Here is a 244,342-nt window from a genome sequence, read left to right as displayed (position 1 = left end):
AGTGCACCAATCAAGGAATGGCATTGACTGTGCAATTTATAGAAAGTGAGTTAATATTCTGTGATACTTGTGTTTAATGATGGACCACTGGGTGAAGAAAAAGAGTGGTTACCTAAAGGTACAAGTTGAAAGTTGCCTAATCAAATTTGGACAGTATACCCTCAACATGTATACACTACCCGAACAGACAACTATCACCTTGCTGCACTCTTGTGTAAGGGGAATCATTGTTTAGTACAACTGTACATGTTTAGTACAACTGTACATCTTTGTGGACAATATCCAACATCACAACAATAAGACAGTTGGCAGGGTAGTGTTATGCTACTAATTCACATAAGAAATTCTATTACTGAATATTTAATTTGCTAGGATACTAGCCTTGGCTCAGTGGCAGCATGCTTGCCTCTGACTCAGAAGGTCATGGGTTCAAGCCCCGCTCTAGCAACTTGAGCACATAAGCTAGGCTGGCACTTCAGTGCAGTACTGAGGAAGTGCTGCACTGTCGGATGTGCTGTCTTTCGAAGGAAATGTTAAAAGCCTGCTCTCTCAAGTGGACATAAAAGATCCTATGACGCTACTCAAAGACGAGCAGGGGAGTTCTCCCAGTGTTCTGGCCAATATTTACCTCAACCATCATCACTAAGAAACAAGTCATTCATCTCAATGCTGTTTGTGGGACCTTACTGTGTTTCCCTACAGTGCAACAGTGACTACACTTCAAAAATACATTATTGGCTGTGAAGTGCTCTGGGACTTTAAACTACTTCTGGTGCCTTGGTTGGACACCATATTTAAATATTTCTACATTTGATGTAGTATGCAATTGTTTGGATTCTTGCGCGGATGCCCTTAAAAGCAAAAGGTCTCCTTAACTAAATTCACAATAGAAAATCTAAAAGACCATTAAGACGAAAATGAAATGACTCATCGGGAACTCGAAATAATTTTTGTGCATTTCAGTAAAGGCTGCATGGTACATTGATTAAGCTAATGCTGTAGCATTACAATATTGAGATAAAAATGTGATTTCAAAAATTCCATCAGCATAGCAGAGGTGAATTGGTTATACCAGCTGATGTCACATTTGGTTTACTCCATAAATCATTGGTTCCTGCTGCTGCTGAAGTGTAGGTACTTCAGTGGCTGCGTAGCAAAATATAGCTTAAATTCCCTCATTATAGAGCAGTGTAAGGAAAAGCAGCTGACGCCCAGAGAGGCATTTTAGCATAAATATGTCATCTTTATTGCCACTAGTATTCCAGCATAGATGGTTGACTACCACTGCAGGTCTTTATGGACCAGCTGCTACACCAGAGCCTCATATAGTTTTAATGTATTTTGTCCAGGTAGGTGATTGTAGTGCAGTACACCTAGTGCCTGGAACTGTTTGTTCTGCAAATGGTGCACTTCCTGTGCCCTTTGTGCTCCTGAGCTACCCTTGGCTCCTCCTCCTACACGAAGGTATCAGGCGTTGGCTGCTACATCCATGCTTTGTGCAGAAAAACCCTTTCAGCTGGCACACTAGGTTTGACCTGAATCTCAAGACCTGTTTCTTTTTTATTCTCTGCCCACCCCCAGCCCCCGTGTAATTCTGCATAAGGCTTTTAAAATTGACTGTAGCAAGGCCATAACACACAAAATGCTTTTATTTTATTCTAACTTCCTATTCTAGCATGAGAGCACTCTTCAGTATAGCATACAAACGGTACATTATCACTACACATCCTTTTAGTAAAAAAAGTGGAGAAGAAAAAAATATTGCTGAGCAATCTTTAGTTAGAATTTTAAATAAGACCTCTTCTGATTAATATATTGTTAATGTACATACAACTTGCATTTTAGAAGTAGTAGAGCTTTGAAAATTGCCACAGTATTCAAAGTAACTAAAACCAATATGTAGAGATTAAATACATGCTTGCACCAAACACTTATGCCCCATTCTATAACAAACAAAATTACTAGCATTACCTTTCTCAAACTGGATCAGTAAATAATGCTAAATGGATTCTGCAAGGTAGCTGGTTGTGTGAACTTTTGAGTCTAAAGTAAGATTCCTTAATACCATAGAAACTCACTTAGATATAGCTACATCTATAAAATTATTCAAACTTGCTGTTTCCCATGCTTATTTCCCATTGTCATGATTTAGTAACACTTGTGTGACATTGGTAATGTTTGGAGTAGAACTACTTTCGGTACTTCTCACAAGAAACACTGTCGTTCCTGCTATTCCATCCTTTCACCACTGGTGGCACTGTGGTCATTCACCCATAGCCATTTTGGCCAGTTACAACAAACGGCTAAAAGACGTACCATTTTCTCTGACTAACCATGAACAAGATCACGAGATTCATTGGCTAACAGAGAATATTTGAGTTGCATTCAAATGTTCTGTTTCAGTATCAGTAAAATAAATCATTAACTAAGAATGTATTAGAAATACACAGCAAATATGATACAGGAGTGCTTTGCTAGAATGTAATTTGATCAACAAAATCTTCTCTACAGGGGTACAGTAGCATATTGGTTATATTACTGGATTAGTAATCCAGAGGCCTGTTATTAATTCAATAAATCTGGAATAAAAAGCTAGTAATGGTGACCATGAAACTAACCCATCTGGTTTACTAATGTCCTTTAGTGGTTCTTACCCGGTCTGGCCTATGTGTGACTCCAGACCCACAGCAATGTGGTTGACTGCCCTCTGCAGTTCAAGAAGGTGGCTCACCACCATCTTCTGAAGGGCATTTCATGATGGGCAATAAATGCTGGCCTTGCCTGGACACCCACATCCTATGAACGAATAAAAAAGTAGTAGCTGGTGCAATGATTAATAATTGAAACACAGTGGGTAGATCATGTCTGAATGCACATTTGGAGATTAGAAGGAAAAGAGAACAGTTCCAAAGAACAGTAACCATAGTATTGATAAAATAAGAAAGGTTGCAATGAAAACAGAGGTTCAAGTTGAAAGAAAGGTCACTTATCAGACATACAACATTGTCTTGTAGCCTGTCCAGGATTGCAAGACAGCTGCTAAAAGAGTCTCTTGATAGGGGAGAAGTTCTTTTAAGAATAGACTTGGGCTTTATACAGAGTTAAGAGTTGTTTGGGGTAAAGAAGAAACCCTAGGTACGTGGAGACAGCTTTAGCAATGAACATGTAGAATTGACGTCTCAGGAAATAAGGATGTCATTGGACGAATGGATAAAGAAAAGAAAGAACTTGCAATAATATAGCACCTTTCACATCATCAGGACATTCACAGCCAATTCATTACTTTTGAAGTGAAGTCACTTGTTTTGTAGGCGAACGCAGCAGCAATTTGCACACAGTAAGGGCCCACAAACAGCAACAAAATAATGACCAGTTAATCTGTTTTTGGTTGTGTTGGTTGGAGGATAAATGGTAACTCCCCTGCCCTTTGAATAGTGCGAGAGGATCTTTTACATCTACCAAAGCACACGGCTTTGGTTTAATGCAGATGCTCAGGCAGAATCTGTGGAAAGAAACAGAGTTAGCGTTTCAGGTCGATGACCTTTCGTCAGAAGTGGAAAAAGTTAGAGATGTAACAGTTTATAACCAAGTGCAGAGACAGGGAAAGGGGTGAGATGGGAGGAAAGAACAAAAGGGAAGGTCTGTGATAGGGTGGAAGGCAGGAGAGATTAAATGGTTTAATATCTCATCTGAAAGACAGAACCTGACAGTTCAGCACTTCCTCCGTACTGTACTGAAATATTACCCTGGATTATGTGCTCAAGTCCTAAAGTAGGGCTTGAACCCATGACCTATAGGCTTAGAGGCAAGAGTGTTACCACAGAGGTAAGGCTAACACCTAGAACTGATAAAAGTACATTTAACAACCGTTGATAGACCTGCAAAAGAATTGAAGACACAAGGCCTTTGAAGAATTAGAAAAAAACAAGACTTTCTTAGATGCTTGCCGTACAAGCAATTGAACTGGATTTTCTTGTCAATTATAGAGGTTATCAGCAGGTGGCAGCATTGTTCTAACCATCAATACAATTTCAGCTCTGAAACAAAACCAGAAACATGCTGTAAACACTTAGCAAGTCAGGCACGGCATCTGTGGAGAGACAGAAGCTTTGTCTGGTTTGCTGAGTGGTTACAGCATTTTCTGCTTCCGTTTCAGATATCCAGCAGTATAAGAACATAAGAAATAGGAGCAGGAGTAGGCCAATCGGCCCCTCGAGCCTGCTCCGCCATTCAATAAGATCATGGCTGATCTGATCCTAACCTCAAATCTACTTTCACTCTCCATCCCACCCGAACCCATGTGATCTCCCGGGAGAGGCGAAAAACCAGATAAAAAACCCAATGTGCCAATTTGGGAGAAAAAATCTGGGAAATTCCTCTCCGACCCATCTAGGCGATCGAAACTCGTCCAGGAGATCACTCTGTCCCTGTATTTCCTGCAGTACTTACCTTCTGTAAAAGGTGATCTCCACCCCAGCCAGGAACAGGCCCAATTTACTCTTGAAGGACTCCTAGCTGGCAGCCTGTTCCCGAGGTCTCCACTAATCCCTGTGAATAGAACCATCTCCTGAAATCTAACACAGAATTAGAACACAAGTAGTAGGAGCAGGACCAGGCTACACGGCCCCTGGGCCCGCTCCGCCACCCACAGGGCCATGACCGATCCGAACCTAGCCTCATGTCCGATTTCCTGCCCGCTCCCCGTAACCCCTAATTCCCCTTACTTCTAGGAAACTGTCTATTTCTGTTTTAAATTTATTTAATGATGTAGCTTCCACAGCTCTCTGGGGCAGCAAATTCCACAGACCCACCACCCTCTGAGTGAAGAAGTTTCTGCTCATCTCAGTTTTGAAAGAGTAGCCCCTTATTCTAAGATTATGCCCCCTAGTTCTAGTTTCACCCATCATTGGGAACATCCTCACCGCATCCACCCGATCAAGCCCCTTCACAATCTTATATGTCTCAATAAGATCGCCTCTCATTCTTCTGAACTCCAATGAGTAGAGTCCCAATCTACTCAACCTCTCCTCATATGTCAACCCCCTCATCCCCAGGATTAACCGAGTGAACCTTCTTTGTACTGCCTCGCGAGCAAGTATGTCTTTTCTTAAGTATGGACACCAAAACTGTATGCAGTATTCCAGGTGTGGTCTCACCAATACCTTGTACAACTGCAGCAATACCTCCCTGTTTTTATATTCCATCCCCCTAGCAATAAAAGCCAACATTCCATTGGCCTTCTTGATCACCTGCTGCACCTGCATACTAACTTTTTGTGTTTCGTGCACCAGGACCCCCAGATCCCTTTGTACTGCAGTACTTTCCAGTTTCTTGCCATTAAGATAATAACTTGCTCTATGATTTTTCCTGCCAAAGTGCATAACCTCACACTTTCCAGTATTACATTCCATCTGCCAAATCTCTGCCCACTTACTTAGCCTATCTATGTCCCTTTGCAGGTTTTTTATGTCCTCCTCACTCACTACTTTCCCTCCCATCTTTGTATCATCTGCAAACTTTGATATGTTACACTCGGTCCCTTCCTCCAAATCGTTAATATAGATTGTAAAGAGTTGGGGTCCCAGCACTGACCCCTGTGGAACACCACTAGTTACCGATTGCCAGTCTGAGAATGAACCATTTATCCCAACTCCCTGCTTTCTATTAGATAGCCAATCCTCCACCCATGCCAGAATATTACTCCCAATCCCATGATTTTTTATCTTGAGCAATAATCTTTTGTGTGGCACCTTGTCAAATGCCTTTTGGAAGTCTAAATACACTACGTCCACTGGTTCCCCTTTATCCATCCTGTATGTTACGTCCTCAAAGAACTCAAGCAAATTTGTCAAACATGACTTCCCCTTCGTAAAACCATGCTGACTCTGTCCTATTAAATTATGTTTATCCAAATGTCCCGTTACTGTCTCCTTAATAATCAACTCTAAAATTTTACCAACCACAGATGTTAGGCTAACTGGTCTATAGTTTCCAGCCTTCTGTCTATTACCCTTTTTAAATAAGGGTGTTACATTAGCAGTTTTCCAATCGGCCGGGACCTTTGCTGAGTCCAGGGAGTTTTGGAAAATTATTACCAATGCATCCACAATCCCTACCGCCACTTCCCTCAAGACCCTAGGATGTAAGCCATCAGGTCCAGGGGATTTATCCGCCTTAAGTCCCATTATTTTACCGAGTACCACTTCCTTAGTGATTTTAATCGTATTTAGCTCCTCCACCCCCAGAGCCCCCTGTTTGCCCTGTGTTGGGATATTCTTAGTGTCCTCTACTGTAAAGACTGATACAAAATATTTGTTCAGCGTTTTTGCCATCTCCATGTTTCCCACCATTAATTTCCCGGTCTCATCCTCTAAGGGACCAACATTTACTTTAGCCACCCTTTTTCTTTTTATATAACTATAGAAACTCTTGCTATCTGTTTTTATATTTTTAGCTAATTTACTTTCATAATCTATTTTCCCTTTCTTAATCTTTTAGTTATTTTTTTGCTGTCTTTTAAAGACTTCCCAATCTTCTATCCTCCCACTAGATTTGGCTACCTTATATGCCCTTGTTTTTAGTCGGATACTATCCTTTATAACTTTACTTAGCCACGGATGGCTGTCTTTTCTTTTACACCCTTTTTTCCTCAGTGGAATATTTTTTTTTTGAAAGTTGTAAAATCACTCCTTGAATGTACACCACTGATCATGTAACGTCTTACCCTTTAATCTATTTTCCCAGTCCACTCTAATCAATTCCGCTCTCATACCTTCATAGTCTCCTTTATTCAAGCTCAGTACATTTGTTTGAGATCCAACCTTCCCACCCTCTAATTGAATATGGAATTCAACCATGTTATGGTCACTCGTTCCAAGGGGATCCTTTACTAGGACATTTTTTATTAATCTTGCCTCATTACATAGGACCAGATCTAAGATTGCCTGCCCCCTGGTCGGTTCAGTTACATACTGCTCAAGAAACCCATCCCTAATACACTCAATGAACTCTTCCTCAAGGCTGCCCTGCCCAATTTGATTTGTCCAGTTAATATGAAGGTTAAAATCCCCCATAATTATAGCTGTTCCCTTATTACAAGCCCCAACTATTTCCTGATTAATACTCCGTCCAACAGAGTTGCAACTGTTAGGAGGCCTATAGACTACGCCCACTAGTGTTTTTTTCCCCTTATTATTCCTTATCTCCACCCAAACTGTTTCATTATCCTGACCCTTTGACCCAATATCATTTCTCTGTATTGCAGTGATTCCTTCCTTTATTAACATAGCTACCCCACCTCCCCTACCTTCCTGCCTGTCCTTCCTGATTGTTAAATACCCTCGTATGTTTAATTCCCAGTCATGGTCACCTTGCAGCCATGTTTCTGTAATGGCCACAAGATCATACCCATATGTAGTTATTTGTGCCATCAACTCGTCCATTTTGTTACGAATGCTACGTGCATTCAGATAAAGAACTTTGAAATATGTTTTGTGACACTTAGTTCCTGCTTTTTCCCCTTTTACTACTTTACCTTTTACTCCATCCATTCTGTCCCTTCCTGACACTCTCTGGTTTTTAATTCCCCCACTGCTACCTAGGTCTATGACCTTCTCCATTGTCATTTTTATTATTTGCTCTCTAGAAACCTCCCCCCCACTAATTCGTTTAAAGCCCTCTCTACAGCCCAATTATATGATTCGCCAGGATTCTAGTCCCAGCACTGGCCAGGTGAAGTCCGTCCCAACGGAACAGCTCTCTCCTGTCCCAGTACTGGTGCCAGTGTCCCAGGAAGCAAAACCCATTTCTCCCACACCAGTCTTTGAGCCACGCATTTAACTCTCTAATTTTATTTATCCTAGCCAAATTCGCTCGTGGCTCAGGTAATAATCCAGAGATTATTACTCTTGAGGTTCTGTTTTTTAATTTGACCCCTAGCTGCTCATACTCCTTTGACAGAACCCCCTTCCTTGTTCTATCTACGTCGTTGGTACCAACATGGACCACGACAACTGGATCCTCCCCCTCCCACTCCAAGTTTCTCTCCAGCCCAGAAGAGATGTCCTTGACCCTGGCACCGGGCAGGCAACACAGCCTTCGGGACTCCCGCTCTCGACTGCAGAGAACCCTATCTATCCCCCTAATGATACTATCCCCTACCACTACAACATTTCTTTTTACTCCCCCCTCTTGAATGGCCCCCTGTTCCACGGTGCTGTGGCCAGGTTGCTCATCCTCCCTGCAGTCCCCGCTCCCGCCCCCACAGGGAGTAAGAACCTCAAACCTGTTTGACGAGAGCAAGGGCTGCGGCTCCTCCAACACTACCTCCTGAATCCCCGTACCTGCCTCACTCATAGTCACACCGTCCTGTCCCTGACCACGGACTACATCTGGATTAATTAATTTCATAGGTGTGACTACCTTCTGAAACATAGAGTCCAGGTACTTCTCCCCCTCCCTGATGTGTCGCAGTGTCTGAAGCTCGGTCTCAAGCACATCAACATGGTGCCGGAGTTCCTCTAGCAGCAAACACTTGTCGCAAATGTATTCACCGTGAGCATCAATGGTGTCCACCGGCTCCCACATTTCGCAGCAGTAACACATCACCTGCTCACCCATTTCTATATAATTAATTAAATTTCTTATTATTAGTTATAAAGACCCTCTGCCCCCGATAAAAATGATGACTATCACACCACTACTTAATAGGACTTACCAACTTATAAAGGTATAAAAGAGAAGGAAGAGGACCTACCAACCAGCTGATCACCTGCCTCCCTTTTGAATGCTGTCTGTGGGGCCTGTTAGGTTGAGTTGTCTCGCTGCTCCGCTTCCGCAGTGCTATCTAAGCCTGAGAGTGGGAAGCAAAACAGAGCAAAAACACCCCCTCACCTCCCACTTGCCCGAACTCTCTCACTTACCAAACTCTTGCTTACACTCAACGCCGACCGCACTCGCGCTGCCGCACTCAGCCCGCTCCTTTTTATACCCGGATTCTACTTCCAGTTTAAACTCCCCAACAGTTTAATTTACTTTAATAAATTAAACTTACTTCAGAAAACTAAATTGGCTTTTTTCCCTATTTCAGCTCTGAGATGTGTTGTGTGCTTAAAGCTATTTTATACTTATGCATCAAATTCCCATTAGCTGCAAACTCTTTCAGTTTTAATACTGGATTACTTATCATAATAGACTCTCATCAACAAGCTCCTGCTGAAGAGGTGCTAGGGCCTTCCCTTGAGAAGGGACTGAGTGTATTCAGCTTGTACCTGAAACACCACTTCGAGAAATTATCACTTGGTGGATAATTAGGGGCCTATCCAAAGTCTATGCAACCCAGTATAACCAACCTATCCTGTTGAGACTCCATCTGGGTCAATAACCAATGGAAATAATCTGCTTGGGCCATTACTGAAGTTGCCTGAACCATATCCTCAATTTGCTACAGAAGGGATTCCGTGACAGGTGTCATGTTGCCAAAGGTCCTGAACAGTCTTCTCAATCAATACCTTGCTCTTGGGCTTGAGTCTCTTGCTACCGTACTGTGGACTGTGGTTCAGTATCCAAGTCAACATCTATGGACCTCTGCAGAACCAAGAAAACTTGATTAAAGTTTTTCCAATACCAGTTTCAGATGGGTCGATGGGAGAGAAAATCCTGAGAAAGTTGAGGATGCAGGGAGGTGCTTTAAGACCCCGCACTGAAAGACATACCTCTTACAATGCAGCACTCTCTCATTACTGCGCGTAAGTCTCAGCATAGATTCAAGTCTTGGAGTGAAGCTTATCTTCTGTTTCAGCAGCAGAAGTGCTCCAACTGAGGCAACCTGATATATAGGCCTGGATTTTGCGGTCCCCATGATGGCGTACGCTGTCGTAAGCCTTCTAAAAGGCCCCGCAAGTTTCCTCATACGCGGCAACATGCGCGAAAACCCGGAACTTGCGATCTGCCAAGGTTCGCTTCGACAGATCATCCGCACCGACCCAAAAATCACTTTCACTGGTGCAGAGTTGGGCTATTTGCCCAACTACTGCCCAGCAATTGCCCACAAAACCCTTATGCCTGGTAAAAGCAGGCGTAGGGCCTGCTTTCATCAGTATAAATTTAAATTCAAAATTTAAAAATAAAAAATCACGAGCAAACATTTTAAATTAGTTTATGTAAATTTTGGCCCATCTTAAAATGTGTACAATTATTTTTCAAAAATTAAATTTTTATTGTAAATACTTTATTGAAGGGACTTTTAATTCAATTTGAAAATGGGAACATTTATTATTTATTCCAGTTGTATAAATCATTTAATTCTTTGGGGATTCCTCATGTGCTTATGGGGATTCCGTTTGTAAATGGAATCCCATAAGCATATTAGGAATCCTTCTTTCTGACGGGACGACCTGGCCCACGTGATCCCAGGGACACTTCGGAACCACGTGCGTCCCTGGGATCTGCGGACCTTTACGCAGGCGTACACCTGCAGGCCCAGGACCCGAAGCTTGAAGCCAAGTGCGGATTTTTTTATCGGGTCGGAGGCGTACTCCGGAGGTACGCCTCCGACCGCAAATTCCGGCCCCTTGTGATTTGGAGAACTTTGTTCAACAACAGAATAGCTACTACTGATTTCAGGATAAGAAATCTAGAATAATCCCACATATTCAGTAGATGGCTTGCATGGCTACTGTGAGGATGAATATAAAAGTGATTCTCTTTTTAAGATGAATCATTTATACGTGACGAGAGCCAACATGGATTTGTAAAGGGTAGGGGGCTTGCCTGACGAACCTGATTGAATTTTTTGAAGAGGTAACTAAAGTAGTGGACAGGGGACTATCTATGGATGTTATTTATATGGACTTCCAGAAGGCATTTGATGAAGTCCCTCATAAGAAACTGTTAGCTAAAGTTGGAATTGAATGCAAATTGTTGGCCTGGTTAGGAAATTGGCTGAGTGGCAGGGGATAGAGGGTAGGGATAATGGGCAGGTACTCTAATTGGCAGGATGTGACTAGTGCTTTCTGCAAGGATCTGTATTGGGGCCTCAACTATTCACCATATTTATTAACGACTTAGATGTGGGATAGAGAGCCACATATCCAAGTTTGCCAATGACACAAAGATAGGCGGCATTGTAAGCAGTGTAGATGGAAGCATAACATTACAAAGAGATATTAATAGATTAAGTGAATGGGAGAAACTGTGGCAAATGGATTTCAATGTAGGCAAATGTGACGTCATCCACTTTGGACCTAAAATGGATCGAACAGGGTACTTTCTAAATGGTGAAAAGCTCAAATCAGCGGAGGTCCAAAGAGACTTGGGGGTCCATGAACATAAACAGGTACAGAAAATAATCAAAAAGGCTAATGGAATGCTGGCTATCTAGAGGACTAGAATACAAGGGGGTCAAAGTTATGCTACAGCTATACAAAGCCCTGGTTCGACCACACCTGGAGTACTGCGAGCAGTTCTGGGCACCACACCTTAGGAAGGATATACTGGCCTTGGAGGGAGTGCAGCGTAGGTTTACCAGAATGATACCCGGACTCCAAGGGTTAAATTGCAAAGAGAGATTACACAAACTAGGGTTGTATTCCCTGGAATTTAGAAGGTTAAGGGGTGATTTGATCAAAGTTTTCAAGATATTAAGGGGAACAGATAGGGTAGATAGAGAGAAACTATTTCCGCTGGTTGGGGAATCTAGGACTAGTGGGCATAGTCTAAAAATTAGAGCCAGGCCTTTCAGGAGTGAAATTAGGAAACACTTCTACACACAAAGGGTGGTAGAAGTTTGGAACTCTCTTCCACAAACGGCAGTTGTTGCTGGGTCAATTGTTAATTTTAAATCTGAGATCGATAGATTTTTGTTAACCAAAGGTATTAAGGGACATGGACCAAAGGCAGGTATATGGAGTTAGGTCACAGATCAGCCATGATCTCATTGAATGGTGGAACAGGCTCGAGGGGCTTAATGGTCTACTCCTGTTCCTATGTTCCTATGTGGAGAATATATGAATGAGAATGTTGTAGTTTTAAAGACTGCTGACATCACTTACTGAAAATTATCAGCTATCATCAAATTACAGCAAATAGCTTGAATTTAATTCTCAGGTGATATGTCTTCAGCCAGCCAAATTTAAAATATCTGTTACTGTAGAAGAATAGCAAATATTGATGATGATTATACTTGTAAGCGGTTCCCTGTAGGTTACAAAAAATTGCAGTTTGAACTGTTCAAAATGCTGACCCTATTATTTTTTTACAAGTTCATTTTTTAATTATATAATTGCTATATGTAAGGAAAACTGCCAAAACGGTCATTACATTATAAACAGCAGAATGGTAGTATTACAACCAATTAGAAACAGTTAAACATCTGACACAAGGTCGCAAGTCAGAGGAAGATTGTCAATCAGTAATACGAGGAGGGTGCAGTGAGGGTCGTGCTTGGAGCAGTACCACCCCTGTGAAGTGGAGCAGTGGATAGAAATGCACAGCCCTCCAGAACCTTAGCATTGCCATGATCAACTCTGGATCAGACCCAAAAAACAGCAGGACTCGTGCAACTTGTCCCTTCCTTTGTCCACAATAATGAATAGTGCAAAATATGGAGACCTTAGCCAGAGCCAGACAAAGGAAATACATTATTTTTCGTTATCGCTCCTTCCATGCCAAGCACGGTGGCATTGCCAGCCAGTTCCAGAGAATTGAAAGGCAATGGTGTCACAAACAAAACTGATGAAATATCTCATTCCAAGTGCAATGCATCTCCACAGAAACCCAAGACCCAAGACAGTGGGTTTAGTGGAATGGACTTGACTTCCTGCAGTATCTGATCCAATATAACTGGACTAAGGGACAAGTTTAGAAGATTTGGAAGTGAGACACCCTTCACACCTTCCCCAACACTGATCCACTAGCATGACAGCGGTACAATGGAGAGTTTTCAGTTAACATAAGAACATAAGAAGTAGCAACAGGAGTAGGCCATACGGCCCCTCGGGCCTGCTCCGCCATTCAATAGGATCATGGCTGATCCGAACCTAGACTCACGTCCACTTCCCTGCCCTCTCCCCGTAACCCCTAATTCCCTTATCTGCTAGGAAACTGTCTATCTCCGTTTTAAATCTATTTAATGTTGCAGCTTCCGCAGCTCTCTGGGGTAGCAAATTCCATAGATTTACCACCCTCTGAATAAAGAAGTTTCTCCTCATCTCAGTTTTGAAAGGGCAGCCCCTTATTCTAAGATTATGCCCCCTAGTTCTAGTCTCACCCATCAGTGGAAACATCCTCACCGCATCCACCCGATCAATCCCCCTCACAATCTTATATGTTTTGATAAGATCGCCTCTCATTCTTCTGAACTCCAATGAGTAGAGGCCCAACCTACTCAACCTTTCCTCATACGTCAACCCCCTCATCTCTAGAATCAACCGAGTGAACCTTCTCTGAACCGTCTCGAGAGCAAGTACAGGAAACTTTGTTATATCCGGCACCGACGGGACTGAGCTGTTGCCGATTTATCAAAACTGCCGGACATACCAGCGTTAATGTTGAAGCATACGGAGGTTTTCATCTATGAATCTGACAACAAACACTGTTGCTTAGCAACAGCTTCTAAACAGTCGGCCCGTACCTTGGAAGCGTCTCTGTAGCTTAGCAACAGCTTCAGAGAGGCTTTCCAGAGCCTGACTGTTGAAAAAAAAAAGCCACGAGAAGAAAAAAAACCTAACAAAACGGCTCCTGATTTCTGCCGGTAGATCGAGGTTTCCGGACATACAACCTCCGGATAAACCAAAGTCTCCTGTATATCGTTTCTTAAATGTGGAAACCAAAACTGCACGCAGTATTCCAGGTGTGGCCTCACCAATACCCTGTATAACTGCAGCAAGACTTCTCTGTTTTTATACTCCATCCCCCTTGCAATAAAAGCCAAGATTCCATTGGCCTTTCTGATCACCCGCTGCACCTGCATACTAACTTTTTGTGTTTCATGCACCAGGACCTCCAGATCCCTTTGTACTGCAGCACTTTGCAGTTTCTCTCCATTTAGATAATAACTTGTGTTAAGTCCGTGAATGATTGAGACACGGACCAGCAGGAGTGAAAACAAACAAGTCTTTACTGGTGGAAGTCAATAGTGAAAACTAACAAACAGAGGCTCTCTAGCGCCTTTTATACAGGGGTGGTCACTGCCGGTACTGCAGTCTGAGACCAGTTATTCTCTTAAAGGTACATACACAACAATTCCTCCCCTTTTAGATAAACAGTACATAACATTCATTTAACAACTAAATGATAACGAATTACAATCACAATTACTGTTGCTAGATACATTGGTTAAGTTTAAGCAATTATAAGTTCAGTCTTTGAGGAGGCTTCCTGATTCTGTCTGGATAATGCCTCTTTGGGGTATCAGGTTCTTCTGACAATGTTGCGTCGGGATCAATGTCTTTGTTTGGTTCATCTGCTTCCAATATTACCGGTTCTGCGGTAGCTGCAATTGGAACGTCAATTTCATCACCAGGTGTATCAGATCGTGGTGTGGAGTTGACGTTTTCCAGTGACTCTAGAATCTGGTCAGCATGGCGTCTTACAATGCTCTCCCCAACGTCCACAGTATACATGAGAGGTCCTTGTCGTGTACAAATCGTTCCTGGCTACCATTTCTCAGTGCGTTAGTCCCGGGCCAAAACTGGTTGACCTATCTTAAAACTCCTGGTCGGCCTTTCATTCATATTCTGAAACTGCCTGTTCTCCACATCTCTTCGGACGTTTGGCTTAACCAAATCCAAATGGCATCGTAGTCTTCGATTGAAGAACATCATGGCTGGAGTTTGGTTGGTAACCGCATGTGTCGCATTCCGGTAGGCAAACAAGAAGTTGTCCACCTTGTGTTGTAGGGGTATATCTTCATTACACATTGCCTTGATAGCCTTCTTGAATGTTTGGACAAACCTCTCGGCCAATCCATTAGTGGCTGGATGATATGGGGCAGATGTGTAATGCTTAACGCCATTGTTCTTTAAGAACCTCCGGAACTCTTCAGACACAAACTGTAGTCCATTGTCAGAGCAAATCTGTTCAGGCAGCCCATTCCTGGCGAATATGGTTCGCAAAACTGTGATAGTTTTTTCCGTGGTGGTTGAGGACATTTTTATTACCTCTGGCCACTTTGAATGTGCATCCACCGCAATTAAAAACATCGAGTCCATGAAGGGACCAGCAAAATCAATGTGCACCCGTTGCCATGGAGATGAGGGCCACTCCCATGGATGCAGAGGAGCTTGTGGTGGGGCGTTTTGGACCTTCTGGCATCCTGCACAGCTCTTGGTCATCTCTTCGATTTCTCTATCAATTCCCGGCCACCACACAAACGCTCTGGCTAAGTTCTTCATTTTTACCCCACCCAGATGACCCTCATGAAGCTCATTGAGTACTCTATCCGTCAACTTAGGTAGAATTACTACTCTGGATCCACACATCAAGGTTCCTCTGCACACTGACAGCTGTTCTCTTCTCGGCGAGAATGCTGGCAGCAGTGGTTCGCCATATGCTGGCCATCCCTTCACTGTTAAATCATAAACCCGTGATAGTGTCGGGTCATTCCGTGTTTCCTTTTCTATGTTTGCATTCGTCACAGGGAGACATTCGACTATGGTCGAGTGGAATAACTCCATTGAATCCACTGCAAGGTCTTCCACCGTCGGCAACGGTAGGCGTGACAATCCATCAGCATTTCCATGCTGTTTAGTTCCTTTGTACTCGATGTCATATTGGTGTGCCCCTAGGAAAAGGGACCATCTCTGCAGCCGTTGTGCCGTCATTATCGGTACGCCCTTCTGAGGGTTGAAAATGGAGACAAGAGGTTGATGATCGGTTAGTAGAGTAAATTTTTGACCGTGCAGATAGTGATTGAACTTCTTCACCCCCCACACTAGGCTGAGGGCCTCTCTGTCAATCTGGGCGTAGTTACGCTCGGCAGAAGTTAACGAGCGTGACGCAAAAGCTATCGGCCTCTCTAAACCATCAAGGAATTTATGTGACAGTACCGCCCCAATGCCGTAGGGAGACGCATCACACGCCAGCCTGATTGGCAGTGCTGGGTTGTAGTGAGCCAATACTTCCCTTGAAGTGATTAAGTCCTTACTCTTCTGAAAAGCACGCTTACAATCATCGTTCCATTTCCATGCTACCCCCGTTCGTAGCAGGGCGTTCAGTGGGTGCAGAATTGTCGACAAATTCGGCAAAAACTTATGATAGTAATTCACCAACCCGAGGAATGACCTCAGTTGCGACACATTTTCAGGCGCTGGGGCCTTAACAACCGCTTCAATTTTGTCAGGGGACTTATGTAACCCCTCTTCATCAATCACGTGGCCACAATACGATATCTGTTTCTTAAAAAATTCGCACTTGGGGCGGTTGGCTCGCAGCCCATGTTCTCGTAGTCTAGTGAGCACCTGTTCTAGGTTGTTAAGGTGTTCACTGTCATCTTCACCTGTTACAAGGATGTCGTCCAAGTAACACTGAGTCCCCGGAATCCCTTGCAGGACTTGTTCCATCGCTCTTTGCCATATCGCCGGAGCCGATGCTACTCCGAATACCAATCGATGATACTGGTAAAGACCTTTGTGAGTGTTTATCGTGAGATACTTCCAAGAGGACTCTTCAACCTCCATCTGCAAATATGCTTGTGCTAGGTCAATTTTTGTAAAACGCTTCCCTCCAGACAGTGAGGCGAAGATGTCTTCTATCCTTGGAAGAGGATATTGTACTGTGTGAAGGACAGCGTTCACCGTCACCTTGAAATCCCCACAGATGCGAATCTTCCTTGGCTCTCCGGACTTATTGCTTAACGTTTTCTTCATGACAGGAACGATGGGTGTCGCCCACTCGCTCCAGTCGACCTTAGACAACACGCCCGCCTTCTCCAGATTCTCCAGCTCTGCCTCGACGGCTGGGCGAATTGCATATGGTACCGGTCTCGCTTTGAAAAACTTGGGAACTGCATTCTCTTCTATTTTTAACGAGGCGGTTACGCCTTTAAGCGTGCCCAGTTCTTGTTGAAATACCTCTTTGGCGTTAGCTAAGATTGTTGACAATCGTCCAGGAGTGACGTCTTCATCTTTTTTACCATCCACCATCATTGCATGAATGGAATGCCAATCTAAGTTTATCTTCCTGATCCATTCCCGTCCCAATAACGGTGGTCCACCATTTGGCAGTATGTAGAGATACAATTTCCGTATTTTCTTGCCATTGTATTTGACAGGCACCCTTATTTTTCCTCTGGGGTATACTTTTTGCCCCGTATACGTCGTCAAGACGATGGATGTCTCTCTCAAGGGTATGTGTGAAAATAGCCGCTCGTAGTCTCGTCGATTCATGACGGTTAGCGCTGATCCTGTATCCAATTCCATTTTAACTTGGGACCCTGCTATCGTGAGGGTGACCCAAATGGTTCGGTGATCCTCTTTTGCGATTACATTGCGAAGTTTGAGACAGCTTAGTCTCCTGTTTCCAGATTCACTATCGCTCATCTGGTCTTCGGAACTACTGTCCGTCATCTTTTGTACTTTCTTGTACGGTTCCTTAGTAGCCTTTTTGTTGTCGCTGGCCTTCTTCCCAGACCTGCAAACTCGTGCAATGTGTCCAATCTTCCCGCATTGTCTACATATTTTGTCTTTGGACCAGCAGTCCTTCTGGTCATGGTTAGTTCTGCCGCAGCGATAACATTTTGCAAATCCCCGTGTCATTTCGTGGGTGCCGTATTCCTGTGGTTTTTGTTGAATTTCTGCAGCTCCCCTGGCTGCTGCTTCATACGATACTGCCACGCTGAAAGCCTTATCTAGCGTCAGCTCTTTTTCTGAGAGTAACTTCTTCTGTGTTCCTTCATTCAGGAGTCCACAGACAAATTTGTCCCGTAGGGTATCTGCCAGTCCTGCTCCGAACTGGCAGTGCTTTGATAGCTTGCGTAGTTCCGTAAGATACTCAGCATTGCTCTCATCTTTGTGCTGAGTTCTCCTGTGGAATTTAAATCTTTCTGCTATCAACAGCGGTGCAGGGTTTAAGTGTTCCTGTAGGACAGCAACAATTTCGTTAAAACTCTTCGCCTTCGGTTTGGCTGGAGTAATCAGGTCCCGCAATAGGCCGTACGTTCTAGCGCCCATTAAGTTTAGCAATATCGATGCCTTTTTCCCCTCCGCTATTTCGTTTGCCTCGAAATATACCTCGACTCTTTCCACATACGTGGTCCAGTCCTCTAATGTATTATCAAAAGCAGTGATACAGCCAGTCTTCGGCATCTTGCAAATCTAAAATGGCGCCTCCCGCGCTTTGCCTTCTTCCCCGATTTAACAAAATGGCGCCTCCCGTGCTTTGCCTTCTTCCCTGCTGTTGTTAGCGCTGCTTTCCACGGTTTCTTGCGCGTTAAATATTGATTCTTTTTCTTTTATTATTTTCCCGTCGTGGAGCGGACCCTCTGGGACACTTCCCTCCCTCTTCTTAGGTCCGAACGCTGCCCGGCTTCGAAGCACCGGCTGCGCCCTGTGTGCTCCACCCTCTCTCTCTCTCTTGCTTCCCGACTCGCTGCCCGGCCCCGTTGAAAAGCCACCCGATCAAGCTTCAGCCCGCCACAGCCCAGGAAGGATCAGAGCACTACCTGCCACCAGCCCGATTAGCTGGGAAACCACAGACCGAGGAACCCAGCCTGGCTCTGGACAGTCTCTCCTGCAAGTTTTCAAACTGATGATTGACGGTTGACGCCCGTTTCTCGAGTTTCTTTGGACTCTTTCTTTTTTTCTTTCTTCTGGCTCCGACCTTCAACAACGTTGTCTGAGGTGCTGCCGAGTTGCAGGTAAGTTCGTTTCTTACTCGTTGCCAGTGTTAAGTCCGTGAATGATTGTTTTCACTCCTGCTGGTCCGTGTCTCAAACAAGTCTTTACTGGTGGAAGTCAATAGTGAAAACTAACAAACAGAGGCTCTCTAGCGCCTTTTATACAGGGGTGGTCACTGCCGGTACTGTAGTCTGAGACCAGTTATTCTCTTAAAGGTATATACACAACAACTTGCTCTTTGATTTTTTCTGCCAAAGTGCATAACCTCACACTTTCCAATATTATATTCCATCTGCCAAATCTCTGCCCACTCACTTAGCCTGTCTATGTCCTTTTGCAGGTTTTTTACGTCCTCCTCACTCACTGCTTTCCCTCCCATCTTTGTATCATCGGCAAACTTGGATATGTTGCACTCGGTCCCTTCCTCCAAATCATTAATATAGATTGTAAAGAGTTGGGGTCCCAGCACTGACCCCTGCGGAACACCACTAGTTACTGATTGCCAGCCCGAGAATGAACCATTAATTCCAACTCGATAGCAAAATACTGCGGATGTTGGAAATCCGAAATAACAACAGAAAATGCTGGAAAAACTCAGGTGGTCAGGCAACATCCGTGGACAGAAATTTGAGTTGACGTTTCAGGTCAAACCCTTCTTCAAAACTGGAAAGAAAAGATGGATCGGAGGTAGGGCTGCGATCGGACAAAAGAATAAAAGAAACAAAAGAAGTAAAAAAGAGACAATGAGAGGTGTTAGAAGCTAGACGAGATGGTAATAGGCTGAGATTGGGTGTAAAGTGTATTGGCGGGGCAAGGGATAGCTGCCAGGCGTGAGAGCGAAACAAAAGGAAAGGTGGGGGGGGGGGGGGGGGGAAAGGAGTGGAAAAATTACAAGAAAAAATGAAATAGGGGCCGAGGTTATGATCTGAAATTGTTGAACTCGATATTGAGTCCGGAAGGCTGCAGAGTGCCTAATCGGAAGATGAGGTGCTGTTCCTTAAGTTTACGTTGAGCTTCCATGGAACAATACAAGAGGCCAAGGACGGTGAGGTCTGAGTGGGAATGGAGCGTTGAATTAAAATGACAGGCGACCGGAAGCTCGGGGTCACCCTTACGGACTGAATGGAGGTGTTCCGCAAAGTGGTCACCCAATCTGCGTTTGGTCTCCCCAATGTAGAGGAGACCGCATCGTGAGCAGCGAATACAGTATACTAGATTGCGAGAAGTACAAGTAAATCGCTGTTTCAGCTGGAAGGGGTGTTTGGGGCCCTGGACAGTGGGAAGGGGGGAGGTATAGGAGCAGGTGTTACATCTCCTCCGCATGCACGGGAAGGTGCCAGGCGAAGGGGAAGGGCTGTTTGGGGTGATAGAGGAGTGGACTAGGGTGTCTCAGAGGGAGCGGTCCCTGCGGAATGCTGAAAAGGGAGGGGAGGGGAAGATACCCAATCTCAGCCTATTACCATCTCGTCTAGCTTCTAACACCTTTCATTGTCTCTTTTTTACTTCTTTTGTTTCTTTTATTCTTTTGTCCGATCGCAGCCCTGCCTCCGATCCATCTTTTCTTTCCAGTTTTGAAGAAGGGTTCGACCCAAAACGTCAACTCAAATTTCTGTCCACGGATGTTGCCTGACCTGCTGAGTTTTTCCAGCATTTTCTGTTATTTCATTAATTCCAACTCTTTGTTTTCTGTTAAATAGCCAATCTTCCACCCATGCCAGTATATTACCCCCAATCCCGTGATTTTTTATCTTGATCAGTAATCTTTTGCGTGGCACCTTGTCAAATGCCTTTTGGAAGTCCAAATACACTACATCCACTGGTTCCCCTTTATCCACCCTGTATGTTACGTCCTCAAAGAGTTCGAGCAAATTTGTCAAACATGACTTCCCCTTCATAAAACCATGCTGACTCTGTCCTATTAAATTATGTTTATCCAAATGCTCTGTTACTGTTCCCTTAATAATGGACTCCAACATTTTACCAATCACAGATGTTAGGCTAACTGGTCTATAGTTTCCAGCTTTTTGTCTACTTCCCTTCTTAAATAAGGGTGTAACATTAGCAGTTTTCCAATCTGCCGGGACCTTTCCTGAGTCCAGTGAGTTTTGGAAAATAATCACCAATGCATCCACAATCCCTACCGCTACTTCTCTCAAGACCCTAGGATGTAGGCCATCAGGTCCGGGGGATTTATCCACCTTAAGTCCCATTATTTTACCGAGTACCACCTCCTTAGTGATTTTAATCGTGTTTAGCTCCCCCCCCCCCACCCCCATTGCCCCCTGTTTGTCCAGTGTTGGGATATTTTTAGTGTCTTCTACTGTAAAGACTGATACAAAATATTTGTTCAGCGTCTTTGCCATCTCCATGTTCCCCACCACTAGTTTCCCGGTTTCATCCTCTAAGGGACCAACGTTCACTTTAGCCACCCTTTTTCTTTTTATATAGCTGTAGAAACTCTTGCTATCTGTTTTTATATTTTTTGTTAGTTTACTTTCATAATCTATCTTCCCTTTCTTAATTAATCTTTCAGTTATTCTTTGCTGGCTTTTAAATGCTTCCCAATCTTCTATCCTCCCACTAGATTTGGCTACTTTATATGCCCTTGTTTTCAGTCGGATACTATCCTTTATTACTTTACTAAGCCACGGATGGCTGTCTTTTCTTTTACTCCCCTTTTTCCTCAGTGGAATATATTTTTCTTGAAAGATGTGAAATATCTCCTTGAATGTAGACCACTGCTCTTGTACTGTCTTACACTTTAATCTGTTTTCCCAGTCCACTTTAGTCAATTCTACTCTCATACCTTCATAGTCTCCTTTATTTAAGCTCAGTACGCTGATTTGAGATCCAACTCTCTCACCCTCAAACTGAATTTGGAATTCAACCATATTATGGTCACTCATTCCAAGGGGATCCTTTACTAGGACATTTTTTATTAATCCTGTCTCATTACACAGGACCAGATCTAAGATTGCCTGCCCCCTGGTTGGTTCAGTTACATACTGCTCAAGGAACCCAACACTCTATGAACTCTTCCTCAAGACTGCCATGCCCAATTTGATTAGTCCAGTCAATATGAAAGTTAAAATCCCCCATGATTATAGCTGTTCCCTTATTACAAGCCCCAACTATTTCCTGATTTATACTCCGACCAACAGAGTTGCAACTGCTAGGAGGCCTATAGACTATGCCCACTAGTGACTTTTCCCCCTTATTATTCCTTATCTCCACCCAAACTGTTTCACTATCCTGATCCTTTGACCCAATATCATTTCTGACTATTGCAGTGATTCCATCCTTGATTAACATAGCAACCCCACCTCTCTTTCCTTCCTGTCTGTCCTTCCTAATTGTCAAATACCCTTGTATGTTTAGTTCCCAGTCATGATCATCTTGCAGCCATGTTTCCGTAATGGCCACCAGATCATAACCATGTGTAGTTATTTGTACCGTCAACTCATCTATTTTGTTACGAATGCTGCATGCATTCAGATAAAGAACTTTCAAATATGTTTTCTGACAATTTATTCCTGCTTTTACCCCTTTTACTACTTTACCTTTATCATCATACATTCTGTCCCTTCCTGACACGCTCTGGTTTTTAATTCCCCCACTGCTACCTTGCTCTATTGCCTTCTCCGCTGTCATTTTTATTTTTTGCTCTCTTAAAACCTCCCCCCCACTAATTAGTTTAAAGCCCTCTCTACAACCCTAGTTATTCGATTCGCCAGGATTCTAGTCCCAGCACTGGCCAAGTGAAGTCCATCCCAACGGAACAGCTCTCTCCTGTCCCAGTACTGATGCCAGTGTCCCAAGAAGCAAAACCCATTTCTCCCACACCAGTCTTTGAGCCACGCATTTAACTCTCTAATTTTAATTACCCTAGCCAAATTTGCACGTGGCTCAGGTAGTAATCCAGAGGTTATTACCCTTGTGGTTCTGCTTTTTAATTTGGCCCCTAGCTGCTCAAACTCCCTCAGCAGAACCTCTTTCCTTGTCCTATCTATGTCGTTGGTACCAACATGGACCACGACAACTGGATCCTCCCCCTCCCACTCCAAGTTTCTTTCCAGCCCAGAGGAGATGTCCTTAACCCTGGCACCGGGCAGGCAACACAGCCTTCGGGACTCTCGCTCTCAGCTGCAAAGAACCCTATCTATCCCCCTAACGATACTCCAGAACAGGTTGAGGAAGATGCAATTCCATCAGAGATAACTGATATACAGGGATAAGAATATAAGGAGATCCACTGCGTAAGGTTTCCCCAAACCCCAAGCAATGCATCACCCCACACAATAAAGGCCACTCCATTCTATCAAAGGGTTCCTCAGCATCAAAAGAAGTTGTAATTATCTGATGCAGTTACAGAATAAATGATGTTGAGAAGCTGCTGGACATTATCAGAACACAACACTCAACAGGGAGAATTAATTTGAAAACCAAATTATTCAGATGGGTTATATAAAAAAATGTTAAAATGTTGGAGTCTCAATAGAAAAAAAATATAGCTTGTCGGAGGGCCCTTAGCCTTTTTCCATACAAGAGATCAAGTGTCTCTCCAAGTGTTGGGTGAAACCAGTATTAGTAATATCATACTTTCATAAGAACAGGAGTAGGCCATTCAGCCCCTCAAGTCTGTATGCTATTCAATTATATCACGGCTGATCTGTACCTCAACTCCATATTCCTTGATACCCTTACCTAATAAGCATCTATCGATTTCAGTCTTGAAAGTATGAATTGACCCAGCACCCACAGCTACTTTCAGGAGCAGGAGAGCTAATTCTAGGGTTATCATTTTGTAAAAATGGAAAAGTATCTGGATCACGAGTCTAATTAGGTTGGAGTTTCTCATCCATAGTTCACATCAGTCAGCATCAATTTGTAAAGGGCACATCATGCTTAGCTAATTGAATTGATTGTTTTGAGGAAATCACAGTATATATAGATAAAGGGAATGCAGTGATTGTTGTATATATGGATTTTCACAAGGTGTTTCCGACCACATATCCATGCCATCACGAAGACCCCATAATTCCACCTCTGCAACATTGCCCGTCGCCACCCTTGCCTCAGCTCATCCGCTGCTGAAACTCTCATCCACGCCTTTGTTACCTCTAGACTTGACTATTCCAATGATCTCCTGCCCGACCTCCCATCTTCCACCCTCCGTAAACTTGAGCTCGTCCAAAACTCTGCTGCTCTTATCCTCACTCGCACCGAGTCCTGTTCACCCATCACCCCTGTGCTCACTGACCTACATTGGCTCCCGGTCCAGCAACACCTCGATTTCAAAATTCTCATCCTTGTTTTCAAATCCCTCCATGGCTTCGCCCCCTCCCTATCTCTGTAACCTCCACCAGCCCTACAACCCTCGGAGATCTCTGCACTCCTCCAATTCTGGCTTCTTGCACATCCCGACTCCCTTCGCCCCGCCATTGGTGACCGTGCCTTCAGCTGCCTGGGCCCTCAGCTCTGCAATTCCCTTCCTAAACCTTTCTGCCTCTCTACCTTTCTATCCCCCTTTAAGATGCTCCTTCGACCAAGCTTTTGTACCAATATCTCCTTATGTGGTCAAAGTTTGTTTGATAAGGCTCTTGTGAAGTGCCTTGGGATATTTTACAACGTTAAAGGTGCTATATAAATACAAATAGTTGTTGTTGGGACTAGAGCCACCAGGATGACCCAAACGTCCTGCTGCTTCCTCGCAGTATATGCCAGTAGGTAGCCAAAGTTAGCCCTGTGGCAACTGAAACCGGTGTTGATAAGCCTGATCAGCCATTCAATATTCGAGGGCAAGAGGGAATCCAGTTCTTTATTGGACCTCTCAAAGGCTGTCAGATTTGCTATGTTGACAGATTCCAACAGTTGAATCCACTCCACCAAGCCGGTGCTTCTATCGTAGATTTTAATTTTCAAGCACCTGAGCGACAATCCGGTGGGGCTGTTTGCCCATCTTTTATAGAACTCACTTGATTTTAATTCCATTGATTTCAATGGAATGAAGATCAGGCAGGTTCCATGGTTATTCGCCCCGCCAAATGCCAAGTCGAAAATCTACCCTGTAGCGTTAATAAAACTGCAGAATATTATACTGGCCTTCTCCCACAACAGAATAGGTGCTGTCCCAGGGATTCTGTAGAGTTGTAAAACATTTTTCAAACATTGTTAACACTAAAGAAGAAATTGAGAGTTACTGAGCAGGAAGACATTGAGACACCATCTGCTGACCTCCTCCAGAGCCCTAGCACTCTCAGGGTTAGAATCACTATAGTACGATCCATGAGACAATGTTCCAAGCCTTCACCTCGAACGTCAACAACTCGGCAGTTTTAAAAAAAAATCAATCTTTGCACAGGATTTACAGGGTTAGAAAAAAATGTAATCCAAACATGTTGGAATAAACAGGTCCTTACATCCATGCCGCAATACCAGTGCCAGACATGAGAGGGCAGCCAAGATGATAGGCAGCTTATCCACCCAAGGATTTTTTATAAAACTATTGCAATCTGCACCTATAATTGTAGGATACATTTTTTGGGATCAGAGCAATAAACGGGTCAGTGACAAATGTGGGAGAATCAGTATCAAGGGTAAAAATATCATGATGGCATTCACTTTTTGGGAAAGGAATGAAAGGTGTAGAGTAAGTGCCTAAACATTCCTTTAAAAAGCTTTTCATTTTTCTGCCAATTACACCACGGGAGGAAGACAATATCCAACCCCTCCCTGCACAGAGAGGCAAGTACCTTCAGTCGTTTTGATTGGAGAATGAAGCCCCTGAACATTCAGGGAGCTAGCGAGAGCTCATAGTGTCTCACAAAATAAAATTAGTAACTTAAGTGCATCAGCTTCAGCACCTAACAAAAAAAAACTTCACCTGAGGCAAGCAGCAGCTCATCCTCTGCCTGATTCAAATCACTACTATAATACTGAGCCACAGAAATATTAACATGGCCTCAGCTATGAATGACAAAGAGTTATTAACAGCAAAAGGATTGTCAGAGGAGCGGTAGGGCTGCTTAGGGACCAAAATGGAGATCTATTGGTAGAGGCAGAAGGCATGGCTGAGGTTCTAAATGAGTACTTTGCATCGGTGTTTACCAAGGAAGAGGACTTTGCCAAAGATATGGTAAATGACGAGGCTGGTGGGATACGGATGAGATAAGAATAGATAAAGAGGAGGTACTAGACAGGCTGGCAGTAATTAAAGTGGATTAAGTCACCCGGTCCGGGTGAGATGCATCCAAGGTTGCTGAGGGAAGTCAGGGTAGAAATTGCGGAGGTGCCGGCCACAATCTTTCAAAATCCTTAGATACAGGGGTGGTGCCAGAGGACTGGAGGATTGCAAATATTACACCCTTGTTTAAAAAAGGGGAGAAGGATAAACCTGGCAATGACTGGCCAGTCAGTTTAGCGTCGATGGAGGGGAAGCTTTTAGAAACAATAATCCGGGAGAAAATTAACAGCCACTTGGACAAGCATGGACTAATAAAGGAGAGCCAGCACAGATTTGTTCCAGGCAAATCCTGTTTGACTAAGTTGATTGAGTTTTTTGATGAGGTAACAGAGAGGGTGGATGAGGGCTGTGCAGTTGATGTTGTGTATATGGACTTTCAGAAGGCGTTTGATAAAGTACCACATATTAGGCTTGATAGCAAAATTGAAGCCTATGGGATAAAAAAGCAGTAGCAGCATGCATACAAAATTGGCTAAGGGATATGTTGTGTATGTAATATGTGTGCTACTTTGAACCTATGGACAGGACTGCACTACTTGTTGGGCGTAGTGATACGCAGTACCACTCCTGGCCATAGGGGTATAAATAGTACTGTGGGTACTGATCCCCCTCAGTTCCCGCCTGTGGGCATGAAGTAAAGACCTATGTATAGTCCCTACCTCCAACCAGTAAAGACCTGTTTGAGTTATACGTTTAAGTCTTTGTGTTAATTGTTCAATACAATACACATACTTAACACTGGCGACGAGTCAGGTTCTTACCCTGCGGCAGTTATTCCACGGCGGCTTCATCCACAGACAGGACATTGAAGAGAGGTTTCAAATCTCACCACCCCACTGGAAGCGACAGGCATTAGGACCCTGAAGCCTCCATCAGCGACTGAAAACGGGAGGACAGAAGACATCCTGCAGCTTTTTCAACCTCGGTGGTGGGTAAGCCAAGCAGCGTTGGCTGCAAAGACAGGGCTGGGGGAAGTCGGAGGTAGAAGGGCGATCGATCGAAATCCCTGATAAGGGCCGCACTCGGGCTGAAAGGCGCAGCGTCGGCAGACACTGAAGGCGCGAGAGCCGCGGTGAAAAGCGCGGGCGATCGATCGCGGCGGAGATAAGGGCCGCATTCGGGGCTGAAGGGAGATGGCGTCGGGGGACGGGTGAAGACCGCCAAGCGTGGGAAAACCGCCATTTTGTGGGCGGAGGACGACGGCAAGAGCGGGAAGCCGCCATCTTGGATAGCAGTAAAAAAAAAAAAAAAATCTGAGAAATTGCAAATCTGATAAAGTACTACAATGCCTAAACACGGGAATATTAGCAACTTTGATAGTGACATCGAAGATTGGGCCATATATGTTGAACGAGTTAAAAATTATTGTAAGGCCAATAAAATTCGTGAGGCTGATAAAGCACTAACATTATTAAATTTAATGGGTGCGAAGACATACGGGCAATTGAAACACCTGTTATCACCAGATGAACCGGCGGATAAGACGTTCGATGAGATTGTTACTGTCCTGAAAGATCATCTAAACCCCACGCCGCTGATGCTAGCGGAACGATTTAAATTTTACGACAGAAGGCAGCTACAGCATGAAAGCAATGCTGATTATTTGCTGGAATTGCGTAAATTAGCGAAATATTGCCAGTTTGGAACGGGACTGACAGAGGCACTTCGAGACAAATTTGTGTGTGGTTTATTTAAACAGGATACACAAAAGCGACTGCTCGAGGAGAATGAGCTGACGCTTGAGAAGGCGGTCACTATGGCAGCAGCACACGAAGCCGCAGCGAGAGGCACGGCAGTAATGCAGCTACGGTCACCGGAGCTCAGTGCACACAAATTGGGTGTGAGTTCTGGCAAATGTTATCGTTGTGGAAAGACAATGCATGATCAGAACCAGTGTTGGTTTAAAAACCAAGAATGTAGAACTTGTGGTAGGCTTGGACATATAGCTAGAGTATGCAGGTCAGGGAAGAAGACCAGCAACAAGAAGTCACCGCAAGGAAAATATGCAAAGGTACACAAGGTGACCGAACAGGAGTCCGATTCAGACGCTAGCAGTAATGAACTGGCTAGCTTAAGAGTACTCAACGCTGGTAAGGGTGCAGACCTCCAGACAATTTGGGTCACTCTTCAGATAGAAGGAGTCCAAGTAAAACTGGAATTGGACACTGGATCGGCATTGACGGTCATAAATAAGAAAGATTACGGAAAGTTATTCCAACATATTCCCCTACAGGATACGGGGATTATATTGAAAACATACACGGGGCAAAGAGTGTACCCCATCGGGAAAATAGAGGTTGCAGTGGTCCACAAGGGCGAAGACAGTCAAATAATGGACTTATATGTGATATCTGAAGGAGGTTCTCCACTACTAGGACGGGAGTGGATTAGGAAAATGAATATGGACTGGCATTTCCTACAAACAATAACGAGTGAGAACTCGGTGAAGATAGTCAGCCCAGACTCTGGAACGGATGATGGTAAGCCCAACTCAGGTGCAAAAGACAAAGTTTCAGCACAGAATTCCACTGAGCAACAACATAGTTTAACTGTGGATTCTGAGTCTGGCAAGTCTACTGATGTGCCCATTTCTGAGGGACACCGGGCTCGAACTCAACTCCATTTCAAACTACAACAGCAATTAGAACAAATGCTTCGCCGTTGTGAGCAAGAGTTGAATGCAACGAAAGAGTTCTTTGATATAGAGTTGGAGAATCTGGAAAGACAACAGAAGCAGCTGATGGAGAAAATGGAGCAGGAGCACACAAAACGTCTGATGTCAGAGGAGTTAACGGTCAGCCAACTCCTGCATATGCTGAAGGACAGGACTCTGAAATGGGAAAAACTTGAACACGAACTTCAATATTCAAACGAAAGGGGTTCGGAGCTCTCAAAGGTTATTGGAAGAGTGGAGGTGGCAACACAGACTGAGATGACTGCAACAGAGCAGCCCTTGGATGCCAAAAGTACGCTGACTCACGTCAACGTAGAACAACAGACCGCTGAAACAGCTGCTCCGGTAGAGGGATTGAATAGTCCGATCAATCAATCTCCAAAAGAAGTTGTAGTAAAATCTCAAATGAGGTCATTAGTAAACGACTTGCTGAAAGCCCAGAAAAAGCTGGATGAAGAGGTACGCATGAAGAAGTCTCTTCAGGAAAGATGTCTGGACTTGGAACAAAAGCTGGCTAACGCCCAGCTGGGTATGGAGGAAATAGAAGACCCTCTCGCTGGCCTAGATCAGGACGACACCGAATATTACTATGTCCTGTCCTGCCCAACTTGTAACTTCGACTCCCACCATACAGAAATCATGGAGGAGCACCGAAAGTCTACGGAACATCGGGAGAAGGTGGCTCTACTACGGAAAAAGGAGGGAGAGAAGGAGGAACTGCACATGCAGCTGGCAGCTGACAGTGGAGCCCAGAGAGTCTCCAAGAAGCAGAAAAGGAAAAGTCGAAACAGAAGATGACCCATCTGAACCATTATTACCTCTACCAGATCACACACGTGGTCCCTCCGAACGGAGCCAATTCAGTTCGGAAGTTCAAACTGTTAAATCCATGGAAGGACTATTGAATGAGTCACTCCAGCAACGTGAACCGACTCCACCACAGAGATTGAATCTGTGAACTGTTTTCCGCAGAGACTGAATCTGTGATCTGTTTTGACATGAAGTTATCTATGTATCTATGTTATTCTGTTATGTAAACCTGAAGTTATATATGTATATATGTTATTACGTTATGTTAAATGGGGAGATGACTGTAAAGCTAGGAAGGGAGGAATGTTGTGTATGTAATATGTGTGCTACTTTGAACCTATGGACAGGACTGCACTACTTGTTGGGCGTAGTGATACGCAGTACCACTCCTGGCCATAGGGGTATAAATAGTACTGTGGGTACTGATCCCCCTCAGTTCCCGCCTGTGGGCATGAAGTAAAGACCTATGTATAGTCCCTACCTCCAACCAGTAAAGACCTGTTTGAGTTATACGTTTAAGTCTTTGTGTTAATTGTTCAATACAATACACATACTTAACAGGATAGAAAACAGAGAGTTGTGGTGAATGGCTATTTATCAGACTGGAGGGAGGTATAGAGTGGAGTTCCCCAGGGTTCAATACTAGGACCACTGCTGTTTTTGATATACATCAATGACTTGGACAAAATCAAAATACTGCGAAGTGCATGCGCTGAAACCCGGCACTTGCGATCTGTCAAGAATTGACAGATCCTCCGCATCCGTGGGAGATGGGTCTCTGCGGGTGGAGAGTTGCGCTATTTGCACAACTTCCGACCACTGAATGCCTGTCAAATTCTTACGCCTGGCAAAAGGCCTGCTTTTACCAGAAGAGTTAAAAAAAATAAAATTAAAAATATTCTTCAAAAAGGTAAGTTTATTTTTAGCCCCGTAAAAACATTTTTTTTTAATTAAAAAAATTTGAAATTGTTTAAAATATTTAATTAAATGGCATTTTAATTAATTTTAAATAGGTAATTAAATTTTTTTTATTTCATGCGTACATACAGAACTGTCAAAAGTATGACTGGGGATTCCCTTCTTTTATTGGTTGGGCTGGCCCACGTGATCCCAGGAGCGCCTACGAACTGCTCGCGCCCCTGGGATACGTGGGCCTCTGCCCACACGGACCCCGAGAGGCCCAGGATCACAAGCCACCATTCCTCCCGGGCCACCAGGTACTTTTGTAGACATTTTGCAGGTTGGAGGCGTCTGCCCTAGGGAAGCCTCCGATCGCAAATGTTGGCCCGTTAACTCTGTTTCTCTCTCCACAGATGCTGCTTGACCTGTTGAGTATTTCCAGCATTTTCTGTTTTTATTTATTATTAATGACTCAGCACAATTTTGAAATTTACAGATGACACAAAACTTGGAAGTGTAGTAAACCGTGAGGAAGATAGTTATAGACTTCAAGAAGACACAGACTGGTGGAATGGGCAGACACATGGAAGATGAAATCCAACGCAGAGAAGTGTGAGGTGATACATTTTGGTTGGAAGAATGAGGAGACACAATACACACTAAATGGTACAATTTTAAAGGAGGTGCAAGAACAGAGACCTGGGGGTGTTTGTGCACAAATCTTTGAAGGTGGCAGGACAGGTTAACAATTAATAAAGCATATGGGCTTTAAAAATAGAGGCATAGGTCTCAAATTTCCCTGGGCCGTGGAGGCGGGAATGGAGGTGTGTGGGGTGTTAAAATTGCAGAATCGGGGGGCACGAATCCTTCCCGCCCCCAACCCGCCTCCATGCCCGTTTCCCAGGAGGCGGGTACCCGACCTGTGCTGGGAGCCGCCTCCCCGAGGCGGGAAGGGGATTAGTGCCAATTAACTGCCTGTTAACAGGTAGTTAACAGACAGTTATTGGCCTAATCCCTATTTTTATCCCTGAAGTGTGGGCTTCCCGACAGCTCCAAACCACGCCAAGTTAGCGAGGCGGACCATCGGGCTGAAGGACTTGGAGGGTTCGAGATGTCCGGTGTTCAGGTACGTGATGGGTGCATGAGTGCAGAGGTAAGTGTGTTTGGTGTGTGTATAAAGTGTTTAAATAAGTTTTACTTACCTTTACTTACTAATGCAGGCTTCCTTCCTTCAGGTCTCAGGAGTCCCTCATCTCACCGGCACAGAAAGCAGAATGGCCACGAGCTGTCAAAAGTTGCAGCCTCTGCTTTCTGTTCTGGAGAGATCTCTAAATCAGCCTGAGAGGAAGGAATTAACTTAGAGTACAGATTGTCAGTGTTTGACAGCTTCAAAGAGCTGTCAAACGCTGATATTTCACCTGTCAAAAGCTCTTGACAGATGAAATGTCAATCTGTGACATCATCTGTTGCCGGGTGGCCCTTAATTGGCCTGCTGAGCCCACTAGGTGGGCTCAACAAGGTCAATCAAGGGAAAATCAAGTGGGTTGTCCACAACTCGATGGAGGCGGGACTACAACCCCAAAAGTGGGAGTCCCGCCTCCTACTCGCCTCCATTGATAAAATCCAGCCCATAGAGTACAAAAGCCAGAAGTTATGCTAAACCTATATAAAACACTAGTTCGGCCCCAGATGGAGTATTGTGTCCAATTCTGGGCATCACATTTTAGGAAGGACATGAAGGCTTTGGAGAGGGTACAGAAGAGACTAGAATGATTCCAGGGATGAGGGATTGCCGTTACATAGATAGAGTGGAGAAGCTGGGGTTGTTCTCCTTGGAGCAGAAATGGCTAAGAGGAGATTTGATAGAGGTGTTTAAAATCATGAAGGGTTTAGATAGAGTAAATAAAGAGAAACTGTTTCCAATGGCTGAAGGGTCGATAACGAGAGGGCACAGACTTAATGTGATTGGCAAAAGAATCAGAGGCGACATGAGGAAAAGCTTATTTACGCAACGAGTGGTTAGGGTTTGGAATGCACTGCCTGATAGGGTGGTGGATACAGAGTCAATAGTAGCCTTCAAAAGGGAATTGGATAAATACTTGAAAGAGAAAAAATTGCAGGGGCATGGTGAAAGAGTGGAGAGTGGGATTAACTGGTTGGTCTTCGGAGGAGCCAGCGCAGACTCAATAGGCCGAATGGCCTCCTTCTGTGCTGTACTATTCTATGATTCTAGTTCCACCCATTAAAAGTGAGCTAGGTAATGATGTACAGAAACAAGCAAACACAATCCTGCATAAAGGACGACAAAGAAATGTACAGACCTCAAACCTCCTCCCAGCTGCATCTCCTGTCCCAAAAACGTGGGACCACCCAAAAAGTCTCTCAAAGGAAGAATGGTCAGCTGCACTGCCACCCTGAAGGAAGCGTCATATAACCTAAACTGTAAGCCAAGGAGAAAAATCAAGTCATCTAGAAGCTATTGCCAAATCTTATGAGTTATTTCTTGTGAGTCCAGTGATAGAGTTGTGTAACTGAAGATGATGTACCCATCATTTATTAGTCGGGTCAGTTTTTCCTGATCTATTAGTCGGGTCAGTATTTTACACCCCAATACTTCACTTGGGATTGATGTACTGAGAATCTCAGCTACAATGACAATGAAGGTGGAATACCAGTGCCAAGACTGCAATGTTAAAAGCTGATTTATTTCCCACAGCACACCAGCACGTAGCATTCAAAATACTTAGCTGAGGTATCAACTGAAATGTAAATAAAATATCCCATATACGTACACTGATAAATCTCAAGAGATTAAAGAAAAATAATCTTATCAAAAGAAATAACTGCAGAAGTGTTGCTGATCTTTTAACTGCTAAAATGTAATTTAAAAAAAATTGTTACTGTCTATGTAACATCCACTAAAGGTTATATTAGTGGGATTACAAAAAAAAAGCTATTAAAGTTTAGATTTTACATGTTTGCTAAGTTTCACCAAGTTCACCCACATCAACATCTGGTAGTCAGAAACGATATACATCACACAGATTAGTAGGGTAAAAAAGAATCTACTCTTATCTTAATCTTTCACAGTTAATTATTTTTATCCCCATTACCTCCATGATTCACTTGCCACCTTGTAGTCTTCTTCAGCTCAGGACAGTCTGGGTTTCAGCCTACTCTATAACCACATCATTATCACTCCATGACTGACATAGCAAGATGTGTGCTTGCAGTGGAGAACTTGATGCTCGGGTGTGACACTCAGTGCACCGCACAGAAGCCCAGTGTTTTCTCAGTACAGCTACCAGCCAACCATAAAACAAACTATTTAAAGTCCAGGGCAGAAAAAATTGGTTTTATTAATGCAATACAGTTAGTCAAAATAAACCAACTACTGTAAAATGTGAAATGTTTAAAACTGCGGGCATGTCAGTTGTCAGTAAGATTATCTTATTTATATTTTATTTGGAAGGTTCAGCAGCAGCAAATCCCAAGAATGTGACAGGAATGAGGGAACACCAATAGGGCTTAATTATACTGCTGGGCTACATATGGCACCACCTGGATGTGATGCAGTTGGTGTAACGTATAAAGAGTATTAGAAACCAAAGTGACTGCACAGAAGCTCCTTTCATGGCAACAGTGCACTTTTTCTTTTGCAGTGAATGGAATAATGAGACCATTCAAAGGAATAGCAGAAACACAAAGATTTACCATTTATATAAAATTATGATTAACGATCGTTCTATTATCTGAATGATGGTGGTTCTACATACTAAATAGATCCTACAGGTTTAAAAATAATTTCTTATTGACTGTGCCAGAAATTTAAACTTGAAAATGATTTAAAAACATATACACATTTATTGATAAATTAGGAACTTACTGGCCATTTAGAATTGCATAGAATGTACAGTATAGAAACAGGCCATTCGGCCCAACTGGTCCATGCCAGTGTTTATGCTCCACACGAGCTTCCTCCCACCCTCATTCAATCATCCCTATCAGCAGATCCTTCTGCTACATTCTTCCTCATGTATTTATCTAGCTTCCCCTTAAATGTATCTATGCTGTTTGCCTCAACTACTCCATGTGGTAGCAAGTTCCACTCTCTAGGTAAAGAAACTTCTCCTGAATTCATTATTGGATTTATTAGTGACTATCTTATATTTTATAACCCTTAGTTTTAGGCTCCTCCACAAGTGGAAACATCTTCTCTCTATTAGGTCACCCCTCAGCCTTCTCTTTTAAGAGAAAACCCCAGCCTGTTCAGTCTTTCCTGATGGTTATAACCTCTCAGTTCTGTTATCATCCATGTAAGTCTTTTTTGCACCTTCTCCAGTGCCTCTATATCCTTTTTATAATATGGAGGCCAGAACTGTGCACAGTACTCCAAGTGTGGTCTAAACAAGGTTCTATAGAAGTTTAACATAACCTCTCTGCTTTGCAATTTATTCCTCTAGAAATGAATCCCGGTGCTTTGTTTGCATTTATATGGTCTTGTTAACCTGCATTGCTATTTTTAATGATTTGTGAATCTGTACCCCGAGATCCCTTTGCTCCTCCACCTCATTTCGACTCTTATTTTCCTGATTCCATAAGCTCTGACCTTAGTCATGAATCTACTATGCGGTACCATATGGAAGGCCTTTTGAAAATCCAAATATGTTACATCTACTACATTACCCATATCTCCCCTTTCTGTTACTTCTTCAAAGTATTCAATAAGGTTGGTCAAACATGACCTTTCCTTTTGAAATCTGTTCTGAATATTCTTTATTATATTTTTGGTTTCTAGATGTTTTTCTATTACATCTTTGAGTAAAGATTCCACTACCTTTCCTACTGCCAATGTTAAGCTAACTGGTCTATAGTTTCCTGGATTTGTTCTATCTCCCTTTTTAAATAGAGGAATCACATTATCTCTCCAACAGTCTTCTGGCACTATTCCCTTTTCTAATTAAAAAAAAAAAATGCCTAAGGTAATAGCGATTGCAACATAATAAGACAATGATCGAGAAAGACATAAGGAAGACAAAAACCAAAGTAATAAATTGGAAAAAAGATAAGTTTGAGGGAATGAGACTGGAGCTAGGAAAGATAAACTGGAAAAAAATATTGACGAAGAGATAGAACAGCAGTGGGAAATATTTTTAAATGTTTACATTAAGTAGCGTTGACTATTCAAAAATGGCATGCTATTGGGTGCAGAGATTTTTTGCATGGATACACAATAAAATATCAGAATAAATGTTGAATTCTTTGGATGCATCAAGTGTTAAAATCCTCATTTTTATTAATATTCCAAACTGTAATTCTTCCCCCAAAATTGACTTCACTTGGCAATATTCTAAATCTACTTATTAACTTTCATTTTTGAAAATGTTTCAATTATTCAACAATGCTCAATTTATCGGATCTCAAAAATAATCAACAAAAACACAATAGGTGCTGAAAATTCAAACTTAATCCACAACAAGGCAATTCAAAAACTGGGAAATTTTATGTGTATCTCTCATTTCATGAATCATTGTCTCCTGAAAGTCAGTAACAAACAAGCTTACAGCCTCAGCACAGTGACTTAGTATGCACCATACTTCATTTCTGTACAGTTAAAAATGCACAAATCTTTTACCACATATTTGCAACAAACATCAGCTATTACATTCACTTAAAACATTTCCATAAAATTTCTATGATTATTCCAGAAAGACAAATATACAATTTTTATACATAATATTTTCTCTATTTTGAAAAAAATAATGTCTTGTTTACAAGGGATTTTGTTCTGCATTCTTTGATTATACAATAGATATAATTAAGTAAAATACTTAACAGTTTTCTACCAAAGGGTGCAAAGCTATTAATCTAGTAGAGCTGGGGCAGCACAAAAGGTAAAACTAAGCCAACCTTTTATTAGTTGAATTTTTAAATATATTCATAAAATACTATTACTTTAGAAAAATTAGGCATAACATTTGCTGAGTTTTACCTTTTGACACCACAACCAACACATTACACGCATGGATGGAAATGAAGACTAAACATTGAGAGCTTTAGCAAAGAATGACCCTAATCTCAAAGTGATCTCAATAACCTCATTTAGCCACTGTATTTACTGCTTGCAAATGAGGTCCAATTTTGAAAAGCCACTGATTCAAAGTTTCATTACCTAATATACGATTTTATGATGAGGCTTGTCAAAATTGTTAAATTAGTCTTCACTTCTGCCCGAAATCTCACATTTCATTCCTGAAAATGAAAGCGATGTAGCACTTCTGTTAATGAGTGGAATTTTAAGTGAGAAATTATTATTCAATCCTACATACTGCTTCTATAATACAATTTAAAATACAGATTTTTAAAAAGACAGCAATGTTGGATAATTGCTGAAGCCACAAGGATAAGGATATTATAATAGCAAATTTTCTAACATCTGTATCAGAAATACAATGTCTGTTGCTGGTCTTCATGTTTTATCTATGATCACTAAAGCAAAGTAGAAACCTGTCGCTTTGTTTATTTGGGGCATTTTCTCACAGTTAAGCATACTCTTTTTAACAAAATATTTCTCACATGACTGCAGCCGTTACAAAATCACAATTGTAATGGTCATCTAGAAGTGCTTTACATTCACTTTGAAATAATTGAATTTGCATTATCATTTACTCATTCTCATCAGTTTCACATTCCTTTTCATAATGTTGAATTTATCCAATCAGTGGCCCCTGTGGACTTGGTCTGACTTCGAAGGGAAACTGTCAGTTAAAAGATTATTGCAACAATAAATTATCAAAAGGACTTTAGACTAAAAGAGGGGATAATGTACTTAAGAACACAGAAGTTATTTAATATAAACCTATGATAGATCCAGAAAAAAAGTACAACTTAAATTTCAATTTTGAAAAATAGCATGTGCATTATTATTCATAAAACCTGCTGAATGGTAACACGAAAAGAAACATATACATGGAGACCAATTAAAAGGGATATATGGAGACAAAATGAAGCTAAAAGTTCCTTATGGTAGGCACCGTCTTCTGAAAGTTCAGCAAGGTTGCTTTGTTTGGTGTCCTCTCCCTGCAGCTTGCTGCAAGTACACTGAAAAAAACCCATTACTCTTGACCAAAGCCTTCCGTTTCTTCAATGGCATACAGTAGCTTCTCCTTCAGCTGATCATAACTTTTGTAAGGGGGGAGGTCCAGGCGATTGAAGCTGTAAAAGCCCACATCAACAATCATATGCACCAATCATACTTCAATATCTTGCTGTGTTTTTAAAACTAATTTCAAAAATCCCCCTTTCCCAAAGCATGACTGCCTTCATGTAATTGATCCCCTAGATCAATCTGCCTGTAAATTGAACCCTTCTCAACCACATGATTGAGATGGGAACAGATTAAGAATAAAGCCTGCCTTAGTAAGCAGGACAGCAGAGTTTGTCATGATGTAACCCAGAGCCAAAAAGCTCAGCTGCAGTGAAATTGCAATTTTATTTTGAGCATCTCAGCTGGAATTGTAGTGATTTGAATTTAACATTACAGGACTGGGGACAAGAGGAAAAGGAGGAAGTAAAGGAGAAGAACAATGATCAGTTCAGAGAGTCATAAAACACTGGAATTATTAACAATGAGCTTTCTGCTCAGATATATTGTCAGTAACAAAATAGGAAAGGGAGGAAAACACTGTATGGATTTTGTGGGGGCCAAACGTGGTTGTCCCTCAAATGAGTTTACCCATTTGGAAACTGTTGGGCTGTGGGCCAGGAAGAAATATATTCAGCAGAGCCCCTACTGCCTTTGATGCACTCTAACATTCTGAACTTTCACTTAGCCTTTAAAGCCAGTTTTCATCCAATGAGAACAGAGATTTGTGAAAGTTGTTTCCAGCTCCAAAATGGTGGGAACCAGAAGAAAGAAAAAGAAATGTAATAGATTTTTTTAGTCAGTTTTACTTTAGGAAAGTAGGAAAGTGATTAGGTAAGAATAATAAGGGAAATATATGATGGGACAAGTAGAATTAATGTGTTTATTTATTAATTTTAAAATTGTATTTTAAGCAGTAGTGTCGTAAGTTAACATTACAGAAATAAAGCTGTTCCTGACATTTCAATAGCATTATTGCTGTAATATTAGTGCTTCCTTTGGCATTACAGCAAATTAGTTGAAAACTTGCCAAATTGTCCAGCTCGGGACACAGAGCCTCCTTTGGACGTGCCACCAGTAAAGTGATTAATAAAAACATTTAGAAAATTTTGGGGGGGGGGGGGGGGGGTGGAAATGAACCCAGCACCACAGACTCAATTTTTAAATCTTAAAAGATGACTAAAAAGGTGATAATTTATTAAAACATAAGACTTACTGCTTGCTTTGGGATTAGATTTTGTGAATGTGCCAATGATCACTGTTAAAGTTTTCCATTCCCAGAGTTTATTTGTCTCTGGTGACAGAACAAAGTGCTATGGTATAGCTATACATCAGAACAAACTAAATGTATGCAAGGGAGAGTTAAACGTAAACTACACTGGCATACATTTGCCTGAAATAACGGAGCCCAAATTCCAGATGTAACTTAGTACAATCACCTGTATTTGCTATAAATATTCCAGAACAATGGAACTCATACAACTTTCTATAGACTAGTATTTCTTTTTAATCCATACACTGTGCTGAGCTAGTTGATCTTAACTAAAGCAGTGGCCAAAGTGCTAAAATTGCCCTTGGAGTCCCTGTGCTAGGGAGTGGAAAATCAATCAGCATTCCCACTCCAACTGTCTGCAACCTTGGCTGAGCTGTCCACCCCAAATCATCTCCATCGCAAAGACTGCTGACTTCCACCTCCATAATATCGCCCACCGCCGCAGCATCGCCCACCGCCGCAGCATCGCCCACCGCCGCAGCATCGCCCACCGCCGCAGCATCGCCCACCGCCTGCCGAAAACCTCATTCTTGCCTTTGTCACCTCCAGACATGACTATTCCAATACTCTCATGGCCAGCCTCTCATCCTCAACTCTCCATAAATTTCAGAGCATCCAAAACTATGCTACCCGTATCCTAACTCGCACCAAGTTCCATTCACCTATCACCCCCATGCTCTCTGACCTACATTACCTCGCGTTCTCCAATGCCTCTCCCTCCCCATCTCTGCAACCTCCTCCAGCCTTGCAACCCTCAGGAACTCGTCGTTCCTCCAACTCCAGCCTCATGTGCATCCTCCACTCCCTCCACTCCACCATCGGCGGCCCTGCCTTCAGCTGTCTCGGCCCTAAGCTCTGGTATTCCCTCCCAAAACCTCTCTGCCTCTCCACCTTTCTCCTTAAAACCAACCTCTTTGACCAAGCTATTAGTCACCCCTCCTAATATCTCCTCCTTTGGCTCAGAGTCAATGTTTGACTGATTACACTTCTGTGAAGTGCCTTGGGACATTTTCCGAGGTTAAAGGCGCTATATAAATGCTAGCTGTTGTTATTGTAATTCACTGCACTATTAATGCCCTACAGAAGCATTTTCAATGTGTCTCCAGACCACCTTTTTTCTCTTTCATGTTGTTTCATTACAACAGGTAAGAGGTTCTGTATTCTTTTAGTGGGCAGATATAAAATAGGACAACTATTAAACTGTTGATTATGGCTGAGGGATAAAGGTGTGCCTGTGTCGAATTGGTGACATGGTTATCTAGGAGCACTAGAAACAGTATCAGGTGGAAAAAAAAGTACCAATAATAAACCACTGTCCCCATGTATGTTACCTTATTTCTGATTTGCACTGTAGCTGGCCAAGGGGTTAAAAAACAGATGTGACTGTAGACTAAAGGATACAACAAACGGACTGCCTACACCGCAGTCTAGCTGACTAAATAAATTGCACTGATTTCAGAAAGTGCATCTTCAGAGAATCTTTTCACCATAAAAACCATTTTAAATATTTTTCTCTTTTAAAAGAACAGGTTAATTCATTGTTACTTACCAAGTGTGACTTCTTGGAAGCCAAGTATCCTTTCCAACCTTATCAATGCAGAATTTCTGTGGGCCATTGCTCCCTGTAAATAAAATTCATATAGTATGAATAAAATGTAATTAGCTCAATATGTTTCAATATTTGGATACCAGGGATCCAGCCTCTGCTTTATTTCCAACTAAATCTTGCTAAACTTCGCGTACTGTGTTCAGGGATTCAAATCTGAACACCTGAGGCTATGTGAAAGCAGAACAAAAAAAAGTGGTGAGATTCTCATTTAAAAGCTGGACTACTCGCTAGAAAGTATACTTCAAAGATACTTAATCAAATGAGGATCTTTTTGTAGTTTTAAAAATAAAAACTGGAAGTGCAGTGGATCACCAGCCCATGGAATGGTGGAAGGACCTGTTGCTCCTCCAGTTCCCAAGGCGCCAGGTTCTTGTTCTCAGCCGTCACTGTGCACTGAGCAGAGGAGTTACTTTCATAGAGAGAGTGAGGGCTGGCTGGGGGGTGGGGGTGGGGGTTAGGGGGAGGGCTTTGCCCTGGCCATCATCATGCACCACTTAACAGCCACTTCCAAAGTGGCAGTGGAAGGAGGTCAGCTGCTCTTTTGCCCTGAGATGATGATGATGATCAGTCATCAAATGAAGAGAGAGAGAGAGAGCATTAAATGTCTTGCTGTCAAAAAAAAGTTTGAGATCAAGGGCAGGATTTTCATTGGGCCGTGGAGTCGAGATTGGAGGCGTGCGGGGGGTTAAAATCCCGAAATCAGGGGTCCCGACCCCATCCCGCACCCAAACCCACCTCCCTGCCCGTTTCAAAGGAGGCGGGTACCCGCCCCGCACTGGGACCCGCCTACCCGAGGCGGGAAGGGATTAGTGCCAATTAACTGCCTGTTAACAGGCAGTTTTTAGCCTAATCCCTATTTTTAAGGTTGAAGTGTGGGATTCCCAACGGCTCCAAACCACGCCAAGTTAGAGGAGGCGGGCCGTCGGGTTGAAGGACTTGGAGGGGTCAAGATGTCGGTGTTCAGGTGAGTGATGTGTGCATGAGTGCAAAGGTAAGTGTGTTTGGTGTGTCTAAAGTGATTAAAGAAGTTTTACATACCTTTTCAGCCTTCCTTCCTTTAGGTCTCGGGAGTCCCTCATCTCACCGGCACAGAAAGCAGAATGGCTGCAAACTGTCAAAAGTGACAGCCTGCAGCTTTCTGTGCAGGAGAGATTTCTAACCGAGTCTGTGGAGGAGGACTCGTGTTAGAAGTAAGACTGTCAGTGTTTGACAGCTTCAAACAGCTGTGAAACGCTGATATTTCATCTGTCAAAACCTCTTGACAGATGAAATTTCAGTCTGTGACGTCACCTGTTGCCGGGTGGCCCTTAATTGGCCTGCTGAGCCCGCTGGGTGGACTCAACAAGGTCAATCAAGTTAAAATCGCGTGGCTTGGCCGCATCTCGATGGAGGCAGGACTACAACCCCGAAGGTTTTAGTCCCGCCTCCCACCCGACTCCTGAATGAAAATCCTGCCCCAAAAGTCAGAATGTTAGAATCCTATCTGAGGGCCTTTGTGAAAAATTTTATTTGAAAAACTGTTGGTAGTATACAGTAAAACGGAAATAAAATGCCCTAAAAGCCTTGGAAAATAATTTCTTACCTATTAACTCGGCAAAGCCCCCAACAGGCAGGCGACACGTGCCAGTGACAAACTGCAATAATCTGATTCGCTTCTCGTTGTCCATTTCTTTTACAACCTGATTACAGAATAAAACAAGGGCACGAGGTAACAATGCTCATACATGGCAAATTATCTGTGTTACCACCATCTCAAATTAGGTCACTGTAATTCCTTTACATAAAGGGCCGCTGTCTTTACAAGAAGAAAATAATCACAATGAAACCAAATGATGGGCTCCTCCAAAGCCCCACTGGCTGAAGGCACTACCCAGTGTAGTTCAAAGCCATACAGACCAGAAAATTCCCAAGTTCAATTATCAGTCTGTGCTGAGTTAGCTGAACTCCTGCAGGGTATGACTTAGGATGCTGAAATCAGACTCAGCGGCCTGGGTCAGGGAGGGGGGTGTAAAATAATCAGCCACGGTTCCAAACTCCTAAACATTATTCAGGGAAAAGTGTGCGGCAAAAATGAGGCATTTTTTCTCTAGTTTTGGATTGGTGACTGTCATTTTAATCCAGTCGCAATGCACAAGTTTAAAAACCAGCTGCAGTCAGAATTATGTCCCCAACCTAACCCGATAAGAAAGTTGCAACTATTTCATTAGCTATCGCATTCCAAAGGTATTTCATTGGCAATGAAATGTTGGAAAAGCACAATGTAAATTTGCAATGCAATGAATCAGGGTTCAAGAGCAAGATTCCCTGAAGAGAGTAGTCTCATATTGCTTTGAACTAAAATAGGAAAAGCCCTCAAACAATCAATAGGTAGTGGAGTTTTGTGATTCTATTTCAGTCGATGTATTGTTCAGGCAGCAAAGCAGCTGAGCTGCAGGAGAACAAACCTGTAAATGCAAATCCCAGCCATAAGATGTGGTGCAACATAATTTAGCAATAGCTTTGGAATTTTGATCCTTATTTTCCTCCACTGCATCTTTGGTTTCCATAATTACAGTTTTCATAATGCATAACACATTTGCAGCAGTAAGATTCATTGGTTACATCCTGTCATGTTGTAAAATGAGTGTCATTTGAAAATAAAGAATGCTATTAACCATTTATTTATTTTTCTGGATGGCGTGTGGCTTCGCTGTACTTCAAAAAACACAACCAAAATGAATAATCACTTGTCTAAACTGAGAAATCGTAGAGCTGGCTTTACTCTGTACTTGTGGACTGTTCAGTTTGTGCACAAAACTCTGTGCAAGGTCTTCACAGCAGTTTAGCCGTATTTATGTTTGCAGCCAAAACCACTAATTACCAGTCTTTCCTAAATATGACAGCTACCTAATGTTCTACCTCATCAAATGCAATCCTCAAAGTCAGTTTCTTCCTTTTGGGACATGTCTTCACATTTTAACTCCAAGATTTTTATGAGTTGATTTTGAACTTACAGGACTATCCCAATAATAAGTGTCATAATGGGGTAGAGAGAAAAATAAATTTCAACTCAAACCAAAACAAATAGCTGACTTAAAAAAAAATTACTTCAAAAGAAAAACTTCCACACCATTTACATCGAGTCTACAGCACAGAAACAGTCATTTCGACCCAAATGGTCTATGCTCCACCCGAGCTTCCTCCCACCCCTCTTCATTTAACCCCATTAACATATCCTTCTATTCCTTTCTCCCTCATGTGCTTATCTAGCTTCCCCTTAAATGCATCTATGCTATTTGTGGTATTGTGTTCCACATTCTCACCACTCTGAGTAAACAAGTTTCTCCTGAATTCCCTATTGGATTTATTAGTGACTATCTTATATTTATGACCTCTAGTTTTGGACTTCCCACCCACCCCCCAACAGTTGGAAACATTTTCTCTATGTCTATCTTATCAAACCCTTTCAGTATTTTAAAGACCTCTATCAGTTCACCCCTCAGCCTTCTCTTTTCTAGAGAAAAGAGCCCCAGCGTGTTCAGCCTTTCCTGATGTGTATATCCGCTCAATTCTGGTACTATCCTTGTGAATCTTTTTTGCATCTTCTTCAATGCCTCTCTATCCTTTTTATAATATGGTGCACAGTGCTCCAAGTGTGGTCTAACCAAGGTTTGATACAAGCTTAACAGAACCTCTCTCTTTTTAATTCTAGGTTTTCTTTTTTATAGCCTTATTAACCTGTGTCGCTACTTTTAGTGATTTGTGAATCTGTACCCCTAAATCCCTTTGCTCCTCTGCCCCGTTCAGACATGCATTATCCAAGCAGAATGTGACCAAAATGCACCACCTCACACTTATCTATACTGAAATTCATTTGCCAATTGCATGCCCATTCTGCAAGTTTATTAATGTCTTCTGGTATTTTGCTCCATTCTTCCTTCGTGTTAACTGCAGCCCTCCTAATTTGCCGTCGTCCGCAAATTTTGAAATTGTCGTTCCGATTCCAGAGTCCAAATCATTAATGTAAATTGTGAACAACAGTGGTCCCGGCACCAATCCCTGTTGAACACCACCTCCTACCTTTTTCCATTCTGAGTAGCTACCCTTAACCCTTCCGTTTTCTGTTTTGTAGCCAGCTTGCTATCCATTTTGCTACCTATCCCGTGACTCCACATGCCCTGACTTTAGTCATGAGTCTACTATGCGGTACCTTATCGAAAGCCTTTTGAAAATCCAAATATATTACATCTACATTACTTTAAAGGGATTTCCTTTTGTGCTATAGGTAGCGAAATGGTAAACCTGTTCCTTATAAACTGGTTAAATGTGTTATACTATATATAGTGTAGAGAGGAAATATTTCCTCTCTATTTTGCTGCAGCTGTTTTTAAAAAAGGGTTAAATGCTACAGTAACAGTGTTTAAAAATGATTTTTAAATTTAATATTCCATCAAATGCTCTTAGAAAAAGCAAAGTAATGAAAGACAGTCACATTTTTACATTTAATCAATTTACTATTTACAATTAGTTTCAAAGTACTGCCTAATCTAGCATTACATATTTGCATTCAATCGTGCTCGAGTGCTAAGGAATGTAGTTGCTGTTGCCTTAATCCTCTAATTGTCCCCAGTGACAAGTGGACAAGTAATGTTTTGGTAGCTTGCTATGGAGGCCATTCCAAAACAGACTGAAGGCAGCAGCTATGACACTGACCTTCACCAAACAAAATGAATCCTCAGTCCTGAGTTTTCCTTTTACCTGTCGAATTGACTGGGCTACCCACCTGCCAGAACCATTGGATTGACTTGCTGTTCTTAGTGTAATGGCGATAGATGGTGTTCTTCTGCCAATCAGATAGGTCAATTTCTTGCATTCCACACAGCATTAACTGTAAATAAATGAGAAATTATTTGATTGCTATCTCTGGTTAAACATGATGAAAGCTATAGTATTCTTTGAACCATAGTTGCCCATAATTGTACCACCTGAAATTTTATACACACACGCACACACACACACACATATATATTGAAGCTAACACAATTGAAACTTATCCATCATGTATATTTGGTGACAAAATGCCATACAAAGCGTTGCAGGATATGAAGTGCTGGTGATTAAAAGTCACACATCAGACTGATACTACAGTAGTTTTGGAAAGCATAAGTAAAGTAGAGGAAAGAATGGATTATAAAATAGATAGAAAAACCCTGATTGATAAGCAATTACTCTGAAGATGCTTTTGAAGGGAGAGTTAAAAACAAAAGCAGAGTGAATCAATTCAACCAATTAACAAATTAGCAATATATTATGAGAAACAGCTCTGTTGAGAAGTATAGCCGATAGATTCAAAATAGGTTGCTATGTAGGAGTGCGCTTGGAACACAATATGGAAGGAAGTAAACAAGGACCTCTTGTTTAGGAGTAGGTGGGAGAGGTAGTTGTGATGGGATTTGGATGAATTTTGTATATGCAGTAAATGGAAGGGTGGAACCAAAGATAAATTAGGGCAAATCCTAAAAGATAGAAGTAGGGATTAAAACTAAACTAGAGGGTTTAGGAGAAAGTGAAAAGAGGGGAATGTTTTAGGTGAGATATGGTGGTGTTACATGCTTAATACTTGTAAACTGTATCTTTAAAAATTAAGACAAAAGAAACAGAGAAACAAAAAGGAAAAGATTATGAAGAAACCCTGCTGTTTGGTTATAACAAACCATTTCATATAAAGAACTCAACAAAAGAAGTGGTAACAGGGAGAGATTTGCCCTATTTGCATCATTATACATTCGAAACAAGCACAGCCCAGAACTGCATTACAATTGAGGACAGTGGGCTGGAATTTCCTGTGTATTTGCACCCAGGGACATGTGGGGTGTAAAGCAAATACCCGGCATAAAAGATCGAGGAAACTTGGGCGCAAATGTGTTTTGCACGTAATTACGCTACGCCTGAATTTCCTCGCTCTTTTACGTTCATCTATTGATCCTTGTCATTATAATGGCTCCGATCCCAGCCTAAAGAACTGTACATGCGAATTTCCAGCATTACAGTGGTTCAAAACGGGTGTAAAATTAAACCCAGAATTTTAGGCACAGCAGGTAAAGTTATTTTCTGTAGTTTTAATGCTATTTTTTGAGTGACTTCTTTTTATTTATCCTCACTGTGATCTGCACTGTATTTTCTGTTCCTTTGAATGTCTTTTGATGGCATCTGTATAAGTCACATTAAAAATTGAAAAGCTTCCACGATTGCATGTTCTTAAACATGCCTAATATAGAAACATAGAAGATAGGAGCAGGAGTAGGTCATTAGGCCCCTCGAGCCTGCTCCGCCATTCAATGCGATCATGGCTGATCATCCAAATTCAGTACCCGGTCCCGGCTTTCTCCCCATACCCCTTGATCCCTTTAGCCTTAAGAAATATATCCAACTCCTTCTTGGAATATATTTAATGAATTGGCCTCTACTGCCTTCTGTGGTAGAGAATTCCACAGGTTCACCACTCTCTGGATGAAGAAATTCCTTCTCATTTCAGTCCTAAATGGCTTACCCCTTATCCTTAGACTGTGACCCCTGGTTCTGGACTCCCCGACCATCGGGAACATCTTTCCTGCATCTAGTCTGTCCAGTCCTGTCAGAATTTTATAAGTTTCAATGAGATCCCCTCTCATTCTTCTAAACTCCAGCGAGTACAAGCCCAATCGACCCAATCTCTCCTCATACGTCATTCCTGCCATCCCAGGTATCAGCCTGGTGAATCTTCGCTGAACTCCATCCATGGCAAGAACATCCTTCCTCAGATAAGGTGACCAAAACTGCACACAATACTCAAGCTGTGGTCTCACCAAGGCCCTGTACAACTGCAGCAAGACATCCTGGTTCCTGTACTCAAACCCTCTCGCTACGAAGGCCAACATACCATTTTCCTTCTTAACCGCCTGCTGCACCTGCATGCTTACCTTCAGCGACTGGTGCACAAGGACACCCAGGTCTCGTTGCACTTCCCCTTCTCCCAATCTATTGCCATTCAGATAATAATCTGCCTTCCTGTTTTTGCCACCAAAGTGGATAACCTCACATTTATCCATGTTATATTGCATCTGCCATGTTTCTGCCCAATCACCCAACCTGTCCAAATCATCCTGGAGTTTCTCAGCATCCTCCTCACAGCACACACGCCCACCCAGCTTTGTGTTGTCTGCAAATTTGGAGATATTACATCTAGTTCCCTTGTCTAGATCATGAATATATATTGTGAATAGCTGGGGTCCAAGGACCGATCCCTGCGGTACCCCACTAGTCACTGCATGCCACTCGGAAAAAGACCCGTTTATTCCAACTCTTTGCTTTCTGTCTGCCAACCAGTTCTCTATCTAATGATAGTTAGATGGCTTGAAACTTTAATGTTCATACTTAAAAAAGGAATTTATGGTTTTGAGTTTGATGGTTTTCGCAGAGCCTGATTGTTTATGCTATTTTACGCAATTTTATGGTGTATGTTAATGAGATTGGCAGGAGATTTGGGTGTAAATAGACACTGGCATAATGAGTATGAACATGTAATATTGGGCTCAAAATTCCAGGTTCCGACCCTGCAGGAAATTCTAGGCTAGTGTATCTATTCCTGGCTAGGATGGATGCAATAATACTGCACAGGAAAGTTGTGCCATATGTCTGTAAGTCTCTTTATAGCTCACAGAAAAGTAACACCAATTTTAATTATAATGAATATATACTGAACTTGGTTGAAAATGGGAGTTTATAAAAAAAAAAGTAAAGGCAGAATCCTAATTAAGTGAAATAAATAAACCCTTTTATATATTACTAGCTGTATACTTGAGTTTAATACAAGTACAGGAAACTTTCTGATATCCGGCACTGACGGGACCGAGCTGGTGCCGTACCATCAAAAGTGCCGGACATACCAGCGTTAATGTTGAAACATACGGAACTGAAAAGCTCCGTGTGAATCAACAAACCCTGTTGCTTAGCAACAGCTTCAAAACAGTCGGCTGCAGCTGCAAGCGTCTCTAGCTGAAGCTGTTGCTATAGCTACAGACCTTGCAGTGCCTGACAGGAAAAAAAAGCAACGAGAATTTAAAAACTTATAGAAAACGGCTCCTGATTTTTGCCGTTAGATCGAGTATTCCGGACATATAACCTCCGGATAAACCAAAGTTTCCTGTACACTACTTAATAATGGGTTAAAATAAGTGTTTCTCTGACCACAATTTTCTATGGAGAAAAAAATGGCCAAAAAGCTAAAAGTTCTTATCTCTGGAAATGTTAAGTTATTTCTAGAGTATATATTTAAAATCATGGCTTTATCAAGATACAATTCAAGATATCAATCAAATGTAGTGCTTCATGTGTTTATAGTGCAGGAATGCTACACTAAATTACAAAAGAATTAGCAACTATTCCAACAGTAAAGACTCCCAGCTGAACTTAATTAAGATATGATGATACAACACAAATGCAGTCCTCAAGTGAAAGGTCAGTAGGTAGTGTACTCAATTATTGAGAAATTGAAACCCAAGACTTGAGGTTAAACCTCAAGCAAGCTGATCTTCTTTACCCTTCAAACTAATCGCCCTCACACTAGTACTTTCTAAAGTTATGGAAGCTGCTAATAACTTTCAAGTTATCCATCATCTTGAAAGTTCTGGCCTAGTCCAGATGACCATACAAAAAGAAAGGTGAGAAAAGAGCATCAGGTCCCATCAATGTACATCCCATCCATTAGCTAGTGCAACCTTACCCACCACCCTATCCAACTGCTGGTAATGATAAGTCCTGGTGGAGGTAAAAGACTCATGGGAGAACTCCTCAAACTGCTTCTAAGGGAATCAAGCAGGTTCTGAGAGACCAGTTACCCATGATGCATCAGTGGGCATGCTTAATTAGCACCCCCCTCCAATATATATAAGTTTACAGGAACTACACCATTACTATCCATTGGGCCGATACCAAAGGCTACAGATTTCTTATTCTTTTGTGTCAGTATGTTTTTCAGTACGGTTATTCTACTTCACATGTTAAGCACTTCTGGAACTCTGCTTGAACACGCAGATGAATTATGCACTATTACCTTGGACATCTCTGGCACCATGCACTTCTAAACAAGTTGCCATTATATGACCTCCCAGAAATACTACGTCCATGTCTAGAGTTACCTCTCAAATTGCTCCATTTTTCTTGTGCTTAATGGTTTATCCTCTGGCTCTTTTCCCATTAATACAGGGGCTCTTCCTCGTTCCCACTCTTCCTCTTCATACCAATAATCTCCTCCACCCATCAGCCAACTTATTTAGTTTTTTTGTGGATGATTTCACTCACATGCATCAACTTCCTTCAGATCAAACAATTCCAGTGTCTGAAACCTTCAGTTCTTTCACAGTGCAGTAGCTGAATCACATCATTTTTTCCCTCCATGTCCTTCAATGGGACAAAGAAAATCTTCTCTCTTTCAACTGTTTAAAGACACAGTTGATCATGTCTCTGACTAGTCTAACCAACAGGTAACACCTCTTACACCAGGCTCCACCCTATCTTGACTTACTAGCTAGTGTCCTGTACAATACAAAAGTTCCTGTAGATATGGGACCACTGCCTACTCAGAGAGAAATCAAAATATCAGGCAATGTTTGAATCTTCAATTATAATAATCTATGGAAATAAAAGAAACAGAAAATTAAGCTGCTTTGTTTTAAAACTACGTCAACTTGGTCACTGGAAGCTCATTGGTGAAAAATAAGTACATCAGGCCATTCAGGACTGAGATGAGAGGAAATTTCTTCACACAGAGGGTGGTGAATCTTTGGAATTCTCTACCCCAGAGGGCTGTGGAGGCTCAGTCGTTGGGTATATTCAAAACAGAAGTCGATAGATTTTTGACTAGTAAGGGCATCAAGGGATATGGTGATAAGGCCGGTGAATGGAATTGAGGCAGAAGATGGCATAGTGGTTAGCACTGTTGCCTCACAGTGCCAGGGACCCGGGTTCAAATCCGGCCTCGGGTGACTGTGTGTGGAGTTTGCGCATTCTCCCCGTGTTTGTGTGGGTTTTCTCCGGGTGCTCCGGTTTCCTCCCACAGTCCAAAGATGTGCGGGTTGATTGGCCATGATAAAAAATTGGCCCTTAGTATTAGGGGGGATTAAATACATGGGGTTACAGGGATAAGGGCTTGGGTGGGATGGCTGTCGGTGTAGGGACCGGATGCTAGGGTTTGGATGATCAGCCATGATCTCGTTGAATGGCGGAGCAGGCTCGAAGGGCCGAATGGCCTACTCCTGCTCCTATCTTCTATGTTTCTATGTATGTTTCTATGATCTCATTGAATGGCGGAACAGGATCGAAGGGCTGAATAGCCTACTCCTATTTCTTATGTTCTTATGATAGATTTTGAGTGGTTTCTTAAAAACCTGTTCACCATTGAGTATTTTTAAAATGTTTCCATTCTTATAAAATTCTAACAGGACTAGACAGACTAGATGCAGGAAGGATGTTCCCGATGGTCGGGGAGTCCAGAACCAGGGGTCACAGTCTAAGGATAAGGGGTAAGCCATTTAGGACAGAGATGAGGAGGAATTTCTTCACCCAGAGAGTGGTGAACCTGTGGAATTCACTACCACAGAAGGCAGTAGAGGCCAATTCATTAAATATATTCAAAAAGGAGTTGGATATATTTCTTAAGGCTAAAGGGATCAAGGGCTAGTAGCTGAGCACTTTGGTGACAGCGACCATAATATGGTGAGATTTAAGGTGGTCATGGAAAAGGACAGGGATGAGCCAGAAATAAAGGTTCTAAATTGGGGGAAGGCCGATTTTAATAGGATAAGGCAGGATCTGGCCAAAATGGACTGGGATCAGCTACTTGTAGGAAAATCCGCATCGGAGCAATGGGAGGCTTTCAGAAGGGAGATTGAGATCATACAATGGCAACATGTTCCCGTAAAGGTCAAGGGTGGTTCCAAAAACCACAGGGAACCTTGGATGTCAGGGGATATACGAGAATGGATTAGAAATAAAAGGAGGGCTTTTGGCAGATACAAAAGGCTAAAGACGGAGGAAGCCCTAGAGGAGTACAAAAAGTGCAGGGGGATACTTAAAAAAGAAATTAGGAGATCAAGGAGGGGCCATGAAATAACACTGGCAAGCAAAATAAAGGAAAATCCTAAGATGTTTTATAAGTATATTAAGGGTAAGAGGATAACTAGGGAAAAAATAGGGCCCATTAGGGACAAAAGTGGCAATCTGTGTGTGGAGCCGGAAGATGTAGGAGGGGTTCTAAATGAATTTTTTGCATCTGTTTTCACTATGGAGAGGGACGATGTAGACATAGAAATAGGGCGGGGGGACTGTGATATGCTTGAACACATTAACATCGAGAGGGAGGAGGTATTGGCGGTTTTAGCAGGCCTAAAAATGGATAAATCCCCAGGCCCGGACGAAATGTATCCCAGGCTGCTGTGTGAGGCAAAGGAAGAGATTGCGGGGGCTCTAACACACATATTCAGAACCTCTCTGGCCACAGGGGATGTGCCAGAGGACTGGAGAACCGCTAATGTAGTTCCATTATTCAATAAGGGGAGTAGGGAAAAACCGGGGAACTACAGGCCAGTGAGCCTAACATCAGTGGTGGGAAAATTATTGGAAAAAATTCTGAGGGACAAAATCAGTCTCCACTTGGAGAGGCAAGGATTAATCAGGGATAGTCAACATGGCTTTGTCAAGGGAAGATCATGTCTGACTAATTTGATTGAATTTTTTGAGGGGGTGACTAGGTGTGTGGATGAGGGCAACGCAGTGGATGTGGTATACATGGATTTCAGTAAGGCCTTCGATAAAGTCCCGCACAGGAGACTGGTCAAGAAGGTAAGAGCCCATGGAATCCAGGGTGCCTTGGCACGTTGGATAAAAAACTGGCTTAGTGGCAGAAGGCAGAGGGTGATGGTCAAAGGTTGTTTTTGTGACTGGAAGCCTGTGGCCAGTGGGGTACCACAGGGATCGGTGCTGGGTCCCTTGCTGTTTGTGGTCTATATTAATGACTTGGATATGAATGTAAAAGGTATGATCAGTAAGTTCGCAGATGATACAAAAATTGGTAGGGTGGTAAATAGCGAGGAGGGTAGTCTCAGTCTGCAGGACGATATCGATGGGTTGGTCAGATGGGCGGAACAGTGGCAAATGGAATTTAACCCGGAAAAGTGCGAGGTGATGCACTTTGGGGGGACTAACAAGGCAAGGGAATACACAATGAATGGTAAGACCCTAGGCAAGACGGAGGGTCAGAGGGATCTGGGTGTGCAAGTACACAGATCCCTGAAGGCGGCGGAACAGGTGGATAAGGTGGTAAAAAAGGCATATGGGATACTTGCCTTCATTAGCCGAGGCATAGAATATAAGAGCAAGGAGGTTATGATGGAGCTGTATAAAACACTGGTTAGGCCACAGCTGGAATACTGTGTGCAGTTCTGGTCGCCACACTACAGGAAGGATGTGATAGCTTTGGAGAGGGTGCAGAGGACCAGGATGCTACCAGGGCTGGAACGCTTCAGCTATGAAGAGAGACTGGGCAGATTGGGTTTGTTTTCCTTGGAGCAGAGGAGGCTGAGGGGGGACATGATTGAGGTGTACAAAATTATGAGGGGCATAGATAGGATGGATACTAAGGAGCTTTTTCCTTTAGTAGAAGGGTCAATAACTAGGGGGCACAGATTCAAGGTAAAGGGCGGGAGGTTTAGAGGGGATTTGAGAAAGAACTTTTTCACCCAGAGGGTGGTTGGAGTCTGGAACTCACTGCCCGAAAGGGTTGTGGAGGCTGGAACCCTCACAACATTCAAGAAGCATTTGGATGAGCACTTGAAATGCCATAGCATACAAGGCTACGGACCAAATGCTGGAATATGGGATTAGATTAGACAGGGCGTGATGGCCGGCGCGGACACGATGGGCCGAAGGGCCTCTATCCGTGCTGTATAACTCTATGACTCTATATGGGGAGAAAGCAGGGACAGGGTACTGAATTTGGATGATCAGCCATGATCGCATTGAATGGCAGAGCAGGCTCGAGGGGCCGAATGGCCTACTCCTGCTCCTATCTTCTATGTTATGTTTCTATGTTTCATCAGTTTCCCTGAGAGATGGGGTCAACTAGTTTTCCCACTGTTCTCCATTGTATACATCTTGCATCACATTTTGTAAGGCAGACTGCAATACAAGCTTTTACCTCCAGTTCTTTTTCATCAAAATACCGCAGCCATTCTAATGGTACCACCTCATTGAACCCATCTAAGAAAGCTTTGGTTTGTTCTTCAACTCCACGAGTGAATCTCCAGTCTGTCAGCAACCTATGGGGGGGGGGGGGGAAATTAATTGAAGGCACATTGTTGTAAACATTTGATAGTGACTGACGCAGATGACGCATGTACTCTTTAAACTCTGACAACTGATGGGTCTTTCTGAGGCAGTGGTTTGAAAAACTGCATTTTTTATTTATGGGAATTAAAAGCTGTTTCACTGATTTTGCAATTCGTCAGGATTCTTTCGTTAAGCTGGGGCAATAAAAAGTAGCATTTTCGATCAAAGATCTGGTACAGGTTGTCTGACGCAAAAAACATTAAAAATATCAATACACTGTTGTATTCTGGGTGTGACCGATTGAAGGGTAGACCAGCAGCTGTTTGTGACATGGCAGCAGGTTTAGGTAGTGGGTAGGCGATCACATTTGTGACAGGCACGGAGAGAGCAAGCATAAAAAAAGAAAATGGCAATTAGGGATGGGCAATAAATGCTGGCCTTGCCAGCGTGCCCACATCCCAGGAACAAATTTTTTTTTAAATTGAGTTCGACACCTAAAGGTTAAGAGAGAACTGTGATAGACAAGAAACAAGCTAGAGATACCGTCTAGATATTGATCAATATAGATCAAAACTTTCACGAACCTACAGTAAAACAATGACGAATATGTTTATTAAAAAAAAGCATTAAATAGTAGTTTTCACAATATGACTAGTATACAATTTTCCCTGCTATAAAAATGAAACACGGCTTCTAAATTACAATTGTAAAAAATATTTAGAATTGTTAACCTCATGTACTCCTCCTTATTCTCTTCAATGACCATAATATTTTCCCCATCTTTCTTCAGCTCATGGGTTGTAACTTTCCCCAATATTTCCATATCCTGAGCAAAATACAGCTCCAAGCCACATTCTTCCACATTGTTCTCCCTGTATGGGGAAAACATTAAATACATTCAAAAAGTATAATAAATTAAGCTCAGCACAATGATCTATACCATCTGGTCCTCAATATTGCATTAATTTCCTGAGAAACAATTATACATTTATGCATCACTGTGCTCTCTGTATAACCATTTCCAAACATCTTTTCCCCTTAACAACCAAGAAGCAGGTTGAAACATTATCAATTTCAGTAAGTCTAGAGGGTTAACTGTATATTAACATTGCAATACATACTTGAATGATTTTACAACCACAATACATTGGCCCAGAAATTCAGGTCTCCACAGGTGAGTACGCACGGGGTACTCACCCGTAGGCCCAATGGAAGTGTCGGTTTCCTGTGCATGCACTGCGCATGCGCGGGAAACCGGCACTTCCGTTCCCCTTAAAGCAGGGGTTCAGAGGTCGAACGCGTGCGCGGGAGAGGCTGCGCGTGCGCATCGAACTACTTTTTTTTTTTATATACAGGTTTTCCCGGGAAGGTAAGCTTGCAGAAGTTAGAAATGTAAAAAGCAGGCGTAAGGCCTGTTTTTTACAAGGTAAGTGGTGAATTAATTAAAATTAAAACATTTTTTCCACAGGTTTATTATTTTTAAATACTTTAAAGCAAGGTAAGTTTATTATTAGCCCAGTTAGATAATAAAATTATTTTTTTCAAAAATTTAAATTGTTATTTCATGTAATTTATAGTTTATTTAAAAAATATGATTTTTTAAAAATTTAGTGTTGTTTTGGGGCCGTAGTATTTATAAGTCTTGACAGCACTTCCTGTCAGACTTATGAATTTGGCATTCCCTGCTCCGATTGGCTCCCCATGGCCCACGTGATCCCAGGGGACGCATCGAACTAACTGCGCCCCTGGGATACGCAAGCACTGCGCACTGGCACCTGGACCAGGCCCCGGATCGGAATTCCACGGGGGCCCACAGCTCAACGGCCGGCACGCAAGGTAAATGCAGATCGGGGGCTTGCACCAGCGGGAAGCCCCCGACCCGAATTTCTGGGCCATTATGTTCAAATATATACAATAAACTCTTGTTTAAATGGCACTTTATCATCCGAAATACTTTAATAACCGGCAAAATAGATATATCTCAATACAAAACAACACCTCAATAACCGGTAATCTTGCCGATTCTACCATACATTTAACGGAACATTCTGTAGCCGAGTACCCAATTATACAGCACATTTCTTGATTTTTTATTTTTGTTTGTGTTAAGAGTTGCCTTGGTAGGTATTTTTCATCAACCGGCACCATCCTGGTCCCCTAGGTGCCGGATAAGAAAGAGTTTACTGTAGCTAGATATAAACAGATACTTACTTGATCCACAATAGAGAATTGTAGAATTCTGGGTCAATTGATTCCAAGTCCTTCATTGTAGGTTTTTTATTGAGCATACGTTTATAAAACGGCAATGTGAATCCTGTATCAATAAATTTACCATGGTAAAGAGCCTAGAAGTAAACAAAACAATTAAGCCAAGTCAAAATAAAGTTTCATATTACAGCTTACAGAGAAGTTCTGAGAAGGCTGAAGGTAGCATTCACCAGGACCTCCAGATACTGATGAGGAACAACTGGAACGGATGCTTCCATATCTTCCAATAATATCTTTGAGATACTGTCTTGTGCCTGACAAAGGGCACAGTCTGTCAATAAAGCACTTGTTCATATTTTATACATATTACACACACACACACACATATATTTAGAGAGCGAATGAGCACAAGAGTCAGTGAGAGTGAGCAAGAAAAGAGATGGTGACAGGTATGTGAGGGTTGGCGGAATAAATGCCTGCTTCCCTAATGTAAGGGGAAATATGTCAATATTTTCTGGTGCGGGGGGGGGGGGGGGGGGGCGGGGGAAGAAGGGAAGGGAAAGAAGAGAGAGATCTGTCCAGTCCCTTGTGGATAGCGTGCATCCATTTTCAGTGCCATCACAATGCACATGTTGGAGGTCCATGTTTAAGTGTGAGCCATAGCTCAGTGGTATTTCTCTCATCTCTCAAGTCAGAAGGTTGTGGGTTCAAGACCCACTCCAGAACTTGAGCACATAATCTATGCTGGCAGTGCAGTGCAGTGCTGAGGGAGGTGCTGTACTGTTGATGGTGCTGTATTTAGAATTAGGTGTTAAACTGAGGCCCAGTTGGCCCGGTTAGGTAGGCCTAAAAATCCATGGCACTATCTGAAGAAGAGCAGGGGAGTCGTCCCAGTATCCTGGCCTATATTTATCGCTCAACCAATATGACTAAAAAATAAATTATTTCACTGTGGGACGATGCGGTGTGGAAATCGGCTCCCACTAATGTTCCTTCTAAGCCGCGCGGGGCTCCAGGGTATCCGTGCAACCAGCTTTTCAATGTAAAAACCGTGCATGAGCGGGATTTTGAATGGGCCAAAAAAAACATTGGCTACCACATTTCCTTACGTTACAACAGTACTTCAAAAGTACTTCATTGTTTGTGAAATGCTTTCGGACGTTCTTAGGTTGTGAAAGGCATTATATAAACGCAAGTTCTTTTTTTCCAAGTAATCCTGGGAGACCTGCATGCCAGTTGGCAGAAATGGAAATCCGGTTACACAATATCAAAATTTACAGGTTCCAGATCTAAAATTGAATTCCCAAACACTGCTTAATACAACATAGAATATGTGTACCTTGGAAGTTGCAGTAGGTATTTAGAACGCAGGTGGTTACATGCTCTAGATTTCAATTACTTCCATCGCTAGACTTACCATCGCTATGAACCTTCCAATGAAACGGAAATAGGTCAAGTGATCTGGATTAATTGATGATGCGGGGTTTATCTGGAGACAGTAGTTGTTCTTTCCAGCATATTCAAACAAGCAGTACATTGGATTGAGAACTTCATGGGAAAGCAGGAAAAACCACTCTCTATGGAACAATAATAAACTCAAATAATAAATGTTCAAAAGTTTAACAACTTAAGTTTGTGAAGAATCAAAACAGAACTTGCATTTTGTTATTCAAAGATTATGCAAATTATTATTTTTTTAAACAGATTTTTCACCATCCTACTGTTCCTTCTGCAGCCAAGAAATCACAAACAACTTCTGAACCATGGGCAGAACAGCCATTTCCCACCACGGGAGTCAAATAAAGCTTCACATCACCTCCTCCATCTCCCTACTCAGACATTATCGCAGGGTAATATACTGCCAACTCCATCATTGCAGTTCTCCAGCAATTGTCTTAACTCAGGTGCAATTACACAATTAAGTAAAGGCATTTAGAAAATTATTTTAAAAATTGTAATACAATTAAATAAATTCTGAGAACATTTTTAATAAATGAGCAAAAATAAATGCTTAAAACCTCACCCTCACACCAGTTTCACAGCTAATACTAGATAACTGAAGCATCAAGCACTCCCCGATCAGGTACACATATTTACCTGCAGAGTAAAATTTCTTCCACTCTGTCTCAAGAATATGCCTGAGGCCTTACCGCAGAAGAGCACTCCCTATTGAACCAGGGTGATATTTTCTATTTTGCATATCCCTGTGGAGTCTCTCAGTTAAGCAGCATTTACTACCAAATTAGGACCAGTTTTGTGCTGTGGCTCCATGCTCAAAGAAACTGGGTGCTCAAACTCATTTCACATAGGACATTTGCAACCAACAGACAAAGATGACTTTCATCCCATCAGTCTGGGCTAGACTTGACCCGAGAACTCAGGCTCCTTCACTCACCAAGTCACACGGTTCTATTGTATTGAATTTTATTGAAATTAGTTCAGGTTTAATATTGATGACCGACTTCACTGGCGTATCTATATATACTGGTCCACATGTGTGCAGGATTTCCTCACAATTCCCCAAATGTGGTCAAGTTTCCAATCTCAGCCAGGCCACTGGGGGCACCATGCCCCTTTCCCAAAGGGAAGGAAGATCAGAGATTGAATCAACGTAGACTGTTCTTGTGTGTCCCCATAGGAATGCCAATACAGTAGCACTGGCAGAGGCATGGGAGCAGGACACCTTAAAGTCTGCGATAGGTACATAATCTGGTTAAGGTAGAGCGCAGAGCCAGAAGCAGAGAACACAATTACATTTTTTTTTCCCCAGAAAATTTTCAGAAAGTTTAAAAACTGCTTTGATTGCAACAATGATCATTTGTAATCTTTAATTCGACAGAAATGTGATATACTACATTGTTCAGTCCACCTGGTCTCCAAATGGAAAAGGCTGACTGGAATCAAGTTATACATATCCATATGCTTTACGTAACTGTCAACAGAATACAGTTTCAGCTACTATGACTAGCACAAAAAGTCACAGAAGAAGGAAGAACCTCAGCACAGAGACAAGTGGTTTCCACTGATGCAGGAAGATTCTCAGCAGCCTGTCCGTGGTTCTACCCTGTGGTAGAACAGCATGACGTAACCTACCATAGGGTAAAACCACTGGTAGGTCACAGAGTGCAGGAAGCGATGGTGGAGACTCTAAATAGTACAGGCACTTCATTCACCAAGAAAGAATAGCAACAGTGAACATCTATATTCCCATACAAGGCATAATACAAAAAGAAGCTTATCCAGCTGTTTACATTAGAAGCTGCAACCTTATCGAAAACATATCATAACAAAATCAGCACAAAAAATGATCTTTTGGTGGTCACGCCTTTATGAAATTTTAAATTCCTGTATTTCAGAATAACAACCACAATGAGTGAGTCAAAAAAAATGTTTTAATTATCAACTGCAGCTTCTAATGAAGATTTTAGAAGGGTTTCATGCAGCCAACCACCTGCTAGAATTTAGTGCACATTTTTGTATCTAAAACTAAATATATTACACATGATTTATATATTTTGCATTCAAAACTAATGCATATCATCTATCTTAAGCCCATTACTATACACTGAAATCTGAGAAGCATTAATTTTCTGATATCAGTCAGGAGTACATTGTATATATTGCAAAACAGAACTGAAAATTACTTTTCATCACACTGCAACATATCATCAGCATTTACCAAATACTCTTGTATTGTGCTTGGAGCTCGTGTTCCAGTTGTTGCTCCTCAAACAGCTACCCTCCCCCCAATTATTTCAAGGTAGATCCCGTACTGCTCTGTAGGTGCATGCACCATTTAACAAGAATTAATAGATATCTGCAGAACAGTCAACGCACAGCAAAAAACTTAGATTGTGAATATATGTTTAAGAAACAGGATACAGCACTTAAAATGGGGTAACAAACAATAGTCAATGAGAATTAAGGGGACAGTATGCTTAAATGACAATCGCCGTCAAAGATTGTGACCTTGTTTTCAGAAATCTCAAAATCTGAACTGCATGGATACAATATCATTTGTAAACGAACGTACCGGGCTCGAATTTCCCAGGGCCGTGGAGGCGGGAATGGAGGCGTGTGGGCTGTTAAAATTGCAGAATCGGGGGGCACGAACTCTGCCTGCCCCCAACCCGCCTCCGTGCCCGTTTCCCAGGAGGCGGGTGCCCGACCTGTGCTGGGAGCCGCCTCCCCGAGGCGTAAAGGGGATTAGTGCCAATTAACTGCCTGTTAACGGGTAGTTAACAGGCAGTTTTTGGCCTAATCCCTATTTTTTATCCCTGAAGTGTGGGCTTCCCGACGGCTCCAAACCTCGCCAAGTTAGCGAGGCGGACCGTCGGGCTGAAGGGCTTGGAGGGTTTGAAATGTCCGGTGTTCAGGTGAGCGATGGGTGCATGAGTGCAGAGGTAAGTGTGTTTGGTGTGTGTAAAGTGTTTAAATAAGTTTTACTTACCTTTACTTACTAATGCAGGCTTCCTTCCTTCAGGTCTCGGGAGTCCCTCATCTCACCGGCACAGAAAGCAGAATGGCCGCGAGCTGTCAAAAGTTGCAGCATTCTGCTTTCTGTTCTGGAGAGATTTCTAACCGAGTCTGTGGAGAAGGACTCAAGTTAGAAGTCAGATTGTCAGTGTTTGACCGCTGATATTTCATCTGTCAAAAGATCTTGACAGATGAAATGTCAATCCCTGACGTCACCTGTAACCGGGTGTCCCTTAATTGGCCTGCTGAGCCCGCTGGGCGGGCTCAACAAGGTCAATCGAGGGAAAATCGCGTGGGTTGGCCACAAATCGATGGAGGCGGGAATACAACCCAAAAAGTGGGAGTCCCGCCTCCATCACATCCCCATTGATAAAATCCAGCCCACCATGTCCCAAAAATATTCATAATTCTTTTATAAGAAAGTGGAAATTCAATTATTTGCCCTAAGGGGGCAGGTGTGGGGGGGGCCTACCCCAGATTACTGCATATGGTCGACTGCAGCACACCTCTGCCCTGCCGCCTTAGCTACCTTGACTACTCCTGCCAGGAAGATCTGCTGGTGCTGCAACAGCTGAGCTTGCAGCTGACACCTCCTTACAGCACAGGAGCACATTTGCACAGGGAGACTTTGTATTGATTTCAAGCCAGGCAAACTCTGCCCAGATAATTTTTACAGAGGTTGTCAACAGTATTTAGTGCGCAGCTCTTTAAGTCGGGGGGCTTGTGGTTGGAATTAGGAGAATTTTTTTTTTTGGCCAGCTTTCTTGGATCTGTGGCAGATCCAGAATGAGTATGCGGGGAAATGTAAGTTGGTAGAACAACTGATTGAGCCGCTGTTGCAATGCCAGCTCATCTTGTTGGCAAGAAGGCTCATAGTCAAGCAAGCTTCAACTGTCGCTGGTCTCCCATTGTCACAAAAATTGTCATGGACCATCAAGCATGAAAGCAAGGATAATCGGGGTTCCACTGTAGTTTGAAATGTGTGTAATGCTGTTTTATATTTTTTCAGAAACTGAACTGCAATATGAAACCGTAGTTTACAATCACAGCATCTTTAATTAGCCAGAATGTTGCTGTAATTTTTTTTTAACTGTTTGATAGCATTTCCCATATGACATTACTATGTTCAGTCGTATACCTTATTACATGCTTAGTCATGTATTCGCTCAGGTACAGGGAGGTTAAAGACAAAGATGAGCATTTAGCCATATCTGGTTTCACCAAGAGTGAAATGTCTGAATAGACCCATTGTTAAAAGGAGATTTGTAACCCAAACACAACAGTGACTTAATCTAAATGTTTTTTTACACAAAAAAGCACAAACCAGTTTGTAAAATTTTACATAATATTTTTCCATTTGAAATAATGAAATTCTTGCTGTGCGCAAAGGAGCTGCCATGTTTGCCTACATAGTAAGTGACTGCAATTCAAAAGAAATTCACTGTACATGAAGTGCTTTGAGATGTTTGGAGGTTGTGGCAGACACTATCTAAGTGCAAGTTCATTCTTGTATCAGAATTTATCAAACAGGTTTGAAAGTTTAAAAGATTTGGAGGGAGAAATTCGGTATCTCCCCGTTTGGGGCGCTAACTTTTAAAAGTTGAAAAAATTAGCGCCAGGCTCCAACAAGGAAGTGAAACACTAAATCAAGCGCTCCACTTCCTTCCTGGAGCGCAACAGGCAGCAGGCAGGGCGGTGGGTGTGCTGCGCTGCTCACTGGGCCGTGCAGCGCTGCTGCGTTGGAAGGTTCCTTCCCTCCCTTAAAGGGAAGGGCCATCGCTGCAGGCTCTGTAAGAGGAAAACTTACTTGGTCCCCAACGGCAGCCGCGATTCGGCCCGATCAGCCCGGCGATGCTGCAGGGGGCGGAACCGAAGTTCGTGTCCGGGGCGCTACCGGGAAGATGCGCACGGCAATGACATCATGATCTCCGGGCGAAGGAGAGCGGGGCACAATGCCATACCGCCGGCGCAAACCTCCCGCCGAATATAGCGGGAGTCGATCTTCTCGCCGCGTTCGGTCGGTAAGTGCTTAGAGACCCGTTATCGCCCTCCAGAGGTAATAATGGGAGGCGCCAAGGAGACCAATTTCTAGCCCAGAGTCTTCACATCACAGTGTAACCATTATATTTATTAACATGAAAATAGACAATGAACAAGTATTTGTTGTTAGTGTAGGTCTTTAGCCATAATGTAATCGCTAAAGAAAGAACTTGCATTTATATCGAGCCTTGCACGTCTTCAGGGTGTCCCAAAGCATTTTACAACCAATGGGTTACTTTTTTTTGTGAAGTGCAGTCATTCTGGTTATATTGGCAAACATGACAACCCAATTGCATGCAAGATCTTATGAATAAATGAATGAATGACCAGATAATTTTTTTTTACCGATGTTGGTTGAGGGAAAAACGTTGGCCAGGACACCAGGAGAACTCGCTGTTATTCTCTGAATAGAGCCTTGTGATCTTTTATATCCACCTGAACAGGCGGACAGGGCCTTCGCTTAAATGACCCACCTGAAAAACAACACCTTTGACAATGCTGCACTCCCTCATTACTGCACAAATGCACTCAAGTCCGTAGTGGGGCTTGAAACCATAACCTTGTGACTCAGAGGTGAGAGTGCTATCAACTGAGCCCAGCTAGGTAGAAAGAAGCAGGTGTTGCCCCAATAATCGTACTCTTAGAGAATTACTCACCTTGCAATACCTCCATAATCCAAACCCTCCTCTCCACGCATTATTATATACAGCCGACGGCGCAAGTCATACGGCTTCATGTTCATTATCTGTATGTTAAATGATTCAAAATATTTTAATGAAAGATATGAGTTAGGAAATAAATTTCAGGGCCTTTTTTTCCTGTCAGTTTACATTTACAAAAAAGAAAATTTAAAGAGAGTATCAATATCATTTCAATTGATAGTTTAACCTAAATCAAAGAATTCTATTTTCTAAAAAATACTACAGTGCATATTTTAATATATTTTATATATGTACAAGGACAATGATTGCTAATGATGTTATATAGGGAATTGGATGAGGAGAGCTACTATGCTCAATGTGAGAGAGTTGAATATCAGGAGCTAATAATAAATATCCAGAATGTTTCAGTGACAGTGTCTTTTCAACTCTAAATTTAGCTCCTGCATGTTATCATTAGAAACTGATTGTACAACCGTTTAGTAAGTGTTTCAAGTCATAATAATGGTGAGATACCTCTCGTTAGAAAGACGTCGACCTAAGTTTTGCTGCTAATGAACATACTTTCTAATCTGAGCAAAGTGCATGGCAGAAAAAAAGAATAGGCAAAAGAAATGGAGAGCAATCAGGCCAGAGTCAATTGTGGGAGCGTCTCCTCATTCTTTGCCTTGTTCAGTATCCTTATTCTGTCACGCACATTGCTCAGATGTGAAAATGTGCATAATGGCAGAGTCTAGAGAGATACAACGTCAAAAGCAAAAGCAGACAGCACAGAGGAGAGACAACAACAACTTGTATTTATATAGCACCTTTAATGTAGGAAAACATCCCAAGGTGCTTCACAGGAGCGTTATCAAACAACATTTGACACCAAGCAACTGCGATATTAGGGCAGATGGCCAAAAGCTCGGTCAAAGAGGTAGGTTTTAAGGAGCGTATTAAGGGAGGAAAGAGAGGTGGAGAGGTTTAGGGAGGGAGTTCCAGAGCAGAGGGCCTTGGCAGCTGAAGGTGCGGCCGCCAACGGTGGAGCAAAATGAAGACAGAAGCATAATCAATTAAACTACTAGAACCACAGAGGAGAGCAATATTGGTACAGAATAGCAGGAGCAAAGAGATGGCAAAATTGACAAATAAAAGACAACTGAGAACAGTAAGTTAAGTAGATAGAGGAAAAACGTTAATGGCTGCATCAATGTGAGGAGTAGCAGGAAAGAGGTTAGAAATTAACTTGAGCCCGATGAAAAGTGTAAGAGGACTGCTATAAGGTGTAAATCCACAACTTAAACACAGATCGTTACTTGAAAATGAGTTATTCCAGCAATAGTTAGTGAGGACAGAAATAGGCTAACAGCAGGCAGAGATTTCTGATAAAAGCAACAGGCAACTCGGGAAAGTTCCAGATAGGGAGAAACAGAGTGCGAGGGTCTCCTGTCTGATGAAACAGTTAGAGGAAAGTGTTCGGGATATGTGGCCTACCTTTATAACATAAATGCAATAACAGTTGCAAACTGCAGGCAATTGTCATGTGATCAGACGTCGAGATCAGATGTCCCGTGATCGACCCTTCAGGAATATGTCCAACCCTACCTTGCTGTGGGGCTGCTCAGTACAGTATTTCCAAGAGAGGTTGCTCAACAAGTGTTATTCAGTGACTCCTGATATAAGTTAGCAGTTTGAACCCTCCGTAGTGAGCAAGTCTCATCAGGGTGGTTGCTTACCAGATTGGGAGGGGGTGGAAGGAGACCGGTTTAGGCTCCTTATCTAATACTGTTCAAGCACGCATCTATGCATCCTCAAATGTATAATAAAAAGCTGACTACACAATGTTACTTTCAGTCCTAGCAGTAAATTTGCCTCTGGGAAAAAATTAGGATGCAATAAATTAGTATTTTATTTTGTATGACACCTTTATCATGAGCATGTAGTATTTTAAAAAGTTTGTTACCTGTTGAAAGGAATCCTCAAATAACGTCTGTCTAGAGACACTGATTTTAACGTGACTTGGTAATGCATTAGACTGAAACAACAAACAACATTCACCAAAAATAAGACATTTACAACAGAAAAAATACAAAATTCTAGACACACATACAGAACCTTAAAAGCAGAATATATCCATCTCCAGGTTGAACTGAGAAGGTTTGTATCTCAAGGTCTTTCAAGGATATTTATTTTCCCCCTTATTTCTCCAGTGTAGAAAAAGGCACTGCTAAGTGGGATTTTAAAGAATTTCATTTCTTCACATGAATAGAACTCTACCATAAAAAAACAAAAATAATTCAGAACATATATTCCAAGTTCAGTGTTTGAGCCCCAGCGTCATCTATGCAAAATCTCTGGTTTAGTCCATTGCAGGTTTTCCAACCCCTTTACAATGAGGTGGAAAAATCAGTTTTAAATGTCACAAAGAAAACCTTTTTAAAAAAAATATCTTGCTCAAATGCCACGTACATCTAACGTGCGTTGTATATTCAAGTAAGAGCCACTAATATGGTTATGGTTTCAGTTCCAAAGGCTGTCTTTCAAATCTATCTCATCACAGCTGGAAACTAGTTCTTGGTCTCAGAGTAGACAATCGTTCCTCATAACTCAGCATTCTAAGTTCAGAAATCAACCTTATAGCGTGACTCTGAAGTCCTCCACTAATTCCAGATCGTTCCTGTATAACAGAGACCACAAACTAACAGTACTCCAGATGTGGCCACACCAAGGCTAAAAACAAGCTTGACATCGTCCGTTTACACTTTGTAAATCACATCCTAGCTATACGTTCCAACATCTTAAGCTGCTTTCTTTACCAACTGTGATCACTAGACTGATGGTTTTAATGGTCTGCACACCAATGGCCCCAGGTCTCTTTTGTGCTCATTACCTCAGGCACATTAACATTTATTATGTACTTCACATTCTAACTTCTTCTCTGTCATCTTATGACTTGACACTTACCTACGTGGAACTCCAATCTGTATTAAACTCTATTTGTCATCTCTCTGCCCACTGACCTAGTCTGTCCAAATCCGTTTGGATTATCATACGTTGGTTAGCATCAAAGGCCACTGCACCCAATTTGGTGTCATCCATTATTCGTCCAGGCCTCTGGATTACTAGTCCAGTAACATAACCACTACACTACCATAACCAGAATATAATTGTCAATACAAGTCACTTTGCACACCAATAAACGACTATATGAAGTTTTTTTTAAAACTTAGTTTGAGCTGAATAACCTGGTAGGGAAAGGTAGGTACCGCTGCCTATAGAAAAACTAACTGTAAGAACAGCATGTATGGCTAAAATTATACCACTATAATTATTAATTTTTGCTGAAGCTAATTGGAGTAAATCATTTTATACTAATAATTTACATGTTACATTTTAATTCGCCACAAAAATCAAAAATAAATAGTAATCATAATTCTTTATCTTTCAGTAGCATTATACTCACATGGCAGAGGAATCGGAACTGGTGATACTTCCATCGAAAGCTTCGATCATATGCCGCTGGAGAGCCACTTTTTGCACTGCAAAGTTATTATAAAGCTGAAGTTTTATGGCGACCTTAACTTGCTCTTACCACAACAAACTGGAGCTCAATCTGGTTAGCAAAGCAAATGCTGCAACTGGTATACAGAGGTTTACGCAACAGAATAGCACTTAATTTCTAACTATAATTTTAGTGAAATCTAAAAGCATTAATCTATGTAAATACACAATATTAATTTAGATGAAATAATGAAAGTATGAAATGTTAAAAATAAGCGATGGATGCATTGAGAGGAAAAAGCATGAAGTGTCAAATATGTTTTTTTTCATGGTACAGGGTACTGTACGTTAACTACTGCCTTGAGCACTACATACTGCCAACTAGTGGAATATTAGTAGAATACACTAGTCTGAAATTTATAGTATAGACTTTGTTAATGAGTTTGCCGTGGTTAATGTGAATCATTCCTGCTTCTATTTCACCATCTTGTCACATACTAATTGGCAACACAGCATTATTATGGGGGGCCTACTAGGTGCTGCATATGAGCTCTTTGTACCACAATAGCTGTGGGCCTCAGTGCCGGGTAGTTGCATTGCTCATCCATGTCAATCATAAATCAGGTTCGTTCTTACATAAGTTGACTAGATAATTCTCTCCAACCACTAAAATATATCACCCCATGAAAAAAAAAATGAAATCTAGATGTTGTTTTGCTCTATGACTGCAACACTGGCACCAGAAGTTGTGCAGGAGATTGCTTGGCATAGCGGCTGAAGGAAGCTGATGCAGATTAAGAGACTATCTAATGGAGAAGAAACGAGAAGGGAGGACAGCCACAGGAATTGCAATGTTATTTCTGATTTGTGATATATATGATCATTGTTTAGATGTTTTTGAAAGCAAAAATATTCATGCCAAGGACATCAAATAAGCAATTTGCAGGTATCATTGTTACTATGTTCTTTTTCAAAAGTAAATAATTCTTAGCAGAGCACGGGAGCACATTTAGACATTTAAATTGTGAAAAGCTGATAAGAGGTTTGTAAAAATCAAAAAGATGCATTTTGGGATTTTAATAAATATCCTCTGTCCCTAACGCATGTGCACATGATGAAGATCACAAAAGTCCATGTTTTTTTTTTCATTTTATTTCATAATAAAGATGGACCATAAGATACAATTATATCTCACAAGGGTTTCAAGTCTGGTGTTCTTTTTAAACATTTCAACAAGGAGAACTGATAAAACCGAAAGATCAACTGATAATTTAGGCATGAGTAAAGGTTCTGATGCTGGGGGGTGGGATTCTTGCATTGAAGGAGCTTAACTCCTAAAACTGAATGTTCTGTTCGCTTAATATTAGAATTCAGATAGCACTGTACACAACCGCACATGTCACAGCCCAGTCAGATTAGGATCAGATGTCCTTCTTTAGCTTCTCTGTACACCACCAAGTTGATACGGTCAAACTAAACATTTGCAGCAAACCTCAATCCAGTACCGCTTATCATTTTTCACATTGGTTGCTAATTGCCAATTAGTCAATTGAAACTACCAGGATATCAGCACAGTACATGATTATACACAAATCATAAAATAAAACATGGCTATTTGTACTGCGCAAATATGCTGGAAAAGTAACCTTCCCATATTTCTGTCACAGTGCAAAAAATACTGCAATAATCCTAAACAAAAAACATATTTACCTAGAGGTGGAATCAAATCCAGTTCGAGGATCTTTAAAGGTGGTGGAACGAGAGTTATGGTCCACAAAATATCGAACCCCTTCATTTGTGTATTTCATCTCCCAGCCAGGTGGCAGTGGGGATTCTTGGATCATCCTATGAAAACCCAATTTTAGCTCATGTTATAGGAATATCTTTGCACAATCGCTGGACCAAAATAGCCGTATTGAATATCAACTAGTTTCAAGTTTCACTACTGTGCACTGTACAGACTAAGATGTGCAGTAAAGTACTGTAAGCTCCTCACTTCCTGAATGACTCAACAATGCTATTTTTTTCAAGAGAAGGAACTATTTTCCACTTACAGGAAACTTTGTGTTATCTGGAGGCTAACTGTCCGGAATGCTCGAGCCACCGGCAAAAATCAGGAGCCGTTTTAGTTTGGTTTTTTTTTCTTGTTGCTTTTTTCCTCAACAGTCAAGCTCTGCAAGGTCTGCTGAAGCTGTTGCTAAGCTACAGAGACGCTTGGACTGTTTAGAAGCTGTACAGGGTTTGTTGACAGATACGGAGCTCAAAAGCTTCCGTATCTTTCAACATTAGCGCTGGAGTGTCCGACAGTTTTGAGGGAACGGCAACAGCTCGGTCCAGTCGGTGCCGGATAGCACAAAGTTTCCTGTATTTTCATTGCCATTAATGATTACTGATGTGAACTGAGGTCTAGTCGATCCAGGGCTGTCAAGGTTCCCCGACGGGGATTGCACTAACATTTCTACACTAAGCTTAAAAAGTACACACGTTTTCAGCTTATTCTAAGAAATAACACAAATTCAGAAATATTCAATAGTTGCAAACATTCCTCTAATTCTAATTTAAAGCACTTTGTATCAAAATTTAGGGCAAAATAATTTGAAGCACTACATGAAGTGGGATGCGCATTTCAAAAGATGAAAGGTCAAAGGGGTTATTTCCTGCTTTATCTGGTTATCCAAAAATAAAAGGGATTTAGTCCATATTCTTGACAGTCACAATACTTGTATAATATTAATTGTGCCTTTAAGATAACCACTGCATTTTGTTTTCACTTCCACAGGTTCCCAAAAGTGCAATGGACCACATTTTAATTTTACTGAAGTCACTATTTATTGTTTTAAATTATGTTTTTACTGAAACTATCATTCAGGACCAAACATGAGTACAGTAGTTTTATTTGACAGTCATTGCATCACTGATTTATTATTTCTCACCATAGTGATGGGTATCTTCCATGCCAAGAGTTACATATCCCACAGTTTTAAAAGCAATAGTTGAGATAACTTTTCCCTCTAATTGTATGTTCAACATTGCTCTTTTGAATTAAGTTATATCTTAAGTTTCCGAATGGAAGAGAGAGACAGAGAGGGCTGAAGAAAGGCAAAATGAACAGAACAAAGACAGACATAGGAGTAGCAGTTATCATTAAAAATAGGATTACACTGAAATCAGAAAGGTGAGGTAAACAGAAATAGTCACAGAAACAAGGAGGCCAAAGAGAGAGGGCGAGAGAGAGAAGCAATGATACAATCTGCATTCCCTACAGTGATTTGTGATGAAAACTGCACTGCTTTGATGAATTCAGAATGTGGTTTTCCTTTACTCTAGATTGCACAAAAATCTGTTGTTAGCAGTTTGATCTTGCTCATAAAGATAGTTTTAACGTTTAATGTGATGAATGATTAATGATAGACTATATAATGACCATGTTAAAGGAAATTCAGAAGACTTTCCTTTTTAACATCTTTAGACTAAAGATTACTTGTTTTGGTGTTGATTTCAACTTCCAGTCAAATAGAGTGACACAGAACTGGAAACTCAACCTATCCAGATCATTGAAACAAACCTGCATATGGTTCTTAGTTACATCCTGGTAAGAGATGTAGGGGGAAAAATTGGGTTGCTTTGTGCCTCCCGTTAGCGCCCTAAGAGGGCGCAAAGCAAATAGCGGGAGGTTAACCAGTAGCGCCCTGCGGCGCTGCGCCGCCAGCAATGACATCATCGCCGTGAACAGCGCCCCGATCTTCAGGAGCGCCCCCGACTTACCGCCGGACGCTATGTCCAACGGGGTCAGGGAGGCCTACCTGTGGCAGGGGAGGCGCTATTTAAAGGCGAGGTGCGGGGCAGCCATTTTTGTTGCTGGCCGCCTGCCAGTACCTGCCTGCGCTCCCGACCCCGGCCTCCTGAACGCCCCCCCCCACCCCCCGCGGAGTGCCGGCTGCACTCCAAGAGCCCGGCACTTCTCGAGTGCCAGGTTCTTTTGCCGGCACTCCCGATCCCCAGGGTCGCGCTGCGCAAGGCCCCTCCCCTTTAAGAAGAGGCGGAAGGCCTGCAATACCGCAAAGTGACGCTGCGGCACGCAGAGTCGCGATATTGACTCGCAGCGCCCCAAGAGGGATGCGGGACGCTTCCAGTAGCTCCCCGCTTCTCTCTTGGGGTGCAACCAATTAATTTCCGGCGCGGGGGCACTAATTTTTCCGGGGCCGGCAAAGTTAGCGCCCTAAGTGGGGCGCTACTCAATTTTTAGCCCGTAGCCTCTAAGGCACTGCCAAGCTACTAATGAATAACAAGAGATGCACTGTATCACATGATTTCAAAAATCAGATTAAAAAAAATACGCAACAGTGGCCTTAGAGGGAATATACCCAATCCTCTTTTGGAACCTGTTCCAAATTAACTTGAACAGCAGACTGATTAAAACTACAGTGTATCTGCCAATTTTATTCCGCTTGAGAATATTGATTTTTAATATCATGTTTTCTCAAAGCTAAAATTATTTTAATTACGAGAAAAACAACTCCACTCAGCAGCACATTATATGGACTATTAAATAATCTGTGCTTTGGAATGACAGATCTTAGCTTCATTAGAATATTTCCCAGCCAGATACATTTAATAAACTATCTTCTCCACCCCCTCATTGCGGTATTGACTCCTAAGCTGGGTATGATTCCATGGGTGCTATGCACATTGAGATACCTTGCCCAAATGCCTCATCAGTGAGTGTCAGCAAGCTATTCGACTGCAGAGGGTAATTCTGTCCTCACCCAATGTTCACACATTCACACTTCCTGGAGGAACCACTGGGTAGTGATAGGATTGCAAACTTTCCCCCCACCAAACACTTGGGCTCCTACGGACATCCCAGCTGAGATCAGCCAATTCAGCAAAGCCTGGGGATCATAATTGTGACTTTCCTGGTATGTATCGCTCAGCTGCTTAATAGATAAACTCATAGAATAGAATCATAGAAGTTTATGCCACAGAAGGCGGCCATTCGGCCCATCGTGTCGGTGCCATTGGAGAGCCTTCAGTTGTTCAATTTCTAATCTCAAACAGGTTGTCGAAGTCCCAATGAGATGCAGCACTTAAAAATAAATAAGGTGGAGGTGAATCATCTCTGACTACTTTTGACCAGTTGGAGAGGGCAGTGGCACAGCTCTGGGAGCAAATTTTCAACAAGCAAGCACTATGTGGAAAGTGGGAAGATAGACCTTTAAAAGATTTGGATTAAAACAAAACAACACTACTAAAAACAGAATTCGAAGGACTTGGATAGTGCAGTAGGTTAACATATTGTGCTTTCACATCTGGGACCTTGACTCCAAACCAACCAGAGTTGGTGGGATCGAAGCCACCTCTGTCTCTGATGGTGATTAGGACACCATATGAAATGGGTTTTGATAGTCTCAACCTAGCTACCAGTGGGTATGGGCCATAGCATGAAAAATTGCCTCAATTATTAAACTGGTCTTATAACTCGGACCACAGGACGGCTGGTGTGGAAAGGCAAGCATCATGCTGGTGCAGTAGGGATGCTTCCTGAGGCGCAAAGTTGAGGCAGAGCAGCGATAGCGTCACTCTGCATGTAATCATGCCAAACTTGGGAGTGCTTGATGTGCTTGACACAGGTGTCTAAAATGGGACAGTATTCTCTTCTCCACCATCAACATCCCTTACCCTGAAGAAAAACTTAAAATTTCTTTGGAAATAACAAAAGGTATACTTAAAACATAAATTCTGGAGCAAGTGACTTGTAATTCATCATCAATAGGAGAATCTCGACTACACAATTCAAAATTCACTTTGCTAAGCTCAGCGAGTGTGATTTTTTTTCCATAGGGTGGGCAGACTCAGTTCTTTCATTCCGAACACCAGTGGTAAAATCCACTAGAGCACAAATACTGTCATTTCCCTTTTTAACAGGGTTACGAAAATTCACATGGTGCATATCTGCACCAAGTGGACGTTATGTCTTCTGCTAGTTATTTCCTTTGAAAACCCCTATGAAAGCGTTGTGGTCAATTTGGCTGGCTGAATGGTTAAGTCCGTGCAGACTGTTTTTCCATCTACTGCTCTTTGAACCTACCTTTGGTGTCCTGCCCCAATGAAGATAGGATTCCTGTATTGTCATATACAAGAGATGACCCGTGAGCAACAGGAAGCCATTCATAATGTTTATTATGAGAGACATTTAACTACTGTACAATAGTTGGAACTGCAACACTACAGTCTACGGGCTATATAACCTGGCCAGCATGACTGAGGTAGGAATGTTTAATAGGCTTACATTCACTGGCCCCTGAATCTTAAGAAATCCAACTAAGTCGGCCTCTCAGTGAATGTGGGTTCAGTAAAGAAAAATCATTCTTTTACTTTATCAAACTCAGGAACTGTGCTAGCATAAGTATGTATTATTGTAAGCTAAACCCTGGGACATTCTAAGTGCAGTTAAGATCCTATCGCAAAGTAAATAATAAGTTGACCCCCAGAGAGCCAGCGTTAACTATGATGTGACAAAGCAGCAATAATATTGAGACAGGGTCATTTTATAACACAGAAGTGAACTGTTTGACACTACCTTTATAGCACAAAAGTTGGGGTCTGCCATCCTAAATGTTATAGACTATAATTACAATTAAAAATAGTACGGCATTATTGTATCAACACAACTTAACTTCATGTTAAAAATGAACTTAACCCATACCTTCCTTTTGCATGAAAAGCATTTCCTTAAACACTATATAAAGGAGTTGTACAACTGCAGTGAATCTTCTGACTGTGTTAAAAAAAATTCTTAGGACTATTTATAAAATTGCTTTCAACTTTTGTAGGGTAGCACAAAAACAATGATTCCAGTCCTGTAATCACTAAATAAATCCAGGGTTATGTATAGTAACAGAGTTGTGAGTGTCCGTCTTTGTGCTGCAATCCGTGACAGAACATGCTGCTGCATTGCCTCATGATCCTCCAGTCCAAATAGGCATTGATCTTGAAGCAGCTCCCTCAGTTTTCAACCTTTTTTGAAACAATTATCGTATAATAATGGAAGTTTAATTATTACACAGGCAGCAGCAGATTCAGTGTGTTTACATTAGTGATCCTACTATAAACAAGTTATAGCTTGGCAGAACAGGATTGATTTTTTTCACATTCTCCTTTTAAGATGCACATGCAAGAAAAAAAAATCCCGGGGGGGGGATCAAATGTCATTCTTGATTTAGTTAGGCAAAAATGTTGATTGGGTATTTGTAAATGAGTGGCAACGGCTATAAAATACTTCTGCTATGCTGTCATAACTGCCGTTTCTGTTTCTACTGATCTCTGACAGGCAAATTGAGATAACCATGTTTTTTTTGTTGGTAATTACAGCTAATTGGCCACTATTTGGCTGGCTGTCAAATTCATGTCTGAAACTGACGCACACAAATGCTGCACAGTTAGTGAACCAGGACAGTGATCCCTTTTATACAACCATTTATTCTGATTGGTTCAATCTTTCTCAGATATTGTCAGTAGAATAGTTAAAACCCAGGAGTTCCAGTTCTGACAGTAATTTTGTTTTGTTGCCAGTTTGTTTTTATTTTTTTTAATCCCCTTTTTTACTATGTTCTTGCCTCCATCTTGTTCCCCTTCAGTATGGGGAACAGGGAGGGAGATCATCTGAGCCATGGACTTCTCCACAGTAAAGTGCCATTTTGTATCCACCCATAGGATTGTTGCTTTAGTTTCCCTGCTCTTTTTTCCTCCTCTCTCACGGTCAAAGAACCTCCCAACTAATAGCCAGAGGCAATACCTGCAAAACATACTTACTGAACGTAGCCAAATTCACTTGTTGGACCTGGCATTCAAACCCTGGCCTTCTAAATAGGAGTTAAATATTCGACTGCTGCCAAACAAATGCCAGTTTATTTCCCCTCCAACTTCACCCCCCTCCCCCCTATCCTGTTAAAGGCAATGACTCATGCTGGGACATGGATCCACAGGAGCTGGCAGAACTCCAGCACCTCGCCGCAGTGACCACTCATGTAAATCTAGATAGTAAATGTTAGTAGGCCATTTTACCATGGGACCAAGACGGCAGGGGCTTAATCCTGTCCTCGCCTAGCATAAACACAGGCGCACTTTCCAGCACGCATCACTGAATAAACAGACTTCAGAGCAAGAACTTGGGCTGATTCGTTTCCTCTACCTACCTGGGGAACACTTGAAGCGGGGGGTAAACTGAAAACTAATCTGAGGAAGCACTATTTCGGTGAGTGACTGGTCAATCTATGGAACAGGTTCCCTAGGGAGATGGTGGAAGCAGATAGTGCTGGTTCATTCAACTGCAAACTAGATCGATTTTTTTCAGAAAATAATATTTTGGGATACAATACATGAGTAATTTGAGACATGACAGTAAATGTAGTGACGTAAGAAAACTACTAGGCACTTGGTCTAAGCTTTAATCAACTGTTTTACAACATGGAGGTCTAGTTGTGTCCTTCACTAGTTCCTGTTAAGAATGTCCTGTGCAAGCTGGGCCCGTGCCCAAGTATTTATACTCTCCCTGGACAGTGCCACCTGCAGGCCGCTCAGTATTATTTCATAAGTCTTTCTTTCATGAATGACTGATTCATGTCATGTAGCATGTTGGGAGGAACAGGTGACTTTGGACCTATGATTTAACAAAATGTTGGATCTTTTAAAAAATGATCGAACACTTACAACTGAAGGACTCGCGTGTCAATGTCAGTACTATAGTCACTTTCAAAAAGAACAATAATTGATTAAATTATGTCAGTTTTAAAGTGTAATATGCAATAAAATATTTTCAAGTTATGAGGTGACAAATTGATATGTGCACACACAAAATTCCCAGTGATTCAATTACCAAGGCGCCAAGAATCTTGTAAGAGGAAATGCCTTGTTAACCCTGGAAAAAATTGGTAAAGGCATTGGTTAAATCTATCCCCTCAGTGGAAACTTTATTAAAAGTTTATACAAAATACATTAATATTGTATTGGGGTTAGTAGTGCTTTGGTTAATAAAATAGAGTGCCATGAACTAATACCACATGATTGACATCAATGACTAAATGGTGCTGATGATTGGATTTGTAAACACTTTTTTAGTCACAGATACAAAGAGTAATCTTTTTCAAAGTGACTGATATTAACTATAAACTAATTGTGAACTTTAAGCAACACGAACAACAATTTATTATGATGATGAATTGAGAAACTAATGTTCAAATTCAGTTCTGGTTTTGTTTCTCACTAATTTTCTCCTCACCTCTCCTCTAATGTAAGTATTGACTCCTTGCTGGGGTATAGAATCATAGAATGGTTACAGCACAGAAGGAGCCCGTGCCGGCTTTCTGCAAGAGCACTTCAGCTAGTCTCACTCTCCTGCCCTTTCCCCGTAGCCCTGCAAATGTTTTCCCTTCAGGTACTTATCCAACCTTAAGTACCATTGACTATTATTCACGTCGAAGATTTGAATCAAGTTACTCAACCACCAAGAAAGACATCATAAATAAGCCTGACTGCTATACAAGGCACTTCCAGCAGAGGCTACTGGATAGCAATACGGATGGAAATCCTGACCGATTCTCTCCCTAACCCAAGGTTCTGAAGCCAGTTGTGACCACCTTATTGCTACCACACATCATCCTGGCTGAGACAATGGGCAGAAATCTTATGTCACTGTCGCAGAGGCTGCTAGGAGCTGCGAGTGACCTGAGATTATTTTCCTTACAATTTTGACTCACTCCCTGTGGAGAACCATCTGGTCCTCAAATATAGATGGCATGGCTAAAAATGGCAAATCAACAAGTTGGGATTGTGGATGCGAACCTGCATATCACTGTGCTATGGCATAGTGCACTGGAGCCCTCATACATCATACTAATCCTCCCCGATTCAGTTTTAGGTGAAAAGCTAATGATCCCACACAGAGAATTTATTAATGTGGAGGTGAAATAAAGAAATCTTTAGAACAAAAACAACGTTCTTAAATGCATATTATTGTTAAATAGATCTCATCAACTAAATAGGAAATAAAATAAACTTTTAGTAATGTTTAATGCTTTGAGATTTTACAGTAAAGGAACTTTCATGAGAAAAAAACTTAAATTTGGAAATTACTGCCTATAACAAGAACTACACTTCAAAACTAGGTCATTGCTTGTGAAGCAATTTGGGATGTCCTGAGGATGTTAAAGTAATGTAAAGTTTGTAAATGTAAGTTATTTCTTTACATTCAATGTAAATGTAACTAGGAGTTCACTGAAGAAAGGGCCAGATGACATACTGTATAGATTGAAGTGCAGGCACAATTTATTTCATTTAAGTGCACTAATATCATAATAAAACATAATATACAACAGAGCAGACTGGTCAACACCTGAATGAGTAATACAGGTTAATATTTCAGATGGGATTCTCGAAGAAAAGGTTGGTTAACTTGTCCTCTTTCAGGGGCTGTCATAGCTGTTGTATATTTCAAAATGTTTTTGTCTTTGTGTTTCACATCTGTATACAGCATTTACAGTTTTTCTTTTTAATCAGAAGAGGGGTCATCTGTTCTATCAGATCTGTACTGTACTAGACTCCCTGTAGCAGTGATACAAGATTCAGACATGCACCGACCAACTAAATTCTCCATTCCACATGCAGATCACACTAACTAGGTTTTGTTCCCACAGTGTTTAGTGCAAATAATTAGTGGATGTGACACAAGATAAATTAAATACATGATGTGAACAATAAATTATGGCCTTCAGTTGTTATGGAGATGAGGAGTGAAAATGTTGGAACAAGACTGTAAACCAGATTAACAGTAAAAATGCAAAAACTACAAAATGTATACATTTTCCATGACTTAGTAAGTAGACATGAGTTAATTTCATAAATAATATTTATAGCCGCAAGAATGTTTGTTTAAAATGTACTCAATTCCTTTCAAAAGTAAATGTACTCTGCTACAAAATCCAAACATTTAGGTATGAAAGCTGGAACTCCATTTTACTGCACTTTACTTAAGGGTCTATAGCTGATCCTTATGAGAATCTATGTGAACATCACCGAGTTAACAAAGATTCTAATCAGTCCAGTTTCCTTGCATACTCAGAATAGGTTTACGATCAGAATTTGCATGCTTTTCTTTTTTGAAGATCTATTACTCTCTTTTTGCCTATTCGTCTCTGCAAGTGCACGCACTTCCTGTGGCTGTCAGGGATGGGACACACACCCTCCAGTGCTGCTTGTGGCCATGTGCCAGGAGGTGCTCAGGAGCAGCCTGGTGAAGACTACCTATTTGATTTTCCCTTGCTCCATGCCAGAAAGTACTTGGCTTCATCATAGCACCTCCCTATATAAGACTGGCTACGGCTACAGAATCAGTAAAGCTAAAGAATGGTTATGATTATGAACTGAACAAAGTTAGAATCAAAATGCACTCATAAGTGTGCTCAAATGCTATGAACGGTTATATCTGCTCAGTTACATTTTTTCCATAATTTGCTCCAATGCTAAACTGCAAAAATCAAGTATGACCCAGGGAGACATGAGCAAAATTGAAATAAAATAGCTCATTCTCCCCAAAAAAATGGAGGACAAGGAAAAGCTGGAGAAAAGTGAAAGAGGAAAGAAAAAAGTAAATTCAAGGTATGATTTAATTATGTCGGAAATGGCATGGGAAAAATAATTGTTCTAAATGTGGCTGAGATCAAACTGCTTAGTGGGCTGCCTGTGTATTTACACATGACTGTACAATAAGATACAATGCTGAAAATCTTAATGAACGGTACCTGTTTCATATGTATTTTAATCAGAGAATGCCAGGTGGACGAGACACTTTGTTGCAATGAAAATAAAACCCTTATAAATAAGATACCATTTAAATAGATTTCCCCAAAATGAGACACCCAAGTTACAGGTATTAAGGTTACTTATTTAAATACCTTAAGAGATTAGCTGCTCTTACCCTTGAGTTCTTGGGTCCTCCCACTGGGTTGTCCGTGTATTGTGGTTAACAAAATAGACTCGTCCATTATCCTGGCGTTTCTCTGGGGAAAAAAAAAGAATTAGGCATTTTATTAACCTGACAATACAAACATCATAAATGCCACTTCTTAATTCTGCGCTACCTTATTAACTGCAAATTAGGTGAGCTGATGTGCTTTGTAAACAAATCAAAATGGACGGGAAATACTGTGGTCGACAAAAAAGTCAAATCTAGTGGCAAGTAGAAGGACAACTTTTACTGTATCTGTGAATGGGAGAGTAAAGCAGCAGTGAAGACAGCCTCATACTATTGGTGTCATGGGTTCAGGTCCCAGTACAGGCCGACAGTCAAAGTTGTCTACTGCTGCAGAAGTTTCAGTGTCACAGTTGGATTGCAAGTTTGTATGTCTCACCTCGGAGGGAAAAAAAGAGTCCGTCTGTCTCGCTCTATGAAAAGTGAACCTCTTGCCAGCTGTGTCACTGAACAGCACAAGTGTTTAAAGTCACTGAGGTTTATAGCTTAACTCTTTGTAGCTGCCCCTTTCAAAATCCTCAACCTCTGGAGGATTGGTACAGGTAATAAAGGGATTACAGAAGAAAAGTACGAGGCAAAATCCGATCTTACAAAAAACCTCACAAAAGTACATTTGTTCTGCTGCTAGATTCTCTGCTGACAATGACGGCTTATTTTGTCTCGTGCACCTTTCTGACAATCCACCAGTTTCCTTTGGATAGAATTTTAATTAAATAAAAACATTCTTTATCATTGTGAGGAAACAAGCATTTTATCATTGTGAGGAGGCAAACATTTCACCAGATAAAAAGCTAAAGCTCTCTTTTTGAGAATTATATGAAAATATCATGAGAAATTCAACAGCTGTCTATTAAGCCCAGCCAATGGCTGAATTATTGTGTTACTGTATGCAAGAGAACGGCTTCTTGCCACCCACTTCATGGTTTGCCAGCCTCGTAGAAAATGTACATTAATTGTCACCGAGAAAAACTACAGAACTAAATTAATAAACAGTCCAGCCCACTCACTCATTCCATGCAGTCAAAATGTATTCAATACATATATAAAACAGCTTCACTTTTTAACCCTCATGCTTTTAATTAAAGCAAATCAACTCCAGATGAAAATCAGCAGAACAACTACTGAAACTCTTTCAATTGACAGAAACATTTCTGAACTACTGTGGTCAATAAGAAAGCTAGACTGTGGGTGTGGTAATTCACTTTTTTTCCCCAAAAAACTGTAAATATAAAAACTTTCAAAAAAAAAGTTGCATGGGCTTGGTTAGGCAAATTGTTCTCGGCTTTCAGCAGAATTGCTGGATGGATCGGAGCTAAGGTGCCCTCTGCTTTAGGGGAGAGTTGAGGGAAGAATACAACAGACACATGCCAGGTCACCCCACTTAAAATGTTCCTCCTGCTGCCAACTCACAAAAGTAGCGCTGCTACTGACTAAGACCATTCTCCCATCCCTCACCCACCTCTTCCTCCCTCCCTCCCCACCCCCCACTCCACCCACAGAAGGAGCTGCAAGTCATTGCTCTAGATGCGGATGAAGATTAGGTGATTAGCTTCCCCATCAGACAAAACACAAAATAACTTTTTCCCCATTATCGACAAGGGGCTATTTATAAAGTTTGTATGCCGGTTATGTCTCTCTTATTCTTTTATGTTGAAAAAGACAGCAATATTTAAACAAATATTGGAAAGAAAATCGAAGCAAGGCAACCACTGAGGTGGGAGGCCCAAGTGCACCTATCCTGGAGGGCATATAAAAGGCAGAGACTTCATTAAGGGGAAGGCTTCAAGAAGTTGGGATTCTTGGAATACACACTTTCGGGGCAGCCCCAAGTGATTCATCACACCATGATGTCAGAATGATAACTTGTAGGTTGCCATGAATTGGAGTAACCTTCACCAGATCATTATTGTAAACCTCTATTTACGAACATTCCTATGTCGTGGTGGGAGATAGGTCCATGACCATGATTCCTGACACACCAAGATCACTTGTGGTGTCATAGGGTTTGAGAAGCTCCTGAGTAGATACCAGGTACTTCCCCACAGGCTGGGAATATCAGAGTGACAACTATTCCCAAACTGCACCACCTCGCTGAAACTTTCAGGAGTCAAACTGGGCATAGGTTGGAAGCTTTAAAAAACCCCACAATCAAGCACTAAATGTTTCTGGTCTGTTTCAGTGCCTCTGTTGCCATTATCTCTGGAGCAACAGCGGCAAATGACGATGCACAGGACCAGTACGTTCACCTGATATTCAATAAAATAGCAAGCAGCACAAATGTTGAAAAAACCATGATCGGCAATAAAACAGCTCTTGTGTTTTAATGCTACTTTGGAAAATTGTGTTATTATGGCTCCAGTATAGCAGCATCAACATATTCCAACAAAGGCTGAGGCCACGTGATGCATGTCTATTATCAACGTTCCTGTCCCCTCCCTAATAGTACACAATGTAATGTAGCAATGCCAATGATAAAAGGGAATGCCAAAGGATTTTTCTTGGAGGTACAATTTTTTTTTTTTTTTGTGCGTTGTATATCATACCGGTAAATATATTTAATGCTCCATTAATCAGATTGCATCCAGTCATTGCCAAGATGAATACTTCAGACTAGAATACCGTCTCAAACTAGAATAACCATGAAAAGGTTGAAGAGAAAAGCAAAGCAAGACCTCTAGTAGTAAATTTCGATAAATAATTCATGGCCACAAATCACATGGCTTGTTTGCCGCTGTTGAGTTTCTAAGTATATGAAAAGCAAGACAGAGGTTGTATTTTTAGTAGAGAAATCAATTACCCTGTAACGGAATAGAAACCTACTTTCGCTGAAATTCAAGTGACAATTTAACAATAAGAAAATCCTTCTTGCTATGGCAAGAGTGGCAGGCAGCAACAAAATGCATCAATTTAACATTATATAGAATTGAGAAAGCTCAGCTCAAATAACTATTAATCACTTCTACTTACCCCAGCCAGCAAGCAAAGGACCGAGTGCATCATTGTCAGTAGAGATTCCAGATGGCTATAACAAAAAAAAATAGAAATCCAGCACATTGTTACTCGACAGAATGGTTAAGATATTAAGATCGCTTTATCACATCATACTGTATTTTTTTTTGTAGATCTCCCAACTGGTCTCTTCCTTTTGATCAATCCGTCAAAATTTTGTAGCTGCAGAAATCTTCATCTTTCAAATGTATGCAATGAAAGCTGAGGTTTTCTAAAGCAATTATGCCACGACAAACACAGTACTAGAAGCCCCAGCCGGAGAGTTTTAAACTTTTTCATAGATCAATTATAGAACACTAACTGTCCCAATGCTTCGACTGATACTGTTGGCTCAGTCCGCTGAAATTGCAGTAGTGCTGCTGTGCGTCTCTCCAAGATCTACACACAGAAATCACAGGCTGTTCTAATGAAATCATTACTGCATGGTGTGTACGCCCAAGCTTCCTGCCTGCAGTGTGTGTTCAACCTTTCTCAATGTGCTGTTAATGTAAGCAGTACTCTGCTATGTAAATTATAACTGAGGGGACATTCATGTTCTTTCCAGACAGACGCCCTTCCCCACTATGAATGTTTTATTCATGCTCACAAAAGCACCTTTATTCTGAATGTAAATGAATGGCAATGAGGCGGCTGCTCTGCCCCAACCAAGCTGTGCAGCTCAGAGTAAAGGAAACTGATCATGACTAATGTTTTGGTATTTACATTACTAGCACAGTGTTGTGCCAAAAGTACTTGGCATATTGTCTGGGATGAGCCATTTTGCACTGCTTTTACAAATATTCTACAGCAAAATCATTGAAGTCGTGAATTCTCCTCAATCGCTCAAGTTAATTCCAGAGTATTAGTTAAGAGTTTCCGTAACATATTAAACTACGTATTTTATCGCTGCCTTTACCTTATGGCTTAAAAAAAGAATCAGTGGCACTGGTTTTGTAGTGCTAACATTTGAGTGCTTGCCTCTCATCCAGATCTCCAACTTGGATTTCAAGGGCTGCCTTGAGGATCACTCAAATTTGCCCATCTCAGCTAGGTGTGCTTGGTCAGTGCCTACTGGGCAACTTATGCCAGTAGGGAAAATAGGTTGAATCCATCTTGGCCCAACTGAATCACGTGGTCGTCTCATTCAATCATCAGTTTGAGTATTCCTCTATGGTGGGGAACATAGTACCGATCCAAATGGCCTTTGGCACAGAAAGAGTACCCAACTGTGACACCTATTCTGGGGGACGACTATATGGGTAACAGGAACAAAAAAAATCTAAAATGTATTAAAAAGAATAATTGTTTTAATATATTAAAATGTAAATCCTTCACTAAAGTATATTTTGGTTCTTTCATTTACATACGGGAATGTCCATGGCTAAACAGCTGGAAATTTTAAAAAAAGGTTTCTGTATCCGAGAGGAATTCTGCCAAATCAATTGTGCCATTAGGTTTAAAAATCAGTGGCACTGGTTTTGCAGCGCAAACATTTGAGTGCTTGCCTCGCATCCAGATCTCCAACTTGGATTTCAAGGGCTGAAATCCATGAAACTTCACCTTGGGCAGGCCCTGAATAAATTCATACTGCAAACTGTAGCAATAGCCCTGAATAAACCCTGCAAATGTGGTTTAAATAACATGACATATCTGAGCATTTACAGTTCATTAAATACAATCAGAACAAACAAAAAACAAGTACCTGTACTCCTATTTCAAGCAGAAAAATTTAGTATTTGTCATATTTCTGAACAACTTTGCATTCTGAATATACTGCCACCATACATCAAGATGTAGATGATATTAAGTGTCGGTTGAGAACCTCATGGTTTGTAATCCAGGGAGAATTTATCACTATTACAGCAGACGATTTGGAAAGATTATTCCGTTGTTTTACTTTGTGAGGTGGATAGTGCACCAACTCTTTTTCCAAAAAGAAAACGTTGCCTTTTGTTTCTCTTGGGTACATGGTTTTGTATATGGGTAGGAAGGAGCAGAGTTAAAAAAATTAAATACAAAATTGGTATAATTTTCCTAAGGAAAAAAATGCCTAAACTTTTTATCCAGTATCTTTAACAAAATTTATGATTAATGAGGTAGCATTTGAACTCTGGATGCAAAAGTACAAGATAAGAATTTCCCATTTCCCTTTGCAAGCATCATAAATAGAAATATGTCCCACGAGTCCTGTACTTACTTGTGTTTATTAATACTTAGCATTAATTTTCTGCAAAATACCATTTTGGGGAAGAAAATGTGATGGAAGGGAAATTGGTTACTTAGAAACTTACTCCTCAAAGAGCAATTTCCAAACAGATTACCACAATATGCTAGCTCTTAAAACTACCGCTCTACTCCAAAACTGTCAATTCTACCATTTGTAATCCAATTCTCTGAGGTGTTTTCATGTTACACTTATTTTTTAGTTTTTGAATGTCATGAGTTTCATTCCCTCTAGATCCAAAAAACATTATTGAGATGATTTATTTCTATGGAGCAGCCATTGAGAGATACAGATTGTGGAAATAGGTGATTGGAAGCCAGGCTAAGAAAGTGAAACAATGGCCCGGATTTTCCGGGGCCTATGACCCCGTACGCATCGCAAGTGCCCCGCAAGTTCCGGGTTTTCCACATACTCTGCGCATGTGCGAAAACCCGGAACTTGCAATCTGTCAAGTTTCAGCTTGACAGATCCACCGCATCCCCGGAAATGGATCTTCGCTGGCGGAGATTGCCCAACTACTGCTCAGCGAATGCCTGTGAAACTCTTACGCCTGGTAAAAGCAGGCATAGGGCCGCCTTCTCCCAGCGTAAGAGTTTAAATAAATATTAAAATCATTTTTTTAATTATTTAAGCATAAAAAAACATTAAAATTAGCTAGGTTATTTTTAGCCCCTTTAAAACGTTTACATTAATTTTTCAAACAATTAAATTTTTGCTTAAAATGTTTAATTGTATTTTAATTAATTTTGAACATGTAATGATTTATTTTTATTTAACTGATGTGTAATTGTGTTTTTTTAGGGGATTCCTACTTATGCAAATGGAGATTCCGTAAGTAAATGGAATCCCCATAAGCATAATGGATCCCCCTTTTTGATTGTTTGCCCTGGCCCACGTGATCCCAGGGGCGCTTGCGAACCGCGTGCCCCCCTGGGATACGTGGGCCTTTACGCATGTGTACGTGTAGAGGCCTAGGACAGCAAGTGTTCAAACCTCCAGGCCATCAGGTAGGTTCATACTTTGCTTGCGGTTCGGAGGCATTCACCCGCGGGAAGCCTCCGACCGCAAATTCAGGCCCACTGTTATATTAATAGCAGTGACTACTAAGGAGCACAAGTAGATTGCCAGTTTCAGTACTCTGCTTTTAACATTCAATTTATCAGGCTCTGTAAGTATCATGTTAGTGCAGCGAGAGGAGCTTGTGAGGTGAAAGTACAAAAATAGCATCAGAAAAGTGCCAAGATAACTGTTCTTATAGGTGCAATAAACCTAGTAAAGGTAAACTCAGGAAAGGTCCCGGCAGATTGGAAAACTGCTAATGTAACACCCTTATTTAAGAAGGGAAGTAGACAAAAAGCTGGAAACTATAGACCAGTTAGCCTAACATCTGTGGTTGGCAAAATGTTGGAGTCCATTATTAAGGAAACAGTAACAGAGCATTTGGATAAACATAATTTAATAGGACAGTCAGCATGGTTTTACGAAGGGGAAGTCATGTTTGACAAATTTGCTCGAATTCTTTGAGGATGTAACATACAGGGTGGATAAAGGGGAACCAGTGGATGTAGTGTATTTGGACTTCCAAAAGGCATTTGACAAGGTTCCACACAAAAGATTACTGATCAAGATAAAAAATCACAGGATTGGGGGTAATATACTGGCATGGGTAGAAGATTGGCTATCTAACAGAAAACAAAGAGTTGGGATAAATGGTTCGTTCTCGGGCTGGCAATCAGTAACTAGTGGTGTTCCGCAGGGGTCAGTGCTGGGATCCCAACTCTTTACAATCTATATTAACGATTTGGAGGAAGGGACTGAGTGCAACATATCCAAGTTTGCCGACGATACAAAGATGGGAGGGAAAGCAGTGAGTGAGGAGGACATAAAAAACCTGCAAAAGGACGTAGACAGGCTAAGTGAGTGGGCAGAGATTTGGCAGATGCAATATAATGTTGGAAAGTGTGAGGTTATGCATTTTAGCAGAAAAAATCAAAGAGCAAGTTATTATCTAAATGGAGAGAAACTGCAAAGTGCTACAGTACAAAGGGATCTGGGGGTCCTGGTGCATGAAACACAAAAAGTGCAGGTGCAGCAGGTGATCAGGAAAGCCAATGGAATCTTGGCTTTTATTGCAAGGGGGATGGAGTATAAAAACAGGGAAGTCTTGCTGCAGTTATACAGGGTATTGGTGAGGCCACACCTGGAATACTGCATGCAGTTTTGGTTTCCATATTTCCATATTTCAGAAAAGATATACTTGCTCTCGAGGCGGTTCAGAGAAGGTTCACTCGGTTGATTCCAGAGATGAGGGGGTTGGCGTATGAGGAAAGGTTGAGTAGGTTGGGACTCTACTCATTGGAGTTCAGAAGAATGAGAGGCGATCTTATCGAAACATATAAGATTGTGAGGGGGCTTGATCGGGTGGATGTGGTGAGGATGTTTCCACTGATGGGTGAGATTAGAACTAGGGGGCATAATCTTAGAATAAGGGGCTGCCCTTTCAAAACTGAGATGAGGAGAAACTTCTTCACTCAGAGGGTAGTAAATCTATGGAATTTGCTACCCCAGAGAGCTATGGAAGCTGCAACATTAAATAAATTTAAAATGGAGATAGACATTTTCCTAGCAGATAAGGGAATTAGGGGTTACGGGGAGAGGGCGGGGAAGTGGACGTGAGTCTAGGTTCAGATCAGCCATGATCCTATTGAATGGCGGAGCAGGCCCGAGGGGCCGTATGGCCTACTCCTGCTCCTATTTCTTATGTTCTTATGTTCTTAATATTAATCTGAACTAAATGTAGAGTCCAATTAAAAATGTAAATTTCTTCTTAAACCCAAAGTGTCACAGTTGTGTTACCTCACAGCTATTCTTAAATTCTGGGAAGGCCAACATGACAACAATGTTTTATGTTTTCTGCCAGAATGACAAGGAACCGTCATCACCCGTGGACAACCAGCTCACTCTAATCCTCTTTTGAATCAATGTCTGGGCAACTTTATATAGAAATACGATTATCTAAGGCTGCCTTCTGTTGCTGCATTAATATGCTGTGCCACAGAGTTGTAAGACAAATGATTTATTCCTAGAGTTCTCCACACATAACCTCACAATCTGTGCCGTGCTATGCAAGGAAGACATCAACATCAGAGGACTGGGTTAATAGGAGAGATTAGAAAAACTCTCTCTTCAGCCTTAAAAGGAGGCACATGAGAATCGACCGGATAGAATTATATAAGGTGCCAAGTGGAATAGAAAAGGTTAACCCTGAACCCTATTTCAAGTTAAACAATGACTGACAGGTAAGGGGATATAGATACACTGGTTAAATAAAAACAAATTTCAGGACTGATGTTGGCAAAACATAACATAAAAAGCATTTAATACCGGGAATGATCTTCTAGGTAAGGTAGTGGAGGCAAAAATTCTGGAATCATTGAAGAAGCAGTTAGATAAAAAGAGAAACACCAAATAATGGAAATATGAAAGCGACACCCGGAAATGTTGTCCTGCTCTTTCTCATTACAGATGCTGATACAGTGGCAGTAAGATGTGCAATGGCACCATAGGTTTTATGAAAGGATGAACTAGCTGAGGCAAATATTAATGACCTGGACTTGGGTATACAAGGCAAAATTTAAAAGCTTGCAGATGACACGAAACTCGGAAATGCAGTAAACAATGAGGAGGATAATAACAGACTTCAGAAGGATGTGGACAGAGTGGTGAAATGGGCGGACACATGGCAAATGAAATTTAACGCAGAGAAGTGTGAAGTGATACATTTTGGTAGGAAGAATGAGGAGAGGCAATATAAACTAAAGGGTACAATTTTAAGGGGGGTGCAGGAACAGAGAGACCTGGGGGTGTATGTACACAAATCTTTGAAGGTGGCAGGACAGGTCGAGGAAGCTGTTAAAAAAACATACAGGATCCTTGGCTTTATTAATAGAGGAATAGAGTACAAAAGCAAGGAGGTTATGCTGAACCTTTATGAAACACTGGTTAGGCCTCAGCTGGAGTATTGTGTTCAATTCTGGGCACCACACTTTAGGAAGGATGTCAAGGCCTTAGAGAGGATGCAGGTTTATTAGAAGGATACCAGGGATGAGGAACTTCAGTCATGTGGAGAGACTGGAGAAGCTGGGGTTGTTCTCCTTAGAGCAGAGAAAGTTTGATAGAGGTGTTCAAGATCATTTATGGTTTTGACAGAATAAATAACGAGAAACTGTTTCAAGTGGCAGAAGGGTCAGTAACCAGAGGATACAGATTTAAAGTGGTTGTCAAGAGATTCAGAGGTGACACGAGGAAACAATTTTTTTTTTTTTTTTTTTTTTTTTTTTTACACAGCGAGTTATTGTGGTCTGGAATGCACAACCTGAAGGGGCAGTGGAAGCAGATTCAATAGTAACATTCAAAAGAGAACTGGATAAATACTTGAAGGGAAAAAAATTACAGGGCTATGGGGAAAGAACAGGGCAGTGGGACTAATTGGATAGTTCTACCAAAGAGCCGGCACAGGCACGATGGGCCGAATGGCCTCCTTCTGTGCTGTATCATTCTATGATTCTATGAAATTACCTTCCTCATCTGTGCTCACCTTGAAGTGCTTTTCCAGAGAGTAGAACGTAAAACTATAGTCAACCTGTGCTTCTTCCCAGACACTCATTGTGACCACAAAGAATCGTATGAGTAAAAGCATGTCCCCTCAGAAGTGCTAAGAAATAATGGGAGTGCAAACTACTAGCAAAAGGGGTGATGGGGTCACCAAGAGCTGGCACAGATATAATGCAATTAATGTCCTCCCTCTGCATGGTAAACGTCAATGATTCTATAGGACTAGTAAATACTGAAGAAACATAGAAGATAGGAGCAGGAGTAGGCCATTCGGCCCCTCGAGCCTGCTCCACCATTCAATGCGATCATGGCTGATCATCCAAATTCAGTACCCTGTCCCTGCTTTCTCCCCATACCCCTTGATCCCTTTAGCACAGTATAAGAGTTGTAACAGAAATCTTTGATTCAACACTTTCAAACTTCTGTTTGATTTTTTGTTATAACTGGTAGTTCGAAGTTAAGAAAGTGAAAGGGATTGAAAAGAGGAACAAAATGAAATTACATCTCAAATCATCTGAACCAAAGAAAAATGTGTATAATTCAGCACCATTTATCACACACTACAACCATGCAGAAATAACGAAGTGATTTGAGTAAAATGTACCTTGATGCAAGAAAATTCATTAACTCGTAACTGACAACTCCTTACTGTAATTTTAATCTCACCTTTACAACGCCAGGTCTTTCTGCATCTGTGCTAACCAGCCTCTGATTTTCTACCCATTAAAAGCCATTGACCAAGTGCGGCATCAAGGAGCCCTAGTAAAACTGAAGTCAATGGGAATCAGGGGGAAAACGCTCCACTGGCTGGAGTCATACCTAGCACAAAGGAAGATGGTTGTGGTGGTTCAAGGTCAATCATCACAGCCCCAGGACATCGCTGCAGGAGTTCCTCAGGGCAGTGTCCTCGGCCCAACTATCTTCAGCTGCTTCATCAATGACCTTCCCTCCAACATAAGGGCAGAAATGGGGATGTTCACTGATTGCACAGTGTTCAGTGCCATTCGCAACTCCTCAGAAAATGAAGCAGTCCATGCCCGCATGCAGCAAGACCATGACGATATTCAAGCTTGGGCTGATAAGTGGCAGGTAACATTCGCGCCACACAAGTGCCAGGCAATGACAATCACCAACAAGCGAGCGTCTAACCACCGCCTCTTGACATTCAACGGCATTACTATCGCCGAATCCCCCCCCCCCCCCAATCAATATCCTGGGGGGGTCATCATTGATCAGAAACTTAACTGGACCAGCCACATAAATACTGTGGCAACAAGAGCAGGTCAGAGGCTGGGTATTCTGCAGCGAGTGTCTCACTTCCTGACTCCCCAAAGCCTTTCCACCATCTACAAGGCACAAGTCAGGCGTGTGATGGAATACTCTCCACTTGCCTGGATGAGTGCAGCTCCAACAACACTCAAGAAGCTCGACACCAAGACAAAACAGCCCACTTGATTGGCACCCCATCCACCACCTTAAACATTCACTCCCTTCACCACCAACGCACCGTGGCTGCAGTGTGTACCATCTACAAGATGCACTGCAGCTATTCCCCAAGGCTTCTTCAGCAGCACCTCCCAAACCCGCGACCTTTACCACCTAGAAGGACAAGGGCAGCAGGCACATGGGGGCAGCAGGCACATGGGAACACCACCACCTCCAAGTTCCCCTCCAAGTCACACACCATCCTGACTTAGAAGTATATCGCCGTTCCTTTATCGTCGCTGGGTCAAAATCCTGGAACTCCCTCCCTAACAGCACTGTGGGAGTTCCTTCACCACATGGACTGGAATGGTTCAAGGCAGCAGCTCACCACCACCTTCTCAAAGGCAACTAGGGATGGGCAATAAATGCTGGCATTGCCAGCGACGTCCACATCCCAGGTACGAATAAAAAAAAAAAAGAATGGGTAGAAAATTACGATCTAGTAAGCGCAGAAACGGAAAGTCCCAGCCAATATATTTGAGATCTTTATTTTCTTATGCTACCTTATTCATAAGCAGATCAGAACACGACCCAGTAAAATCATGCTCATAGTGGCAACGCCCATTACACCAAACCACCTTTCCTCAACAGCCTACACTTTTTAACAAGTCTCAATATCGCTTTTGTTCACTAATGCAGACTGGACAACCATTGCATTCCACAGTCTACTATATCACCCACAAAAATTTGTTTCATAATAAAGGTTTTGTAACCACCAAAAAAACTAAATGAAAACCTGAATATTGTTTTCTTTCTCAAATATAATTTTTTTTTTTTTAAACATAGTGGAATCCCATTGCATATAATAAGTCATGCTGGATAAAAAGAGCTTGCATAAAACCAGACTTGACAGCTTTGAAAACCTGTCTGTTAGAAGGAAATGAGACAGCTCAGACTGCAATTTGAATTCATACTTTCAAAATGGGAGTCCACCATCGTCGTGCAGATACCAAACCACCCACATTTAGACTTTTTATCACATAAAATCTGCAAAATTTAATTGTAAAGGTGCAATATAGAAACAAAGAACAACAGACCAAAGCATTCTCTGAGGGGGGAAATGAAAATTGTAATCGTCCTTTTTGATTTTGGATAAAGATGTGTTCATTTCTTTTAAATTACAAATTGCATTTTGTGGCAACAAAATTCATTTTTCCTGAAGTTGCAGGAGGGATGCCCTACGGGGCATATGAGGGGAATTGAGAGCAGAGCCGTACAAAGAAAATTGATGGCACGAGCTGTTTGGGAATGCAGATTGCAATGAATACAGCTTTACTGCATGCTACTTTTAACAGGAAAATTGAAGAAAGAATTTACTTGAATCTTTCTGAAAAGATGGAAGTATATAGTGTGCAGAAAGTTTGACAATATCTATGACATATTTACACAAGATGACTAGTGACTCCATAATAAAAATGTACAAAATGAACATTAAATTTGATGTGCACAAAATCCAAACTAAGTAAAATGTAGATCTAGCAAGCTGTCTAATACAAGCCTCCCACCTAACAAATGGAACTGCCAGCCATCCAGTTGTTCACACTCCCCCATCAAATCACATACAGTCTTCTCTGATGGTGTTCCTCACCAAGTCTTACTTCAGCATAACCATCCACCCGTTTCCAGTCCTGAGCTAAAGCACCATCGTCTACGAACTTCTCACTTCAGAAATAGCGACCAGCCATCGCAATTCAGTGTCAACTACTAGAGAACACTGTAGCTGTGTAGGCAAACACTGCAGCCAATGTGAAGAAACGGAACCATTTAAACAGCAGCAGCAGCAACTGCACTTGAAAAGATATTATTGGCTCTGAAATGCTTTAGGACACCTTAAAGAAGTGAAAGATGCTATAAAAATGCAATTCTGTCAACTTGCTGAACCGTGCTACTTAATTAGCTGAAAGAGTCCAAAGAAAATCGAGACAAAAGCAGAGAATTTATAATGATGTCCATTTGACTAAGAAATTAATACTTTTTTAAAATTGTATCAGCGAAAACAGTTAAGATAACACGCAATGGAGCAAATAAATATTAAAGGGAATAAATTACTGGGAAACCAAACAAAATAGAATAAAAAAGGAGTTCTTCATATAGTGATAAAGACGGAAAACAAATGTCAATAAAGGGGGAGGAAACCACGTCGGAAATTTGGTTAAAGTGACCATAGAAGACAATGAACCTACATGGAACAAATCTATTATTTTTTTTAAATTAAAAAATGAGGAAAGGGAAGAAAGACATGTCAATATAAGGACATTTTTTCTTAAGCGGGACACAGCAGCCTTGCTTCTTTTCACTAGCCTCGCTGAGGATTGGCAGGATAAATGTGTTGTTTGGAAGTCTTTCTAATAATAAAAATTGAATTCCTAGTGTGGATGCTTCTGCTGGCTGGCTATCCTTATGTGAAATGTATTACTATGCGGATGGTTTAATTCTCTCCACTCTCAATACCCATATGATAGGCCTTACCCAAAAGACTAGATTTTGTTTTTACACTGTTGTCTTATAAACATGAAGAACTGGTAAAATAACATTTTTAAAAAGAAAGGGGCATAAAAGGTACCAGACGTACATATAAGCCACAAGATTTCTGACCATGTAAAACGACAATTTGTGCCAAATTAGGGGCACTTTTCTGCTGTGGGCCTACATCCACTAGGAACTGAATTGAGACTTCACACATTCATTTCACATAGGACCCTTATAGGCAGCAAACAGAGAAAACCTTCACTGCATCAGTCTAAGTTGGATTTGGACCCACATCCCAAGGTGACCATCCAGTCAACCAGCCCTCAATACCTACAGTCGACCGGCTATGGCTGCCTTCCAGGATTGCGCCGGCAAATCTTTCGACTGTAATAATAAAGAATCCGGCGGACAAATGCGGAAGGCTGATCAGTAGCACAATAATAATTCTGACGAAAGGTCATCGACCTGAAATGTTAACTCTGCTTCCCTCTCCACAGATGCTGCCTGGCCTGCTGAGTGTTTCAAGCATTTTTCATTTTTATATCAGATTTCCAGTATCCACAGTATTTTGCTTTTGTTGTAGCACAATAATAAGGCCTAGAGTGTGATAGATTCTATCAGGAGCTATCTGAATCTGTCACAGAGCAGTTTGCGACTGAGAGTTTGATTCTCCAAAATTGCCTGAACAGCGCAAAGTTTCAGTAATCAGGGAAAATAACAGGGGAGTGGTTAAGAAAAGTAGATTGATAACTCTAGATCTTCTTGAAGAGCAGCACAGGCAAAAGCAGGTTTAAAGCTCGAGATAGTGAAAGGGGAGAAGAATGAAGGTGGAGAAGAATGAAGGTAGAAGAAAATGCCCCTATGAATTAGATGACAAAGGGGACCACCCAAGGCAAGCCAAAATAAATAACACCCAAGGGAAGTAAAAGGTAAAAAAAAAGCCGAGTAAAAATTAAAAGGGGGCACCAGACGGAAGTAAAATCAAACACCTGGGATAGAAAAAGTAATACAAAAAGGGGCAATTAGAAAATATAACAAGAAAGGGAAACAGCTGATAAAATGTTTAACTAAAATGAAGATCAAGAAATGTGCTTGCTGTGGGATGTTCACAAATTAGAAAGCCAGATACAACAGAGGGTGAAGAGATAGGATAGCAGTTTATTAATCAAGAAAACTTAGAGAAAGAGTTATGGCCTAAGACTGCAAGTTACAGGAACTTACAAGGGCAGACAGAAGGGAGGAAATGTTTGAGGGGAAGTGGCTTCAGTAAGTGAGTCATCTCAGGTATGTGATGTGGTCAGGCTAACATCAGACCTCGAGAGTAAACATCAAGGATTGGAGCTGGAAGCCAGTACAGTCAGGAACAGCATTGTCATTACAGAAAGAAATGGGATACTGGATGGATTCAGGCTAGTGAAAGAAACAAGAAAGGTAAGGAAAACTTGAACAGTGCCCGATACCTGTCCGCTAATATCTCGCGGGTACCCAAGAGATATTAGCGAACAGGTATCAAGTACTGTCCAACAATGCAGAGGTAATAAGTCCCAGAAGCAAAGGTCATTAACAAACCAGAGAGGACAGCAGGGATAAAAATGCAGTTTTCAGATCACAAAGAGATTGTAGTCATAGGAAAGTAGACAGTCATAAGGACAATAACTACAGAAGCTGTCTACCTGGAACTCTAGCAGTACACACTGAAGAAAGGTTAGAAAGGGACCCAGTGGTAGTAGTCCACACAAGGGTAAAATGACATAGGGAGAAATAATATAGGGGTCGTAGAAAAAAATCCATATATAAATGACTGGCTCAGAAATCAAATATAGAGGATGCAAAGTAATGTTCTCTGGGATGCCTCCAATATTTGGGAAAGGAGGGGAGCTCACAAAAAGAAATACGGAGGTAAACAAGTGGCTAGAAGCATGGCAGAGCACAACAATGTGACCTTCATAGATAACTGGGAATTCTTCCATAATAATGCAGGAGAGATGAGCTACACTAAAACAAGGAAGGAAGGAAAGGAGGGAGGGAGGGAAGGAGGGAACTTGCATTAAATAACCTTTCATATCGTCATGACGCTTCAAAGTGCTTTACAGCCAATAAAGTGGTCTCATCACTACAGGAAACTTTCGATTTACCGGCACCTAAATAACCGGAAATCTCGGTTAACCGGCAAAATTCAGGAGCAGGTTCAGGTAACTTTTATTACTTGCCTTCCTCCATGTGTTGCTGTGCAAGGGTGTGGCTGCAGCTGTTGCTAAGCTACAGATACGCTTGCAACTTGTGGCCATTGTTTTGAAGCTGTTGCTAAGCAACAGGGTTTGTTGCTTTATACGGAGCTCTCAGCTCTGTATCTTTTACTATAGCGTTCGGTTATCCGGAATTTTTGATGAACCGGCACCACGTCGGTCCCGTCCGTGCTGGATAAAAAAAAGTTTCCTGTATTGTTTTGTAGAAAACTTGACATCCAATTTGCGCACAAACACAATGAGATGACCAGATAAATAGATTTAGTGTTGTTGGTTGAGGGATGTTGCCTAGGACACCGGGTTCAGGGTAAACACTGGGAATGGTTAAGAATCTAGCTAAAGGGAAATAAGCAACAAGTACTCATTAAAAAAGAGTTGTGTCAGAGTTGGGGGAAGTACCGAGTGGAGTGCATCAGGACTGGTGTTGGAACCACGACTGTTGCTAATTTACATAATTGCCTAGATTCAGAAAAGTCTATGCAACATGGTCAAATATGCAGATGTCGTCAAACTAGGAGGGGCAGTAGAATCGAGAGGCAGCTCAAAAATGACAGAATGAGTTGAACCCGCTATGTAACAATGATAGAAGAAATTTAATAGAGACAAATGTAAATGTGCTGCACACAGGAAGCAAAAACAGACAACATGTACGCTCCATGAATGGTGTTGCAATAGCTAAGGTGAAGCTGAAAGAAACTTAGGAGTTAGTAGGCATGTCCAACCAGTGCAGAACAGCAATTAATGAATGCAATATAATGTTGCAAGTCCTGATGCACTCACAGAATCACAGAAACCCCACAGTGCAGATAGAGGCCATTTCGGCCCATCGAGCCTGCACCGACACATATCCCACCCGATCCCCGTAACCCCTACATCAGCACATATCCCACCCTATCCCCGTAGCCCCACGTATTTAATCCCCCTAACACTAAGGGTCAATTTATCATAGCCAATCGACCTAACCCGCACATCTTTGGACTCCACTAAGTACTTGCCCCAACTCTGACACAACTCTTTTAATGAGTACTTGTTGCTAATTTCTCTTTAGCTAGATTCTTAACCATTCCCAGTGTTTACCCTGAATCCGGTGTCCTAGGCAACATCCCTCAACCAACAACACGAAATCTGATTATCTGGTGATCTCATTACTGTTTGTGGATTTTGCTGTGCGCAAATTGGATGTCATGTTTTCTACAAAACAATAGTGACTACATCAATTTATTGGCTGTAAAGCACTTTGAAACATCATGAGGATATGAAAGGTCTTGAAGTACATAGCCAAAACAGTAGAATATAAGTCAGAGGCAGTAACAATCAAATTTGGTCAGAATGCATTTTGAATTCTGTGCTCAGATTTGGTCACCAAAAAACAAAGAGACATTCAAGTGCTGGAGGCAGTGCAGAGAAAAGCCAGAAGGCTAATCCCTAGTGTCAAGGATGTTAGTTATGAGGAAAGATTGGAGAAATTTGGTCTTTTCTTTTCAGCTTAGAAAGGAAGAATCAGAGAGGTGTTCTTAGAGAAATATAAGATTGTTAAAGATATCGAAAAAGTTAACCCAGAGTATTACTTTAAATTAAACTACAGGAGTAGAACTAGGGGACTCGGGTTCAAACAAGTAAAAAGTAATTTTAGGACTGGCATCGGGATCAGGAAATTCTTCTTCACACACATGTGGAATAAACACCCAGATGGAGTAGTGGAAGCAAGAATGCTGGAATTATTTCAGAGACAACTGGATGCTACAATGGAGAATGTTAGGAGCTCTCTGGCTATAGATAAATAAGATGGGTTGAATGGCCTTCTTTATCTGTAATTATCTTGTGAAAGGCCAGTGTCTAAACCACTGCACCACCTTTTTCCATCAAGGCAATAATTTGGAGAAACTGGAGATGGAGTTAGGCAAATACTATAATCTCCCCAATGTTTTTTTTAATTGTATGCTTGATAGACTATGTACATAAGATTGCACCTGTGAATAAAGATTTTGGTCTGCTGGGTTTGGGGCCTTACTATACAAGTGTTACCTGTAGCTGCTGCAAATGTGACTTCTAACACTAGAAACACGAAACTTTAAAAAAAAAAAAGAAAAGTATATTAATTTTGTTAAAAACACTAGTATAGTGACTTCTGTTTTCAAGCTATGGACAATACCCCACTTTAAAAAGGTTACACCTTATTAAACAAATAAGATTTGCCAGCATTCCCTTCGAGAAATGTTTGGGCAAGTAATGAACCATATAAAACATCAAAATAGAACACAGTGCAGCGCAATGCAATGTAATTTTCTGTTAATCAATTTGACCAACAACTCTGCACAGTGTTCCTCATTTTGGCTGTTAGCAGCACACAGGGAATGAAGGCAAAGCTCTTCCTCCAAGGGAAGTATTGGAGGGTCATGTGCCTCAGGCTCTCTCAGTCATCTTAATGTTACAGAGTAGCACGAGCAAAGGTCTGGGAGCAAGTCATCTGCCTGACTTCTCAGTTACTGACTGGTATGGGGTGCAGAGACCCAGAGGGTTGAATAAATTATACCAATGTCTTATCAAATCATAGAGTAGTACAGCACAGAAGGAGGCCATTCGGCCCATCGAGTCTGCGCCGGCTCTTTCGACGAGCAATCCAGTTATCCCACTCCCCCGCTCTTTCCCCATAGCCCTGCAATTTTTTCTCCTTCAAGTATTTATCCAATTCCTATTTAATTATTTTTATATATATTTATATAAATAATATTTTTTATTTTTGTACAGTTTTATATAAATATTTATATAGATTTATATAAAGTCTTTATATATAGTACAACACATACAGTTATGCAGTATCTTTTGAAGCCTATAGTTGTAGTATTTGGTCAAAGAAAAATTAAAAATTTTGAATTAATTGACTTTTCAGTTTGCTCAGAGATGGACAATGAAGAAATATTCCAGCAGGTCTGTACACCTTCTTATTCCATTTCAAAATTAGAAAGTCCAAAGCTCATTTCTATAGAGGCCAAATAATAAAAATAATGTACATGCTTTCAAAGCTATGGAAAAGGAAATGCAACATGCTTAAAAGAGTTAAAAATAAAAAGGCAATTTGTAAAAAGCATGAGAGCATGAATAAAAACCCAACTATACAATTTAAATACCAGCTCATCTTACTTGGTATAAAAACCTTTGGTTGAAATGTTGCATAGCTCCCTGCAGTTGGTTTCTTTGGGACTGCCACTGCTCGAAGTTTCGAACAGACTCGGCTGTTGGACGTTGCCATGTTGTCGTCCTAGTGTTATGGTCCACGTAGTAAAACCTGCCACGCTGATCCACTCGTTTTTCCCAACTTTAAAAATAAAGTATTTAAAAGTTAGTTAGAGTGAGGTTGCAGATCTAAATATCTACTTTTAATACAGTACTGCAATACTTTACTTCACTTATAATCTGCAGCAGGAATTTGGACCTATTTTCCAACATAAAATGGAATGTACTAAATGTTTAATTTTTTTAAAATTGAGAAACCGTGGTAAAATGACAAACAGAACTTCACCAAAGAAAAGACAATGCAAATCAGATATTAGTGGTTAGATTACTTCAAGCTTGGTTTTTAAAAGTCTGAGGATGGTAATAGGAAGAAAAGACCGAGCGAGGTAAAGAATACCATAGCTTTGAGGATCGGGGAAAGTTCAGAATCGCAATGATCATGGTAGCATCAATAAGCGAAAGACAAGAAAGATTGCAATGGGGATTGGTTGGAGCCTTGTGCTGAAAAAGATCGGCATTTAAATTTTCTTGCATCCTGCCCAGGACTACGAGGGGTGCTAGGAAACCCTTGATATGGCAGCAGGATTTGAGATAAAAGAGATGGAAGGAAAGTAAGCATTTGGTATAGGGGAAAAAATCATCTTGGAGGCAGCTTTAGCAATGGATGCATGTGAGTTTCATTCGACATAAAAAAAGACAGCATATCAATAGATGGAGAACTAAAGATGGAGCATCAAAGAGATGGAAGCTGCTAGTTAGGCTTTGCGAGAGACATGAATTGCATGTCAATAGCACATATCTCATAACTTACAACATACAGTATTAAACCTATTAAGACGACTGTAATTAAACAATAAGGTTTTTCTTTGTGCTGCTGCCTCATCAGAATATTAAGATCTACTGGTACCAGCAGCTTGCAAAACCTATGAAATTGCTAATGTCAAAAGGACATTAGTACAAAGGAATATTTTGCAAAATAATTTTAAAGCAAATTAAGTATGGATATCTCAATTCTTTATTTTCCCCAAAATTTAAATTCATTTTAAAACTATTGAAATGTACTTTTAATAGTCAAGTCTACGATTGCTTCTTCCTATATCCTTTTAATCAATAGCCTATCTTAGAGTAGCTAAAGTAAACATTGGTCCCTTAGAGGTGAGACTGGGGAATTAATAATGGGGAACGGGGAAATGGCAGAGACTCTGAACAAATATTTTGTATCGGTCTTCACGGTAGAAGACACTAACAACATCCCATTAATGGATAATCAAGGGGCCAAAGGGAGGGGGGGACTAAAGACAATCACTATCACTAAGGAAAAAGTACTTGGTAAAATAATGGGACTAAAAGATGACAAGTCCCCTGGACCAGATGGCCTGCATCCCAAGGTCTTGAAAGAAGTGGCTGCAGGGATAGTGGATGCATTGGTTGCAATATACCAAAATTCCCTGGACTCTGGAGAGGTCCCAGCGAATTGGAAAACCGCAAATGTAACACCCCTATTTAAGAAAGGAGGGAGACAGAAAGCAGGAAACTATAGACCAGTTAGCCTAACATCTGTCATTGGGAAAATGCTGGAGTCCTTCATTAAGGAAGCAGTAGCAGGGCATTTGGAAAATCATAATGCAGTCAAGCAGAGTCAGCATGGTTTTAGGAAAGGGAAATCATGTTTAACAAATTTGCTGGGTTCTTTGAGGATGTAATGAGCAGGGTGGACAAAGGTGACCAGTGGATGTGGTGTATTTGGATTTCCAGAAGGCATTCGATAAGGTGTCACATAAAAGGTTATTGCATAAGATAAGAGCTCACGGAGTTGGGGGTAATATATTAGCATGGATAGAGGACTGGCTAACTAACAGAAAGCAGAGAGTCGGGATCATTTTCCGGTTGGCAAACGGTAACTAGTGGGGTGCCACAGGAATCAGTGCTGGGACCTCAACTATTTACAATCTACGTTAATGACTTGGATGAAGGGACCGAGTGTAATGTAGCCAAGTTTGCAGATGATACAAAGATGGGTGGGAAAGCAAGTTGAGCAGAGGACTCAAAGAATCTGCAAAGGGATATAGGCAGGCTAAGTGAGTATAAAAGCAGGGAAGTCCTGTTACAACTGTACAGGGTATTGGTGAGACCACACCCTGAGTACTGCGTACAGTTTTGGTCTCCTTATTTAAGGAAGGATATACTTGCATTGGAGGCAGTTCAGAGACGATTCACTAGGTTAATTCCAGAGATGAGGGGGTTGACTTATGAAGAAAGGTTGAGCAGGTTGGGCCTATCCTGACTGGAATTTAGAAGAATGAGAGGTGATCTTATTGAAACATATAAGATACTGAGGGGCTCGACAGGGTAGATGCAGAGAGGATGTTTCCCCTCGTGGGGAAATCTAGAACTCGGGGGCACAGTTTTAGAATAAAGGGTCGCCCTTTTAGGACTGAGATGAGGAGGAATTTCTTCTCTGAGGGTCGTAAATCTGTGGAATTCTCTGCCCGAGAGAGCTGTGGAGGCTGGGTCATTAAATACATTTAAGGTGGAGATGGACAGATTTTTGCAAGATAAGGGAGTGAAGGGTTATGGGGAGCGGGCAGGGAAGTGGCTTTTAGCCCAAGATCAGCCATAAGGGGAAGTGCAAAGAGACCTGGGTGTCCTTGTGCACCAGTCACTGAAGGTAAGCATGCAGGTGCAGCAGGCGGTTAAGAAGGCAAATGGTATGTTGGCCTTCGTAGCAAGAGGGTTCGAGTACAAGAACAAGGATGTCTTGCTGCAGTTGTACAGGGCCTTGGTGAGACCACACCTTGAGTATTGTGTGCAGTTTTGGTCGCCTTACCTGAGGAAGGACGTTCTTGCCATGGAAGGAGTGCAGCGAAGATTCACCAGGCTGATACCTGGGATGGCAGGAATGACGTATGAGGAGAGATTGTGTCGATTGGGCTTATACTCACTGGAGTTTAGAAGATTGAGAGGGGATCTCATCGAAACCTATAAAATTCTGTCAGGCCTGGACAGACTAGATGCAGGAAGGATGTTTCTGATGGCCGGGGAGTCCAGAACCAGGGGTCATAGTCTAAGGATAAGGGGTAAGCCATTTAGGACTGAAATGAGGAGGAATTTCTTCACCCAGAGAGTGGTGAACCTGTGGAATTCTCTGTCACAGAGGGCGGTGGAGGCCAGTTCATTAAGTATATTCAAGAAAGAGTTGGATATATTTCTTGAGGCTAAAGGGATCAAGGGATATGGGGAGAAGGCAGGGACCGGGTACTGAATTTGGATGATCAGCCATGATCTCATTGAATGGCGGAGCAGGCTCGAAGGGCCGAATGGCCTACTCCTGCTCCTATCTTCTATGTATCTATAATCTTATTGAATGGCGGAGCAGGCTCGAGGGGCCAAGTGGCCTATTTCTTATATTCTTATGTTCTTAGAAAATTACAACATACAGTGAAAGCTCAATTACCACACTCCCATTATCCACAATTTCCATTATCTTTGAGAATCTTTGCAACAAATGGAGCCCAGCTGGAGTTAGGACTATCCATATTTATTTTTTGTTCCACTCCGCTGGCAAGATCAGCTGGTGCTGCAACAGCTAATATGCCAGGTTAAAGCTCCCCCAACCGCCCTAAGCAATCTTTGCAAACTTTGGCTGCTGGACCCAGCACGGAACTGAAACATCGAGCCACAAACGCTCCTGATGCCAAGCACAGCAAGGGATAGCAAACCCGCTCACCCCGTAACTTAGAAAAGTGTGAAAGGGACAGTACAGCAACAAGTTGGTGTCACGTCCAACACATGCTCCACTTAACAGCACAGGCTAGCATTTAAACAGGGAAACTATTGAGTTTAAAGTCAGCAGCTCTTAGCACTGACTGTGGCAGAGATTGCCAACCATATCATTAGAGGTGAGCATAAATTGGCTTTAATAGTACCCACTGTGGCTGGGTCCTCCGGAGTTGTTTGTGAGGGGGGGGGGGGGGGATGGAGGGGGAGAACAGGACGACTTTTAGCCTCATCCTTTTGGTCTGTGGCAGGCCTGGCAGGTGGAGTGATGTATGGGGAGCATTAAGCCAAATCAACCATTCACGTGCCAGCTGAGTCTTCCAGGAGGAACTGTGAATGGAGGAACGTGTGGCTGAGAGAGGACTGAGGCATTTAGGGGGAAAGAAGTAGCACATTCAAATCTCAGAGCAGCAACCAGCTATGTAGTTGTTGCGGGGGGGGGGGGGGGGGCCTCAATTTTCCACCAATTTTAATTATCTTCCAGGGCAAGTTCTATCCATCATGGTGGGCAATCAAAATTCCACTGTAATTAATGGAGTGGTTTTGATGGAGTATTTCTGCTATTCCTTAAGTGCACTCTTCCTTTTCCCCCAAAAAATATATTTTGAATTAAACTCTTTTTGGCTAGTTGACCTGAACTTACCCTGGGGGCAGAGGCCTCTCCCACGTGGTAGTTTTGGTGTTGTGATCCACATAGTATACTCTTCCATTAGGAAGCACTCGCTGTTCCCATCTGGAAAAAAAAGCCACAGGTCAAAATAGTATTGTATTATGAAATGGTTTTTGATATTTCTGATAAAAATGTACACCATGTATTAATGCTAAAAAATGGCTAGGTTCCAGCCCATTCTGGAATTTACACAAAGCATCAGGTGCTCTTGGATGATTCAAGATACTGTGTATGCATTTCGGTAAAGTACTCACATTTTAACATATTCATTTTTTTATCTGTCCTAATTTTCAAGATTTCTGATTTTCTTTCTAAGTATTTATTATCCGTACTGTTGGCCCAAGTCACAATTAACTTGCATTATTACTGCGTAAGAAGCAAAATTACCATTTGCGGTCTCACTTGTTTAACAAGAACCTACGGTGCTAAAGTATAAAATTTCACTGCTGAAAAAAGCACTGGTACGAAATGGATCTTTTTATAAAAGATCTGTAAAATCTAAACCAACTGCTCATCCCTCTTTTTAAAAAAAAACAGTCTGTTTGAATTATTTCAACGTACAGTATGCAGACTTCCCAGATGAATGGTTGGCTTCAGCAGCTTGTTGGCTGGCACATTGTTAACTTAACTAATTGAAACAAAAATATCATTCACAGTTTGATATACAAAGATGCTCTGACAAAAGCCACTCTTTTGATAAAATGTATAACCTAGCTGTTAAATAAAGCTGGTCTTGAAAGAACACAAGGTATAGCATATAAATTACTTATTGTTGAATTTACTAAAAGAAATAAATCTCTCATTATCTTCTTTTCTTAGGCAGAGCTTAGAAATGATAAAGCTGTTCTGAAGAGCAGTTCAATATTACCCTACAAGTGAAGGTTGTCCTACCATTTAACAATGATGTAAATTCTGTCAGTCTTTTGCTGAACATTTCCTTAGAAAATGAGAGAAAATATTGTGCAGTGTTCAAGTTAATGATGATCTTCCTTTTATATTTGAGTCACAAAGAAATTTCAAAGTCTGAAGAGCCAGAAGGAAATTTCAACACAAAATTTGCTGAACATCAGCATATAGCTTGCTTTTTTTGTTTCATGTTGTAAATACCACAACTGATTTTTTTAAGTTAACTCTGATTTTATTTCTAATTAAGAGTTAAGCTCAATAATGCAAACAAGCGTGCTGATTATGTTCTGAGAAAAATTAAGTAGTGCTCTCCTTGCCATAGAAGTGCTTCTTGTTAAAGGTTTCAGAAACTATTCGTGTTATTTGACAAGTTAGGAACTAAAGTAGCATTTCTCCAACAGAAAGTACAGAATAAAATCCTCTTGTTTATTCCAAAATTATAAATTAAGAAATATTCTTTGTCTATGTGCATTTTATTTTATGTTAATCACATCTTGGCAGCTGTCAAACGAATGGCAATATGTTGAATGGTAAAATGGTAAAAAGACAAAGGCCAAAATGCTCATCATTTAGAGTGTGAGTTTCTCTCTAATTTGTGTCCCTTTATTTTCTCCTCTATTGGTTTTCCTAATACACCACCACCTAAAGATCAGTGCACAGGAGAATGTTTATTAAGCACTCCTAAGTGAATGTGTCCCCAGATTCCTATACTGTATAATTAGGGGAAGGCTATAACTCCCTCCAAACTGCTCCACTGACATAACAAAAACAAGATTTACTATACTAGATTGTAATTTCCATTTCCCTATCTCTCCCTTTTAAAATAATTTACAGACAGATAATTCCAATCACCTTTTATGTAACATTGTTTTTCTAACATCCCCTTCAATTCTTTGCATTCTGGAGTTTGCACCATCCTGTTACCATCTCACTGACGAGTGGAAACAATCTATCACTACATATCTTATCATAACCCTTCATAATCCTAACACTAAATATGCTGGATAAGTTCACTAACATGTTTTTGAAGCATCAATAATATGAACCACATGTTGATTCACACTGAGATGGTCTTCGCTTTCAAGTGATTATGTGGATTTACCACCCATTTGAGGTCAGAATGTATTCCAGACTAAAAATCCTTCATTGAAAAACTTTTTGCTTGAGGACCAATTTTCTAACACTAACAGTTTGTAAAAGGAACCAAGCGGGGAACTGAAAACTCCCTTGTCTGCGCTCGTAAATGGACTACTGTACATCATTCCAAATTACATGTTTACCAAACATTACTTTCTTACGTTTAGTTTTGCTGAACTTTCATAAACTTTATTCTCTAAAGTTGAAGCTATACAAATTAATATATTTTCACAAGATCTTTCTGAAGTTGAACTAAGTTGTTTCAAAAGCTTCTTTGGCTTTATGTCCCAATTTTCTCAATATGAGCCACAGTTACTGACTGTGATGGGTTTTGTGAAAGTTCTGAAACTGAGGCTATGCGATACAAAGCTTTGGTATGATAAAGCAGTAGTTTCTGACTAAAAGTCACTGGTATAAATAATCCACCCACAAATGAACAGCATCACAGTAGTAGTGCCTCATGCATATATGGATTTAAAGCCCTTACACCGAGTTACATTTTAATTTGGTACGTTCTGCTTAATTACAACGGCAGAACATAAAGTAACTACTGAAACCCTTCGGGCAAACAGCTCATCTTAACCTGGCAATGGAATATGTCATTAAGTTATTATCTGACATTGTTGATACGAGTCCAGAAGGTTGGTTTAGGTCACGCTCAGAAGGTACCCACAAAAAGAGAATAACGGAGTGTGCTAATAATCGATTTGCATAGGCTGAACAAGGGATTTGGTTGCAAATGCTGTTATTAGTCCATGTGATTTTTAAAAATCTTTATTGTACTTCTGAAAATGTAGATATAAGCAACCTCCAAGGATAAAAAGGAATAAATCTCACTCAGAAGATCCAGGTAGACATCCTAGCCTTTTCTATCATTTGAACTCGAACTTACAAAATTTGATTTTTCTGGTCATGAACCAAGCTAATACTTAAATCCGTCATGACTATAAAGCAATCAAATGTTTGAATGGGAGGGGAGGAAGAGTGGCAAATCTATCTATCCATTCCTTCTGTCTAACATTAGCTCAGTAAATACACAGCAACATTGATCAAAAATCTAGACAGTTCCATGAGCCAAACTGGCTAATTATCTCGGGTGCAGGCAGCCAACCTGGAAGTGGAAAGACAGCAAAAAAAAGGGGATAGAAATGGATATAATTACTGCAGAAAGAAAAAAGGATTTAGATAAACCCTGCTGGAATTTAAGGGGACTTTTATTTCAAACTCAAAATATACACAGGGAGATCTGTTTTTCTAGTAATCAAAACAGTATCATCTGTAATTATTTCACCACGAGTTCAAATTCTCATTAAACACCCCAGATATTGAAGTAAATGATATGTTTATATGCCAAGTTGTGGAACCAATCAAACTGTCCAAATAATTCATTCAGAACATACAAGCTATAATGCCATTATAATATCAGTTGTTCTTCCTATTCAGTTCAACACAATATTCAGCAGCCATGACTTATCTTTAGTTATTACTACAAATACTCCTGTTAGCAACACCAGTGCACAAGAGACCTTTAAGGCAATGCTGTGACTGCTCTTCATAAACGATAATATTAATCTTAACTCCCTGCAGTATGAATACGGTAATTCTAAGTTCAGTATTCTAGGCAAAGGCAAAAAAAACTAATTTCAACTCCTTAACCAGGAAGCATCCAAGCTTTTTAAAAAAATCTTTGTGGGCCCCTTTGGTGCATATCATGGAGCCTTAAGGGCCACATACAACAAAGAAAAATAGACAGAACTTGCATTTATATAGAACCTTTTGCAACTTCAGGAACATCCCAAAGTGCTTCACAGCCAATGAATAAATAAAAGTTTCAATCAATGCTCCCATTAATTGACATACATCTCAAACTATGGATACCAACAGATTTAGGCTTTCTAATACAGTATAGGATTTATTTATCATTGAGGCAACTGCACTAAGAAAAGGCCTTTCCAAAGTCCCCCATGCTCATGAAATTCCTATAGGACAAACCAGCGAGTAAGAAATCCAAGCACAAGTAGAACTGAAATGCCAGATTTCGATGGCTAATTGCTAGCAATCAAGAGCCAGAATTGGCACATGGGCTGTAGTTTGCTTTTAACTTAAAAAGGCTCCCTACAAAAGGCACTATTTTTCATTGAAACTTTAGCACAAAGAGTTCGCCTATGCAAAGCTCATCTGGCCTAAACACCACCCTCTGTAACCTGGTAGTTAAATAGTCTATAGGTAGCTTTGCAAATGGAAGTGTCAGACCAGGCATATGGAAATGTTGAAAAAAGACTTGCATTTATATAGCGCCTTTCACGACCTCAGGACGTCCCAAAGCGCTTTACAGCCAATTAAGTGCTTTTGGAGTGTAGTCACTGTTGTAATGTAGGAAACGCGGCAGCCAATTTGCGCACAGCAAGCTCCCACAAACAGCAATGTGATAATGACCAGATAATCTGTTTTAGTGATGTTGACTGAGGGATAAATATTGGCCAGGACACTGGGGATAACTCCCCTGCTCCTCTTCGAAATAGTGCCATGGGATCTTTTACGTCCACCTGAGAGAGCAGACGGGGCCTCGGTTTAACGTCTCATCTGAAAGACGTCACCTCCGACAGTGCAGCACTCCCTCAGTACTGCACTGAAGTGTTAATCTAGATTTTTGTGCTCAGGTCTCTGGAGTGGGACATGGACCCACAACCTTCTGACTCAGAGGTGAGAGTGCTACCCACTGAGCCACGGCTGACACAAAAGCATTCGGCAGGTATCTATTTTTCATGTGAGTGGGCCTTTAAATTACTCCCATTTATTATGTGTTTAAATTACAAGATTGCTTTGGTTTGATATTACCTGAGGCTGTCAGTGATATAGAATATATCTTATTTATATTTTGCAGCGCAGGAGCAACAGATAGAAAATGCCAAGTTAAAGCTAGTTTCTAAGGAAAGGCTACACCCAGAAAGGTGGTGCAGTCGAGGCACAGGCAAAAAATCCACTGTTAGGTGGGTCTCAGAGCCTCTGGAGGCAGAAGAACCACCTTATTTAGCTCAAGCTGCTACTGCCAAAGTGGGGCTGCTACTGGCAATATATCAGAGAGAAAAATCCACTATTAAAGGTTCTTCAATTAGATACATTTAATTTCTTTAATCTAGAAGGATCCTCGCACTAGCGGCCAATGTTCTACGACACAAATAGCATGGTACAGGAAACTTTGGTTTATCCGGAGGTTGTATGTCCGGAAACCTTGGTCTAACGGCAGAAATTAGCAGCCGTTTTGGTTAGGTTTTTTTTCTTCTAGTATTTAAACATTTTTTTTTTTTTTTTTTAAATAACAGTCAGGCTCTGGAAAGCGTCTCTGTAGCTTAGCAACAGCTTCAGAGACGCTTCCAAGGTACAGGCCGAGTGTTTACAAGCTGTTGCTAAGCAAGTGTTTGTTGTCAGATACGGAGATGAAAACCTCCGTATCCTTCAACATTAGCGCTGGTCTATGCAGAAGTTTTGATAGATCGGCAGCAGCTCGGTCCAGTCGGTGCCGGATATCGTGAAGTTTCCTGTATGCATTATTCTAAACACCAACAACTTGCATTTATGTAGCACCTTTAACGTAGTAAAACTTCCCAAGATGCTTCACAGGGGCATAATCAGACAATAATTGCCACCAAGCCAAAGGAGACGACACTAGGACAGGTGACCAAAAGCTTGGTGAAAGAGGTAGGCTTTAAGGAGCGCCTTAAAGGATGAGATAGAGGTGGATAGGCAGAGGGGTTTAGGGAGGGAATTCCAGAGCTTAGGACCCAGACGGCTGAAAGTACGGCCACCAATGGTGGGGCAAAGGAAGTGAGGATAGAGAGTTGGAATAACACAGAGCTCTGGGAGAATTGTATGGCTGAAGGAGGTTACAGAGATAGGGAGGGGCGAGGGCACGGAGGGATTTGAACACAAAGAAAAGAATTTTAAAATTGAGGCGATGGTGGACCAGGAGCCATTATAGGTCAGCGAGCACAAGGTGATGGATGAACGGAACTTGGTGCGAGTGAGGGCAGCAGAGTTTTGGATGAGCTTAAGTTTATGGATGCTGTTACATGGGTGTATTATTGTAAATCTATCTAACTTTAGGCTTAAAAATCTGAAATAGAAAAACTGGATGCTTCATGAGTTTTTATATATACACACAAGACGAAGGTAGAAAGGAAGTTCATTAAGTCAAGTCACCTTCACAAACATTCAGCAAGTCATACATAAATGCATGCAAACACATACAAAACCACACCATTGAGACACTCAGTAAATTAAGGCAAACACAGATTACAACCACAGTTTATATCAACAGAAAATAAAGAACCACTTGCTGGGCTTTATAATGGTAAAGGCAGCCATCAGTTCTACAGGCGACTGAATAAAGATCCTTTTGAGACTAATTGTAGAAATTGAGGTTTGCGTAGTGTCAGCCAGGAAGTCGACAACCAGGGAAACAGTAACTCTCACATACACACACCACATAAAGGAACACTGATTTTTAAACAGCAGTAATCTGTAACTACTGTATGAGCCCTGCTCTGGCTTTAGAGTATTGGTTTCATAATTAAATAAACAGTTCTGTGTCTTAATAATTTAGAATTTCCTGACAGACAAACTACAAGCTCCCTTTTGAACTCAGCATAGCTCTAACATTGCAGTGAATTGCTTAAACAGACTTTACTAACACAAATACCAGTTTTTACTATTTACTTAACAATGGTTGTTGTGCTTTCCTTTTCAAACAATCTCATTTTTTCCCCACAAAAATGGAATTAAAATGAACTATTTTTTTCTGCTGATAGTTTAGAAAAAGGAGTTGTCAGTTGGGGTACTTGAAGAATGTAGTCGCTAATTTGTTCTTAAAACCACTTTTTCCTGTATATAATTGACGTATTTTCTAGCCACTCCAACACCACAATGTTCTGCTTCATTTGGCACGGTGGTATTTACTGGACAGTAGACTTGCCCATGGCTTCTGTCAATGTTTTGTTGGCAGGACCTGGGCTAACATAACGTAGAGCAGTTTCTGCTAGCCTGGGCTCGTCTCATCTCTTACATTAGGGTCTTTTATACTGTAAGCTGGGCCCGGAGAAAGGTCCACGTGTCACAATCCTGCGTTTACTTTGAAATTGTACCATTGGTCTCCGTGTGAACTCGTGGCAAGGGAGAAGCACAGGTGTGCATTGGCCGTGAAATGTGACCTAACATGCATGAAAGAAGTGTTGGTGCTGTGTTGTTCTGTCAGAAAGTGAATACAAAGATAACAGACACAATCATGTATGGTAAGGAATGTGCTGCCACTGCAATAGTATGTTTCTTAGCCGGAGCGAGATTGGTGGCAGTAAGGAAGGAAAACTTCCTTTCTACCAGACTAAAAAAAAATCAGGTTTATGTCGATGCTTTTATTTGTTTTTCAGCCACCAGCTGCAGGAGACCTTTGCAGGTGGCTGAAAAAAATATATAAAAGCATCTTCTGGGATGAAGTGCCCCCCCACCCCGCCAAAACAAGCAAAGCTTTCCCCTTTGAAGACAGCCTTCTCCAAATGTCAGTTGGGACTGGAAAGCAAACACAGCTGTTTGATATCATTGCAGCATTTTAGTCCCATTGTGCTTGTGTTTGTATTGTTTGATCACAACTGTGAATTTATTATGAATGTCTGGGGATTTTTATTTTGCAGCCAAATTGATTCGTGAAAAAGAATAGAATTTTCACCGGATTTACAGCTAGCTCTTCGACTGGAGCTGTCTAATCTAATCTCATTTCCCTGCCCTTTCACTGTAACCTTTTACGTTCTTCCTTTCAAATACTTCTCCAATTCCCTTTTAGTGGATATACTGTAGCCTCTGCCTCAAGAGGCACTTGTAGTAAAATATTCCATGTTGTAATCGTCCTCTGTGTGCAGAAAGAAATTTTTTAACTTATCCTTGCTGAGTCTATCCTTTTTTGCTGCTGATTTGTCAATCAGTGGAAAGAATCTTTCATTATTTACTTTCCCAAAATCTTTCATAAATTTGAAAGCTTCTATGAGAAACTGCTTAGCCATTTTTTTAAGACGTTATTCATAACTATATTCTCTTATTCCTGGTATATCACTGCAGTGAGTCTTTGCCTTTCCATGCCTCTGATATCCTTCCTATGATGGGGTGCCCAGAACTGCATGAAATACTCCCTGTGGCCTTAACAACAGTCTTGTACAAATTCAACAGCACTTCCTTGCTTTTTTTTATTCAATGCACTAACTATATGTATAAAAATAATAAATTGAAAGAGATAATTATAAACATTTTCCACTGGCTTTATTACATATTCAAACATTATTTGAAAGAATAATAGGCATCAGAATGCAGCAACTAAAGAACTTAGCTACTAAAATTGAAGTTTGTTATGTGGTCGTGAGCAATGCTCCCTTTAATTTTTTGGGGGGGATGCGCAGTCCCTTTAAGGGGCTGTGTGGCCCATTCAAAATATGGCGCATGCGCGGTTTTTCCTATTTAAAAGCCGGTGAGCTGGCTATGCGGGATCTGACATAACAAAACTCACTACACACTTGGTTTGAGCATAAAGCAAGGCTTTAATCAACTTGTTTCAGAACATGGAGGTCTAGTTGTACTTCACTAGTTCCTTGTCTTACAAAATGTCCCTGGCAAGCTGGGGCCGACGCCCGAGTATTTATACTCCTTGGACAGCGCCACCATGGCCGTCCAGCATTATTTCACAAGTAGTTTCTTGATGAATGATGAGATTTATAACAGGATCTACTTTTAGTACACTGATGAAAGTGAAAATCAGAATCCAATTTGTTTTGTGGGTACGGTTATTGCAGTATTCAAAAAGCTGAAGAATAATCACACTACTTAATGGCAGGCAAAAATCTCACTCTTGACCAGTTAGTAATCACACTTTTCATTCATTTAAATTACATCAGAAACTAGGGTCTATAATTTATAAAAATAGATTTCTGTTCAACAAAGTCCCGATGCAAATTCCAATCTCAACATACTCACACTGAGCAAACAATTTTCTGTTGGGCATGAGATGGAATACCTCAGAATAATGCAAATCGTCCATCTGAGGACAGACCAGAATGGGTAGGAGAACATTTAAAAAATCAGCAGAAAGAACTAGTAGTCTCCTGTTAGTTGGTAAGCATTGATTCATAGAATCTTGCAGCACAGGAGGAGGCAATTTGGCCCAATCGAGCCTGAGCAGGCTCTTTGTAAGAGCTATAAAAGTAGTCCCACTCCCTTGCTCTATTCCCCATAGTCTTGCAAATTTTTCCTTTTCAAGTATTTATCCAATTCCCTATTGAAAGTTATTACTGAATCTGCTTCCACCACCCTTTCAGGCAGGGCATTCCAGATCATGACGACATGTTGTGTAAAAATGTATTTAGAGTCATAGAGTTTTACAGCACAGAAAGAGGCCCTTCGGCCCATCGTGTCTGCGCCGCCCATCCATCCCTGTCCAGTCTAATCCCATTTTCCAGCATTTGGTCCATAGCCTTGTATGCAATGGCATTTCAAGTGCTCATCCAAATGCTTCTTGAATGTTGTGAGGGTTCCTGCCTCCACCACCCTTTCAGGCATTGAATTCCACATTCCAACCACCCTCTGGGTGAAAAAGTTCCTCCTCAAATCCCCTCTAAATCTCCTGCCCCTTACCCTGAATCTATGCCCCCTTGTTATTGACCCCCCCACTAAGGGGAAAAGTTCCTCTTTATCTACCCTATCTATGCCCCTCATCATTTTGTACACCTCAATCAGGTCCCCCCTCAGCCTTCTTTGCTCCAAGGAAAACAACCCCAGCCTGTTTAGTCTTTCTTCATAGCTGAGGCGCTCCATCCCAGGTAACATCCTGGTGAATCTTCTCTGCACCCTCTCCAAAGCAATCACATCCTTCCTATAGTGAGGCGACCAGAACTGCACACAGTACTCCAGCTGTGGCCTCACCAGCGTTTTGTACAGCTCCATCATAACCTCCCTGCTCTTATATTCTATGCCTCGGCTAATGAAGGCAAGTATCCCATATGCCTTTTTAACCACCTTATCTACCTGTTCCGCTGCCTTCAGGGATCTATGTACATGTACACCAAGGTCCCTCTGACCCTCTGTACTTCCTAGGGTCCTACCACTCATTGTGTATTCCCTTGCCTTATTTGTCCGTCCAAAATGCATCACCTCGCACTTTTCAGGGTTAAATTCCATTTGCCACTTTTCCGCCCATCTGACCAACCCGTTTATATCGTCCTGTAGTCTGAGGCTTTCCTCCTCGCAATTTACCACCCCACCAATTTTCATGTCATCTGCGAACTTACTGATCATACCTTTTACATTCTCATCCAAATCATTTATGTAGATCACAAACAACAAGGGACCCAGCACCGATCCCTGAGGTACCCCACTGGACACAGGCTTCCAGTCACAAAAGCAACCTTCGACCATCACCCTCTGCCTCCTGCCACTCAGCCAGTTTAGGATCCAACGTGCCAAGGCACCCTGGATCCCATGGGCTCTTACCTTCTTGACCAGTCTCCTATGCGGGACTTTGTCAAAAGCTTTACTGAAGTCCATGTAAACCACATCCACAGCATTTCCCTCGTCCACCCCCCTAGTCACCCCCTCGAAAAATTCAATCAGATTTGTCAGACATGATTTACCCTTGACAAAGCCATGCTGACTATCCCCAATTAATCCTTGCCTCTCCAAGTGGAGACTAATTTTGTCCCTCAGAATTTTTTCCAATAATTTCCCTACCACAGATGTTAGGCTCACTGGCCTGTAATTCCCTGGTTTATCCCTGCTACCCTTCTTGTATAATGGTACTACATTAGCTGTTCTCCAGTCCTCTGGTACATCCCCTGTGGCCAGAGAGGTTCTGAAAATTTGTGTCAGAGCCCCTGCAATCTCCTCCTTTGCCTCCCACAGCAGCCTGGGATACATCACGTCCGGGCCTGGGGATTTATCCACTTTTTGGCCTGCTAAAACCGCTAGCACCTCCTCCCTCTCGATGCTAATATGTTCAAGTATGTCACAGTCCCCTTGCCCGATTTCTATGTCTGCATCGTCTCTCTCCATAGTGAACACAGATGCAAAAAATTCATTTAAAACCCCGCCTACATCATCTGGCTCTACACACAGATTGCCACTTTGGTCCCTAATGGACCCTACCCTTTCCCTGGTTATCCTCTTGCCCTTAATATACTTAGAAAACATCTTAGGATTTTCCTTTATTTTGCTCGCCAGTGTTATTTCATGGCTCCTCCTCTCCCTCCTAATTTCTTTTTTTAGTATGCCCCTGCACTTTTTATACTCCTCTAGGGCTTCTTCCATCTTTAGTAACTGCCAAAAGCCCCCCTTTTATTTCTAATGCATTTTTGTATATCCCTTGTCATCCAAGGTTCCCTTTGCTTGTTGGTCCCCCCCTTGACCTTTACAGGAACATGTTGGCATTGTGCTCTCTCTATTTCCCTTCTGAAAGTCTCCCACTGTTTTGACGTGGATTTTCCTATAAGTAGCTGCTCCCAGTCCACTTTGGCCAGATCCTGCCTTATCATATTAAAATCGGCCTTCCCCCAATTTAGAACCCTTATTTCCGGGCCGTCTTTGTCTTTTTCCATGACCACCTTAAATCTCACCAAATTATGGTCACTGTCGCCAAAATGCTCTCCTACTGACACTTCCACCACTTGCCCGGCTACATTCCCCAGAATTAGGTCCAGTATCGCCCCCTCTCTTGTAGGACTTTCCTCATGTCACCTCTGGTTCTTTTGCCAATCACCTTAAATTTGTGTCCCCAGGTTACCGACCTTTCTGCCACTGGAAATAGTTTCTCCTTATTTACTCTATCAAAATAATTCATGATTTTGAACACCTCTATCAAATCTCCCCATAACCTTCTCTGCTCTAAGGAGAACACCACCAGTTTTTCTAGTCTCTCCATCTAACTGAAGTCCCTCATCCCTGGTAGCACGCGAGTAAATCTCTCCTCTCTAAGGCCTTGACATCCTTCCTAAAGTGTGGTGCTCAGAAATGGCCACAATACTCCAGCTGAGGCCTAACCAGAGTTTTATAAAGGTTTAGCATAACTTCCTTGCTTTTGTACTCTATTCCTCTAATAAAACCAAGGATCCTGTATGCTTTTTTAACAGCCTTCTCAACTTGTCCTGCCACCTTCAAAGACTTGCGTACATGCACCCCCCAGGTCTCTCTGTACCTGCACCCCCTTTAAAATTGTACCATTTAGTTTATAAAAAAATGAAGTACCAAATTAGCAAAAACGTGAACAAAATGTTGCTTCAAAATGTTTACTCAGGAGAGGTACTGTTCTATTACAGTACAATGTAGTATTCACCATCTAACTGGTTAAAATTCATCATATCCTCTGAGTAATACTGCAGTACTTTTATCACCCAGTGGCTAAGTATAACATGACTGCCGACGTTTTTCCATTCACTGACCAAACCTATTAATAGACAAGTTGTTTATTTCCCAGTGAATGGTAAAGTCTGTGAAAGCTGGCTTAATAAAAAACTTTCCTACTTCCTTACCCAGGAGGCAGTGCTTCCAGATTTTGGGCTAATGCCGGAGACTGTTCTGTCAAGGTAGAAGCTGCTTCCGACGTCTCTCCCACTGCAGATGAACTGGCGGGACTTGCAGAGCCAGTGGTCGAAGGGCCGGTGGCCGAGGCTGCGGGAAGCGGTACGGCTGCGGGAAGCGGTACGGCTGCGGGAAGCGGTACCGCTGAGGGAAGCGTTACGGCTGGCGGAGCAGCAGGACTTAACACGTTACTCCAGTTGTCATTGTCACTTTCATTTGAAGCAGTCTCTCCATTTGCTGAAATTATATGAAAATAAACTCACATTGAATGATTCTTTAAGAAAACATACATTAACATTACCTTCAGCAGTCCAGTCTATAATAAACCTGCAAAAATGAATTAAACTGTTTAATCACTTTTGATAATTAAAGCTATGTTACTTGGAGCAATAAGTGTTACGTTCAGCATTGTTAAGATTTATTATTAATTACTCCTTCTTACCACCATTAGATATGCAACTGACAATAGCAAGAACAAAAAAAATCTCAATATGGTATTAAAAAGCTAGGTGCTCTACTATACTGTGATTCTGACAGTATATTGTTGCCATAATGAAAAAAATTAGACAAACTTCCCCATTGAATGAGCAATTTTTTCCCCAAATTCAATGCATAGGAATCCTTAGCAACCACTAGTTCATATAATCCATGGCAGAATCATCTGTGTGGGGACATAATTTCTGGATCCCTGTTATTTTAGGTACTACCTTTGGCGTGCTTCTATGTATTTTAATAAGATAAAAAGGAAATGTGAGAACCATTCAGAATCTTATCCCCAAAATGAACCCACAGTGAACGGTATTGAGAGACCATTAAGGAAAACTGCCCGAGTCAAAATGTACTTGGACAAGTAAATATCATTACTCAAAGTGCTCAATTCTAAACTGATTTTATGAGGCTGACTGTCATCAAATTATAAAACACTTATGTACAACAAGAATCACACAGCTCAGGTCACTTGTAATATCGTTAACGGTCTTTTTTTTTGAATAAAGTCCACTACCTTATTTCTGGACAGGGGCAGTTCCCCCAGCAGGACTCCTTTCCAAGAAGATGGGCTTGTCAGATGAAAGGATGTCACTTTCTGGCCTAAATCTAATATAGCATTTTTGCACTTACTGAAATGACACACAACAGTGTTTATGGATTCAAATACTGTTTCAAGAAAGCCCATTTTTTGGAAGGAAACAAAAGTTTGCATAAAGAACCCTTATCGGGTCGGGTGGCAATTATCAAATGTTTTGAGATGGTCAATGAAAAAAAATCAATGGACATAAAGTTGAATTCCACTGGTTTCTACTGCATCCATTTTAAAATTGATCTGCAATATGTTTGGTTAAAGCTTAATTATATTTTTTTAAACTTGAGGTAGTATATTGGTAAATTAAAGAAACACATGGTCAGTTCCCAATACCCCATCATGAAAAGTAACCTACTGTCTCGTGAGACTCAGCTCACACAGATTTTGGTCAACATGGGATAAGTTAAAGACAGTTACACATCACTTCCTGTACCAATAAAGAACTAAATTAGTTGTTGCTTTCCAATGGGCTTGCCATTACACCCCCCCACCCCCTGAAATGATATCCTAGTAAATATTAATGGGTGCGAAAGCCAAGAAAAGAACATTCAACAGAATGCATAAGTTTCCTTCTTCTGTATTATTCAAAGCACAAAACAACTTGCTGGAATTTTCTGTAGGGACCCATTCAAAATTACATTTCCTAACAGTCTTCAGAAATTCCACAATTATGTTAATATCTTTTGCAAAGTATAATGGATGGATATAGTTTTTTTTTTAAAGCAATAAATGAATTTAGTGGGTAAGGCACTAAAATTAACCAACAAGTACTGTAAATAGCTTAAAATGTGGCCATAGGAAAATGTACCCATTTATCTGTAAATAACCTATCAAACTTTCCAGAAAGATGTGAAGAATATAGGAAGATAACCTGAAATGTGTCTTCATTTAATAAAGAAAAATTATTTTTTTAAATAGAGGTTAAGAAAGTTATCAGCGTAGTCCACATAAGGTTAAAAACCCAATGAACTTCATCAATACTTGCCTACTCCACTAGGACTTGCTGAGTGTGAAGGTATCTTGGATGCATGTTTCTGTTTACTTTTAGCACTATCATGCATCCCATTCACTGTGCTCTCTCCGTTAACCACAGTCCCTTGCACAGCACCACCATTCTGTCTGTGTGTTCTGGGAAGAGAAACAGAAGACAATTACATTTCTTAAATGGTTTATCAGTCTTTATGTATTTCTAAGTTCTTTAACTTGTCGCTCCTGGAACTTTCCTCAGACTTGTACTGTTAAGTCCACAAACAAAAGAAGAAAAGTTGCAAGATAGAATATCTCTCTCCCTTCCGACATTTTCTTTCTTCTCAGTTTTGTACAGCGATCTCTCTTCCCCTGCTAAGCTGGAGCTCTCTGCCAATTGTCACTCTGAATTGACCTCGAGGAGCTGCGCAACAGTAGATTTTCCCTCCATCAGGTGAAGACTTGGGCAACATTCAATAGTCAGCAGATACTCTAAGCTTAAAACTCACATCCTACCACTTTGTGACACAACTTGTCACTGAAAATGTCTTGAGGTAGCATTTGTAGACTGTCTATACATGATCAAATGTAATGTACAACTGCTATTTATACTTTATATACACTGTGCAATGTAAAAATAACAAAAATGAAACTCTTGTAGGCGGCACTTTAACTAAAAACAGAAGAGATAAGGAGTTTAAAAATAGCTGCAGTTAGCATTATGTCCCCAGCTTTCCTTGATTCCAATGTTGACTGTCTCCAAAGTTTGAGGGAGGAGCCAAGTCACATTCAAGCAGCTCCATACTATGTGATCTGCTCAGCTTTGTGTGTGACTGGCAGTTACTTTCGAATGTAGCGGTCAGTTATTCAATTTCAAGAGGTTCCAGCAATTGTTTTCAGGGGGAATTTTATAAACTGAAACTGTTCAGAAAGTTGAGCTGAGTCAGTTGGAACCTTCAGAAAGATCGGTTAAACCTGCTTATCCCCATCTCTATAGCCTTCTCCAGCCCTACAACCCTCCGAGATAGCTGCGCTCCTCCAATTCTGGCCTCTTGGGCATCCCCGATTTGAATCGCTCCACCACTGGCGGTCATGCCTTCAGCTGCCAAGACCCCAAGTGTGGAATTCTCTCCCTAAACCTCTCCGTCTCTCTATCCTCCTTTAAGATGCCCCTTAAAACCTACCTCTTTGACCAAGTCTGCCCTAATATCTCCTTACATGGCTCCGTTTCGTTTGATAAAGCTCCTGTGAAGCACCTTGGGACGTTTTACTACGTCAAAAGTGCTATATAAATACAAGTTGTTGTTGTTAGCTCCTGCAATTGGAAAGACTGCAGGAAGGAATGAACACAGTATATACCAAATAACAGCTTCGCATTTAGATCGTGACCATTTATTGTTCTTCTTTCAAGGAGTTAATTTGCATATCCACTGCAAATATATATGTGTATATTAATGCTATTCATTTAATTGTTCATGTATTGTTCAATGAATTCACTTGATAGTTAAAGTCTGATGTTGTGATACTGCACCACTTTTCAAAGACATGAGAATGGCCCTGTGGAGCCACAAGATAGATTCAGCAGCTGAAGCAATTTACAGAAAGGTTTTCTGTAGGGCGAGTGAAGATACCCTCAAGACCGTAAGGAGCTATGATTCACCTATGTGAGTAATCTAAAATGCAGAAGCCAAAGTATCCAGAATGAGAAGGTCAGAAAAAATCTTAAAACTTAAGAGGTTTGGGCAGAAATGCTAGCAAACTGTTAAAAAGGTCTTCACACCAGCTTGGAATTTGTCTTTGTTTTTGGATTATCTATGAAAGAAATCTCATGTTCATACGAATTAATTTTGGCACAGGTTACATTCCTTTGAAGTACTGGGGACTTAAGTGGGATGATTAAAATAAAGCAACAATTTCCTTCCTTTTAAAGAATTTCATCATCAAATGCCAGACAGAGAATAATTTAAGATTCACAAACTGGGATATTAGGTAATTCTGGTAATAGTGGAAAACACTAACAATTTTCCATTCTACAGATTGTGACCTCAAAATAAAGATAGGTTCATGATCATGTATTGCAGGCACTTCTCATGTCATTAAATTTTCATGCTCAATTAAAGCAAAGTACACAACTGCAATTTAAAAAAATTATATAGAAATAACCGATTCCTTATTGGCTCTTCCTCACCAACAAAATGTAGGCACGATGGGCCTCCTTCTGTGATGTATCATTCTGTGATTTTATGAAAATCTTTTTGTTCTTTGATGTTAACCTGGCCTCCTATTTTTCTTCCTCTCATTAGATATTGTCACAGCTGTAGTGTATGTGCCTTTAAGAGCCCCAGGTGTGCTGTAATGCCGGTAATGGCCACTCGGGCTATATAAGCCTGTACATTGTGTATATCCGTTAGAACCCCCCCCCCCAGACTTTGCTTAGTAAACACCCATGAACCAACTCCTGTCTTCAGTGTCTCTATCAACACACGGACACTACAGTGGCGACGAAGTGGAAACGGACTTACCTGCAATTCGGCAGCACCTCAAGGACATCGATTCCTCGGGCGTCCAGAAGACTCAAGAAAGTGAAAGAAGCTGTGGTTTCACCAGCTGGCCAAGCTGGTGGCAGGTACTGCGCTAATCCTTCCTGGGCGTCAGGCTGGGGCTCCAGCGGCTGGCTCTACAGCTGAGACAGGCAGCGAAATCGGAGGCAAGCAATAACAGACGGGAAGGGAGCACTCGGGAGACGGCCGGCACTGCAAGCAGGTCGGCGTTCAGACCTAGAGAGAAAGTCCGGCGGGAACGAGTCTCCAACGGTAAATAAATAAAAAAGAACGGAAACCGCGGGAAACAGCGTTGTCATCGGCAGCAGCGGTGGGAAAGCGCCATATCTTTTCTGCAGAAAAGAAAGAAAAGCGCGGGAAGCGCCATATCTTTTCTAAGATGCCTAAGTCTGGCAATATTGATGCTTTTGATAGCGAAATAGAGGATTGGCCCACATATGTGGAAAGAGTAGAGGTATATTGCACTGCAAATGGAATAGAAGATGAAAAAAAAGCTTCAGTGCTGCTGAACCTAATGGGCGCAAAGGCATACGGGCTGTTACGAAATTTAATCACTCCAGCCAAACCAAAGGACAAGAATTTTAAAGAAATTGTTGATACCCTGCAGGAGCACTTAAACCCAACACCGCTGCTGATAGCGGAACGATTCAAATTCTTCAAGAGAAATCAACACAAGAATGAAAGCAACGCTGATTACCTCACCGAATTAAGAAAACTATCAAAGTACTGCCAATTCGGGGCAGGACTAGCGGATTATCTTCGAGTCAAATTCGTCTGCAGTCTCTTAAGTGAAGGAACACAAAAAAGGCTGCTTTCTGAAAAAGATTTAACACTGGACAAGGCTTTCAGTATGGCTGTATCATACGAAGCAGCAGCAAGAGGAGCTGCAGAGATACAACAAAAGACACAGGACTTCGGCACCCATGAAATGACACAGGATTTCGAAAGATGTTATCGCTGCGGCAGATCCACCCATAACCAGAGGGACTGCTGGTTCAAGGACAAAGCATGCAGGCAATGCGGAAAGATTGGACACATTGCACAGTTATGCCGATCTGGACAAAATAAATCCACAGACAGGAAAAAGAAAATCAATAAATAAAAGTACAGAAAGGTACAAATGATGACGGACAGTAGCTCCGAAGACCAGAAGAGCGATAGCGACTCCGAAAACAAGAGACTAAGCTGTCTCAAATTACATAATGTACTTGCCAAAGATGATTACCAAACCATTTGGGTTACCCTCACGATAGCAGGGTCCCCAGTTAAAATGGAGCTAGATACAGGGTCAGCTCTAACCGTAATAAATCGACGGGATTACGAGAGGCTATTTCCGCATATACCTTTAAAAGACACATCCATCATCTTAAAAACATATACGGGGCAGAAAGTATACCCCAAAGGAAAAATAAGGGTGCCTGTTGTATATAACGGCAAAGAAATACAAAAGTTGTATTTATACATTCTACAAGATGGTGGTCCACCGTTGTTGGGACGTGAATGGATCAGAAAGATACGTTTAGACTGGCACTCCATTCAGGCACTGACGGTGACCAGTAAGGAAAAAAACGATGATGGCATCATACCTGAACGATTAAAAGACATCTTGGCCAACGCCAAAGAAGTGTTTCAAGAGAAACTAGGAACCTTGAAAGGCATCACCGCCTCAATAAAAGTGGAAGATGCAGCAATTCCCAAGTTTTTTAAGGCAAGACCGGTGCCATACGCTATTCGTCCAGCAGTCGAGGCAGAGCTGGAGAATTTGGAAAAGGCAGGCGTATTATCCAAAATAGATTGGAGCGAGTGGGCAACACCCATCGTTCCAGTCATGAAGAAAGCATTGAATTGAATAATGATAAATCTGAAGAACAGAGAAAAATTCGCATCTGTGGAGACTTCAAGGTGACTGTAAACCCGGTCCTTCACACAGTACAGTATCCCCTTCCGAGGATAGAAGATATTTTCGCCTCACTAGCCGGAGGGAAACGTTTCACCAAAATTGACTTGGCACAGGCATATCTACAGATGGAGGTTGAAGAGGCCTCTAAAAAAATCTCACGATAAATACACACAAAGGTCTATACCAGTACAGGTAGACTACCTTTTATCCGAACTTCCGAAAACCGAAACCCTCTAAAAACCGAAGGTTTTTTCGTTCAGCGTAAGTCGTGCGCACGACATGACCAGAGTGGCGCACGACCCCGACCCCCGCTGACGACCCCCCGACCCCGACTCCCGCCGACCCCCACCGCCGACCCACCCCCGACAAATTTCCCAGTCTTATAAAATACCTTCCGAAATTTTCCGAAAACCGAAACACGGCTGGTCCCGAGGTTTTCAGATAAAGGATAGTCTACCTGTACAATCGACTGGTTTTCGGAGTAGCATCCGCTCCAGCTATCTGGCAAAGAGCTATGGAGCAAGTCCTCCAAGGGATTTCGGGTACTCAATGCTACCTAGACGACATCCTTGTAACAGGAGAAAACGACAACGAGCACCTTGCCAATTTGGAGCAGGTGCTCACTAGGCTGAGAGAACAGGGCCTACGAGCAAATCGCCCCAAGTGCGAATTTTTCCAAAATCAAATATCATATTGTGGCCACATAATTAATAAGGAAGGGTTGCATAAGTCACCTGAAAAAATTGAAGCGGTCATAAAAGCCCCAGCACCTGAAAATGTTTCACAATTAAGGTCGTTCCTGGGATTAATAAATTACTATCATAAATTTTTACCGAACTTATCAACTCTTCTACACCCTCTTAATGAACTTCTACAAACAGGAGTGATTTGGAAATGGAACGAAGACTGTAAACGTGCCTTCCATAAATGCAAAGACTTAATCACATCCGAAGAAGTTTTGGCTCATTACAACCCATCACTGCCAATCAGACTGGCGTGCGATGCATCCCCTTACGGCATAGGAGCAGTATTATCGCATAAATTCCCTGATGGCTCAGAACGGCCGATAGCTTTTGCGTCACGCTCATTAAACTCAGCTGAGCGTAACTATGCCCAAATCGACAGGGAAGCACTCAGCCTGGTATGGGGAGTGAAGAAATTCAACCATTACCTACACGGACAAAAATTTACCTTGTTGACTGACCATCAACCCCTCATCTCCATATTCAACCCTAAAAAGGGTATTCCCATTATGACAGCGCAAAGGCTACAGAGGTGGTCTCTTTTTCTAGGGGCACACCAATACAACATAGAATACAAAGGATCAAAACAGCATGGGAATGCTGACGGTTTATCACGCCTACCGTTGCCAATGGTAGAAGAGGCACCTACAGTAGACCCAGTGGAGATGTTCCACTCTACCATAGTGGAATGTCTACCAGTAACAAATTCTGCCATTGAAAGGGAGACGAGAAATGACCCGACTCGCTCACGGGTCTACGATTTAACAGTGAAGGGATGGCCAGCACATGGCGAACCACTGTTGCCAGCATTCTCGCAAAGAAGAGAACAGCTGTCAGTGTGCCGAGGAACCTTGATGTGTGGATACAGAGTGGTGATTCCACCCAAACTCCAGGATAAAGTGCTAAAGGAGCTTCACGAGGGGCATCTGGGTGGAGTGAAAATGAAGAACCTAGCCAGGGCGTTTGTATGGTGGCCAGGTATCGATGGAGACATCGAAGAAATGACCAAGAGCTGCCTAGGATGCCAGAAGGTCCAAAACGCTCCACCACAAGCCCCTCTACATCCATGGGAGTGGCCCTCATCTCCCTGGCAAAGGGTACACATCGACTTTGCTGGTCCATTTGTGGACTCAATGTTCTTAATCGCGGTTGATGCACACTCCAAGTGGCCGGAGGTAATAAAGATGTCCTCCACCACCACGGAAAAAACCACAGTATTAAGAACCATATTTGCCAGGAATGGGCTGCCGGAACAGATCTGTTCTGATAATGGACCGCAATTTGTGTCCGAAGAATTCAGGAAGTTCTTAAAAAACAATGGGGTTAAGCACTACACGTCCGCCCCATACCATCCCGCCACCAATGGATTGGCTGAAAGGTTTGTCCAGACCTTCAAGAAGGCCATAAAGGCCATGGGTAATGAAGACATAAAACTTCAGCACAAGGTGGATAACTTCTTATTCGCATACAGGAATGCAACACATATGGTTACCAACCAAACACCCGCCATGATGTTCTTCAATAGAAACCCAAGATGCCGGCTGGATTTGGTCAAGCCCAACATCAGAAGGGACGTGGAGAACCGGCAGTTTCAAGGCATGAATGAAAGGCCAACTAGAACCTTCCAGATAGGTCAACAAGTTTTGGCCCGGGACTACCGTACCGAGAAATGGCAGCCTGGAACTATCTGCACACGACTAGGACCACTGATGTATACCGTGGACATCGGAGAAAGCATAATAAGGCGCCATGCTGACCAAATCATAGAGTCATCCGAAAAGGGACAACCTACACCACAACTCTATACGCCTAACGATGAAGTAGAGATACCCATAATTACCTCCGATCCGGTGATACTGGAACCCGATGAACCCGACACTGGCATTCAAGCTGAATCAGCCTTGCCAAAAGAACCTACTACACCACCAGAAACTACTACACCCCCGAGGCGTTATCCGGACTGAGTCAGGAAGCCTCCTGAGAGACTGACTTATAATTAATTAACTACAGCAATGTGTATATTATTTTTCTTATAACATGTAATTAATAATTACTTAAAATATGATGTACTGGTTGGCTAAAAGGGGTGGAATTGTAGTGTATGTGCCTTTAAGAGCCCCAGGTGTGCTGTAATGCCGGTAATGGCCACTCGGGCTATATAAGCCTGTACATTGTGTATATCCGTTAGAACCCCCCCCAGACTTTGCTTAGTAAACACCTATGAACCAACTCCTGTCTTCAGTGTCTCTATCAACACACGGACACTACAACAGCAATGCCTGAAAAAGGTTGGTGGGTGATATTGTTTGATTCATTCACGGGATGTGAGCGTCACCGGCAAGGCCGGCATTTATTGCCCACCCCTGATTGACCCCGAGAAGGTGGCGGTGAGTTCAGGCCTCTGCCAGCGGATGGAGTATCAATAACAGCAGCGCATTCAGACTTTCCTCCCAAGACCCGCCCACAAGACATCATGAACTTACAGCTAAAGAAACTGTAGAGGAAACCCACGTTCTATCTTTTTGCGGTGCAATTATTTTAGTGAGTGGCCATATTGCACCATATATCCATCCTACATGTATGCTTCAACATATAATGTGGCTAATTCACTGGGAAAAAAAACCCTCCTAATTCATGCTTCCCTTGTTGTAGGGGCAGATACAGTTTGACTACATTTTTGCCCAATAAGAAAGGTTATTCTTAATGTTTTGCTCTTCCTATAACACCTCCCAACCCTCAACAGACCCAATTTTAACCCAGCTATTCCTTTTGGTAACACTACTAACTGCGCACCTTCCACAATTGTAAAATACACCACACATACACTTGCTTGTATAACTGAGGAGCCAAAAGTATAACTATTGCTGTAGAAGCACATCAGGACACCAAGGCCACTGAAGTTGTGTTTTCAACACAATACCAACATGATCTTCCTTTATAGAAAATACAATAACATTATTCAAAAATGCTTTGAATTGAAAGGTTTTGCTTTACTATCACAGTCTAAAGATAAGGGGTAAGCCATTTAGGACAGAGATGGAGGAGGAATTTCTTCACCTAGAGAGTGGTGAACCTGTGGAATTCTCTACCATACAAGGCAGTTGAGGTCAATTCATTAAATATATTCAAGAAGGAGTTAGATATATTTCTTAAGGCTAAAGGGATCAAGGGATATGGGGAGAAAGCAGGGACAGGGTACTGAATTTGGATGATCAGCCATGATCTCGTTGAATGGCAGAGCAGGCTCGAGGGGCCGAATGGCCTACTCCTGCTCCTATCTTCTATGTTTCTATGTGTTGCAGTGACTTTTATAGTAGCTGTATTACAAAAACTCACCCTATGCAAGGAAAAGCAAATTGGAAGTTGGTGAAAAGCCCCGCAAACAAAGCTTTCACTAGCATCCACCACACCAACAAGATGATACTTATATGGTCCAATCATATGTTTACTGGTAGAAGAAAATAAGGGAACCAAAGTGGTCAGTAGGCAGATTTACCACAAAACCACAGTAAAATCTAGGTCTCAGTATTACATTACTGAAATCAGAATGAAGTTAAAGCATCTTGCCTAAACTGGATATTGCATTTTAACTTTTGCTCCATTGTGCGTGCTATCTTAAATAGTCTGTTCAAAAGCCAAATCCGCACCTAGCAACTACTGAAAGCCAAGATGCCAGAACAATTAAGAAAAATTGGGCTGACAAATTCTTTACAAAATATTGTTAACAGATGTCAATTATGATGATGCAGAAGCTTTCAAAAAGGTACTAAGTTAGTTATTGTGGGAGAGTGCGATGATTAGTTCACCTGTGATTTTGTATTTGTGCTGAAATTAAACTGCATCTGTTTTTCATTGAAAGATTGTAATAAGTAGAAAAAACATGCCTGATTATTCAGAAAAAAAGTAGAACTTATATAAACTTTGGCATTCAGATAGCTACCTCCAAACGGAAGAGCAGAATTACGACCAATGAATTAGCCTGTTGTGATGCTCTTCTTCACTGCCTCATTGCCTATGGCACCACATTTTATCAAACAACTCTAATAACAGAAATTAAGATGAGGGTGCTTTAAGAATTTTAACGTGCGCTAAATTATGATTTGACGAGACAATAGAATGTTGAACCCAATCCGATGTTCAGTCTCATTTGTTAAAACCAAGTAGTGCTGCTGGCCTTCAAGCTGTGATGTTAGACTATTGACGAGACCACCATGTTTTCACTGACATTTGCAGTCAAGTTTCCCCTGAAGTCGGAGTATTCAGCTGGTGGAGAAAGAAATATATAAAAGGAATGGGGGCTTCTTACTCCACCACTCTAATATGCCTGGTGGATCAAATAGGCAGCAGCATGAACAGCACAGGTATCCATCAGCTGGGCCATTCCACCTCCAGACCACGCGGAGGGTGACTGGGTATTGGCAAAGGAGAAGAAAACTACAGACACTTAAAATTTTACCCCAGGATAATATTTTATATTTATCTTAGAGTCTCCTTTGTGATATCTGACTATTCCAGAACCTATTTAATCATGGCACAGAACTGTAACTGAGACCAAACTACAGACTGCAACAATTATATGAACGTGATGAAGGACACTTGAGAGAATATGTATTTCTTTATGGAAATAATATGTAATATTGGACATCATCCTAGAGTATTCATTCGTGCATTAGAGAATCCCATGACCCAATCGCTTTTCTTACCAAGTCTCCGACATAGCACTTGAAGTATTTACCATACAAGTTCATTCTGGGGAAATCTTAAATGCATTTTCAAATTCTGATTGGGAGGTATATCATTGTTCATATTGTTAGAATAAAATTTTGCTGGACAAGATTTTGCTGGAAAAGACACAAACAACAAATTCGCTGACTGGGACTAATTGAATCACTGCACAGTGAGACATGCCACACTTACGCATGGCTGGAACAAAGTTCATCTCGTGTCCTGGCTGGGACTAATTGAATCACTGAGGACTAACAAGGTTCACTGGTATCCTATCATCGAACTAATCACTTGTATCCTATTATCGAACTAATCACATTCGGCCGGGGAACAAGACAGAACGAAGACCTGAAGAGGCAGAATTGGCAACACAAGTGTGTAAACTCCTGACTGGAGGAAAATAACAATATGCGCTAATAAACGAATTGATTGGATGAATGTAAATGATCTAAAACCAACTTCTTGGAATTGTATATAAGCTCGGCACGTACTACAATTGGGGAGAAGGTGCTCTCGCAGACCGCGTGGTTGCAGACGCTTCTCCCAGAGCTCTGTCATTTAATAAAGTTGTCTCTCTTACTCAAAGTCTAGTTTCCGAGGAATCATTTTTCCTACAACAATGTTTATCTGAAATGCATCCCTTTGTATGCATTAAAAGCTCAACTATCCACTCCAATTGTCTAATTATCAATTTTAGAACAGTTTCATATAGTCTATACATATGATCACAGAACAGGCTCGAGGGGCTGAATGGCCTGCTCCTGTTCCCATATCAACAGATCTACAGTTGCTACACGAAAAGGCAAACTAAAAGTGTGTGTTAAATAATCCTGTTAAATGTGAAGGAAAGAAACACAGAGGGAGCGAAGATTGATTTATGAAAGCCTCCTTCCTGTACCGATGGCACCAAGAAGACATCTGCAAACTGAAGTCTGAATTTCCAGAAGAGTCAACTAAGGACATCCGTTGCGAATGTATAGTAGGCAAGTAAGCCAGAAGATTTCAGGTGAAATGGCAAATGACTTCAGAGTTAATGACACAACCGCTTCAAAGACAAGTCTGTTTACAGACAATCTGTCCAAGTTTTAAGACAAACAGAAACCAGCCGGAGGCTGTTAAATTCCGCACCATACAGTGCAAAAAGGGTCTCTGTTGGACATGTTTTTCTATTTTACAGATACATTTTCAGCTTGCCTTCATTTACAAGCCTTAGTCTTCAGTCTTTCCTTGCAACACTGGTCTTACTATACTAGTTCCAAGGAATGTGCACAAAGCAACTCCACATTCTCCTTCATGCTCAAACTTTTATTTTGTACTTTCACTGGATAATCATTAATGTTGAGCCAAAAGCTTTAATTATACTGTCTAATCTTTTTAATAGATGAATACAAGCTAGTACGTTCTCTTATATCAAGTTTTAAAGTCGCACAAACTTAAAAGGTTTACATAAAAGTTGTATTTATGATTATTTTACACACGATAATTCCATTGAAAGTCATAAACTCTGAACAATGCAAAAAGTATAAAACTGGAAACACAAATTCTTTAAAAAAAAATTCTAGAGTAAGATCATACATCTATCTGTTTATCCTATATATACACACACACACACACACACACACACACACACACACACACACACAAAAATACAGCTGTATCTCATTTTTAATATGATTTTAACCACCACTAATAAGGCCGACCATCATAATCACATTTCCAAAACTAGGCAATGAAAAGTGATTTTTTTTCTTCTTGCCAATTTTCTCCTCTTCCACCTCCTTTGAAAACATTGGCTCTTTGCTGGAATGCGGTTCCATGGTTGACGGGCATCCCTGCCACCCCCCAGTAACACAAGAACATAAGAAATAGAAGCAGGAGTGGGCCATACGGCCCCTCAAACTGGCTCCACCATTCAATAAGATCATGGCTGATCTTCTACCTCAACTCCACTTTCCCGCCCTATTCCCTTAGTGTCCGAAAATCTATCTCTCTCCATCTTGAATATACTCAACGACTGAGCATCCACAGCCCTCTGGGGTCGAAAATTCCAAAGATTCACACCCCTCTGAGTGAAGAAATTTCTCCTCATCTCTGTCCTAAATGGCCGGCCCCTTATCCTGAGACGATGGCCCCTAGTTCTAGAATGGAAGTTTTAAGACTTTTAACTCACCCAAGTGGCCATTATTCATGTACAAGCCTTGAAGAGAAGTGGTAGCGAGCTGTTCAACTGTGACGAATATCACAGTTGAGCCCAATCCTGACCTCATCTGACATCCAAAATTGAGCAATTCCAGCAGGGCTTGTTGGATAGCAATCAGGAGCAAAACAATGGCTGATTTTTTTCCTTCCTAACCTTACATCAAGTCCACAGCACAGAAACAGGCCATTCAGCCCAACTGGTCTGTGCTGGTGTTAATGCTCCACACAAGCCTCCTCTCACCCCTCTTCATCTAACCCTATCAGCATATTCTTCTATTCATGCAATTCTTAAATGCATCTATGCAATTTGCCTCAATTACACCTTGTGGTATCTTACCACTCTTTGGGTAAAGACGTTTCTCCTGAATTCCCTATTGGATTTATTAGTGACTATCTTATATTTATGGCCTCTAGTTTTGGTCCTTCCCACATGTGGAAACAACTTCACATCATGCCCTCTCAAACCCCTTCATTATCTTGAAGACCTCTATTCTGGTCACCACTCAGCCTTCTCTTTTTGTGAGAAATAAGCCCCAGGCTGTTCAGTCTTTCCTGATAGTCATAACCTCTCAGTGCTGGTTATCATCCTTGTGAAACTTTTTTGCACCTCCACAATGCTTCTATATCCTTTTTATAATATGGAGGTCATAACTGTGCATAGTACCCCAAGTGTGGTCCAACCAAGGTTCTATACAAGTTTAACATGATTTCCCTGCTTTTCGATTATATCCATCTATAAATGTACCACGGTGCTTGGTTTGCTTTTTTTATGGCCTTATTAACCTGCTTCACTACTTTCAGTGATTTGTTTATCTGTACTCCGAGATCCCTTTGCTCCTCCCTGGGATATCGGGAAAAATAGGGACATTGGCAAAGGAGGAACTGACGCAAATCAATATCTCTAAGGATATGGTGTTAAGGAAGCTAAAGGGATTGAAGGTGGACAAATCCCCAGGGCCTGATAACATGCATCCTAGGGTACTGAAGGAGGTGGCCCTAGAGATAGCGGATGCACTAAGGATGATTTTTCAGAATTCATTAGACTCGGGAACAGTACCGATGGATTGGAGGGTAGCTAACGTTACCCCACTATTCAAAAAGGGGGGTAGGGAAAAAGCAGGTAATTACAGACCTGTAAGCCTTACATCAGTTGTGGGCAAAATGCTGGAGTCCATCATTAAGGATGAAATAGCGGAGCACTTAGCAAATGGGGACAGGATAGGACAGAGTCAACATGGATTTACAAAGGGTAAATCGTGCTTGACTAATCTATTGGAATTTTTTGAGGGAGTAACTGGTAGAATAGATGGGGGAGAGCCAGTAGATGTGGTGTACCTGGGCTTCCAAAAGGCCTTCGATAAGGTCCCACATAAAAGATTAGCATGGAAAATTGAGGCTCATGGGATAAAGGGGAAAGTTTTGGCGTGGATAGGGAACTGGCTGTCAGATAGAAAACAGAGAGTTGGAATAAACGGCTCATTTTCTGAATGGCAGGCAGTAACAAGTGGGGTACCACAGGGATCTGTCCTGGGCCCCCAGCTGTTCACAATTTACATTAATGACCTGGATCAGGGAGTCGGATGCAGCATTTCCAAATTTGCAGACGACACTAAACTAGGAGGGGGGGTGGGCTCAGAGGAAGAGACCAGGAAGCTCCAGAGCGATTTGGACAGACTGGGCGATTGGGCGGATAAATGGCAGATGCACTATAATGTGGACAAGTGCGAAGTTATCCACCTTGGGTGCAGGAACGGGAGGGCAAATTATTATTTAAATGGCAATAGATTGGGAGAGGGGGAAGTACAGAGAGACCTGGGTGTTCTTGTACACCAGTCACTGAAGGCGAGCATGCAGGTGCAACAGGCGGTCAAGAAGGCAAACGGTATGCTGGCCTTCATAGCAAAAGGGTTAGAATACAGGAACAGGGATACCTTGCTGCAGCTGTACAGGGCACTGGTGAGACCACACCTCGAGTACTGTGTACAGTTTTGGTCGCCTCATCTGAGGAAGGATGTTCTTGCCATGGAGGGGGTGCAGCGGCGATTCACCAGGCTGATACCAGGAATGGCGGGAATGACCTATGAGGAGAGACTATGTAGTTTAGGGATGTACACACTGGAGTTTAGAAGATTGAGAGGGGACCTCATAGAAGTGTATAAAATTCTGACAGGTCTAGACAGACTGGATGCAGAAGGAATGTTTCCCTTGGCGGGTGAGAACAGAACTAGAGGACATAATTTAAGGATAAGGGCTAAACCATTTAGGACAGAGATGAGGGGGAATTTCTTCACTCAGAGAGTGGTGAACCTGTGGAACTCATTGCCACAGAGGGCAGTGTACGCCAGCTCATTAAATATATTTAAGAGGGAATTAGATATATTTCTACGGGCAAAAGGGGTTAAGGGTTACGGAGAGAAGGCGGGGACGGGATACTGAATTAAAGGATCAGCCATGATCTCATCGAATGGCGGAGCAGGCACGAAGGGCCGAATGGCCTACTCCTGCTCCTATCTTCTATGTATCTATGTATCTATGTACCCCATTTAGACTCTAAGCAGTATGTGGTCTCCTTATTCTTCCTACCAAGATGCACCAGCTCACACTTATCTATATTGAAATTCATTTGCCAATTAAACACCCATTCTGCACGCTTTTTAATGTCTTGTACAGGTAGACTATCCTTTATCCGAACTTCCGAAAACCGAAAACCTCTAAAAACCGAAAGTTTTTTCGTTCAGCGTAAGTCGTGCGCACAACATGACCAGAGTGGCGCACGACTTACGCTGAGCAGGGCAGAGGGTCACAGAGTTCCCTCCTGGGTAGGAGATTGCAGGCCAAGCCGGGCAGTGTGAAGGAGGTACCGGGAGAGTGAACCCAACAATACAGCGGCCTGTCCAATATTCTTTTCTCCCCCCCCCGACCCCCCGCCGACCCCGACAAATTTCCCAGTCTTATAAAATACCTTCTGAAATCCGAAAAATTCCGAAAACCGAAACTCAGCTGGTCCCAAGGCTTTCGGATAAGGGATAGTGTACCTGTATTAACCTTGGCGTGTTAAAGCCAATTATAGGAGCCCCACCAGCAATCACCCTTCATCCCCCCCAAGCTGCTATTACCTAATTTAGTACAAACTGAGTATTAAGCCTAGAACCTCCCTGGTCTGTACAGCTAAGCTATTGACTGGGTAAATTCAGAGCCTTTGGTGGCACCAGGAAACAAGATTTTCCTACCCAGTTTCCAGCACCCACTCCAAGGCCAGTGCTTTCAGCAGAGCAACAGTGCGTTAAGAGCTAAAACTAATTGGAAAAAAAGTCATATAGCAGTGCCTGGGTGCCATAACAAGTGGCCAAACACTCGTTCTTTTTTAAATTACACCTCGGCTTACTTTGCAAACACTGACGAAGACAAGACACTTTAGGGCCTTATCTGGACTGGTCATTTGACCCACCGAAACACTGATGGACAGTTTTCATAGGGGTGTCTTATATACGTTTTCTTTTGCAAAAGCACTTCCAGATGTTTGATTTTTATGAAGTTTAAAAGTATTTTGTGGGTGAATTTAATGCTCTTCTTAGTTGGTTTGTGTCTCAAGCACTGCCAGACCAGGTACAGTGGCCAGCTGTAGAGCAAAATTCAATTGCTTTGTTCCAATATGCCTTGCAGAATGAAAAAGTGCAGTCTTCTCATAATTCAATATTTTAGCACTACGTTTTCACTTTGCTGTGCTATTTATGTTGAATTCAAATAACTGGATAATTTAATTTTTTAGTACAAAAATGACTTTGAATTATTAGCAGGCTGCAATGATAGATCAGAATCCGTGTTCTAGAATTGCAAGGTTACAAGATCCATTATTAAAATTAATGCTGGTTCTGCACAAATTAGAATGTCACATCCCAAACCTTAGATAGTCTCAAAGTAAATCTGTATTTAAAACTGAAAGGTGGAATCTTTCCCGTATTTTTTTTTAAAGCAATTTTTTAAACTAAAACTGTTCATCGTTTTATGCCATAGATTCAAACAATGTTACACCAACGTGTCAAAGTCAAAGCTTTGACTTATCACAAGACTGAGAAATTTCATACTCCATTAACAAAAACTACACCAAGAATTTGTTCTCTTTATAAAAATGTCACATTGTGAACTCGAGACACAAGACATCTTTGAACAGCAATTGCCACGATGGGCCAACAAGGCTGTATCTTCAGGTGAACAAATACAGACTGTACTTTGAATTCAAAGGCAGCATTATCACATTCCCAAAATATTTCAACTATGCCTGAAGACTGGCGTAGTCAAGGATATCTTTTCTGAACCTTTACACAGCGCAGTCTATAGTCATTCAAGAATAAGGATTTTGCTTAATTGAAAAAGGCAAATTGCTAAACCAAATATAGTAAGTAAATTATACATTGGAGTCCTTTTTAGTGAGTGCCCTTTTTGTGGTGAGGGTGCACATACCACTACCCCCCAACCTACTTCGACTGTTCCTTTATCCAGGCCATGCACCAGCTGTAGCTAAGAATGCAGATGACCTGCTCTAAGACTATCACCAATATTGCTACTGAGCCAGGCGCAAGGGCATGCAAGAGAGCACGTACTGACAACTCATCCACTGATTCCTTCCCCTTGGGAAATCGCTTTGCCTACCACTTCCCCACAGCAGCACAGGCAACATCAGTAACTCGTCAGAGTAGAACAACGCAAGACAGCTCACCGTTGCGTTGCACTTCATGCTGGACTCCTTTTTTGGAAGAATGCTAACTTTTTTTTTAATGGGCAGAAACGCTATTCACATTTCAGAAATAGAGCAATAGGTCAAGACAGACAAAACATTATTCAAATGCTTGGAATGGCAATACCAATGGGGCTGATTTGGTAGAGGTGCTTAAAATGATGAGAGGATGGGCCAGAGTAGATAGAAATAGACTGTTCCCAGTGAGTGAGGGGCCCAGAATGAGTGGGTGTAGATACAAGATTAAATGTAAAAGATTTAGGGCAGAGAGGGGAGAAACTGTTTTACATAGAGGTTTGAAGGAAAAAGGGATGAAGGGACATAGGAACAGGGCAGGCACATGGGATTAGGACTACTACTAATGTGGAGGATTCACACCAACACACTGTTTGGTCCTGTTACTGTGTTGCAATTTCTATGTAATTCAATGTAAATTAGAACAAATTGGAACTTATCAAAAACATAATTGGGATGGTAAATGCTGGTAATTTATGGACACACAGCATGAATTTGGCTTTAGCCCTTTCGCATGAACTTATATATAATGTAAATTAATAGTTTTTTTTACACACAGATCTGCACTTCTGCCCATGTATAATCTGAATCGTAAACAAAGCAAAACCAGGTATTCTAGGCAAAACTGCACTGTTAACAAGAATGACAACCAACATCGCTGATTTTTGTAGGAAAAATTCTGCTTATTCCCTTACTTTAAGTGGTATATGTAGCAGATTAAATAGCAGACATGAATCTTATTCTATAATTAGAAAAAAAGTACATTGCCTGAAAAGGATGGTGGAAGCAAATTTAATAATAACTTCCAAAAGGGAATTGGATCTCTACTTAAAAAGGGAAAGCTTGCAAGGCTGTGGGGAAAGAGCAGGGGAGTGGAACTAATCGGTAGCTCTTTCAAAGAGCCAGTACAGGCATGATGGGATGAATAGCCTCCTGCTGTGCTGTATGATTCTATGATAGAGAGGATTAACTGAACAGTTAAAAGATCGAACTGTTGAATCCTTCAAACAGGAGATCATGTACACATTAATAACTATAATCAAAACAAATTAAGCAGGATGATAAAGATAACTTATTTACTGGAGAGAACAAGTTGAGACAATGAAGAAGAGAGAAGGGTATGCTTGGCTCAGTACTGTAAAAATGTTATGAATTGCAAAGGCCAAGAAAGCCACCAACATGTATTTACAAAGCACTGCTCATGTGAAAAGAGCATCTCAGAGTGCTTCCCTAGGTGGAAAGAAGGATATTTAGCAAGAAGAGAAGGAATTCGGAAGGAGCTGAAAGAGATTCAAAGGCAATGAATGAGGTAGCAAGGTTAAGTGGTTTGGGGGTAAAATTCGAGCTTAGGAGCATAGAATGATTGATCACCAATGTAGGAATAGAGGGAACAGAGAACCCCTAATCCCCAACTTCATCACCTTGAGCATTAATTTCTCTAACACTTTTGGTTGGCCTTCACGTCTCCACTCTTCCCAAACCTTAACCGATCCAGAACTCAACATGCCTCTCAAACAAAGTCTGCACACCCATCACCGAGGGATGGAGCAGTAAAAATTGAGGATACATAGTTGAAGATTGCTCACGTTAGATTTAAAAAAGGTTGAAGAGGGATTTGGTGATAACAATAGAGGATTCCGAATTAGATTTGTTGGGGCACAGGAAACCAATGCATTTTAACAAGAACAGCGGGTTGTGACAACTGTGCAAGATTTTACGTGGGAGCAGACTCAACCTGCAGTGTTCCTGATTAGCATCTGGAAAAGATGGCATTGGTTTTGCTCAATTTAAACCAAAAGAAATTTCAACTCATCCTGGACCTGATGTTGGACAGGACGTCAATAACATATCGCAACAGTCTTGGAATTGGAGTTGGTGATAGTGATGGTAATAAAGGATAGTTATGCATCATTCAGATACATATAGAAGCTGACCTAATGCTTGTGGATGTTGTTGAAAGGCAGCATTTTACACAAAGTTCCACAAGTAACAATGAAATAATCAACCAATTAATCTGCTTTGGTAGTGTTAGTTGAGGGATGAATATTGGCCAGGACATCAAAAGAACCCCCAGATTTTCATCAATAATGTGCCATGGGATTTTTTGTACGTCCACCTGAACTGACAGATGGGATCTTGGTTTAACGTCTTATCTGAAGGCAAGGTTTAGAATCAGAGCCGAAGGATGCAGGAGGTGGGCAGGGGAGGATGTAAGGCTGGAGCAGGTTACAAGGGTAGGGTGGGATGAATCCATGGAGGGACTTGAAGATAAGGTAAGGAGTTTAAATTCACTGTTTTGGCAGATAGAGAAACAATGAAGGTCAGCAAGGCCAGGGTGATGTGTGAACAGGATACGGGAAGCTGAGTTTTAAATGCATTTGAGTTTATGGAGGGAGGTAGATCAGAGGCTAGCAAGAACAACATTTAAGAAATCATGTCCAGACATGACAAAAGCATGGATGAGGGTTTTGGTGGCACTGGGAGTTAGGCAGGAGAGGAGGCAGAATCAAGCAGCCTTGGTGATAGGTAGGATGTAGGGTTTGAAATGCCATTATATGTTCAGTAGAATGGCCTGATTCAGCCTAAGCTCATGGCCAGGGATGCAAATGATAATTACCAAGGGAGCAGGGTTTATGGCAGGTGCCAAAAACAACAGCTTCAAGCTTCCTGAGATCCAGTTGAAGGAAATTTTGACTCATCCAAGTCTTAATGTCAGTCTGACAGCATAGAGGTGGTTATGGGAAGAGGTAGCGAAATAGAGCTGGGTATATTCAGTATACATATGGAAGCTGACCAAGGAGCCTTTTCAATACATATTTTCTCTCTGCAGTAATAGTTCTCAGGCAAAAAAACCTGAGTCTATTTTAGATTCACTGTTATAATCACTTTTCTAGGTCAATATTCTAAATATAATCACTTATTTTAAAGTGTCAAACAAGTTTCTTTGAAATATTGGTGGAAATATCCACTTGTGAGCAACATCGCCTTTTCTTCTTTTAACTAAAATCTTTGTAATAGAGAGACTGGCCAGCGAAATGAATATGGCAAATGTAGAGAGACATTCTGCTTTGCATTGCTGGACACATTATTGTAATGGAAGTGCTCTAACCACAAGACTGTACAAACGGATACAGAGATTTGCTCTTGAGTTTGCTGCAGGGATGGAGAGCTGATTTATATTGGCAAAGTTAATAAAGCATATGGGATCCTGGGTTTTATAAATATATAGGCATAGAGTACAAAAGCCAGGGAGTTATGCTAAACTTTTATAAAATACTAGTTCGGCCCCAGCTGGAGTACTGTGTCCAATTCTGGGCACCACACTTGAAGGCTTTGGAGAGGGTACAGAAGAGATTTACTAGAATGGCTCCAGGGATGAGGGATTCTAGTTACGTGGATGGACTGGATAAGCTGGGGTTGTTCTCCTTAGAGCAGAGAAGGCTAAGAGGAGATTTGTTAGAGGTGTTTAAAATCATGAAGGGTTTAGATAGAGGAAATAAAGACAAACTGTTTCCAATGGTTGAAGGGTCGATAACCAGGGGGCACAGATTGAAGGTGATTGGCAAAAGAACCAGAGGTGACATGAGGGAAAGCATTTTTGCACGGCGAGTGGTTAGGATTTGGAATACACTGCCTGATAGGGTGGTGGATACAGATTCAATAGCAGCCTTCAAAAGGAAATTGGATAAATACTTGAAGGAGAAAAAAAATCGCAGGGGTGTGGGGAAAGAGCAGGGGAGTGGGACTAACTGGATTGCTCTTCGAAAGAGCTGGCGCAGACTCGATGGGCCAAATGGCCTCTTTCTGTGATGTACTATTCTGACTCAATAGATGACACTACACTACACTCACATTTCTGCATTCTTGGCGTCTGCATGATGATGTCACAGTGCTATGTATTGAGGTCACTTTGTACTAGGAACCCAAACTCCAGAAAATCAGTGTTGCACTGCAGAAAGGGACTTGTGCTGATGGTGCAATACCACCAGCTCCTGGGGGGTTTCACTTTCAGTTTCCGCATTCAATTGAAGCAGACCCCCAAGTCAGTAAAAATACCCTTTGACCACAGCAGTTCATTCATGTGCAAGGTCCGATTTTTCAATGTTGTGCTTAATCTGTTTTTATTTGAAGTATTTTTCTGCCCTTAAATCCCCAGTAATGCTTCAGATAACCCTGACTCTCCCTTCAAAAGTGTGAATAGTTTTGGCCTCAGACTTCATGGACAATATCATCATTGGTGCTCTGCAGTCAGATCAATCAATGAAAGATGCTTTCAAATCAGGCTCTCATTTCCCTTCCTACTGAGACAATGCCTCCTATAACACGATGTGGCGCATCCAGCTGCTTGAACTGGCCCATTGGTTAGAACCGAATCTGAACTGTTGAGTATAGGATCCAAACTGGCTTCATTGAATGGAAGTCCAATGCTTTTGTCATTATATAACCAGACTAACTTTGTTTTAATTTTGAGCTGACCCTGTTACTCGAGTTGCAGGATATCCTGGTCTTGATTCAGAGACAGTGCTGACATTTAATCAATCTGCTATTGGCTAATGGCAATGTTGAGTTAATGCCAACTCGTCATCTGAATCTGGTGATGCTGCACATAAAGCATCCTTGCATGTTTAAAAGTAAATGAGAAAGTGTGCATGCAACACACACCCACTCACTCTACTACTATTGGGTGCTATACATCTATCTGCAATAGCTGAACGGCTAACCACTGGCGTACATGGTCTCGGTACACATTCTCAATTATTTGCGTCTACATATGATTGCAGATTAACATCCGCCCCCATTTGCAAATCTGTAAATTAATAAAGTGCACAATCAAAAAGGTGTGGCAAAAGGAGTGTGACTAAGTTCATTTTTTTTTAAACTTTCCAACATTTTAGTTCACTTCATCCAATAAAAGTTCCCCAGAGGTGCACTACTGCGAGATCGCCAGGGCTGGTTTTAATCAATGGTTAACAACTTAATCACTGTAGTCATACATGTGTTTGCTTTTTAGGAAATGTAATGAACCACTGCAGTTAAATTGCTAACAAAACAATGAGGTATTTGTTAATACTGGGGTGTGCCACAGTGTCTGAAAAGTTACCCAGACCCTGATTTTAGCTAAAAATTAAGTGAATGTAGCATATCCAAAAAGCTCAATGTTTGGTCATAAGTATTGGACAGAGTATTATCAGATGCAAGATTAAGGTACGTAATAATTTCTGCACCAATTTTTCAATAAACAGTTGCAACAATTAGCTGCCCACCAACTCCCATTGATATAATTTATGAGTTCAAGAAATCCACAAAACCAAAATATAATTACATCCACAATATATTCTTCAAAATAATAAATATCTGCAATTCAGTTAGAATTTAGATTTTGCCATAGTGGCTCACACCCGTGGATAAACTGCAACAAACCTAGCCTTTAAAATACGATAACTGTTTGCTGAGAACAACAAAAGATTTTGGACAAAATTAAATTCTCACCTGCTGGCTTAGCACATTTCCGCACCCATATGGTACATTTCCAATGAGGGGGGGGGGGGGTGGGGAGGATGGCAAGAAAGAAAACACTTGTATTTATATAGCATCTTTCACCTCAGGACATGCCAAAGTGCTTCACAGCCAATGAAGTACTTTTGAAGTGTAGTTGCTGTGAGGGAACGCAGCAGCTAATTTGTGCACAGCAAGGTCCCAGAAATAGCAATGAGATAAATGGCCAGATCATCTGTTTTAGTGGCGTTGGCTGAGGAATAAATACTGGCCAGGGCACCATAAAAACTCCCCTGCTCTTCTTTGAGTAGTGCCATGGGATCTTTTACATCCACTTATAAGGCAGAAGGGGCTTCGGTTTAATTTCAGCTTTGAAAAAGCAAAGGTAAGTCAAGGGGAGTTAATCCAAGGCCAGTCATATGCACCCACTGGAAACCAGTAAGAGAATGAATGACACTGGAAGAGTCATGGGAGCACATCACCTGCACAATGATATTTGGCACTAGGAAAGTAACTTCTATTTTGGGATGGGCAATGGAAGGAGGAGAGCAATAGAAACTGGGCAACCAAAAGACTTCCTTTCACATCTAAATTAGCTCGTCATACTGAACAGAACTAAGCTTCATGCAAGATGGTAAAACAACAACTTGTATTTATATAGCGCCTTTAACATAGTAAAATGTTCCAAGGTACTTATTATGCAAGAATTCACAGTTCTATGTGACTGCAGTAAGTCATTTTTTTAATGGTGTAAATGATTTAATCCTGTGTCCCAGATTAATAACGAATGCATTTATGGTACATTCATTAGGTGATTACAAGGAAAACTGAAGGAAAAATTACAATACCAAATAGTTTCAGAAAAATCTGCAAATTTCTGTAGCAATTTTAGCCTTAGCAGCTTTGCCTTCTGTATCATATCACCATGCAGATGAAGATTACAGCCCTCTGTCTGGAGCTGGATTACAGAATTTAGCTTTGCCAGACCCTCCTCACTTTCCTTTTTGAAAACATTACAGAAAGTAACAAATATTCAGACAGAACACGTCATGGGCTCTGTTATAATATAGCTTTTCTTGGCTAGCGAATACTCTCAGAATCCTTTTTTAAATTGAAGAAATGTAACGGCTCAGAGAGAAAACATGCTAATCAGATTTTAACAAATGAATCTTCGAGATAGACCCCATTACTATTTGCAATGTTTCATCTGAATTTTACACTTTGGTTTTTATTTTTATCTTTATAAATCACTGTACTTTCTTCCTCTCTGCAGATCTCCCACATACCACTCCCGACTCTTGAGCCAGCTGCTAGGAGGTTGACTCACTGACTGAAGCATGACAGGTTTGCTCAGCAGATATCAGCCATTGTCACAAGGAAGATTCTGCATCTCTCCACTAACAGTGTGGCAATAAACCAATGTAATTAAGCACCAGTTTTATTTTAAGCTGTTTTCTGTGATGTATGCATCAGTAAAACCTGCTTTAAAAACCTGCTCGTTTAGTTTAGAACTGTAATTATTTTTAAGCTTATATACATATGTAAATTTTAGAGCTGTACCTTTTTTCTTCTCTCAACAATTTTGCCACCTTCCCTCTCGTCCTTTCTTGAATGCATTGACTTATTGAACGGATAGAGCTCTATAGGCACCGAGCACCCTCCTGTACCTCAATTAAGTGGCCATTAATTACATATGACGCTCAAAAGGGTATTCAACCATGGGGGGAGTTTTATAGCCAAGTCCAATCCTCACCTCACCAAACATTTACTTCCAGCAGGAATCACTGAATATCTATCAAAAGCAGCAACCCAAGGCTGATTTATCCACCCTCAATCCAGGAAAATGAGACCAAATGTAGCACACCTACTACCAAAAAAAGAAAGACTTGCATTTACAGCCAATTAAGTACTTTTCTTTGAAGTGTAGTCACTTGTAATGTAGGGTCAGCCAGCTATCACAGCATAGACCAGCGATAGAACTTGGGACTTTGCTGGTCTGTACAGTTCAGATATTCACTGAATAAACTTGATGAGCCAGCAGGGGAATGAGATTTTCCCTTTTTAACACTTTAACTTTATACACATCTCCCTCCCTCAGATTTGAATCTTATTCAGATAAAATGTCACATCAATGCAGCAGGCTATTGCTGTAAAATATATACAATCAATACAGTTCAACGACTTTAGTACAATCATAAATGCCTCATAAAACAAATGCATTTCAAGCAGGATCTTAAACCAGCCAGAATCAAGTGCCTTCACTGAGATCATTCCACTCCAGAAAGTGTGAAGATAATTATTTCTGCAGAGGTCAAATTACATAGTTGTAAATCATATACCCTTACTACAGTCTAATCAAATTAGAAATACATTATATGGATAAATAAATGCATCTTATAAAAAAGTAAATCAACGCAAGTGTTTAATTCCCTTTTACACTTTCCATAAAATTCTGAAAAATGAACTCCTAACCCAAATGTAAAGGAAATGCAAAACAAAAGTTTAATTTTACCTCAAAGTTTTATTATCTGATTTTTTAAAAATTGAATTATTGGAATAAACAACAAACCCTATGCAGCGCATCAGGGTATGTACAGGTTTCTGGTACACATCGTCAAAGAATTACAGTGCTCTTGTTCTACACATGCAATTCCTAAATAACTGCATACATAATCCTGCAAAAGGCACTTTAAACAAAGTGCTTATTCTGCTGTATCCAACAGGAAAATAATTCACCATTTGTCTGAATTACCAGTTCAACTTTAAAATCCCCTACTCCAAACCTGTACGTATAATTCATCCACCCGGAATCTATTAACTTATAATCTTAATAGGTTAAAAATCTATACTGGATAAAGCTTTGAAGAAGGAAAAAAAAGCATTGTTTTTAACAATTCCATCTCTTACCGCACTGTGTCTGGAGAATCACTGGTATATGAGGGTGAACATTTTGAATCATCGTCTTGACTTGTACTATGATGAATTCTACCATTCTGCTGGAATTCTGTAGAAGAAGCATACAGAGGTAAAAATGAACAGACATAATAACCAGTTGATCACAATCTTGGCAAAGAGCTTGCCTTCTCAGCACTAATCTACAGCTTGAAATGAACTACTACTTCCAACCAGCTCTAAACCGATTCAGATAGACTTAATTTAGTTTAATCCGTATGAACCTTTTCACCGTAAGGCATGCCACGGATGAAAAAAAATCCAGACTCTCTTACTTCAATGCACTTAGTACTTAAGACCACTAACTTATACTCTTGAGGCGATCACATAAAAAACATACCAGCTCTATGTAAAGTTTACCCATAATCTCCTGAACAAGCATACTTATCAGGCATAATACATCAAACAGCAGGAGCAAAAGCTAATGGAGACTTGAAATATAAGAATGCGAACAGCCTAAACTACTGTTTAATTTGTTGTTGGGTTGAGAAATTTCACAAGCCACCGTGATCGTGCAAGGAGTTAAGTATGCAGTCAGACATTTTCCGTATCAGTGTTCAAAGAAAGGTTTCTACTGCCAGGGTTGGTGTCTTAACTCCATAAAAAAAATACTTGCACTTTTAATTTTCAACACTTACAAGTTTTAATCGAAATGCCTAATTTATGATTAACTACTCCAATAATTTATGGATTATACAACTCGTAAGATGTTCTACAAATTGTTAAAATATTCATAGCAAGTTCAGAATGAATAAAGACTACTATTAATACTGAGCACTGCAAGTAAATACACAACCAATTAAAATATATTTATGTGGCGTGAAAAATATTTTAATGGATAATGATGAATACCTGGGAGCAATTAGCAGTAATCAAGGAATTCTGCTCCCATCATAAACAAGAGCAAAACTCGAGTAGTTTATAAAGTATGTCTTAACTTCTGAGATTAGATTAGTCTCAATATCAATCAATGGCATTTGTTACTTTTTAAGAAAAACAATCCGTAGAATTTGTTTGATGTGGGGATTTTTTTTTACTGCCAGCACCTGATTGAGAGATTCCAGGTGCCAATACACTCATAGTTCTTGGTACATCATGATGTTGACAAAACCGGACAAATAACTGTGATAGCATTATTGCCAGCTAACCTCAAAACTCTCTTGATAATCAACTGCAGACGATACTCATTAATTGGCTCCAGGCTCGCTTTTGTAAGAGGTTAGCTGAGTGCTCCACAACAGGAGAGGAAGCTGAGAGCATATACTCTTCAGAATGGAAGCAACTTTATGCCAGTTTTTAAAAAAATTATTCTTCCACTCATGGAATAGGGAAAGCTGTACCTTTTCCAAATAAAACATTTGAAAATTTTATATGATATAAATCTTTTACATACCAACTCTCTAAAAGTTCACCCCAAAGTAGACTGTTGTAGCCAACAGTTTCAGAAACAAGGGTTACATGCAGTTGTTATAGAGTAAAGACGTAAGGGCAATCTGAATGGTTCCATCATTGCCTCTCATCACTAGATGTTCTCCTATATGGGCAGGAATAACTCCTTATATAAACATATACACGTTACTTTTTCTGATGGAGTATCTCAATTTTGCAATATATGCTATTTTTAAAAATGTTTTCAGTAAGCCACATCTACTACATATAAGTATACTATAAAAGTAATTTAAAGATGTTCGCTCCGACTGTTACTGAAGCACTGAATAAAAGCATGTCCTGTCATTTCCAGCACAGACATGCTACACCACGCAGCCTCCTTCTGTATTGTAAACTTTATGGCCCAGTAATTCGGGTCCCAACGCGTGAGTACGGACGGGGTACTCACGCGTGGGCCCGATGGAAGTGTCGGTTTTCAGCATGCACAGCGCATGCGCGGAAAACCGGCATTTCCTTTCCTCTGAACCAAGGGGTTCAGAGGTCGAACACGTGCATGCAGGAGTCTGCGCGTGCGCGCTGAAATTCCTTTTTTTTTAAGGTTTGCCCGTGCGTGAAGGCCTCAACTTTTTACGAATGAAAAAAGCAGACGTAAGGACTTAGTTTTAAAAGGTAAGTGGTCTAATAATTAAAGTTAGAAATTTTTTTCCACAGGTTTATTATTTTTGAAGACTTTACAGTAAGGTAAGTGTATTTTTAGACCCGATTTGTTAAAAAATTATTTTTTCAAAAATTTGAATAATTGTTTAAATTCGTTTTTTTACAGTTATTAATAGTTAATTTAATTAGTGGGATTTTTTTTTAAAACTTTTATTTGAAGTTTAAGTACTGTTTTGGGCACCCGGAGTTTTCATGAGTTTGACAGTTCTTTCATGAGTTTGATAGTAAGAACTTTTGCAACCTCCGATTGGTTGCCCAGTGCTCACGTGATCCCAGCCGGCTCATCGAACTAACTACGCCGCTGGATCACGCAAGCACAGCGCGCCAGGAGCTGAACCGGGCCACTGACAAGAAATCCACGCAGGGCCAGGCTTCAACTGTCGGCGCGCTATCTAAGTGTAGGTCGGGGGCTTGCACCCGCGGGAAGCCCCCGACACCAATTTCTGGGCCTATGATTCCCTAGTGATTGCAGACACAAACTCTGTTCGATCAAAACCAAATTATATATGTGGCTTTCCACCTTCCAGGTCTCATTTACTTTTGATTTTGGACATAATCTAATAAAAGAAATAAAAGTTGGCTGTAGGCAATATATACAAATTTTAATCATGAACTCACTCAATTTTACATTAGTTACAAAAGTTTACATGACTTAACATTAGGATTTTGCTCCATTTCAAAATTATGATGAACAGAGATAAATAAAAGTGGGCATAAACTGATATAATTAAAGATGGCCATAGGCATCTTTAAAATTTTAATAGTTGTGATATTAAGTCAAAGACCAAATTTTACATAGAACTGTTCAGATCACACCAAACACAGAAACTCCCACATGGCTCAGCACATGAACATATCTTTGAATTGTTGGAACTGAATCACACAGACCAGGAAGGTCTCAAGTTTAATGCCTGGTCTGTGCTAAGTTAGCTGATCTCAGCGGAGTGGATACAATTGCCCCCTGCACCCCTGGCTGTGGAGGAGGCTATCAAACTTTAGTGCACTCTGTCTCAACTGTATCTCACTTACTTTCCAAATCAGGGTGTCCTAATAAAATCCAAGACATCCAACAGTAGAACACTTTTTTTAAATTGTTTTTTTTAACAACACAGTTTGCACCATTCTGTTGCCATGCCCACACAAATGCATGGAGCAGAGCAGTGTGTTGCAAATGACAATCAAGGCTGGGATTCAAATTTGCAATAATCTTGTTTAGAAGATTGTGCTCCAACTTTATTGATTAGTGGTCCATATTTTAAAATCAACAGCCAAGTTAATCATTAGTACAACTAAACAGATTTCAAAGTACACCACATGTAATAGGGTTAACAATGTCTGCTCTCCAACTGAACAAACCAGATTTGACAAGTTATTGGACACGAGTGGTTACCATTCAATGAAACACTCATATTTTGGTAGGTTTACCTGTTAAAAGGTGCAGTCTTTAGAGGAAAGACACTTATGACAGCTGATATTTCTATCTTTTGTTGCCATACTACTCAGAGGGCAGCGATATTGCCACTTTTGCATCGGTGTAAACTGGTGCATGAGCATCCTTGCGAAAGTGGCAATATAATTCCCAATCTGGCTCCTGAGCTCACTAAAACCAAGCAGTGTCAGACCACTTCCACCACAGTGAATTTGGTGACAAGGAGCCCTGTGCACGAGGGCTTAGGCACAAAAGAAAGAAAGTATCTACAGTGGAACTAAAGGTAGAGTAAGCAAGGAAGGGCGGTTGTTTTTCATGCCAAGGTTATCAAGCTACAGAAGATAATTACTTGTAGTATAGAGGAGGCATTTTGGATTGGTGATGTTCTGGGTGCATATCTTTAGGGAATCGTTAGAAAGTGGAGTTGTACTAAAGGTTCGGAGAGAATGGGACATAACATCTAGCGTTAAAAGGGGCAAAAGGACTATATTGAAAATGATAGGCTGAAGAATCTTGAGACTATCCTGAAGAAAGGTCTTGTGACATACATAAAAGAATATACAGTCATCAAGTGCAAGTCAGTGTGACGTTGTTTGCAGGGGGTGGGGGGGGGGGGGGGCAGCGGCGGCGCAGCGCGGAACACCACACTTGTCAAAACTCTAAGTTCTTTGAGGAGGTATCCAAGCTTGTGGTTGAGGAGCTCTGCGGATGTTATTTGCCTGGACTTAGCACGGCTTTTGACACAATGTTGCATAGGAGATTGGTCCATATGTGGATAAGCACATAATAAGTGAGCAGTTCCTTGAAATGGATTGGCAACTGGCTGCAGCAAAGGTGGTCACGCATGGAACTATGCTGGAGCAGTGGGAAGTCATTGGTATGGGTGCTCGAACAGCAGTTCTGAGACTTTTACTACTCACATTGTTTATCAATGATTTGAAATTGGAGATAGAGACAAAGCTGTCAAATGTTGCCACCAATACCAAGGTGGAAAGGGGCAGGGTTGCAAACTATCAGGAACAGACTGATCAGCTGCAGAGGGATCCAGATAGATTGGAAAGTTGGGCTGAGAAATGGCTGATAAAATTCAGCGTCGATAAGTGCAAAGTTATGAATTAATGTTTTGAATGGACTGTCCAAGCAGGCAATCATGGCTGATATTAGTAACTTAAAGAGGGAGCTAGACAGGCATTTGGCAAGAAAATACATTCAGGGATCTTGGTAGTGAATGATGCAATCTGTTCTTTGGTGCTTTGGAGCTGCCCAGAAGGTCTCTACTGTGCCTGTACATTCCTATGTAAAACACTGCAAAATTCTTCAGATGAAAAAGATGAATGCTGAACAGTAGCAAAAGAAGAGTTCAGGGAGGCAAATAAATGCATGGTCAAAGAGGTTGATTTGGAGGAGGCCATTGATAGTGGGAGGAGACGTAGCAAGCATGACATTGTGCAGTCAATTCTTTGTAGACAACGCAAGTTGCTTACTTCAGTTCACACCCTTTGAGTACCGATCGAAAGAATGCTGCCTGATGGTCTTGCTCATTCTGGACCTCTGGACGGCAGGCTTTGTCAGACCCAGAAGCAGACAACAACTTGCTTTTATGTAGTGCCTTTAGGTGTAGAAAAACATCCCAAGGCGTTTCACAGAAGCGTGAGCAAAAAAAACTTTGGACGCTGAGCCATTCAAAGAGGTGGTTTTTCGGAATGGTCTTAAAGGAGAGAGCAGCAGCAGAGGGGCTTAGAGAGGGAATTCACGAGTGGGGTCCAGACACTGTGGTGATGGAAGGCGGGGGTGCAGATCCTGAGAATATAGAGTTGGTTGGGGGGGCTTTCGGGCTGGAGGAGGTTACAGATGGAGAGGGGCAAAACCATGAGGGATTTAAACACTAGGATGAAAATTTTAAATGGAAGGCAGCGAGGACAGGGATGATGAGTGAGCAGAGCTTGGTGTGGTATAGGAAACAGGCAGCAGAGTTCAGGATGAGCTGAAGATTACGGAGGATGGAAGGCCAGCCAGGAGAGTTGAGTCTGGAGGTGACAAAGGCATGTATGAGTTTCAGCAGTGGATGCGCTGAGGTAGAGGGGGAGGCAGGTGATGTTATGGAAGTGGAAGTAGGCGGTTTTTGTGACGGAGAGGATATGAGGTCAGAAGCTCAGCTCGGCATCAAATAGTATGCCGAGATTGCAAACTGTCTGGTTCAGCCTGAGATAGTGGCTAGGGAGGGGAATGAATTGGTGGCAAGTGTCTAGAGTCCGTAATGGGGGCCAAATACAATAGCTATGGCCTACCCAATGTTTAACTGGAGGAAATTGTGCCTCATCCAAGCTGTGAAGCAGCAAAGGGATTGGTCTGTCCATGTACACAAATTACTAAAAGCAAGTGCACAGGTCCAAAAAGTAATCAAAAAGCTAATGGATGTTGGCCTTTAATTCAAGGGGGTTGGGAGACAAAAGTGAGAAAACCTAGCTTCAGTTGTACAGAGCCTTGTTCAGACCACATATGGATGACTGCATTCAGTTCTGGGCACCAAACCTCAGGAAAGATTTATTGGCTGGAGGGGGTACAGCGTATCAGAATGATGCCAGGATTTAAAGGGTTAAATTAGGAGGACAGGTTGCATAAACTTGGGTTTGTATTCTCGAGTTTAGAAGGTTGATGGGTGATATAATCGCGGTCTTAAAAATGATGAAGGCATTTGATCGGATAGATACAAACGATCTATGTCCTCTGGTGGCGGAATCCAGGACAAGAGAGCATAAACTTGAAATGAGAGTTAGGCCATTTGGGATTGAAATCAGGAAGTATTTTTCACACAGAGGGTAGTGGAAATTTGGAACTAGCTCCCCCAAAATGCTGTGGATTCTGGGTCAATTGAAATTTTCAGAATTAAGATTGAATTTTTGTTAGGTAAGGATATCAAGGAAGATGGAGCAAACACAGGTAAAGAGTTGAGGCACAGATCAGCCATGATCTAATTGAATGGTGGAACAAGCCTGAGGGGCTGAATGGCCGACTCCTGTTCCTATATGGTCCCAGTTGAAGGACCAAGTTAATAAAGTAACAGAAATTATACACACAGTACCCAAGAAATTATGCAGACTATGAATCCTTGGTTCTAAATTTCCTTTCAAATGCCTTTGTCTTTCTCAAAGCACAATTATAACAATTCTATGAATTTTATATTCATCAGTACTGAAACATAGAATATAAGAGTGCACTTTAAGTATCAAAAAGCTCCAGTCTACCGTATTTATTGAATAAACTACAAAACCTTGCTTTTTAATATTAGCAGGAAAATTCTACTGCATTCTTCCAAGTTCTAAAAGCATGCTGAGCAAAAGAATTTTACACAATCTTCAAAACACACCTAAAGCTTTCAATACATCAGAATAATTTTTTTTTTTTTTTTTTAGAAATCACATTCAGAATTTTGCTAAACATAGCTAAATTGTGAGTTGGATACAGACAAAGAAAATGAATAAACAGACGTACAAAGCAATTCACAAAGCCAACGCCTAGCTATCTTTTCTTGTGGTTGGAAGAAGAGAAGAGGGCCTGGAGCTCAGGGATCTCATCAACTTAGCGTTGAAGACAAAGTCTAGATTCAGTGCAATGTTTTTGTGCACATTAGTACTGGTTTTCTGATATTCCAGTTTTCTGGTTACATTTCTTTTAAAATAGATAGTCTATTTACAAATTGTTTTTGTGATGCCAATAATTTTCTGATTTCTAACAAATTCGATGTCCTCTTAATTCAATATGAAACCCCCATGAAATATTGTACAATAAATTTATAAACCCAACACAATGCTAGGCTTTTGCCATCTTCAGTTTCTATAAATGATATATACTGACGATGGATGCAACTTTGTATTAGACATGATAATGTCATTATAATGAATGAAATTATTGTTAGAACCAAATTAGAGGAACTATAAATCAACAGGTGATAATTTAATAAATAAAAACGTGTCTCTCATTTGGTCTACTAAATCACTGCTATACAGTATTACAATATGTTGTCAATAAAAGTCAACTAACTATATGCAAATATTTTGGAAAGATTGAGGAATTCACTATTGCAAAACCCTTCATGTTGATAATGATCTTGAGTAGAATATGCCATTGCAATTAAAATCTTCATGAATTTTTTTCCAGCCAATTTAAGATTGACCGCTAATAAATATTAAGTTTAAAATCGACTGGAAATGGCAAACATTATACAAAATTTGATTGTCTGAAATTAACTACTTTGCAGTATATAATTATATCAAAATTCAGAAAGTTTACATAAGAGTCCCACAGAGTATAAGTTGATGCTATCACGTGTTTGTAAACAAGACTCATATTTTAAGGCAGTATTAAAACTACGGTTATTTGTTTTCCAAATTAATTTAAGACCAGAAACAGACAACAGCATTAACAAACTTTGTCAAATTAAAACTATTAGTAGATTCAGTAAATGGAATTTTGCAACTTTAACACCACAAAATATTAAAGTTTTTTTTGAAGAACAAACTTACCAGTTTTAATACTACCTATAAAAAAAACCACACGTTCTCATTGAAGAGCAGCAAATCAATTAAGATGCATGAAGTAATTTCTTATGTCTGACCCATCACCCTCAATCCGAGCATCAGAATGAACCATGTGTGTGCAGTACTTACTTTCTGTCATGATGGTGCCATTAGGCAAATTTCCCAAGTCAACATTAAGGCCATCCAGGCAAACAGTTAATTCACCGCTGCACACAACACCACTTTTGTTTCCCACCTGAAGGTTCAAATTTAGCTGAATGTTCTCCACTGTGAGCAAGAAAAAAAAAGTGAGAGAAAAATGAATTGATTGAATTTGTTATTTCCCTGCCACTCATGAAGTGAGAAAATACCATGGGCAGTTTCATGTCACCAAGTTTCTACAGACAAAGACCTTCTGTTAAAGTACACCTGAATTCAAAACTTTTTCAGTCCAAAGCTGGATGTACTGAGACAGATGTTCCCAATGTTCCGCTTGATACTAACTAATGCTGGGAGCAAAATGCTGTTGTTAGTTCCCTTCTTTAAGATCGCTTCATGTTATGCACTAAATCCAAGGAGGGGCAGATGACCTTTTGGATTTTTACGGACGCGGCTCAAGTTGGCTTACATAGCTTGGGTTAGTCACAACCAATTTTCCTCCCAGGGAGCATCTCCCTTCACTTTGCACCATCCTTAACGGTACAGCTGAGATTGAACCTCACCATGGTGCACATTTCATGGCAAAGCACATTTGCAGAAGGCACTAGCCCCAGAGTTTTCCACTCACCATTTTAGCAAAAAATATATTTGATAGGCAAGCCAATTAAATAAATGCAACACACTTCTACATTTACACAAGTAGCCCAAGGCAGTCTTTAACTGTTTTAAGCACTTGGAATGTTTTTCTATGTTAAAGGCGCTATATAAATACAAAGTAGTTGTTGTTTGACCACTACAAACCTACATAGATAACCATTTGAGGTCTGAATTTCCTCAATTAAAAATAGTTTCTGATGTATAATCCACCTAATTGATATTTTAAATATCTGAAGCTGCAAAATACAAAGTAAAAGTAATGGAACATAAGGACCTACAAGAGCATTTCTCCAGCTAAAATCAGAAATTGAACATTTTTCTTGCAGAAATTCTACCAGCCTTCAAATGATTCAACAAATGCCTTATTGCCAAAATTGTGCACTGTGACATTATTTATTTTAAATAAAATTTCATACCTCTCTGTTCTAGTGAGGAAAATAGGTACACTGGGCCAGTAATTCCGGTCCCAACGCATGAGTACGGATGGGGTACTCGGCGTGGGCCCGTTGGAACTGCCGGATTTCAGCATGCACAGCGCATGCGCGGGAAACCGGCATTTCCTCCAAGGGGTTCAGAGGTCCAACGCGTGCGCGCAGGACACTGCGCGTACGCGTTGAACTTCCTTCTTTTTGACAGGTTTGCCCGTGTGCAAAGGCCTGAACTTTTTACACATATAAAAAGGAGGCATAAGGACTGGATTCTTGAAGGTAAGTGGTCTATTATTTAAAATTATAACATTTTTTCCACAGCTTTATTGTTTTTAAGGACTTTACAGTAAGGTAAGTTTATTTTTAGACCCGATTTCTTAAAAAAATATTTTTTGCAAAAATTTGATTAATTGTTTAAAATAGTTTTTTTAAGTTATTTATAGTTTATTTAATTATTGGGATGTTTTTTTAAATTTTATTTAAAGTTAAACTAGTCTTTTGGGCGCCCGTACTTTTCATGAGTTTGACAGTTCTTACTATGAAGTTTCCCCTCCCCTGATTGGCTGCACAGTGCTCACCTGATCCCAGCCGGCACATCGCACTAACTATGCCGCTGGATCAGGCAAGCACATCGCACCGACATCTGAACCGAGCCAGTGACAGGAATTCCAAGCAGGCCCAGGCTTCAGATGTCGGCACCCCGGGTGAGTGCACATCGGGGGCTTGCACGCGCGGCAAGCCCCCGATTCTAATTTCTGGCCCGTTATTTTCCCCATCTAATTTTCTCACCTTATCCCCCTCTCCTAAAGACAATGATTTAGCTGGGACAGAGTTCCCTAGTGCGAGCAGCCCTCTAGTATCTCAGCCATGTGGCCACTCTTCATATGGGGATCTAAACAGTGATTGTTTATATGTTATTTGACTGACAGAGGCATCACAGCCAAGGCCAATCCTGTCCTTGCCCAATATCCACACAAGTGCGCATTCCAGCAGGGTTACTAGAGAGATTAGAATTCTGCCTGATTATTCCCCCCTCTGAAACCAATTCCCGTGTCTCTGCTGCACCTCAGTTTCTTAGCCAACCAGGAGCTACAAGTTTAATGACTGACATTGTATTTATAGACCTGACCAAGTCAATCTCAGGTATATTTGTACATCAAACCAGGATGAGTTGCTGTGGGATGAATTAGCTAGTTAGCTAGCAGCCCAAACATTCACTTTTTGTACAAAGACAAGGCCTGTAAAAAAGGTATGGTAATAATCATGGGTGATTTTAATCTCCATATTGATTGGACAAATCAAATTGGCCATGGTAGCCGGGAGGAGGAGTTCATAGAGTGCATCCGGGGTGTTTTCCTAGAACAGTATGTAATAGAACCAACCAGGGAGCAGGCTATTTTGGATCTGGTACTATGTAATGAGACAGAATTAATAAATGATATCATAGTAAAGGATCCTCTAGGAAAGAGTGATCAGAGCATGGTTGAATTTCAAATTCAGTTGGAGGGTGAGAAAGTTGTATCCCAAACCATTGTCCAAAGGCAATAATAATGGCATGAGGGCAGAACTGGCTAAAGTGGACAGGAAAAACAAATTAAAGGGTAAGAAAGTTGAAATGCAGTGGCGGATATTTAAGGAGATATTTCATAACTCTCAACAAAAATATATTCAGTGAGAAAGAAAGATTTTAAGAGAAGGGAGCACCATCCGTGGCTAACTAAGGAAGTAAAGGATGGTATCAAATTGAAAACGAAGGCATACAATGTTGCCAAGATTGGTGGGAGACCAGAGGATTGGGAAATTTTTAAAAACCAGCAAAGGATGACTAAAAAAATAAAGAACATAAGAACATAAGAAATAGGAGCAGGAGTAGGCCAATCGGCCCCTCGAGCCTGCTCCACCATTCAATAAGATCATGGCTGATCTGATCCTAACCTCAAATCTTCTATCACTCTGCATCCACCTGAACCCATGTGATCTCCCGGGAGAGGCGAAAAACCAGATAAAGACCCAATGGCCAATTTGGGAGAAAAAAATCTGGGAAATTCCTCTCCGACCCATCTAGGCGATCGAAATTCTTCCAGGAGATCACTCTGTCCCTATATTTTCTACAGTACTTACCTTCTGTAAAGGCGATCTCCACCCCAGCCAGGAACAGGAATAAAACCATCTCCTGAAATCTAACAGAATTAGAACACAGTAGGAGCAGAACAAGGCTACACGGCCCCTGGGCCCGCTCCACTACCCACAGGGCCATGACCATTCCGAACCCAGACTCATGTCCAATTTCCTGCCCGCTCCCCGTAACCCTTTATTCCCTTTACTTCTAGGAAACTATCTATTTCTGTTTTAAATTTATTTAATGATGTAGCTTCCACAGCTTTCTGGGGCAGCAAATTCCACAAACCTACCACCCTCTGAGTGAAGAAGTTTCTCCTCATCTCAGTTTTGAATGAGCAGCCCCTTATTTTAAGATTATGCCCCCTAGTTCTAGTTTCACCCATCATTGGGAACATCCTCACCGCATCCACCCGATCAAGCCCCTTCACAATCTTATATGTTTCAATAAGATCGCCTCTCATTCTTCTGAACTCCAATGAGTAGAGTCCCAATCTACTCAACCTCTCCTCATATGACCACCCCCTCATCCCGGGGATTAACCGAGTGAACCTTCTTTGTACTGACTCGAGAGCAAGTATGTCTTTTCTTAAGTATGGACACCAAAACTGTATGCAGTAAAGAAAGAGAAGATGAATTGAGAGAGTAAGCTGGCAAGAAACATTAAAACAGATAGTAAGAGCTTCTACAGGTATATAAAAAGGAAGAGGGTAGCTAAAGTAACTGTTGGTCCCTTGGAGGATGAGACTGGGGAATTAATAATGGGGAACGGGGAAATGGCAGAGGCTCTGAACAAATATTTTGCATCTGTCTTCACGGTAGAAGACACCAACAACATCCCAATAATGGATAATCGAGGGGGAACTAAAGACAATAACTATCACTAAGGAAATAGTACTCGGTAAAATAATGGGACTAAAAGACGACAAGTCCCGTGGACCAGATGGCCTGCATCCCAGGGTCTTAAAAGTGGCTGCAGAAATAGTGGATGCATTGGTTGCAATATACCAAAATTCCCCGGACTCTGGAGAGGTCCCAGCGGATTGGAAAACCGCTAATGTAACACCCCTATTTAAGAAAGGAGGGAGACAGAAAGCAGGAAACTATAGACCAGTTAGCCTAACATCTGTCGTTGGGAAAATGCTGGAGTCCTTCATTAAGGATGCAGTAGCAGGGCATTTAGAAAAACATATTGTAGTCAAACAGAGTCAGCATGGTTTTAGGAAAGGGAAATCATGTTTAACAAATTTGCTGGAGTTCTTTGAGGATTTAACAAGCAGGGTGGACAAGGGTGAGCCAGTGGATGTGGTGTATTTGGATTTCCAGAAGGCATTCGATAAAGTGCCACATAAAAGGTTACTGCATAAGATAAGAGCTCACGGAGTTGGGGGTAATATATTAGCATGGATAGAGAATTGGCTAACAGAAAGCAGAGAGTCGGGATAAATGGGTCATTTTCTGGTTGGCAAATGGTAACTAGTGGGGTGCCACAAGGATCGGTGCTGGGGCCTCATCTATTTACAATCTACATTAATGACTTGGATGAAGGGATTGAGTGTAATGTAGCCAAGTTTGCGGATGATACAAAGATGGGTGGGAAAGCAAGTTGAGCAGAGGACTCAAAGAATCTGTAAAGGGATATAGACAGGCTAAGTGAGTGGGCAAACATTTGGCAGATGGAGTATAATGTGGAAAATGCGAGGTTATCCACTTTGGCAGGAAAAATAAAAAAGCAAACTATTATTTAAATAGAGAAAGATTACAAAATGCTACAGTTCAGAGGGACCTGGGGGTCCTTGTGCATGAAACACAAAAAGTTAGCTTGCAGGTACAGCAAGTAATCAAAAAAGCAAATGGAATGTTGGCCTTTATTTCAAAGGGGTCGGAGTATAAAAGCAGGGAAATCCTGCTACAACTGTACAAGGTATTGGCGAGACCATACCTTGAGTACTGCTTACAGTTTTGGTCTCCTTATTTAGGGAGAAGGAAATACTTGCATTAGAGGCAGTTCAGAGATGATTCACTAGGTTAATTCCAGAGATGAGGGGTTTGACTTATGAGGAAAGGTTGAGCAGGCTGGGCCTATACTCATTGGAATTTAGAAGAATGAGAGGTGATCTTATCGAAACATAAAAGATACTGAGGGGGCTCGACAAGGTAGATGCAGAGAGGTTCCCCTCATGGGGAAATATAGAACTCGGGGGCACAGTCTCAGAATAAAGGGTCGCCCTTTCAGAACCGAGATGAGGAGGAATTTCTTCTCTGAGAGGGTCGTAAATTTGTGGAATTCTCTGCCCCAGAGAGCTGTGGAGGCTGGGTCATTAAATACATTTAAAGTGGAGATAGACACATTTTTGCAAGATAAGTGAGTGAAAGGTTATGGGGAGCAGGCTGGGAAGTGGCTTTGAGCCCTAGATCAGCCATGATATTGAATGGCAGAGCAGGCTCGAGGGGCCAAGTGGCCTATTTGTATTTCTTATGTTCTTAACTCATCCAGTGTATGGTAAGCATTGTTATTCTGCTATCAACACTTCTCATCTCTTTCATGTTTACAACTGCCTTAAAAATAGGATCCCTATGGTTAAATGAAGCAGTTGGTGCAATACTGAGCCAGAATGGACAGCATGGTGCCAAGTTTAATCTTGGTTTGTACTGAGTTGGTCAATATCTGTTAAGTGGCTAGCTCAGTTCCAAGCTAGACAAGAGAGAAAAAATATAAATGTTATTAGCTCTTGACTGCTATCCAGTGATGCTGCTGGAAAGCACATGTCAGGATACTGATGCGTGTGGGATCAGGTTCACTTATAATATCCCCCACGTAGCACAGCCTGCCAACACATGATCTAGACATGAAGAATGAAACTTGGATGAGATACTGAGGATTGCTGGCTCCTTCCGAGCACAAATCACCACCAGGAGAGGAAGTACAAAACAAGACAATTGAGGGGAGGGGGGGGGGGGGGGGATGGCACAGAGAAAAGGGAGCAAACATTGGAGAAAAAAAATGTCCTGGCATAGTGTTGAGGTTTATTCCCAGAATTCCAAATGCAAAGAATTCTCGATTTCAATGGGGCCATCAGAGAGGCAATGGGAACAGCCAGGTACTTTGCACAGGAAAAAGAAGAGGAGAATGAAAAATAAAAAGTCAGATCAGTAAGCAAGTCATTCCTAGTCTCCCATATATCTTCAAGCAAGCACTTAGAGCAGATTGTCTGACTGCACTATTAGACAGGAAACATACATAGAATTACATAGGCCCAGTAATTCCAGGCACAACGCGTGAGTACGGACGGGGTACTCACGCGTGTGCCCGGAGGAATTGCCGGTTTTCAGCATGCGCAGCGCATGCGCTGAAAACCGGCATTTCCTGTCCTCTGACCCAAGGGGTTAAGAGGCAGAGCGCGTGCAACTGCACAGGCAGCGCGTGCGCAGTGAAATTCCTTTTTTTTTTTCCCCCCAGAGTTGCGCGCGTGTAAAGGCCTCCGGTCTTTACGCGTGGAAAAACCAGACGTAAGTATTTAGTTTTTCAGGTAAGTGGGCTTTTAGTACAATGTAGAAATTTTTTTTCCACAGGTTTGTTATTTTTAAAGAATTTACAGTAGGGTAAGTTTAGTTTTAGACCCTATTTTTTAAAAATTAATTTTTTTCAAAAAATTGATTAATTGTTTAAAACATTTTAAAAAACTTATTTATAGTTAATATAATCAGTGGGATGTTTTAAAAAATTTTATTTAAAGTTAAAGTAGTGTTTTGGCAGCCCATACTTTTCATGAGTTTGACAGCTCTTACTGTCAAACTCATGAATGAGTTTCCCCTCCCGATTGGCTGCACAGTGCTCACCTGATCCCAGCCGGCACATCGCACTAACTACGCCGCTGGATCAGGTAAGCACAGCGCGCCGACAGCTGAACCGGGCCTGTGACAGGAAATGCAAGTAGGCCCGGGCTTCAGATGTCGGCGCACAGGGTGAGTGCACATCGGGGGCTTGCACGCGCGGCAAGCCCCCGATCCTAATTTCAGGGCCATTGAATATACAGCACAGAAACAAGGCATTCGGCCCAACAGGTCCACGCCAGTGTTTATGCTCCACACAAGCTTCCTCCCACCCCACTTCCTTTAGCCCTATCAGCACACTATTCCTTTCTCCCTCATGTGTTTATCTAGCTTACCCTTAAATTCATCTGTGCAATTCACATCAACTGCGCCTTGTGGTAGCCAGTTCCATATTCTAACCACTCTCTGGGTAAAGAAGTTTCTCCTGAATTCCCTATTGGATTTATTAGTGACTATCTTATATTTATGGCTCCTATTTTTGGTCTCCCCCACAAGTGGAAACATCTTCTCTATGTCTACCTTATCAAAATCGTAAAGACCTCTATCAGGTCATCTGCTCTTTTATAGAGAAAAAGAGCCCCAGCCTCTTCCCTCTTTCCTGATCGGTGACCTCTCAGTTCTGATCATCTCTTAAGTGAACTAAGAAAAGGTGGAGAAATTAAACAAGAATTTCACTGCAGTCCAAAGCAATCAGTGGCATTCCTTACCTCAGTGATTTCTACAAGAATGGCATCATCACAAAGAAATGCTCATTGGCTGTCAGAGGGTCAGGGACAAAAGGTTGTATCAGAAAAGGCCGACAAGTGCAGAAAATCTTAATAAAAACTGAACATGTTCAGATGCACAGCAGCTCAGCATTAGCAGAAACAGCCCACCTTTTTCATTTAGATGCGGGCTGACTTTCTGCGTATTTACACCATTATACTTGTATTACCATAATGCTCTTGGAAGTGTGAGGTGTACAAAGTGGACATGGAGTGTTGGGGATTTGGAGGAAAACAGATGGACAGATTCTTAAAAGGTTGTGATGAGGTGTAAAAAAGAACTGGGCATGTGATGACAAGGACTGAAACTCCAATGGAGCGATCGGTGCGTGGATTGCTAACCTACAGATAAGAAAAGGCTTGAGGCAGGAATGAAAATGCAGCGGCATCTGGTGACCTGCAGTGTTGCACTTATTTTATCGTAATGTACAGTTAAAATAGATTTCATTTTCAGTTACTATTCTTTTCAAAATAATTTCTAAACTTTTCATATCTAAACTTGATATACTGCCTCGCCAAGCCCTTCCTGATTTGCTGGCTACCATCAGCTGTCCCTCCCCGATGTGCTAGCCTGCAATCTGCTCTCCGCTTCAGTTTGCTGGCTCCTGGATGTGCTTCCCCTTCGTGGTGCATTCTACATTCTCCATGTGCTGGCAAGCTCTACTCACCCTCCAAATTTGATGGTCCCTCCCATTTGCTATCCTTCTCCAAGCTGCTGTTCCTGGTGTGCCAGTCCAATAGAAGATAGGAGCAGGAGTAGGCCATTCGGCCCCTCGAGCCTGCTCGATGAGATCATGGCTGATCATCCAAACTCAGTACCCCATACCTGCCTTCTCCCCATATCCCTTGATACCTTTAGCTCTAAGAAATATATCTAACTCCTTCTTGAATATATTTAAAGACTTGGCCTCAACCACCTTCTGTGGTAGAGAATTCCACAGGTTCACCACTCTCTGGGTGAAGAAATTCTTCCTCATCTCAGTCCTAAATGGCTTACCCCTTATCCTTAGACTATGACTCCTGGTTCTGGACTCTCCGACCATCGGGAACATTCTACCTGCATCTAGTTTGTCCAGACTTGTCAGAATTTTATAAGTTTCGATGAGATGGTACTGGTTGCCACTCTTGCCAATCTTCTGGTTTCGTGCTCTTGATCTGCTCACCACACTGTCCTGGTTCATACATTCCCCACCCTACTCTCACTGATGTGCTGCTTCCTGTTCCTCCACGGCATTCACATGTCCCGGTTGCCGTTCTACCTGGCCTAATCTTGCCGATCGACTGTTTTTGCTCCACCATCCTGCTTGCACAGAGTCCTGGCTCCTGCTCTGTCCTGCTGGTTTCCACAGTCGTTGTTACCCCCTCCCCAATAGTGCCTTTACATTTCTTGCTCTACTAGTTTCTCCTATTTGAATTTCACAGGCCTGGCAGGTTGGAAACAAATTATCCACCAATAATGAACAGTGCTGAGAAGGCCTGTCCAAACTGCAAGACATCCCCAAAATTTAAATTAGAGAAAATAGTGACATATCTAAAAATATACAAATAGAAAATATATTGGTTGGAATTTGCAGGCTAGATAGCTAGGGCTTTTGAGTTGCATATGGACTGTGGACCAAATATTGGCTACCCTGTCTTAAATTATCAAGCAGACAAGCGATAATGTTTTATTATAGCGGTGATATACCAGCGCAGTTGCATTGCTGGCATCCAGAGATTACGGATCAGTGTTGGAGAGGGTGCAGAGGAGTCACCTCCCATTCACATATCTTCTAGATTCCCCTTAGCCCAGTCATATTATGTCATGATAGTGTGCAGGAAGTCAAGCCCATCGCAGGTATCCCCATCACACCCAACGCATTGCAGCTTAGGTCTGCCTGTAGAGGTCCCTTTAGACTGCAGAACATGACATTTGCCAACCTCCAGTTTTTTGAAATGTTACTACTTCCTGGCTCTCAGGAGCTAGGCAGCAATACAATCTCTCACCATGGAAGAAGTGAATATGGAAGGCACCTCAACCAAAATTTACATATTCCCTTTATGAACTGGGCTAAATTTTTTTGTGTGGGTTCTCCATTTCTGAAGTACTCCACGCTGGAAAAGGCCAGTGTATATTGTAAAAGATGCTGTCTTGGCCCCAATCACTCCTGCCAAAATTAGGTTCCAACGGGCTTGGTTATTCTTGATGTAGTCAAAATGAATGCTTCTTCTATAATATTTCTTGTCTTAGTTTAACTGATTGGCCCATTAGGAACATTGGACTTAAGCGTGTTATTGTTCAATCTTGTTATTCTGCTGTAAATAGCGAGATTACTTTTCAATCATTCTGTTCTTTTATGGGTCTTTATGCTTGAGGTTGCTCCTCCCCCTCACGTTATAGCTATGGTAAAAATGAAAATTTCAAAAATAAAATGTTTACAGAAACTGTGAAGTGGAGGTGTATTCTTTGCCCTCCTAAAAATCAAACTCAAATTCAAACCCTGTACAAATTATTGCGAATACAGAAATCATGTACATTCATGTTTTAAATATTGCATTTGTTCATTAAGTCATCATTTTGTTACTTTTATAGAATTGCCTTCTGATTGAGATACGACAAATATAACTTTCCTGTGCAAATGAATGTTATGTCAATAAATGTCCATAATGTACTAAAAATAATTATTCCAATGTCTGGACAACACGCTATAGCTACAGCATTTTAAATTGATGCATAAAAAAAATGTTCCATTTGTTCTTGGGCTGTGAGCAATGGTGGCATGGTCACATTTATTGCCCATCCCGTATTGCCTGGACGAGGTGGCGGGCCTTCTCTTTGAATTGTTGCAGCCTTAGTGGTGATGGTGCTCCCAGAGAGTGTTCGGTTAGTATGGCCCACAAAATATGGCAGCTGTATTGGGTATTCAAAATTCTTTCACAACTTTTCATAACTGTGAAAAACCAGCCATTATAAAAATCGATTGCATCAATACGACTTTTTCCAGAGAAATTGCACAGGACATCAGAATCTCAACATTTGCAGGTTTTTCATCATAGCAAACCTGCAAAAATGATCTCTTTCACTCCAAGTATAATACGGTTCTAGCAATGTATGAATGAAAAGATTTTTTTTCAATTATCACTGAATTCATGCAATGAAAGAAAGTGACTTTGACCCGCCTGAATCATGGCTACATGATCATAATGGTATGCATCGTCTTAAGTGATGACTGTTAGTGATAACTGTGAATTAGTCTGCAGCCCAGACCTATCTGAACCTTCCTACTGGTGTAAGGTGCAAAATGCCGAGCAGCCTCCTAAATAAAAGTTTACGCTTGGTACAAAATGCCAGATCCTATGCCAGGCTTTCTTCCAGTAAATTATTGACGGGTTAAACTATTTCACTGCATTTTGTTTCACTATATGGGTCAAGTTGTATTCACACAAACAATTACAGACTACGGTAAGATTTTATTGCCAGAAGAAAAATAAATCAAGTAACCATTTTATGAACGCAAGCAGACGATAGTGAAAGTACGTACAATGAGTTTAGCAAAAGGCATTCAATACTGTTTTAATAGTCCCTTAATGACTGTTGAAATAGGACCCTTCAGATGAACAACAGACTTATTGTTCATTCACATTTCCAGTCTATTTTAAGTGATTCCGTTGACAAAGTTAAACCACGTCCTGTGGCTGGGATGCCATTCAATTATGACTATTTCTTTGTATAGATCGTGCAGACGATTAAATATTTTGCTCATACTTGGGAAAGATTCCTTTATTTAGAGAAATGATAAATTTTACAGTTATATCTTAAATCCAAATAACTTTGCTGAGTCCATAATTATATATTCATTTGAAATTTTTACAATTTTTTTAAGCTCCTTTTAAAACACTTCTTTTCTGTCATTTAACATTAGTGAGTAGCTGAGACATGCCCGTTAGGAAGGTAACAACTTGAATTGCTGATCAGTTAGTGGCAAGTTAGCTGATTGCATCCAAAGGCACTACAATTATTTTGGGTTAAGGAGGGAAAAATTGGAGAGAGTTTCTACTCTTGATGACTGTTGACAATCTCTAATGGATGTACAGCAGTGTGGCCAGTCGACATGGAGATGACTGGGCTCAGCTGTGATCATTATTCCCCACCCCACCCGAGTGATGAATAAACTGGGAAATCTCATTGTCAAGGCTCACATTAGTAATGGCGACTTGAGCAGGGTCCCAAAAAAGGTGACTGTTGCCCTTGGAGCTGCACCCCAGCAAGAAGCCAATATCTTGGAGAGGAATGGAGCGGTGGAGCCTGAGCTATTGAAGATGTAGTTAAGGGAGTCAGTGGGATGCAAGCAGGTGATGTTCTGAGGTTGAGGCAAGTACAGTAGTCTGGACAATAGACAGGGGAGTGTACCTCATGACTGATTTGGCTGAATTTTTCCCCAACAAAGGTTCTTGAGCTGAACAGAGCTTAAGCCCATGATAAAGACCCAGTCTAACATTCAGGAAGGTCCACTGCAGAAACAGTAACATTTGGAGAGGACTCAAAGCAAGCATAAATACTGTGAACTATTGCTTACTACAAACAGCAGAGATTTAAACCTCTTTGAAGTGTACATAAATCAGAACAAAAGTGCACATGAATCTATAACTTGCAAGAATTGTCCTATACAGAATATAAACACAAAAATCAATAAATTAACTTTCACTTGGCTGGGCTCAAGGTTTATTCCCTAGTTTAACTTCCAAGTGATACTCATAATTTCCATATGCTTTCACAAACTCTAACAAAAATCTGTAATTCTTAAGAAGAAAGAGCCAATGTCTGTCCACTATGGTCATTCAACCCTCACCCGACACTCCAATCTGCCTGCCATAGGTGTTTAAACCCTTACAGAAAAAAGCTGGCTGTGATTCTGCTAATCCAGGGATGCGGGAAGACAGGCAAGTTCTCCTCCCCTTTCCTTCATGAAACTGAACTGCGAATACTGATGGTAAAGTTACGATGAATCCACAATTTACTTGACCAACAGAAGAGGTGATTGGGAAGGGGGAAGGCAAGGAGGTAGATCTGTGTAAAGTTTAACTTTTTTCTGAATAAAACTATTCTATACAATTTTAAAAGTTGAAATACCCCTCTTCAAGTCTTATGCATGCTTATACTGAAATCTTGTACACTAAAGTAAAATGTACCAGTTGAAATACTATAACAACTTGATTTCAATTACTGAGTCACTTACATTAACTTAGCAACAGTAATGCTGCTAAAACAGCCTCAGTAAACAAAGATCAGATTGCGAATAAATGAAATTATATTGTTGGAAAGGGAAAGATTTATTCGACAGTTTAAAATTGTGCTATTTTAGTGCATATGCAAGAACCGGAGATGTATATTTCATCATATCTTTATGGATTTAGTTAATTTTAGTACAATTCACTGTTACGTTTAGATAATTAATGGAGTTACATTTAAAATGCTAAAACTAGAAATTTTGTATCCAAGCCCTCATTTAAATAATGTGTTCAACATTTTGATTTATACTAGTGCATTTAAATAACCAACTTTTCTCCACTATTGCCTGGACCACCATTTGGAATCAGGACTCCATTGTTCCAATATGCACACATTACTGCAAGAGGCATTTTTACTTATTTTAAAGTTGCTAAATATGTCACCAAGTCCTTCAAAAAAGACTGTAGTTAGCGTGCATTTGCGGCTTACAGCTCTTTCAATAAAGTAATCCCACAATCAGGTAACTTCCATTATACCAATTTAATAAATCTGTTTTTGTAAAAGCTATTTTTGTGATCACGGCAATAGAAGTTATTGCTCAGGAATAGAAGTTGTTTTCCTATTTGGAATCCTGTGGCAGAATCAAGCCTTCCCAGATCAGGTGTAACGTGGGGTTAATGCAGTATCAAGCTCATTCTACTCCACTCCAGCCTCAGAAGTGCTGTACCCACTGCATCAATACTTGTCTTCCTAATTCCTGAATGGATTTCTCTGTTATGCTAATATTAATTTTGTGCTGGGGACTTATTCATTACAAGCTGGACGGAGGTTGCTCCAGCTCATTTTCAATGTAATTTCATTCTCTTTATTTGCAGCCTTTAATGTCAGCAAAGAGAAAACTTTTGATCCCAATCAGAACTGGAATGAAATCTAGGCCCCGGAAATGAAGGGCACTCTGCTACCCACTGAGTCGCTGCGTCCCCAATGAATATTAATGTGTGACTGCACTGTCAATTACACTTCGCTAAAATACAATGAAGTTTAACTTATTGATATCATACGTCGTGAGTTAGTCATGGTCTTCCAAAACTCTCTCGATTCTGGAATTGTCCCCTTGGATTGAAAAATTGCCAATGTCACTCCATTATTAAAGGGTAGGAGAGATAAACTAGGAAACTATAGACCTGTTAGTCTAACGTCAGTTGTGGGGAAGTTACTGGAATCTGTTATTAGGAATAGTGACTGAGCATTTGGACAAATACAAGCTGATCAGAGAGAGCCAGCATGGATTTGTAAAGGGTAAATTATGTCTAACAAACCTAGTTGAATTTTCTGAGGAGGTAACAAATGTGGTAGATAAGGGAGTGTCTGCGAATGTAATTTATATGGACTTCCAGAAAGCATTTGATAAGGTTCCGCGTAAGAAACTGTCAATAAAAATGAATGCACATGGAATTGGCGGCAAACTATTGGCTTGGATAGGGAATTGGTTAGGAGGTAAGAGACAGAGTAGGAATAATGGTTATGTTGTGGCGGTACCACTGATTGTCCCTTACATTGAGACACATAATTCCCTTTAACTTACCTTTTGGGGCCGTTGCCCTTTTAACTTACCTGTTGGGGCCATTGCCCCTTTAAGACGTGCCCTAGCGCGCTGACGTCACGTCACGTACAACGTGATGTGCGTGTGCCGGCACAGCCCGGCCTAGCGTCTTCGGCCTCAACGGCCAGCCGACGGGAGCGACGCGATCTTCCGCTCCCGCGGCAAACACTGGCACAGCCCAGCCTCGTGACCTCGGCCTCAACGGCCAGCGACACAACGACGCGCATCACGTGACGCCCTAAGCGCGGGAAACGCGAGCAACGTGATGACGTCACAACACAAACGCAATGACGTCATCACGCTCCCCACAGGACTGCGAACTCAGTCCTCATGGAGTCCCCGCTGGGACAAGACCTACACCACGGTGCTCCTACAGTCAGCCATCTTACCTGCTATCTTACCTGCTGTAATTAGCCTGTTCCTGTAAATAAACAACTTGTTAATAGTTCGTCAAAGTCAAACTCTTATTTAGTGGCGATCTACACGAACCGCTAAAATGTACTCAAATTGGCAGGATGCAATTAATGGTGTCCCCAGGGATCTGTACTGGGGCCTCAGCTTTTCACTATATTTATAAATGACTTGGATGAAGGAATAGAGAGCCGTATATCTAAGTTTACCGATGACACTAAATTAGGTGGCACAGTAAATAGTGTAGAAGGGAGCAGAAAGCTGCATAAGGACGCTGACAGATTAAGTGAGTATGCAATGTAGGAAAATGTGAGGTCATCCACTTTGGATGCAAGAAAGATAAATCAGAGTATTTTCTAAATGGCAACAAGCTAGGAATTGTGGATGAGCAGTGAGATTTAGAGGTCCAAGTACAGAATCACAAAAAGCTAGTGGACAGTAACAAAATGGGCTAGAATACAAAGGGGTGGAAGTTATGTTACAGCTGTACAGAGCTCTGATTAAACCCCATATGGAACATTGCGTTCAGTTCTGGGCACCGCACCTCAGGAAGGACATACAGGAAACTCTCGATTTACCGGCACCTAAATCTCTGTTAACCGGCAAAATTCAGGAGTAGGTTCAGGTAAGTTTTACTTCATATTAGTGGCCGTTCCTGGATCTGTGGCTGTGTAATCGGGGTTCCTGCACTTGTTGCTAAGCAACAGGGACGCTTGGTCTGTGGCCGGGCTTCTTGCACCTGTTGCTAAGCAACTGGGAAGCCTGGATTTGTTGCTGTGTACGGAGCTCTCGTACCTTTTAACTATACCTCTCTGTAATCCGGACTTTTTGATAAACCGGCACCACGCCGGTCCTGTCGGTGCCGGATAAAAAAAGAGTTTCCTGTACTGGACTTGGAGGGGTTGCAGTGCAGATTCATCAGAATGATACTGGGGCTAAAAGGGTCAAATGATGAGGAAAAGTTGCTTGGACTAGGCTTGTATTCCTTGAATACAGAAGATTAAGGGGTGATCTAACTGAGGTGTTTAAGATGGTCAAAGAAGTTGAGAGAGAGAAACTATTTCCTCTGGTAGGAGAGTCCAAAACAAGGGGTTAACAATAATGTTAAAATTAGAGCTAGGCCGCTCAAGGGTGATGTCAGGAAGCACTTCTTCACACAAAGCGTAGTGAAAATCTGGAACTCTCTCCCCCAAAAAGCTGTTGAGGCTAGGTCAATTAAAAATTTCAAAACAGAGATTGATAGATTTTTACAAAAAGAAAATACTGCAGATGCTGGAAATCTGAAATAAAAATAGAAAAATGCTGGAGAAACTCAGCAGGTCAGGCAGCATCTGTGAAGAGAGAAACAGAGTTAACGTTTCAGGTCGATGACCTTTCGTCAGATAGATTTTTGTTAGGCAAGGGTCTTGAGGGTTATGGAACCAAGACGGGTAGATGGAGTTGAGATACAGATCAGCCATGATCTAATTGAATGGCGGAACAGGCTCAAGGGGCTGCATGACCTACTCCTGTTCCTATGTTCCCAAGTCATCCTTTATCAGCATGAGTGAGGAAAAACTCTTAAGTTTGCCATTAAAGTGATTAGAATTGACATCCAAGAAGTTTAGACACAAGGGACAATTCATAGATGGTTTCCATCACATCCAATTTCAAAAGTTGTTAAAGACAAAGCTCACTGTGTATACACTTTCCCGAAGTCAAAATATTCCCTCACAAGTTACTGTCATGCTGTCTCCCATCCATGAACATTAATTCCTTCTGCATCTAATGGAGCAAGAGCGATTAAAATATACTTTTAGAAAACAACTTCTACACAAAAAATACACTAAGAAATGCTATCAACTGATTTCCAGTTTAACGTACCAGACACTTCATCAAAGGATTATTATTGAAGCTGTGAATGGCTGTACAATTATGAACTGTAATATGCATGTCTGTAGCCAGCTGCAAACCATTTTTGAACATTTTCAAATACCATAAACAGCAATTAATGGTTAGGGGATTTCCGTTTGCAGGCAAAGTGTAGCCTCCCCTCTGGACTCTCTCATAAGGTACTGCTTACCGAGCTGACCATTGCACAAGGAGCTCCTGTTCATCGCGTCTCAAGTACAAAAAAAAGAATTATTCATTGGTTAGGCCATGAATCAACCAACTTGATAAACATCAAGTCAAAGCTTCATATAACAGTGATATATTATTGAGCACTAAGGTGTTGACATAGAGGGCGCACTGAGGGTGTAGGAGCTGAATGAAGTACACACTGTCCACACTGTCTCCATCCAGTCGCTGTCTTAGTACTAGAGATGACCTGATATTGCAGCCACTTAATAAAATTCGTCGTCACAATATACAACTGTACTCATTTCACTGAAACTTATGGCTTTATTCTGAACGTCTTCCTCTCCAATACTGAGGGAGTGCTACACTGTCGGAGGTGCCATCTTTCGGATGAGATGTTAAGCCAAGCCTAGAAAGCTTTTTATTTAAAAAAAACAGCAATGGGCGTGACATGTCCTCTCAGGTAGACCGAAAAGATCCCAGGGCACTATTCAAAGAGCAGCAGGGGCGCTCTCCTGACATCCTAGCCAACATTTATCCCTCACCCAACACCAAAAACAGATTCTTTGGTCATTTCTCTCATTTGTGGGAGCTTGCTGGGTATAAATTGGTTGCTGTGTTTCCTGCATTAAATCATGGAGTACACTTCAAGAGTACTTCACTGGCTGTGAAATGCTTTGGGATGTCCTCAGGTCATGAAAGGTGCTGTATAAATCCAAGTTTTTTCTTTAATTGAAGAATCCAATTTTATGGCGTCTATTAAGTTAAAACTATTAATAGTTTTCACATGAAAAAAAAATGTATAGATTTTGTCAAAAAGATCTACAATATTTTCCATGCAGCAAAGATCCACAATTTTTTTATAACACGTAGCACCTTTTTGCCTCTGTGGTCAGAGGGTACAACAGTTGGAGAGGGCAGCCTTCAAGCACATTGCCCATAGTGATAATGCCGCTCAGACAAGAGGGAACAAACCTCACAACAGTCTCTCATCCACCTCGCTGCTTACTTGGTCGACTAGGCAACAGATGTGAACAATTATAAACAGGGAGGAAGAGACAAATAAAAATAACTGGCTGCTGTGCAAGCTTTCAACCCACTCCCATGCCACAATAAAAATAACTCCCTAGGTCCCTCTCCTGCACAGCTCCTGCTTACGGGCAACTGAAGCTCTTCCAGTGTGGATTTATACAATGGGCTGGATTTTCATTCAGAAGATGGGAAGGAGGTGGGACTACAACTTTCGGGTTGTAGTCCCGCCTCCATCGAGATGCGGCCAATCCACGCGATTTTCCCTTGATTGACCTTCTCGAGCCCGCCCAGCGGGCTCAGCAGGCCAATTAAGGGCCACCCAGCAACAGGTGACATCACAGACTGAAATTTCATCTGTCAAGACGTGTTGACAGATGAAATATCAGTGTTTCACAGCTGCTTGAAGCTGTCAAACACTGACAGTCTTACTTCTAACCTGAGTCCTTCTACGCAGACTCAGTTAGAAATCTCGCCGGCACTGAAAGCTGAAGGCTGTCACTTTTGACAGCTCGCGGCCATTCTGCTTTCTGTGCCGGCTGAATGATGGACTCCCGAAGCCGAGAGGAAGGAAGGCTGTAAAAGTAAGTACAGGTAATTTAAACTTCTTTACACACTTTAGACACACCAAACACACTTACCTTTGCACTCATGCACCCATCACTCACCTGAACACCGACATCGTGACCCCTCCAAGTCCTTCAACCCGACGGCCCGCCTGCTCTAACCTGGCGTGGTTTGGAGCCGTCGGGAATCCCACACGACACCCTTCAAAATAGGGATTAGGCTAAAAACTGCCTGTTAACTACCTGTTAACAGGCAGTTAATTGGCACTAATCCCTTCCCGCCTCGGGTCGGCGGGTCGGGTACCCGCCTCCTTTGAAACTGGCATGGAGGCGGGTTTTGGGCGGGATGGTGTCAGGACCCCCGAATTCGGGATTTTTGCCCCCCGCACGGCACACTGAAAATCGACCCCAATGTATTTATGGAACGGTCAACATTTTGAGTCGAGCTTCAAAAGTATCTTTCTGCAAACCATTTATACTAATAACAAGATCAATCATAACTGGGATAAGCTTCAGTGATTTTTCATTTGGGAGAGCGTGCCAGAAGATGATGCTCCAAAACCCAATGTCACTGACCAGTAGGACATAATTCCCACAAGTTCCTGATCTCAGTAATGTTGCCAGGGAGACGTGCTGAGCAAAATAAGGAAACATTGGAAAAGGCGGGATGAAGGGAATCCAACATTTTGCCCTCACAAACCCAAGCAATCAGCTGAGAGCAGTGTCAGAGGTCTGGGAGCAAGTCACCTGCATGTCTGTTCTCTCTGTTGGCAAATTGTGGAAAAACCTGAAGGATATATATAAGTGGAAACAAAACTTGAACAAATGGGGTGAAACGATCACGATACCAGCTGAGTTCTCTGTTGCATATTTACATAACCAAGAACCAAAAGGTACCATTTCATAACAACACTGTAAATACTAAAGAAAAAACTGTAAAAGGTGGCGATTTCTCCAAAAATAAACACCATTTGCTGCTGCGTCCTGAGAAGACCTACAATTCCCATAACCCATAAGCCAAAAACCCCAGTAACATCGGTCAGTGAGCCATAACACACGAAGGAAAGTCTGAGAGATCTGCATCATTACTGCCAACAATTTGATGGAGCCAGATTTCTCCCTATTTTTCCAGACAGCCATTCAGAATACAAACTATATTCTTATTTTTCCTCTACAGACAAGTGCAAATAGTACAGTAACAAATACTGCAACCATCTATACCATTTTTTTGTTCAGTAATTACAATGGTAACATATAAAAGTTACCATGCAAGGATTACACCGTCTTCGAGACCAATAAAAATATATGGAAAGAGGAACTCACACTTTCCATTGTTCTTCTTTAAAATGTCACAGACATCAATAGACACATTGCCAAATAGTTCATTTTTTAAGGTATGACTGTTCCAGACTTTCAGCTCCAATCGGCTCTGTGGTGTTACATTCCTAGGATGAAAAATATGTGATTACAACAGACAGAAGAATTCAGGACTGACATGGAAACATTAAAACGCCGTGAAATTCCCAGAGCGGGTTTTAAAAATCTATTTATATCTTTCAAATTTACCTTATACCTGGCTTAGACGCCCAAAGTCAGTCACAGAGGGAAACTGCAATAGAATGGACTTCAGCCCATAGTTAGCAATTTACATCCTGCTGAACAGCACACTCCAATTTCAGACTGCCGTGAAAACATAACCCTCGAGGGAGAAAACATTGCCTTCTCCAAGAGAAGATGCTCTTCCAAGTAAGAAAATGGCAAAGCACTTCCCCACAGGGAGCAAGAAGAAAATTGGAGGTCGAGTCATTAAATTGTTCTTGTGCATCTTTTTGTTCTAATGTTGCCTTATGACACCATCCAAAACATTAACCTGTCTTTCTCTCTCCAAAAGATGCTGGGATGACCTACTGTACATCTTCAGCAATTTTTAATCTCAAATTTCCAGTATTTGCATTTTATTAGAAATGGTCTCATACGAGTATCCAGACTGCAGCCCAAATCCAGTTTGTTTCTTAATCTTATCCAGCTCATGGAACTCCATCTCTTGATCTCTCCCATTGGTAGAAATAATTGGATTGCCAGTAAGTTTGTGCTAATTTTGTTTTTCCACAAATCACAGGCAGCGCTGCCAGCTTTATCAGCTGGAGGGCACTGGGTTGGCACACAACTCCCGCTTCCAGCTACTCTCCTCTTTTGGTGGGGGATGTATCTCAGTAATTCACAACACTGCAAGTCCTAAGCCAAGGGCAGCACTGCTGTTGGGAGTGGGAGCTATATGTCAATCTAATGCATTCCTGCTGATGGAGCCAGCAGCACTCTTGGTGCTTCTTCCCCCACCCCCACCACACGCACAGAACTATAAAAGTTTGCAGCACAGAAGGTAGACATTCAACCCACTGTGTCTGTGCCGACACCTTGCCACTGCATTCCAAAACTACCCCCACTGTTCGGCTCTTTCCCCGCAGCTACCTCTGCCTCAAATGTTTATCTACTCGTGCAATGGTCGCTACTCCCTGCAGCAAAGCATTCCATGCTCGAACAGCTCAGTGACAAACTTAAATCAAAGACCCCCTCACCGCTGACTCCCCAGTTAAAGGAAATAAGTCTTTCCTTATTAACCCTATCAAATCCATTCATAAATTTTACAAATCATACAACTATAAAAGTTTGCAGCATAGAAGGGGGGGGGTGAAGGGGGGGGGGGGGGAAGACAGTTAAAATGGAGCTGGGGACTGACCCACTCCATTTCCACCAGATTTGGCCAACCACAATTTTAAATTGCAGGCAGCATGGACACCCACGAGAGAGAGCCCTCTTCAAATATGCAGATAGAAACATAGAAGATAGGAGCAGGAGTAGGCCATTCGGCCCCTCGAGTCTGCTCCGCCATTTAATGAGATCATGGCTGATCATCCAAACTCACTACCCTGTCCCTGCCTTCTCCCCATATCCCTTGATCCCTTTAGCCTTAAGAAATATATCCAACTCCTTCTTGAATATATTTAATGAATTAGCCTCAACTGCCTTCTGTGGTAGAGAATTCCACAGGTTCACCACTCTCTGGGTGAAGAAATTCCTCATCTCTGTCCTAAATGGCTTACCCCTTATCTTTAGACTGTGACCCCTGGTTCTGGACTCCCCCGCCATCGGGAACATCCTTCCTGCATCTAGTCTGTCTAGTCCTGTCAGAATTTTATACATTTCAATGAGATCGAGCCCCTATGAAGTCACTGGGACCTGATCTGCTGTTTTAATCTGATGTCTGACTGGGGGAGCAGTGGCAGCTTCCCCACCAGAAAAAAAATCTGCTGGGAACAGCAGGCAGGGCTAGAAGAGGTAAGTTAAAAAAATATATTAAAACAGGTTTCTTTGTGGGCCAGAAAGAGTAGGGATATCTAACTGGTATCAGAAATGGCAGGCAAATGGACTAAGAGAATAGCTCTTTCATAAAGCTGGCAACTAGTGCAATGGGCTGAAAGGATTTTACAGTACAGAAGGTAGCCAATGATTCTAAGTGATGATGGAGAGAGATAAACAGCTATGAAGGGAAGAGATCGCAAGATCAGGAGACCGAGTGCGGGGGAAAGTGAGCGAGAGACTGAAATGATTTTAACATCGGGGACCCATGCTAAAGTTATGTAAATGTCCTTAATCAGATGCGGCTCACTCACTGGTTGCATCAGAAGGATCCAATCCACTGCTCCAGCAGGTTAGACCCTGGTGTAATATGCATCAACACAGTAGCTGAAACTGTATGTAATCTTTCGCAGGCCCCAGAATGCACTGCTGCATTATTAAGTATTCGCCTGCGTGATGCAATCCTAACACTTTGCAATGCACTGACGATATACAAAGAAGCTGGTCTAACCCTTTCCAGTCAGCATGTTTAAGATGTCAAAGTGGAACAAATTAGTGTCAGATTGAAAATATATGATTACTCGAGAGTGCAACATAAATGGGGATCAGTCAAAATTCTCAAAATTAAAAAATAAAAGCGAATCTTGACATCATTCACATTGAATCCTGTACCCAGTTTACACAACCAGTGCTAGTCCTGCCACGCCATGAACTGGATTGTGAACCCTGCTAAATTGTGTCCGCCTCTAATCTCATTCAGCCGTGAAAACACGGCCTGTTAAGGAAAAGTGCTTCATTGCACAAGGAGATTGAGTAAAATTACTATTTGTCTGTGCAGAATCCATTAGTTGCGTGCAGCATAAAGTAATAAAAATGGCAGTTTTTCTTACAAGGTCAATGACTCATTCCACTGTGGATGAAGGTTTCCATTCCGTTTTCCAGTTTTTTTAGTTTCATTGTGCAGATCATCCACCGTCACCTCAATGTAGCAACTGATCCTTGTTGGTTTCGGGACTCTCAGTTTGGCTTTTAAAACTAAACAAAAAAAAGTTTAATGATGAAAACTTTGTTTATAAAAAAAATTTAGAAGCAACATCAAGCAGGTACTTAAAACAACTTGCAGTACTCTGCTCTCACTTTTCCAAGTACTGTACGTCACTAGAAGCGCACAAAAAATAAAGACTAAATACTCAGATTTCAAAATGAAAACCTGCAAGAGCATTTTAGTCGTAGTTTAGCTTTAGTCATTTTACAGATATAAAGATGTACCAGAAGCAGTCATGAAAATATCAATAAAATATAATTTCAAAAGAGACAGAAAATACATGACAAAACCTGCCCTTTCTTGGGAAGAGTAGAACAAGCTTAATGAACTATCAAGTACCACAGCATATTAGTGCATTAATGCATTACACCATGAAGTGGTAGGAGATTGGTTCACAGCCAAGGCTCCTCACAGGGCATCATGATCTCACTCAGGCAATTAGGTGGCGGCTTCCTTATAAATTGCAGTTTTGAGCAAAGTTCTTTTTACACACGGTACAGGTTTCAGGTTATAGTGAACTAGGAGAATATATTACATTTTAAAAAACCTAAAAGTAGGCATTTTAAATGGTACCACCCTGGCGAGGCACTCAGCAGAGGCCAGACACTTCCCCATGACAGCGGACTGGCAGAGGGAGGGAGAATCGTCTGTCGACTATTCCCATGTACCGGCCAACAGCTAACTTCAGAGTGGCACTGCTGGATACCTCGCAGCAAGCTATCCACTTTGTCTTGGCTGTAGATAACGCAAGACACAGAAAGACTTGAGAAGCGCCTTCAAACAAAATGACATCTGCGCCATCACATTGAAGTCCTTTTTCGTCCCCAGAACAAAGCAAAACTGAACAAAGAGTATAAAATGGAACAGTACATTGGTGCACAGACATTACACAAACAAGGTTAATAGCTCAACATGAGATCACCGTTTAAAAATATATTCTGAGTACAATCCATTCCACTTGCAACAGTTTCACTGTCTGGGGTTTAACAACTGCAAGCCCAGTGAATGCCAAATAAAATAAAAGCTATTGAAAAAACAGAAAAGGGGTGAAAATGTTTTTCTAAAAAGGCACATGTTCATTTTAACAAAGATTTGATTACGGGCAAACTTTCAATTTCTAACTGTTGAAACAACTGATTTCAAGACTCTTGTCAGAGTTTCTTTTAAAAAAACCAATGCATCTTTTGCAAAATACTGTTGATGTTCTAAAACTTGTCCCCCCCCCACCCCGGAAAAGAAAATGGACAATTGGCCATCTGAGAATAAGGATTTCCATTCATTTCTGATGGCAACAGCGACACCTGGTGTTGCATTAATAAGAGCATTTCCATCAAACTTAAGCTACAGAAAAACAATGCCTGTGGTACAGTCCAGCTAATATGCTTTCAAAGTCTTTGGTGCGCTATTGATTTCAGATTAGGATGCTCTGACTGACTGCGATACCTTTTGTCTTCCCTCTGTGATTCCGATTTGACACAAGCAGTGCTCCAAGCACCTTCATATGCTGAGGGTTCAAGTAGCTGTCAGATGTTTTGTGACTACTTTTCAGTGCCATTTAAAATCTTCAGGATAGTCACATCAGGTATTTAAATTTGTCCGACACAAGCTTCTATGCCTGGTTCCATTCTTATCTATCCAGTCGTAGCCAGAGAATCACCTGCAATGGCTTCACTGCCTGTCCCTACACAGTTACCTCTGGAGTCCCTCAAGGATCGATTCTTGGACCCCCTCCTAGTTCTCATCGACATGCTGGCCCTCAGCGAAATCATCCAAAAACACAATGTCAGGTTTCACATGTACGCTGATAACACCTCGCCACCGCCTCTCTCGACTCCTCCATTGTCTCGGATTTGTTCCACTGCTTGTCCGACATCCAGTACTGGATAAGCAGATATTTCCTCCAACTAAATATTGGGAAGACCAAAGCCATTGTCTTCGGTCCCCACTGTTAGATCCGTGATTCTGAGAGTATGATGTTTTTCAATAATCACACGGATGCTGTAACTTAACAATAAACAGGCATTTACTGGAGGAGGGTAGTCTCAAGACTAGGGGTACAGAGGCATGCGCAAGGCTTATATACAGGTGTGGTCACTGCCGGTACTACAGTATACAGGAGCTGTAAAAGTAGTTCTGTCTTAAAAGGTACATACACTACAATTCCTCCCCTTTTAGATTGGTAATACCCCTAATATTCAAATAACAATTAACACGTACATTAAACAACAATAGTCCATTTATAGATTCAGTCTTTGGGGCGGCTTCCTGACCCTTTCGGGATAGCGCCTTTCCTGAGGTTCTTGTTCTTGGTGCAGAGGCGATTCTGGCCTCTTTTTATCGGGTAGTTCATCGGGTTCCACTGCTACTGGTTCTGAGGTAGATGCTACCGGTATGTCGGGTTCATCCCCAGGTACTCGAGACATGGGGTTGACTCGTTCCTGTGACACTAAGATCTGGTCGACGTGGCGTCTCACAATGTTCTCCCCGACATCCACTGTGTACATTAATGGCCCCTGCCTTGTGCATATCGTTCCGGGTTGCCATTTCTCTGTTCGGTAGTCACGGGCCAAGACTGGTTGACCTACATTGAAACTCCTTGTCGGCTTCTCATTGATGTGCTGGAATTGTTTGTCCTCAACATTTCTTCGCACATTTGGTCTGAGCAAGTCCAGACGAGATCCCAACCTTCGGTTAAAGAACATCATGGCCGGGGTCTGGTTGGTAACTGCATGTGTCGCGTTTCGGTAGGCTAATAAGAAATTGTCCACCTTATGCTGTAGTGGAATTTCATCGGCGCACATGGCCTTTATCGCCTTCTTAAAGGTTTGTACGAACCTCTCAGCCAATCCATTTGTGGCTGGATGATACGGGGCGGATGTGTAATGCCTTACCCCATTCATTCTCATAAATTTTCGAAACTCTTCGGACACAAACTGTGGTCCATTATCAGAGCAAATCAGCTCTGGCAAACCGTTTCTGGCAAATATGGTCCGTAGGACTGCAATCGTTTTCTCTGTAGTGGTTGAGGACATTTTTATCACCTCAGGCCACTTCGAATGAGCATCCACTGCTATTAAGAACATTGAGTCCATGAATGGACCAGCGAAATCAATATGCACCCGTTGCCATGGAGAGGAGGGCCACTCCCATGGGTGTAGAGGGGCATGTGGTGGTGCATTTTGGACCTTCTGGCATCCTGAGCAGCTCTTAGTTAGGTCTTCGATTTGTTGATCGATTCCCGGCCACCACACATAAGCCCTAGCAAGGCTTTTCATTTTCACTCCCCGCAGATGACCTTCATGTAGCTCATTTAGCACTCTCTCCCTTAACTTGGGTGGAATCACCACTCTGGATCCACACATCACTGTCCCCTGGCATACTGACAGCTGTTCTCTTCTGGATGAGAATGCTGGCAACAGTGAGTCGCCATGTGTTGGCCATCCCCTCACCATCAAATCATATACCCGAGACAGCGTCGGATCATTGCGGGTCTCCTTCTCCATATCCGCGTTCGTTACTGCGAACCGTTCAATTATTGACGAATAAAATATCTCGATAGGGTCCACTGCTGCTGCTTCCTCCACAGTAGGCAGTGGCAGGCGCGATAGCCCATCAGCGTTCCCATGCTGTTTCGTGCCTTTAGACTCTATATCATATTGATTCGCCCCTAGAAACAGGGACCATCTTTGTAACCGTTGTGCAGTCATCACTGGAACACCCTTCTTAGGATTAAAGATGGAGACAAGTGGTTGGTGGTCAGTCAGCAAGGTGAACTTCTGCCCATGCAGATAGTGGTTGAATTTTTTTACTCCCCATACTAGGCTGAGGACCTCCCTGTCAATCTGGGCGTAGTTGCGCTCGGCTGAGGTTAGTGACCGGGTTAGTGACCGAGACGCAAAGGCTACTGGCCTCTCCAACCCGTCTGGGAATTTGTGCGACAGCACCGCTCCAATACCGTAGGGTGATGCATCACATGCCACCCGAATTGGTAGTGCTGGGTTGAAATGGGCCAACACCTCTTTTGATGTGGTCAATTCTTTACACTTCTGGAAAGCTCGTCTACGTTCGTCATTCCACATCCATGGTACCCCTGTTTGCAGTAGGGTGTTCAGTGGGTGTAATACCGTGGACAAATTTGGTAAGAACTTGTGGTAGTAGTTTACCAGCCCGAGGAACGACCTCAGTTGTGACACATTTTCCGGTGCTGGAGCCTTGACTACTGCCTCAATCTTTTCAGGGGACTTATGTAACCCCTCTTCATCGATGACGTGGCCACAATACGAGATCTGTTTCTGGAAAAACTCGCACTTGTGGCGATTAGCTCGTAGCCCATACTCCTTTAATCTGGTGAGCACCTTCTCCAAGTTGGCGAGGTGATCACTGTCATTTTCGCCCGTGACCAGGATGTCGTCCAAATAACACTGGATCCCTGGAATCCCTTGCAGGACTTGATCCATCGCCCTTTGCCAGATAGCCGGAGCCGAGGCTACCCCGAACACCAGCCGGTTGTATTGATAGAGACCTTTATGAGTGTTAATCGTAAGGTATTGTTTCGAAGCTTCTTCTACCTCCATTTGCAAGTACGCCTGGGCTAGATCAATTTTGGTGAAGCGTTTACCTCCAGATAGCGAGGCGAAAATATCCTCAATTCGTGGAAGCGGATATTGTACCGTGTGAAGGACTGGGTTCACTGTCACCTTAAAATCCCCACAGATGCAGACCTTCTTTGGTTCCCCAGGCGTATTACTCAACGACCTCTTCATTACAGGAACGATGGGTGTAGCCCACTCGCTCCAGTCTACTTTGGACAGTACTCCTGAACGTTCCAACCCTTCCAGCTCTGCTTCGACAGCTGGTCTGATCGCATAAGGCACTGGTCTGGCCTTAAGAAACTTTGGGCTTGCATTTTCCTCTATTTTAATTGTTGCTGTTATGCCTTTTAGTGTTCCGAGTCCCTCCTGGAACACTTCTTTTGCGTCAGTTAGCATTTTTGACAGTCGTCCAGGTGTGACGTCGTCATCCTTTTTGGCCTTAACCTTCAGTGCCTGTATGGAATGCCAATCTAATTGTATCTTCCGGATCCATTCACGTCCTAGCAGTGGTGGTCCTCCACCTGGCAATACATATATATCCATTTTAGGTATTTCCTGGCTTTTATATATCACTTTCACCCTTATTTTTCCTTTGGGGTAGACTTTTTGCCCCGTGTACGTCTTCAAGACAATCTCTGTAGCTTTCAAGGGTATATGTGAAAATAGCCGCTTGTAGTCCCTTTGGTTTATGACTGTTAGGGCTGATCCTGTGTCCAATTCCATTTTCACTTGGACTCGTCTATCTTGAGTGTAAACCAGAGAGTCTGGTGATCCTCCATTTTGGTTACCTTATGTAGTTTCAGACAACCCAGCTCCTTGCTTCCGGAGTCTGTGTCACTTTTCTGTTCGTCTGAACCACTGTCCATCACCTGGTGTACCTTTTTGTACTTCTCCTGTGGAGATTTCTTACTGCTGGTTTTCTTCCCAGACCTGCAGACTCTTGCTATGTGTCCTGCTTTTCCACACTGTCTGCACACTTGGTCCTTGAACCAACAATCCTTCTGGTCATGTGTTGTTCTGCTGCAGCGATAGCACTTCCCTGTTCCATAGGACATTTCATTGGTGCCATATTCTTGCAGTCTCCGTTGTATCTCTGCAGCGCCCCTTGCGGCTGCTTCGTGCGATACTGCCATACTGAAAGCCTTGTCCAGCGTAAGATCCTTTTCTGATAGAAGCCGTTTCTGGGTTCCTTCACTTTGTAGCCCACACACAAACTTGTCCCTTAACGTATCTGCTAGTCCCACTCCAAACTGGCAGTGTTTCGATAGCTTGCGCAGTTCCGTTAGGTACTCAGCATTGCTTTCGTCTTTGTGTTGGTTCCTTTTATGGAACTTAAATCGTTCTGCTATCAGCAGCGGTGTGGGGTTTAAGTGGTCCTGTAGGATTTCTACTATGCTTTCGAAAGTCTTGTTCACAGGCTTCTCTGGGGTTATTAGGTTTCGCAGTAACCCATAAGTTTTTGCACCCATGGAATTTAACAAAACCAGTGCTTTCCTAGCATCTGGCACTTCATTTGCCCTGCAGTACACCTCAATACGTTCCACATATATCGCCCAATCTTCGACTTCATTGTCGAACGTAGAGATACTGCCACTCTTCGGCATCCCTGGGTGTGATTTAACTGTCAAAAATGGCGTCTCCCGCGCTTCCCCTTCTCCGCTGGCACAAAATGGCGTCTCCCGCGCTTTCCTTCCTTCCCGCGCTCGCCCTTCTTCTCCGCTGCAGCTTCTAAAAATGGCGTCTCCCGCGCTCTTCCTTCTTCTCCGCGGCTCAATGGCGTCTCCCGCGCTCTCCATTCTTCTCCCCGTGGACACGGTTCAGCCCTTGAGCCCTGGCTGTGCTCTGCGCGTTCCTTTTTTTTTTCTCGACGCCGCTCGGTCCTGAACCCGGCTGTTGCTTTACCCTCTCTCTCTCTCTCTCCGGTTTGTTTGTTTTTTTTCTCTCGACGCCGCTCGGTTTTCAACCCCCGGCTGCGCCGTGCGCTTCACCCTCAGTCTTACCCCGTCGACGCTGCTCGGCTTTCTCTCCGCCGTCGGTCGGCTCCAGCTGCCGCTGTCCGGGAAGGGTCTGCGCTGGACCCGTCGTCAGTCTCTTGCTGATCGTCGTAGCTGGGGAACCAAGCCCGGCTCTCCACAGCCTCCCCTGCGATGTTCACTCTCTGCCGGACGACTGGGCGGTTGCTCGTGGTCGACGCCCGTGTTCCTGGCCTCGACTTTCTTACACCGCCCTCCCGGAGCGAATCCTCGAAGGGAAATGCAGAGTTGCAGGTAGATTCGAATCGACACTCGTCGCCACTGTTAGATCCGTGATTCTGAGAGTATGATGTTTTTCAATAACCACACGGATGCTGTAACTTAACAATAAACAGGTATTTACTGGAGGAGGGTAGTCTCAAGACTGGGGGTACAGAGGCATGCGCAAGGCTTATATACAGGTGTGGTCACGGCCAGTACTACAGTATACAGGAGCTGTAAAAGTAGTTCTGTCTTAAAGGTACATACACTACACCCACCACAAACTCTGTTCCCTATCCACCAAATCCATCTCTCGCCCTGGCCACTGTTTGAGGCTTAACCAGGTTGTTCGCGGCTTAACCAGGTTGTTCGCAACCTTGGTGTCTTACTTGACCCCAGGACGAAATTCCTACCACATATACACTTCATCACCAAGACCGCCTAGTTCCACCTCCGTAACAACCCCCGACTCCGTCTCAGCTCATCATCTGCTGTTGAAACCCTCATCCATGCCTTTGTTACCTATAGGCGTGACTATTCCAATGCTCTCCAGGCCAGTCTACCATCTTCCACCCTGCATAAACTTGAGCTCATCCAAAACTCTGCTGCCCGTATCCTAACTTAGCACCTAGTCCTGTTCACCAATCACCCCGGTGCTCACTGACCTATATTGACACCCGGTCCGATATCACAGATTTTAAAATTCTCATCCTTGTTTTTAAATCCCTCTATGACCTCACCCCTCCCTATCGCCGTCACTTCCTCCACCCCTACAACCTTCCAAGATCTCTGCGCTCCTTCAATTCGGGCATCGTGCACATCAGATTTTAATCGCTCCACTATTGCCGCCCGTGCCTTCAGCTGCCTAGGCCCGAAGCTCTGGATTTCCCTCCCTCAACCTCTCCACTTCTCTACCTCTCTCTCCTCCTTTAAGATGCTCTTTAAAACCTACCTGTGTCAACTGTCCTAATATCTCATGTGGCTCAATGTCAAATTTCGTTTGATAACACTTCTGTGAGGGACCTTGGGACGTTTTACAACGTTAAAGGCACTATATAAATGCAAGTGGTTGTTTTATAGAGCTAGAAAAAGTTTTAAAGGTCACACAGTGGAAATAATTCTCCTCCACTTAAGATTCTTACTGCTTCAGTTTCAAAAATTTACACTGTGAACTTGCATAAATATTAATGAGGCATTAAATGCTGGGTGGAAAATGAGGGTTTATCAAATGAATAGCAGCACTACTGAGTGTTAGTATCAGGAGCCTAGCTTAAAAAAAATCAGTAACAAAGAATTGTTATGAAGTTTAATATCCTGTTGCTTATCTTGGTTTGTGTTGATTAACATTTTTGTTTGTAATTGATGTCAGAGGTAACAGAGTTGGAGGAGTTAATAATGTCAAGAAGGTAAATCAATAAGTACAGCTGAAGGAACCAAGGTTAATAACTATACTGCTCTACACTAACTCCATCCCTTCAAACCATCAGGCTCAATAACTTCAAAACAGTTCATCTTACTTTAAAAAAAAATAAACTCTGTACTCATCAACAGGAGGGATGTTAATGCTGAGGAACAAAAACCTTCCCATTTCAGGTAGTTAGTGTCAACATCAAGCGCTCCCAGGTTAGATGATTAAATCTCCCTCTACACTGCTCAACCTTGAGTGTAACAACCCCTACTATACCAGTGTCCCATCTGTCCATTTCCCACACAAGTCATCCAATAGCCTCTCTACCTGAGATTCCAGTTGAGTGCCAATTTGTATTTAAGCAGGAGCAGTTTTGTGCTGTGGGTCTATATCTACTATGAACTGGGATGAGAATCACCAAAACTCACTTCACATATTGGGAACCTTACAGTCAGTAGACTGAGCAGAATTTCGTGCCCTCAGTTTGGCTTAATTCAAACCCGTGTCCCAGTGGGGAAAAGCCAGTACCCAACTCCACACCCCCCAGTTTGCTTCAAGCCACTTTTATATATTAAAAAAAATCAATTCTACTCAGGGGAGGGGGGAAAACAGATAGTTATGTGTTAGTTTTAAATACGTTTTTTTTAATAACGGGGCACCGCATTGATTAGCAGTCATCTTCGGTCACTGGCACTCCAAACCCTAACTGCGAACTCCATCACCCTCCTGGCTACTGTCTCAGGCTGAACCAGAATGTTCGCAAATTCAGAGTCCTATTTGAATCTGCACTGAGACTCTGACCCCATATACTCTCCATCACAAAAACCACTTACTTCCACCTCCATAACATCACTCTTCTCTGCCCTGACCACAACCTATCTGGCCCTGAAACTCTCAACTATGCCGTTCACTGGCAGACATGACTGTGCTGGTGCTCTCCTGGCTAGCCTCCCATTTGTCACTCTCCATAAACTTTGATTCATCCAAAACTCTGCTGCCTGTATGCCACCCCACATCAAGTCCCGCTCAACCATCACCCGTTCCGGTCCTTTAAATTTAAAATTCTCATTCATTTGTTTAAAATCGCTTCATGGCCTCACCCCTGTAACCTCCTCCAGTACCACAACCTCCTTCCAACACCATTCCTGATTCCGGTCTCTTGGGCATCTCCCCTCCCTTCTTCCTACCATTGGTGACCATGCCTTTAGCCACCTGGTTCCATGCTCTGGAATTCCCTCCCTAAATCCCTCTGCCTCCCCACATCCCTTTAAGACCTTGCTTAAAATCCACCTCTTTGACCAAGCTATTAGTCACCCTCCTAATATCACCTTCTTGGGTTCCACCTCTGACCTTGTCTCATTACACCTTTGTGAAGCGCCTTGGGATGTTTTTCGATGTTATTTGTACTATATGGGTGTAAATATTACTTTGATAGCGTAAGCAACTGTACTTCTCGGTTATTTATTGATATGAACATTTTGTGCAAAAAATATTTCATGTCTAACTCAATCATCCAGACATCACAAGAACAAAGAACACCAGTAACATAAAGGCCTAGTCACCACAGGAATCAACATTTTTCTGATTTTCAATAATAGTATGCTGTGAGCCATGGCTCAGTTGGTAGCACCCTCGCCTCCGAGTCTGAAAGTTGTTGGTTCAGGTCCCACTCCAGAGACTTGAGTACAAAAATCTAGGCTGACAGTGCAGTACAGAGGGAGTGCTGCATTGTCGGAGGTGCCGTCTTTCATATAAGTCGTTAAACCGAGGCCCCATCTGCTCTCCAAGGTGGACATAAAAGATCCCATGGCACTATTTAAAGAACAGGGGAGTTAGCCCCAATGTCCTGACCAATATTTGTCTCTCAACTAACATCACTAAAACAGATTATCTGGTCATTATCACATTGCTGTTTGAGAGAGTTTGCTGTGCGCAAATTGGCTGCCGCGTTTCCTACATTGCAACAGTGACTACACATCAAAAAGTACTTCATTGGCTGTAAAGCACTTTGGGACGCCCTGTGGCCGTGAAAGGCATTTATAAGTGCAAGTCTTTCTTTCTTGAACATTCACCCCTTACTTCTTTTTTACATTCACAGGATGTGGACACTGCTGGCAAGGCCTGCATTTATTGCTCATCACGATAACGGAGTGGCTTGCTGGGCCATTTCAGAGGGCAGTTAAGAGTCATCCACATTGCTGTGGGTCTGGAGTCACATATAGGCCAGACCAGGTAAGGACGGCAGATTTCCTTCCCTAAAGGACATTAGTGAACCAGATGGGGTTTTACGACAAACCAGTAGTATCATGGTCACCATTACCGATACTAGCTTTTTATTCCAGATTTATTTAATGAACTGAATTTAAATTCCCCAGCTGCCGTGGTGGGATTTGAACTCATGTCTCCGGATCATTAGTCTGGCCTCTGGATTACTAGTCCAGTAACATAATCACGATGCTACTGTGCTTAGTGCAGGTGTCCAACCCGAGGCCCCCAACCATTGGATATGTAAGCACAAAGGCTCCACGGAATACAGCTGTGTGGCCCAAGACAAAATGGTTGACTTAATGACTGAAAGCACAACATGGTGTAGTACTAAACTATACAGGCCAGAAAGTCTCAAAGCGTGAATTAGCTAACCTCAGCTGGGGCAGCATTTTCACCACAAATATGATCACGAATTCAAATTTTATTTCTCCCCCTCCCCTGAAGACATTGACTTTTTGATGCTGTACAGCTCCAGAAGCGCCAGTGACTCTCAGTAGGTATCCAAGTGATATTCTATAGGTATGAACCTAGACATCGCGTGCAGATTGAATACTGGACCCACAGGGGCATCACAGCGGAGTTTGATCCTGTCCTCACAAGATGACCACATGCATACTTTCAACTGGGGTCACTAAACACAATGGGGAAATGGGAACACTGCTGATTTTCCCCTCCTATTGGTAGGGTGCAGAGTCCCCTACATCACTGCCTCGCCTGGCTTCTGCTAACACAGCACAGATCAGAAATCACCTTCTTGGTTAGTATATTCAGCTGCGTTACTTGCTGATTTATCATGCTGAACTATTGGGAGAATGAGTTTTGAAAGTTTAAATTCTGAGGTTTGCAGGATCTTAAATGAAGCTACATTTATAAACAATAAACTTCTAAAAACATTATAAAAGTATCCTTTTAGGAAAGCTCCTGGTTGTACTGTTAAAAGACTTTTGTTATTAAAACATGAATATATTTTTTCCCCAGTTGATCACATTATGACTCATAACAAGGTTCTGTGATTTGATCTATAGCTGCAACCACATCGTGCCAAAAGAAACAAGTCTGTCTGATTTCCAGCTAGAATTACGTCAATAGATGACACTAATGCAGGCAGAGCCAATGTGTGGTGATTTCTTTTGTGTGAACTAATTTTTACGATTTCTTTTTGGGGTAATACTGGATAATGAATCAAGAAAATCATGTTTCTAAAAACCGTAACCGTGTTACGAGTTTTAAAAACACACAGGTCCACTCACTGCAAACTACTTTTATGGTAATGGAGAAATACTGCAGATAGAGGTCAAGGGCAAATGTTGGAACTCGTATCAAAAAAACTACCCTCGGAGATCACAGCATCATTCAGCTTATTCCATGTTCAGTGCCATTTTAGATCTTACAATGTTTCGTCAGCAGGTCCAGTCTGTAAAGCTGACTAAATTGGATAGATGGGCACTCAGTAAATGAACTATCAAACTATGAGGAAGAGAGTGTTTAAAGACCAGGACCTCAAACCCAGCACCAAGCTCATGCTCTGCAGAGCAGTAGTGATACCCGCCCTCCTGTATGCCTCAGAGACATGGACCATGTACAGCAGGCACCTCAAAGCACTGGAGAGGTACCACCAACGCTGCCTCCGCAAGATCCTGCAAATCCATTGGCAGGATAGGCACACCAACGTCAGTGTTCTCCCTAAGGCCAACATCCCTCGATCTTTGATCACACTCGATCAGCTCCAATGGACGGGTCACATCGTCCGCATGCCCGATACGAGACTCTCAAAACAAGCGCTCTACTCGGAGCTCTGACACGGCAGGAGAGCCCCAGGTGGGCAGAGGAAACGCTTCAAGGACACCCTCAAAGCCACCTTGAAAAAGTGCAACACCCGCACCGACACCCGAGAATCCCTGGCCCAAGACCGTACAAAGTGGAGGAGAAGCATCTGGGAAGGCGCCGAATACCTCGAGTCTCTTCGCCGGGAGCAAGCGGAAGCCAAGCGCAAGCAGCACAAGGAGCGCATGTCAACCCAAGCACCCCACCCACCTGCCCCTTCAACCACCGTCTGCCCCACCTGTGAACAGAGACTGTAGGTCCCACATTGGACTCATCAGTCACCTGAGAACTCATTTTTAATGTGGAAGCAAGTCATCCTCGGTTCCGAGGGACTGCCTAAGAAATGAACTATCAGAACATTTCCTGCACTTGGAAATCCAAGCATCCATACAACACAAAATAGTCTCGTTAAATTGAAATCAAGATGTTAAATAGAGATCAGGATGTTAATATGGTATGTGTCACAATTCTGTTACTGGAAGTTACTTCAGTTTAGCTCAGGAAACCATGCAGCATGAATATTTCCATCGAATGTTATGCTGCTGTATTTGTGTACTGCGTTTTTGTGGCAAGTTCAACTTCAGCTTCTCTTACCAATTTCTTCCCTCCATTGGTTTCTCTTCCTGTTTACTTTATTACGCAAGAAAACTTAGACAAGCATCATGAAATTTGGATGACTCAAGTCTCGATTGGCATGCATGCAGACAATCCAATCTGATATATCTAGCGTGCAGTAAATGCTTATGATCAACTGGAAGGAACCTCTCTCTACTCCACAGTCCACTCCCAATTGGCAAGCTTCCTGTTAGGATGGAGCATCCAGAGAAATTATCACACAGAAAAAGACTGAACAATTTCAACAGAATGTCCTGTTTTTTTCAATATTATCTGATCTGTGGGCTTCCGTGCATTTATCAGTTCCTAATAGAATGAGGATCTTTTGAGGCGGGAGAATACAGAGGGCGCAGCATTTGCTTTATGGTTAGGCTGACCTCAGATGCATCCCTTCTCATTTCACAAAACCATAGAAATTTCAGTACAAGAGAAAACTATTTGGTTCTCTGTCTCTGCATCAGCAACAGTTCTCAAAGCTAAAGGCCCTTCATTCAATTTCTCTGCTCTTTCCATACTTTATTAATATTTTTTTGTTCATCCAAATTTTTCTTAAATATATGATTGACTTGGCTTCAACAGCTACCTTTGGCCAATGTTCCCTGTAAGCTGTGCTTTGTTCTGCACGGCCTGTTTCTTTTAAGGCGCGGTCTCTTTACATTTCTGCGCATGCGCGGTATTTACAATAGAAAAGCCGGTGAGCAGCCTGCGCAGGACTTGTCACATTACTGCGCAGCCGTACGCACGCACCTTAGCGGGAACGTAGCTTGTGATTATGTATTCTACAATCTAATACTCGTGAAAAAATTTCCTCCAACCGCTCACTTAGAATCATAGAAATTTACGGCACAGGAGGCGGCCATTCGGCCTATCGTGTCCGTGCTGGCCAAAAAGAGCCATCCAGCCTAATTCCATTTTACAGTTCTTGGTCCGTAGCCTTGTAGGTTATGACACTTCAAGTGCATGTCCAAGTACTTTTTAAATGCGATGAGGGTTTCTGCCTTTAACACCCTTTCAGGCAGTAAGTTCCAGACCCCCACCACCCTCTGGGTGAAAAAAGTTCTCAACTTCCCTCTAATCCTTCTACCAATTACTTTAAATCTATGCCCCCTGGTTATTGGCCTCTCTGCTAAGGGAAATAGTTCCTTCCTATCCACTCTATCTAGGCCTCTCATCATTTTATGCATCAATTAAGTCTCCCCTCAGCCTCCTCTGTTCCAAAGAAAACAACCCCAGCCTATCCAATCTTTCCTCATAGCTAAAACTCACCAGTCCGGGCAACAACCTGGTAAATCTCCTCTGTACCCTCTCTAGTGCAATCACATCTTTCCTGTAATGTGGGGATGCAGTACGGCCTAACTAGTGTTTTATACAGTTCAAGCATAGCCTCCCTGTTCTTATAGTCTGTGCCTTTGGCTAATAAAGGAAAGTATCCTGTATGCCTTCTTAACCACCTTATCAACCCGTCCTGCTACCTTCTAGTAGTAATCTTCAATTTATACTCCGATTAACCATTCACCAGCCAATGAAATAATCTTTTACTATTTACCCTCAAACTCTCATAAATCTATTAGATTTCCCCCTTAGCCTACACTGCACAGTGAATACAGACTAGTTTTCAAGTCTAATATAACTATTCTCTCGCCCCTGCAGGCATCTAGTGACTGTCCCCCAATTTAATCAACCATACCTTTCCCAGGTGTGTCTATCTTAGATTTATTTTTGTACTAAACTACTAGTACCTGTTTGTACTATATTACCAGAGTCAATTTGTAACACTGTCTTATTCATTTTTTCAGGAGCAAATAACCAACAGGAGGAAAGTCCTTTCCAAATTATTTACACCAATTTAGTTTGACATTCCTAATTACTTATATTTTGCTACACTGGATTGTAAAAAGGGCAGCTTCATTCAACAATTGCTGACAACAAGTCGAGTGACATCCTATTCACATGACGTAGTTTTCAAAAAACTACTTTACAATTAACACAATTTGAAGATAATCACTCGACTGCATCTAGATTTCTACTAGCCAATCACACTAAAGCAGCAAAAAGTGAGATTTGGCGCTCAAGTCACTTACACAGCAAACATGTAACTCCATCGTATTCCCAGTGACCCACAGCCTAGAGTCTACACTGGGCATCTTACCATTGGAGTAGCAGGAAATTGCCCAGCAACAGCCTGCAACATTTTGGGAAGGGTAGGGCAGCAGTGAAGGAACGTGGAGGGAAGCATTGAAAAAGAGTACACTGGAGACAAAAAAGTCTAACAAAAGGAAAGTGATTTAGTAACTGAAAGATCCAAACTTTATTATAATATGGGGTTTAGAAATGGGTTCATAATTTGTACATGGTCAGTTCTTCAACAGCATGAATAACAAATAAACAGAAAATATTTACCCCATGCCTGCCTTCAGATTGATGAATGGAGGATTACTCCAAAATAACTGGCAGCTTATATACTCCTGTGTATTACTGAACATGTTAAATAAAACAATTGGAACCACAATAAAATTGAAACTCCCCATGGTTTCTACTTGTACGAAGTTTGCATGCCACCAAATGACATCTCATTAAACTACATTTTACTGCAATTCTAAGTTTTTCTGCCACAATCTCGCTCTAAACTCTTAACTGTGATTAAAGGTTTACAAAGGTTAATTATACCTTACAGCAGAACATTTGTTATGAAGGCCATTAAGAAAATATGGGAAAAGGAATTGCACTTCATATTTAAATAGAATGTTAAGTGATTTATCTCCAACATCGGAAACAGAATTTGAGTTTCATGGGAAACAAGACGGAATTTGATTTTTATCCTTGTTTATGCCTTGTATGTCAAAAGAAATAAAATGTTAAAAGTATGTCACAAATCATTTCATCCAATATGACTATGTTAACGTTAAATGTACTGGAATTCATTACTTAGACAATACTGATATGTTTGAATGTATCCCAGCCGATGTTCCTCCGAAGGTGCGCGGGCGCATAATCAGGAGGACCCGCACAGGCCGCTCACAAGTTGTTGCTGCTGGGAGATACCGCGCATGCGCAGTAAATTTATTGGGACCACGCATGAAAAAAAGAAATTAGAGGGATCATTGATCCCAGCAGTTGGTCTACGTACTACATTAACAATTTATATCACCAACACAGGGAATGGCCATCAGAATGTATGGTCGTAATCTCAAGTTCTTTATGAAGTAAGTCAAACTATAAAAGTTATCTTGTTGCAATAAAACCCAGGTTAACCTCACACTTTCCAGTCTCCCCTTCCCTATCTTACTGCAGGCTCGTCTGCCTATCTCAGCCACAGTAGTCAAAGGAAGATGTCAAGGAAACTAAAACTGAAAAGGAAATGTTTCACAATACAACTTTATGTTTTTTTAATTTAGTGAAATAATAAAAGTAATCAGTAAAGTGGCGGATCACGTATAAACCAGATTTTATAATATTTTAAAATCTTTAGATAAAAAATCCTCATTACTTGGTTCAATTCCCGTTCCACTGTGTAGAATGACTGACTTGCATTAACATAGCGAGTTCAATGTTCAGGACATCCAAAGCAGTTCATTGCCCATTAAAAAAAAAATTAAGTATAGTCGCTGTTTTAGAAACATATAGAAGATAGGAGCAGGAGTAGGCCATTCGGCCCTTCGAGCCTGCTCCGCCATTCAATGTGATCATGGCTGATCATCCAAATTCAGTACCCTGTCCCTGCCTTTTCCCCATATCCCTTGATCCCTTTAGCCTCAAGAAATATATCCAACTCTTTCTTGAATATATTTAATGAACTAGCCTCCACCGCCCTCTGTGGCAGAGAATTCCACAGGTTCACCACTCTTTGGGTGAAGAAATTCCTCCTCATTTCAGTCCTAAATGGCTTACCCCTTATCCTTAGACTATGACCCCTGGTTCTGGACTCCCCGGCCATCAGAAACATCCTTCCTGCATCTAGTCTGTCCAGACCTGACAGAATTTTATAGGTTTCGATGAGATCCCCTCTCAATCTTCTAAACTCCAGTGAGTATAAGCCCAATCGACACAATCTCTCCTCATACGTCATTCCTGCCATCCCAGGTATCAGCCTGGTGAATCTTCGCTGCACTCCCTCCATGGCAAGAACGTCCTTCCTCAGGTAAGGTGACCAAAACTGCACACAATACTCAAGGTGCGGTCTCACCAAGGCCCTGTACAACTGTAGCAAGACATCCTTGTTCCTGTACTCGAACCCTCTTGCTACGAAGGCCAACATACCATTTGCCTTCTTAACCGCCTGCTGCACCTGCATGCTTACCTTCAGCGACTGGTGCACAAGAACACCCAGGTCTCTTTGCACTTCCCCTTCTCCCAATCTATTGCCATTCAAATAATAATCTGCCTTCCTGTTTTTGCCGCCAAAGTGGATAACCTCACATTTATACACATTATAGTGCATTTGCCATGTTTCTGCCCGATCACCCAACCTGTCCAAATCGTACTGGAGTTTCCCGACATCCTCCTCGCAGCTTACCCTCCCACCCAGCTTTGTGTCGTCTGCCAATTTGGAGATATTACATCCAATTCCCTCGTCCAGATCATTAATATATATTGTGAACAGCTGGGGTCCTAGGACCGATCCTTGCGGTACCCCACTAGTCACTGCCTGCCACTTGGAAAACGACCAGTTTATTCCAACTCTGCTTTCTGTCCGCCAACCAGTTCTCTATCCAAGTCAATACCTTGCCCCCAATCCCATGTGCCTTAATTTTGCACGCTAATCTCTTATGTGGGACCTTATCGAAAGCCTTCTGAAAGTCCAAATACACCACATCCACTGGTTCTCCTTTATCTATTTTACCAGTTACATCCTCAAAAAATTCCAGTAGATTAGTCAAGCATGATTTACCTTTTGTAAATCCATGTTGACTTTGTCCGATCCTGTCACTGCTTTCCAAGTGCTCTGCTATTACATCTTTTATAATAGACTCTAGCATTTTCCCCACTACCGATGTCAGGCTTACCGGTCTATAATTCCCCGCTTTTTCTCTACCACCTTTTTTGAATAGTGGGGGAACATTAGCTACCCTCCAATCCATGGGTACCGTTCCAGCAAATGCACCAGCAAATTTGTGCACAGCAAGGTCCCACAAACAGCAATGAAATCAATGACCAGTTAATCTATTTTGGTGGTACTAGTTGAAGGATGAATGCTGACCAGGACACCAGAAGAATACCCTGCTCTTCTTCAAAAAGATGTGGTGAGGGAAATAAGAGCCCCTATTCTCGGTGCATACAAACATCAGATGAGTTTGAACTCCCTAACTTAGTCATATTTCTGAAATTACTCCAGCCCAAGTCCAACTTCATCTGACTACAATGGCCCAGATTTTGCAGTCAGCAGCAAAGTGACGGCACTCGCCAGTGACCTCGAAGAAAGCTGTACACAAACTTTTAGTGGGCTCTGGATCATCGCTTTCACTTGACTTTCCATCTGGCGCCATCTATAGGGGATCTGTGGCGTCCAGCAAGTGATGTCATCAAGCAGGCGAAGCAGCCAACCACACTGAAAAATTCTCACAGACAGCAAACCAGGAAGTAAAAAGCAGGTTTTATGATTCACTTTTTATAATTTTTACAGAAAGCAAAATAAAGATTGCGACATATACATGGGATTAAGGTAAAAGCTGAAATATTATAAACAAACTTTAAGAAAAATTAAATAAAAATTCATTTATTTTAAAAATCTATGGAATTATCATCATGGAATGGAGAAAATGGCACTCCACAAATATAAAATTAGTTCTTCAGGGCCAGAGAGGTTGTTCAGCAGTAATTATGACTCAGTATGCCATTAAACAAGGGTTTTTACGTAAAAAGTTGGAAGTTTGCATCATTTATTTCAGTGATTTCTAATTGATTTCCATCTGCGAGGACTGCAACAGCGCATCTTGTGGAGGAGCAGGGTATCACTGACAGCAACGTCAGGATTTCCGCGTTTAACTGCGCATCTCCAGAAGTTGCTGTCAGTTTTACAGAGTAATGACAGCAAACACTGACAGATTCGCCATCATTACAACTGCAAATTCCTAGTCAATTTTTAAAAATTCATTCTTGGGATACAAGCATCGCTACCTAGGTTAGCATTTATTGCTCATCCCTAGTTGCCCTTGAGAGGTGGCGGTAAGCCGCCTTCTTGGACCGCTGCAATCTGTGTTGTGAAGGTGCTCCCACAGTGCTGTTAGGTAGGGAGTTCCAGGATTTTAACACAGTAACGATGAAGTGTGTGACATGGAGATGATTGTGTTCCCATGTGCCTGCTTGCCCTTCTAGGTGATAGAGACTTCTTCTACAGCACCTCCCAAACCTATGAGTTGCTGCAGTGCATCCTGTAGATGGTACACACTACAGCCACAGTGCGCAGGTAGTGGAGGGAGTGACTGCTTAGGGTGGTGGATGAACTGCCAATTGAGCAGACTGCTTTGGCCTGGATGGTGTTGAGCTTCTTGGGTATTGATGCAGCTGCAGTCAAAAAGGCAAGTGGAGAGTATTCCATCACACTCCTGACTAGTGCCATGTAGGTGGTGGAGGGAGTCAGGATGTGACCCACTCGCCGCAGAATACCCAGCCGCTGACCTGCTCTAGAATACGTAGCATTTATGTGGCTGGTCCAGTTGAGTTTCTGGTTAATGGTCACTCCCAGGATATTGATGGTAAGGAATTTGGTGATGGTAATGCCATTGAATGGCAAGGGGAGGTGATTAGACTCTCTCTTGTTGGATATAGTCATTGCCTGGCACTTGTGTGGAGTGAAAGTTACTTGCCACTCATCAGCCTAAGCCTGGATGTTGTCCAGGTCTTGCTACATGCTGGCATGGGCTGCTTTATTATCCGAGGAATTGCGAAGGGAACCGAACACAGTGCAATCATCAGTGAACAGCCTCAGAAGCAGCTGAAGATGGTTGGGCCTATTGCGAAATGAAATGCAGCTAACAGCTAGACACGCCATCTCATCTTTTACATTTGCAGGGAATTTCTTGATTTAAAAGTGACCAAATCAAACCTATAAAACTATTTTCAGCCTATAAGAAACACTTTCTCAGGCTGAGTGTTCAAATCTGGAGATCTGTACTATTTCACATTTCCAGATGCTTTTGAATTGGAAAATATGGCAGAGAACTGGTTTGGAACCAATTGACATCTATAACTCTACAAATAAATTGGCAACCTTTGAATACACAAAAAAAATTGAAATTGCGCTCACACTTATTCACGCAGTTCAGGTGCTGCTGCAAACAACACTGGGCATCAGCCAAGCTGAACCTCACCCACCATAATAAATTGTTTCTGGGAGACTCAGGAAGACTCGAAGAAATTTAGGCCAAAATGCTACATAAGTATTGAAGATCAAATAGGCATTTTCCCAGGACATGAAGAGTTAAACATAGAAACATAGAAGATAGGAGCAGGAGTAGGCCATTCGGCCCTTCGAGCCTGCTCCGCCATTCAACGAGATCATGGCTGATCATCCAAACCCTAGCACCCGGTCCCTACACCGACAGCCATCCCACCCAAGCCCTATCCCCGTAACCCCACATATTTAATCCCCCCTAACACTAAGGGCCAATTTTTTTATCATGGCCAATCAACCTAACCCGCACATCTTTGGACTGTGGGAGGAAACCGGAGCACCCGGAGAAAACCCACGCAAACACGGGGAGAATGTGCAAACTCCACACAGACAGTCACCCGAGGCCGGATTTGAACCCGGGTCCCTGGCGCTGTGAGGCAACAGTGCTAACCACTGTTAACTTAGGATAAAGTTCAGAAGTACATAGTGCAGCAATATTTGTAACAGTAATATTTGTAAATCAATTGAAAAACACAAAACCATGCCTTGCCCCAAGTTGAGTCGATAGAATAGGAATCCTGTCTAAATTCTACAGAAAGAGCAAAGACACTAAAATGATAAGTATAGCAAGTTTCCCAGGGACAGTCTTATTGTATGTCCTTCCCCACCCCCTGCCCCCTGATCAATTCAAAAATAATCGCACTGCCCTGCTCTCCCCTCATATTCTTGTATCTTCCTCAGTTTCAGACAGTTATCCCTTAAAAGATGCTATAGTCTCTGTCTCAACCACTCCCTGTGGGCAAGCTTACCATCCTCCAACAATCCTCTACATAAAGAAATTTCTCCTAACCTCTCCCACTTTTAATGATCATTTTGAATTGATGGCCCGTAGTCACCAACGCCCCAATCAGAGGAAATACTCTTTCCCTAGTCACTATCAAAACCCTTCCTAATTTTAAACACCTCTATTAACTCTCCTCAGACTTCTCTGCTCCAGTGGAATTAGTCCCAGTACCTCGAGCTTCTCATCTTTGGAATCATCCTTCTGTACCTATGACGTATGCGCTCTATGGCTTCAATGTCCTTTCTATAATGATTGCCCCAAACTGCACACAGTCCTCTAACTACAGCCTCACCATTGTTCTGTATAAATGTTTCAGTGCTTCTTTAATCTTATACCCTATGCCTACAGTTATAAAAAAAATTCTACTGGCTTTTTATGGCTTTATTTACCTCGCCAGAGAATTATGTATTTGAAACCCATAGGTCTCTGTTCATCCACACCTTTCAGTGTCTTTCCACTGAGTTTACACTCCTATTTCTAGTTTTTTTCCTCTAAAAACAGATTACCTCACACCTATCCATGTTAAATTGCATATGCCACCCATCTGCTCTGTTAACTTGTCTATGTCTTTCTGAAGATTTTTTAAAATTCCTCCTCAACATTTGCCAAACCTCCTCCTTTTGTGTCACCACCAAATTGCAAGATCATGTTCCCTATACCCAAGTCCAAATCATCTATATGTACAGAGAACAAAAGTGGGCCAGCATTTATCTTGGTGTGCACCATTTCCATACCTTCTCCAGTCCAAGCAACATCCACATACCCTAATTCTTTCTTTCCTGTCCATCAACCAACTTTCTATCCCTGCTGCCATAATTCCTAACAAGGCTTTTGTCGTTGTGCTACATAAATGTAAGTTGCCGTTATGAGACATCTTATTGAATGCCTTCTGAAAATCCACGTGCTACATCTATTGCATTGCCTTTAATCTATCCAATCTGTCATTTCTTCAAAAGTAATACCGAGCACAAAGGAAGATGCTTGTGGTTGTTGGAGACCAATCATCTCAGTCCCAGGACATCGCTGCAGGAGTTCCTCAGGGCAGTGTCCTAGGCCCAACCATCTTCACCTGTTTCATCAATAACCTTCCTTCCATCATAAGGTCAGAAGTGGGGATGTTCGCTGATGATTACAGTGTTCTGTTCCATTCGCAACTCCTCAGATAATGAAGCAGTCCGTACCTGCATGCAGCAAGACCTGGATGACATTCAGGCTTGGGCTGATAAGTGGCAAATAACATTCGCGCCACATAAATGCTGGTCAATGACCATCTCCAATAAGAGAAAGTCCCCTTGACATTCAATGGCATTACCATCGTCGAATCCCCCACCATCAACATCTTAGGGGTCATAATTGACTGGCCCAGCCACATAAATACTGTGGCTACAAGAGCAGGTCAGAGGTTGAGTATTCTGCAGCGAGTGTCTCACTTCCTGACTCCCCAAAGCCTTTCCACTATCTACAAGGCACAAGTCAGGAGTGTGATGGAATACTCCCAACTTGCCTGGATGAGTGCAGTTCCAAAAACACTCAAGAAGCTCAACACCATCCAGGACAAAGCAGCCCGCTTGATTGGCTCCCCATCCACCACCTTAAACATTCACTCCTCCACCATCGGTGCACTGTGTCTGCAGTGCAGCAACTCGCCAAGACTTCTTCGACAGCAGTTTCCAAACCCACACCCTCTACCACCTAGAAGGACAAGGACAAAGGCAGCCGGTGCATGGGAACACTATCACCTCTGTTCCCCTTCAAGTTACACACCATCCTGACTTGGAAATATATCGCCATTCCTTCATTGCCATTGGGTCAAAATCCTGGAATTCCCTACCAAACAGCACTGTGGGAGTACCTTCACCACAAGGACTGCAGCAGTTCAAGAAGGCGGCTCACCACCACCTTCTCAAGGGCAATTAGGGATGGGCAATAAATGCTGGCCTTGCCATCGACACCCACATCCCGCCAATGAATTAATAGATTGTACTTTGCTGTTTTCTATCAATAACACAATTTTGTAGGTTACAGCAATTTTCATAAAATTAGTCTCTGATGACTCAATTAAATCCCCAAATCTCGAAGTTGACCTGGATGTGCAGGTCAGTGTGTGAATGAATCCAGAAGAACCGCTATCAGACAAGTAAACTTGTCCATGCTTCTTATGACGTCACAGCAAAGTAAAATTTGGAAGGTAGGATTCGGAGAGATTACCTGAAAGTGACCAACTGCACATCAATTGTGCGACCATAACTTCAACACTGCCGTTACAGTTAGTAAACTGACTGGCATTAACCAACTCTGGACTTACTTTTTAAGTTCAACTGTGACTTTTCCAAGGCTTGGTCACTCCCAGCAATACTAGAACTGGCGGTTGCCATGACATCACACCACTCTGAAAAGAAACAAACATGTATCAACACTTCAAATGAATATTATTCATGCCAGTTTTTGGCTCCATTTTGTTGTAAAAACTTCTTGTGTTTCATTTCTCCTCTTTTAAAAGTTTCATATATTCCCCACTCTACATTTGCAGCAGTCATTACTATTTTTAATTTTCTGTCAGTTGTCGTACCATTTCTACAGACAAAATGCGTTCAGCCTTTTCTTTCTGCATGTATACAAAGAATTACCATCTGCTCCCACAAATTACCACAAGCTGGGGTGCAGAACTACAATCTGCGTGCTTCATTTACATCTGTTTTGTACAAGTGCTCCTGAGTGTTGCACATGTAACAAATTCAATGTTAAAAATATTAATATTCCAGAAACAGGGGGATAATTGAATTTAAAATATACAGTTTTCAGCAACAGTCACTTACTTCCCCTTTCTCCACATAAACAACATACTTACAAAAATATGTATCACAAAACCCGTTTCACAAGTCACACATCTGTGCTGGTTATGATGACCTATAAACCAGGTGCACCTTAGGCAACCATGAAAAATGATTTTTGTCAGCTGGCCACCACATGTAAAAAAAAATTATGGTGCAACTTTTACCCCCGTTGCAACCTGTTAAACACAGTAACAAGCTTTGATTATATTACTTTAAAAAATTCACTGGATCACTAGGTACGCTGAATAAACTAACCCAGTTAGACATTTTCATAGCTTATTATCCCAATATGCAAGTTAGTTTAATACTTAAGACACATTTCTTCCAAATACAGAATCAGAGGTTACAATAGGGGGGAAAATAATAAAAAATGTTTTCTGTCAACCTGATCTACTTGAAGCGTTAACAAGTGAACGTTTAATAGATATTTAGTTAGTTGTGAATCCTCTATTTAATACATATGACAACATTTTAAAATATTGACGTTATGTGGCGGAGCCACTAAGGGACTCCGATCAAATGTATATAATTCCCTTTAACAATATGTTAACTACAGCCTGAGTCTGTATCTTTGTATATACGGTTTGCATGTACAGAGCGCGGTCCCTTTAAGAGCGCGGGCAAACGCGATGACGTCACGCCGTTCATCGCGTGATCCCCCATCGGCGGGAAAAACGTGATGACGTCATGACGCCAGCCACGGGACCGTCCAAGCAGTCCTCGTGGAGCTTCCGAATTGACTAGACCTTTATTCGTAGTTTTCTTGCATCTGTTTGTTAAACTCAATTAGTTTCACATTAAACATCGTTTGTTTGATCGCCTGAGTCGACCTCAGTCTCTTGATAGGAACTAGACATTCCTCCGTTGGTGACCCCGACTTTTGCGAATGGTTTTCGCAGAAGGAACGAAGCATGGAAACGAACGCCGTTGCATTGAAGCTACCGCAATTCTGGGAGCAACAAGGGACCGCCTGGTTCATCCAGGTCGAAGCCCAGTTTGCATTACGGAACATTGTTGCGGATCAGACCCGATATTTTCACGTGGTCTCCGCACTCGACAGCTCCACCGCGTCGCGGATCGTCAGCTTGCTTGAGAACCCCCCGGACGACCGCGAGTATGAAACAATCAAGGCGCGGTTGTTACAGGTCTTCGGGCTCACGAAGTCGGAGCGTGCCCGCCGCCGACTGCTCGCTATGCCCGGCCTCGGGGACTCCAAGCCATCTGAGCTCATGAGCCAAATGCTCACGCTCCTTGGCTCCGAACCAGAATGCTTCCTCTTTAGGGAGCTCTTCCTCAGTCAGTTACCGGAGCAAGTACAAACTGCCCTGGGCAGGTCCGAAGTCTCAGACTGCGCAGCGCTGGCTGCCGAAGCGGACAAGATTTTCTCGGTGACGTAGCAGTACTGCGCTGCCACGAGACGCCCATCCCCCACAGACGTCACCCCAGCTCCTCAACCTTCGGGGCTGTGCTCCTACCACGCACTGTTTGGCACGAAAGCCAGATGTTGCCGCCCTCCCTGCAGCTTCTCTCCCAAAAAAAACCAACTGCAACCCCGGCAAAAGAAGAACGGGTCTGACGGGTGCCCCGCGGCTGCGATGGCAATCGGAAATTCTGGCAAGCTGTTGTTCATCATCGATTCCATCTCTGGTCAGCGATTCCTATGCAACACCGGTGCACAGTGCAGCATTATACCCGCGTCCGCTATTGATGTTCAAGCTGGGAGGCACGGCCTCTCACTCGAAGCAGCTAATGGCGGAGCTATCCGGACCTTCGGCAAACGGCGGGTCCAGGTGTGCTTCGGCAGCCAGCGATTTGTTTGGGAATTTGTTACGGCCAGGGTTTCACAAGCCATCCTCGGCGCGGATTTCCTGTGCGCCAACGGCCTCCTGGTCGATGTGAGGAACCGACGGCTGATCAACGCGGCCACGTTTCACTCCATTCCTTGCCACCGTGGTACCACCATGTCGCGCACCGTCCCCTGCGCTTTCCCAACTCCGGACGAGTTCGCTCGCCTGCTCGGTGAATTTCCGGACCTGACCAAACCTACGTTCTCCTCTACGGCCACGAAGCATGGTGTGGAACACCACATCACTATCACCGGCCCCCCCAGTCCAGGCGCCTCGAACCCGGCAAGCTGGCGGTCGCGAAGGTGGAGTTCGCTACGATGGAACGCCTGGGGATTATTCGCCGGTCCAATAGTCCCTGGTCTTCGCCTCTCCACATAGTACCAAAACATGGCGGCCATGCGGCGACTTGACGACGCTACCACTCCTGATCGATACCCGATCCCCCACATTCAGGATTTCTCTGCCCATTTGGCTGGGAACACCGTGTTTTCCAAGGTGGATCTGGTCCGAGGCTACCACCAGGTCCCGGTACACCCACAGGACGTGCAGAAGACCGCAGTCATCACCCCATTCGGCCTTTTTGAATTTCTGAGGATGCCTTTTGGGTTGAAGAATGCTGCCCAGGCCTTCCAGCGCCTCATGGACTCCGTGCTGCGGGACCTCAAGTTCCTTTCCGTCTATTTAGACGACATCCTCGTGGCCAGTCGAAGTAAGGAGGAACACATCGCACACCTACGCACCCTCTTTCGTCGCCTCAGCCAACACGGCCTGATTCTCAACCTGGCCAAGTGTCAGTTTGGTCTGCCCCACATTGATTTCCTGGGACATCGCATTACATCGGAGGGAGCGGTGCCTTTGCAAGCAAAGGTAGAGGCGGTGACATCCTTTCCGCGCCCGCAGACCATCAAGGCCCTGCAGGAGTTCCTCGGGATGGTAAATTTTTACCACCGCTTCATCCCTAAGGCAGCTCTGCTCATACAGCCCCTGTACGAGGCCCTCAAGGGCAAGTCTGGCAAGGACCCGGTAAGCTGGACGGTCGACATGGACCGGGCGTTCGTTGACACAAAAAGCGCCCTCGCCAACGCGACCATGCTGGAGCACCCGCTGCCAAGTGCCACCATCGCCCTCGCCACCGACCCGTCAGACTACGCCATCGACGCAGTGCAGAAACATGAAACTGAGGATGTGTCTGCTTACTCAGGTGGACATGAAAGATCCCACAGCACTTTTTAAAGAAAAGCGGCGAGCTCACCCAGTATTCTGTCCTCGCATCAACCAACAGAACCCAAAACATGGATAAACTGATCATTCAATTCACTGGCTGTTTATGGGACCATGCTATGCACAGTTTGGCTGCGGTGTTTGCCTACTTTAAGTGACTGCTCTTCAAAAGCAATTGGCTGTGAAGTGTCGAGATGTCCTGTGGACATAAGGCACTCTAGAAATGCAAGTGCTATTCAGAGCGAATATTTTGTTTACATCAGTGGTTGTGCAATAGCCTGCAGAAATGCATTTCAACATATTTTACCAGAAAACTGATGGCAGATATTAAATATATTGCTTTTTTTATATACAAGTCATGGTGGAAGTGATGTGTACTAATGGAGCACAGAGCAATTGTTGGAGATAACTGTAGAAAAGGAATCAATTCTAAAAAAAAAGGAATCAGCAGAACTCAAGGTGGCTAAGTTTAGTTTTGAAGAAGTGACTGATTGGATTGATAAAGGGAGGGCAGTAGGAGTGGCGTATATGGATTTTCAAAAGGCATTCAATAAGGTGTCTCAGAAGAGGCTGGGTAAAACAAAATGTTGGGGTATGGCTCGAAAGTTGGTTGACTGACGGTAAACAATTTTGAGTTTTATAAATAGGGGCACAGAGTACAAGAGTAAAAAAGCAATGATGAATATATACAGAACATTGGTTAGGCCACAGACGACTGTGTGCTTCCTCTGGCTGGGGTGTCAGTGATGAGGGGGTCATCAATGCAAAATTATTTTTAAAAGAGGAGAAATTTCGGTGTGCAGAGGGTTGTTGCTTTGCCACAGGGAGGATTGAGGCAGAGACTATTGCATCTTAAGGGAAAACTGGATAACTATTTGAAACAGAGGAAGATACAAGAAAATGGGGAGAGAGCAGTGCAATGCAATTAGATTAGGATTGCTGTCGCAAACAGCTGGCACAGATACGATGGGCCGAATGGCCTCCTTCTCTGCTATAAACTTCTATGGTCCTATGGTTCTATTTACCAAGAATGTGATCCAGCTTCCTTAAGTAGAAAAAGTACAGTACTGCACTTCCTTGTAATTTGGCAATTACCCACAATTAATGCAGAGGCAAACCAATATGCTGAGGCAGTATGGTGTAACAGTTTCACACGGAGGAGGAATTTTTAAAGCAGAGAGTGAGACATTACATTGCACACCTTCCAACAGCTAAAAATGAGCATTGACGCCAGGCTGGGAGAAGATCAAGTGTCTGTTCTGCAAATCAAAGAATGCTAGAATACCTTAAGAAACAGGGAATGGGGGGGAAGTAACTTTCACAATATGATAAAGGGAATAAAATATATTTCTTCTCTTTAGTTAAGTCCATGCCATTAGTACAGGTGAGCAACCAATGTGACAGCAGTTGCAGACCTGTACCCAGGCTAACATGATCAACAAATTCGCTCTCTTTGGGGAAGCAGCTGATCCCATTATAATCCAGCTCAGACTCAGAGTCCATCCGAGACCAGGAACGCAGCACAGGGAGAACATCAGGCACAACCCTGTGCCGTACCACAACATGTGGTCAAATTATCAGCAATCATGTTATCGCACAGATTCTGCTGGATACACAATCAGACTGTGTAATTAAGTAAACTATGTTTAAGCCATTCATAACCAGATAAATTCCTTTCTGTACTGCAGCTCCTTTATTGAAATATAAATTCAGGTCTCCTCATAAGTGTGCAAGGCACACCAGAATATTCCCATTTTACCAAGCATTTCAATAAAATAATACTCAGATGCACTGTGGAAATCCACATTTAGTTGAACAATGTGCTCACCAGCTTAACAAATGTCATATCTGCACGTTGGATTTACCCAAATAACTTCACAAATCAACTGCGGACTGTGTATCTCAGGAACAAAGCAACTGCTGAAACGATTGAAGCTAAAATTCTAGAGAATGTATTGTCCCTGTATTTAACAAGTAGAAAGGCCTGCTGTGGAGGAAATTTTCCTTAAACCTTTCACTTTGAGCTATCTAGTGTCTGCAGCACTTATGCCGTTAACCTCCATTCTTCACCTAGCGTTTAGGGCAAATCCCCAGAGCCAAAACTCCAGGCCAAAAAGCAAAGAGCAGTGTTCCAAGTGCCTAATTTATGCGTTACATCAGTCTCTACCATACAAATTTAAATATCCAAGCATCAAAATGTTTTCATAGTTTGGCTTCCTGTAGGACACTGCAACTTTAAGATCAGGTATATGGATTTTACTGGATGACCAGTAAACAATGCAAGTTGTGTGATGTTTAGTTATTTTTCTATGGGTAGGGTATATGTCTACATTATTATCCCTTTAAAAAAAACAATATACGTTTCTACTTTTATCTAAATATAAACATTGATAAAAGGATAAACAGTTAATGCTTATCACATCACTATAGGAAGTGAACTGGACAAGCACAAGAGAGCGGAGTTAACCTGAAAGACTGAAGGTTAAGAAACTCAGGTTCTTACCGACTGATGTATCATTTTGCACAATTCAACTCTACCTCCCTGAAGCCAGGTTCCTTAATGCCCCAAAGAAGTCAATATTTATCATTTAATTAAATTAAATGTTTGAGTTGAAGGGGAGGCCGGGAGACGGAGTGGGCGAGTGCAGAACATCTGTAACGTTAAAAAAAAAGTCCCAAGGTGCTTCAGAGGTGCAAACAGAAAAAATGGACGCCAAAACAAAGAGAGATATTAGGGGTTGACCAAAAGCTTTGTTAGAAGTGGGTTTTAAGCAGAGCTTTAAAAGGAGGCGGAGGTTTTAAGGAGGAAATTCCAGAGCATGGGGCCTCGAGGACCATCAGTGGAGGGGGTGAGGGGTGAAAAGCAGGATGCACAAAAAGCAGAGTCAGAGGAAGGAAGATTTCGAGGGGGGATTTTCGGGCTGGAGGAGGTTAGACAGATAGGCTTGGGCAAGGCCATGAATGGATTTCAGGGAAGGAGGAGAAGGGAGGGCAAAGGAGGAAGAGAAGTGAAGAGGAACAAGATTAGATTTGAACAAATGTTAAGGAAATACTCTACGGTAAGTCCCATTGTCTAGTCCGCAAGTATTTTTGCTATAAATAACCCTTTTAGACAAAACATTTCTTTTCAACTCACACAAAAATGACGTGCATCCCTTCTCATCGTTATGTACAGAAAGAAATTAATTGACGACAGCAATCTCAATCAGAAGTGCAGCCACCTTAAGTATAAAAGGTACACCAGGGTCTTTTTCTGGAGCACTTCTCTTTGTGAATGTTTCTTAAAAGGAGCACGAATGGCAACACTCTCTTTTTAATACACCGTCTTAATTAAATGTCTATTTAATCAAGGAAAATGACAAATCTATTGCTCCTTTAGTTTTGCACATCACACAATCTTTTGTTGGAACAAGATATGGTATGTCATAACTCTGTGGAATCACATTTGTAGGTGCACAAGTTAGAAATACACAGGGAAACAAATCAGCTGGCGTAAGGACCAAAACTCAGAAATTTAAAGATATTAACATTATATCAACGTGTCGCATTAAAATAAAGCACACTGCTTAAACAAAATATATCAAACTGTAAAGTTAAATGTAGATTATCACAAACTAATCCCACAAAATATCCACCATTTTTGCTGAAACTGTACAGAAAATCATTCCTTGAAAGGAAAATCTCATGCTATTTAAACAAAAACTGGCAAATGTTGACTGGTTTTTGCAGCATAACACATGACAAATTTATTTTGAACTAAAATAGCAGGGATGTCTGTGCACTATTATTGTGCTAGATGGCTTCTACTGGTAACCTCTTTAATCCTGCAATCATATACATTGTAGATGAAGCGCATGATCATATCTCTCTATACCAGAAGACATTCAATTGATTTTTTTTTTAGGACTGCAAAACAGTTACAAACACTGAGCCAATCAACTTGGCTTATTGGTGGCACTTTCACCAACGTCCAAAGGCTTGTAAATGCAAGCACTAGACCAGGACCCAAGCACATAAATCTAGGCAGACATCACAGTGTCGTACTGAGGAAGTGCTGCACTGTTGGAGAAGTTGTTAAACTGGCCTCCCATTCTGGTAACTCAAGGGGAAGTTCAGGATCCCATGGCTCTATACCAAGAGCTGTAAGGAATTCTTCTGGTTTGTCGGTTAACATTGTTCCCTGAACCAACATTACCAAAAATAGATTTAAGTGGTCATTCATGTCATTGTTGTTTGTGGGACCTTGCGGTGTGCAAAATGGCTGCCATGTTCATCTACATAACAATGGCTGCACTCCAAAGTCATTTGTTGATGTAAAGTGCTTAGGGCCATTTGTAAGAGATGTAATTCGGCACTATATAAACACAAGTTCTTTCTTTGTATTTTTCTCCAATATTATGAGCTAAATGTTCAATCTATTTCCAAATTTTGAGTTCGAATGACTGCCCAGTTCATTAGCCGCAACAGGTAAGGCGTTAAATTGTCAATTTCAATTCATTTACTGGTAAACAAAATCAGTTTCCAAGTATACTTAACCAAGTAGCTGTGTTTTGTGGAACCTTTTCTCACCATCAAGGCTACGCTGCTGCATTTTCATCATAGAGCATATTCTGGGAAAGATGGCAATTATAGCCATTTCTCAGACTGCGTTATTTAACAGATTTCTACATTCTGTCCAAAATAGTTACAGGGCAGCTACAAAGCACAAGCTAGCTGTAACACTTGTCATTTTCCCAGAACACGGGGCTATGGTGCCTCCCTGGTGCTTTAAAAATCACAGTGCAACAAATGATTAATCTGCAATAGCTAGCAAAATATTTTGTGAGAAACTGTTGAAGGTAATTACTTGCTGGTGTTCCAGCATACAATATAATGCCACGCTTTGTTCTTGAATTTTCGCAATTATGTCAGTTGGCAGTACTCTTGTCTCTGGACAAGAAATCATGGGTTTAAGTCACAGCTGGGAGCCCCAATCTAATGAGTTTTAAAAATCTTCAACATTCTACTTTCTCTGCTTCTTTCAACACAATCCCAACCCACGCCCCCCGCCACCCCAAAAGAAAACGTTCCAACATAAATGAATGTGATCTCTTAAAATTAACAGGGCTTTCTCTTTTATGGACAAGTGACAAACTGAAAATGCGGTCTGTCAAACCCAAAGCAAAACCACGTCAAAATATATTACCGACACTTGCACATGACTTTTTTGTCATGTCGATTAACATATTCTGTAACTTATCTACCCGGCGTGTGCTTTATTTCTATTTCAAAATATTATCAGGCTCATTATGTGGCTTACAACAGTTACATGCTCAGAGTAATACATAACACAGTATTAAACTCCAGAAATAAGTGTCATAGGTTTTCAAACCAGAGTTCCAAGGTCATCAGAAATCTGCCCACCCGAGGACAGAAATGCTCTGCACCGTAAACACAGCATCTCAAGAATTTGGTAGTCTAAATTTTCTCTGTATTTGTTGATCTAAAAGCGCCTTACTTTAGTTGTTATATACTAAATATTCTCTGCAATAGCGCCATTTTTCTTTGGGTAGCTAACACTTGCTTTGAAAGTTAGGACAAGGATCTCCCGAGTGTGCCAATATTTGCAGGGAACCCACACGCAGTTTGAAAACCACTGCTCCAATTGTATCGATCTTTACAACCGTCACAAGGAAAATGACCTATGGCTGCCCAGCTCTGCCAGTATGTTTCCGACAATAGATAACATGCATATGTAAACAAAATATGCACACAGGCTGAAAACTTCAGAAGGGTCTTCATTAAAGGGATAGTGAAAGAATTTCACAATAGCAAAACAAGGGGTGTATTTACACTACAGGTTTAGCATTGGCGTCAAGTATTTTCAGCTTTTCACCAACACTAAACATCTGGCCCTGGAATTTCCTCCATGAGCACAACACAGAAGTTAGACCCAAAAATGCGCCCATTCTGCGGACGCACAGATTTCCAGTGAATCTCCTTAGAATACACCGGACATAAAATAGGCATATAGTAGCATAAATAAACAATTGGAGACCAAGGAGAGCACCAAACTCTCACCATATATTTCGCTTTAAATATGAAAATTAAAGTTTCAACTCATTCAGTCTTCATTCATGCACATAATGTTTAAGAAGCTACAATCAGGGAAGCCTTTCAATTATACTTCTGCCATAAAAATACATTAAAAGAAATAGAAAGTACAGCAGGTCTGAGGATAATTTTTTTTTTTTTTTTTTTAAATTGCAAACTGTAATAAAACAAATGGCACTGGCCCGGAATTTTCAATCCTGATGAATGCGAAATGGCAGCGTTCGCCGTCATTTCGCCTTTGAAACTGACCGCAACTTCAGGATATAGCGCACGAGCAGCCTAACGCAGAAATCCTGAAGTTGCGGTCTGCCATTCTCTGTTCCTCCACAGGCTGCGCTGTGGACCCCCCCACCCCGACCCTGGCTGGCAATCAGTGAAATCGCTAATCTGACCAAAACTTCCCCTTTTCCAAACAAATATCGCTGTTAGAAACCCCGTAAAAAGTTAAGACCCATTCAATGAGATGTAACTGGGTTTTTAACAGCAATCTGAGTAATAACTACTGATAAACAACTGCTCTGGCCCTGAAAAACGAATTTTATATTGATGGAATGTCAAATTTCCCCATTAAATTAAAAATTTAGATTTTCAAATTATCAAAAAAAAATTAAACTTTGTTCATGATATTTCAACTTCTACCTTAACCCAATGTGTATGTCCCAATCTTTATTTTGCTCTGTAATTTTAAAAAAATGTATTAGTGCTTTCTATTTCCTGGTTCCCTTCTGCAATGTGATTGGCTGCTTAGACAGCTTGCTGACATCACAGCAGCTCGCACTATGGGATTCCCACTAAACTGCATTGATTTCAACCGCACATCGGAAAAGCCAAACTCCTCGCCGCAAGAGAGCGCAAGATTTTTGTGGGAAACCTACTTCGGGGCCAGCGGCGAATGCCATTGCTTCGCCGCTGACCGCAAATTACGGCTCATTGTTTCCGACTGCAGCTAAAAAATCTGGCCGCAACTTGTAACAGGCTTCCGAGCAAATGCAATTGCAGGAAATTTGCATACGAGGCTCTGTAACTTGCTGGCGAGGGGAGAGATGTGTTCGGGCAGAGATCGATCGATGGATAGACGACCGTAAAAGATCAAGGAGAATTGGGCATGATGTACTTGAACACACGTAACTCACTTCCGGCCAAAAGTCCACAATCAATATTAAGCCCCATAATTAGACTGTGCTCAGGTTACGCACATCTCTGGGCACAAATACAGAGAAAATTCAAGGCTCCGGGGCATAAATCATGTATGAAGATTATGAACCAGTTCCCAAGCAAGGTTAGCAGTTTATTGCCTGAATCCAAATAATTTCTCCCCCCTCCTTGTAGGAGATAATGTTAGAAACTGCACCTGCATAAGTTGTTTTGAAATTTCAAGCCACTGTGGCATTTAATTGTAGGTAAATTTACTGGAAAGCGGAATATGAAAGCGATCAGAGTTGTCCAGCAGCCAGCTAGACCTTCCTAGGTATGTGAGTTAAAAGGCCTGGGGCCGCAGGGTCCCACCGACTCTCTTCCCCTCAGAAACGCGACTGTTTTTGTTTATCAGCGACTGGAAGCCTGAACAAACAGAGCGCTGCCGGCTTCACTCACCCAAACACACCGGGTACTCCCCGCGCCCTCTCCCTGCCGAAAAACACAGACCCGTGTGTAAATAAATAAACTAGCTGCTCCTAAAGGCCAAAAACCCCGCCACCCGGCTACCATTGATTCCCACCCCCACAGCCAGGACCCTCCGCTTTTACCTCAGCCGCCGCTTCCACTTCCGCCAACACCAACGCCGTCACCTGACAGCAGGTCACCTGACCGGAAGTGCTGCTGCAGCATAGCAACAAGAAGTCTGAGCCTATGGCCTGGCCCGGACCTGGCTTGTTAGCGGAGTCTGATTGGGAGCAGTTTGCCTACGTGCCACTTTCATTTTTCAGAGCTGTCAAGCCTGACTCATTTGGAAACGAGGCCCTCACATTTCTTTATATTTCAAAATGTGGTCAATATTGATGTATGCTACTCTTACCACCCAACACCATGCAAATGATCAGGGAAATTTATTAGCAAGGACTTGCATCCTATAATGTCCTTGGGATGACCTAAAGCACTTTATAACCAATGGATTACATTTGAAGTGCCGGCACTGCTGTTATGTAGGCAAATACTGCAGCAAAATTGCACACAGCAAACTACATCCCCCCCCACCTGTTAAGTCTGTGTGTTATAGTGAGAATTACTACACAGACCACAAGAGTAAATTCAACAGGTCTTTACTGGTTGGAGGTCCTCTTTTTATTTGAACCAAAATTTAAAATTTAAACCAAATCAACTGTAAATAAACAAAAGTTCAACTAAACCTTAATAAATCAAATTAAAATTTGGTGTTCCAAATTGACGATGCACTCCAGCCCCCGCGGCGCGCAACGGTCGCGGAAATACTCAAGCGTACCAGCGGACACCGCGTGCTCCATCTCCAGGGCCACCCGGGCGCGAACATGGCCGCGGAAGAGAGGCAGGCAATCCGGCTGGACGACCCCCTCGATCGCCCGCTGCCTGGACCAATTGATTGCTCTTTTAGACAGGCCCAGGAGCAGGCCCACAAGGAGGTCCTCCAGCCTATCCGCTCCCCTCCGCACCGGGTGACCGTAGATCAAGAGCGTGGGACTGAAGTGCAACCAAAAATCGAGGAGCAGCCCCTTTAAGTAGTGAAAGAGGGGCTGCAACCTCTCACACTCCATATAAACGTGGAAAACGGACTCCTCCAGGCCGCAAAAAACACAGGCGGCCTGGGAGTCCGTGAACCTACTTAAAACCTTATTGCACGGGACCGCTCCGTGCAACACCCTCCAGGCCAAGTCCCCGATGGAACAAGGGAGGACTCCTGCGTAGAGAGCCCTCCATTGGGGACCTCCGCCACCGCCAGTCGGCAAGACGCCACGCCAAGGCGTGTCTGGACGGCAGACAAAGATGGCAAAGTGGAGAGTGTGCAGGAGCAGCCCGTACAGGAAACCCCTCCGCGCGGAATGAAAAGGCACGGAGGGTATTTCCTCGAGACGGCTCAAGTTGTGAGGCGCCGGCTCCCGAGGGGAGTTTCGGGGCCGGGCGCCAATAAGGAATTCCGTCCGGACGGGGGTAAGCTCGGACGGGATCGCCCCATGTGCTTGAGCCGCCTCGATACACCTAGTGGAATCGGGGCCCAGTGCCACTTTCACCGACTCGATGGCTTCGGCCGCGAGCCGGACGTTGGCCCAGGACAGGCGCCACGCCAGCTCCTCCGGCGCCATCCAGCCCGCTCCTCCGACATCGAGCAGGTCCCCGACTCTGGTCACACCGCCAGCCACAGCCCCACCCTCCGCCAGCCGCCCGAACCCACATTCACGGAGGTGCGGATTCCTGAGCAGCGGCTCCCGAAGGAGAGCCGCCGCTCCTGACGGGGGAGAGCTCCGCCTGGAAGCGACATAGTTCCAAACCCATAGTAGTTCCTGGTAGAAGACAGGCAGCTCCTGCAGGCCGGCACGCCTGCAGCCCACTTTCACAAACAGGAGCTGCGTGTCGTAATTGAGGCCGTGCAGCTGACGGAAGAAAAACGTCACCAGCGCACACCATCTCGGAGGATTCTCTACGTACAGGTATCTCTGCAGCGTCTGAAGACGGAAAGTCGCCGCCTGGGTGCGAAGGCACACCAGCGCCTGACCGCCCTCCCTAAGCGGGAGACACAGAACCGCAGCAGAGACCCAGTGCTTCCTTTTGTCCCAGAAGAAGTCGATGAGCTTCTTCTGTATCTTGGCGACAAACGCAGGGGGAGGGATCAAAGTGACCAACCAGTACCACAACATGGCAGCCACCAGCTGGTTTATGACCAGCGCTCGACCCCTGTAGGACAACACTCGGAGCAGTCCTGTCCAGCGTCCTAGGCGAGCGGTGACTTTGGCCTCCAGCTCTTGCCAGTTCGCCGGCCAGGCGTCCTCGGCAGGGCTAAGGTAGACTCCCAAATAGAGGAGGTGCGTGGTGCTCCAGGCGAAAGGCCTGAACTCCTCTGGCAGGGAGTTCACCCGCCACTGACCCACCAGGAGTCCGGAACATTTCTCCCAGTTGATCTTGGCGGAGGATGCGTCCGAGTAAATCTGCTGGCATTCCCGCATCTTCCGCAAGTCAGCGGGATCCGTGACCGTGAGGAGCACGTCATCGGCGTAAGCCGAGAGGACCACCTCCACGCCCGGCCCTTGCAGAGCCAGTCCCGTCAACCTCTTCCGCAAGAGGCGCAGGAATGGCTCCACGCAAATGGCGTATAACTGACCGGACATGGGGCATCCCTGACGCACCCCCCTCCCGAAGCGAAGGGGCGCCGTCAAGGACCCGTTAACTTTAATCAGACACTCTGCGGCGGCGTACAGAAGTCGGATCCGGGCGACGAAATGCGTCCCGAACCCGAATGCGCGCAGAGTCCCGAAAAGATACTCGTGATCCACCCTGTCGAACGCCTTCTCCTGATCCAGGGAGAGGAAGGCGACCGACAGACCAGCCCTCTGGGAGTGGTGGACCAGGTCCCGGACCAGATGGATGTTGTCGTGGATGGTCCGGCCCGGGACCGTGTAGGACTGGTCGGGGTGGATCATGTGGGCCAGCACGGTGCCAAGGCGAGCAGACATAGCCCTGGCAAAGATTTTATAGTCCGTGCTAAGGAGGGAGACCGGGCGCCAGTTCTTGAGGAGGCGGAGATCGCCTCTCTTAGGCAGCAGGACAATGACTGCCCTGCGCCAAGAGAGGGGCATCTCCCCGGTCGCCAAACTTTCCCCCAGGACCCGCGCGTAGTCGCCCCCCAAGACGTCCCAGAACGCCCTGTGGAACTCCACGGTCAGCCCGTCCAGCCCCGGGGACTTTCCCCTAGAGAGCTGGCGGAGGGCGCCGGTCAGCTCCGCCAGGCTTAGCGGAGCGTCCAATTTTTCGGCGCCCTCCGCACTGACCTTCGGCAGGTCCTCCCACAAAACTCTGCACGCATCCTCGCTGGACGGATCCGGAGAGAACAGAGCCCCGTAGTAGGCGCGGGTCTCCGCGCCGATTCCCTCCGGATCCGAGACCAGAGATCCGTCGTCGGCCAGCAGCCCCAAGAGCTGCTTACGGACCCCTCGTCTTTTTTCCAGCGAGTAGAAGGGGGAGCCGCGGTCCAGGTCCCGCAGGAGCTGGATCCGCGACCTCACGTACGCGCCTCGGGACCCGACGAGCTGCAGGTCCTTCAGCGCGCCCTTCTTCTCTTCGTACACCTTCCGCAGGGCCGAGTCCCCGACGACTTGACCGAGACGGGACTCCAGGTCGAGCACCTCCTTCTCCAACCGCCCGACCCGGGCCTCCCGCCTCTTGGTCGACCCCTTCGCATACTCCTGACAGAAGAGACGCACGTGAGCCTTGCCCACGTCCCACCACAGCCTCAAGGAGGGAAGCTCCCCTGCTTCCTTCTCCAGTCGGCCCAGAAACGACAAAACGAATCCCGGAACCGCGCGTCCGCCAGCAGTAGGTTGTTAAAGTGCCAGTACGCGGACCCGCCCCGAGCGCGCAGCGGGACGAGCCCCACCCACACCAGGTGGTGGTCCGTGCACGGCACCGGCCGCATGGAAGCCGCCGGAACGCAGGATACGTACGCCCGGGAAATGTAGAGGCGGTCGATTCTGGACCCTCCTCCTCCAGACCTCACGTAAGTGAAGGCGCTGGAGTCGGGATGAAGATTTCGCCAGACGTCCACCAAGTCGAAGGACCCGACCAGGTCCCTCAACTTCTCCATCGCCGGCGGGCATCGCGGGGGACCCGTACGGTCCCTCGCCTCGAGGGTACAGTTAAAATCCCCCCCAAGGATGACGCACTCGCCCACATCGATGGAGCCCAGAAGAGCGGACACTTCTTCAAAGAAGCGCACTTGCTGCGCACCGGCCTGAGGGGCATACACGTTCACTAGATGGAGCGGCACGCCCCCCAGGTGAACAGTGACCTGGAGCAAGCGGCCCGGCACGTGCTCCTTGACCCCCAAGATCTCCGGCTGAAAATGCGGGGCCAGCAAGATAGCCACCCCGCTGGAATTATTGGAGAGGTGACTCATGCTGACCCCTCCTTGCCACTCCAGGAGCCACGTGGCTTCGTCTCCCGGAACGGTGTGGGTTTCTTGCAGGAAGCACACCGCATACTTCCCGTCCCGAAGGACTGAGAAGTTATTGAATCTGCGGCGCGCCTCCCCGCTGCCGTTGATGTTGAGGCTGGCTATGGTTATCTTCATGCCAGAAGCATAGTGCAACCTCTACCTACAACTAACGGGGGGAGGAAGTGCAGCCGCTAGTCAGCCGCCACCTCCTTAGCAGCCCAGTGAGAAATGTTCTGAGCCGACGCAGCTCAAGTGGGTTCACACCCTCGTCCGCGTCCATGGTCTTAACGGCGGCGCGGACGGAAACAATGAGCAGCGCCAGCTCCGTCCACCTGTCGAGGGCCAGCTGGACCTTCCCGCGCCGACCCAGGCACGTGGCCATAAAATCCCGGAGTTCCCTTGCGGAAATGAGGGGAGACTCGGCAAGGGGCACGAGGTCGTCCACCGCCTCGTCGGCGCCGGAGTCCGACTCGTCCTCCGTGCCCATCACCGAGTCCCCATCCTCCTCCAGGGGGTCGTCACCAGCGGCCGACCCGTCCACCGCGCAGCGGACGGCTCGGCCGCAACAGCCGGCCCCGCCTCCGCCCGGATCCCACCCCCAGGATCGGTGGCGGAGGAATTCTCCCTGGGCTCCTCCGGGGGCGCCGGGCCAGAAGACGGCGGCGGCGGTTCGGAGCCCCCCTCCGCCTCAGACGCCAGATCGAACGGAGAAATCGGGGAGAACACAAATCCGAACTCCCCCAGGACGTCCGGCGCCCGAGACACAGCCAGAGGGCCTTCCTCTTCCGCGCCACCGGCCCCTGACCCGGCAGATGGGACGTCTTTGGCTAAATCCTCGACCAGGTCGAGCAGCCCCCTGGGAAATGACCGGGCCGCTTTGGGCGAGCTCACTTTCTTCGAACTCGCCCGACCCAGACCCCAGGCCGCCCGACCCGTCGAGGGGTAACGGCACCGATAGATAGTCTATTTCAGCCGCGGGTTGATCCGCGACCCCCCCCCCCACGGGCAGGGTCTCGTCCCCATCCCCGGGAGGCACGTGCTGGACAGACACATCTGCCTTAGCCTCCCGAGGGACAGGGGACCCCCGCCGATCGCCGGTGATGGTGACAGCGGTGGGGGGGGGGGGCGCAGCACCCGCGGCGGGCGACTCCTCCCCCTGTTCGGAGGGACCCTCTTCCTCCCGGTCCTCCTCCTCATCCATGGTGTCGCGCCTTCTTTTTAGCGCGGAGGGAGCGAGGGAGACCTCCATGTCTGCAAAGGCCTCCTCCTCAACTCCCTCCGGCGGAGCAGGTTTGTCGGGTTCCTCGGGCCCGAGCCCGGCCGCAGGTAATGGCAATACCGCTGCGGCGGTTGCGGCCACGGGCTCGGGCACGAGGCCCCTCCTGCTCGCATCTGCCCCGGTCAACTCCGCGAGGAGAGCGGGTGTAAGGGGCTCAAGGGGCAAGGGCTCGCCATCCACGGGGGGACCCGCCCTAAGGTGCCTTTTCTTTCCCCGTGCCTTTTTTCCGACCGGACACACTCCCTCCCCCCCGCCGGAGGCCTTGGTGGCATCGGCCCCTGACGTCAACCGCGCATCAGACGTATTTGACGCGCGGGCAGACCCGGGGGGAGGAGCAGCGGCGGCGCCCGCCTCGGCCGCACGAGATGATCCGGCGGCCTTGGAGGCAGGGCAGTTCCTCCTGATATGCCCCACCTCCTTGCAGGCGTGGCACCGCACACCGTCCGACGTCCAAAAGACGCGATAGGCGGTCCCCTCGTGGAGGACGACGAACGCTCCGTCAGTGTCCTCCTCCCGCGCCAGCTGGATAAACAGCTGGCGCCGGAAGGAGAAGACGTGGCGAAGGCTGGCCTCCCGGAAGCCGAGCGGGATAGGCGTGATCCCCGACCTCACCTCCCCAAGCTGACGCAAATGGGGAAGGAGGAGCTCACCGGGAACATAGGGCGGGACGTTAGAGATGACAATCCTCTGCGCGGTGGCCTCGAGAGGATCCACCGGCAGGAAGGTCCCGCCCACGGTGAGCCCCTTGGTGACGGCCAGGGACACCGCCCGCTCCGACCCCAGGAAGAACACAGCCTTCCCGTACATTTTCGAGGCCGCGACGATGGCTGAGGGGCCGACAACCCCAGCCATGGCTTTGACGCAGGCCTCGATGGTCATAGTGGGGTGAGTGTAGCTCTTCACCCCAAGCTTTTTCGTTATCAGTCTAAATGGTGACGGGGCAGCAGAAGCAGCGGGAGCAGCTGTGGCTGTGGCTGCCGCTCCCGCATAAGTCTTGGCTTGCCCCGCCACCGGCGATGATGTAGTCGCCATTCTGGGGTGCTTTTTTAAGGGCTACACTCACCCTAAGTCACAGGCCTGAAGGTGTTAATGGCCTCAGGTAATATATATATATTTTTTTGTCCTCTATTGAGCAGAGGGAGCTGATTAAAATGAGGACACGCCTCTCCCCTTACTGAATGAAATTGGGGGAGGGGCCCTCTACTCAATAGGCAATTAATAAAGGGTGAAACTAAGGTGCCTTAGAGAGACAGGCAGAGACAAAGAGAGAGGGGGGGGAAGGAGGGAGGCCGCAAAGGGCAGTGTTGCCACTCAGGATGGTGGGTGGGTGTTGGCAGGGGTGCACTCTCCGATGGAATAAAAGCCTTTGGTGGTGGTGATCTTCTGGCAGGGGGAGACGATGTCTTCACCTGGAAAAGCTGGAGAAGCCCAGGCTCAGTCCTGCAACAGGTCTTAATGATGCAATTAAAATGAAATTAAGGACTTCACCTTGGGCAGCTCCAGCTCTCCCAGGGCAGGCAATAGCAGGGGTGCTAATTAGTGGTGTGCGTGGCCTAGCTTTTAACAAGAGCCACACACACACACACACCACACCCCTTGATGGTCCGGCCTTGCTTCTTCTTTTCTCCCCCCACCTAAAATACAAAGTCTTGGGAGAGTGCCCCAAATAACACCCACCTGTAGATGTTTCAAACGAGATGAATCTTCCCTCCTTCCAAACAGTTGGTGGGTTTTTTTTCCCTGATGTTTCTCTCCCCTCTCTCCTGAAGTGGAGGCCAATTTGGGGAGGCAGTGATAGAAAAGGCCTCTCCCCGGTTGATGTTGATGTAGGCCTCCTTTCTCCTTCTCCTCCTCTGTCCAATCTCTCCAGGCACCTCAGTTGTTTGAAGATGTTGGAGGAGGTGGAGGTGGTGATCTATCTTTCTGCTACTCCTCTTCCTGGTCAGGAGACCACCACTCTCCACTCTCCACTCTCCACTCTCTTGTTTTGGCAGCTCCTTCTCCTCTTGCTGCTTGAGACAGCCAGAAAAGCACACAGGTCTTTACTGGTTGGAGGTCCGGACTATACTGAATACAACATTATTACACTGTGCTTATATACCGGTGTGGTCACCACCGGTATTACGTATACAGCAGCCAAAGAAAGTAGTACCTTTCTTAAGGTGGACCAGGCTTAAGTTCTCTTAAGGTGGAACAGGTTACATACACCACACCACCCACCCAACAAAAAATGAATGACCAGTTTGTTAGATCTGTGGTTCAGTGGATAAATAATCACACGGATGCTGTACATTAACAAATAACAGGTCTTTACTGGAGGAGGGTAATCTCTAGACTTGGGTACAGAGGCATGCGCAAAGCTTATATACCGGTGTGGTCACTGCCGGTACTACAGTATACAGGAGCTGTAAAAAGTAGTTCTGACTTAAAGGCACATACACTACAATTCCTCCCCTTTTAGATTAATAATACCCCCTTAATATTCAAATAACAATTACATTTTTACATGTACATTAAATAACAAAAGTCCATTTATAGATTCAGTCTTTGGGGCGGCTTCCTAACCCTTTCGGGATAGCGCCTTTCCAGAGGCGATTCTGACCCCTTTTCATCGGGTAGTTCATCGGGTTCCACTGCTACTGGGTCTGAAGTAGATGCTACCAGTATGTCGGGTTCATCCCCAGGTACTCGAGACATGGGGTTGACGCGTTCCTGTGACGCTAAGATCTGATCGACGTGGCGTCTCACAATGTTCTCCCCGACATCCACTGTGTACATTAATGGCCCCTGCCTTGTACATATCGTTCCGGGTTGCCACTTCTCTGTTCGATAGTCACGGGCCAAGACTGGTTGCCCTACATTGAAGCTCCTTGTCGGCTTCTCATTGATGTGCTGGAATTGTTTGTCCTCAACATTTCTTCGCACATTTGGACTGAGCAAGTACAGACGAGATCTCAACCTTCGGTTAAAGAACATCATGGCCGGGGTCTGGTTGGTAACTGCATGTGTCGCGTTTCAGTAGGCTAATAAGAAATTGTCCATCTTATGCTGTAGTGGAATTTCCTCATCGCACATGGCCTTTATCGCCTTCTTAAAGGTTTGTACGAACCTCTCAGCCAATCCATTGGTGGCTGGATGATACGGGGCGGATGTGTAATGCCTTACCCCATTCCTTTTCATGAATTTTTGGAACTCGTCGGACACAAACTGTGGTCCATTATCAGAGCAGATCTGCTCTGGCAAACCGTTTCTGGCAAATATGGTCCGTAGAACTGCAATCGTTTTCTCTGTAGTGGTTGAAGACATCTTTATCACCTCAGGCCACTTTGAATGAGCATCCACTGCTATTAAGAACATTGAGTCCATGAATGGACCAGCGAAATCAATGTGCACCCGTTGCCATGGAGAGGAGGGCCACTCCCATGGGTGTAGAGGGGCATGTGGTGGTGCATTTTGGACCGTCTGGCATCCCAAGCAGCTCTTAGTTAGGTCTTCGATTTGTTGATCGATTCCCGGCCACCACACATAAACCCTAGCAAGGCTTTTCATTTTCACTCCCCCCAGATGACCTACATGTAGCTCATTTAGCACTCTCTCCCTTAACTTGGGTGGAATCACCACTCTGGATCCACACATCACTGTCCCCTGGCATACTGACAGCTGTTCTCTTCTGGACGAGAATGCCGGCAACAGTGAGTCGCCATGTGTTGGCCATCCCCTCACCGTCAATTCATATACCCGTGACAGTGTCGGATCATTGCGGGTCTCCTTCTCTATATCAGCGTTTGTTACTGGCAATCGTTCAATTATCGACGAATAAAATATCTCGATAGGGTCCACTGCTGGTGCTTCCTCCACAGTAGGCAGTGGCAGGCACGATAGCCCATCAGCGTTCCCATGCTGTTTCGTGCCTTTATATTCTATTTCATATTGATTTGCCCCTAGAAACAGGGACCATCTTTGTAACCGCTGTGCAGTCATTACTGGCACGCCCTTCTTGGGATTAAAGATGGAGACAAGTGGTTGGTGGTCAGTCAGCAAGGTGAACTTCTGCCCATGCAGCTAGTGGTTGAATTTTTTTACTCCCCATACTAGGCTGAGGGCCTCCCTGTCAATCTGGGTGTAGTTGCGCTCGGCTGAGGTTAGTGACCGAGACGCAAAGGCTACTGGCCTCTCCAACCCGTCTGGGAATTTGTGCGACAGCACCGCTCCAATGCCGTAGGGTGATGCATCACATGCCAAACGAATTGGTAGTGCTGGGTTGAAATGGGCCAACACCTCTTTTGATGTGATCAATTCTTTACACTTCTGGAAAGCTCGTCTACGTTTGTCATCCCACTTCCATGGTACCCCTGTTTGCAGTAGGGTGTTCAGCGGGTGTAATACCGTAGACAAATTTGGTAAGAACTTGTGGTAATAGTTTACCAGCCCGAGGAACGACCTCAGTTGTGACACATTTTCCAGTGCTGGAGCCTTGACTACTGCCTCCATCTTGTCAGGGGACTTATGTAACCCCTCTGAATCGATGACGTGGCCGCAATACGAGATCTGTTTCTGGAAAAACTCGCACTTGTGGCGATTAGCTCGTAGCCCATACTCCTTTAATCTGGCGAGCACCTTCTCCAAGTTAGCGAGGTGATCACCGTCATTTTCGCCCGTGACCAAGATGTCGTCCAAATAACACTGGGTCCCTGGAATCCCTTGCAGGACCTGATCCATCGCCCTTTGCCAGATAGCCGGAGCCGAGGCTACTCCAAACACCAGCCGGTTGTATTGATAGAGACCTTTATGAGTGTTGATCGTAAGGTAATGTTTCGAAGCTTCTTCTACCTCCATTTGCAAGTACGCCTGGGCTAGATCAATTTTGGTGAAGCGTTTACCACCAGATAGCGAGGCGAAAATATCCTCAATTCGTGGAAGCGGATATTGCACCGTGTGAAGGACTGGGTTCACTGTCACCTTAAAATCCCCACAGATGCGGACCTTCTTTGGTTCCCCAGGCGTATTACTCAACGACCTCTTCATTACAGGAACGATGGGTGTAGCCCACTCGCTCCAGTCCACTTTGGACAGTACTCCTGAACGTTCCAACCCTTCCAGCTCTGCTTCAACAGCTAGTCTGATCACATAAGGCACTGGTCTGGCCTTAAGAAACTTTGGGCTTGCATTTTCCTCTATTTTAATTGTTGGTGTTATTCCTTTTAGTGTTCCTAGTCCCTCCTGGAACACTTCTTTTGCGTCAGTTGGCATTTTTGACAGTCGTCCAGGTGTGCCGTCGTCATCCTTTTTGGCCTCAACCTTCAGTGCCTGTATGGAATGCCAATCTAATTGTATCTTCCGGATCCATTCACGTCCTAGCAGTGGTGGTCCTCCATTTGGCAATACATGTATATCCATTTTAGGTATTTCCTGGCCTTTATATGTCACTTTCACCCTTATTTTTCCTTTGGGGTAGACTTTTTGCCCCGTAAACGTCTTCAAGACAATCTGTGTAGCTTTCAAGGGTATGTGTGAAAATAACCGCTTGTAGTCTCTTTGATTTATGACTGTTAGAGCTGACCCTGTGTCCAATTCCATTTCCACTTGGACTCCGTCTATCTTGAGTGTAACCCAGATAGTCTGGTGATCCTCCATTTCGGTTACATTATGTAGTTTCAGACAACCCAGCTCCTTGCTTCCGGAGTCTGTGTCACGTTTCTGTTCGTCTGAACCACTGTCCATCACCTGGTGTACCTTTTTGTACTTCTCCTGTGGAGATTTCTTACTGTTGGTTTTCTTCCCAGACCTGCAGACTCTTGCTATGTGTCCTGCTTTCCCACACTGTCTGCACACTTGGTCCTTGAACCAACAATCTTTCTGGTCATGTGTTGTTCTGCCACAGTGATAGCACTTCCCTGTTCCATAGGTCATTTCGTTGGTGCCATATTCTTGCGGTCTCCGTTGTATCTCTGCAGCGCCCCTTGCGGCTGCTTCGTGTGATACTGCCATACTGAAAGCTTTGTCCAGCGTAAGGTCCTTTTCTGATAGAAGCCGTTTCTGGGTTCCTTCACTTTGTAGCCCACACACAAACTTGTCCCTTAACGTGTCTGCTAGTCCCACTCCAAACTGGCAGTGTTTCGATAGCTCGCGCAGTTCCGTTAGGTACTCAACATTGCTTTCGTCTTTGTGTTGGTTCCTTTTATGGAACTTAAATCGTTCTGCTATCAGCAGCGGTGTGGGGTTTAAGTGGTCCTGTAGGATTTCTGCTATGCTTTCAAAATTCTTGTTTACCGGCTTCTCTGGGGTTATTAGATTTCGCAGTAACCCATAAGTTTTTGCACCCATGGAATTTAACAGAACCAGTGCTTTATTAGCATCTGGCACTTCATTCGCCCTGCAGTACACCTCAATACGTTCCACATGTCACCCAATCTTCGACTTCATTGTCGAACGTAGAGATACTGCCACTCTTCGGCATCCTTGGGTGTGAGTTAACTGTCACAAATGGCGCCTCCCGCGCTTCCCCTTCTTCTCCGCTGGCACAAAATGGCGTCTCCCGCGCTTTCCTTCCTTCCCGCTCTTGCCCTTCTTCTCCGCTGCGGCTTCTAAAAATGGCGCCTCCCCTTTCTTCGCCCCGCGGACCCTGTTCAGCCCGTGAGCCCTGGCTGTGCTCTGCGCGTTCTTCTTTTTATATTTTTCGATGCCGCTCAGTCTAGAACCCGGCTGTTTCTTAACCCTCTCTCTCTCCAGTTTGTTTTCTTTTTCTCGACGCCGCTCGGTGTTCAACCCCCGGCTGCGCCCTGCGCTCTTCACCCTCTGTCTTACCCCGTCGACGCTGCTCAGCTTTCTCTCCGCCGTCGGTCGGCTCCAGCCACCGCTGCTCGGGAAGGGTCTGCGCTGGACCTGTCGTCGGTCTCTTACTGCTCGTTGTGGCTGGGGAACCAAGCCCGGCTCTCCACAGCCTCCCCAGCGAAGTTGGATCTCTGTCTGACTGCTGGGCGGTTGCTCGTGGTCGACGTCCGTGTTCCTGGCCTCGACTATTTTTTTTCTTCTATGTTGCAGGTAGATTCGAATCGACACTCGTCGCCACTGTTAGATCTGTGGTTCAGTGGATAAATAATCACACGGATGCTGTACATTAACAAATAACAGGTCTTTACTGGAGGAGGGTAATCTCTAGACTGGGGTACAGAGGCATGCGCAAAGCTTATATACCGGTGTGGTCACTGCCGGTACTACAGTATACAGGAGCTGTAAAAAGTAGTTCTGACTTAAAGGCACATACACTACACAGTTAATCTGTTTTTAGTACCAACTGTGGCTCACTGGGTAGCATCCTCGCCTCTGAGTCTGAAGGTTGTGGGTTCAAGTCCCACTCCAGAGACTTGAGCACAAAAATCTAGGCTGACACTCCAGTGCTGAGGGAGTGCTGCATCTGTCGGAGGTGTCGTCTTTCGGGTGAGACATTAAACCGAGGCCCTGTCTGCTCTCTCAGGCTGTATGTAAAAGATCCTATGGCACTATTTTGAAGAAGAGCAGGGGAGTTATCCCCAGTGTCCTGGCCAATATTTATCCCTCAATCAACATCACTAAAACAGATTGTCTGGTCATTATCACATTGCCGTTTGTGGGAGCTTGCTGTGTGCAAATTGGCTGTCACGTTTCCTACATTGTAACAGTGACTACACTTCAAAAAGTACTTCATTGGCTGTAAAGTGCTTTGGGATGCGCAGTGGTCGTGAAAGGCGCTATATAAATGCAAGTCTTTTTCTTATATTGCTTGAGAGAAGAACTCAATGCATTTCTTCAATAGGGATCTTTTACATCCACCTGTTTAATAGGGTTTAATCTCCTCTGGTAGTGTACTGGTTAACATATTCGTATAATATTTCTTTGTGCGCTTTGTTAACTACACAAAAGGATCTATGTAAATATTAACCAGTACATTACCAGAGGATATTAAATCTCCCACATATTTAAACGAGTTTGTTACGTGTCTCCCTGTTATAATTCATAAAATCACTTTTAAAAGTAGAGATAATAAGGAAAAAATGCAAGTGCTGGAAATCTGACTTAAAAGAAAATGCTGGAAATACACAGCAGGTTCATTCTGAACTGAGTTCCCGGGTCTACACCTGCGGGATTAACTTTTTTTTCACATTGCAGACAGACCTGCTGTGTATTTTGATAATTATGTAAACCATTAGAAAACAAGTAACAAACTAGTTATAAAAGTTCTGCTGCTCAATGAAAAAAAGTAGTAGATATTGAAAATTAATTAGGAAAGAAATTACCACTGCCAAAAAATCTAAAAACTGTTTACTTATCAGAACAAACCCTTCGATGATGAAAACATTTTAGTAGTGAATTTTTAGCCCATTGTAGCAATAGATCATTCACAGCATGCTAGTAAAATCTCTGTTTTGCTGATTGCAAAAGAATGCTTGTTATTGTATGATTGTATGCATTTTATTACATAGGATTACATAGGATATACGGCACAGAAACAGGCCATTCAACCCAACCAGTCCATGCCAGCATTTCCCTCATATGCTTGTCTAGCCTCCCCTTAAATGCATCCATACTATTCGCTTCAACCACTCCCTGTGGTAGCGAGTTCCACATTCTCACCACTCTTTGGGTAAAGAAGTTTCTTCTGAATTCCCTATTGGATTTCTTGGTGATTATCTTATATTGATGGCCTCTAGTTATGCTCTTCCCCATAAGTGGGTACATAATCTCTGTATCCACTCTTATCAAAATTTTTCATAATTTTAAAGACCTCTATTAGGTCACCCCTCAGCCTTCTTTTTTCAAGAGAAAAGAGACCCAGCCTATTCATCCTTTCCTGATATGTATACCCTCACATTTCTGGTATCATCCTTGGAAATACACAGCAGGTTCATTCTGAACTGGCAGCACCGTGGAGCGGGGGGCCATTCAAGTGGGGGGAGTTAAAAGAAATGTTGTAGTGGTAGGGGATAGTATCGTTAGGGGGATAGATAGAGTTCTCTGCAGCCGAGAGCGAGAGTCCCGAAGGCTGTGTTGCCTGCCCGGTGCCAGGGTTAAGGACATCTCCTCTGGACTGGAGAGAAACTTGGAGTGGGAGGGGGAGGATCCAGTTGTCGTGGTCCATGTTGTTACCAACGACATAGATAGGACAAGGAAGGAGGTTCTGCTGAGAGAGTTTGAGCAGCTAGGGGCCAAATTAAAAAGCAGAACTACGAGGGTAATAATGGATTATTACCTGAGCCACGAGCGAATTTGGCTAGGACAAATAAAATTAGAGAGTTAAATGCGTGGCTCAAAGACTGGTGTGGGAGAAATGGGTTTTGCTTCCTGGGACACTGGCACCAGTACTGGGGCAGGAGGGAGCTGTTCCGTTGGGATGGGCTTCACTTGGCCAGTGCTGGGACTAGAGTCCTGGCGGATTATATAACTAGGGCTGTAGAGAGGGCTTTAAACTAACTAGTGGGGGGGAGGTTCCTAGAGAGCAAATAATACAAATGACAACAGAGAAGGTCATAGACTTAGGTAGCAGTGGGGAAATTAAAAACCAGAGCATGTCAGGAAGGGGCAGAAGGTATGGAGTAAAAGGTAAAGTAATAAAAAGGGCAAAAGCAGGAACTAAGTGTCACAAAACATCTTTGAAAGTTCTCTATCTGAATGCACGTAGCATTCGTAACAAAATAGATGAGTTAATGGCACAAATAACTAATATGGGTATGATCTTGTGGCCATTACAGAAACATGGCTGCAGGGTGACAATGCCTGGGAATTAAACATACCAGGTTATTTAATGATCAGGAAGGACAGGCAGGAAGGAAGGGGAGGTGGGGTGGCTATGTTAATAAAGGAAGGAATCACTGTAATACAGAGAAATGATATTGGGTCAAAAGATCAGGACAATGAAACAGTTTGGGTGGAGGTAAGGAATAATAAGGGGAAAAAAACACTAGTGGGCATAGTCTATAGGCCTCCGAACTATTGCAACTCTGTTGGACGGAGTATCAATCAGGAAATAGTTGAGGCTTGTAATAAGGGAACATCTATAATTATGGGGGATTTTAACTATCATATTAATTGGACAAATCAAATTGGGCAGGGCTGCCTTGAGGATGAGTTCATTGAGTGTATTAGGGATGGGTTTCTTGAGCAGTATGTAACTGAACCAACCAGGGGGCAAGCAACCTTAGATCTGGTCCTGTGTAACGAGACAGGATTAATTAAAAATGTCCTAGTAAAGGATCCCCTTGGAATGAGTGACCATAACATGGTTGAATTCCATATTCAATTAGAGGGTGAGAAGGTTGGATCTCAAACAAGCGTGCTAAGCTTGAATAAAGGAGACTATGAAGGTATGAGAGCGGAATTGAGTAGAGTGGATTGGGAAAATAGATTAAAGGGTAAGACGATACATGATCAGTGGTGTACATTTAAGGAGTTATTTTACAACTTCCAAAAAATATATATTCCACTGAGAAGAAAAGGGTGTAAAAGAAAAGACAGCCATCCGTGGCTAAGTAAAGAAATTAAGGATAGTATTCGACTAAAAACAAGGGCATATAAGGTAGCCAAATCTAGTGGGAGGATAGAGGATTGGGAAAACTTTAAAAGACAGCAAAAAATAACAAAAGGATTGATTAAGAAAGGGAAGATAGATTATGAAAGTAAACTAGCAAAAAATATAAAAACAGATAGTAAGAGTTTTTATAGTTATATAAAAAGAAAAAGGGTGGCTAAAGTGAATGTTGGTCCCTTAGAGGATGAGACCGGGAAATTAATGGTGGGAAATATGGAGATGGCAAAAACACTGAATGAATATTTTATATCAGTCTTTACAGTAGAAGACACTAAGAATATCCCAACACTGGACAAACAGGGGGCTAAAGGGGGGGGAGGAGCTAAACACGATCAAAATCACTAAGGAAGTGGTACTCAGTAAAATAATGGGACTCAAGGCGGATAAATCACCTGGACCTGATGGCTTACATCCTAGGGTCTTGAGGGTAGTGGCGGTAGGGATTGTGGATGCATTGGTAATAATTTTCCAAAACTCCCTGGACTCGACAATGGTCCCGGCAGACTGGAAAACTGCTAATGTAACACCCTTATTTAAAAAGGGCAGTAGACAGAAGGCTGGAAACTATAGACCGGTTAGCCTAACATCTGTGGTAGGTAAAATTTTGGAGTCCATTATTAAGGAGACAGTAACAGGACATTTGGATAATCATAATTTAATAGGACAAAGTCAGCATGGTTTTATGAAGGGGAAGTCATGTTTGACAAATTTGCTGGAGTTCTTTGAGGAAGTAACATATAGGGTGGATAAAGGGGAACCAGTGGACGTAGTGTATTTAGACTTCCAAAAGGCATTTGACAAGGTGCCACACAAAAGATTATTGCTTAAGATAAAAAATCACAGGATTGGGGGTAATATTCTGGCATGGATAGAGGATTGGCTATCTAACAGAAGGCAGAGAGTTGGGATAAATGGTTCATTCTCAGACTGGCAATCAGTAACTAGTGGTGTTCTGCAGGGGTCAGTGCTGGGTCCCCAACTCTTTACAATCTTTCTTAACGATTTGGAGGAGGGGACCGAGTGTAACATATCAAAGTTTGCAGATGATACTAAGATGGGGGGGAAAGTAGTGAGTGAGGAGGACATAAAAAACCTTCAAGGGGACATAGACAGGCTAAGTAAGTGGGCAGAGATTTGGCAGATGGAATACAATACTGGAAAGTGTGAGGTTATGCACTTTGGCAGGAAAAATCGTAGAGCAAGTTATTATCTTAATGGCAAGAAACTGGAAAGTACTGAAGTACAAAGGGATCTGGGGGTCCTGGTGCACGAAACTCAAAAGGTTAGTATGCAGGTGCAGCAAGTGATTAAGAAGGCCAATGGATTGTTGGCTTTCATTGCTAGGGGGATAGAATATAAAAATAGGGAGGTATTGCTTCAGTTGTACAAGGTATTGGTGAGACCGCACCTGGAATACTGCGTACAGTTTTAGTGTCCATACTTAAGAAAGGACATACTTGCTCTCGAGTCAGTACAAAGAAGGTTCACTCGGTTAATCCCGGGGATGAGGGGATGGACATATGAGGAGAGGTTGAGTAGATTGGGACTCTACTCATTGGAGTTCAGAAGAATGGGAGGCGATCTTATTGAAACATATAAGATTGTGAAGGGGTTGGATCGGGTGGATGCGGGGAGGATGTTCCCGATGGTGGGTGAAACTAGAACTAGGGGGCATAGTCTTAGAATAAGGGGCTGCTCTTTCAAAACTGAGATGAGGAGGAACTACTTCACTCAGAGGGTGGTAGGACCATGGAATATGCTGCCCCAAAAAGCTGTAGAAGCTACATCATTACATAAATTTAAAACAGAAATAGACAGTTTCCTAGAAGTAAAGGGAATTAAGGGTTACGGGGAGCGGGCAGGAATTTGGACATGAGTCTAGGTTCGGATCGGTCATGGCCCTGTGGGTAGCGGAGCGGGCCCAGGGGCCGTGTAGCCTGATCCTGCTCCTAATTCGTGTGTCTAATTCTGTTAGATTCAGGAGATGGTTCTGTGATAGTGGATTGGCGGTTAGGATCAGATCAGCCATGATCTTATTGAATGGCGGAGCAGGCTCGAGGGGCCGATTGGCCTACTCCTGCTCCTATTTCGTATGTTCTTATGTTCTTATGTTAAATCTTTTCTGCACCCTCTCCAGTGCCTCTATATCCTTTTTATAATATGGCAGTACTCTAAGTGTGGTCTAACCAAGGTTCGATACAGGTTTAGCATAATTTTGCTACTTTTCAATTCTATCCCTCTAGAAATAAACCCTAGTGCTTGGTTTGCTTTTTTTATGGCGTTGCTAACCTGTGTCACAACTTTTAGTGATTTGTGTATTTGTACTCCTAGATCCCTTTGTTCCTCCACCCCACCTCACAGCAATAAAACAAAGATTTACTTTTAAAGTGTGTTAACTACAATTACATCAGACCCTGGAGTTACGGCAGTTGAATGAAAAATGTGCTTCAGTGAATGTCCTTGGTCATTGATAAATGCCCTACAAGTTAAAAAAAAATTACAACAGGAATCTGGACAATATGACAAAAACAGTATGTGATAAAATACTGAATAGCTTTTAAAATATTGCATTGTAGGGATGTGGCTGTTTTAAAGAGTAAAGTAATTCCTTTTGGATAAAAAATCCAGCTCTTTCCCTTTCTAGCCTTCTCACCTGAAGAAGGCGACTAATGCTGAGAGACATTTCCATGAACATGAGCTCCTCTCCAGCACTTTGCCAATCTTCACCAAATAATGTTCACTAAAAACTAAGGAAGAAGTAGTTTAAAAATTAGTTAGCTAGAAAAATTAGCTACATAAATGTGGCTCTTTCATACAGACAAATGTAATCTTTATATGGTGAAGAGTTCAAAGACATCAATTAAAAAATCAGGAAGTTAGTAGCAAGAATGGAAGTCAAGAACATTTTTCACCGAGAAGGTTCTAGGGTTGTGGAATAAGATCCTTCATTAGAAGGACAAAGATAAATGTATTTTTGCACAATTGAAAATTCTTATGTTCTTATATTCGACTGTTCAGTTAACTTGTTTGTTATCTCTGTTACCAGAATGCAATTTTAATAGTTGCTCTTAACTATATTTTCACAACAAAATATGTCCAATGTAAAAACATCTATTGGAGCGTACGGACCTTGGATGCAACTTTCTCTACAATATTCTGTATTTATTTTTCATGTTTATTGAAGCAATTTATTTCCATCCCTCTCCTTAAGATTAAGACTGCCATGGAACACTGAACACCATGGAAGGGTGTCACAAGTTAACAACATATTTATGCACAAGGACGGCCAGTCAGCCCATCTTAATATATCCTTTTGGAACAACTCCCATTGTTGCATCGAGTTGTTTCTTAAATGATTCCAGGGTTTTTGCCTCTAACACTCTGCCCAGAAAACCATTCCAAGTATCGATCACTCTCTGCATCAAGAAGAACCTCTTGATATTAGACCTAAATTTACTAGTTTGAGCGTGTGTTCCCTTGTCCTACTCCCATTGTATAATTTAAAGTAGGATTCTAGACTAACCTTCTCCATTGATTCTCTTACATACTTCTCAGATTACTAAGGTTACCTCTCAGATGTCTCCTTTCCAGGCTGAAAACAAAAACAACTTCAAATTATATAGCAATTTTAACATAGAAAAATGTCCCAAGGTGCTTCTCAAAGCTCGGTGGGAAAGTAAGTTGTGAGGAGGATGCAAAGAGGGTGCAAAGGGATATAGACCAGTTAAGTGATTGGGCAAGAAAGTGGCATATGGGGTATAATGTGGGGAAGTGTGAAATTAGTCATTTTGGTAGGAAGAATGGAAAAGCACAATATTTTTTTAAAGGAGAGAGACTAGTAAATGTTCGGATTCAGAGGGATTTGGGTGTCCTTGTACATGAATCACAGAAAGTTAACATGCAGGTACAACAAGCAATTAAGAAGGCAAATTGTATGTTAGCCTTTATTGCAAGGGAGTTGAAGTATAAGAGTAAGGAAGTCTTGCTGCAATTATATAGGGCTTTGGTGAGACCATACCTGGAGTACTGGGTACCGTTTTGGTCTCCTTAACCTAAGGAAGGATATCCTTGCTTTAGAGGTGGTGCAACAAAGATTCACTGGATTGATTCCTGGGATGAGAGGGCTGTCCTATGAGGAGAGATTGAGTAGAATGAGCCTATATTCTCTGGAGTTTAGAAGAATGAGAGATGATCTCATTGAAACATATAAAATTCTTAGAGGGCTTGACAGGGTAGATGCTGAGAGGCTGTATCCCCTGGCTAGAGAGTCTAGAACTCGGGGTCATAGTCTCAGGATAAGGGGTCGGCCATTTAGAACTGAGGTGAGGAGAAATTTCTTCACTCAGAGGGTTGTGAATCTTTGGAATTCTCTACCCCAGAGGGCTGTGGAGGCTCAGTCAATGGGTATAGTCAAGACTAAAGTCGATAGATTTTTAGGCACTAAGGAACTCTTGAAAAGAGAAGGCTGAGCGGTGACCTAATAGAGTGTAAGACGTGCGGAATTACCCCTCGCCCCGTCCAACTGGTTATAGAGTTCGGACTTGAGACTTATGAGAAATGACACCAGACACACGGGTTCTGACTTTAACCTTTTATTGTTCCTGAGACAGATTCAAAACCCCGTCCACTATTCGAGCAGTTCACCAATAATATTACAGGAAATCAGACATACACCCACCCGCCGATGCTCAGTCCCACGTTGATTGTAGGTCCTCGTAAGTGAAAAGACTGGCCAGGCCCCTCCTTCCTCTGACTGCAGCCTGATCCCCGTAGGCGAGATGACCGGCCAAGCCACCTTCTTCTGACTGCAGTGCTGATATTCTTTAGCCACTGTGCTTTATGCAGCTTTCCTTGTCTTTTGCATTAAATCATTCATTCAGAGATAGCGAAACGTTCCTTTAATGTTGGTCTGAGCTGTTTTGAGCTGTCAAACGTTTACAATCACACATCCTGTGTGGCTATTATTCAGTTTGTCCTTATCACAGCCCAAAATAGTTCATTCACTCCTAAAGTTTACAAAAGTGGCAGAAAACCACTTGGTTCGGTTCATGAGTTGCTCGTATTCTACATTTCAAAACTTCTCACCTCAGAAATGTCACCAGAGACACCGGGCTCGATTTTCATTGGGCCGTGGAGGCGGGATTGGAGGCGCGTGGGGGGTTAAAATCTCAAAATCGGGGGGCACGAACCCATCCCGCCCCCATGCCAGTTTCAAAGGAGGCAGATACCTGACCTGTGCTGGGACCCGCCTCCCCGAGGCGGGAAGGGGATTAGTGCCAATTAACCGCCTGTTAACAGGTAGTTAACAGGCAATTTTCTGCCGAATCCCTATTTTTATTGCTGAAGTGTGGGATTCCCGACGGCTCCAAACCACGCCAAGTTAACGAGGCGGGCTGTCGGTCTGAAGGGCTTGGAGGGTTCGAGATGTCCGATGTTCAGGTGAGTGATGGGTGCATGAGTTCAGAGGTAAGTGTGTTTGGTGTGTGTAAAGTGTTTAAAGAAGTTTTACTTACCTTTACAGCCTTCCTTCCTTCAGGTCTCGGGAGTCCCTCATCTCACCGGCACAGAAAGCAGAATGGCCGCGAGCTGTCAAAAGTTGCAGCATTCAGCTTTCTGTTCTGGAGAGATCTCTAAATCAGCCTGAGAGGAAGGAATTAACTTGGAGCACAGATTGTCAGTGTTTGACAGCTTCAAAGAGTTGTCAAATGCTGATATTTCATCTGTCAAAAGCTTTTGACAGATGAAATGTCAATCTGTGATGTCACCTGTTGCCGGGTGGCCCTTAATTGGCCTGCTGAGCCCACTGGGCGGGCTCAACAAGGTCAATCAAGTGAAAATCGCGTGGGTTGGCCACAACTCGATGGAGGCGGGACTACAACCCCGAAAGTTGTAGTCCCGCCTCCTACACACCTCCTCAATCAAAATCCAGCCCACCATGTCGACAATACTCAGGGGGTTTGTTTATCTCTGTTGACTATCACTACCCCCTGCAGTCACAGCCATGTTTCCTGCCTCATCAGTGAAAGACTGCTTGTTACATTCACCAACTTTATTTCACTTTGTAAAGCCTTTTTGCCTGGCAAAGCATTTCAAGAAATATTAAAATTAAGGATCTGTATATACTTTCTACAAGAGGTCTTTAAAATCATGCAAAGTTTTGATGGAGTAGATACAGAGGGCTCGATTTTGCCAGGCCTGAGGAGGCAGGATTAGAAGCGTATGAGGTGTTAAAATCACAAAAAATGGCGTGCAGGCCCAATCCCGCCTCCGTCCCGCCTCCGAGCAATTTTCCCAGAATTGGGGTTTCAGACCCCGTTTCCATCCCGTCTCCAAGAGGCGAGATAGGCCCTTAAAGCCCTTAACAACCACTTAATTACCTCTATAATCCAATTTTGAGAGGCCTTTCTGATTTTTAGACATTTCCCCCACCCTACACACCTCTTCTGGAACATGCCAGGTAATCCTGGCGGCCTCACAAGTGGATTGCTTAGTAACAGCTGCAGCCCCACCATTAAAAAGGAGTTTTCAGCAATCATCATTTGCAGGTGGCAGAACTTTGTTGTCTCAGGTCTGGGGAACTTTTAGCGGCCTACTCATTGTTGTGGCAGTTTGGAGCCTAAGACCCATCTCCAGTGTGGCCTCCTGGGAAACCCCTCTCCCCACCTTGACTGAGCGCTTCCTCAACTGAGGCATATAGCAGAAGCATGGGAACCATTTATTTCCTTTCCTCCTGGACATTAGATTTGGACGAAGACCAGCCACGGCAGCAGCAGAACCCTGAACAACAGCAGCACCAACAGCAGGAGCAACAACAGGAGCGCCAAGCTGCTGCTCACCCACCTGAAGCTGCACAGGCCAGAAGACGCCAGAGCGCGACCACATTGCTGCCTGGGATGTTGGTTAGATTTGCTTAGCCTGCACAATCAAACACTTTAGTCTCGCACCTCCTTACCAGAGCATTGACAATGGAAAAGAACCTGCGGATTCCTATCACTCTGACCACCATACTGACAATTGCAAGTCGCCCTAAGCCCTCAATGTGAAAGTCCCATTTGCGAAATGACACAGGCCACAACTTCAACAGTTTGCCATTAAATCTGTTTATGATACCATGATAAGGATGGCTGGTCCAAATACAATACATCACAACACCCAAGTGACTACCCTTGTGACTACTTGTGCATTATCTTCCTCTTATGTGTGCTCCTACATGGTGCTTCCCCTGTGGCTTCAGCAGATGTGGAGGCCACTTGCTCACTTTTTTGCTGCTCCTGTCTCGATGCCTTTGGCGGGCGTCCTCTGGGGTTGCGAACCTGTGAGGGCTCGGCAACAGTCTGCTGCTCCTATAGCTGTGCAGAGGCTGAGACGCCCATCTCAGTTGGGTGAGGACTCTGGTGGGTCTTTGCTGTGGGATGGTTGTATGAGTGCTTGGAGAGGAGCCCCCACTTCCTTGTTATCTGCCACCAACATCCCTCTCATGGGTCAGCCCCACTTCAGAGCTAGCAAGTGGCTTGACAGCACCTTGCTGCACTTCAGGGGGGCCATGAGGACCTGTTACTGCACTGGAAGTCCTACTGCAGAGGACTTCCATGAAGGTCTGGTTTCTATGCTCAATAGCTGACCATCGCTCCTCAAGAGATGTCATTCTATTCTGAACAATGACCATGTTTTCATGACTCTGGCGACTAAGCTCCTCCATGGCCGTAGCCATACTCTCCTCTACCGTAGCCAACCTCTCCTCTACGGTAGCCAGCCTTACCACGGAGGTTGCCATCCTTTCCACAGAGGTTGCCATCCTTTCCGCGGTGATGCGTTCATGTGCCAATACCTCTACAAAGGCTCTGCTCATGTTCGCGATGGACTCCTCCATTTGCTCCACGCTTGCGGCGAACCTGGAGACAAAACCTGCCAGAGACTCCTGCACCTGTTCTTGGAGTTCCAGCACTGCTCTCCTTCTGGATGGACCCGGAGGCACAGGGTCAACATGCAGCTGAGCCGAGCTGGCAGAGTCCTGCGCCCTCCCACGAGGACTCTCCACTGCTGTCCCTGTCTCCACCATCTGCTGATGCTCACTTGTGAGCTGTGATACACCAGGTGACAACACTACTCTATCTCGCGAAGGTCCCACCGAGGTGTGAGTGTCTGCGCTGGTGCTGGGTGCGCTGAATTCTGCTGATGCTGCGCCCTCAGAGGTTGCAACTTCCTCTGAGGAGTCTGAAAGTTCAGGCTCTTCCTCCTGGACAGTGGGGACGGGGGCTTTCGATGGTCCTGTGGGGGAGTAAAGGAAAGAGTTAGAGATACGATAGCAAAATACTGCGGATGCTGAAAATCCGAAATAACAACAGAAAACGCTGGAAAAACTCAGCAGGCCAGGCAGCATCCGTGGAGAGAGAAACGGAGTTAACGTTTCAGGTCGAAGACCCTTCGTCAGAACTGGAAAAAAAGCAGGAAGAGGGATAGATTTTAAAGCAAGTGGGGGCTGGGAAAAGAGGGAGGGGATGAAAGAACAAAAGGGAAGGTCAGAGATAGGATAGAAAGCAGGAGAGATTAAGAGACATTGAGAGACATTAAGAGATATTCAAGGAACAAAGGATGGCTCTAGATGAAGTGTGAATGGCCCTGGCAGAGTGAAGGACAGGTGTCATGTGGGAGGGAAGAAAAAAGCCCAGACGAAAGTGTGGATTAAAAAAAAAAGGGGAAAAAAATATATATAAATGATAGGGGCCATGGTTGTGATCTGAAATTGTTGAACTGTATGTTGAGTCCAGAGGGCTGTAGAGTGCCTAATCGAAAGATGGGGTGCTGTTCCTCGAGCTTACACTGAGCTTCCATGGAACAATGTAAGAGGACGAGGACGGAGAGGTCAGCGTGGGAATGGGGCGGTGAACTAAAGTGACAGGCCACCGGGAGCTCGGGGTCCCCCTTACGGACTGACTCGAGGTGTTCCGCAAAGTGGTCACCCAATCTGCGTTTGGTCTCCCCAATGTAGAGGAGACCACATCGTGAGCAGCGAATACAGAAAACTAAATTGCAGGAAGTACAAGTAAATCGCTGTTTCACCTGGAAGGGGTGTTTGGGGCCCTGTGCAGTGGGAAGGGCAAAAGGTATAAAGAGTTAGAGATGTGAGGTCAAGGTTACATGCACATTGAATAGTGCAGATGATCATAAGTCAATCTGTTAGAGCATCAGATTCATGATCAGTGACTCATGCAATGTCAATGAGGGAGATGCCAAACTATTCTGTCACCAGCTTGCTGTGATGCGCCCTACTGTCCGTCCCCCACTTGGGAATCATCCTCGATCCCGGCGATTTCCAGGGCCGCCTTCTCCCAGGCGGTGAGCTGGGCCACTGAGGGTGGCCCTCCTCCTATCCTCGCTCTTTCCCTCTTATTGTGGGCTCTCTTTTCCTGCAATGAGGGACACAAGTGGATTTTGAGTGAGAATGAAGGAGTGAGTGTACAGAATGCATAGCATAAATTCTTAGAAGGAGACAAAGGGCCCTCCTTGTGTGTTGGAAGTTGTTGTTGTTGTTGCATCACAGTGATAGGGAGTGTGAGGGCTACATGGTCGAATAGTTAAGTGAATGTGACCATAGAGAGAGAGGCAATGGGTAAGGGTGCAGGGATGTAAGTGTCAAGTGGGATGTGGAGGAAGAGGTTAGCAAAGCAGAGTGCTGGTGAGGAGAGGCGATGGGGATCAGATTGAGGGTAATGGGAAAGTCATGCTCACTTTTCCTGTGCGGAGAAGGTCATGAAACCTCCTCCTGCATTGCAGCCAGGTTCTGCAGCTCATCGATATGGAGTTGACCTCCTGGGCCACTTGCAGCCACACAGCTTTAGTCTGCTGGGGTGGCTTTTTTCTCCCTGAGGAAGGGAAGAGTGCCTCCTTATTTGATCTTGCTCCCTCCACCAGAGCTTGGAGGGAGGGCTCATCGAAGCGTGGAGCACACTTTTGCCTGCTGGTGGACATAGTCGAACAATGAATTCCTTACTACAATCGCCATAAAGTTTGCAGTCTCCAGAAGAAGCAAGGCTGCTTGCAGGCCTTAAATCTAGCAGCATTGATGATGTCCTCGGAGGCGACTTTCTGGATGAAAAGACTCATTGGGCCAGGGGTTCCCACATGCTGGAAATCAATTGCCCAATTAGGGGAAAATTGCACTTTTTCCCCACTTCACTTCAGAGTCGGGGTCCTGACACGAATGTCACTTGACACGCCCCAGCCCACCCACACTGGCAAAATCGAGCCCAGAGTGTTTCCACTTGTGGGTATGATCATGACTAGAGGCCATCAATATAAGATAGTCACCAAGAAATCCAATAGGGAATTCAGAAGAAACTTCTTTACCCAAAGAGTGGTGAAAATGTGAAACTCGCTACCACAGGAAGTGGTTGAAGCGAATAGTATAGATGCATTTAAGGGGAGGCTAGACAAGTATATGAGGGTGAAGGGAATAGAGGGTTATGCTGATAGAGTTAGATGAGGAAAGATGGGAGGAGGTTCGAGTGGAGCATAAATGCCAGCATGGACTGGTTGGGCCGAATGGCCTGTTTCTGTGCTGTATATCCGATGTAATCCTATGTAAAGGGATATGGGAATTGGGCGGGAAAGTGGAGTTAATGTAAAAGTTCAGCTATGATCTTATTGAATGGCGGAGCAGACTGGAGGGGCCGTATGTTCCTGCTCCTATTTCTTACGTTCAGTGGCGCAATCAGACAAAAATAGACGCTGGGACAATGAAGGAGCTATTAGCAGGGGTGGACTTTATTATGTCCGTATATAATTGAGACACGGATGGCAGGAGTTGATTATAACAAGTCTTTACTGAATGGAGACAACCTGGAACTGAAACTACAGAAGGCTGCTAGTGCCTTTTATACAGGGGTGGTCACTGCCGGTACTGCAGTCTGAGACCAGTTATTCCCTTAAAGGTACATACACAACAATTCCTCCCCTTTTAGATAAACAGTACATAACATTCATTTAACAACTAAATGATAACTAATTACAATTACAATTACGGTTGCTAGATACATTGGTTGAGGTTAAGCAATTATAAATTTAGTCTTTGAGGAGGCTTCCTGATTCTGTCTGGATAACGCCTCTTTGGGGTATCAGGTTCTTCTGGTAAGGTTGAGTCGGGATCAATGTCGTTGTTTGGTTCGTCTGCTTCCAATGTCACCGATTCTGCGGTAGATGCAATTGGTACTTCGGTTTCATCGCCAGGTGTATCAGATCGTGGTGTGGAGTTGACGTTTTCCAGTGACTCTAGAATCTGGTCAGCATGGCGTCTTACAATGCTCTCCCCAACGTCCACGGTATACATTAGAGGTCCTTGCCGTGTACAGATCGTTCCTGGCTGCCATTTCTCTGTGCGGTAGTCCCGGGCCAAAACTGGTTGACCTATCTTAAAACTCCTGGTCGGCCTTTCATTCATATTCTGAAACTACCTGTTCTCCACATCTCTTCTGACGTTTGGCTTAACCAAATCCAAGCGGCATCGTAGTCTTCGATTGAAGAACATCATGGCTGGAGTTTGGTTGGTAACCGCATGTGTCGCATTCCGGTAGGCAAACAAGTTATCCACCTTGTGTTGTAGGGGTATATCTTCATTACACATTGCCTTGATAGCCTTCTTGAATGTTTGAACAAACCTCTCGGCCAATCCATTAGTGGCTGGATGATATGGGGCGGATGTGTAATGCTTAACACCATTGTTCTTTAAGAACCTCCGGAACTCTTCAGACACAAACTGTGGTCCATTGTCAGAGCAAATCTGTTCAGGCAGCCCATTCCTGGCGAATATGGTTCGTAAGGCTGTGATAGTTTTTTCTGTGGTGGTTGAGGACATTTTTATTACCTCTGGCCACTTTGAATGTGCATCCACCGCAATTAAAAACATCGAGTCCATAAAGGGACCAGCAAAATCAATGTGCACCCTTTGCCATGGAGATGAGGGCCACTCCCATGGATGTAGAGGAGCTTGTGGTGGGGCGTTTTGGACCTTCTGGCATCCTGTACAGCTCTTGGTCATCTCTTCGATTTCTCTATCGATTCCCGGCCACCACACAAATGCTCTGGCTAAGTTTTTCATTTTTACCCCTCCCAGATGACACTCATGAAGCTCATTGAGCACTCTATCCTTCAATTTGGGTGGAATTACTACTCTGGATCCACACATCAAGGTTCCTCTGCACACTGACAGCTGTTCTCTTCTTGGCGAGAATGCTGGCAGCAGTGGTTCGCCATGTGCTGGCCATCCCTTCACCGTTAAATCATAGACCCAGGAGAGTGTCGGGTCATTTCGTGTTTCCTTTTCTATGTTTGCATTCGTCACAGGGAGACATTCGACTATAGTCGAGTGGAATAACTCCACTGGATCCACTGCCAGTTCTTCTTCCACCGTCGGCAACGGTAGAGGCGACAATCCATCAGCATTCCCATGCTGTTTAGTTCCCTTGTACTCGATGTCATATTGGTGTGCCCCTAGGAAAAGGGACCACCTCTGCAGCCGTTGTGCCGTCATTATCGGTACGCCCTTCTGAGGGTTGAAAATGGAGATGAGAGGTTGATGATCAGTTAGTAGAGTAAATTTCTGACCGTGCAGGTAGTGATTGGACTTCTTCACCCCCACACCAGGCTGAGGGCCTCTCTGTCAATCTGGGCGTAGTTACGCTCGGCTGAAGTTAACGAGCGTGACGCAAAAGCTATCGGCCTCTCTGAACCATCAAGGAATTTATGTGACAGTACCGCCCCAATGCCGTAGGGAGACGCATCACACGCCAGTCTTATCGGTAGTGATGGGTTGTAGTGAGCCAATACTTCTCTTGAAGTGATTAGGTCCTTACTCTTCTGAAAGGCCCGCTTACATTCATCGCTCCATTTCCATGCTACTCCCGTTCGTAGTAGGGCGTTCAGTGGATGCAGAATTGTGGACAAATTCGGCAAAAACTTATGGTAGTAATTCACCAATCCGAGGAATGACCTCAGTTGCGACACATTTTCAGGCGCCGGAGCCTTAACTACCGCTTCAATTTTGTCAGGGGACTTATGCAACCCCTCTTCATCAATCACGTGGCCACAATATGATATCTGTTTCTTAAAAAACTCGCACTTGGGGCGATTGGCTCGTAGCCCATGTTCACGTAGTCTAGTGAGCACCTGCTCTAGGTTGCCAAGGTGTTCACTGTCATCTTCACCTGTCACTAGGATGTCGTCCAAGTAACACTGAGTCCCCGGAATCCCTTGCAGGACTTGTTCCATCGCTCTTTGCCATATCGCCGGAGCTGATGCTACTCCGAATACCAGTCGATTATACTGGTAAAGACCTTTGTGAGTGTTTATCGTGAGATGCTTCCTAGAGGATTCTTCAACCTCCATCTGCAAATATGCTTATGCTAGGTCAATTATTGTAAAACGCTTCCCTCCAGATAGTGAGGCGAAGATATCTTCTATCCTTGGAAGAGGATATTGTACTGTGTGAAGGACTGGGTTCACCGTCACCTTGAAGTCCCCACAGATGCGAACCTTCCTTGGCTCCTCAGACTTATTGTTTAACGTTTTCTTCATGACAGGAACGATGGGTGTCGCCCACTCGCTCCAGTCTACCTTAGATAACATGCCTGCATTCTCCAGATTCTCCAGCTCTGCCTCGACGGCTGGGCGAATTGCATATGGTACCGGTCTTGCTTTGAAAAACTTGGGAATTGCATTCTCCTCTATTTTTATCGAGGCGGTTACGCCTTTAAGAGTGCACAGTTCTTGTTGAAATACCTCTTTGGCGTCAGCTAAGATTGTTGACAATCGTCCAGGAGTGACGTTGTCATCCTTTTTACCAGCCACCGTCAGTGCCTGAATGGAGTGCCAGTCTAAACTTATCTTTCTGATCCATTCACGTCCCAATAACGGTGGTCCACCATCTTGCAGAATGTAGAGATACAATTTCCGTATTTTCTTGCCATTGTATTCGACAGGCACCCTTATTTTTCCTCTGGGGTATACTTTTTGCCCCGTATACGTCCTCAAGACAATGGATGTCTCTCTCAAGGGTATGTGTGAGAATAGCCGCTCATAGTCTCGTCGATTCATGATGGTTAGAGCTGATCCTGTATCCAATTCCATTTTGACTCGGGACCCTGCTATCGTGAGGGTGACCCAAATGGTTCGGTGATCCTCTTTTGCGATTACGTTGTGAAGTTTGAGACAGCTTAGTCTCTTGTTCCCGGATTCACTATCGCTCATCCGATCTTCGGAACTACTGTCCGTCATCTTTTGTACTTTCCTGTACGGTTCCTTAGTAGCCTTTTTGTTGTCGTTGGTCTTCTTCCCAGACCTGCAAACTCATGCAATGTGTCCCATCTTTCCGCATTGCCTGCATATTTTGTCCTTGGACCAACAGTCCTTCTGGTCATGGTTTGTTCTGCCGCAGCGATAACATTTTGCAAATCCCCGTGTCATTTCGTGGGTGCCGTATTCCTGTGGCTTTTGTTGTATTTCTGCAGCTCCCCTTGCTGCTGCTTCATACGATACTGCCACGCTGAAAGCCTTATCTAGCGTCAGCTCTTTCTCTGAGAGTAACCTCTTCTGGGTTCCTTCACTCAGGAGTCCACAGACAAATTTGTCCCGTAGGGTATCTGCCAGTCCTGCTCCGAACTGGCAGTGCTTTGATAGCTTGTGTAGTTCCGTAAGGTAATCAGCATTGCTCTCATTTTTATGCTGATTTCTCCTGTGGAATTTAAATCTTTCTGCTATCAGCAGCGGTGCAGGGTTTAGGTGTTCCTGTAGGATAGCAACAATTTTGTTAAAACTCTTCACCTTCGGTTTGGCTGGAGTAATCAGGTCCCGCAATAGGCCGTACGTTCTTGCGCCCATTAAGTTTAGCAGTACCGATGCCTTTTTCTCATCGGTTATTTCGTTTGCCTCGCAATATACCTCGACTCTTTCCACATACGTGGTCCAGTCTTCTATTGCATTATCAAAGGCAGTGATATAGCCAGTCTTCAGCATCTTGGAAATCTAAAATGGCACCTCCCGCGCTTTGCCTTCTTCCCCGATTTAACAAAATGGCGCCTCCCGCGCTTTGCCTTCTTCCCTGCTGAATTAAGATGGCGCCTCCCGCGCTTTGCCTTCTTCCCCGCTGTTGCTAGCGCTGCTTTCCACGGTTTCCGTTGTAAACTGCAGCTCCTCGCGGCTTTCTGCGCGTTTAATTTTTTTAATTTTATTATTTTCCTGTCGTCGGAACAACCCTGCGGGACTCTTGCCTCCCTCTTCTCGGGTCTGTACGCTGCCCGGCTTCATAGCACCGGCCGCGCCCTGTGTGCTCCACCCTCTCTCTCTCTCCTCTTCCCAACAACGCTGCTCGGCCCCGTTGCAAGCCACCCACTCGAGTTCTAGACCGCTGCAGCCCAGGGAGGATCAGTGTACTACCTGCCACCAGCCCGATTAGCTGAAGCACCATCGACAGGAACCAAGCCCCACTCTCGACAGCCTCTCCTGCAAATCTTCAACTCCGCTGACTCAGTGGCGGGTGCCCACGGTCGACGCCTGTTTCTACTGTTTCTTTCTTCTTTCTGGCCTCGACCACTGCTCACTTCGCTTCAGGGATGGATCCCATGAGGTGGTGCTGACTGTAGGTAAGTTCGTATCTGCTCGTCGCCAATATTATGTCCGTGTATAATTGAGACACGGACGGCAGGAGCTGATTATAACAAGTCTTTACTGAATGGAGACAACCTGGAACTGAAACTACAGAAGGCTGCTAGTGCCTTTTATACAGGGGTGGTCACTGCCGGTACTGCAGTCTGAGACCAGTTATTCCCTTAAAGGTACATACACAACAGACTTGGTCAAAGAGGTGGGTTTTTTAAATCTCCTTAAAGGAGGAAAGGAATGTGGAGAAACAGTGGGATTTAGGGAGGGAATTTCAGAGCATGACCATAGATGGCTGAAGGTAGAGCAGCCAATGATGGGGCGAAGGGAGCTGGTGATGCACAAAAGGTCAGAGTTCAGAGGATCGGCGAATTCGGGGGGAGGGTTGTGAGGTTATAGAGATAGGGAGGGGCAAGACCTTGAAGGGATTTAAACACAAGGCTGAGAGGTTCTAATTGGAGGCACTGGGGAGCCGGGAGCCAATGTATGTCAGCAAGGACAGTAGTGATGGGTGAGCTGGACTCGGTGAGGGACAGGATATGGGCAGCAGAATTTTGGATGAAATGAAGTTTACAGAGGGTGAAGTTAGAATCATAGAATCATAGAAAGTTACAGCATGGAAGGAGGCCATTTCGGCCCATCGTGTCCGCGCCGGCCAACAAAGAGCTATCCAGCCTAATCCCACTCCCCAGCTCTTGGTCCGTAGCCCTGCAGGTTACAGCATCCCAAGTGCACATCCAAGTACTTTTTAAATGTGGTTAGGGTTCCTGCCTCTACCATCCTTTCAAGCAGTGAGTTCCAGACCCCCACAACCCTCTGGGTGAAGAAATTTCCCCTCAAATCCCCTCTAAACCTTCCACCAATTACTTTAAATCTGTGCCCCCTGGTGTCGAGCTTCTCGAGTGTTGTTGGAGCTGCACTCATCCAGGCAATTGGAGAGTATTCCATCACACTCCTGACTTGTGCCTTGTAGGTGGTGGAAAGGCTTTGGGGAGTCAGGAGGCGAGGCACTCGCCGCAGAATACCTAGCCTCTGACCTGCTCTTGTAGCCACAATATTTATGTGACTGGTCCAGTTAAGTTTCTGGTCAATGGTGATCCCCACGATATTGATGGTGAGGGATTCGGCGATGGTAATGCCATTGAATGTCAAGGGGTGGTGGTTAGACTCTTGCTTGTTGGAGATAGTCATTGCCTGGCACTTGTGTGGTGCGAATGTTACCTGCCACTTATCAGCCCAAGCCTGAATGTCATCCAGGTCTTGCTGCAGGTGGGCATGGACTGCTTCATTATCTGAGGAGTTGTGAATGGAACTGAACACTGTGCAATCATCAGCGAACATCCCCACTTCTGACCTTATGAGGGAAGGTCATTGATGAAGCAGCTGAAGATGGTTGGACCTAGGACACTGCCCTGAGGAACTCCTGCAGTGCTGTCCTGGGGCTGAGATGATTGATCTCCAACAACTACAACCATCTTCCTTTGTGCAAGGTATGACTCCAGCCAGTGGAGAGTTTTCCCCCTGATTTCCATTGACTTCAATTTTACTAGGGCTCCTTGATGCCACACTTGGTCAAATGCTGCCTTGATGTCAAGGGCAATCACTCTCACCTCACCTCTGGAATTCAGCTCTTTTGTCCATGTTTGGACTAAGGCTGTAATGAGGTCTGGAGCCGAGTGGTCCCAGCAGAATCCAAACTGAGCATCAGTGAGCAGGTTATTGGTGAGTAAGTGCTGCTTGAGAGCACTGTCAATGACACCTTCCATCACTTTGCTGATGATTGAGAGTAGACTGATGGGGCGGTAATTGCCAGATTGAATTTGTCCTGCTTTTTGTGGACAGGACATACCTGGGCAGTTTTCCACATTGTCGGGTAGATGCCAGTGTTGTAGCTGTACTGGAACAGCTTGGCTAGAGGCGCAGCTTGTCCTGGAATACAAGTCTTCAGAACGACAGCTGGGATATTGTCAGGACCCATAGCCTTTGCTGTATCCAGTGCGCTCAGCCGTTTCTTGATATCACGTGGAGTGAATCAAATTGGCTGAAGACTGACTTCTGTGATGGTGGGGACCTCAGAAGGAGGCCAATATGGATCATCGACTCGGCACTTCTGGCTGAAGATGGTTGCAAATGCTTCAGCCTTGTCTTTTGCACTCGCATGCTGGGCTCCGCCATCATTGAGGATGTGAGGAAATCTACATGATACAAGGGGTTAATTTCAAGTGCTTGCTGGGTAAAAGTTTTCAGACTTGACACTGGGCAAGTGTCGATGTGTAACTAGAGCTATTGCACGTACTTAGATTACAGCCAAGAACAGATGTCTGCCCACCTAATGAGAATGTAGAAGTGAAACAATGGGTTCCTTTGAAGTAACCACTGACCTGACAACTCGTGACCGTAAGCAAACCTACCCTCCCAATACATGATTAAGATTAAAGAGGACCTCCGGTTACACGATTCATGCCCTGTTATAGATTAACGGTTGACTTATGTGTCCAGGATCCTTCTGTCAATACGTCATAAGACCTGATGATTAATCTAATATGTATCCTGATAGAGGAACAAAGGAATGTCAATCAAACTTGTTTGTTACACTGTATAAATATGGAACGCTTACGCTGTATCATTGGAATAGTAGCCTCACCCCTTGAGTAGAGGTGCTGATTCCCCTTGCAAGAAAAAGAAATAAAAGGCCTGTCCGTCTGACGAATCCAAGTGTGTATTGAGTCATTACCCAGAGCTAAGAAGTAAGGCACTTCTACAATTTGGAGGTTCCACCGAGATGGCTTGCTGTACCAATTGGTGAGTTAACAGACGCCGAGTACGTTGCTCAGTTAGGAAAAATCCCATCGGCCGAAGGTGGTGTTTTGCCACATTTTTGGGACTTTCCCTGCCAGAAGCATAGCTGCGCATAGTCTGTTTATTTCATTGGACAGTACTGCCATCGGGTAATTGACTCACAAGATTCGGAGGTTAAACTGCCGTTGTGACTGCTTCCCTTTCAGAAACGGAACAGAGGACCAGCCATGAGGCGCTGACGCCCCGCGAACAGGATCGTGCAGAAAAGGACTGTATAAAGGTACCAGAGAGAGAAGGTTAAGTCAGGAATTTGATTAACTAAGGAGCTAGCGATTTAATGGAAATTGAACTAGCAAGGTTCCAGCTTGCTGAGAGAGAAGGTTAAGTCAGGAATTTGATTTAACTAAGGAGCTAGCGATTTACTGGAAATTGAACTAGCAAGGTTCCAGCTTGAAGTTAGTTGGGACAAATTGAAGGCCCTTTTTGCCAAAGATTTGGCTAAAGGGAGTAGGATAGAGGGAGAGCGAGTGGGTGAAGTTAGCTGGGACAAATTGAAGGCCCTTTTTGCTAAAGATTTGGCTAAAGGGAATAGGGTAAAAAGAGAGAAGAGTGGGCGGTTGTCTGAAACACAGTGTCAATGTTTAATGTTTATGAGAGTGAGTATTTAACTACTTGTTATTATCAATCAACTTTGCAGCTTTGTCCAGTAAGGCTGCATAGGTTGGGGATTTAGTAACACTATTGGTTGTTGTTTAACAAGTGTATTGTTTATTGTTATATGTATTAATGTTTAGTCATGTCTGATCTGTAGAGGCGTCCCACGCAGATCATAGAGTGTTACGGAATTGTTGTATGTTTTAACTAAAATATTTAAACTGAAAAAAAAAGCTGCGGAAGGGGTTGGAAAAGACCCAAGCCGGGGAAGTGAGTCCCGCGGCGGAATGTATTGTTGAGAAAATAGTGATGTCTTTTACATGATCCACTAAGCTTTTGTGGATTCAGTATTTTCCCCAGTTAGAAATACCTTCCACGAGGGTTGAGAACCCTCGAGTTTTAAAGCATAAGGATATGTCTTAATGTGTTGTAAATATTTTTTT

The 244,342-nt window shown here is 43.0% G+C and overlaps 1 protein-coding gene across 3 annotated transcripts; it reads right to left on the bottom strand.

Moving 5' to 3' along the window:
• Positions 1 to 35,733: 35,733 nt before the first annotated feature.
• Positions 35,734 to 208,694, bottom strand: wwp2 (WW domain containing E3 ubiquitin protein ligase 2). 3 transcript variants are annotated; one of them, XM_085991724.1, is made up of 24 exons: positions 208,589 to 208,693; positions 197,154 to 197,237; positions 173,579 to 173,723; positions 170,655 to 170,776; positions 150,646 to 150,783; positions 142,399 to 142,495; positions 117,137 to 117,279; positions 115,022 to 115,307; positions 102,399 to 102,488; positions 97,886 to 98,060; positions 81,686 to 81,740; positions 78,665 to 78,746; positions 68,404 to 68,538; positions 66,656 to 66,731; positions 65,156 to 65,227; positions 63,208 to 63,296; positions 57,453 to 57,612; positions 56,039 to 56,172; positions 54,559 to 54,699; positions 53,697 to 53,817; positions 45,249 to 45,353; positions 42,069 to 42,165; positions 40,427 to 40,499; positions 35,734 to 37,675 (listed from the first exon to the last, which is right to left on the bottom strand). In XM_085991724.1, exons 2-24 carry the CDS (start codon positions 197,221 to 197,223, stop codon positions 37,576 to 37,578), a joined length of 2,706 nt encoding a protein of 901 aa, XP_085847850.1. In that variant the 5' UTR covers positions 197,224 to 197,237; positions 208,589 to 208,693; the 3' UTR covers positions 35,734 to 37,575. The 3 variants fall into 3 exon arrangements, with proteins under 3 accessions (XP_085847850.1, XP_085847851.1, XP_085847852.1); XM_085991725.1 differs by lacking the exon at positions 208,589 to 208,693 and adding an exon at positions 208,437 to 208,512; XM_085991726.1 differs by lacking the exon at positions 68,404 to 68,538 and having other exon boundaries at positions 208,589 to 208,694.
• Positions 208,695 to 244,342: the final 35,648 nt, after the last annotated feature.

The sequence above is a fragment of the Somniosus microcephalus genome, chromosome 6, assembly GCF_052327205.1.
Source record: "Somniosus microcephalus isolate GS21.2 chromosome 6, FLI_Smic_1.0, whole genome shotgun sequence".
Classification (NCBI taxonomy): domain Eukaryota; kingdom Metazoa; phylum Chordata; class Chondrichthyes; order Squaliformes; family Somniosidae; genus Somniosus; species Somniosus microcephalus.
Note: the sequence above shows the minus strand (reverse complement) of the source record. Positions and strands in the feature narration are given on the sequence as shown.

What these genes read in the sequence shown, in the direction of transcription:
- wwp2 (XM_085991724.1), bottom strand. Translation starts at nt 197,223, where the DNA reads ATGGCAACCGCCAGTTCTAGTATTGCTGGGAGTGACCAAGCCTTGGAA. An exon ending in AGCAAGTCCTAGTGGAGTAG is followed by an intron (nt 115,308 to 117,136) that starts GCAAGTATTGAT and finishes ATATAATTTCAG; the next exon opens with CAAATGGAGAGACTGCTTCA. An exon ending in GATTATGGAGGTATTGCAAG is followed by an intron (nt 57,613 to 63,207) that starts GTGAGTAATTCT and finishes ATTGTTCCATAG; the next exon opens with AGAGTGGTTTTTCCTGCTTT.